This window comes from Fundulus heteroclitus, chromosome 9 (assembly GCF_011125445.2).
Source record: "Fundulus heteroclitus isolate FHET01 chromosome 9, MU-UCD_Fhet_4.1, whole genome shotgun sequence".
In the NCBI taxonomy this organism is placed as follows: Eukaryota; Metazoa; Chordata; class Actinopteri; order Cyprinodontiformes; family Fundulidae; genus Fundulus; species Fundulus heteroclitus.
Genome location: NC_046369.1, coordinates 34,337,979 through 34,572,302, shown reverse-complemented (window position 1 = coordinate 34,572,302; position 234,324 = coordinate 34,337,979). Strand labels below are relative to the sequence as shown.

Below are 234,324 nucleotides of genomic sequence, written 5' to 3'. Positions count from 1 at the left end.
GGATGATGTAAAAAAAAAATCATAGTTTCCAACACAATGAAAAAATATTGATTTAAAATGAAATATTTCTGGCACTTTTAGCATCATTGTGTTGTGAAAATAAAAAGCAACTATTCAAAGAAAAAACTGCTAAAACCTGCATTTATTATTATTATTACATTTAAATACCACAATAGAAATATAATTTGTAGCCAAAGTTATTAAGAGCCATTGTGGACACTTGTGGCTCCAGAGCCACAGGTTACAGACCCCTGCTTTAGGTGAATACTATATTATGAAAGTATATTTACTCTCAGAATATCAATATCAACCATTAAATTGCAAAATTTAGTAATTATACTGGAGTTAGATGCTAAAAAAATCTATAGTCAACCATTAGTGACGACATTAATATCTTCAATGATGAACTGAAGACACAAGAAAACCCCATAGACATGAAATGCTCTGAGGAAATGTTCATGTAACATATAACATATAAATGTGTGTTTTGTGTTTATCATCAACAGCATTTTGAAACAGGCTTGTTTCAAAATGCTGCTCTTTTGTTAAAGCTATGACAAATACCAAAGAGAACAATTTGAAAAGATAGAATAATAATTTCAGAACTAACAAAAAGGGATTCCCAAGCAGCTAAAAGCTATTCCAGAGCTTTTCAGTTTCCAACCCAAAACAAAGCTGTAGCAGAGCTCTCTGTGCTATGGGTGCCCTTGTTTGCTAATAAAGCAGTTAAACAACAGCGTACTAACATCACAAACTAAGGCAGGATTAATTTACTCGTGTGTGTGTGACAACTGTTTTCATCTCTTGTTACAATTATCCCACATTAGATTCAATTTGATTTCTGAATATAGTCTGATATCAGCAGTATATGCTGTTCATCTGTCTGGGTGCTCTACACATCTTCCTTTGTTCTCTACTTGTTCTCTGTCCACTTTTTTTACAGTACCAAGACAGAGTGAATTGATGGTAAATACAAATTTAAAATATGTCACGATTTGGTAAGTGACTTAGTTTTTCATTTTATGTAATAGAATTGGTGAAGGAGTCCATTCATCTTTAAGGCATCTGCTACACTAGTTTGATCATGTCACAATTGTTAGCGATGTCTTACAGTATCTCACAAAAACAAATACACCCCCTAACATTTGAATTAATATATATTTTAAAGGGTCAACACTGAAGATATGAAACTTTCATACAGCATAAAGTAACCATTATACAGCTTGTATAACAGTGTAAATATGCTGTCCCCTCAAATTAACTCGAAGCACAGCCATTAATGTCTAAACTGCTAGCAGTACAAGTAAGCACATCTATTCATAAGTAAACATTTTTAAATTGTACTCAGTTACCTATTTTCCCTCCCTGGTTTCTTGGGTCTCATTATTAAAAGGTCTCAAGTGAGAATGGGGGGGCAGGTGTGTGAATTGTGGTGTTATTGTTTTCACGCAGTCTGTTTCTCACTCTGAAAACTTGTCTGTATTTGTGTAACGTCATCAGCGGTGGCCCCAGTGCTGTTCCGATCCTAAGTACGCGTCAAGACAAATTTGCTCAAAGTTCCTGGATGTGTGCTTGCTCCAGCCATTTTGTTGAGGACGGTAGACCAATGAAGGTGAGTGCATGTACTCAGCGGCATATCCAAGGGAAATAGACGTATGAGTGCTGCCAGCATAGCAGCAGACGTTGGAGCGGTGTGTGTGTGTGTGTGTGGGTGGGGGGGGGGGGGGGGGGGGTCACTCTGCCACTGGTCAGAACATACGCCACACACATCAAATCTGTCTATGTGGCCTCTCCCAAAGATGATGCACAAGAAAGTCTGCAAACAAGACATGGATTACTGGGACCATGTCGTGTGGTCTGATGAGGCCACACACCATGATAAACTTATTTGGTTAAGATGGTTTCAAGTGTAGGATGGCAACCAGGTGAGGAATACAAAGGCAAGTGTGTCTTGGCTACAGTCAAGTATGGTGGTGGGAGTGTCATGGTTTGTAGCTGTATGAGGGCTGCTGGGTATATGGAGCAACGGTTCGCTGAGGGAACGATGAATGCAAGATGTACTGTGACATTCAGAAACAGAGCATGATCCCCTCCCTTTGGAAAATGGGCCACAGGGCAGTATTCCTTTAGCCTCGTGAGACCATCCTGATCTCGCGAGCTTTCAAGGTTTCACTCGCAGATCAGTCTGGCTACTTTCCGTTAAAGAAAATTTGGAGCCGTTCACCAAACGAACGTCCAATCAGCGTAGGCTTTGAGGTGGGTTGAGGTGTGACACAACAAGAAGCGCGACAGTTCAGTCTAAAGAACATGGCGGCTTCAGCCGATGAAACTAGCGTTAGCGTGGCTATCGAGCAAGTTTTATCAGAATTACAGAGTATTTCTTTGCTGAGCTAACGAGCCTTTACCTGCAGCAGCAAGAGCAGCTTGGCTTGTTGTTGTGTTTTCGTCGTCGCTGTTAGTACGTCATATGCTTCTTTGATCTGATTGGTTCATTTGGCCCGTCTATCACCAACATAGGCCAATCAGCTAACCAGTATTTTCGCCCCTTCCCAAAATTACTTCAACGGAAGGTTTCCAGATGGATATGCGGAGCAAATCCATCTGGCGGAGTCAGGTTAGTATTCCTTTAATACACATCTAAGACAACCACCGCCTTGCTAAAGGTTCTGAGGGTAAAGGCGCTGCACTGGTCAATCATCTCTCTAGACCTAAGTCTAATTGAGCATCTGTGGGGCATCCTGAGATGGAAGGTGGAAGAGCGCCATGGTCTATAACATCCACCAGCTCCGTGATGTCATCATGGAGGAGTGGAAAAGGACCCCAGAGGCAACCTGTGGAGCTCTGGTGAACTTCATGTCCAGGAGAGTTAAGGCAGTGCTGGAAAACAGTGGTGGCCACATCAAATATTGACACTTTGGGATCAATGTGGACATTTTTACTTATAGGAATACTCAGTTTTAGTACCTGTTGTTTAGACATTAATGATGTGTGTTGAGTAATTTTGAGAGGACAGCAAATTTACACTGTTCTATAGGTTGTACATTTATATTCAGTGTTGTCCCTTGAAAAGATCAGATAAAATATTAAAAGTGTGAGAGGTGTACTCACTTTTTTGAGATACACTACTTTTGTTTCTTTGCTTTCCAGGTATTGTTCAGAGTCAATCTGTTCTGTTAGCCAGTAATGAGAAATTCCTGGGTTCAAATCCCAGCCTGGGGTCTTTCTGCATGGAATTTGTATGTTCTTCCTGTACCTGCGTGGGTTCTCTTCAGGTACGCCGACTTCTTCCCACAGTCCAACAGCATGACTGTTTGGTTAATTGGTCCGTCTACACTGCTATGAGGCGGGTCATTTGCCCTGTGTGTCTCAGTGCTGCCCTGCGATGGACTGGCGACCTGTTCAGGGTCTACCCCTGCCTCTTGCCCAATGACAGCTGGAGATAGGCACCAGTCCCCTTTTTCTGTGTAAATCACCTTTAAGTCCAATTAGGCCTCGTTAGCTCTGATCTTTTGTTTGTTTGCCATGAGGTAGTGGTCACCTGTTCTGAACAGTCACACAAACATTGTAACTGTTTCTATGGATTAAACATACCTACTCAGGAATGTATCTTGCTTAATATACTTGGCAAATGTTGTTAAGTGTTTGCACAATGTTGCTACAAAGACTCATTGTTGGAATTCCTGTTGTAGCTCTGTGGCTCCTGGTCCTACCACAACCTAAATATGTTAGGCTCCCACAGCTGTACCTGTATGTTTAGTAGAATATCTCATTAAACCTTTGTTTAGCTTTGGAAGTTAGATTTGATGTCATTTTAAATGCAAAGTTTATCCTGTTACAAGAAGAACACAATGACTTATCTGAGGGCCCTGCGGTGGTCCAGGGGTCGCAGGAGCTCTTCAATCTACAGAGGACAAGTTTATCCTACATGTACCAATGAAAACCTTCATAATGGAAAAGTAATATTAACATAATTGTTAGAATACTGTTTCTGACAATCGTGTCTGAGTTGGGATCACATTTTATGCCCACTTTAATGATTTATAAGTATCTCAGCAAGCAATCGTTCATGTCATTGCTTGTTAACAGAGGTGGTTCTGAAGTCAAATGTGATTGTGGGGGTGGGATAAAATGGGATAAAATGCAGTAGAGTTCCTCCCAAAGCCTTTAATCTAGTTTCTTTATTCTGAGCCTAAGATAGAGGGGTCCAACTCCACATTGACTACATGCATTAAAGCAACACTTGTTCAGACACTAATTGTAAACAATCCTCTAAACTTCACCTCTCTTTTACGACCCCTCTGAGTGTGAAAATATTTGGGTTGGCTTTGCTGGGAGTGGGTCCCCAAATGAAATTCTGCTTGGGACCTCATACAATCTTGAATCAGCCCTGCTTCTTGATGGCAGAATGTTTGTACTAGAATGTGTTTGTAACATCAATGGGAGTTCCTTCTTTCTCCGTTGAACTTTAATCCCAGTAATCAACACTACAACGAAAACATCATGAGTCAGGAAATGTGTTGTAACACTGAAACTGGCCGCTGCTTGTCTCTGCAGGTTCACTGCCTTCATTAACTCATTCAGCTCAGACAGCAGATATCACAGCCAACGCTGCTCATTCCAGTTCAGGTTATATATGTTTAGCTTTTTAATAGACCTAATCAACACAATAATGTTAGCACTATGATTATATTATTTAATAGGAATATATGAGATCTTCCAAAAGTGTTTACACCTCTTGATCCTTTTAATTTTTTGTGTTACAACCACAAATTTCAATGGATTCTTTTGGAACTTTGTGAGACAGATCAACGCAAAGTAGTTAAAGGACAGCGATACTGGGTTCTCATTATTTTTACAAATGCAAATCAAAAAAGTGTGCATTTGTATTCAGCCCCCTTTCCTCTGATACCCCTAACATATCGAGCACAACCAATCGCCCTCGAAAGTTTCTTAATTAGTGAATGGAGTTATAGCTCTTCTGTTTCTGGCTCCAGGGGTTTGCTGGAGAACGTTGATGAACAAATAGCATCATGAAGACCAACGAGCACAGCAGACAGGCCAGGAAGAAAGCTGTGGCAAAGTTTGAAGCAGAGTTGGGTTAAAAAGCCAAGCGTCGAGCCTCTCACAGAGCTCTGTTCAAGCCATCATCTGAAATGGGAAGCAGTATGGCACAACTGCAAACCTGGCAGACATGGCCGCCCACCTAAAGTGACAGGCTGGGCATGAAGGGCAACAAACAGAGAAGCGGCATGTGGGTTCACGTTAACTCTGGAGGAGCTGCAGAAATCCACAGCTTAGGTGAGAGAGACCGTAAAAAAAGGACAATTTTGGTCTACATGTAAAATTTTAAATGTAACACCCATTTGAAATAATGGAGATGGCAGCATCATGCTGTGGGGATGGTTTTCTTCAGCAGGAATAATGAGGCAGTCAGAGTCAATGGCAAGACGGATGGAGGTAAATGCATGGGATGGAAGGGTTGTGATGTGACCCAGTCATGGTCTGTTCCTAAATGCAACCAGGAGTTTGTGACTTAAACACTTTTGTACACAATGGCTCGCCATCCAGTCTAGGCTTAACTAAAAATAGCAATCTCCAAATGACTTACTGCAGTGCTGACTCAGGGGGAAAATAGACCTTTTTAGACTTAAATGTGTCAAATTGTTTCCTCTAGTTGTTATTTATGCTCTATTTTGTGCCAGTTTATCACTGTAAATCCCAATAAAATACACTGGGGTTTATGGCTGTGACCTAACAACATGGATAAAGAAATGGTAAGGCTTGAACACGTTTGCAAGGCACTGTCACGCCTATTACAGCAGGACTGTCTCTTTAAGAGATCTCCAGCTGAAGCAGCCTGTTGTTTGCTAAACCAGTGGGACAGCTAACGGATTTCTCACTGCACTGACCTTAATATGACTGAGGCGCCACAAATTCATGCTTAAACATGGCTTTGAACTGAGATTTAACTCTTAGCACACCCACCTTTTGTCTCCCGGTGGCACACTTTATACAAAAAAAAAAAAAAAAAACACAAGCACGCGCAGAGGCAGGGGGAACAAAGGCCATTTCCATGAAAGTGATGCTCTAGTTTTCTGATATCATCCGACGTAAAAAATTTGCCAGATGCTTGATGAATGACGATCATAATCCACTTTCATGGCTGACTGGATGTTTTGTGCAAAGCTTTTTGTTGCGTATCCTGTCCACAGAGGTTCTAGTCGCATTATCATATTCCGAAATCCCCCGCTGAGGTTTTCCTTCTTTTTTCTTATGCTTAAATACTTCATGCATCATGAAAGACGTAGGGTAAGAGGCAAGGAGTGCTCCGGCCAGGAGTTCATGATTCTTTAAAACCACACAGAAGTGCTCGAGTTTAATAAAACAACGGTGGAGAAAATGTCATTTAAAAATAGTTTAATTACAAACTCTGCCAACAAACCAGTATAAATAAGGAAAAGAATAAGTTATGTTGAGTGATGAGGAGCAGACCATCTGTTCTGAGGGGGAGTCGGGGTGTTAGCCCCACTGGGACAGCTGAACTAAATCCCGTAGCACCAGCTGGGAGAATTAAGCCTGAAAGGAATAATGGGAAGACCCGGCACCTTCAGCTGACGACAGAACAATGTCCCAACGGGAACGCAAACGGATTCCTGATCTTCAGCCGACTCAACCTCCCTTCCTCTGTCAAAGGTGAGTCCGGTTGGTTCTCGGCCATCAGAAAATCCTGAGGACGATCGTTTCTTAAATCACGTCATCCATTGAGAGTCTGCGCCAGGATTTCATTTCTCTAAATAAAGATAAAAAAACAGAAATTTTTTTTCAGTATCCTGTCTGTCTTAACAACCTGTTCTGACAGCCGTCCACGCAACAAAAACTCACACGTTGCTGTCAGGGATGATCGTCTCTCTGTGCTGCGTCGTCCAGCTGAACCTCCTGAAGAAAGCCGGCAGTTTGAGCCTGGATGGGGCAGACCTGGAGGAAATGCTAAAAAAAAAAAAAAAAAAAACAAGAAGATGGGACAGAGTTGAGCTTCTGTGACAGAATGTGGCTCATGTGCTAATGGGAAGCCTGTGGACAAATCAGCAGTTTAACACTGACATGTAACTGCCTCGGTATGGGAGGAATTCTCCAATTCAGCCCTCAGATTCTCAGAGTTTAAACGTTTTCAGTCGTTGGGCCTGAAGTGTATTCTCTTCCTAGAAAGAAGCCCCCGTATTTATGTTTATGTCATCTGTGTGTCGGGTCAAGACAAAACGGCAGTGGAAAATCTAATTGCAGGAGACTAAAATAGACACGCTTTTTCCGAGTAAACGTTTGTTTGGGCAGTTTGCGTGTTTCCTCTCATGAACTCACCACTCTGCTTGCGATGCGGGCGTCTGTTTAGCCTCCGTCCTCTGCACCTCGGCCCTTCCTTTCTGTCCGTCCCCCGCCTCCTCTACCGTCTCGGCCTCCACGTCTTGTGGTATCTGCTCCCACAGCTCGGTGTTGACCCACAGGGCCTCCTGCAGGCCGAGGCCTCGGCTTACGCAGGTCACCCGGCGGCACAGGGGGCAGGCCACGGCCAGGAGCCCGCTCCTCGCCCGGGATATGGTCTCCAGGCACGGTTGGCAGAAGGTGTGCCTGCAGTGGAGCACCCGGGGGACCCTGTCCGTGCGGGAGTACGGCAGGAGGCAGACGCTACAATCGCCATCCTCACACAGGACCATCGTGAAGCACGAGCCGGGAGTTTCTCTTCTCTTTCAGTAAATCCTAGGGTGATCAGAGACGTGTCAAAGCAGGCGACAGCCGTTAATGCAGAATTCCCACGCTGAGTCAACCTGGACAATCAAGTTATGTTCCCATAATTATTAGTGGAAGAATGATAAGCTCATGTGCTAATGGGAAGCGCATAAAAAGTCTATTTTTATTTATGTTTAGAATTTATGCTAAATACACTTCTCATTTCTAAATATAAAAGTTAAACATCTGTACAGAGTTTCTGAAACTGTCCTTTGTTAGCACAATCATATAAAACAAATGGCATTTAAAACAGCCCCGTGGCAGCAGATATAACACCAAACCCAGCATCATCTTCATCAGGTATGAGTAGAGCTGTACTTACAGCTGAGCCTCCGCTTGTAGCTCGTCTGAACGCCAGCAGAGCTGACTCCCTCTCTGTCGTCTGTTGCGCAGAGCCACTGCTGTGAAGAGAGCGAGACTCGTCTGCCGCCTGTCAGGGCTGTCTGCGGCGTTTGTGGGGGCGGAACAGAGACGTCTCTCCCTTTATTACTGCCGGCCGTAAGCCCTCCCCAACAACAGCTGGGGGAGCAGAGAGGTGGAGGCGCTCTTTGTTTGCCGTTTGACCGAAAGCAGGTGGAGGGACGGGGCAGGGAGGATGGAGGGAAAGAGGGGTGTGGGTAGAAGGGGGGACGAGCGCTAATAGGGTGATATTTAAAATAATGGTGACTTTTTAAATCTAAAAAAATTCGCATAAAGACAGAAAGTAATAGACTATATAGAGAGAGGAACAAAAACAACGTAAAAATTGGGCTCGTCCGGGATTTGAACCCGGGACCTCTCGCACCCAAAGCGAGAATCATACCCCTAGACCAACGAGCCACACACCGAAATGCCGTACACCGACAAATTAGTATGTGCATCTGCACGATGAACTAGTCTGAAATAGATTAAGATGGACTGGTTCTAATTTCGTCGATTCCTTCTTCCGTTTCGCATCCATAAGTTAACGAATCACAATTTCGCACAGTGGGATTTGGGAAGGAAAACAAAGACATAAATAGCGCCAGGGCAGACAACTCAGTTTAATTCCCCAGACATCGTGTGAAATAACGAGCCCAATTACACGAAATGGCAAAGGCACCAAATGACCTGTACAGCGAGCCGAATGTTCCCCAGCCTGACAGCAGGCTAGGGTGTGCTTGGCCAGTCTGCGGATTGTAACTAAGTAAAATTGGGTGTGCGATACAAACTTTTCAGAAGCGACTATATTAATTAATTTCCTAATATTTTAGCAGTTAACGTCTTATTATACCTATATTTTATAAGAAACCAAACTACCAAATAACTAAGTAAGCGTTTACTACATAATCATATCTACAGAATAATTAAGAAGACTTGTGCGAAGAAGGGCTTGATTTGCAGCAAAGGCTGTTCCAAGAGGAGAGAGTAACAAAAGATTGACGTAAAAATTGGGCTCGTCCGGGATTTGAACCCGGGACCTCTCGCACCCGAAGCGAGAATCATACCCCTAGACCAACGAGCCACGTGCTCACTCCAACGGGTACGATTGCTATTATTTTTATATCTCTTTCCATTTCGGTACCGTAACTTCTGTTGATATTTTTGATAAATGTGTAACAAGCGCGGGACCTATTACAGTATCAATTAATTTTCGGTACCTTGCTATTTTGATAAGCCATGTGCCTCGCGTGAAGCTACAGCGTGTAGGCTTCGATGAGACTGACGTACTACGTGCTGCCGTCACAGTATGGGGGCGGGGTTACCACCGGAAGTCCATTGCACTCAAAGCAGTGAAAGGCGGTAGAAGAGGCGAGCGGTTATCGACGTAAACAAATGTCCTCGGACGGCCTGAACTTGGTTGTAGTTAGCTTCTGACGCTAGTAAATCAGTTTATTAAGTTGTGTTTTACCCACAATGCCTAGCCTTGAAGCTGACCATTATATTTGTTTAGAAGCGCGGCTGCTGACCAGTTCTGTTGGATGTCTGTAAAGATGTTGTAACGTTCAGGGTTCCGCAGGTTGCTATGTTAGGAACCTGTGCCTTAAAGGTTAGATCAGCTCTTACAGGAAAGACTTTAACTACTAGAACCACCCCAATCTGAGCAAGATGGAGGCTTCTCTGGAATTAATGAGGAATCCTGACTTCAGGTAACATGAGCCCAGATTGACCAATGCCTTCTGCGAGATTCGGGGTTTAAACGTGACGATGATCTATCCTTTGTTGCTTATGTTTTATCTCACTGGCTCTAACAGACGTGTTTTCCTTCAGCTCTGTCCTGTCCTCGTGTGAGCCAGAGCTCCAGGAACTGATGAGACAGATCGACATCATGATCAACCACCAAAAGAAGGAGTGGGAGGCTGAGATCAGCACCCTGGAGCTCAGGGTGAAGAGTGGAGAGGAGGAGCTTTTGACCTCTAAAAACATTATTGAGCGAAGGGACCTGGAGGTAAAGTTAACGTGGCCAAAAATCCCAGCTGAGGGTTTTCCTAAAGCATCCAAATCGATAAAACTTGAATGTTGATTTGACTCTTGAGGAGTTTAAACCTTGTTCAAGCATTTCCATTTGCCGACATGCCCTTCGTTGCAGATCGGATTACTTCGCCAACAGCTGGAGGATGTCCAGAGAAGTCGCCAAGATGTTGTTGCAAAGCACGAGCAACAGCTGCAGAAACTCCGGGAAGAGGTGAGGAGCTCGAAGCGCGTACCTGTGAAGCCATCTGTTATTGTGTCCCGCACACGCATTTAAAAGTGCGACCAAGTGATTGTCGACACGCTTCCTTTCAGCTCGACAAGCTAAAGAGAAGTTACCAGAAACTGCAGCGCAAACAGCTCAAGGACACATCTGGAGGAGGAAAAGTGACAGGCCATTCAAAGGTTACATCACCACACGCCTGCTTCTATTCCCGTCGTTTAGATGGGTCCCAATAATCCCACTGAACCAGAGTGAATTTTGTAGGAATCCCAGGAGCGCTCTGCAGAATGGGAGCAGCAGCGGGCGCAGTACCAAAAACAGCTGACAGCCCTGGAAGCTCAGAATGAGAGCCTGACTGAGGAGATCTCACACATTAAAGTAACAACATATTTCTATAACTCTTATAAAACATGCTAAACCAGGCAGGACTTAAATCTGTAGAGGTCAGGATTCCTTTATTTTTCTCTAACATGTGATGTCTGATTTGCAGAGCCAGCGGGCATCACAGAGAGTGGAGCAGGAGCACAGGGAGTGTTGTTCAGAGGTGCAGCGCCTCCGTACTCAGCTGGAAGAGAGCCGCAGCAGCCTGCTCTCCCAGCAGCTGGAACTGGAGCGTCTCCGACCCTGTGGGCCCCTGTTGGGACAGCACCAGCGGGACCAGCAGGTTAGCAGGGGTAGATTAAGCGCTCAGGAAAAACATTTTCAGCTCAATCTGAGGAGAAAAAAAACAATAGGAATCGTCATTTGGACAACTAGTAAGCATAAGTAACTATCCTGCTGGAAGCATCAAAGTTGAACCCATATTGGGATATTATTTGATAACTCATATTTTTAAAACGCTGGTTTTTCAACAACACCAAAATCTGAAAAGTGTGGCATGCATTTGTATTCCGTCTTTTCCATAGTCCGTACCCTGCAGAACTATTCATGTCTTTTGGGTTTTGTAGCTACTAGCGGTGCACCTCTAGAGACTTGAATGGATTCCTGTTCTTCTCTGAAAAAGTAGCTCAAACCCAGTCAGTTTGGAAGGGAAAGCATCTGTGAACATTCATTTTCAAGTCTTGCCCCAGATTCTCAATTGGATTTAGGTCTGAACTTTGACTGGGCCCTTCAACACATGTAGGTGCTTTGATCTAAAGCGTTTCATTGTAGTTCCGGCTCTACGTTTACGGTCATTTGTCCTGCATAAAACACGGTGCTGGCAGACTCATGCTGTGTAGATGGTGTGTATAGTGTTGATATTCAGCCACACGGTGTTGGTATCTGGGCCAGAAAGTAAAATTTTGGACTCTTCTGACCATAAAAGCTTCATGGTGTTTGTGACCTGGAAGAACGGCTGTATTTCTTTATAATGCTGTTAAATTATACACAGATCTATTTACCAATTAGGTGACTATAGAAACACTGCTGACATCCAGCAAGAAGGTTCTGGGTTTGAATCCAGGCCAGGGGCTTCTTGTGTTTGCATGTTCTCCCTGTGCATTTGTTGCTTTTAGCTGGGTACTCTGGCCAAAAACATGACTGTTAGGTTGATTTCTCAGTCTAAATTGGCTATAGGTGTGACTGCGTGTGCGTGGTTGTTTGTCTGATGTTGTATGTGTCAGAAAAAAGCCAGGCGGTGGGCACAAGGCAAGTGTTATGTGTTGACTTGGCTTCCAAAATGTCTCAGATCTTTCCCAACACATGCAAAAATTCATTCAGTCAGAGCTCCATCCTTCCCAGCCAGAGTGCAAAAAGAAACAAAAGACAGCGGTAGAGTAAAAACTGTTCAAGCCTTTAATTGATCTGACCCCACTGTTCTCCAGATGCTGCCAGAGGAACAAGAGGGGCACCAAAGAGCTCAGAACGAAGCTGCCAGACTCTGTCGACTGCTTCAAGCTAAAGATCAAGTCATCCGGTGGGTGGACCTTTAAGATTTTCCACCTCGCTAGATGTAATGCAACACCTTAAACACCAGGAGGCACCCTAACTCCACGTTTTTCAGGATGTGGCAGAAGTAGAATGTGAAGAAAAGGTTACAACATGATGCTTTTGTGCCCATGTTGACGGGGTTTCCTGTGTCCTGCAGCTCTCTGGAGGACTGCCTGGCAGCCCAGGGCTGTGCCGGTGTGGAGGTCCTCAGGAAAGACCTGGAGAAGACTGCTGCCAAGCTTCAGGGCGCCCGAGCATGTGAGGCACAGCTCAAGGCTGAGCTCGTGTGTCTGAAAGAGAGGTGAATTTGGGCGTCCTTGGCTAAAACCTGAATTACGTAACATGCATCCAGTTCTGCTCTTCATTCTCTTTATATTTAAATCTTCCCCGTCCTGTGGTTCCCCTCATCTGGGCTCAGATTGGATCGTATGAGCAGACAGCAAAGGGATCGAACAACGATGGAGCAAGAACTGAGAACCGTCAAGGCCGATCGTGACTCGTCGACTTCTGAGATCAAAAAGGTCAGAAATCCGCTGGCGTTTTTTCTCTGTTGGTTTAGGCGCTGCCACGTCAGTGCACCTCTGCCATCTGTGGAATCCTGCAGCTCAGGGAGGAGCTGGAGAGGGCCCGGCAGACCCACGGCGGGGAGGTGGAGGGAATGAGGAGGGAGGTGTCGAGGCTGACCAGCGAGCTGCACCAGCGCGACCTGTCCATCTCCGCTCTGAGCGGCTCCTCGTCCAGCGCCAAGCAGCAGCTTCACAGCGAGGCGCAGCGGGCGGAGCAGAAAGCAGCTGAGCTCAAGGTGAGTTGGCTTCAGATCTGGTTTAGCAAACTGGATAAAGGGAATCAGCAGCTCCCAGTGGCCCCCCCATGCATTATTGGTTCCAAAATCCTGCTCTGTTCCTGAAGGTGGTTTGGGTCAAAATGTTTGCTGCGAATGTCCTGAAACCCAGTTTTGGTCTAGCAGGGTACCGCAGCGTCTTGCAGAAGTATCACCGCCACTCTCGACAAGTTTTCTCTTTTTATCACATAACTATCACAAACTTTAATTGTATTTCTTTGGGATTAGAATGTATAAACCAACAGAAATGCTTGAAGTGAAGGGAAAAAAAAGACGCAAGGTTTTGCTTTTTTTATTTATTTATTTTTTATTTACAAATTTCTGCAAAGTGTGGCATGTATTTATATTCAGTCCCATTTTGTCATAGCCACCTCTGTAATTACACCTGAAAGTCAGCTTTCCTCTCAGAAACAGCTCAGAATCAAAAACAGTCCCAAATAGCATCGATGTTTCATGTCTTGGATTTTGAATCTGAGGTCTAGACTTTGACTGGACCACTGGAATCCAGAATTATACTGTATGTGTAGGATCATTGTCCTGGTAGAATCTCTTTTTATTATTGTTCTTTAATGGCTATTTTTAGTTTGTGGCTCTGTAGAGCGCTTTGTTTCAGCCGGTAGCTGTTTTTAACCGATTTATAAATAAAGTTGGCGTGGTCCTGGTTGAAGGTGAAGCACCACCCTAGTCCCAGGTCCTTTGCAACCTCTAGCAGGTTTTCTTCCAGGATTTTCCATCTAGTTATCTCCATCCATCATCCTCTCTGACCAGCTTCTTCTTCTCTTGTTGAAGAAAAGAATCCCCTCACTGCAGCTCCTCCAGAACTGATTGTCAGATTAAAGCACACCTTGCCTAGCTTGTTGATGTAGATGAGTGACCATGTCTTGGTAGATTTGTTCTTGTGACACATTCTTTCTATTGTCAGATGAAAGGTGTTCTTCTCCACACCTTTCTCCCTGACCTGTCTGCTGTGTTCCTATGTGTTTACATATAGCTTGATTCTGTCACCTTAATGCTGATTGCATTGGTTTTTATTTCGGGGTACTGTAATAAAGGAGGCTGAATGCAAACATGCAATAATAAAATCCATCCAAGTTTTGCGGCTGTAACAGGGCAAAAATGTGCCTCTGCAAGGCGCCATGTTTAAATGCACTGCTGGGTTTAGTGAAGCCACCCAGATTTTCTCCTCTTACTCACGCAGATGGCTCAGGCCCAGCTGGACACTTTGCAAGCTGAGAACCAGCATCTGGAAGGTCTGCTGGAGAGACTCCTGCCTCACTCACCCGAGGTTTGCCTGTCGATATTCATCACCTAACAGCAGCTAAGAGTCTTCCCCCAAAGCACCTGCTGGGCTTGCTCGGGAATGTGGCTCATCCCTGAATCGCTCGTCTCTCCTCAGGAGCCAGGAGTCGCACCGGCATCCCTGCAGCAGCGCTCCGTGTCTTCCATGAGCAGCCTGGGACAGGAAGAGCGACGGTTAAGGCAGGCGCTTGCTCAGGCCCAGCTGCAGCCGGACGCCGCAGATAAGACGCGCCAGGAGAGGAGTGAGCGCGCTCTGCTCAGCCATGCCATGACGGAGCAACTGCAGCCTGATCAGGAACGGTGAGCGGCGCACACATATGGCTGCCACACAAAATCCTTCCACACCACCACACTCTGAGCCCCTGTTGTTGCAGGCTTCAGGCACAGAAGGCCGCCTCTAGCCATGAAGGAGAGATCCAGAGGCTTTTCAAAGCGCTTCAAGTCTTACCAAAGTCTTCCATGGAGCAATCCGGCAGCCAGCGCATGGACAGCAGGCCCTATTCCTCCTCATCTTCCTCCTCTTCCAGCAGCAGTGCTAGACTGACCAGGAGAAACTCCGTGCCAACCTTACCTCCACACAAACCTGCTGCTGAGGGCCAAAGCTCCAGCTCTGAAGACTCTCTGACCCCTGGATCCAGAGAGAAAGGCATTCCCTCTCACTCCTTAGAGGTGAGTTTTATTTTAAAAGAAAAGAAAATACTTATGACCCTGCACCGCTCTGTCTGTCAAGTTTGTTTTCCGCCCCACCAGGAGGAGCTGTCGGCGTCGCCTGCACACAGCGCCGTCACCCGTTTCCTGGAGGAAGAGAGCTTATGGTCCAACGAGCTGCGGCAGAAACTGGACAGCCACATCCAGGATATGAAGAACAACTTCAAGACTGTGTCCAAGGTCCTTGCAAACAGCTCGGAACAAGGCTGACACTGAATCTGTGCGTGGCAGCCGGCCTCAGCAGGGATTTATTAAATCTGATAAACGGCAGCAAAAAGGATGTCGATTCTTTCGAGACGAAGGCTCCTGGATCCACAAGTTCTGCACGTTTCTGCTGCTGCAGTGTTTCAAATCTTGCGCCGTGTGTTGGAGTGCTGAAAACTGCATGAGACAAGGGTCTGAACGCTGGGGAAACTGGGCATATTTTAAGGAACATCAAGTCACTTCTGAAGAGCCCCTGTTTTGTATAGTGCATCTATTATAGGATGATGGATGCACAGTGCTGTGCTGCATCAGGGCGGGGTGCATCACTTGGCCATGGCGTCGTCTCATGTCATTCCTTTTATTCATATTTAAGGATCAGCTGGCTTTCTGATCTGCTCAGAGCTCTATACGAGCCTATGACTGGTCAGATAATTATTAGCCAATCAGAGAGCAGGTCAGCTGCCGTCATTTGGAGTCACTTTCAACATCGAGCATACTGAAGTGAGTGAGTGGTCATCAGTGCAGGCGGAGCATCTGTACAGCATAACATGACGTACAGTTTGTGTTGCCGTGTTGGAGCCAATCAGTGACAGTCTGGCTTTAGTTAATTAGTGATCAAATACCTTGTGCTACAGTGTCAGGTAGGGAAGGGATGCTGGAGGATTGTTTCCTTAAAGCCCTGGATCCCCCTGCACCATTGAAATGTAGCAGTGAGATAGGTATGACATCAAGCAGATGCTATAACACTGATCGACCCTTCTTATTAATTTTTTTATATATATAATTTTTCCTGTAGAGCCATGTGCTATTGGATGAAGAAAAAAAATGCTCTTTCTGGGACTTTATTGTAGAAACCATTCTAGGCCAATTAACTGAATTTATAAGGATGAAAGAGGTTCTGTTGTTAGCTCTTGACTAGCTGTAACCATTCTTTCTGCTTTATACTTCATTGGTTTCTCTACTCAGTAATCTATAAGAACAGCATGCAATTATTATATTAATGCTTAAAATTGCATTGATGATATTGGTTGCTTCTGTCTTCTCTCTATTATTTTTTTTCCCTTCACCAAGATGATCCACCACTGGCCATCTATAATCAGGTGTGGGTATCATGTCCAGCAATATTATTGGCGTGCAGATTGGGAAAACATTGCACTTGAAATACCACAGTCTATCAAATATTGCATTGAAACAGTCCCCTGCAATCTCAGTTTCCCCCATTGTTAAGATTAAAATGACAACAGGTACGCTGCTCAGGCAGTTTAATAACTCTTATCATTGAAGAGGCCTTAGATTCTCTGGGTTTGCTGTCTTTGTAGAAACAGCTCCGATCATGGGGACAAATTCCTGCTCCAGATGTGTAAAACGACCTACAGTACGGAGAGTCAGATGTCATCAAAGGTTTCCCCGCATGTGTTTGATGTCATCTTTTGGAAAGCCAACCTATTTACTATCCAGTCTCTTTACATTGTTTAGGTTTTAGAGCCCTGTGTCTCCTTTACTTAGCCTCTCCAGTTCCACCAGCGTCATAGCCACCCACTCTGCAGAGGCCCTGCAGCTAGTCTACGTAGGAATGTGTGCACCATGCCAGCGCTGTCATGAAGCTTCCCCTGCAGCTTGCTTTGTCCTCATCATTAGAAACCTGATGGAATGTTAATATCAACCATGTGGACGGCTGAGAGGCCAGGGGAGCTATGTCCAGATGCATTTTATAGCTTCTTCTTAACGAGTTGCACATTGAAAGAATGGAAATAAATTGAGAAAAAAAAAGCAAACAGAAGAAAAAATGTGTTTTTTATTATTTTATTTTATTTTATTATGGGGAACAGAAAAGTGATGGTTGGCTGCCTTTCAGACCTCTGACTTCTCACGTTGGTATGGCCATGCTTGTTCTGCGAGCCCCCCCAACAAACAGCGCTAAGCGGGCATTCCTCTGGCTCTGAGGGTCCTCTGGGGGGGGGCTTATTAACAAAAACATTTAATCCAGGTGCAGGTAGATGAAGTTTATTTATATAATGAGAAATAAATGCTTCTGAGTATAAGACTTGAACAAACTGAATAGATGTAATAGTTCTAATGATTGTGTTATACTTTATAAAGACGATTTCAAATCAATTCATTCCATGTAAGTAGGAACACAGCTAACTAAAATCTGATATTGTTTCTTTGGACTTATCTGACTAATTGGTGTGGAAAAAGTCCTAAATAGAGAGATCAAAACAATATATATTAAAACCTAAAAAGATCACAATATTGAAAGGTGTACAATCCTAACAGCAGTTGGTCACTTTAATCACCTGAGGCACAAAGCTGGATCGGTCTGGTGGTTCTGCTTCTAATGTGGTAATCTATCGCTTCCCATTGGCTGAAGTGCATGGCTGCTGATTCTGAGGGGTACTATGGACTCACACTGTGACCCTTAAATACTGTGATCATCTCGTTTTGTCCATGCTGAGGACAAAGCTAGCTCCTCAGCACAACCATCCCTGTACATTGATGCAATGCACCCATGATTGAGTCCAAATACTTGTAGTATGATCCACAAAGGAAACGATTGTGTTTTCCCCGTGTGGATACACAGTAATTTGTTACCAGTGTGAACATCAGTGGACTGAGTACACATCCTTGAGGAGTCCCCGTTCTCATTGTGGTGTAGTTAGAGAGGCTTTGTCTAATGCAAACTGACTGCAGTCTGCTGGACAGACTGGTTCAGATTCAGGAATGTTTAGGAATAGAGGAGAAGTCGCTCTATTAGCCTGTGGTACATGACTTTATTAACACTACATGATACTGCGCAATGAAATGCTCTTTTCATTAGATGGCTGAGTACCAAAAATAAGAGATCTTTTTCTGCCATAGAAAGTGGAATAAATGAGGTATCTAAAAGACATTTTCCATGCATTATATGTTGTTCTACAAGCATCCAGCAGAGGGAGCAGTGAACTATTGTCAAAAAGCAATGAAACATCCAGGTCATGCACTGTTTGCAGTATTTCATGGGCTCATATTAGGATTTAGGCGTGTTGCTGTTATACAACAGGAATGCGTATCCAATCCAACATTCTCATTAAATAAAAGGGAGGTGTTGGTGGATATCACTTTATCTGTCCCATCTTGATAAATTGAGATATCTGAGGAATTCAGGGAACTTCCCTTATCTTCAGGATCATAACTTGTCATGGGAAAAAAAAACGAAGATGGATTGTTTGTGTAAATGGCTGACTTATCTCTTTAGAATCGCTCCAGGGTGGTGCAGGCTGGAGAGGATTTTTTCTTCTTAAAACAGGGTCAGCATGCCGGGAAAACAGTGCATGGAAGAGCAACGGTGATCCTCTGATATAAATGGAAGTGAGTTATCAGATTCACAGAAATGTAAATGTTCTAATGAGATCAACGATTTAATTAAGCGCTGTAGCAGGTTGGTTGAAAGCGGTGTATGGGATAAATGAGTTTAAATGAGTTGTTAAACTTCTGTCGCCAGATAAGCAGACTTTTCCCAGAATTGTTGCAGCCTGCAAGCTCCCTTTGTTGCACATTCCATGGCGGGAACTCGGAGAACATGCTTGACGTGCCTTGCGTGTGTCTGTCCTACTTCTGCTTCCAACAATACCCTTTATGTGAGAGGAACGTCTCATTGTTCCTCTGGCTGCGCACACTTCAGGACGGTGGGGGTCACAGGCAGTGGGCGCAGGTTGCTGATGAGCACGTCTCGTGCAAAGGGAGCCACTTTAGGGTGCTTTGAAGGCCCTGCAGACTAAAAGACGTGCGGTGCTTTAAGAGAGCACTGCCAGAAGGGCCGAGAGGAAAAGAATGCATTCCAGCGCACAATGAGTGCATTTAGATGCATTGTTTCCCAAATACAGCACACACACACCTTACTGTACTCGGCTGTGTGGTGAAAGGAAAAAGAAACGGTGCCATAACTCAGCTCAACCATGGATTCTCCTTGTATTTTTAAAGTTTCCCTTTCTCCTTACTGTTTTGGGTCTGTTGACTTGAGAACAGTAGGCTGTTACTTCTGGGACTGTTAAACTGAGTCTTAGTCATCAGTTGCTCTGCTTAAATCCTGCTGATTGATATATGCTGATGAAGACTCCAGCTCCAAAACAATATTCATCTCAAGTACACCACTGACCCTCTTGACTTACCAGCTTTCTCCCAACAGTACAGTTCAATGGAGAAGTTAACATTTAGTCATCATTGACATAAATGTCCTTAATTTTGGGCATTTTAGATCAGGGTTTCTGTAGGGTCTTAAGAAGTCCTTAAAAGGCTTAAATTTAATATTCTATGTTTTAGGCCATTTAATGTTTTTTAAGTGCTTCTATGTTTTAGATTACATGTACACATGTCTTAGATTTACATTTTTTTCATTTTTTCATTCATTTCATATTATTATGATTGATAACTTGATAGACATTCTTTTTATTTGTTCTGTTTGATTGTGTGCTGGTGCAGGAGTTTGGGTGTTATTATGTTGGGACAAAATCCGAAAGCCCTAAATAGTCCCCCGGTAAAATTTTGTTCCTGAAGTTGACTGGTTGTAGTTTGTTTAAGGAATTTAACCCAGGATGCTCCTCTTATAATATTCACTATCAGATCCTTTGTCATGGGAAAGTGTTGCTGCTGTTTTACTTTGAAGCGGGGACACTTCTGATACAAAAAAAAAAAAACTACCCACAGCCAAAGGTCAGTGATCTTTGTTGCCCTGATTAGCTGTTCCTGTTTGTTAACGGAGGGAACTGACACACATCAAAGGATGCAACATGTCTAGTTAAATGTGTGTTTGCCTTGAAAGTTAATTGCTGCTGGAAAACATTTACTTAAGCTTGCTAAGCTTTATTTCCATAAATCTCTGTAATAATGTATTTTTAGAAGTGTATGCTGCGATAGACTGGCGACCTGTCCAGGGTGTACCCCGCCTCTCGCCCATTGACAGCTGGAGATAGACACCAACAACCCTCATGACCCCACAAGGGATAGATGTGTTAGAAAATGGATGAATAGAAGTGTATATAGGCCTTCAATTTAATTCACAGGGATTTTATAAAGACTCAAAAAGCCCTACATTTCAATTCCTTAAGTGCAATGATTGTACAGCTTCAGCATTTTTTTTTCAAATAACAAAACTATAAAAACAATCTCAAACATGTACATAAAAGTCCTTAACTGGCCCCTTAATCACCTGATTACAGATATTTAAAGTGGTTTGTTTTATGGCACTGGGCCAAGTTTCAAACACAATCTGCAAATGTTTGACATGGTTTATGTGGGGGCTTCAGAGAGTTTTTTTGGAAGCTTGACGTGAGACCTGTTTTTATCTTTTCCAAAACCAGTGTTGGTGTTTTTTGTGTTTGGAATCATTGTCCTGTTGGAATTCACAATTTTGTCCGAGGGTTACATACCCACCGTTTAACCCAAAATGCCCCACTGAACTGAAAATAAAATGGTTCGATGCTCAAGAACAACCTTGGGACCAACCAGGTTTAAACGATTCATAAACTGGAAGAAGCTGGACCTCCACCATCCCATCACAACTGAGAGGAAGCTGGGCTAGAGAGCTCAACTGAAAATTGCCACTCCCCACATGGGCAAGCCTTCTGCAGAAATATTTTCTGGTAAAAGGAGATGAAGAAAATGAATATAAAGCTTGTTACATACTCCACGAGAACAAAGCAGTCGGGTGGGAAGAACACAAAAAAGTTTGCTTTGGCTCTGTCTATACATGTTGCACGAAACGCTCAGCTGCAGAAATCTGCCCTACGTCACGTCAGACTCGGAGGATGGGAGAGCTGAAAGTTAAGAAGCAGACACACCATAGCTCACCGTGTGCTCTGCCGCTATTTGTAAAGACTGCGAACATCGGGGATGTGCGGTGCTATGAGGGCGGGACTGCCCTGCTTAGTAATTTATAGAGTAGACGCAGCAAGTGAGCAGAATTGTCATGTTCAACCCCTTAAACCACCAGAGTTGAACTGTTGGACTGCAGTTCCACAGATGTGTGAGACATTTCTTCACTTCTCCAACCAATGGCCATCTAATTCCTGTCCAATCACAGTACAGTAGTCACAGTCCCCTTGAGAAAAAAAGCTCTGCACAGATGTGTTGAGACCTTCCTAGGCAGGGCTGAGAGACCAAAATGACGTCATTCTCTGCGGGAGCAAGACCAAATGTCACGTTTCTCATGGAGTATGTAGCGGCCTTTATTAATCAGAGTCACCTTCTTGAATGATGCTGACCTCAACTCTTGTGAATTTAAGGACTGTGGCTCAGATCTGGGTCCATCCCAGGAAAGCAAGGACTATAGACGATCCCTACTATTGGACAAATTACTACTGCGAGCTACAGGCCCATCTCAAACCTCCCTTTCATCAGTAAAGTGAATGAAAAAGCTGTTTCAAAATTTAAATACCTTTCCTAACAATGACCAGCTGCTTTGACGTTTTCTAGTCAGGTTTCAATGCTCGCCACATTACAGAGACCGCCCTTGTCAAGGTGTTTAATGTATATGCAGACTGTGGAAGAACCACAGTGCTGGTATGATTGGACCTGAGTACAGCATTTGATACTGTTGAGCATTCTATTCGAGTGCCTGGAAAACTGGGTCAACCTTTCTGGTGCAGCACTTGACTAGTTTAAATCCTACATAAATGACTTTTCTGTGTCAGTAGGTAACTTTACATCAGAGGCCACAAAAATCACATGCAGGGTTCCCAAAGGGTTCATCTCTCCTAGTCAACATCTACATGCTCCCTATATCTAAGATCATAAAAAAACATCAGCTACCATAACTATGCAGACGACACACAGCTCTACATCACCATGTCACCAGGTGACTATGAACCAGTTCAAGTGCTGAGTAAATGCTTAGGAGAAATCAATACATGGATGTGCCAAAACAATTTTAATAGAATAAAAACAAAACTGAAGTACTAATTTTTGGACCAATAGAGGAGCGATCAAAAGGTAGCACACAGCTAACTGATCCAAGCTCGGTCCGAGCTCGGCATGGATTGGTTTAACAAGGACAGTGTAAATGGGGCTTTAGCGACTCCTTTTATGCGCCTCTGAAGGTTCAGGTCTGAGTTCATCATGACTCCGTGATTTTGGCTTTGATCTGAAAGACGTTCATGTGTCGATAACAGTGATAGGTTTAAACCCTGCCAGGAAAAAGGGGGCTGCCACAATACTCAAGTAGCAACAGCATCTGTAAATGAATTTACTGTCCATAATTCAGCCATATTATTAAAAAGCAGATAGGTCTCATTGCTCATCAATTGCATTACTTTTGTCTGAAGGATCAATCACACATTTCCATTGAGTTTTTAGGGTTTGCACTCTTCAGGAAGGAGAAATTTCCCTTTTTTTGTGTTTCTTTGGTTGAACTCTGTCTCCAACTACACCACGTCTTCATATCCTCTCACTCAGTCAGCTTAGCGGTGCAGACTCCCCCCTAAGCACTGGAACCGTGCACCTCCTCCTCCATAAAAATCCTCCACATCTAAGTGCTTTGTATATTAACCAAAAAAGATCCTCATTTCTAGTTTTGGGCAAAGATTCCACTTAGCTTTCATGGAGCAGTGACGGCTGCTGTGAACATGTGTCCACTCATTCTCCAACACTTGTGGGAAATTTCCATTGCTGAGGATGGGATCAAATAAAGTCAAAGCTTCTGTCTTTAATTACTTCATCCCTGGCAATGTTCTGAACTCCTCAGCAAAAAAAGGAGAAATAAAGACATCTTCACCTGTTTCATCCTCCTCTGGAATAAACCGCAACAATCCCACATTCCCTACAGTCATCCCATGCGGGCCCAAACTGAGGAAAAACAATAGAAATTCTTGGAAATTAGAGCACATTATTCATGACATTTATCCCAGTCAGAGCAGGGAATCTGGGCTACAGAGTACGCTTTGATGTTGGATTGCCTTATGTAAAAACTATTCAGGACGTTCCTCGTTTGTTTTTTAAATGTACGTCTGCAACCACAAACACTGCAGAGGCCCATTTCTGCGCCTGGTGTCTTCTGCGACCGGATGCCGTTTTGACTGGGACGACCTTCTGGCCTGCATGTGGACAGTTAACCAGGCTATCTGACTCTTCTAATGGTTTTTGGTCGGATATTCTATTTTTGACTGAAATCAGATAAAAAAAAATTAACTCTTAGTGCTATAGTGAAAAGATCAAAGGTTTACTAGGGGTCAGTGAGAGAGAGAGAGAGAGAGACAGAGAGAGAGAGACAGAGAGAGAGAGACAGAGAGAGAGAGAGGAGCTATGCCTTCAGTAAAATAAATAGAGTGGAAAAGGCAAAAAGCATTCCAAGTATCCCAGCATTCATTGATGAATAGGATTGGGAAAGAGCCAGTTTACATTCTTTCAGCCACAGTGACATAAACAGCTCAGCATGTTGTGATTTGTACGTCTTTTCAATTGGAATGCCTTAGGAAATGACGCCCTTCCTTAAATTAAATTAGAAAAAAATTGGCCTCTTTCCACAGTACCATAGACATGAAATGGATGGCTTTGTCTTTTGAAAACAGCTAAGGTAAAGATTAGAGATTTGCCAATTGTCGATGCACATGGGTCACATTAAATAGGACAACTTTTTTTCCAGTCAGTTATGAGTACCAACATTATTTTGTAAATGTCACAATAATGATCTGGTATTGAATAACATGTATTTAACTTAGACCCATTTTAGGATTTTTAAGTTGGGGAGGCGACCTGTCCAGGCTGTACCCCATGTCTTGCCCAAGGACAGCTGAAGATAGGTAACAGACCCCCTGCAAGGACAAAGGGTATAGACAATAGATGGATGGATGAAGTTAGGAAAGCATCAACAATACACTTCTCCAAACCCTCCTACACAAAGAAGGGGAAAAGACAAAAAAGAAAATCACAGCTGAGGCAAACGGACAACACTTGACACAGGTAAGTGTATAATTTCTAACAACTTTGCATGGGATTCTATGCAGAATCTAATAAAGGAATGGGGTGTACTGTTTATATGAGTCAGGTATAAGGCTGCTGAATCCTAACAAAGGTATTCCAGTCATTTCTGAGTGTGTAGGACAGCGTTGTCCAAAGTTAGCCTTCAAGGCTTTGATTGCCCTGCATGTGCCTGCATGTAGGTGTTGTGCTGGTTCAACACAGCTGAGCCTAATGGGTGCTTATTTAGCAGGCCTCTGCAAACCATGATGACAGACTGAGAAGGTAAATTGTTCATTTGAATAAGATGTGTTGGAATTGGAACAAATCTAAAACATGCAAAAGGCCTGTCTTCCAGGCCTGGAGTTGGACATTTTTTTAGTGGGACACAACTGATTGCCTAAGATCCATATATAGGCTCCATTTGAACTGTCGCTCCTTGCTCCAGCTCCTTACTCCTGTTCCTTGACCTTTCTATCGTGGGTAGGAAAGGAGATTTGGACTATAGTGCCGATTTTGGACAGCCTTCAATTCCTACGTCATTATATGATGGAAATGCACATGGATGATGCGAGCCTAAAGTCCTCCAAAAATGAACTACAAAGTGTGCACTCTCCGCTCTCTGGCCATTTTCGTTAATGTCCGTGATGTGGGCTATGCTTATACTTCATGTCACGCAAAGGATTGCGGGACTCCTTATAGCTCAGTGGAAGGAAGCATATAGTCTCCTTTTCCTACCTGCAGTATTCGGACAGCACATCATCACTGCGACTGCAGACACACTTCCACTTAGGCTAAAGAGGTATTCGGGTGGACCCGTAGGAATAGTGAGTTGGGAGTCTGACTTCCATGTAATACCTGAACACTTTCTGGTAACACAGAGAGCCAATTCCATCAATGTTGGCTGAAAACTCATTTCAGCCGCTTGTATCCGGGATCTCGTTCTTTTGGTCACGACCCAAAGCTCGTGACCATAGATGAGGGTAGGAACGTAAATCGACCGGTAAATCGAGAGCTTCGCCTTTTGGCTCAGCTCTCTCTTCACCACAACGGATCGGTACAGCGCCCGCTTCACAGCAGACGCTGCACCAATCCGCCTGTCGATCTCCCGCTCCATCTTCCCCTCATTCGTGAACAAGACCCCAAGATACTTGAACTCCTCCACTAGGGGCAGCACATCCTCCCCAACCCGGAGAAGGCACTCTACCCTTTTCTGGTTCAAGACCATGGCCTCGGATTTGGAGGCACTGATTCTCATCCCGGCCGCTTCGCACTCGGCTGCGAACCGCTCCAGTGAGAGCTGTAGATCACGCCCTGATGAAGCCAATAGGACCACGTCATCCGCGAATAGCAGAGACGCAATCCTAAGGCCACCAAAACGGTTGTTGGCTTGCTTTTCCTTAACTGTGTACTGTTTGCAAAGCCCCCTAATAAACATATTTGAGACTGTAATGAAAAGGTAATGGTGTTGTTGACATACTATTGGAAAAGTCTTGCCCAACTTGTCACAATCTCCAGCTGTCTGTTTTAGGTAACGCACGTTTATTTATAAAGCATTTTTCAGTAACAAGACGATTCAAAGTGCTTTACATGAACAAAACAAAGAACAGAGGAAAGAACAGCATTACAGAGAAAGAGGGAAAACATTACAGAGGCAAGCACATTACACTGGTACAGCAGCAGGTCAGATACAATATAAGACAAGTTGGACTACAAACTTCAACATTAACATTTAAAGACAGATCTAAACAAACAGGTTTTTAACCTTGATGTAAAGGAACTCTGTGTTTCAGCACTTTTAAAGTCATCTGGGAGTTTGTTTAGTGAGCATAGGCACTAAATGCTGCTTCTCTGTGTTTGGTTCTGGTTCTGGGTATGTAGAGTAGGCTGGAGACAGAAGACCTGAGTGGTCTGGAGGGTTTATACACTGATAACAAGTCTGTGGTGTATTTAGGTGCTAAGCCATTCAGGGATTTACAGACAAGCAGGAATATTTTAAAGTCTATTCTGAGTTTTAGGTTGGTTCTGAATCGTGTCTTCTTTGGTTTAATATCCTTCAGTGTTTGTTTATTCATACTTTTGTAGCTTTAGTTTGTGGATTCTGTTAGTTCATTCTGTAATCATTTTGGTTTTATATTCTGTCAGATTTCAAACCCTGTTAATTATTCTCCTTCAAAAAAACAAAAAACTTTGTTGAAACATTTTGTCTCGTCTCCAAGAGACTTCTTTAGTCCGAGGAGGTACAGCTAAACTCAGTTTTATCAGGAGTTCCTTCACATATTGGATCAACAAGTTTAACAGTGACAATCAAAACTGGTTGCTAACATGCAAAAGAGGATCATTCGTCTAACAGCCAATCATTAGTGCTCTGATGGCCGTTCATAGTTCCCAGGGGGCTGAGTCATACAATATTTTCTTTTTCTACCGTGAGTTATTGAAATAAATCAGGATATTCTCCTTCCTTCACTGCTCTCATCACCATCAGCTGTGTCCCATTACTCACCTGATGATTTACACCTGCTACCCATGCCTTCTCTCCTCACTCCCTCTGTGTATAAGCTGTCTGGTCTTCTCTTCACATTTGCAAGTTCCTCTGTTATTTCTCATCTTGGTTTTTCTTATGTTTCCTTGTGGAAAGGTGCCTCCTGCCCCCCTGTTCCTCCATGCCTGTTGTTCCCAGTACTACGTCTGGCTGTAAGTTTTATTTTTGTCACTAAAACATCTTCATCTCCGTTTGGGTACTTCTCCTACTGCAACATGACAAAAATGTGTTTACCTTTTTGTTAAACCATCTACTTTCCAGGAGTGAACCCTCTCAATTATTGCATGAGGTTTAAGGCTAATTGGGTGTTAAATGTTTTCCTTTGGAGCTCCAGTGAAGGCGTCCGTCTAGCTCAGCTGAATAACCTGACCCCAGGGAGGGCTTTTTTTATTTACGGAAATTTAAAAAACAAACATCTTTTTTAATTGAGAAGTTTGCTACAAAGCAGAAGACCTTTTCAGGATGCTGGCTTAAGCTGCTATAAGATGTTGACTACAATGTGTAGTCAGACATAAAGTTTGAGCTTTAAAAAGGTGTATTAATAACAGGGAAACCTTGGTGCAAGTAGGCAAATCCTCTGCAGGAGGTGACAGGCAGAGATATGGTCCACGAGGGAGGTTTTGGGTCATACACAGAAAGGCAGAAGATGTGCAGACAGATCCGATAGGGCTATGCAGGGGTCATGGTCCAGAACAAAGTCCAGGTCATCGTCCAGAAAAACAGATAAGTGGATGAGGTGTTCGGCGTGGGCAAGATGAGACAGGGAAATCAAGAGAACAAGAATATCCAGGTGAAAAGTAGGCAAGACAGGCGAGGAAAGCTGGACATCTAATAAGTCAAAGGCTTTCAATAATCTGGCCCAGGAGCCTCTGGAAAGCCAGAATAATAAGGGCAGATGAAGAGGGGGAAAGAAGGGTTGAGCTGCTGCTGGCAAATGGATACAAGTGAAATGAACAAAATATCATGGTGCAGGAGAGTGTGAGACAGCCGAGGCCAGAAGACGACAGAACTACGTACATGAACTGATACACTACTCGGAGAGAGAGAAGCTATTACTCTAAATGCAGATCACAGTTTGCAAACGCAGAGACAAAGACTTTATTTTTTGGAGACCCGTTCTGATGAAACTATTTTCAGAGGGTTTGTCCAAGATGATCATGTTTACGTTTGGAGCATGAGGACGCCCACCCAACAGTGGAGTACAGGGTGGCAGCATCATGTCGTGGGCGTGTTTTACTCAGAAAGGGACTGGTTCACGTCACAACATGAATCATCACAGGTAAATGATACAAGGTGGGAAGATTTAGGCAAAAAAAGAAAAAAACTGGGATATAGATATAGGAATTCTAAACGAACGGTGTCATCAGTTTGAGCCGCAACAATCTCAACTCCTGAATCTGACTTGGTACGGTGACGGCGGGGTGTGAGTCTGACTGAGATGCTTCTATACCCAAACCCAGGGCGATGATGACGAGAGCATGTACCGTTTAATCCAATAGGAAAATTCAAGTGCAATACCAAATGTTCAGCTCTAAGAGGGCAGCACTAAGACGGTTTTAAAACAAATAATGTAGAACTAAACAAGTTAACAAAATTTAAAAGATTGCACAGTAATATTAAAGGAGCACCCTTAGGCCCAGTGTATACATTTGGCTGCAACAAAAAAGTGGGTTTTAGGGTTAGTTACGCTTTAAGTGTGATCATTGATCCTCTGAAACTGCATTCAGTTTATATTAAGAAGTAATTAAGAGTTGTTTAATTTTTTTAAATTTTTTTTTTGGTGTGTGATTAAATTAAATGTTTTTGTTTTTTTCATACCCAATAACTGAGAACAGTTGAGAGAAAAATAACAATGATGCTTAGATTTTGATGCCTTATAGTCAGATTGGGTCAAACTGTTTTCACTCTTGGTTTCAAAGAGGATAGACTTCCCTCCCCTATTTTCTTTTTTTCCATGCTTCATTACTTTAAGATGCAGTCCAGCTGGTTGGTAACAAGAACATTTGTACTCAGAAACAGACCTTGCTCTCTTCCCATTCCAAGAACAACTTCCCTCCCCTCCTGCTTTGCTCTAAAAACGAAGGACCCTGAAATCATTATGCAACATGCAACCATTTGGGTGTCATTATTACTTTGATGTTTTTTTTTTTTTTTTTTTTTTTTTTCAAATATTCTCACTGAAAACTAAACTTTTAGTGCCATTTATCAGAAATCAAAATATAAAAGGTTTTATATTAATATTAAGCAGGTGGAATGCTTTTCTCAATTCTCTAAAATCCCGCAATTTGCTACATCATGAACGGGAAGATTAGCCTCAATGACTAACCTACCTGCAAAGCCTGGGTGATTCCATGTGTTTATGTCTTTAATTACACGAGCCATAAACCTGTCAGTGTTTAAGGAGATCACAGAAAACACCGTCATCACCTGTGGTGATCACTCTGAGAGGCCACCACATCATAAATCATCAGGTTTCCCGAATGCTTTCTTAAGACAAGTTACATGAAGTAATTAGTTTAAAACTCTCATCATTAGTTTTACATGTATCTAATGTAATTTATTTAGAGGTAACAGATATGTGGAGAGGACAAGAACGTGTGGCACTTTTTTGGATGTTAATGAAACTTTATTTTTTATTTGTTTTATTTGATAGGGAGAGATACAACAACACAGACAAAGGTGTTTTGCAGAAGTCTGATGTCTGCATTATAGAGCTTATAGCGGCAGCTAATTCACAGAACTTGTCCCAACTTGATCTGTTGGTTTCATTGCCAATGGCGTGAACCTTCGGTTTACATTATTATATTTTAAAGCAAAACTCAAAGTATTGTAGTGGCTTATAGTTTAAAGCCAGGGAAGATGCATTGATTATGTCGGGTCCCCACAAAGTCAGCAAAAAGTGTCTATGTTTCACTACAGCAAACCTACACACACACACACACACACACACACACACACACACACACACACACACACAGCAGTCACTCCATGCTCACCTTGTGGGAAAATGTTGTTGTGCTGTTCTTTTCTGCCTGCTACATCCAAAGTTTGCCTCTGAAAAACGCCTTTTAAATATTTTGAGCGCTATTAAATGACTTCAAATGGGAGCTGCACTCATGAAAAACAGCATATTCAGTTCAAAGTTCTCAAAAAAATGAGCTCGAGAATGTGCAACACTGCTAATTCTTATTTATGGATTGTATTATCAAAAGATTTATCAACTTGTTGTCTCATAAGACATTTAAACTTTACGTTTGTTTCCAGTCAAGCTGAGCTTTTTAACCCTAAACACTAAACAGGGAAAGGGCTCCCCTTTTTCCTTTTTAATACAGACTGAAAATGTTTATTACCACTTCAACAACATTTTAATTGCAAACCGGTTCTCTCTTTTGAATGGAGAACAAATCCGATGACTTCATGTGAAAGACAGAAGATGCTTGTTAGTCTTAATTCTGCTAAGAAGGACCCAGCAGAGTGTTCTGCTCTCTGTATCAATAAAAGGTTTGTGTGCTCGCTAAAGGCAGCATGTCTAATAATTTAATCAGTAATAATATGGAGTAAACTAATAAATTGAAACTTCAATGTGAAAATATAAATCTTAGCTGTTGATCAAGAGTTACTGAGTGCAAAGCTAAACGACCTGAGAATAGACAACTATTTTCCACATAGAAACAACTTTAACAGATATTTAATACCTTTAAACAGACCCTTTGTCTTTCACATTTAGATGATTACAGATTATGCTTAATAAGTTTTTACATCATGCTAATGGTCACAAGGGTTTTGATCTGATCATGAACACGGTCTCTCAGACACTGCTGTCCATTTGTTCACATTTTAGCTACGCCAAGATGTTGTTTGTAAAATCATGCATATTGCATTTTTATCTCACTGCTGTCCTTCCACTGTTTAATTTGATTATTTCAGTTATTTTAATCTAAATATGTCATATTATCAATAATTGTACAATACTTGCTACAATACTTTGGCCATTCCAATAGTTTCGTTCTCTGTTTCTTTAGAACTAACTTTAGATTAAGTTTGGTTTTACTGATTTAGTCTGTAACTCTATGTATGTAGAGGAAGTTTATTGTTGATTGATAAGTATAAGAAACATGTTATAGAAACATGTTATAATCCTGGTGTTTATGGAGTATTGTGCAGAGCTTTTGTTCTTTTAAGCTAAAACCAGATGAAAATGAGTCCAGAATTGGGATGTTATTTTAACTAAAATGAAATTACAATGCAGTAGATCTTGGTTTGTTGCTTCCTTACAGTTACTTTTATCGCTATTTTATTGCTAATTTTATTTCCTATTTCCTATTCTCTGCTATACCTATTTTTATATGTGATGCAGTCACTATTGTGAAGCTCTTTGCTTAGCCGAGGTTGTTTTAAATGCACTATATAAATACATTTCGAACTGAATTGAAAATTTGATCAATACGATGAATAGAAAAACTTTCTGTTGTGCCTGAAGTTTAAGTCAACAAAAACACACACGCAAATGAGTTTGAACATAATTTATGTGTGATTCAATTAATTAATCCAAGTTATATTTTTGTTGATTCTATGCATTTTACCATCTAATTAGATAATAGGTTTTTAAACTTGAATATTATCTTCTTCTTATATTGATTTAGATAAAGAATGTACACAAATGACTACACATATGTTTTTTAATCGAACCGTTTGCTTTACATTGTGGAGAGGACACGTAGATTCTTCTTTTTTCCTCTATAACCTCATCTCTGAGCCACATCTCCACAGCTGCAGACAGAGGATGCTATCATGCATATTATACCCACCTGGTGATTTACAATATTGCTCTGCAGGCCACCCACCCTCACACTAATGCATTAGTTGTACCACTGAAGGACAATTTGTATGCAAATGGCCCTCACTTCCTGTCGTCTCTCTGCTGGGGCCAGGGTGGGATTTCCTCATTCCTGATGTCTGACCCCTCTGCTCCCCTGTCGCTCTTTCCCCTTTAACTCCGCTTTCCCATCTGGTCAGAGAGGTTATCATAGCTAGACTGTGTTTGTTTAGCAAAATCTGTATTTACCAAAGCTTTCCGCTGACATAGTACGACCCGGAGAGCATAAACAGTTTCTGTTGCTGTTTGGAAATCTACATGTAGGTGCCGGTTATAAAAACTGGAAGGAATTCCACAACACAACAGAAGCTTTTCAGTACAAAGAAATAAAAGTAGTGATTAAATTCTATAAATAGATTTAAAAAAAGAGCATATTTGTTGAACACACTAAAAAGTCTGTTTTCATAACGCTGGTGTCTGAAAATAGTGACAACAGCCCAATAGTCCAGCCATCATTTTCTCTTCTTATATAAAAAACTATCCCCATTTCACATTTTATTGGTTTCCACTGGTAAAACTAAAAAGACTATCTTTCTGATTAGCTGTGACAAACCGCAGTAGCTCTGGCTGTGTCTAGGCTTGTTGCATATCTGTCCCAGTCTCAGCTCTGTTTGAGCTTCTAGCAGATTTTCCTCCGTCTGTCTTCCCATCACCTCTGACAAGTTTCCATCACCCTGCTGAAGAAAAGCATGCCCACAGCATCATACTGCCACCACCATGTTTCTCTGTGAGGATATCTTACAAATATGTTTTTCACAATATATATATAAGAAATATTACCTTAAAATGTATTCTGATAAGAAACAATTTTACCTGTTTCAAGTAGTTTTGACCTTGAATTATCACAATTTCAACAGAGATGTAGCTCCTATGGAACTCCATAGGGATCCCTTCCATAGTTTTGTTGTTTTATTTTGTTTTTCAAATCTAAAACCTGATACAAATACCAAACTTAATATCAGAAACATTTGTTCAACATAAAAGTAACATCGTCCTGGAGAATTGTTTGGTGACATTTAAGGGGCTTGATCTATTCAAATTGTAATTCACAACATGGTGGTTTTCTTGAAAACTCTGCCAGAGGACCCCAATAAAATCTGTTTCAACCACAATCACAAACACATTATGTGTTTACTTTTCTGTCATTTGTTATTTGTCTATTTTTTTGGACCTGAAATTGTTAGAATCCTCACTTGTTACCCTTTTTGCAACCATTTTGCAAGCTATCACTTCGTAGAAAAAGGTAAAATCTTGTAACCAATAAGAAAAACTCCATGAAAACATCACAACGCAGTCCAAACAAATGTTAGGTACAAGAATCGCTTGTTCCAAGCTTTCCAACATGGTCAGAGGCTATGGTCATTTATACAGATACCACATTTCACTAAAATGAGTGACACAAAGTGCTTTGCACAGGTTAAGAACAGGAACAGAGACATAGAAAACACTGAAAATAATCCACCTAATTAAATTAAAGAAGAGTTAAAAAAACAAAAACTCTGAGAATGACGGAGAACTGAGGTAAAACAAGGAACAAATCTAAAAACCTTAAATCGAGATTACAAATTTAAAACTTAAACCATAAATAATAAATATAGAAATATTTATAAGATCAAAATATTTGTGATAAAATCTAAAATAATAGTGAGTAAATTACAATTAACTAGATGACAGAAAACACTTGTTGAAGCTTTCAATTCATACCCTTTATGGAAACAGCTGAGTCCCACTAAAATGTGAGGTGAATGAAATAAATAAATAATAGCCGCAAATCTACAAACACAGAAAAAGGCTTTATTTGTTACTACTCTGTAAATCAGATATTTCAGTAAGTTGTGGATAGAGCAGAGCATATCCCAGGTGTCGGTCCAGAACCACTTTCTCCAGAAACAACCGGGAAAATGGCAGAAATCTGCCTGAGAGATCCTAAGAGACATCCGTAATATCAGAAAGGAATGTCACATTCCTTTGCAGTTGACTGAGCCCAGTCTTCCAGAGTGCCTCTTATCAGGAAGTGCTTCACAATAGGAGCAAATTGCCAGAAACACAAAGTCAGACATTTGCGGACAAGGTGGGGGCGGATGGAGAAAGCGGTGTCAGCTCTCATACAATAACCTTTACCACTCCACCTCGATTCAGCAGTAAATAAATCAACAGATAAACCAGAAACACCACATGCAGGTGGAACATTCAGAAGCTGCACATCTTTCAGGTCAAATGACGAATAACTTTTGGGCAAGTCAGCATGTGGGTCTAAATTTCAACAAATTGTGCTGGGGTCTAATTATGCCAAATTACCTATACCTAAATACATCACAGACTTGTTATCAGTGTATCAACCCTCCAGACCACTAAGGTCTTCTGGCTCCAGCCTACTCTGCATACCTAGAACCAGAACCAAACATGGAGAAGCAGCATTTAGTTCCTATGCTCCGTTTATCTGGAACAAACTTCCAGAAAATTGTAAAAGTGCGGAAAGCCTGAGTTCTTTTAAATCAAGATTAAAAACACATCTGTTTAAAATTGCCTTTGACTGTTCTAGTTAAACAGTTTTACTGTTTTTAATGTTCTTTTTTGTTACTACATTCTATCCCTACTTGCTTTTATTCTATTTTCTATCTACATTTTATTATTTTGGTATATCTTAATCATGTAAAGCACTTTGTATTGTCTTGTACTGAATTGTGCTATATAAATAAATTTGCCTTGCCTTGCCTATAGATAATCAATCCAACAAACTGATCCTAATCAAGAAATAACTGACCATGAAACGTGTAATGAAGATTGTTTTCCCCATGAGGAATAAGGTGATCATTTTAAACTGTAACTTATTATTAGACAGCCATATTTCTCTAAAATAGTTGGCTACACTGATTGGTCATAACCTTACCACCATCTGCCCAGCACTGGACAGAACGTAGATCTGGGGCCCTACGGAGGATCTGGGGCCTCGTGTACGAAAAGGTGTGCAGATCTCATATTAATCGTTGGCGCTATAGGGTCAAATCCTGAAACTTGCAAAAAAAAAATTCAGGTGTATTAAACCAGTCCGCAGACATGTCACAGCACACGTCGCGTTCATACATCAGCGCACAGACCAATTCTCATTTACATCTACGTGGGATAAAAACAGAGGAATATTTACAGTTTTTCATAACATTGACTTTGTTTCCGTTATCTTTTGAACTGTGTTGCGTTATTGTATGATGTTAAATGTGATTCTATTTCTTTGTATGGATTTACCCCATAACAGCTCAAACTCATGAAAACACATGGGGTTTGATGCTCCTTCAGTTAAATAATCCCTCCTTGCCTCCCCTCTCCTCAGAACGACGATCCGGATGCACAGTCTCCAAGACGAGAGGAATTTCAACAGTCCGGCTCAATGAGGATGTTTTAAGACAGCAATAAAGTTCAGTGTTTAATGATTTCTTTTACATGTGGACAACAGATGTGCTTTTACCTCTGATGTACACATTTAATAAAGGCCTGTCTACAGGTTTTTTTTTCAGTTACTCTTTTCTCCGTGTTTGCCATTGTTAACCATGAAATATCAGCGATCAGCTGACTCATGTAAACATGCATTCAAACCTGGTACACAATCGTTCAGGTACAGCTGGGATCTATAAAGGAAAACTGTGTGCTGGTGTGCGTGCTGACGGTTTAAAAATCAGGATGTTTTTTGACTTACGCCATTTTCGGCTTTTAAGCTTTTAACAAGAGAAACAAAGAAACAAGCCTGTGGCATCACCACAATATTAGACACTGAGTGAAAAAACAAGAAGTGTTTTTATTTACTGGGAAGCTAGCTTACTGAAATGCTAGACAGGTGAGTTAATGAGCTGATAAGAGACAGCTAGGGACCCAAGGGAAGGTAGTGGGAAAATCAGGGAACACAGAAACTCTAGCAGAAATGACCCAGGAATAAACTGAATATTACAGATTGCACAGGAAACAAAGAACCAGGGAGACCACGAATATATAAAAAAAATGTCTGAATATGGAAAGCAAAGAGTGTAAATTTGAAAATAAACAAGTTAATGGGTGGCATTTCTTACCAATCCAAATCTCAAAATCCAATATTGCTGACTATAACACTTAGTAATACCAAATGTTGTTTTTAAAAACTGAAACGAATCAGCCACAGCAAAAGAAGTTGGATTTCTGATTATTTATGTCATAAAACCACTCACTCGTTATACTACAAACACCTTTAGGGGAAGCAAAAGAAACACCGTTATAAGCCTGCGTTGCTAATAGCAGTTGGCTTGGTCACTGATTGGAAATTGCACCAGCAGCGTGAACCCAGCGCTGGGGTGAAGGTAATATAACCCCAGCAGGTTTTCAGAGTGTGTGGGGGTGAATGCACGTCCCACAGAAACCATCGATTCCCATCCTATACAGGAGTGCTTTAGCCATTATGGTGGAGGGCTAAAGGGGATGGGGTGATGTTTAGGTAGGTGGCAAGCGTCAAAATAATATCCATGTGAATACTGGGAAGCAGGCTTTCCCAGAACAGCTTTACCTGTCTGTAGTCACAGTGCTATTGCTCTGCCCTGTGTGTCACTAATGTTTAGTTTGCTCGGCAATAAAGTCCAGATGCAACATGAATTCAGCATGAAACTGTCTGTTTTTCAGGAAAAAACAGCTGTGTTTTTTACTGAAGAAAGCATTTGGGACAGTTTTGTTATGCAGCTGGCTTCACCTGTGATGAAATATAATATTTAATTGTCAGCATAGAGAACCCTCAGTGGCTTTTCTTCTTCCTGTCCTGACTGTCATTATCCATCCCTCTCCCCCAGTGTTTAACCCCTGCCCTCTGCTGCTGTCAGGGCAGTGGGCTGTTTAGTTTGTGTCTCAGAGGGTCCACCACCTGCTCTCTGTGTGACACCAGCCCGTTTCTGGGTTTCAAACACAAAGCCATCAATCTCGGCACGTTGTCGAATGGGCCGATCGAGGACTCTCCCCTCATGCCTTCGGGAGTCCTTTTAATCTGACCTGGAAGCCGAGGCTGCACTCGGCCATCTGTTTGCAAACAGAGCGGACCTGCACAGATGGGGTGGGGGAAGGCAGGTTTATGAGTCTGCATACACATATTCAGCACGAAGCAGAAAGACTCAACTAGAATGAGATGTGCTGCTGATACGTGTGGGAATCATGAGCACCCCATATTTACAGTGTCCAGCAAATCATTTTGCAATTTGTCACATTACAACCTAAACCCTTCATGTATTTTATTGGAAGTGGAAGGAAAACAAAACTTTTTCAAAAATTCTCAACATTTTAAACTTTTGATGAATGCAATTTTGAAAAGTCTGATGTGCGCGTGTATATTCAGCACCTCTGAGCCCACACTTTGTAGAACCACACTTCTCCGCAACTAAAGTTACCAGACTTTTTGGATATGTCTGTGCCAGCTTTGTATATAGATAGAAGCTGTTTTTTTCCCTCTGTTCCTCTTTGGAAAATTGCTTAAGCTCTGTAAGTTTGAAAGCCATATATAGTCTTTTTACAGATTCTTGACATGAAAATGCTTTGATCTAAACCATTCCATTGTAACTCTGGGTGTGTGTTTAGGTGGATTTCTGTCCAGTAATGTCCTGTATTAAGCGCCATCTACATTTCCATATACTCTGGTAAGCATCCCCATTCCTGACGCTGCCACCACCATGATTTTATTATGGGGACAGTGTATACAAAGTGTTTCCACCACAACCAGCATTTTGCCCATGGGCCGGAACGTTTAACTTTGGTCTTGTCCGATCAGGTAAGATCTTGTATGTTTGCTGTGTCCACAACATGGCCAGTGGAAAACTGAAAATGGGAAATGGTACGGATTTCCTGTAACACTAGTGTTGTTCTTGCCACTCTCTCATCCAGGCCACTTCCATGGAGTCAGCAGATTCTCCAACGTGAACTAAGGATTTCTGCAGCCCCTCCAGAGAAAGCCTGTTGGCAGCTTCTCGTCCTGACCCAGTTCAGGTGAAGGACTGTATCTCAGTGCGTTATTCAGCTGTGCTATTTTCTGATCAGGGCTTGAAGAGTGCTCAGCGAGGTGTTCAAAGCCTGTGATATCGTTGAGCAACCTTTATCCTCTTCATACTTTTCCCCAGCTTTCCATCCCTGACCTGTCTGCTGTGTTTCTTGGTCATGGTGACGGTTCTCTAAAGTCCTTTGACAAACCTCGGAGGCCTTCGCAGAACACCTGGATTCATACTGAAATTGCGTAAAGGTGCACAATTTACTAACTACCTGAGAACGATTACTTCGTTTTGTGGACTCAAAGTGAAAGTAGCTGAAAACTTTGCACCCCACACCTTTTATGATTTTATTCGCAAAACCTGTAGACCTTGTATCATTTTGTGCGCCCACCTCACAGTTTTGCACTGCTTACATAAAAGCCGTGAATAATTCCCAGTTTGTGGTTGTAACACGCCAAAACGAGAAGCGGTGTTGTTATTTTGCAGCCTGGCCGCTTTGTTTAGCATTAAATGAAGTAAAAACTGGCTTTTCCGTCCATGTGTCATGTTGTGGGCAGTCTGCGGTCTGTTTGGTACACACTGTATGCTGTTGTGCTGTTGCACGTCCATATGGCGGGAGCTGACAGGTGCTTCTGCCTCTCAGCCGGAGGGCAGGGGATGCTCTGTGCTTTGTTTCCCCACAAACATCTGCCTCTTGGCCTAAAGCCCTGGGACGTCCCGTGAAATTCCACCTCCTTTGTTTTTAAAGAGCCAATACGTCATTCAACTTTCAACAAAATGCACCTTTGTTCTTCTAAAGGTTTTTCAATGTAAGCAGTGATTGGACAGCATGCATTTGAAACACTAACTAATTGTATTAATGAGCTTCCTCTTTGTTTCCCAAGGCCTTCAGGTGGCGTGTTTTTCAGGTAACTATGTGGCAGCACAAGCTTTTCAAAGAATGCTCATGTTGTGTGCTGACACAGCCCCTCTGTTATGAGGCAAACACACCAGCCTCATTTCCCTGAAGCAGCTAAACTGAGCTCAGCTTCTTCCCCAGGTTTCAGGAACGCTGGCAACGAGGTATGTTGGCCACTCGCTTTCCTCAGAGTTTACAGGCATCGAATGTCCGATCGGGATATTTTCAGCCCAATGACAACTAGGATCAGCTGAGGGCTATGATGGCGATTGAATCTAAAGTTAGCATCATTACGTGCTCCAAAAAGAACAAACATGAATTTAAGGGGAATTTAACCCGGTACGGATATTGTGTTGTTGTTCATTGTGAATATGAAATAGAAACTATTAACAATCTGAGTTTGCCGCTTGCTTGTAGTCAGCCCCATTGAGTCGATACTTTGTATAACCAGCCTTTGCTGAATTTACAGCTGCAGGTTTGAGGTTTTATCTCTACCAGTTTTGCATTGAATCATTTTCCACCGTCCTTTAAGCTCTATCAGATTGGATGGAGAGCCTCTGTGAATATCAGTTTTCAGATCTTGCCACAGATTCTAAATGGAGTTCAGTTTTGGACATTGATTAGACCTTTCAGGACACGAATTTGCTTTGTGGTATCCCCACAGCCATGTTTTTTTTTCCGTGGGGTTGCTGTGTTCATGGGTAGGAGCTGTCAGTTTTCCGCTGCAAATAGAACTTTGCTTACAGGCCAAAAAAGTTTGATTTTGGTTTGATCTGACCAGAGTACTGTCGTCCACATGATGTGTTACTTACATGGTTTGTGTCAAACTAGGGGGGGGAAAAAAGGACTTCATGGCTTTCCTTCAACAATGGATTCTTGCAACTTTTCCACAAAGACCATATTTTTGGAGAGCATGACTAGTTTTCCTGTCACCAGATTCTCTCACTTCAGCTGCGGATCTCTGCGGCTCCTCCAGAGTAACTATGGACTCCTAGTTCAGTTCTTTGATTAATGCTTGTCAAACTGTCTGGGCAGTCGTGTCATGATACATGATGGACTGAATAGTGCTCTTTATCGGGTTATGTTGTCAACCTCAAACAATTCATTAAAGAGGCTAATGTTTATCTTTAAGTGTGCCAAAGAGTGGATTGAAAAAAAAACAGAAAACAGAGAGCAGAAGCTGTGTCCTTTGTTAATCTGTACAACCACTCCTTCATCTTTCTTTTGTTGTTTTTGCACATGTTCATCTATAAGAGCAAGTATGGAGAGGAGTGATGTATAGATTGATGGACTGATATATTCTGTTTTTAATAAAGTGAGACACCCACATACTGTCTGGCCTTATCTCGCTGCAGTTATTCTGAAATTATGCAGAACGAAAGGCGTAGCAGCAATGAGCCCATGAGACAGTAACGAAAATATGTCTGTCTTATCTGTAAACAGCATCTCCCAGAGGCACAGTCCTGTTTACAGTTCCTCACCAGTTCAGTGTCATCTGTTAACTCTTTTGTTAATGTGAGGAATTTCTGGTGTCACCAAGTGCAAGTTACCCTGTCTGCTGGACCTGCAACAAGTCACACTTGTGTAAATGTTTCTCTTTTACGGCCCTCCAAGATGGCTGCTGACATTTGGTTGTCTGCTTTTGGCTTGGAGCGAAACCAATCCTAAAATAAATTTTTAAATAAATGATTAAAAAAAAGATATACGCTCCTTTTTCTCACTGTCTGAAATTAAATCCGACAAAATCTTCCCATTTTAGGTCAGGTAGGATTAGCTAAATTATTTCCAGCTTCTAAATGACAAAATAATGAGAGAGAATTGTTCAGGGATTTCCTTTATTACTTTCTTTAAAGTCAACTGCTGAGTTAAACTAAATTTGTTATGTTGTGGTATCGTGAGCTTCTAGTTAATTCACAACACTTGAGTTACCTAGAGTCCACAGCTAAACCACTCTGCATCATAGTGTGAAATGCTGGAAAAATAAGACAAGATTTCAGAAAACGATTCGTTGACTTGCATAAGTCTGGTTCATCCTCTGGATCCAGATGTCTGTCCATCAGTAAAAACAGTACAGAAATCCAGGAAGGCATCCCTGGTGTGTGAGCATGTTTTGGTGCCAAATGTGTGGATATGTTGTGTTGTATCTGGTTTTATTCTGAAGAAGAAGAAGAACCTGAAGAAGATGCTGGCTGAAGCTGGTAAGAGTGTCATTCTCTAAAGTGAAGGTCCTGTACTAACATGGGCCTAAAAGCCATTTGGAGACAATGTAGCAATTACTCCAAAAACCACGTAAAAACCTAAATTATAGCTGGCCAATGCACTCAGACAAAGGCTTTATTTTTGGAGACATGTTCGGTGATGACAAGTAAAACTAAAGAGTTTGACTTTAATGTCCGTCTGTAAGTTTGGAAAAAAAAGGGAAGTTTGCAAACCAGCGAAAGTCGTCACAACTGTAAAGTATGGGGGTGTCAGCATCATATCGTTTGGGTTGTTTCTGCATGGTGCTTTTCACAAAATAGATAGCATCATGAGGAAATGACATCAGCAAAGATGTTTGAGGTTGTCTGCAAAGTGTTGTCTGCAAATGGGTCTTCCAAAGGGACAGTGGCCGGAAACATACTGACGTAAAGGGGACATATCATTCAAAATTAATTTTTAAAGCCCTTTTGTTGTGTACTTGGAGTCTCTAGGAGTGCAGAAAATTCTATTTTAGATTGTACAGCTGCTGCATAGATATCTTTATGTGATTTTTGGCTCATATTTTTCAAGTCGTTCAGATTTCTCTTGTCTCAATTATGTTTTCAGAATAGTTACGTCGCAGTACTTGCTGTGGAAAATAAAATTGGTAAACTGCAAGTCTTTGACTTCCAGTTTACCAATTATGTGAATTTTTTTTTCACTGCGATTTTGTTATCCAAGGTCAAGGATGCGGAAGCCACAAAAGGATGAGTGAAAATGTTCGGTTGTTGGGCGCATTAACCCCACACCATTCATTACACCGTCTCCAGCAGACTACAAAAATTCCCGAATGGGGTGGAGTGGACACTCTGTGACCTGGAGGGGGGCGGGGTGTGAAGTGCCTTCTTTGCATTTAAAGAGACGGCGCTAAAACGAGTTGCTCTGGCGCACCTCAGAACGGGGGGTAGAAGAGGGACTGTGGGACATGTGAGGCTGTGGGGCAACAATAACGAGGAAGTCCGACCAAAGCATTGCAGCTCCAACTTTATATAGACCACAACCGAATGATTTAAATGTGAAAAGGAACGCATTTAAAGCAGGATATGTCCCCTTTAAGAACAACACAGTCAGTGTTATGGAGTAGCCATTACAAAATCCTGATCTCAGCTCCATAGAAAATGTGTGGGCCAAGCTATAAAGGTGTGTGTGAGCAGGGTGGCCAACCAACGTGACTTACCGGGAGGTGTCATGCAGCATCGAGGCCAACTCTACACATAAAATCTGCATGGGACATCACCATTCTTCTCAAAATCAGAATGGCTGATGAACTCAATGTGGTAATCCTGTTGTTGGTCTTGCTTTTCCTGCTGACGGCTGGTCCCACAAACCCCCAGTCTCAACCAATAAGGTTGGCTTGCCCCTACAAACGTCAGGTGATCCAGGGCTGTGACTACCTCGCTTAAAGAGTCATGGGCACAACAGACGCAGGCTTTGATCAACCCATCGTACCGTATCACTCCTTTCACAAAACACATGGAAGGGACGTCAATCCAGCCTTGGAGGGAGACTTCTGTTGCACCAGCACTGTAAGGAGCAATGGGCCTGCACTAATGTGAGAGACAGAAATGTTTGCCCCAATTCATGTAGTTTAATTAGTATATTATGAAGATTCACTGTATATAACTGAATGCACCTTCCCTACTCTGCACCTTCTTGTATGAGCCGATGTGACGAGTGAATTTCTCCATTGTGAGATCAATAAAGACTATCTTATCTTATCTTATCTTAAAATGCTAAGACTATCAAATACATAGAAAAGGTCTGACTTGAAGACAATTTAAAAAAAAAATTATCTAAAAGACTTCCTCCTCTCATCATTTAGCAAATAGAAATAATTTCGAATATACTAACTGACCCAAATCAAGAAACGTTTAGTTTGATTTAATATCAGGAATCGAGGAAAAATGTAATTCTTTAATTCAGAGTGAATAAATATCTAGTGTCTCTCCAAAAGCTAAAAACACAACCCACTGCATTTGATTATGCTTAAATAAATTCACAAATGCCAGGATTATTTTTGGGAAGTCCACCAGTCATCCCACTTTTAGTAAAAAAAAAAAAAAAAAAAAAAAGGTTTGAACCACTGCTTTGCTCGCCCATCATCCTCACTTACAAACAGCAGACGGGAGGCTCAATCAGACCCCATGCACATGGTAATGTGAGGAATGCGGCCATTTCCTCCTTTGCAGGAAACAAAGGGAGTTGCTCCAGCGCCAAGCCTTTCATACCTCACGTAGCAAGTCTGCTGCTCTCAGATCAGTGTCTGTATTGTGTTAACCCAGTTAACCGGGCCATTAAGAGCTTCAAACGCCTGGTATTTAAAGTTTTGTTCAAAGGTAACTGTTGTCGAAACTCCAGAATAACAAGGGAAAATTGAGAGTCCTCTGTGAAAAACCAACCTGCTGTCCTCCCTGGTCAGAAAATTACCCAGGAACAAAATAAAACCCCAAATGCTGGTTTTAAGCTCACCTTAAGAAAAGAGGAAGCATCTGCAAGCTTGGTTTTGTTTTCAGCCAAAGTCAATATTTTGGCAAGAAATATTGTGATCTCATTTATTCTATTGACACACATATTTTCACCGCTCATATCAACTTGAAAACTCAAACTACAGTTATGTGGGAAATTGATTTATATCGTTTCCAAGGAACGGGTTGACACAATAACTCATAACTTCTTGACTTTGAAGCTGGTCGTGTTGATGTTGGGTGTAGTCACGAAAAATAATTCCTGCATGTTCAAGCAAGTTAAGTGCTAATTCACACTAGCTGTGCTTTTTGTGCTAAGGCAGACATATGTAGTAGTGAAGGGTGTGGGAAATGGATCTTTCCATTAATCTTGCATTATAGTTATGAAATGAGCAATTATACTGTAACAATAACAATCTTTAGACATGCTGTAATGCAACATGCGTGGCTAGAGTGACACATTTTCCCAACTTATTCATTGAAATGTGGGATGCAACATCATGTAAATCAGGGATACCATCTAAAAACATAATTATTTATTTACTGTAACAATGCTTCTGGGCAATAAAGTTTAAGTCATTTGAAAAACTTGTTTAATCTTTCAGAAATGGTGCCACATTTGTAAGAAAAATGCAATTTTGAGTTGGAAAAGTGGGTTGTGCCCATTAAAAATGTGCCAAGCCCTCGAGTCCTGGCAAACCTCCGATCCATTGGTAAAGGACCATGCTACAAAGGTTTGAGTTTAAAAGTTTATTGAAGGAAGGGGGCAAGAGGTTGAATGTGAAGATGGGTCCTCTGGAATCATCTGGAGTGGACAGCAGGGATGAGGGGGGTGGGGTGAAGAGGAGGAAGAGGGATGAGGTTAGATGAGGTTGAGGGTGAGGGAGGGTGGGTGGGGTTGAAAAAACGTGTTAGACTGTGAAGGATGAGTGAAGTGGGTATGAGAAGGCAGCTGGGTAATTAGAGGTGTGGTTGAGGTGCGGCCCTGCTCTTGAACCCGAGTTAACGCATTAACTTAATTTAAGGATTGTAAGATTGCAGAACAAGTGTAATAAGGAGAAACAAAGCAGCGTAAGTCCTGATCGAGATGATTTCCCAGTGTCCATGAATTCAGAGAAATACACTTATTCAGAGAACCCGAAGCATGTTGAGGATGGCGTGAAGCAGGTTTGCTTGAATTTAAAGCTTGGGTTGCATCTGGACAGTTTTTGGTGTATGTTTTTGCAGTAATATGATTTGAAAGAGAAAAAGAGCAGTATTGATGTAGGCCCATCAAAGACTATTATAAGCATCTGCAGAGGGACCTCCAGTATCAGAGAGCCTGCGTTTTGATTTTATCTTGTGTATGTATTTTGATGGGTTCTTTTAGTTTCCTGGATTGTGATTTCTCTGTCCTTAATTGTTTATATTCTCTATTTTTCGTTCATTCTTTGTGGATTAGTTAGCAGTTTCGTTCTTAGTTTATTCTACCAGAATCAACTTTATTCACCAAGTTTGTGGGTTTAAACAAGGAATTTGACTTTAGATTCCAACGCTCACATTGTGTGAAATACAGGCAAACAAATAGCAACAAGCAGAACAACAAACTACAATCTATAACAAAAAAGACATTATGATGAGGGGGGGGGGGGGGGGGGGGGACAACAGGGGCTGCATGTACAGGAGTAGCTGGCTACCCTGACAGTAAAGTGATCATCAGAGTTGCTGCCTTGGGGTAGAAACTGGCTATGGGCTCATTTTAGCCATCAGCGCTCTGTAGCGAATGGTATGGGATTTAATAGCCGTTATCCCTATCCACAATCAACATTTCAGCTCTCAAATATCATTTTTCTTTGGATTACTGGCTTCACATTTTCCATTCATGAGGACTGGGTTTGCCGTTGCACCTGTCGACAAAATACTTTCTTCCTAATTCAAATTAGCACTGTGGATGGCTCAATTTGAATTTCTACAACGAGACAAATACATTTCAGACATCCACAGATAAAATGGAAATTAGAGAAAGGTGCTTTTTTGATTAAGTATACACTGCTTGATAGGTGGTTCTTGGTGTAGCGGTGGAACGGGGGCTCCGTGTACAGAAGCTATTAGTTTTCGACGCTGATGACTTCTGGCAAGAAATTGCAGCTATAATATTTAATCTTGGCTTTTAATTAGAAAAAAAATCAAGTTTTGCTTTTATAAATACATATTCTGCCAAAGTCTAATAATCTCACATTAAAAATGAAAGCGTTCTCATGCGTTTTCCCCTATCTGTCTTCTATATGAAGACGTGCTGTCGGTTTAGGAGGAGGAGTAGAAAACAAGCAAAGACGACCATAGATCATTTTATTTGCTGTTTTTGTTGAAATGGAGGACTATCCATACTCTTTGCCCAGCGAGAGGGAATAGAAAGTAACCAAGAAAAGACAAGAGTTTATGTCAGCGCAGCTATTATTACCAGGTGGAGACAATTCATGAGCAAGAGGGGACTCAAAACGGATGTTGCAGGCTTTCTGCTGCACAGGTTAGTTAATTTAATATAACAGCAAAGTTTATTTTTGGCACCACGTTAGAAACAGAGTGGTGTAGCCCAGCAACTACTCTGTCCATTTACAAGCAACCTTAGAAAAAACAAGCAGACTTGGCAACGATGCTAAAAAACAATTCTCACGATGACCGTAGCTATTGGCTATTAGCAGTAGCTAATACATGGAGGCCATGTCCATTGTTACATTTATGGTACTCTGTAGCTTCTGTAGTAGTTATTACACGCTTAACGGCGAGGTCGTTTGTAAATCCAGTGTGAAAATCTTACACACTGGGGCTTTAAGGTGATCTTTTGCTTTCACCGACATTACAAAAACAGAAAATATGTGGAGGGGGAAGTAGATTGGGGTGAAGGCAAGGAGGCCTTCAAACATTCAAAGACTTGGAACTCATAATTAAAGATAAATATTTAAAATACAGTGGAAACATGCAAAACGTTGCTCAGCAATTGTAAGACGGGTTTGATTCCTGTAATGTCAATAAATATATTTCCAAGGATTATTGAGAAGGGGAAAAATGATGTTTGACATGCCATTTGCTGTTAAAATGTATATAAAATCAGACACAGAGCTTAGAAAATTTGACACCCAATTGACATTCCTTTTACATTTCCTATCAGAAACAAACTTATTGATTTGATAAATTATTTTAAATCTAAAGCTGTCATGGTTATTGTTGTGTTTGCATCAAAAACTGTAGACGATTGTTAAACACCACAATGTCAGAAGTCATAACTGAAATTAAGTACATGTACTTTAAACAAATTCACATTTTTGTTTCATAAACACTTTTCCAGATTACCATAACTGTTTCTGCCACAGTTGGAGGTTTGCTTTTAATCTCCAACCTATTTATTGACATCAGTCTTTTTCCACTGTCTTCCTCTTTGCAGAGTGGAACGTGTGACAGGGTTAAACTCATGCTTAACGTTATCTTCAATATTTCCATCCAATTTAGTCTGCATTGGCCTCCCACTGAGGAGCTGAAAAGGGGACCCATGAGTTGTAGCATGGGCTTTAGCCTGATGTCTGTGAAGCAGTTCCAAAACCACACTTTTATATGGTTTCTGAGTAGCTTTTGCTGTGAAGGTCCTTCGGTATGAAAGCACACCATACGTCTGTTTGTCTGGGGATTGTTTACGCTTCTCCTGGTGTGGTTAATATCATGTTTAGCCAGAAAATCAGCAAAGGCATCTGATTTAAACCGCATTCCTTTGTCGGTTGTAATGGTGCAGTCGTAGGTCCCATGTTCAAATGGAACAACAGTTTAATAGCGAGATTTTGAAACGGATCTTCTGGAAACTTGACAGGTCTTATAGGGGCAGGAGGAACAGTAGCTGTTTTATCACATGCCTGGCAGGGTGTGCCTGCAGGCAGAATTTAGTCAAAAACTCATCTATGTGTGGCCATCAGTCCAGTTCTCTGAGGCGCTGTTTGGTGCAAATCCTGCCTTGATGTCTTTTATGGGCCAGGTGCACAACTTTTCAGAGGTTCCTCTGTCAGTTTGTGGCAAACAAGGAAGTTGAGTTCATCTGGCAGGGATTTCTTCACTTTTGGCCTGCCTACAGGCTCTTGCAAAATGTCAATTTTTTATGGAATTCATTATGTTTCACTTTTGCTGCAGGACAGTTTTCATCATTATCCAGGTGTTAGTCAGATCCACATCTGAAACAATGACGTTGGTTCCCATAAGTGCTTCCCTTTCTATTCAAACCCAGAGGTATAGGTCATGTTGCCTAAGGTGGTCAAATTCGTCCATCTCCCTGAAAATGTACACTCATCATCTGAATGTTCTGGAAAGAGAGTGCAGCATTGCATTTTTAACCACAGCCTGCACTTGACATGCTATGGTAAATGCACTGAGATGAGAAATTAGCAATAAACTGATGTTGAATCATTTTTATTCATTAATTCAAAACCACATGGTGTAGCTAAATATATGGGGCTGTTGAAATTCTGTGTCAGAATTCCCTCAGCACGCTAAACTCGCTGTCTGAATGTGTGTCTGCATGACACCCCGTTAACTTTAGGTGCAAAGTGTTTTTTAAGTGCATCCATGGTTCAGCGAACAATAAACCTTGATTCGGCAATGTGTAGAAATGGCCAGCCGTTGTCTCTCCAGCCCAAAGCACTGTAGCAAAACGATGCATTGTTTGGGTCTGGCCATGCGTCTCCCATAGCATTTATCACTAGCGCATAATTGAAAAAAATTTCTACCAATTTGCAAAGGGTATAGGTGGCTCACCACCATGTTTCAGGGAAGGCGGCGGACTCACTACTGAAGTGTTAATGCTCATCGCTAATTTGTTGCATTTCCATGAAACATTGGAGATAATAGCTCATTTTAGGAACTTTATTTTCAGCAAAAGTGCTCACATCTCACTCTTACACTTAACAGTAATCATAGAAGCACGCAAACATTCGGATTTGGTCTATATAAGCCTATAAACACAACATGTATGAATAATTTTGGATGTCACTGTATCTACACAAACTTTTGTATTTTATGTATGTGTTGGTAACCACCCAGTCCCTGCAAAGGTTGGACATGTCTGATCTTGAATACTTGTGCTGTTCACTTCTGCACTTCAAACGATCCATCCATTCATTTATTATTTTCCACTTATACAAGATCAGGTCGTGGGGGCAACATGTCCAGGAGGGACACCCAGACATCCATCTCCCTAGGGATGTCGTCCAGCTCATTCTGGGGAATGCCGAGGTGTTCCATGGCCAACGGGATATATTGGCCCTCCAGCAAGATCTCGGTCTTCCATGGGGTGTCCTCCTAGTGGGACATGCCCGAAAAAAAGGGAAGAACCCAGGCGGCATCATAATTAGATGTCCAAACCACCTCAACTGACTCCCTTTAATGTGAAGAAGCAGCAGCTCTACCTTGAGCTCCTTTCAGATAATCTCTAAGATTGAACCTGGCCATTCACTGGGGAAGAAAATTCTGGCCACTTGTATTGGGGATCTCGTTCTTTTGGTCATGATCCATGCTTCATGACCGTAGGTAAGGGTTGGAATGTACATGGACTGGTAAGTTATGAGCTTTGCTTTTTGACTCAAAAAACAGAGAAGTATGATCCCTCGATAACTGGAACATACTCTTCAATATCCTTTGTAGAGAATTATGACCATCACCCCAGGCTGCCACTTCAGCAGGATTGTTTCAATCCTCCATGTGACAATGAACAGGTATGTCAACCAAGATAGCCCCTTACTGTCCACAACCTTTAGACACTCAGGTGGAACCTCATTCAGACCTGGCGCCTTGCTGCCGGTAACCTTTAAAACTACCTCAGTGATCTCTGCCACAGTGATGGAATTGAATTCTCCTAATTATTCAGGCTCTGCCTCCTCAGTGGAGGACATGGTGAGCAGATTGAGGAGATGCTCAAAATGCTCCGTCCATAACCTGAGGTTTTGTTCTCAGTCCAGTTCGGTAGTTTATGTAGTTTGGGATGGCCCCTTTTTTTCTGTTTTGAGTTACTAAACGGTTTCTCAGAACTTCCTTGACTTGGTTGTCCCCAAGAACAACTCGAAGGACAACCAAGCCCTAAAGGCATCCTTCTTCAGCTTGACAGCTTCCATCATGACCAGCCGGACTAGAAAGTTGATCATACGCCTTTAGCGCAAGGTAGCCTAGTACCAATTACACTTAATGACAACCATGTACAAGATGTTTGTTATGGACATTCTGTACCTTACACAGATCCAACAACAAAATACCTCTCAGGTTCAGATCAGGGAGGCCACACCTCACAATCACACCCTTCCAGGCAGTGTCCGAAATTAACTTCCTGATTCACCGGCCAAGTTGGCCGGTAGATGTAAAAATCAACCGGCCAGGCATATTTTTTACTGGCCAAAATATTAATCCTGACCAGACCTCTCAATTGTTACCAAAAATTGAGATTATGTTAATTTTGGGGGGGCGTGGCTGACTGGACCCTGGAAGAGTACTCTTTGTTTCCTACCTTTGATAGGAAAATATTAAGTTTATTATAAAAGGCACAATATGAATGATCAGATTCACATCCAGGCAATAAAAAACACCACAGGTTATCATTATTCTATCCATGTTGGTCTCATTTGTGAACGAGGCGGAGTTTCATCAAGCCTATGCCGTCCAACATTTTCCCTCAGCTGCAACACTTAAAGCACGCAGGGTTCACGTTGCGTCTTTACGCATGATCCAGTTGCTGGATAAACAGTGGGGAAAATGGATAAATGAAGACTGTAAAGGGCTCCTTTAGAGGGGAGAGAAGGAAAAATGGGTCTGAGCTGAAGCCCCTGATGTTACAAGTTCCTTAAAATGACCCTTAAAAGTGCACACCTAAATGAGATGTAACGTAATTTTGCCCACCTGAATTCAAGCGCAAGGCAGCAGCCCACCAAAGCACCGCTGGTTCTGTGTTGTTAAAACAAAAGAGCATGAAACAGCTACTGACTCTACTATTGATTTTAATTGGGACATTTTGGTACGAGTGGAAGGACATTGAACGTAGTGATTCACGTTTTGAAGGCTGACCGCTGATAAAAGCACCTGGCTCCGAGGGGGGGGGGGGGGCAGTAAGAGCGGTGAAGCACAGAAACACAGCACATGTAGTTAAAGAAAATACAGAATAAATGAGAACGAAACTTATAAACAGACTAATTGGCGTTTTAGACTGTATCTGGTTAGCGGATCTGTTTTCTGATCCAGCGTGCAGCCTTGACTGGTTCTGAATGAAGGCTTTATCTGGGAGCCGCTCTGCCCCATGCCTCCAGCTCCGCAGAAGGCGGAGTTTAGACTGAGCTCTGGATGGACAGAGCTGTGAACGGGTCATCTGCAGCCCAGATGGGCTTTGTTAGTTGTATGTTATTTTTAATTTATTTGGTTCAAACATTTACTCGCCATGTGGCAGCTAGCCCTCTGAAATTCACTCGCCAAACGAGAAATTTACTCGCATTTGGCGACTGGCGAGTGTTAATTTCGGACCCTGCTTCCAGGGATTGCTGTCACTGCCCACATGGTCATTGAAGTACTCAAGGAGCAGCACTGAATCCCCAGATAGCACTTCTCCCAGGACACCATCCAGACACTCCTAGAAGGCAGGGTAATTTGAACTCCCATTCAGTACACAAGCACAGACAACAGTCATATCCTTCTGTCTTGCAACCTAAAGTTGTAAATAAGCAACCCTCTCGCTCACCAAGGAAAAACTAAAAAAAATCAAGGTACTCAGCTTGGGACTTGTGAGTATCCCGACTCCCGCATGATGCTTTCTCTCCCTGAGTCCAGCCCCTCTCCAGTGGCTGGGTTTCAGATTCCAAACTGTGTGTAGAGGGGAGTCCAACTATTTCTAACTTGTATCGCTCAACCTCACAACAGCTGCAAGCTCCTTACCCACCTGTGAGGTGACATGTCCCTGAAGCTAGTCCAAGCCGCTTCAGATTAGCATGCCAAGGCCCCAGCCTTCGCCTGTCACCCAATCTTCATTGCAACCCAACCTTGATGTTCCTCCCAGCAGGAGATGGACCCACATCGAGTAGCCTCTTAAGGCTGTGGCTAGAGAAGCTCCAGGAGCTAAAGATCGACCATCAGGCGGTTAGCCGCACCGGAGCAGAATGAGTCTGTTGGAGGAAGAAGGGGTCAAGAAGGGGGCAGAGTGGTTTGTTCATGATGGAAAGAAGTGTCTTCAGAGCCTGCATGTGGGGATTAATTTTTATTTGGGAAAGTTTAAATTCAACTTTCAAACTTCCCTTAGGGAAGATTCCAAACTTCCCTTAGGGAATCTCATCAAAGTCCACTTTTATTCTCTATACTCTATCCAGTTCTCATTATTTTCCTATTTTTTTCATTCACATCAACATTTTTTAAATCACACTGTCTTTTAAAAAGATACGATTGATGAATCAAACAACAAGCAACAACAACAACAAAATCCCTGCTCTCTGTCGCTGAGCTTGTGCAACTAGTTAAATATACACCACCTCCAGAAATGTAACAATCTTAAACTGTTCCTTATTATCTTGTTTATGGAATTTTAAATGGTTTGGCTCCCCTCGTTCAAGTGACTTTATTCATAGTAGCTTACTAAATTAAATTAGCTCTCTCTGAATATCTTCTACCTTTCTCTGTAAAAGCAACAAATCCATGGAACAAGCTACCAGAAGATCTCAGCCTGTAAAAGAGCTATGTGTAATGGCATACCGTGAGCGAGCTATTTTTAGAAACGTAACGTCACGATGACGTCACATCACGTGGTACGCAGTAGGGCAAGCTTGCACTGTGTCACTGTAAAAGAAACGTGCGTTGCCCTTGGTTTTACTCGGTAAACGACTGCTTTTTCCAAATCTAAAACCATGGTTTTTAAACATTGTTGCTATGGAACGTGCAACAGCGACTCGAGGTACGCTGATCGGCCGCATATGAAGGATGTTTTCTTCAAGACTGCCAAGGAGAAATGTGTACGCTTGGAACACCGGGGCGGTCAGCCTACACAACAGTTCAACCCGGAAAAAGTTACCAAATTCACGTACATATGTAGCAAGCATTTTGTTGGAGGAAAGGGCCCAACCGAAGAACATCCTGACCCAATTCCAGCGACATCAAGTAGTGAACAGGTAAGAGTATTTTGGTTGCCGACATGTTAATATTGAAGCGCATGCTACCATGATAGCATATAGGCTATCATGGTAGCAGGCGCTAACATGATACCCTGCTACCAGGATAGCTTACTCAAAAACATTTCAAATAAGACAAACATTAAACATATACCGATCCCTGGACGGTGATTACAAACAAAAAAACGGCCGACGACGCCATGACCGCCGCGCAGGAAAAAAACAAACAAAGCTTACCGTTCGATCAACTCGGCCCGTTTTCCGTTTTTTTAAGCCCTCGACACTCAAGCCATCGTTTGAGCTGAAGGTTGGTGTGTTCTTCGACAGTGCGACCAGTAATCCGTGCGCCTGGAACAACGTCTTGGGAAAGTTTAACGGCTGCAAAGTCGGCCATATCGCTGGTTCTGTTGCGCTTGTAATAGCTGGTTGCTACGGGCGTTCTCTACCTGTATGCCCTACCTAAGCAGCAAAAGGGGCGTTGCTCTTGAGTCGGTGACGTCACGTGCGCGGTACGCCATTTAGATCCTTTAGCTCAAACTAAGAGAGTTTGTTAAAGACCACTCAGAGGTGCAGTCACGGATCAGGATGTTCTGAAAATAAAGTGGTGTGTGTTGTATGTTGTGAAGTTATTGTTTTATAATGCTCTTGTATACTTTATTGAAAATTGTTATCTCGATTCTTAACTATTCTTGATCTTTGTCTTTCTGCTGCAAATGTGTTAGCCATCAAATAGTGACAGTTATGTTGGATTTGTACATTGTCCCTTTTGAAATAAAGCCAAGCTAGTTATTGCTTATTGTAAATACCTAAAGAAAAGCCTGCTAAGCAGACTGAAGCTTATAAGAGTGAAACCACACACATGTTCTCATAAAGGCTCAATGCAGTCGAACATGGAAACCGCTAATTGGACTTTATAGGGGAAACAGCACTCCATGTATTGACAGCTCCCAGCTAAGACCTTCAAACATAATTTGTGTTACTTTACATGAGCAAAACAAACACAAAAGCTAGATGATATCTGAGAACATCCAAATAGATGGCTCTGTTTAGAGCTTTTGTAAGACATAGGCCAGCCGTTTGCCACTGTTTTCAATCTCAATACAGAGCCTTGCAAAAGCATTTATAGTGCTCACAAATATTGTTTTAGTCAGGAGTGATAGACCAACAGAAAGTGGTGCAATATTTTGAAGTGAAAGGAAAAAGATGGCTGTAAAAATTTATTACTGTATCTTATCTTAGCTCTGGTCCTTCTTTGAGTGCCACCACGCATTCTTACTCCTAACCCTCTACCTTGCCCCACTCCTCTCCCTTGTCCTGGTACTCGTCTTCCTCACCCCCGTGCAGGCATTTCTTTCTTTCTTTCTTTCTTTCTTTCTTTCTTTCTTTCTTTCTTTCTTTCTTTCTTTCTTTCTTTCTTTCTTTCTCACATTGTGTTACTCCAAATTGTTCCTTTTCCAGCCAAGACCAGCCCAAAGAGTCCTATTTTATAGCATATGATCATGTGATTGAAAGAACATCAACACTTGAGTGTGCTTCCTAGATGGGAATTATCTGTGATTTCAACAACTGCATAACTTCAATCAGATGTTTCTCATTTGCAATAGAATAAAATACAGGGAATATATTTGTGTTTCAATTCAATATGAAGAGTTGTTCACCTTAACTTTAGCCTGTAAGGTTAGGTTTAGAACGTGGTGTTATCTGTTCTGACATACAGTGTTAAAGCATTGGTAAATTTGGCTGTAAAATTCTATTGTTTTGGTCTTGTTTGAGCCGGTGTGTAAAAGGAGTTTAAGCATTTTTAATTTGCGTTAATTGTATGCATTATGTGTTAAAGCAAGAAGAAATGTGTTAATCGTATAGCTTGCACATGTGGATGTAGTGCTAACTGTGTTAAGAGTTTTGGAAAATTGTTAAAAGTATTGAAAAATCTGTCATAGCAATTGTAAAAAACTGTAATTAAAAGACATTCAGCGCTATGTCTGCCTGAGTGGTCTAGTGGCAATGATGCTGACTTTTGGGAGTGGGGGCCTAGAGGTTAGAGCAGCGTGCTTGCATTCTAAATAGACTTCAAGTACCCAGTTCGAATCCTCCAGACTGTCACTATGTGCCCCTGAGCAAGGGCCCCAGATTGCTCCCCGGGTGCTGTGTGCTGCCCACTGCTCCCTAAGGATGATTGGTTAAATGCAGAAGACAAAGTTTGTTGGAGTGTACAATTGCAATGACAAATAAAGATTTCTTCTTCTTTCTTCTTCAGGGTTAATACGCTGGAGCTGGCGCGTTTGCTCTCCCCTGGAATATGGGGGTAGGGCCTAGGTATGGAGGGCAGGTTGTGGGGGTGGCAGCACCTCAGGGTTTGTGGGGTGGGCTCTGGCTGGTTGGCCCGTTCGGTTCATGTTGGCCCCATCTACAGGTGGATGGGCTCGAAGGTTGTCTAGGCTGGGATTGGGGTGGGAGGTTAGGACCGGAGTATGGACTGGGTAGCTCGGGTTGATGTTGGGGTTCACCTCCCAGGTCTGGGGGTTGGATACCACCATGGGGTGCCATTGCCCGGACCTGGGAGAATAGGATGTGTGTGGTGTGTGTACTGCGTTTTTTTGGGTAGGAGTGTTCGCATGTGGAGGCACAAGGGTGGCAATGTGACTGTGTATGTGGTTTTCTGTTTGTCTTTTTGTCAGGTTGGGTTTGGACTGCCCCCCTCCTGGGACATCTCAGGTCATCTTGATGCAGGAATGTACTAAGCCATTCCATTGTAGTTCTTGATATGTTAAGGAGCCATTAACCTGGTTTTCTTCCAGGATTGCCCTGTACTTAGCACCATCCGTCTTCCCATCAACTCTGATGATCTTCCCAGTTCCTTCTGATGAAAGCTTCCACACATAATTATGCTGCCGCCACCATGTTTCACTAATGGGGATGGTGTGCACAGTGTAATGTGCAGTGTTAGCTTTCCTTCTACACTTAGTACTTTGCATGCACCTTTTTTCTTGTCACCTTTTTTCATAAAGGCCAGATATGTGGAGCGCATGTCTAACAGTTACCCTGTGGACAGTTTCCCCCAACTGAGCTGTGGATACAAATAAGCTCCTCCAGAATTATGTGGATCTTCTTGCTGCTTCTTGTGTGTGGTTTGCCATGTCTCGATAGGTCGGCAGTGGCACCATTCTCTTTCCAGTTTTGGACGATGGATTGAACAGCACTCTGTGAGATCTTCAAAACTTGGGACATTCTTCTATAATCAAATCCTGCTTCAAACCTTTCTACAACTTCCTCCCCGACTTGTTGACTGTATTCATCGGTGTTCATGATGTTGGTACATTACTGTTTCTTGACAGCGATGATAGTGATTTTGACAATCTATTTGGGGAATTTTGAAGGCAATTGATTTCACAAAATTTAATGTATTTATAGCTTTCAGTACCATGCTTTCTCTTCTAATTCATAGCTATGCAAAAGTTTTTTTTGGTGGATGTAAACACCTTTTGCAAGGCTAAACTTGGCTGTCTGCCTCATAGCTCTAAACTAACTTTTTTGCAGGAAAAAAGACTGAATGGTGACGCAAAACTTCTACAGAGAGGCACGGCACAATGTGAGGAATTAAACCACAGGCTTATCTTGACAAGCCAGTTGAATCATAACACGGCAGAACTGGATTGTTATCAGTGGCTGAGCATTCTTTAGCGACTGTTGGACTTCAACCGTCATGCAAATCCACACATTTGCCTGTGTTTGAGAAAAGAAAAATCTTCAGTTTGCCCGCTGACTAAGCTACAATAACAAGCAGGGACTTGTTCACCTCTTCCACAAACTCCTCCCACCACAATAGGATGATGCTTTTTCTCGCAGAGGGCCGATGCTCATTGTTAGACCACAACCCCCAGCACCAGCTGATCCCAGTGTCTCCATCTTCATGCATGACTGTGATTGTGAATGAAGCTCTAGTGGTGGTGGTGGTGGAGGGGTGCGGCAGATGGCAGGGCTGCCCCCGTCATGTCTGCTTTTTTGGAGAGAACAATGCATCTCTCAGAGCTCTTATTAAAGCAGGGGACGGGGATTTGAGTCAACGGACAGCTGGCAGGCAGCATGCCTCGCACCCGCCCCCCCTCTCTCACTGTGTTCACACACACAGACACACACACTCTGCAATTAACTGGCACGGGCCACGGCTTAAATATTTACCAGACCCAGGCAAACAAAAAGCTTTTCAAGAAACGAGAAAAAAAAAAAACTATAATCCATGTCTCAATTATATATTAGCACTTATCATCAGCACTTCAGTCAGTTATAAAGGAGCCCGTTTCCCAGTTTGTTTATGGTTTCTGCCGCGAAGCATGACCATCTTGAAGCACAGTGCAGCTTTAATCGTTTGGAAACATGATAAGATTTTCATCATCTGCTTGCAGACTGTACATCCTTATGATTCCTTTAGTGTAATCAATCATCAAGCCAAATGAGGCATTTTTCAAGCTAAAATGCACTCTTCTGAGAAGACGTGCTACTTTCTCTGTGTTTATGCCCACAAATGGCTTTTTTTTCTACCCCTGTAGTGGATTCAAAAAGAAAATAGTCCAAATGCATCACATTTCCTAGATTTAATGACTTTTCATTGGACAAACACAGGAGAGTTGACAGAATTGGGCAGATTTTTGTCATCAAGATTAGGAATCACACTGTCTTCTTTTGGGGATTTGCACCAGGGGTTGTTTTCAATTTTGGATGATACGGCTTTCTGCTCAGGGCGGTACAGAACTGTGGAGGGCACTAACATCTCAGAAAATTTTTTTATATCTCTTTTTAGCTATCTGTTGCTTAATTGTACGTCCATTCAATGGGAATGGGCGTAGGGTATGCACGAAGGCTTGGTTGACAAAACTGATGTTAATGTCTGATTCAGATCTTATGATTGACGTGACACGGCCTGTCTATCAAACTTGGAGGCTTGTTGGTAACTGACCAATCAGTGATCGCGTTTTGTTCCAAAGGGAATTGCCTCCTGGCTGCAGAAGTTGCAGGCCCTCTCCCTACAACAAGATTCTCCTGATTGTACATTGCGGGTGCATTTTGAGGGATTTCATAAAAAAATGTTGTTGTTTTTTTTAAAGAAAATCACATAGTCTATCGGTAAAAATGGTTAAACGTTGTCAGTGGGGAAAGTACAATTCAGACAAGCGTTATCCTGAACAATTAGAAGGTGGAATACAGTTTATTCCCTTTCCAAAGCCTGAAAGGACACTAGAAAAATGCAAAAGATGGATAAAGGCATATGTGGCCGACCTCACGACCAGCTGAACACAACAGCGATCAACGAGAACAACTTCATGTTTGTATGTAATTCAATATTTGTTCAGAATTACTTTGAATGGTTAGTGGTTAAATCAAAGGGCAGTTCTGCTATGTTTTTTGTGTTCTGAATATGTTGCATTTTGCAAAAAAAAAAAGCCTTTAATTAGTAGTGTAATGTAAATTTGGCACTCTTAACACAGAATTTGTGTAAAATGGCAGCATTAAAAAATGTCTGTCAGTCTGCAGTAAATTTTTCATATAGGTATTTAACTTAAAAAAAACTTTAATGTCGATTTGTCCATGGTTACCTTGAAAAAACTTCACTGGTAAGATTTAAGGCTCGTTTGAAAAAAAAAAAAATGTCCCTGTCATCTTTGCTTTAATGTTGGAAAATAATGCAAAGATGCCTCTGTTAACACTGTGGGCTTCACGATTGCTGCCATTACAACGTCTTTGGCTGCATCCGCCACTGCTACTTATAGCTCCCAGCTCCTGTTCCTTGACCTTTCATGAGGTCAACAGTAAGAACTCTATCATGAAGAGGAAAGGAGCTTCAGACTGCTTTACTGATTTCGGACAGCTTTCACCTCATACGTCATTACAGTACGGACACACACGGATAATTGTAGTCACATTCGGGCCTACAGCCTTCCGAAAAAGACCTACAAGTGTGGGACATTGCGAATTCAAGGTTCTTATGCTGGAGGGACTATGATAGGAAGCATACAGGCTCCTTGACCTATTCCCCTTCCTTACTGACTACACTATTCGGACAGCACTTATAATGGCAAACGCTGACCCACTTCCGTTTTAGCTGAAGAGTCCTTACCCATTAGTTGTTTTTGGATGCAGCCTTTGGCTCCATCCGAATACCCTCAATAATTGCTTCTAGTTCCCGTTCCTAACTCCTGTTCTTTGACCTTTCACGGGGTCAACAGTAAGAACTCTATCATGGGGAGGAAAGGAGCTTTGGACTGCTGTGCCGAATTCGGACAGCCTTTAACTCTGACTCCAAGTCTTCTATCTGGACATTTGTGTTGATTTCTGTGAGGGGGCTGTGGTTATAAGTCATGTCACTCAAACGATTGTGGGATACCTTAAGGCTTCCTAGCGCTGGTAAGGGACGTCACGGGGTTCCTAGGCAAAATTAGCCACAGTAGGTAGCATACAGGCTACTTTTCTAACCTCCTTCCTTACTGACTACACTATTCGGACAGTACTTCTCATGTTGACCGCTGACGCACTATCCCTCTATCAGAGTATTTGCATTGAGCCATAGGTGTTGGAGAGTAGATGGGCCTGGGGTAGACTTCCATGTGGGCAGAGCGATCTTTGGCGTAGTGTCAACTCCGGGCTAAATTAAAAGGCTACTTTTAAACAGATCCCATCTCATATGGATGTATGCATAATTTGGTTTTACAGGAAAAACTCCACAATGTTTTTTTCGATTTGTGAAAGGCCCATGTAAAAATGAATTCTTACTTTTCTCAAAAACAGGGAGTGGGGGGGGGGTTCTCCTCCAGGTCACGATAAATAAGTGCAAGAAGAACCTTCGCAATTTTCTTCTCCCACATTTGAATGGTCTTTGACCTTTTTTCTTTCTTTTTCTTTCTCATGAAATTCCTACGAATCATATTTCCTTATAGCTTACATCCCTCAGATGTTTCTGTGACCTCATATTTTTTTGCATTTACCTGCTCTCCAGTAAAAAAAAAAAAAATCGCTTTATGCATAAATGCATTAATTTGTATCTTCTTTAATCTTGAAAGCTACAGGTATTTAAAAATTTTCCTCTCATAGAAAAACAACATAAGTCTTCAACATCGCGCAGCACCTCGGCTGCCTGCTGCAGCCCTGAATAAATTTTCTCCCCCCTGGATCCCGCCCCCTCCTCCACGCTCTTCCTCCTCCTCCTCCTCCTCCTCCTCCCCTCTGTGCTCCTGCTTTTGATCCCACAGGGACTCGGAGCCTTAACATTCCTCTCATTCCTGGCGCAGCGAACAATCAGTCATTATATCCGCGCGGCTCGCAGCTCGCTCGCGCTCAGTTCGCTGCTGCTGCCCAGTCAGCGCGCACATGTCCGCGTGCCGTGGAGAACTATAGCCGGGATTTAGAAGCTCGCCGCAGAATATTTCAAGGCCATACTCTTATCAGACTTTGCGCTGGAATGAGACGCGGTAAGTTGGGTTTACTTATGATTTATAATTGTTGTTTTTTTTCTCCCCCGCTTTCGGCCAGTTTAAATGCGCGAATGTTTAACGGATAAACTTGTCAACCGCTCTTCAAAGAACAATATAGGCTATATATTTACACATATGTATGTTTCGAGTTATATTACAGTCTTATATGGATACAACATATAAGCTAAAGAAATGTGTGTTATTTGATTATTAATTCTTTGTTTCGTATTTGTGAACGTGTGTGTTGGCACTCAAATTCAGTTTGTTGTGACATCACCCTCAAGGGTATTTCCAGCAATAGTTCGCGTAATACAGCGGTAGGTATTGTGCAACAACTACTATAATGAAACATTTAACGGTGAGCGCTGGACTGGTGCCTCTCCACCAGTCCCCGGTGGGAGATGGGCACCAGCCCCCCTTAGAGCCCTGCACGGATAAGCGGCTATAGACAATGGATGGATGGATATTTAAAGTCTTATAACAATAGCGCATTAACTGTATTAATCAGTAATGTTCTTTGGCCGGTCCAGAGTTTATCTGGTGGGTCCCGATTAGTTTGCCATCTCACCTCTCCCTCTCCCCGTTTCTCTTCCCCCTTTAGCACCTGAAAACCAACCATCTCATACTCATTTCACATCAGCTTATTTTTCTTGGAAGTCAAGTGTTTTGAGGAATTGCGGAGACATATAAATAATGAAATCTCATTCCAAACTTTAATTACATTTCTAAATATTGTCGGAAGGTGTTATAATAAACCCGATTTAGAGTGACCTTTGTTCCGATTCAGGTCTGGACCAGCTGATTCCTATGAAATGTGACAGATCATACCAAAATAATGAGCTACTTACTTCTGAAGAAACATAATCAGCGTCATAGAATCACATTGCCTAACTGTCTTGCAGAAGACCGGAGATTATAGTAAATTACTTTAAATCATCAGTCATTTACGCAGGTATGAAATGTCTAAACTTTTCAGAAAAGACCTGAAAGGGTTGGGTATGAAACAACCAGAACTACAAAGGGGTGAAATGGTGGTGGTCCAAGACTGATCAAGACTCCTTTTTTCCCTTCAGATGCGTGATTGTTGAGGTGCCAACGCTTCTACATCGACCCTGGTTTTTCTTTAAGCTTTGGACTGATCTCCTGTTGACTGAAATGAGGACAGGGGAGGACTCCTCCGGAACAGTCTTGCATCGCCTCATCCAGGAGCAGCTCCGCTATGGGAACCTAACAGACACTCGCACTCTCCTGGCCATCCAGCAGCAGGCCCTGCGCGGAGGAAGCAGCGGCGGGGGCACGGGCAGTCCCCGCTCCTCGCTGGAAAGCCTCACGCAGGAGGAAACCCAGTACATGCAGATGTCGACGCGGCAGGAGCCTCAGGGGCAGGAGCACCAGGGGGACTGCCTGCCCTCTGAGAGCCCCATGTCTCATCTCTATCAGCTCCACAGGGAGGAGCTGCCAACCTACGAGGAGGCTAAAGCACACTCGCAGTACCTCGTCTCCCAGAGGGAGAAACTGGAAGAGGACGGCCCTGGCATGGACGCGGCGGGGATTCAGAGCGAGGGACAGTGGGATCTGAAGCGGGAGCACGCTCGCTCCCTCAGCGAGAGGCTCCTGCAGCTCTCTCTGGAGAGGAACGCACACAGAGACCCCGTGGCTCTGACCTCCTCGCACAGCTACCCGCAGCTTTACGACAACGTTGCGTTAAACGCCGCGACGCCGCACCGACCGGAGAGCCAGCCGAGCGCAGAGCAGCGGGGACCTCCTCCGGGCTACCCTCTGTGCGCCAGGGTTCCCGAATACATGCTCAGCTACTCGCAGGAGCACGTGCAGTACCACAAGGACCCTCCTCCCCCGTTCTACTCGCAGCACCACAGGTAATCCTCACAACCAGATTCTATGATCCATTGACGATACCGAGATGAGGACAAATCAAAGAACTGCAGACAAAGCACGCTTTCGTCATTATTGTGGTTTTCCAGGTGTGTTGTGGTGACTCACTCACGTCTGGTCTCTGCAGGTATGTGTCTGCTCAGGCCCAGGTGGCTCAGAACAGCGTCAGTGAATCCTCCACCAGCAATGACGCGCTGATGAGGGAGAATGAGCAGCTCAGGAAGGAGCTGCAGGTGTACATCCAGAAGGCAGCCAGACTGCAAAAGGTGAGCAAGATAGCCCCAACCCCTCACGACGCACGACTTTCCTCTTACACCTGGTTGTCCTTCTCTGGCCTCGCAACCCGCATCCCGCTACGGAAGCCTGTTCAGCTTTTGTAGGGCGGAGTGCGCTTGTTGCTTTGGCCTGCGCTGAACGGGGGAACACCTCAAGCGAGGGTAGAAAACCCAGAATGGACGTCCAAATAGCTGCAGCTTTAGGGTGTTAACATGGAGACGGGCCAATCAGAGAGTTGTTGCCAGCTCTGACCTGCCGATTGCCATTTCGTTTTAAGAACCATAGCTAACCAGCATTCAGAATGCTTCTTTCTGGCCTTCCAGCCATGGGTGGACAGTAATTATTCATGTAAGGGTCTTAGGCAACGTCCCAGAATGCCTCTGACACTTTTCTCACATCACCTGTCTTTTTAGATCCCTCTTTATCCCAGACAAAGAGCAGTTTCATTTTGTACTCAAAGAGTGAAGTATTGAGCACAGACCAGATGACGAGCTCCAGCCAAAGCCTTCCTCTCTGTTGTAGCGGCAGTACACCGGCAACAGTTTCTTTTATATCGATTCTTGTAGCTTTTTCACTTCCTCCAACTAATAAATAATGCTAAGACTAAAAAGCGTTGTGTTTCATGTGAGCTGGTGGTGCCCAGCAATGGTGCAATTCACTGATCAGACTTTGGAGTTTCTGACCGTTTGGTCACATTGAAGCGTGTTTTTTGTGAATGGCCGGCATTGTTGAGCAAATGTTCAACGTTTTCTCGCCGTTCCAGACTCGGGAATGCTCACAAAGCATCTCACCTCTTTTGTCTAGTAAAAGACGGCCTACTGCTGCTCAACCAGGAGATCCATAAGTGCCCTTTCAGGAATTTTAACTCTCTTCCCTCAGTGGCGCATAGTTGTCAATTGCAGGAATGACTCATTACCCTCTCTGGTGCATAAACCTGCGTCTAGACATCCAAAGAAACGTCTGGTCTTGTTGTGTTTACTCCCTAGCTGGAGCTGGAGATTCAGCGGATATCCGAGGCATACGAGACCCTGATGAGAGGCTCTGCTAAGAGGGAAACCTTGGAGAAAACCCTGAGGAATAAACTGGAGGCCGAGATTAAGAGGATGCACGATTTTAACAGAGACCTCAGAGGTATTTCTTCCCCTTGTGTCTTGAGGCGTGGGTACGTGCTTTTTGATGTGTCGTATGTGCGTAACGCTGTGTTGTGAATGCTTCCCTTTGCATAGAGCAACTTGAAGCAGCTAACAAACAGAGAGCCGCCGGTGGCGCTGAGTCCACAGACCCGAGGCAGCACGTCTTCGTTAAACTCCTGGAGCAAAGTGAGTAAACATCTGGATTAGTCTCGTTGGTCCTCTCACCTATTTGCCCGAGACAGACAGTAATTGACGGGATTTTAACAAAGCAGGCCTCTGTGTGATTCATTTGACAGTAGCATTAACAAGGCTGAGTAGCGATTGGTGTCCTCCTCATTGATGACACACACGTCTACATCTGTCAGCATAGACACTGGGCCTTTTTTTTTTTTAAACACCGTAAAGGTGACCTGTGTTCTTGGACTTCATGGTATTTCTGGCAGTTCTGTCATCGTTCTCACCTCCCTGAACCTCCAGCCTTTTTTGTTTTCTTTGTTTTGCATCACCGCAACTTCCTTTCTCTAAGGGAACTAATAAGTCTGGGACTCCAGGGCATCCTGACCTAACTCAGCTTGACCCCTGGCTTGCATGCTCTCCTTGTTTGGGCATTTTATTACCCCATGGTTTAATGATGGTCAGCCAGCTGTGAACATTTCATCTCTCCCTCTAGGTAGCAGAGGAAACTGATACACTTTGTTTTAGCTCATTCTATTATTCTTTCGTCTGGTGTTAAAACGATATTTCAGATCAGTTTATATTCAAGCGAGGTTCCGTCTGAAGGACATATGCAGTTCATATGTTAAAGGGGACAACTATCTTGGAGTTGTCGTTTAGTTTAAATCAAGATCATTTCAAGACCAAAGTGGACTTCTGCCATCTTAAAAAACGTTAGTTTCAAAGACATTGTTGGGGTCTATTAAAACACTTTTTAAAAAACCGGTCTGGTTTATATCAGGTGATTATTTTTAAACAAACTGATGATTATTTGCACAGGAAATTGATGTCAGAGGCGTGCAGCGCCATTGATCTTCTGGTATCAACCATCCACTAAGAGTCACTGTAACTTTTGATCTAAAAGTGTGTAAGGCAAAATATTATAGCCATTTAGGGGAATATTGTTCTATTGATAGGCCTTTTTGGCTATTTTTGCTAGCATATCAGACAGGTAGTCTGACCAGAAAGGCTTTGCGCGCTCTGTTCTTAGTCCTTTTTCTCACGCTGTAAGTTGCAGACTGCCTTCATTTGCTGTGTAACTAATTATTGGCTGCTGATTCAATAACCAACCAATGCAAACATGATGATGTTTAAAGCTAATAAAATAGCACCGACTGGTGTGATGCAAAAGTGTTTTGGTCTTGTCTTCTCTCAGACTAGCCGTTAGCATTAGCCTCCGGCAACAACTGATCTGAAATGTAAAATAATGATAATATCTAGCAGGTAGTATCTACTGCACATAAGATATTACCTGCTAGTGGTCTTTTAAGCCTTGGGCTTGCTTAAAAATTCTGAACCATTCCTTTAAGGATGGGCTGGGATGTAGTCAGCAGCGGCCGGACAGGCCAGCTTTGGCATTTGGTAGTTTTGAGACATTAGATATGAAAAAAAATGTTTGTTAATCGTAGCTCCACACAGGCTAAAACCACAAATAAAAACACAGTCAAGGGAGGTGTCGCCCATGTTTATTTTTTTAACAAGAACTGCTTGAGGAATATTTTGAGCTGCTTGTTTACTCCACGTCCTTAGAAGCATTCCAGGGCTTTTGCCAGTACAAAGCTACGCTTGTGTGCGTAAGTGGATAAGAGGAAGTCTGCATTCCCTCCACAGGCATGCACTTGTGTTGTGTAATCAGCCCCCTTTTTAAAGTGGCACAGGGGAGCCATAAAACTTGCTCTCCTTTCTAAAATGCTCATTAAAATGGAAAGTAGCTTTAAGGTTAATAAAGGAGGTTTTTCTTTTCTTTTGTTGCTGATTCCAAGCTTACATGTACAACAATTACATTCTATTCATTGTTAGCTTAGAGAGCAAATTGCGAATTGACATGTTGCCGAACCGCATGCTTTGTATAACTGTGTCTTGTTGGCCACGTTAAAAAGAATGCAGCTCTAAGTCCAAGTGATTGCTCAGTCATTTGACTGACCCTAAATTGGTCCCTAGATGGACACTTCAGCATTTCTGGCTAAAGGGTCTTGATTTGTGTTTGTGTGTTATGTGCGAATTCTGAGCAACATAATGCCATTATGGTGACATAACGACAATAAAGACTCTCGACTGATTCTTGATTTCTTTTAAGAGAAAATGCAGCTGACGGCCTTTTTTCACATCACCTGTTTTCTTTTTAAATCCCTGTTTTCGCCACGCCAGATGAGGAGCAGCAGCGGGAGCGCGAACGGCTGGAGAGGCAGATCCAGCAGCTGCGCTTGTCTGGCGAAGAGTGCCAGCGCAGAAGCGAGCGGCTGGAGCAGGCCCTGTCCTCGGCGCAGGGCCGCAACCGGCAGCTGGAGGAAGAGCTGCACCGGAAGACGGCCTACATGAAGAAGGTGGAGCGGCTGCAGAGCGCCCTCGCTCAGCTGCAGGCGGCGTGCGAGAAGAGGGAGGTCCTGGAGCTGCGGCTCCGCACCCGGCTGGAGCAGGAGCTGAAGAGCCTCAGGGCACAGCAGGTTAGGGAAAGAAGTCATTAACATCTGCATCATGGAAAGTTTGTCAGTTGGGAGGGGAAAAAAAGGGTAAATATGGGTGTAACTGTTAGTTAATCGCTCTATTGTGGTCTTTTTTTTTAAATCTGTGCCAGAACCAGACGACCAACCTCACAGCGTCAGAGCTGAGCTCGTCCACGTTGCAGCAGGAGCTGAGGGAAAAAGAGGAGCGCATCCTGGCGCTGGAGGCCGACATCACCAAATGGGAGCAGAAGTATCTGGAGGAGAGCACCATGAGGCAGTTTGCCATGGATGCAGCGGCTACGGCGGCGGCACAGAGGTGTGCTGAAACTCTACCTGGGTTCACCCAGAGTCTCATTAATTCACGGATGTTAAAAATCACATCAGCTTACTGCTAAGTGTCGAATGTGTCACAGCAACACTGTGTTCGATCACTTCCAGGGATACGACAATCATCAATCACTCACCCAAGAATTCGCCTAACAGCAGCTTCAACGAAGACCTGTCTCTGTCAAGTCACAGACACCAGGAGATGGAGAACAGGTACTCCTCCTCCTTCCCTCGGCTGCGTCTGCCATCGTGGTTTATGCCTGCTGCTTCGTGGAGCTGTGAACTCAACGTTGTTTCTCGTGTGTCAAGGATCCGTGAGCTTCACGCCCGGCTGCTGGAGAAGGATGCCGTGATCAAAGTGCTCCAGCAGCGCTCCAGATGGGAGCAAGGCAGGCTGGAGAGCCAGGGGCTTCGTCCGGCCAGATCCGTCCCCACGATCAACACCGTGACATGTAGCACATTGAGTAAAGGTGAGTTGTTGTTTTTTGTTCTTCATGAGATTCCTGTAGTCTTAAAAGACGCCATGTGACAACTGCTGGAGCCAGACAGGACGTATGCATGCTAAGAAAAATAAAAATAGGGAGAAGGAGGCGACTCTTTGGTGTTACTCAAATAGGAGACGTGTTTTTATACTGGAATGCATGTCGTCTCGCGCTCCAGAATAGCCCGATCAGGAATAGTCGTGGGAAGAGCTCGCAGGGGCAGATGTTCAGGGGTGTGTAATTGTGGAGGAAAGTGGGTAATTAAACAGTGTCCTCCTCTTTGTCTGCATTTTTTTTTAGGAAAGAGCCTCTCAGATGACCAGACAGGTGCTGCCGCGTTGAAAAAAACCCCGTCCTTTGTCCCGGCCAAGGCGCCGACCCAAGACTCCAGCACCCAGAGTGATGAGGCCACGCAGGAGCTGGAGGTCATAGCAGAGCAGGACAAGTCACAGGCCACTGAAGGGAATCCAGCAGTTTCTATGGGTGGGTTTTTATCTTTGCTCAAATTGTCTAACACATCTAATCATTGACAGCCGATGACCACCATCCAGGGTTGTGGGAAGTTCATCTTGTACATTTCTATTTACATTTCAGCTGCTCTCCAAAAGCTTCTGGGTTAAAAAAAAAACATTCTTTTGCTAACACCGTCCTGGGTCAGATGTTGACCGATCCAGGTCGAGGTTGATAGGGGTTATTTTTTTAACCCATAAATAGCTGAAAGGGAAAATAGCCAATGTTAAAGCTACCAAGTAGAGGGTAAAACTAGTTTGTAACCTTTTGAAAGAAGTAATGATTGAGTGAAAAGGATTGTGTTAAAATTGATTAGGTAGAAAAACTAACTCTAACGTCTAATAAAACTTTTATAGACAATTTCACTTTGATCACATTTTACTCCATGTATAAAACTGTATAAAATACTGCCGGTCTATTTGAACTCTATGACAAGTTCTTTAGTCAGAGTTAATATCAAGCCAATCCGTTTAGCTTCCATCCACCCCGAGGAAAACCCTCATGGGGCTGAGATCCACGTGTCGGCTGGCGACTGTGTTTAGCTAGCACTGCCTTGTTGCAGGTAAAAGGCTAATGTTGTCTTAAGTGAACAAGCTTGTTCTCTAGCGTGAACTAAAGGCACCAGCAGAACCCACTGCCAGTCCTTTTCTTAAACAGCATCCTCTTACTTACCGACCCTGTCTTATTTTACGCCGTGGAAAAAGTGCAGTGAAGTCTGATCAGTTCATTGGCTAATTGGTGGTGGTGAGTGAAAAATGACGAGGCCCCTTATAGTCGCTTTAATTCAACGAACTGGGTCATATTTGTTGTGGGATTTCTGGTCTGTATCAACAGGATAAATCTAGCAGTTGGATTAAATAAATAACCCAGCAGTTTTTGTACCCAGACAGTCTTCTAATGGTGGTAATATGTTGTGACATAGTTGATCCAGGTACATACGAGCACCCTGTTACATACCCAGAGTTGTAATGACGTTTGACTTGGCATAGCAACTTTACTTTTCTAATTCTCCCATTTTCCGTTCACTTTAGGCACTTCGGAGGAGCCGAGGGCGCTGCTCAAGATGTTCAAGAGTTCCAATGCAGAGGCGATAGAAATCCTCATATGAGCCGTGACTGCTGCTAATGAGGCCGAATGGTGACAGAAACGTTTTCCCGAGGAGAGGAGATAAGGTCTTCAGTCGATGTGAGCGGCTTGCAGAGTGCAGAGCGTAGGACTGGGATTTTGAGGAGAGCGGCGCTTTCCTTTGGCCGTTTCTGCACATTTCACAAGTGAATGGGGGTAAACTACACGGTACCTGGACAGTATTTTGCGATGCAAAAGGAACTGGGCTGCTGATACTGCATGTTGTTTGTCATTAGTTGTGAATTTGGATTTTTATTTGTAAATGCTGCTCCTTTTGTCATGTGACTGTTGACGTGCTCCACCTTTTCAATTTGAGAAGAAAAATTATTATTATTTTCATTATTATTATTTTCATTATTATTGTTATTATTATTATTATTCATATTTTCTTACTTTTCCATGTTCAGCTTGGCTTTCTTGAATCTTGAAATTACTGTGGCATCCCAATAGCCACACTCTCTCTTCCAGTAATATCTATTTATACAGATGCTCAGAAAAAGAATGGCCTCCATTTGGGAGCTGTGTTTGAGAAACAGCTCCACCCTAAATGAACAGTCTCCCCTCTCTCTTAAACTCGTCCGGGACCCCTGCTTGCAGCTCGCTGGAGGATTTAGAAACTTCCGCTGAATGCACAGCTTGCAAGACGCACGCTCCTCCACTCTTAAAAAAGCTGCCGAGGATTGACGACATTTCACTGGGGCCCAATTTTCCAGATCCCCAGTTCATGTTTGGGGCCTCAGATGGCGGATGCCCAGCATTTCGCTCCCCTCCGATGACACACTGGAGCTAATCTTCTCACATTCCTCGCTGAGGGAATGCTCCAGTTAAAGAAAAAGGCTATCTAAAGTCTGACCCCTCGGCCTTGTTAAAATGGCACGCATTCTTTCGTATGCTCGTACGCCGGCTTTTCTTGGGCAGTTTATTTCCTCCCTAGTGCTGGTAGCTGGTTCTACCATGTGTGAAGAGGGTTTTTTTTTAACTATAATTGTCCTGCATCTGCTATTCTATTTGTTGTCTCCATCACTGTGTTATATTCAGCAGAGTTTTTTACCATAGTTCACATATCAGAGTTGCCTAAATGCTTAACAAGGAATGTTCTATTTATTTCTCTTGCTTAGTGTAGGATTACTGAACACTGTTGAATGCAGACTACTATTTTCCAGAATGTTGTGCTGTATATAACTGGAACATGCCATCATTTTCTCTACCGTTTAGTGCTAAAAGCCACTAAAATCACACGAAGCTCACATGCTATCATCTATTTATCATCCAATTTTCACTCTTGACGTTTATTTTATCAAACAGCATTCATTAAAGTTATATTCTGAAGAGCACAAATAGCAAACAAAACCTCACATTTAATATGTTTTTCTCCATTAGTTTCATATTTCCCATCATGGTCCATTTGCCGGTCAATGCCATGTTTCAGTTTGGGTTACATACTGTCCTATTATTTTTTTGGAATGTTGTTTACATGAATGGAAATTTGAAGTGAGAAAAGTTAATATATTTTGTTTGTTTCTTGTCATCGTATATATATATATACATATATATATACATGTGATTATTTTGTGTCGTGGTGCCAAAGATGTATTGCGTGTTTAAGTTATAACTGATGGAAAAGAAAAACAAAGGGCCTAGTAAAGCGCCTTGCTTCAGCTGGTTGAACCGATTTGATGTTGCTGTGAACTTTTGTAAAGGAAACATTTGGATGTATGCCTTAACATTTCACAATAATAAATAAATATTTCTAATATATGTCTGATAAAAACCCTTGTCTGTCTCATTTCCATTCTCTATGCTAAATCAGGGTCAAAACCTCAAAGTCTACCAACTGCTCTGCTAATCAGCCGGCAAGCAATTTAATTTAGGCTTTTTATTATGCATTCAAACTGTTCTCTTTTTAAGTGGAATGATTAAGCAGCAAATAAACTTTGGGAACAGCTGGAGATAGGCACCAGCACCCCTTGTGACCCCACAAGGGATAGACGTGTTAGAAAATGGATGGATGGATGGATGGATGGATGGATGGATGGATGGATGGATGGATGGATGGTAGTTTTATGCCAATGTATTTTTTTTTAAGTCTTCAGGATGATTAACCAAATAAATATAGTTAATCTCAGTAAACTCAGGAGGTCAATAATGTTTTCACTTACAGCCAGGTTGCAAAGAAAGGCCTTCTTCCAGTAACAAAATGAAGGATAATTTGAAAACTACTTTTTGTGTCTGACATTAACAGTTTGTCTGATAATCTGGAATATGTGTGACTGATTAAAATAAGAAAAATACTTTTTTTCTGTGACCACCATACATTATGACATTTTTTTCACCAGCTGCTAAACAAACCCTCTAAAAGATGCCGCCCCCACCGTGGTTCACAGTGGCAGTGAACATCATGGTGACTGCTCTAAATATGTTTCTGGTCGCAGGGACCACATAAATCCGTCTTTGTCTTTTGGAAAACATTCTTCTTTATTAGTCTGTATTCTCTGTCCATGCTGAGGTTAAACTTCTGACCGAGGACAGCCACACTGCTGTATAACAGCATCTCACCCTTTATGTTGGGGTTGGGTTTTTCCTGAACTTTATAACCAGTCTGCCTTTATAGTTTGGGTCCTATACCCGAACCCAAGCTGGTTTATCCAATGCGGAAAAATGCCTGGGATCAGGAATTCCTATGAATTTTTCTTGGCTTATCAAAGACAAGACTTGGTTCACCACCAAATGAATGAAAAGTCTAATTCACTCAGTGGCATTAGCTGAACAGCCTGGCAATGTTTGCAAATAGTTCCTATCATCTCATCAGGGTTGATTTTATGTTCTCAAGAAAAGTACGATTTTCACATATTCATTGTTAATATTATAATTTGTAATGTCTTTATTTTCGTAAAAAAAAATCTAAACTCCAGACTTTATTCATTTTCACCAAGTAGTAGCTTCCAAGATGATAAAAGGTCGAATTATTTCTGTCTGATATTGAGCGGAGACGATGGACTAAACCAGATGAACAGGTTTCTTTATGCTAACGAGGTATCGATACATCTTTTTGCTCTGAATCATTCAGCTTCGTTTTGGTGTTAACACCTCGTTACTTTCACCGCTAACCTGGTTTCAGTTTGGGACGGACGGCTGATTGGTACGGAACAACCTCATCCTCCCGACATCTAGCAGCAGAATGAACGCCGTAAACAAACAGCGAGGGGAATCGCATCCCCCTAAAATTAGAGCAGAGTATTTCCACCATGAAATTCCTTTAACGAGGGGCATATTTTAGGTGTCATGTGCCTTTAAAATTAACCATGCCCTTAAACGCAGTCTGAGCAACAGCACTAATGCCGCTCCCCACCAAAAGGAGTCATTCATGTGCGATTAGATGAGCTCACAAAGAAGATTGTCTCGGATTTACTGGACAGTTGCTCATTCTTTGACATTAACACTGGACACTACTGTACCATGAATAAAAGCACACATCCATACAGTTCATCTGAATCGAGTCGTAGCAATAACATAATACGTTATCAGTTGCACTAGGGAAACTTCTCAGTACTGATCTCTAAATGTGTATTTAGGCCAACCAGGCGGTTTGATGGTAAGCTGACTTTCAGAGCTGACCTGTGGGTTGTGTCAGCTCCGTTGTTATCACTCTTTAGCCGGTTTAATGCTTTGACAGTTCGATAAATTTGTTCGGTTCTACAGCCGAGCATCTGTCCAGTCCTCGGTGGCCAGTGTCCCGCTTGTTTAAGATGTTTCCTGTTTGACGGGACCTGAGTGGAACGAAGTGGTTGTTAGAAGCTTGCTGCCGCATATGAGAACATGCCAGAGATATTATGAATTTACATGATTCAGGCGCAGTGGAGCGCACCCGCATCTAACACATGCAGGACCCCTGTCCCCGAGCACCAGAACTGCCCACCTCTGGCCGAGAAACCTGGTTATCAAACATACTTTGGGACACAAAGTGATGAACTCTATAAGCCATGTCGAGATGCAATGACTAAATACATTTTTTCAATATATATTTTTGGGAAACCAGGCCGGAAGATTCGTCATTGACAAGCACTGGATCACCAGGAAGAGGAAGGCAAGGCAAGGCAAGGCAAGGCAAGGCAAGGCAAGGCAAGGCAAATTTATTTATATAGCACAATTCAGTACAGAGACAATGCAAAGTGCTTTACATGATTAAAGTATAGGAATAAAAGCAAGTAGGGATTGAATGTAGAAATAAAAAAGAACAAAAAAGTGGTGATTCAGTTAACTAGAACATTCAAAGGCAATTTTAAACAAATGTGTTTTTAATCTCGATTTATGCTGGAGATGCTGAACAGGAAGGGAGAAGCCTTCAGGCAGGGCTTAAACAGTAAGAGAGCTCCCAGGCTAGAGAGCAAAGGGATGTATAAGGGACAGAAAATCACATGAAGGCCAGATTCATTTGACCGATGTTGACCTTTTAGTGCTGTTGTCTTAGATGTTTGATCAGGTGATTTGCCAACTCTTGCAACGTACATCTGATCTACCCAGTCAAACGGCAAAAGACTTGTCATCTCTTCCTCTCTCTTAAGAATTTGTCTAGGAGAGTATGGCTGTTAGCCCTGTGAAGGACTAGTTACCCGTCCGGGATGTACCCTGCCTCCTGCTCATTGACAAGCAGGAAATAGACAGGTACACAAGGACAGAAAAGGTTGTATCCGTGCGGGGACTGGACATTCCTTCTTAGCTTTCTAAGTCTGTTAAAAACAGCAACCTGGATGCAACCTTTGTGATTCTGTTTACATTAAATCAAGTTCACATTATGTGCTCTTCTGCATGATGCTGCCATTAAAATATCCCAACGTTTTACATCTGTCACAGAATATTCTTAGTGTGTAAAAATGATCTCATTAAGATTAAGTCTGCAGTGTTAGAAGTAGGAAACATTTCTAAATTGCTTGATTGTAGCTTGACTGATTAACACGCCATCTGTTTCCATATGTATGATGTAATTGATTGCAATAAGTGTTTCTTTGGAAAAACGTCCTCTTATCAACTTATCAACGTAAAACTACAGGCTACTATACATGCTTGTCAGTTTGGTACAGTTCCATGAAGTTTTTCCTTCTGAAATGTCCGCTGTAGACTTTGACTCTCTGTGTAAATATTTTGGCCTTCCTTGTTCCCCAAGTGAGCTTGAAATGACATTCCGCAGATGCCAAACATTCTCCTGCGGGCGTCTTTTTTTGTAGCCAAGTGCCACTTTTCTCAGCTGAGAAAAAGCCGCCACGATAAATCTCCATCTGTTAAATTCCAGTTTCAGCTGGGGCACATGTGGCACCACGGTGTCTGCCGTTTACCCTTATTTTTGGTCCTGTCTGTGTTCGCGCGGCTCGCGTTTCAGATATATTCTGTCCTGCCTCTAATGTCAGTACATGAGCCCCCAGCTGATCTGAGCATGGAGTGACTTGAGGACCGAGGGGGGGCCTGCAGGGGAGAGATGAGAGGACGGGACCCCAGAAACATGGCTGTTTCTATTCCCTGTGGAATCTCATCATTGTCAGGGCGGGATGCAATGAAATCAACAGACATGTGTCCATTCCACGCACATCTGGATTCTTGCTTTGAGTACTGGGACTGCTGTCAGGTCTAATGCATTTATCATCATCATTTCATCACTCTGACCCCTGGCAACTATGAGTGGTTCCCACCTGACCACAGCATTCATCAGGAACAGATGTCAGCAAAAAAGACTTGTTCTGGATGTCCACGTTTGTATCTTTACTGCACTCCATGTTGTCAAAATTTAGATTTTTTTTTTTTTTAAGTTAATAAGGCCTTGTTTATATCACTATATATTTGTTTGGTGTGAATTCAGCGGAATACGGAGCAACAAATGATCTGACTTTCAACAAAAAGCCTGAAGGAAATATTTGGATAGAGAACTGTGGATCTGTGTTTTGCCTTGATATCCTTGGAGATTCCAAAACTTCCTGCCTACAGCAGACTTGGAATGTTCCAACCCCTCACACCCCCCAACCCCCCTTTCAACTTTTCCACATAAGTCAGGGCACTGTTCTAATTTTAGTGCTCTTGCTGAGAAAATGCAAATATCCCATAATAAGGTTACTTGCTGCAGTTGTTCTACGTTTGCTTCAGTTGCAGCGTCGGTCAAGGCGTTGTGCTTGAGGCCTGAGCTGTGTTTCACCAGCAGGAAGAGGGCCAAACCCGTACAGAGTTCCATTATTGTTTTCGAGCTGAGGTTTGTGTTCGGGACACAGGAGCGGGAAGAGGCTGTGTTGCTGTCGCCTCTTTCAAATAGGACTGGTGCCTTTTTGTTGTTGTTGCTTAATGTGTTTTTATGTTTTTCACCATTTTCACTCCTATTTTCCTCAAATGTATGTGATAGTCCAACATAGCTTGGTGCATGATTGTGAAGCGAAAGCAAACTGATGCAAAGAGTTGAAACTCTTATAATTAAAGGCAAAAAAAGTGTCTCCTGCATTTGCATTTATCCTCCCCTGAGTCCATTCTTCGTCAAACTATCTTTCACCTCCTGCAAGTTGTTTAGAGTCTCTCTCTACCAATGCTGCGCATGTAGAGAATTAGAGCTTTGTCCTGTCTCAGTTAGTTTGTATGGAAAACATCTGTGAACCTTAGTTTTTAATCAGAATCAGAATCAACTTTATTCGCCAAGTTTGTGGGTACAAACAAGGAATTTGACTCCGGAGAATCTAGATCTTGCAATATGTTCTGGAATGAGTGTAGGTCTGGCCTTTCAATGGGCTGTTCTAGCAAACAAATGGGCTGTGATGTGAACCGTTCCATTGTAGCTCACGCTGTACGGTTAAGTTCTCTGGCTGGAGTCTGAACTGACGTTCAAGCATTAGGTTTTTGGGAATCTTAAACTGGTTTTCCTTCCGGGTCCCCTTGGATAGCTCCATCCAGCTTCACGTCATTTATCTTGTTCTTCTCCCTGACAAAGATAGCCGCTCACACAGCATGAAGCTGCCACAATATTATGTTCCTGGGGATGTTAGTAGGTTCGTTTTACCCCACGCAGCATTTAGCGTGTGCTCTGGGGTGGACGGCCATGTTCTTTTTCTAGATGATATATTGAGCAGTGCTTCATGAAATGTTCCAAACTTTACATGTTTTATAACCAATCCCTGCTGTGCTACTTGGTTTTCATGATGCTTGTTTGTTCACTATTATTCTTCAAACGCCTGAGGCTTATGTTGGATTTATGTTGAGTTTAAATTACACCCAGGTGAACTCTATTTATTTCTGTATCTATTTATTTATTCATTTGTTCGCAGGTGACTTGGCAAATGGTTGCACTGGATTTTTTTCAGGGATTCAGAGCAAAGGGGTTGTGATTATAAACGCCATGCCCGTACCTTTTCAGATTTTTATTTGTAAAATATATTAAAAGTGTCCTTCTCTTCCAATTCACAATTATGGACTACTTTGTGTTGATATGTCACATAGGGTGCCAAAAAATATATGGGTTCAAAATATTACAAACACATGTAGGGGTATATCCAAATACATATGGATGGATGGATATTTTCCTGTGTCAAGGTAAATTAAACCCTTTGGCACAGTATATTTTCAGCTATGATTGCACTGTATATGTCATCCTGAGCGTTATTTAATCCCTGGAAATCCAACTTAACCGAACAAATGAATGAACATCTGCAAAATCCCAGAGCAGGGGTACAATGAAACAACCCTAGCAGGCTAATATAATAAACCAGTATTTGTTAGATTAGGAGGCTTTTTTCTTCAGCATTACGCAGATGGTAGAGCAACACAGACTAAACTAAAACCTCATCACAAAAGCGTGGTTAACTTGACAATGTCATGTCCATCTTTTTCTCAAAAGCTGCCTAATTATTTTCTTTTAAATCCTCTTCTGTTCCACAATGACTTTCTTCACTCTTCATTTTGAGGTTTCATGGGGATCCCACTTCCTTACTGCACGGGTCCTCTGTTCATAAAATCATTTACACACTGTAAACCTCCAGCAGAGCTCTGCTATCATTAAAGAATCATAGCTAAGTGGATTTCTGCTGGGATCAAGCAGTGAAGTCCAGAGTGAAGCTAGCTCTTAGTAGGGTCTGACTTCAGTTTGTCTGATCTGCCAGAGGTTCCCAGGGAATCATCTGAAGACCCGAAACTGACGGAACACGAGGAGATGAGCCAAAGCATGGGCGTCTGGAGAAATACACACCATGACCTCCAGTCTTTATGAATAGTACATTGTATATGTATACAGCAACCTTGAACTTTGTGAAGTTTTATCAAGGGTGTACCTTCAAATTGTAGAGAGATTTACTGTGATAGACCAACACAAAGTAGTGCAGACTGTGGGGCAAAAAAACATTTAGTCAGCCACTGATTGTGAGAGTTCTCCTACTTAGAAAGATGACAGAGGTCTGTCATTTTCATCATGGGTAAACTTCAAGAAAAGAAATTCAGGAAATTACATTGTAGGATTTTTACGTAATTTATTCTTAAATTATTGTCAGGTTCACAGCTATTGCTGAGATTCTGTTCCTGCTCTTGGCTGCTGACATCAGCCCCTGCACTCTGGTTTGTTCCAGCGAGCTCTCCTGATTGCTTGCACCAGTTTCTGTCTGATTACTGATTCAGCTTCACCTGTGTGTGACGCTATTTAAGACTTCCTCCTCCTCAGCTCTGGTGCCAGATTATTGTGTGAGTGTAGACCATCTGGCGTTCCTAGCCTGCCTACCTGTGAGTGACCCAGTTTGTGTTTTTGGATTTCTGCCTGTTTGCATTGCCCTTGTTGGATTCTCCAGTTGGTTCTCGGTCTCAGGCTGTTGGATCACCCCGCCGGTGCCACTGCCTTTCTCTGTCAGCCTGTGTATGACTTTGGACTGTCTCAGGATTGCCACTCCACTGACTTACCGCTTCTGGGGTGAACTTCTGCATCCGCATCAAGCTCACACATTGGGTTCAGGGTCCATTACGGATCGTATTAAGGTTCGTCGCCAGCTGGATTTACTAAATTCCCTCCAGAGTAAATTATCAGCCACTAATCTGTCTCTCTCTACAGAGCTGCCAGAACCAGTTCCCGTACTTTCCTGCACCGACTACATCCAATTAAATAAAATACTTAAACGTGCTTTGGTGTTTGAATTATCGGGTCCAGTTCACGAGTTCTTAACAATTATTATGGAAAATAGGAATTTGGTCCACAACAAAAGTTCAGCTCAGTGGTTTTAACCTTTGTTGGCAATGAGAGGTCAAACATTTCCTGTAACTCTTGACCAGGTTTGCACCACTGGAGCTAGTGTTTCAGCCCTTTCCCACATGCAGATCTCCTCTAGAGCAGTGACGTTTTGGGGCAGTCGCTGGGCAACATCGGCTTTCAACTACCTCCACATTTATTTTTATTTTTTTTATGCGTTTGAAGTCTGGAGACTAGCTAGGCCAATCTAGGACCTTGAAATGCTTTTTACGACGTCACTCCTTCGGTGCCTGAGCAGTGTGTCTCATATCTTTGTCATGCTGGAAGATCCAGCCCCGTTCATTCTTCCCTTAACACGGATCAGTCGTCCTGGCCCCTTTTCAGAAAAACAGACCCAAAGCATGATGTTTCCACCCCCATGCTTCACTGCAAGTATGGTGTTCTTGGGATGCAACACAGCATTCTTCTTCCTACAACGAGTTGAGTTTGTGCCAAACATTTGTTTTGGTTTCATCTGACCACATGATCTTCTCCCAATCATCTTCTAGATCATCCATATGCTCTCTGCCAACCTTCAGAAGGGCCTGGACATGTAGTAGCTTAAGCAGGGGGACATGCCTGGCACTGCAGGATTTGAGTCCCTCTTGGCGTAGTGTTACTGATGGTAGCCTTTGTTACTTTTGTCCCAGCTCTCTGCAGGTCATTCATCAGGTCTCTCTATGTAGTTCTGTGATTTTTTTCTCACCGTTCCCATGATCATTTGACACAGGATGAGAGCTTGCGTGTGGGACCCTAGGTCAAGAGAGATAATTGATGGTCTTTAATGTCTTCCATTGCCTTACAACTGCTCCTACAGTTGATTTATTGCCACCAACCTGCTTGCCTATTGTAGATTCACTCTTCCCAGCCTCGTGCAGGTCTACAATTTTATTCCTAGTGTCCTTCGACAGCTCTTTGGTCCTGGCCATGGTTGAGTTGGGAGTCTGACTGTTTGAGGCTATGGACAGGTGTCTTTTATACAGATGACTAGTTCAAACATGTGCCATTAATAACAGTATCGAGTGGAGGACAGGAGAACTTCTTGAAGAAGAAGGCAGCCGGACTTCTTGCTCATTGGTGGGTGACCAAAAACTTATTTTACACCATAATTGACAAATAAGTCCTTAAAAATCCTACCGTGTGATTTCCTGGATTTTTTCCCCCTCACTTTGTCTCTCATGGTTGAAGTGTACCTATAATGACAACTACAGACCTCATCTTTTAAGTGGGAGAATTTGCACAATCAGTGGGTGATTAAATACTTTTTTTGCCCACTGTGAAAGTTTGGTTTGCGTTTGTATCCTGCCCCCTTTATTTTGACACCCCTGAGCAGTTACCTGACTCCGCCAGATAGATTTGCTCCGCATATCCATCTGGAAACCTTCCGTTGAAGTAATTTTGGGAAGGGGCGAAAATACTGGTTAGCTGATTGGCCTATGTTGGTGATAGACGGGCCAAATAAACCAATCAGATTCGTCGTCGCTCTGTTACGAGCGACGACGAAAACACAACCACAAGCCAAGCTACTCTTGCTGCTGCAGGTAAAGGCTCGTTAGCTCAGCAAAGAAATACTCTGTAATTCCGATAAAACTTGCTCGATAGCCACGCTAACGCTAGTTTCATCGGCTGAAGCCGCCATGTTCTTTAGTCTGAACTGTCGCTCCTCGTTGCGTCACACCTCAACCCGCCTCAAAGCCAACGCTGATTGGACGTTCGTTTGGTGAACGGCTCCAAATTTTCTTTAACGGAGGGTAGCCAGACCGATCTGCGAGTGAAACCTTGAAAGCTTGCGAGATCAGGATGGTCTCACGAGGCTACCTGAGCAGAATGTGAGTAAGTAATCACAGGCAGACATCAACTGGTTGCAGCAGTCATTAAATGTGTTGTGTAGTTTAATCTTTGTATCCAATCCAGCTGTTCTGTCAAGGCTCGAGGGATTTAAAAGTTGCTCTGCCAGAGGAGACAAAACTGAATGTTGTGGCCGACATACTGAATATCACTCTGAACAAAATCAAGCATGACATAGGCAGCATCATGCTGTGGGGATACTTATCGTAACAGGGCCAGGGAATCTAGCTGAAGTTGATGGGAGGATGATGGAGCTCAAAACACGACACTCCTGAAAGGAAACCTGTTAGAACCTGCAAAAGACTTGAGACTTCACCTTCCACCAGCAAAATAAATATGAAAAAAGAATGACCTGGTGGCAAATCAAACAGAAGAAGCTGTTAGAACAGCAGATGAGGATTTCAGCTCCATCACAAGCATATTACTCAGATATTACCTCTTGTATCGTCGTTGTTTCTGTTCACATTCCCTCTTCGCTACTTAGTGCAGACAGCATGCATGGAATCTGAAGCTCATGCCAGCCCACATCATTTTCTTAACTAGCTGGCCATAAAATCCAAAGAATGATTGTCATGAGGGTTTCACAGTCTCCTAGTTAAAGCAACATACCAACAGGTGTAGGTCAGCAAGTGCGTGAGCAAGGCTCAGGAATTTATTTGGCATGCCTCAGCATGTAGGATTGGTTTATATAACCTTTTATGATCCAGGTGTATTTACATGAGCTCCTTAACAAGTCCTCAACGGTTGTGAGCTGGAAAGAGTTTATGTAGGTACTGATATCAGGACTTATGAAGGGGAACGTTTGCTGTTACAGCAGGGAATGGTGTCTAATTTCATATTAGCGATGATTTTTATTTGCCACTGAAAAGGCACAGCTGGCCAGACTTTCGTGGAAGATTGCGATAAAGCGAATGATTTTAGAGTTATTCTAGAGTTTTGACTCTGCAAAACCTGGTATTTAAAACCTAGACTGAAAAACCAATGTAGTTATGTTAAGATTTCCGTACAAACCTTACTTAGCACAGTGCCTTGCAAAAGTGTTGTAATGCTTTTAACTTGTCCTTTTTGTCAGGACCACAATATTTAAAGTTTTTTATTTCAGTTATGTCTGACAAAAATAACACACCGCATTAGTTTGAAGTATAAGGAAGTGGCCTCAGAAGTTTGTTAGAGGGTAAGTTGAGAATCAACCTCGTGAAGCAACCCGGTGTAGGTACCAGATCAGCTCGGCTCGCTTCCCGATGACGTCATTATATTGCAACTCCACTCAAACTACATTACGCCCGCGGTCTTCATTTGTTACAAATTAATTTTATTTTGTTCATTTACGGTTATTTCCCAGTAACTTAATCGAGACATAAAAACTTTTAACATCATTTTGGAATGCTTGTGTGGTAGTCTGTCAATTTAATCGGTAATTCTGCAGGATCAAAGTTACATCTTAAGAGAATTTCCTTCCTCCAATTATTTTTTTTAAAGTTGTGAAGGGAAACTAAACAATAAACTCTTTTAATTTTTAATAAAAGTCTGCAGCCATTTTAATTTTATCACGGCATTCATCCCTTTAAAATCAATAAGGTTTATTCCTCTTTTTTCTACTGATATTACTATGTCGTTCTTTCTGATCACATGTTTTTTATTAATCCAGATGAAATTGTAATGAATTTGATTAATTTTTTATCGTAGTATTTGGTATATTTAAGATATATGCTGGATAAGATAAGATAAGATGGGCTTTATTGATCTCACAATGGAGAAATTCACTTGCCACATCGGCTCATACAAGAAGGTGCAGAGTAGGAAAGGTGCATTCAGTTATATACAGTGAATAAATAATAATAATAAATAGTGGATAAATTGATCTGGCTATCCCTTCCGTTTTTGTTAACAATATTCTTCCAAAAATAGAACCAACTGTCAAATATTTGTTGACTTTTTTGTAAAATTACTTGAAAATTTGTTCTCTCGTTTCCAGTGTGGTCCTTGTTAATCATTTTACCCAAATATTTTACCTAATTTTTATCAATTAAAGTGGGTTGATTATTTTGAATTGCTAAGATTTCAAAATTTTCTATGTTCATGTTTAAGCCTGAAGCTTTTGAGAAAAAAGAAACCGCTAAATTAACTAAATAAAATAGATTTGTTACAAATGCAGACCGCGGGCTCAATGTAGTTTGTTTGAGTGGCGTTGCCATAATGTGACGTCATCGGGATGTGCAAGGCCCATGGAGAATTTCTACGTAAAATTGTCCGTTTACAAACCAGAATCCCGCTCTCGAATAAAACCTACACCCCGCTATAATTACTTTAGTAAGTTGTCCAGACCAATCACAATGTTTTGCGTAATTGTGCAAACGTTAAACCGATCATGTATAGTGACGTCATCAGAAGGCGCAGGGCCCCGAGTCGATCTGACCACCCGAGCCGATCTGGTACCTACACTGGCAGACATGTCAGGAATAAAGATGCAGAGAAATGGAAGGAGTGTGACACCACAGCAAAACTATCAAAACATGTCCACTGACTGGCCGGGCCAGGAGAGTATTAATCAAAGAAGATGCCGAAAGGCAAATGGCAGCTGTGTAGGAGCTGCAGAGATCTACAACTCAGATGGGGAAATCTGTCAACATGACCATTATTTGGCTACCAAGTTATTGCAAATCTGACCTTTATGGAAGAGTTGCTTGGAGAAAACAGCTACGTATGAGACAGATGCACTTTTCTAGTCATATCCTTTAACCTAATAAATCCTTTATGCACCCTGGTATTTGAGATTAAAATCTTTTTTTTAAGAGAGACCTGTGGAAGACTGTGTTCTGGTTAGATGAAACTAAAATGCTATGTAGCCTAATCTACATAGTTAAATTTGGCAGGGACAGGAGAGCTGGCCTGAGTTGATGGGGAGACGGATATGATGCTAAATACAGGACTATTGAGGAAGAAAACCTGCTAATGGCTGCAGATGACTCGGCACCGGGCAGAGGTCCACCTCCCAGCAGGACAACCACCTTTAACAGCCAGAGCTACAATGCAATGGTTTAGAATTAGATCAAAGCAAACCAACGTATTAAAGGCCCGGCCAGAGTCCAGTTCTAAAGCCAACGGAGAATCTGAGCCATTCTATAAAGAAGAACCAACAAAGATCTCAGTCTCCACTAGTTATGCAACACCGAGTGTGTGTCTGTGATGGGCTGGCGATGTGGACAGAGTGTAACATGCCTCTCTCACTGTGACCACTGGAGACTGGCACCAGATCCCCCTCAACCAGACAACCCACCCCAGTACACCTAGAAGGACGGATTGGATGTGCAACATTAGCAGCAACATTAGGCCTGCAGCTTTGATCACTGTAAAAAGTGTCTCTACACGGCTTAGATTCAGGGGAGATGAATACAAATGCCCTACTATGTTGTTGTTGTTTTTTTTACAAAATGCTTCCCCCTTGTCTATTACATAAGCTCCCAATAAAATACATTGAAGTTTGTAGTTGTAATGTGACAGCGAGCAAGTGGAGGTAAATACTTTTGAAATGCAATTTATACCTGTCAAAATGTACAAGAGATTAGCAGATTTTTTGGTGCTGAATGACATCAAGGGCTGGTACGGTCCCAAACGGCAGCAGCCATTGTTTTAGCTTTGATATGTAGTTAAAAGCAGTTTTGTGTCTTTTAACATGCTTAGTGGTTACAAAATCAATATATCAAAAACACCAAACTATCAGAATTGACCTGGAAAGATATAATTATGTTTGGCTGGGTAGTTATTTTGATATTTTAGTTGATCTAAATTTTAAGAAATTTAAAATATCCAAGGACCCCAGAATTGCATATCACATAAGGCTCCATCTTGAGTTCTCCAAGTTTAACCTTTCCCATAATGAATTTAATAGTGTTACTCCTAATAGTAGGTAACGTGTAACAAGATTACAACTGAAAGTAGAACGTATCCTTTAACTGGAGGCTTTGTCCATTCAGCAAAAAATTCCCCATTCAAATAGCCCATAAACAAATGTTCCTTTTTTGAGACATTTTTTTAACTTATTGCTTGTCAACCTAAAGCATTTTTTGCGTAATGTGAATGGAGCTACTGTATTGCAATTACGCCCCATGCTGCAGGGATCTGGACATGATACGGTCAACTTTACTGGGATTTTTTTCTCAGGTCGTCATAGGATATTTTTACAAAAATTCATAATAAGACCTATCCTGTAGTTGTTGGGACATTTCAGTGACACCTGCAGAGGTGAGAATGCTTTTAGATAGAGAAAATGTTAAAGTGCAATATGACAATAATGAGTAGGAGTTTTCAAAGGTGAAGAAAAAAATTACATCAAAAAATGTACATGCTGGTCAAAAAGAATAATTATTTACGCTTAGACAAATTAATGTAATGTACTTCTCTAAAACCGTTCTTGCAGGTTTTTTTTTTTTTTTGCATACTTGCAGGATGTTTTACTCTGAATCGAAAGTTGCCGTTTCCACGACTTGCTGCTGCCCTCTAATGGCACACTGTGTTATTGCCGTCCCTGCTGCACCAAGAAAATGGAGAAGGTCCGGCTGCAGCACTTGGGATGGAGAGGGGCATAGACATTATATAAGATATTATGTGTTATATTATGTCTATGGAGAGGGGTCCCCAGGACAGCAGCAGTTTGAAGACTTATGATCACATGGCACGGAGGCTATGGAAAAAAAACATACTTTTCCATAAAATATTTTAGAATAAAATATGAGATTAATGAAAATCTCATGATATCGGTTTTTCTGGTGTAACACACAATTCAGTATTGATTCTGAGTGTTTGGGTGACCTGAACACTATCGATTTTATTTTATTTTATTACTCTTTGTTCACGGGTTTCGATCAACGGGAACTTGTTGACGATCCCTGAGCGAAGCAACGCATTCAGGACAGGATCCACTCTCACTCACCGCCATCTCTGTGAGCACACGGCATAAAAATCCATTGCTGCCTGGAGCAAACGTGTGGAGGCTCCATACAAACGAGAAAACCACGAAGAGAATAGAGTCCTCGGATATGTTAACTTCACTGCGGCAGTAAAACCGGACATTTGGAGGGAAGCAGAAGGACTGCCCAATGAAAACGGTTTGAGGGTGGAGTCGGACGTCCGGGGCTTTATTGGTCGACGGCGCTGTTGTCTGCACTGTCCACGTGACCATGCTGTTTAGCGTAGGATTTTGCTCGTAGCTAGCCAACGGCTTTCGCTTAGCCCCCGCTAATTCTGAGCTTCTGATTGGCCCGTTACGTCGAAGCGCCTTCTCCGATTGGTGAAAAGAGCCAAGTTGTTCCTACGAGTTCTTCCGGCTTTACATGTTAAGGGGGAAAAAAAGAAAAGACGAATGGAAAAATTGTGATCCGCAAAACGACCATTGCCTAGTTCTTTAGCGGTTACGGTAATGTCTGCACACACACCGAAACACTGCCGTTTGTTTAGCCCGGAGAGACCGCGCCTTTCGGCTCTTCGGAAAGTTAATACTTGTGACTGAAAAAGCAGGCGGCTTCTAGTTGCCGTCTGGAACGTTAGCCTGCTGGTAGCAACAATAGCTAGCTAACAAGGTAGCGTTTTACTTTTAAGGCTACGGAACCAAGACCACTGACCACCGAGAAGATTATTTAGATGAGCCGAGGTCGCGCTTGGTTATTTTGATGCGAGCAGAACACAAAGACGTCGTCCGTGGCATCAAAACAACTTGGTATTTTTTTTGGAAGCACTTGTGTGATTGCCGACGAGTGTTGCCATATGATATTCCCCGCATAACGTCAAACAAGGACATTTAGATGCTGCCCTTTTCACGTGTCCATGAAGTGCTTCTAACTCTCTTTGCTTAACGTGACCGACTTCTCGGCTTTACCGGCTGCTACTGGCGGTGCTCTGTCTGCGTTAGCCTTACCCGCCGTCCCGCTCAGATGAACTCCGGGGTTTCATGTTATATTTCTGCTCTCGCTTTAAACTTAAGCTAAACAATCCCATCGGGCAGCGGGTCTAATGTGTGATTCTAAACCCGTTTTAGGTCAGAAGTAGGTCGGATGAGCTCTCAGCAATTCCCCCGACACGGGCTCCCTGCGGTCAGCGGGGGCGCCGCTCCGATCCCTGCCGCAGCAAACCTGCTGCCTGTCAACCAGCCGCCCAACAACCCTCCAGGTAGCGCATCGCCCCCCCTCCCTCCACCCCCCCATCACCCCCACCAGGTACGCTTTGTTGAAGCTGCCTCGCTCGTAACGAGGTGCTGACTCTCCTGTCTTTTCAGCATCTGCCGGAGAGGGAGAGGGCGGCCGTGAAAGCGATCACGGCCAGCAGGACCACCCGCTGACCACCGGAGGGGCAGGGTTGGCCTTCAGAGATGACAAGCAGGAGACCATGGTGGTCCGACCGTACCCGCAGGTCCAGATGCACGGGCAGCCGCAAGCTGCTCCCCAGACCGTCTCCATCCAGCCTGGAGCCCCTGTCACCCTCCCTGCACCCACTGTCCACCTCCCACAGGGCCAGCCTGCGGTCCTCACTGATGGTCAGATGAAGGTGAGCACGTCTGGTTGGTCCCAGGGGGTCTTTTTTTTTTTTAGTCTGAGCAGGAAGCTGTGGGGGTTCCTTTCTTAGAATAAAGCAATTAAACAATCTGTTATTGCTGTTGCAGAAAAGTTTTTTTTTTCTTTGTGTTATTGTTGGAATAAAGTACAAAGTTTTTTTTCTTCTATAAATGGTGTTTGCTAGTTTAGTTAAGTGATGCATTATGAGGCGTAGACGTGTTTTCCGCTGTCTGATTTCTGTGAAATAAGCTGCCTCCTCGAATCAAACGTCAGTCTCAGAACGCAATGAAGCAAACGTTTTTCTTCCTCTTAACTTTCCATTAATATCCCATAATACGGCTTATGTATGAGCAGCCAGCTTCTGTCGCTCTCCACCTGTCTCTTATTTATGTTTGAATAAAAAACCTAGTTCTGCTACCGTTTAGAATCATTTTGAGCGTAACTCTATTCCGTTTTAATTTGATTACATTTGGGATCTACTTCTGGTCTTTTCATGGGGTCTATCTAGCAACAAAAAAATGCATTTTCCAAAAATAAAGCAGCCATTCGTTTTCAGTGATTAGACTCACTGAAAACAGGCAGACGTTGGGTGATTTGGTAACATGCTATATTGAGCGTTAACGTTTATTATAATCAAGTTTATAAATAAAAGGTAAAGCGTAGTGGCCCACCATGCTTATAATACGGTGGGGGAAACCCAGAGCTCTGACTAGCTTTCTGGTTCTACCTGCAGAGAAGCACTCCCGCAGCATGATGCTGCCACCACCATATTTCTCTGTGTGGGCGGTGTTTTTAAAATTTTTTAAAAAAATATTGTGTGTAAATTACATACTGGTCTATTTACCAATGGGTGACTTCCAGAAGCAATTGGTTTCCTTGCACTTTATCTGTGGGGGTAAAGAAGGCTGTATAGTAGTGCAGGCCCCAGTTCATTTTTTAATTTGTAAAATGGGGAAAATCATGTTTCTGTGTCCTTCTGCTTTAACAGATATGCACTTGTTTGTGTTGGTCTACCACATATAATCCCAATAAAATAGATTGAAGTTTGTCATTGTAACTTGACACATTACCTGTACTAATACCTGTGAAAGTTTTACAGGTATGAATACTTTTGCAAGGCGCTGTAGAAAGACACGCAAACCGTGAACTAAGACCCATTTATTATCTCCGACTCAGATCTCCAACTCTTGCTGGCTTTAGGCACAAAATGAACTCTTCCACTACTGAACAGGAGCCACCGAGGAAACATAACTTTTTGGTTTACAAATCAGTAACAGTTCTGTTCTGCTTTTTAGAAAATACTTTAGTGTTTTATAAGATTTACCAAGTTTCTTTTCTTGTTTTAGGCTGTTCTTAAGCCACCCATTCCAAGTCGTCTGATTGCCCCAGCACCAGCTTCCAACCCAGCTCATATACCTAAGGTGGCGAGCCACATTACCGTCACCATAGAGAGCACTATGCCCACCACCCCATCCATCCCTGTGGCAACCATCAGCGGGCAGCAGGTGTGTTCATGCACCCTACGTTAGCTTTTAAGGATCTGGATGTTTTCCGGTGAATTTGGCTGCCATTAAGCCTTTCTGCTTTCGTCTTGTTTTAGGGGCACTCCAGCAACGTGCACCACATAGTGCCAACTAACATTCACATTATAAGGGGTCCCACTGTTCCCTTCACATCCCATTTGCCTCGAGGTAGGATTGTTTTTGGGTCTTTTAAAACGATAGTCTGTGTCCCATTCAGATGTTGCAGTTAATTTGAAGTCTTCTGAAAAGAAAGGGTGTAACCCCTGTAGATTTCTTCTGTTTAGGCTTTTCTGTCACGCTGGAATATTTCAGATCATCTAGCAGCTTTTTGTATCAGACAAAGATAATTTTAAGTAAACACAAACTGCAGTTTTGAATGAGGATTTCATTTATTGAGGGTATCCAAGCTAACCAGGCCGTGTTTGTTAAGGGTAGTTTCTTCTAAACCTAAAAACGTGTTGTGCCATCCTTGGTGGCAGGGATCACTGTCCGGTGTTCACTATTATTGCCAATGAGTCGCATACATTGGTGGGAAGGAATGTTGGCCCGCATATTGATTATATTGAGCCACAGCGGTTAGTCGTTGAGCATAAACGGCCAGTTTGATGTCATGCTGTAGTATCTCATTGAGATTTGTTGTGCCATTACGCACAGTTTTAAGTTATTTAATGTTTAATAAATAACTCTGTGTCTGTTAGCTATTGTCAGGTGAATATCAGCTCAAACAGCTGATATCAGGACAATAGTTCAAAGGGTGATTCAAGCACTGGTGTTCTTTTAACAGCAAACTCTGCACACACATAGAATAAGGAGTGACGACTCTTCGAGTTCAAGAATTTATCAGCAGAAATTAATGAACATCCAGAGAACGTCACTATGTTTACTACTGTTTATTTGAATTAACACTAGATTTCAATCAACAAATCCTCTCTACTAGGCTATTTAAACCTGACAAAACTAAGCAAATTTAAGATAAAAAGAAGCTAAGGAAGTATGTACACACAGTGGAAGCAAAAGGACAAATAAAATATACTGCTCAAAAAATAAGGGAACACTTAAACAGCATAATATAACTCCAAGTGTTCCCTTTTATGTTCTTTGAGCAGTATAGTTGAAAACCATCATCAGAATGAGTCAGTGAATCCTGACTCAAATCTGTAATTTAGGAAGCTAGAGGGCGCTTTGGTGGACGACTGGCCATTAGCTTGTTGGGTTAATCCTGAAGTTACACAAACACCATTAAGTTGACATTAATGTTCCCTATTAATGCTGTAATAACGCTCGTAGCATTCTCGAACGATGGAGGAACTAAATCACCAAATGCTGGTTTTAGTTACTGGTCGCACTAATGTTCTCCAGTAAGCTAATAGCGCTATGCTAGTTGACATTCTGTGCTAATTTATAGACTTTAAAGCGCTATTTGGTCATAATGAGCGGACCCGGAAAACACAAACATTAATTGCCTATTGGTGAATATATCCCTTATGGAAATAAAGTTTGTTAGAACTGTAAAAACACACTCAAACCACATATCAGTGTAGCATGGTTTCAAGAAAGCTAGCGGAAGCTAGCCTGTTAGCTTAGTCAAACCTTGAAACACATTAAATATAATCCATTTCAAACTATCCCTGCCAAACCTGTGCCTCTGTGTCACTTCGGTTGACTTTGGGCATCCAGTTAGAAGACGCTGGGCCTGGTAGTCTGAGAGGGAGATAAATCCTAAGGGCCTTGGTACATAGCAGTGTTGGCACCCCCTGCTGTGATGGGCAATCGCCTGGGGGCCTGTAAAAGTCTCACATTTCAGTGGCTTTAAATTTACCGTCTGATTTTATCCTCCATGGCTGATTGCACAACAGATTTAAGTCCATCCTTCACATCACACTTCAAAACATTTTGAGCTATCCAGGTGTGGACTTCCTGGTGTAACTCAGATCATTGTTTAGCTATGTAATCCAGGCATGCTTAAGCGTAAGGTCACAAGCTGATGACCAGCCATTCTCCTTGAAGGGTCTTCTGATGGAGAAAGTTATCCATGTGCACAAGCAGCTAGGTAGCCCCAGATGGTCACACCATCACCTACAGCTTCAACATGCTGTGTTTTACACCACATGTAACAGGATGCACACCGTCCAAAAAGTTCTACTTTTGTCTCCGCTCTGGGGATCATCAAAATGCTGTTTTTTTTTGTTTGTTTTTTTTTTTGTTTTTTTTTTTGCAAGATGGACCTCTGTGTTCTTTTTGGTCAGTCATGGTTTTGGCCTTGGAGCTCTATCGTGGATGCTATTATTGCAAAGTCTCTATTTTTATTTATTTATTTTTATTCTTGAATCAGGAACACAGACCTTAACTAGAGACAAAGGAGGTCTCCAACACTTTACTTGATGTTCTGGAGTCCCAACGAAATACCTTTGTAACTCTTTCCAGATTGATGGATGTCAATGGCTTTACTTGTCATCTGTGTTTAAGTTTCTTTAAATCGTAATATGCCTGTTGTTAGCCTACTTCATGTTGTCAGACAGGTGCTATTTAAGGGATTGATTGATTCCATAGGTCAGGCAGATTGAGCCCTGGGTCTGGAATGTGAAATTGATCTCCAGAACATTAGTAAAAACCACCAGGTAACTGAATTATCTGTGTGTAGTGGAATTTCCCCTTAGAGCCAGGTTGGGTTGGATACCTTCTTTTTTTCCATTTAGAGATTAAATTATCCATTACAAATGCTTACCGCCTTTACTAAGGTTACTTCTGTGTAATTGACATTTCTTTGTGTGACAAAAAAAAATCAAAAATAGTAGAAACCTATAAGGGTTTCTACTATAAACACCATATTTAAGTAAATTATTGTACACCTTGCAGGGGCCGCAGCAGCTGCTGTCATGTCCAGCTCCAAAACGGTCCTGCGGCCCGCTACTGGAGCAAGTGCAGGCCCTGGCCAGCCCACAGTGCAGCACATCATCCATCAGACTATCCAGGTGAACGAAAGAACTTGGATGGAAAAGATGTTTAAAACTGTCCTATAAAAGAGGTACTCTGTGTTACATGTTCCTTCTCCTGTGTGCGCAGTCCCGTCCTGCTGTGACAACATCCACAGCCGTGCTCCCAACGGTGGTGGCACCTATTTCAGCTACCAGAACCCAGTCTCCTGTGATCAGTCCGACAGTCACTCACTCTGAAGTTTCACATGGGTAAGTCTTAAAGAAATGTCGGCTTTTCAAATGTAGGCAAGATGGTTAGTTCTTTAAAGCTATAGTCAGTAATCCGGTTCAGAAACACCTTTTGTTATACTGGGTAAAATCGTCCTCCCATCCTGAAAGTAGTAAATACTTTATGCATTTAGAAAAAGGAGGTTAAAGATGTTGATCGCTGTGAGAGCTGCAGGCCTGTAAAAACTCTGACCTGTCCTGTCATTCTGTCCAAAGGGCAGAGATCGGTCAAAGTTCTGGTCCTGCTGTGACCCTCCTTCGTCCCTCAAGTTCTGGGGGTATCACCTTATCTATTGGTTGTCCCACATAGCAATCATTCTGGCGCAGTCAAGTAACGCCATTGTGCGTGTACAGTTGTTAGTTTCTGCTTGCTGGCAGCTCGTGTGCACTTCTGTTTACGTATGCGGTTAGCTTAGCGGTTAGCTTCGGTGTTAGCCGTTCATTGTAGCTCCACTGCTTTCACCGTAGACTTTGAATGAGGCGAACCGTGTTCATGTTTACGAGAAGAAGAGGAAGGCCTCAGTAGAAAGAAATAAGACCAGAGTGGATTTGGGAGATTTTTTTTTTGTAGGCGATCCGCCCCTGAGGAGCGGAAGAGCAGGTAAAACGGTCTCACGCATGTGCAGTTATTCAAAGAGAGAAAATCGGCAACTCTAGCTTTAGGTTTGCAGGTGTTGGGACTAAATGTTAAGCTGCTGGAAAAGCTGCACTGAAAGAAATAATTAGTTTTGTTTTTAATGCAGTCCTGAGGTGGGTCAGTCACAGATTTGATGCTGTGAACGATGCTGGAAGGGTTTGAGTTTCACTTTTTAAGAATTCATTGTTAAATCAAATTTATTTATAGTATTTCTGTTAATTGCAGCGTAGTTGTCCCGGTCTGCTTTCAGTTACCATTACAGTCCTTTATGTGACAAAATCATGGCACCAGTGTATATCTGAAAGCTGCTGAAGTTATTTATTTTATTTATTTTTAGATTAACCAATAATATTTTATCTGTAAACTGTTCACAGGGTTTTTCTAACAAGTTCCAGCTCTATCTCTACATCTAAATTCTTCACCTCCTTCCTTCTGTGTTTTTATCTGCACTGTAACATCTAGATCTGGATCTTTATTTGCTAATTTCTTTCAGTTTTATCAACACTGAGATGCAGACAGGAATGGCACAACCATTTTATCTGACAGTTCTTGCTTTGAGATGTTTTTACCCGAGATCTACAACATGATCACTACCCTCTCCTCCTCCCCAATGTCTTCATCCGTTCAAAATAACGTTAAATCTAAGTAACAAATTTTGAATCTAACTTTATAATCCCAAAGCCCATGAGAATTATTGAGATTATTTTTTCCTTTTTGTCAACAACTGGATCAGAATATTTCATTTGACTTTTTCCAGCATTACCTTTTGAGCGAAGAGCGAAGATGTCAGGTTAATGGGAACTAGAATCCAGCTCATATGCTGCTGTGGAGAGAATTTATGTGATTTGAGCGTTATCCTGTTGCAGGCGTCCAGCGCTGACTATCCACCCGCCTCCTGCCACCGTCAGCATTCAGAGGCCCCAAACGTCACGAGACTCGGCCACGCGGATCACTCTGCCGTCACACCCTGCGATTGGAGCTCAAAAAGCCCAGCCGCTGCACACCATGGCGCAGGTTTGTGCTCTGTGATGTGCAAATGTCATAAGTGTTGTTTGACGAATGACCGCAGTTGTCAGTTTCCCGTTTCAAACAGAAGCCCATCTTCAGTACCGTGACTCCTGTCGCCGCAGCCACGGTGGCACCAATAGTCGCCACCAACACTGTGCCATCCACCACCACCATAGGTCAGAGCGTCTTGTATCGGTAAACTTAGTTGGAAATGAATTAGAAGCAGCTTGTTGATTTCTAAAATCCTGTTTTCCATCTATTCTTAGGTTCTGTACCTCATACCCAAATGACCAGCAGCACTATTGTCACCATGACAATGGCGTCTCACTCCTCTCATGCCACGGCAGTGACCACATCCACCATCCCTGTTGGTACGTCCGTCCTTATTTTAAGCCATTGGTGTGAAAGGCGCTGATTGGTCCGGTTGGGCCTGCGCGGTGCTCTGCCTGCAGTAACTGTCCTGTGCCGCTCCCACAGCTAAAGTGGTCCCGCAGCCCATCGCCCACTCTTCCTCCCGCGTGCAGGCTGAGTACCCCGGAGAGAGGACCAACCTCATCCCCATCCCTGGACACAGGTCCTCTCCTAACCCCGTCACCATGGAAACCAGAAGTGACAACAGGTGAGAGCAAAAAAGGTTTAGAACGAGTTTTAGTTTCCTATTCGGTGCACCTGCTAAAGTATTTTGAGTAGCTTGGGTATTTTGAGCTGGTAATGGATGTTAAAAAGTTTTTTTTGTTGACATTCTTGTTTTCTTTTCCAGCAGTTGATTCCAAATAAAAAAATAAAAAAAATAAAAAAATCAATCCTAGCTTAGTTTGGCATATGCAAAAGAAAAGGCACCTTTTGTTAATGAAGCTTCAGAGGCCTTTGTTTTATACTGCAGCTTGCCAACAGTTTTAATTAAAGGTTTAATCTCTTTATTTGACTAACTGCACAGTCAGAAAATGATCAGAGAGGCAACAAAGCATTCTGAGACCAGAGGGTGCATATGAACGTCTAACAGTTGAATAGTGGTAACCCTAAAGACATCAGCATAGTGAGTAGAGCAAATGATCTTGTTGAAGATGTTTTGTGACATTGTGTTCATCTTGCCTCACTGATAGGTCTTCTTTACCAGTGCAGTTCCAGTATTTCCTCCCAGCCTATTGTTCGTCCTACCCTCTGACACACACCTACACCCCCATCAGCAGCTCCGTGTCCACCATCCGCCAGTATCCCGGTAAGACCTGCTAAGCCATGTTGTTGTACTGTTACTCAGGGGTCGCTGGGCTTTCTGCTTGTTTCGCATATAAAGATGTGAAAAATGTGAATAAACTGTTTTTAAAACAGTCTGGTCCTAGCAGTATTTCAACCTCTGACCTTTTCATACTATGTCACACTCAAACCACAAACTTTAATGTATTTTATTAGGATTTATTTCTGATAGCACATTAAGTAGTGGATAATTGTTAAGTAAGCAGAAAATTCTGCATGTTTTTTGTTTTTTACAAATCAAAATTTGAAGAGTTTTGGCTGCACTCAGCCCCATGATCCAATACTTTGTAGAATCACCTTTTGCTGTAATTACAGTGTAATTAAAGTGTTTGAGCTGTATACCCATGGAGACATTATTAATTAATTAATTAATTTTAAAATAGCTCAGGGTCAGTCCACTTGAATGGGTGAAAACATCAATATCCAAGTCCTGCCACAGCTTCTCAGTTGGATTTATTCCTTTTTTAAAGGCTCAATTTGTATGAAATTTACTGTAAAATGAACCAAGATCATTCTCATTTGTCACCCAGCATGGAAGTAACATTCCCTGTAAACCATCAGTCCTCCATCGGGCGGGCGTTATCTGTTTGTGTCTTTAGAAGGTACAGTTTATTATGGCCAAAGTTATTAAAGGCCATTATGGAGGTCCCAAAGAGCCACATGTGGTTGCAGACCCCTGGTTTAGGCAGGCTACCATGTTGGTAGTGTTGCAGTTGTGACAAACTACTCATTTTCAGGAAATATTCAAAGTTTGGCATGTTGTTTTATAAGCTAACCCTTAGTAGTCTATTTACTATTTAAGGAACTTCTAAAGGTTACGCTGGTTTTTGATCAGGACTGTCAGAGTAAAGGAGGTTGAATTCAGAAAAACTGTTAACATTTTTCTTCACCTTCATCATAATGTACTTAATTATCAATTTGTGACAGAATTATTTTATTTAATGCTGTCACAAAAAGTCCCAATAAAGTTAGTTGAAGTTTGTGGTTGTATTGTGACAAAAGTCTCATCCTGCATGTAGTTTGATCTTATAATGTGACGATTTATTCTGACAAAATAATATAACATTATTTTGTCAGAATATGAAACCAAAGACATTTGACCACTGTTTTTCTACACATTTTACTTTTCTTTAAGTTACCCCTCAAGCTCCGAGCTCAACCCTACCCACGCAGGCTGGAGTGGGCGTGGCTACCACCGTTCACCTTAACCACATGCAGCTGATGACGGTGGATCGGATCGGTCTGCCGTCGGCACAGATCAGTACCCAGGGGATCCAGCCTGCGCCCATTGCCGCCCAGGGCATGCAGCCTGCACAGATCGGAGTTCAGGGTCTGCACACGTCTGCGCCCATCACTACACAAGGAGTACAGCCGGCACCCATCGTCACGCAGCAGCAGCAGCAGCCGCAGCCACAGCAGCAGCAGCAGCAGCAGTCTGAAGCAAAGCTGGGTAGCTAGCCGTGTAGCCGATCCTGCCTCACTGGAAATAGCTTGGTGTTAGTTTTTAACGCAACCGCGGATTGTTTGTGATGCATATTCTATTGGATCCAGGGGTTGTTTTGGCTGACGGCTTCGTAGCGAGCCCCATCAGCACCACGTTTGGTACCACCCAGCCGGTAGCTACGATGGGGCAGGCCCACACACAGGGAGGAGGAGCGGGAGGAGCTGCCCCCTCGGGTTCCTCCCCTCGACCCAGCATCCTGCGGAAGAAACCTGCGGCCGAGGGGTAAGGTTCCCACTGCCCAGCTCCCAGCACCACTTTGGACCGTTTTCTTTAAGTAAAATGTTCTCCTCCTGTCTGACCTCTCCAGATGTGTTCGTAAGAACCTGATGCCCGCCCAGCCCAGCGAGACAAGCAGTGGCAGGATTGATGGCGGCGTGAGAGGAGCAGGCTCTCCCCGGCCTGCAGGGTGGGGCTTCTGCGCCATCGGTGGCATTATCATGTTCTGAAACGAGTCTTTCAGTTGACACTGCTTTCCTTTCGTTAGAGTTAAACCCAAGGCTGAGGTCCACATGGCCGTGGCCCCCCCGGTCATGGCTACAGTCGAAGCTCTGCCTGCTCAGGGAGGGGAGCAGCAGGCCTCCAACCCCCAGCACCTGACCCAGGCCATGCCCACCATGCTCGCCACGCCCGGACCCGCGCCTCCCTCCCAGCCTTCCACCGTCCTCTCCCTGCCGGTAGCCATGGCGGTGACGCCCCCCGTCCCCGCGTCCATGGCCAACACCGTGGCCTCCCCCACCCAGCCTGCCGCCAGCAGCACCGCAGCGTGTGCCGCCAGCTCCGCCTGTCCAGATGTCAAAATCAAGCAAGAGGTGGAAACGATGGACGCCTCGCAGCCAGGTGAGGAACACGTTTGCCTTCCAGTCATCAGGGGGTCGGAGGTGAAAGGTTGAGTCACAGGTGAACGTGTGCATCCCTTCAGATCCCAATGTGAATTTGTCCTCAGCGCCGGCCGTCACCACCCAGGCCAACACGCTGAACCCTCCTGCAGGAGATCTGGTCCCTGGGGCCTCCCCGAGGAAGAAGCCCCGCAAACAGCAGCACGTCATCTCCACCGAGGAGAGCGAGATGATGGAGACCAACAGCACGGATGAGGAGAAGGCCCCAGGGAGGCCCATCACTGGCAGGGCGGAGAGACGCGAGTCGCCTCCAAGGGAATATGTTGGTATGGTTTAACAGCGATGGCTGAAGTCACAGCAAAGCAGGTTTGATCCGAAGGCGATTTTTAAGACTTAGCTTTGTTTTAAAGATGAAGAAGGAGTGCGGTATGTGCCAGTCAGACCCCGTCCACCCATCACTCTGCTGCGCCACTACCGGAACCCCTGGAAGGCTGCCTACCATCACTTTCAGAGGTACAGCGACATCCGGGTCAAAGGTGAGTCTTCTTAAATTCTGCTTAATCCAGGTGTTTAACAGATGCTGCGTTGGTTCAGTCAGTGCTGAGATCACATTGATTCAAATTACAAAATAGGAGTATGTCTACAAAGTGACAAAAGTTGAATCACCTTTTTATTAAATACATAATTTTCATGATTGTTGATAGTAGAAATTAAAAATACTTAACTGATTGATCATGAAGCTCTGGTGTTTCATAAGGAAATTCTTGGCATTTTAGAATAACAGCAGTTTCTCTTTCAGAGGAGAAGAAGTGCACCTTGCAGGACATGGCCAATCAGAGAGGAGTGGCATGCAGGGCGCAAGGCTGGAAGATTCACCTGTGTGCTGCACAGCTCAGACAGTTGGTGAGCGACCTCCACGTGTTCAATATGTTCAATATGTTGTTCAAGAAATGCTCCTGTAATACAAGTTTTCTCTTACATGGTCAATCGACCCCAAAAGCCACTTTACATTTATTTTACATGTGAAAAATAAAAAGTTTTGTCAAACAAACCTTAAAGTTGCAAGAATTAAAACCAAATGTACCAAAAGTATCGACCGATCTTATGCCTTGTAAAAATTATCACTTCTCGCGAAACTTGTAATCATGGTACCAAGTACTCTACAAGTCAGGAAACGCCTTAATTTTTTTCCCCAATTCTGTATAAGTGTGGGAAAAGTACATTTAGTAAGGTATAACTTTGCTGGACTTTGTGATTTCATAAACTGAAAGACTTTTTCCTGTGATTTGTATTTTAATCATCTTTTTGTATTTCTTACACTCTAGCTCCAACTCATTTATTGTTTTATTTTTAGTTATAGTGAATGAACTGATCCAAAAACTAGAATAATAGGTCTTATTGTATTGGATTTTTTCCAGAGAGCCTCTTGGTCTTTAAAGTAGTTCTGTAGCTGTTAATCTGGGCCTGGTTCAGATGACAAAAGTTATTTGATTAGGTTTTTGTCCACATAAAGTTAATGCATCTCATCACACACTGTTTTAAAATAAGTTTAGGGTTAATAATTCTTGTATAATCTGGTATTGGTGTTGAATCAAAAGCAGTTTGAAATGAAGCTGATCTAAATGGGCTTAGATGTCAACAAAGCTGCGAAATGACCCTTTTGCCACGACTGTGAATCAGAAGTCTTCTTCAGAGCTGTGGCGTTTTTATTGTTCATTGTATTAAAGATATCAAGTCAAATTTAGAGCAGGTTTCTGCCGTTGCTATATAGGGACTTGCAATCATCACCACCTAATCCCTGTGTGATGTCATAATCACAAACGACTGCTTTGATGCAGTAATTGGGAGCCAGCATGCTTTAGAAATCTAAATGTGTGTTGTTGTTTTTTTCTCTGTTGTGTAGTCAAGTTTGGAGCATGATGTGTACAGCCGTCTCTCGACCCTCCAAGAGGGTCTTATTCCAAAGAAGAGAGCCGGCTCAGACGACGACCTGCACCGAATCAACGAGCTCATCCAGGTATCGTAATAGGCTAGGTGCTAAACGCTACGTTTTTACATCAGTCAATATAATCAGATGTTTTTGGCTAACATCAGTTACTAGATCTGTGTGTGAATGAATAAAAACTGCTGCGTCATCTTCCCCTTGTAACACGCTCCACATCTAGGAGTGTGGTGGTTGTGACCTGGCAGCGCTTGTGCTGCTTTCACTGATGGGGGAAGATCAGAGATTTGAGTTTCCCACTGGCCCATCACCGGCCTGTGGCTGATCTGTGTGGAAACTGCACCATGTTAACTTTGTACGCTCGAGTTGAAACTTTAGAACCATTTTAAAGTCCATATCTTGTTACGTGGGTGTGCTTTCTTTTTACCACGAGTGCACATTACAATTATTACACCAGGAGTTTTCCACATCTAAGCTAACTAGCTGCTCTCTGTTTACTACTGCATAAAATGTAAAGTGTTTAAAATGGGAATATTCAGAAAAACATGGCGTGCTTTCACCGTCCACATATTACAAATTTCAGCACTTTAAACCATCAGAGTGTTGCTTGTGGGTCTTTCTTGTCAAGTGTGTCGGGTTTTGAGATTTAATGTCAGGTTAAACCGTGTTCTGGTAATTGTTTTTAGACTTTTCCGGGCACGAAACATTGCATAAATCCTTTTTTACGAAGCTGTCACATTTCAGGGATTTATTTTCCCGCCACATTTTGACTTTTCACTCATACTTGATCCGTCATGTAATTCCTGCCAGAAAGTAAAGCTTCTTTCTGACTGTTTCTCATCTTGCTGCCTGGACTACCTCATAAGAAACTGAGTTTGTGGAACATAAAGTCCCGTCACATCCTCTGTTTTTTAGTGTAAAATCTATTGTTTTTCACTTGTGCTGTGTCATCACCATCTCCTGTGTTTGTCCATACCTTAGGATGTAGAGATAGAAGTCCAATGCCCTATGCAGTTTAGAAATATGCTTTCTCTACAGGCTTCATGGGTTGTTTTTATGTTTCAGAAATTGTATAAAGTTAACGGCACGTTTCACGAGCCACTGCTAAAGGAAGTCCTTGTAGGTAAACAGACTATGTTTTGCTGGTTGTGTTCTAAGGGCAACATGCAGCGCTGCAAGCTGGTGATGGACCAAGTGACCGAGGCCAGAGACACCATGATGAAGGTGCTCGACCACAAGGAGAAAGTCCTGAAGCTGCTCAACAAGAACGGCACCGTCAAGAAGTCCTCCAAACTCAAGCGCAAAGAACGAGCGTAAGGGTGAGTCTGCTCTAACGTCGACGCCCACCCGCCCGGCCGCCGCCGCCACCCCGCTTCTGAGAGGGGCGAAGGAGCTGCTCTGAAATCTGGTGCTATGATTTGCTGCATACAATCGCACGCGCCCTTCCTACGCCTGTGATGGGACAGAGGGAAGCCAGCGGGAGGCTTCAGCGATGGGAGCAGCTGATCCGGACAGCGTTCTCTTGAAGACGCAGTGAAGCATTCTAGGCTGTATTAGTGTGCACAAAAAACAAACCAACGGATTCTCTGCAGACTCTTGAGGCTTGTTGTAATGTTCATTTCTGCCTCTTCCGTTAGGACAGTTCAAAGATGGCTTTCTGTCTGTCTGTCTGTGATAATTGGCATGCAGATGCAGTGAATCGGACCCCGTCAGAACATTTTAAGTTGGTCTCCACAGGATTTTATTTTAGCCAACAGTTTCTTCAGACTAACCTCGGCTGTTCTCAGTCTGTGCCTTCATGTTCTTAGTGTAGGTGAATTGGACGTAGAAATGTGGAGGCCCTACCACATTTCACACTTTTACATTTTTATTTTTTTTATTTTTCAGTATATATTTTTTATTTGCTGGAATGGTTACACATTTACCCTTTATGAGCCCCATATTTAGTTGTAATTTACAAACAAAATGACCATTCTCGTGTGGGTTAAACCTTAATGTGGCATGTTAAAAGAATCTATTATAGTAAAGAACCTTTCATACCTAATGTCCTTAGTTTAAAAAAAAAGTGAGAATGCCAAGACCTTGATCTGCCATCTCTAATCCACTTTAAGATGAATAGATGTTACACCATTTAGAGGTTGCTTTGATTTGCCCTGAGAGACTGTGTGCAGTGTTTAAAACAAAGAAGAAGAAAAGAGACTAACTGGCCTTGTGTGGTCACGGCGGCAGACAGACTTCATGTAAATCACTGTAAATGTGCTTTTGGTTTTTCATTGACCCGGTTCTTTTCAAGTTTTTGTACTCGATGAAACAGTTTGTGTTGTGAGTGTTGTGCTGCTTCATTGCTGCAGAGTGTAACCATTTTGACGTTGCAGAATGAAGTAGGCCTGAAAATATCTAGTTATTGTACATTGTTTTTTTTTTTTGTCTGTGTAATTACAGTAAAGATACTTCAAGCTGCATTCCAGAGTTTTCTGTGGACTTATTTAAACTCACTTTAGATATTATTTCTCACCTGTAGAATATGTCATCGTCTGGTTTTCTATGCATTTTCTTTTTAATTTAAAATTCAACCAACTCGTCAGGAAAAGGGTTATGGACTTCCTGAAGTCTGATTCAACCGCCTGCTGCACACCCTGCACAAGAAAAAAGGTGCTGAATGAAGCAATTCCTCCAAAAAGCAACATAAAAAGGCAGGTTATTGTGTTTGTTTTGTTTCATTTAACATTATTTAAAGGAAAATTCATCTCAAGACATCAGCCACAGGGTCTACATTTGTGCAGAAATGGGCCTTCCAAACCGACAATGACCCTACAACCATATATCATCTTATTCTGGTAACTTTGTGGGCAAAGCTGAAAAAGTGCGTCAGCAAAGCAGTCTACAAACCTGACTCAGGTACAGCAGTTCTCAGGAGGAACTGGACCACAGCCTACCCAACTCTTTTTGGAAAGGTCCAAATTGTATTTGACCCAAGTTATACAGTTCAAAGGCAATTATACAAAATACTTTCTCAATTAAACCAATACATACAGCGCATGTAAACATTTTTCTCCCCAGCTTGATTTTTAAGGAGCTTAGCGTAAGTTTTAGGATTTTTACAGATGTCTGCCCCCTGTGGCGACAAGCTGAAATGACACCAGTGTTGTGCACGTGCATGGGAGAAGAGTAGCATCTGCCACTACGTAGGTCTTTGGTTTAGAGGAGTGATGTCTACTGAGGTGCGAAAGTTATACATATTGAGGTTAGCATGTGTTCTCTTGCTAATGCATTGATTACAGCAAAGATTCAACAAAGTAGGCAGGTGAACGAGAGCGTGCATTGGACACACCGAGAGGATTCAGCCCCCCGAAACATTCTCTTTGATTAATGGCGCCTATAAAGGCAACTGCAGTAAATGGAGGATAACTCATTTTACATGGGCAATTGTATGGGAAAGTAAACAATATATTTCAAACTTGCACTATACACCTCTTAAAGTGCATATGTTACAAGGTGATTATGCTGGAAAATCAGTCAGACAAATTTAAATGAGTATAAACCACCTGGGACCAGATAGTTCTGAGATTCAGTTCAATCCAATTTTATTTATATAGTGCCAATTTATGAAACATGTCGTCTCAAGGCACTTTACAGAGTCAATTTCAATCAGATTATACAGATTGGTTGAAAAAAAAAATCCTATGTAAGGGAATCCAGTAGATTGCATCAAGTCTTAACAAGCAGCATTCACTCCTCCTGAAAGAGTGTAGAGCTACTGGGAGAGTCGTCTGCATTGTCCATGGCTTTGCTGCAATCCCTCATACTGAGCAAGCATGAAGCGACAGTCGAGAGGAAAACTCCCCTTTAACAGGAAGGAAAACCAGGCTCAGTATGAACAGTCATCTGCCTCGACCCACTGAGGGTTACAGAAGACAGAGCAAAGAGAACAAAAAGCACAGACGCTCACATTGATCCAAGAATCCTTTCTACATTGTGGTAATAGCAGGTAATCTGTGTTCCCTGGATGATGTCACAGCCAACAGAACGCCAAACCAGGTGTACCTACTATGAAGAAAAAAATGTCAGAACAAAAAGTTAAAAGCTGAAATGACAACAAGCAATTGGAGAACAGTAGGAGAACTCAGCAGATGAATAGAAATATGCTCTAGTGTCCCACAGTGGGAAAGTTTGGGTGTACCAGCAGCAAAGAGCAAATTCACTACAGAAGAAAAACATACTGCACAACTATTAAAACTAATATGCTCAAGAAATTAACGTGCAACTAAGCAGGGTGATTTTAAAAAATGTACAAAATGTGTATAAAAACAGACTAGATACAAGAATAAAGAAAATTGCAAAACCAGCAGGATGTAAACACTTGAGTTTGTGGGGATCAGCGATGGTTATAAAGGCTGAAGGTGCGTTCACATTGAACGTGAATGTAGCAGGCCAAGCGACAGATTTACAAGATATCCCAATGCACAGGTGCAACACAGGAGCAATGTGACGCTAAGCGAGGCCACAGGGGGAATTCTAGCGACGCTAAACGCACGATTTTGACAATTAAAGCGAAGCCAGAGCAACACAACACCTGCAATGGACGCAAAGCGACAGTTGTGGGAGTTGGAAAAATCTGAACTTTTGTGTCTTGTCGTGTTGCGACAACCAATCAAGAACTGGATGTGGATGTCACGTGGGGAGAAGGACTGCAGCCGAAGCTGTTTTCATTCAACATGAAAGACATGCTGATAGTGGCGGTCAGCGGTTGGCCCGAGTTGTATGACTCAACCAATTATTACTAACGAGACAAGTCCAGAACAGACCAAGCCTGGTGAAGTGAGTGAGGAGGCTGGGGAGGCAGGGAAGTGAAAGCATCACTAGATGGCGCCATTGTACTGCTGTATTTCTGGCTTGTCTCCCACCATGCAAACTGCCATATGTCAGGCGAGTGACGGCGTGCAAACAAGTGGTGACATTGTTGCCAAATTCACGTTCAGTGTGAACGCACCATATCAGCTGCTGGGGGGAAGGACCTGCGATTACGCTCCTTTGTGTATTCAGGATGGAGGAGTATGTCACTGAAGGAGCTCCCCGCTCTGCAACAGCTTCATCATGGGGTGGGTGTTATTTTTGCCAAAGTCATCCTGTCTCATCGCCTGCACTAGATCGATGGGCCATCCTGGCACTGAGCTGAGCTTCCTGACGAGTTTATCTTGAGACACCTATTGTCCCAGTTTACTTCAGCCTAAACATCCACATCAATACCCATCATGACAAGTGAGCTATGGGAGTCAAACTGTGGCTCAAACGAACAAACATTGGTGCAGTTTTTAAGAACTGTTTTGTGAAAATCCGTTCGTAATCACAGTCGGTGTACAGAAAACAAAGGTTGACCTCTGAAAGCATCTTTAAAGATGCTGATTCTGTGATGGTCCTTATTTGGTGTATTATTAAACAACTCATGTTCTGGTGCTGAGGGAACAGGATCAACGGACCACACCTTAAAGAAGTGGATTAATGGGCAGCGTTATCACAGGTTGTATTCAGGAGCAAGTCCACATCCAGGGTTACGGCTTCACTGTCATTTATCTTATCATTTGGGGGAAAAAAAGGACATAACGCTAACTTTGAGTTTATTCCTCTAACGTTTGAAAATGACTCCCTTCGCGATTCACTCTTCATTTCCCAAACTGTTCCCACTCGAGCCCAGTCATTCCTGTTTAAGATCAGCTGTTTACAACATGATTGCCTAAACAGCTTGGCAGCACTTGACCCAGAACAACTGTGATATAATGGATCCGGAAGAAAGCTTCTGGCGTTTCTTCCTTCTACCACTTTCCAGAACACCCACGTTATAGAGGTCTAATCTGCTAATCTGTTACATTAATAGGGAAGTCAGAAGACATTTAGTTTTTATTGGTCAACTGCAGAAATAGCTCCCTTATCTCTACTGTGCCATCGCCCATAATGTCACATTTCAAATTTTAGAAGTCAGTTTATCAAGAACTGTCTTTAGTTATAGATTTTAGAACGAGTTTGAAAATGAAAGACATGATTTCTTTGTGATGAGTTAAGAGAAGAAAAATAAAACCCACCAGCAAACAGCCACCAGTCTACAGCTGCCGGTGACGCAGGGTGGCTCTGCCTTTGTAGGAGCAAAGTCGAAGAGCCATAAAGTGAGACAATGCTGGGGAAAGTTATTGCCTTGTAGTCATTCAAGGAAAAGATCCCTCAGCGGTGAGCAAGGGCTTCGACCAGAGACTCCTGTTCTCAGGTAAGACGCGATAGTTAGCGTTGAAAAAGTCAAATGATTAGGAAAAAATTCACTTTGAACCTGATGGGATTTTAGTCTGACTTTTTTTTTTTTTAAAGTGTGATGAACATATTTGTTCAGGAGTATGTGAAGTGGAGCTTATGATGAAATGATTGGATAAAAAGGCAGACTGATAACTGTCCCGTTAAGAAATAACTATGAGACTTTCATCAGCCTGTCATGGCAAACCACTACAGGCTTTGCTGTAAGTTTCTCTGCTGAATCCAAGTAAAATTGTTTATTCTCTCTCACTCTCTTCTTTCAGATTCACCACATTTCTGCCATGTTGCATTTAAGTAAGGTATGATCAAAGATTTGGATTTATTTGTACACATAATCATAATTCAAATGTGTGGTGAAAGTCATCCAGGGTACTCATTTGAACCATTTTCCCACCAGGGAGATTTTGTTTGGGTGGACGCTGGCAGTGGAGTCCCGATCGGGGCAGAGGTTAAAGTTACTGACACTGGGCAGCTTCAGCTCATCGACGATGAAGGAAAGGTACGACGCCTGTAAAGGTTCGCTGCGCTTACACCCAAGACCAGCCCATTTAACCCCTCTAAATGATGGTTGTTGTATACAGGAGCATAAGATCAACAAGAAGAGCCAGGGCGGTATCCGTCCCATGCACCCCACCTCGGTGAAAGGTGTGGACGACATGATAATGCTCGGTGATCTCAACGAGGCCGGGCTGCTCAGGAACCTGCTGGTTCGCCACAAAGAGGGCATCATCTATGTAAGTTTCTGTTCCCGTGAGTCCACCCAGTTTTACGACGTCCATAACCGGCAGTGGAAATGCTTACTGGCCCTCTGTTTGGCAGCGGAGAGCGGAGAGCGGCTCTCTCGGACTTTGTCCCCGGATTTATCGTAGAACTGTTTGTCTCTATAGAGACCAATAAGCCCAGGCTGGAAGATAAACGCCCCGAAGTTTCTGCGTCACTGCACCAACGCTCAGCTGCGTGTGGAGGGCCATAAATCCAGAAGCTGTTATACAGGGGCAACCCAGTTAGTTGTTGAAAAGTTCATTTATTTCAGTAAGGGGGTTCACTTAGTGAGACACATTATATAGATGAATTCCATACAGGCTGGTGTTTTAAAGACCTTTTCTCTTAATCCTGATTATCTTCTTCTTACAGCTAATAATAAACTCAACATTTCAGATTAGAATATTGGATCAGACCAATAAACATTTACAGAAATGTGGAATTAATGAAAAGCATTTCTAATACCTGCTAAAAGGTTATTTTCAAAAGATACTTTTAATCTGACAAATGGGCCTCATCACAACGCAGATTATAATCTTTTGAGTATATCTATCTATCTATCTATCTATCTATCTATCTATCTATCTATCTATCTATCTATCTATCTATCTATCTATCTATCTATCTATCTATCTATCTATCTATCTATCTATCTATCTATCTATCTATATATATATATATAGTTATTAGCACTTTTACCTTGGATAATAAAATTAAAACTTGAAAAGAGTTTGCATATGCTCCCCATGCATGTGTGCCTTAATCCTTGAAGGGTCACAGGGGGTGTGTGCCCATCACTGGTGGTCGATGTGCACACACCCCCTGTGACCCTTCAAGGATTAGGCAAGTATTGAGAATGGATGTATAGCTTGTGAAAATATACACATTTATCCCTAAAGGTGCTTCTATAGAATACTGAAAATAGACAGATTCAGTTTACTAATCTGTCCTGCATGTAAGAACAGCTAAAACACTAGAATACCATTAAAAAGGCCAAAATGTCACTCGTTCCAGAGAAGAGAAACTCGTATATCATATACATTTTTTACGCATATGGTAAATATTTCTAAGCTGTCTAGTAATTTTGAGTGTTATGGCTTACAAATACGGAAAACCCCAGATTTACTGTTCTGAGCCCCTGATGAATGGATATTCCAATTTACTGGTATCTCCGTGGATATGAATACAACCCAGTGTGAACTTGAAATAAACACAGAAAGCAGGGGTTTGTGGCATCATTTTAACCTTTTGCCTGTTGGACAAAGTCTGTGGTTCAAAGCCACTTCTCATTTTTAATGGGATCAGCTGTAAGCCCTTTATCCAGATTCATAGCAGTTGCATGCTGTCTGGGTTATAAACATCTTTAGCTAAGAATTGGCCCCCAACTTTCACAACGTGCATAAAATCCATTTATGCTATTTTTATTAGCATAAATGGATTTTAAAGTATCAGAATGAGCTTTGTTTACCAGGTATGTGTACACATATGAGGAATTTGACTCTGGATTGTCCAATGTTCACCATGTGCTTACTTATCCACTAATACAATAACACAATAATGCAGTAATAAAAATCAAACACAATCTGAAGAATAGAGACCACATATAAACAAGCGGGCAGAGTGAGACATAATGCAACGGCACAATAAGCGGAGCGCAAAGGAATCAGGAGTAAATATTAGGGTGATCAAGTTCAGGTTGGAGTTTAGCATATGTTCTGTAAACCTCGGCACCTTCTTCTGATTTCTTTTATTTTGTTTACTGATTTTGGGCTTCCTTTTTACTTTTTTAATTTACTACAATATTACGAATACACGCTTTCCCAGAAAGCCTCTCAAACTATTAGCTTGAAAATATCTGGAGCATCATCAGACATTTCTATACACGTCACAAAAAGAAACACGTTTGTTTTCTTACACTAAATCAGATTAAACCTTTCCTTTTTTTTTTAGCTCACTTGGGATTATCACAATAATTTCTTTTTGCTAGAACAATGAGAGCATTTTTTTTACCTCACTGCTCTCAAATTCAGAAATTTACATAAGATTACTCTGTTTTTGAACAATTTGGTAAATCCCAGATATTGATGGCACGGTGGTTATTTTACAATGTTTGAGTTACGTGAAGGCACACCTTTGATAATTTCTTTAAAAACACAACTGCTTCCTTACCTGACATGGCAATATCAAAGAAAAGGGTCAAGACACAGTATGTGGAAGGGAGCTGATGACCACAAGTCTTATTGACATATCCTTGTGGTCTGATTACGCTAAAATTGGAGTGTTTGGCTATAATGACCTATAATGCGTTGGGTTCCTAGAGGACCAATGGAGGAAGGCTCAGAATGAGAACAGCTTGGTGAATAAATGACTGACACATGAGCAACCTTGAGATGCCAAGGCCCAAGAAATTACAGGGATCGGCCACTCTATGGAAGACCTTAAATAACTTATCATCTTTTCCTAATTTTCCATAAAATCACATTTTTGAGACATGAATAAGGTTTAGGAATATGAGCCAGAAATGATCCGGAAAAAACCCAGAGACTCTCTGGGATCCAAACAAATCTTCCCCAGACTCTGACTTAAGCTGAGCTAAAAGAAACAGAGAAAATGTCTTTGTATAGTTGAACCAAAAAAAATAATCAGCTTGAAAAATTCAATTTGATATATAAAAAAAATGATGTTTTTTTTATATTGCTGGCATTAAATTTGAAACAAGCATCTGTTTTTCAAAAAACATTTCTCAGCAAAATGTTCACTTTGAAATGTTGACTAATTAAACTCCTGCCGTCTTCCACTGCATCACATGATGGACGTCTGTGTTTATCGTGGCCCTTCATGTCTGCGGCTTAGATGTTTACGCTCAGCGATCAACGTGCCTGAAGCCCTGCGGCGGCGACAGAAACGGCTCATCTGCCTCATCGCCTCGCCGCCCTCCACTATAAAGTCTTTATGCTCGTGTAAACGCCACCCACGCCCAATAGACGTGCTTGTGTTTGACAGCAAACATCTCTCTGTGTGTCTGTGTCCTCAGACGTACACAGGCTCCATTCTGGTCGCAGTGAATCCATACCAGCTGCTGCCCATCTACACCACGGAGCAAGTGCACATGTACACAGACAGGCGGCTGGGCGAACTGCCCCCCCACGTCTTCGCCATCGCCGACACCTGCTTTTTCAACATGAGGCGCAACAAGAAGAGCCAGTGCTGCGTCATCAGGTGGGCTCTGTACTAAGAGGAAAGGTTAAGCTTCAGGTTTTATCTTGCTACCATGTGAAACACGCCCATGAGAAATGGATAGAGTGGATACAAAATGGATCATGTTAAGTTGATTAAAGAGTACATTCTCTGTTTAAAGATATGCAAAATGAATCAAATCTGGAGCATCATATCCTCAGACAAATAAACCCTGGAGGATCAAATCTTTTAAGGTCTCAATTCACTGAAACAAGAAATAAAATCACATGTAATGACATATTTGTCACAGCGGTGTGAAAAAGCTCCTTTTACCCTTTTTTAAATTTTAAATTTTTATAACAAACACAAAATGCTGAGTCTAAACAAACCTGTTTATTATGGGGGGGTGGTCCAAACCTACATGACCCTGTGTGAAAAAGGATTCCTCCTCCATGCTGTAGTCTGTGCTTTCTTTGGAAAGCTGAATATCTCTAGCCACACCCAAACACGATTACTGCCACTCCTGTTCTCAATCAAGAAAACATGCAAGAAGGAGCTGCCTGACAAAGTGGAGTTCATCAAAAGATCCTCCAGAGAGACGCATCATGACGAGATCCGAGGAATTCCTGAAATGAATGGGAAACAACGAGATCTATCAGTCTGGAAAGACTAATAAATCTATTTCCAAAGCTGCAGGATTACAGTGAATCTCACTGAGAGCCATACTCCACAAAACGTGAAATAGTGGGAAGCCTTCCAAGGAGTGGCCGACTGACCAAAATGACCCCATGTGCATGGTGGCGACTCATTCAGGCCAGAAAACAACCCAGAACAGGCAAAGAACTGCAGGTCGCACTTGCTTAGTTAGGGTCTGAGTTCATGATTCAACAGTAAGAAAGAGAGACTGGGCAGAAATGGCATCCATGGCAGGGTTCCAAGATAATAATAAAAAACAGTTAAGCAAAAGGAACATAAAGACTCATCTCAGTTTTGCCAGAAGACAACTTTATGATCTCCAAGACTGTTGGGAAAACTCTGTTTATTGAAGATATAAAAGTTGAACAGTGTGGCATACATGTAATGCAGCATTTTCAGAAAAGGAACATCACAGCAACCGTAAAACATGGCGGCGGTGGTGTGATGGTCTGGAGATGTTTTCCTGCTGCAGGACCTGGAAGCCTGGCTGTGATAAATGACACCAGAAATTGTGCGGTCTACCAAAACGTCCTGAAGGAGAATGTCCGGTCATTAAGCTAAAGCGCAGTCGGATTCTTCGGCAGGGCATTGATCCAAAACATGCTGGCAAATCCAGCTATGAATGGCTCTAGAGAAACAAAACAAAGACTTTGACAAAATTGCAGCCATTCTGCAAAGCTGAGCGGGCCACATTTCCTCCACAGCACTGTTAAAGACTCAAACACTGGGTTATAGCGGTGGCTGCTGAGGGTGACCCAACCAGATAGGTTTCTGGGGTCAATCACTTTTCAGCAGTGCCATGTAGGTTTGGATTTCATTTCCACTACAGAGGAAGTTGGTTATATTATCATTGTCCGTCCGTCCGTCTTCTTCCGCTTATCCGGGGTCGGTTCGCGGGGGTAGCAGCTTCAGTAGGGAGGCCCAGACGTCCCTCTCCCCGGCCACTTGGGCCAGCTCCTCAGGAGGAATCCCAAGGCATTCCCAGGCCAGCCGGGAGACATAGTCCCTCCAGCGTGTCCTGGGTCTTCCCCTGGGTCTCCTCCCGGTGGGACGTGCCCGGAACACCTCTCCAGGGAGGCGTCCAGGAGGCATCCTGACCAGACCATCCGAGCCACCTCAACTGGCTCCTCTCGACGTGGAGGAGCAGCGGCTCTACTCTGAGTCCTCCCCGGATGACTGAGCTCCTCACCCTATCTCTAAGGGAGAGCCCAGACACACTACGGAGAAAACTCATTTCATCCGCTTGTATCCGGGATCTCGTTGTTTCGGTCACGACCCAAAGCTCGTGACCATAGATGAGGGTAGGAACGTAGATCGACCGGTAAATCGAGAGCTTCGCCTTTTGGCTCAGCTCTCTCTTTACCACAACGGATCGGTACAGCGCCCGCTTCACAGCTGACGCCGCACCAATCCGCCTGTCGATCTCCGCTCCATCTTCCCCTCATTCGTGAACTCCTCCACTAGGGGCAGCACATCCTCCCCAACCCGGAGAAGGCACTCTTCCCTTTTCCGGTTCAAGACCATGGTCTCGGATTTGGAGGCACTGATTTTCATCCCGGCCGCTTCGCACTCGGCTGCGAACCGCTCCAGTGAGAGCTTTAGATCACGCCCTGATGAAGCCAATAGGACCACGTCATCCGCGAATAGCAGAGACGCAATCCTAAGGCCACCAAAACGGATCCCCTCAACACCTTGGCTGTGCCTAGAAATTCTGTCCATAAAAGTTATGAACAGAATCGGTGACAAAGGGCAACTTTGGCGGAGTCCAACTCTCACCGGAAACGAGTCCGACTTACAGCCGGCAATGCGGACCAGACTCTGACACCGGTCGTACAGAGACCTGACAGCCCTTATTAAAGGGCCCGGTACTCCATACTCCCGGAGTACCCCCCACAGGATCCCTAGGGGGACACGGTCGAATGCCTTCTCCAGATCCACAAAGCACATGTAGACTGGTTGGGCAAAGTCCCATGCCCCCTCAAGAATCCTGCTGAGGGTATAGAGCTGATCCAGTGTTCCACGGCCAGGACGAAAACCACACTGCTCTTCCTGAATCCGAGATTCAACTATCCGACGGACCCTCCTTTCCAGAATATTATATTAAACAATATTATCATTGTGTAATATTTAAATTTGTTTGATGATCTGGAATATTTTCATGCCACAGACAAGAAAAGAAAGGAAGAAATCAGGAAGGGGTGAACACTTTTTACACCCTGATTGATTTTGTTATTAGTGTTCAGAAGTGATCATACGGATTGCCATTTTTGTAATAAAAATAATGACAATATTGAGCTGAAACATTCACTCATTTGCAAGTAAATGAGAGTCGATGGTTGTTGCTGACATCTCTGCGATCTCCACCAGCGGAGAGTCCGGAGCAGGGAAAACGGAGAGCACCAAGCTGATGCTGCAGTTCTTGGCTGCGGTGAGCGGCCAGCACTCGTGGATCGAGCAGCAGATTCTCGAGGCCAACCCCATCCTGGAAGGTCAGAAATGAGCAACACATGAAAGTCCTCTAAATCAGACCCTTCCTCATGCTTCTCCTAACTGGACTGTTCTTCCCCCTCAGCCTTTGGCAACGCCAAAACAGTTCGCAACGACAACTCCAGTCGATTCGGAAAGTACATTGACGTCAACTTCACCAAGGGCGGGGCCATTGAGGGGGCCCGGGTGGAGCAGTATCTACTGGAGAAGTCCAGGGTTTGTCGTCAGGTGGGAAAGTTAGCAGTGTTTGTCCCCAGTTGTGATCAGGAGTGATGAGTCGGTTTGTTTTGGATTAAAGAATGTTGTTCCATGAACAGGCACCTGAGGAGAGAAACTACCACATCTTTTACTACATGCTGATGGGCATGTCCCAGGACCAGAAAAAGATTCTTTCTCTTGGAACAGCTGCAGAGTACAAATACCTGACCATGGTACGTTTCTGATGGATCCTCATTGCTGGGTTAATCTTACATACGTGTGACTGGGTTTCTTGGTGCATCGTTGGTTTGGAATGAGCTGAGCTGTTTTAACAGGGCAACTGCACCAGCTGTGAAGGGCGCGACGATGTGAAGGAGTACGCTCACTTCCGCTCAGCTCTCAAGATCCTCATGTTCACTGAGACCGACTCCTGGGAAATCTCCAAACTGCTAGCCGCCATCCTTCACCTGGGCAACGTGGAATTTGAAAGTAATGGACGATACATTTCTCAGATGTGACAAGTGATTGTTCCTCCTTACTCTCTGGCTGTCATTTTCTGCGTCTTTTCAGGCACGATAGTGAGCAACCTGGAGGGCTGCGACGTTGCCAAATCGGCCCATTTCAGCATGGCCAGCCAGCTGTTGGAGGCAGGTGAACTTTTTTTCTTTTCCAATTCCAACAGCGTCCTGCAATCTTTTCTAAATACACGTTGTTGGGTTCTCAGGTGGATCCCAAAGCACTGGAGAAGTGTCTGACTCAGCGCTCCGTCACGACCGCCAGGGACACGGTGAACAAACCTCTCAACGCTGGACAAGCTCTAGATGGCAGAGACGCCTTTGTCAAGGTAACGTAGGTAACCTTTTGCGATAGGCCAACACACAGTGGTGTATATTTGTGAAACAACAGGAAAAAGTATTGACTCGATACTGCTTTTAGAACCCCCCTCTACTGCAGGTTCCATTTCGGTCAGTTTCTTTTCTGGTAATTTTTGAACAAGCTACATGCATTGGTGGCAGTACAATATTCAGCAAAAGCTTTTCTTCCATAGATTTACAAAAAGAAAATATAAATGTACATGATATTTTCATCCTTAATAATGTTAAAACAAAACTATAGAATACTCTTTCATTGCTTCAAATTTCAAGCTTTGCCACAGATTCTCAATTGGATTTAGGTCTGGACTTTGACTAGGCCAGATTAACTCGTGAGTATGCTTCCCCCTTTGGTCTCATGTGGGATTGAATTATATTTTGCTTCATCCATCTTCCCATCAACTCTGAGCCGCTTCCTTGTTCCTGTTGAGGAAAAACATCCACAGAGCATGAAGCAGTGACCACCATGTTTTATGAGGTCGACAGTGTGTTAAGTATTATGTGCAGTGTTTATTTTCCATCACACATGGTATTTAAACTCAGGCCAAAACGTTTAATTTGGTCTCACCAGAGCAAAGCACCTTCTATATGTTTGCCGTGCCCCTTACGGATTTGCAGATTTGTTAAGTAATAATAATTTTATGACAGTACATGTATAATGGAATATGTTAACTAAATAATAAATAATGGATTTTAACCTTTAAATCAACAAACCTTTAAATCAACAAACTTCACTGTGTTAAAGAAGCTATACCTGAATTTATTTATTTTTAATGTGTCCTGTTTGGCAGTATAGCATTAAGCATTGCTGTCTTGATGCCAAAGACAGCCCAACAGATTTACTTTTGCAAGTGTAGCATTACTGCTTTCATTACAGTGTGCCACTTTATATGTATATATATATATATATATATATATATATATATATATATATATATATATATATATATATATATATATATATATATATATATATACATACAGGCCAGCTGACAGCTCTGCTAGGGCCCGGGACAACGCAGTCTTTTTGGGCCCCCCTCTACACCTGCCGCCACACACACGTACACACACACACACACACACACACACACACACACACACACACACACACACACACACACACACACACACACACACACACACACACACACACACACACACACACCAAACAAAAACTTCAACTTAACTGTATACTTCATTCTCATATGCCTTTTATTTTATTCAATAATCTGCTGTTTACAGAAATATATATTTTTTTGTCCTCCAAACAAGTCTTAGATGACTTCACTTCATAACTATGGTAAGACCCTCTTAATCTGCTGGCTGTTCATTTGCCATCTCTGAGAAAGGCTTCCTTTTTGCCGTCAAACGCACAACATTCACTCAATCAGAATCAGTCAGTTTATATATATATATATATATATATATATATATATATATATATAGATGTTATATATTTTAATGGTCAGAGTGTTAGTCTTGAGCCCCCCTTCTGTCCTGGGCCTGGGACAATTGACCCGTTTGTCCCCCCCGTCAGCGGGCGTGGTTGTAGCGTCCCAAAGAATAAATGTTTGGGAGACTCAGTAGCTGTGAGTTGTTTATTCGAATACATTGTTATTAATCTTTGCTGCTCTCTGGTTCACAATGGTCACTTCTTCTACTCTTCATTCTCTCATTTTTCTCAATCATCAACTCTTCCCCCTTACTCTCACACTTGTTGCACCTATCAGTACATTTCCATGTCAATATTTGATCATTCTAATCTGCTTAACATCCTTCCCCTCTCTTCCTCTCTACCTCACCAACCTGTAAAAATTCATCTTTGCCTCCTTTTTGTCCAAACTATCATACAAGTACTCTGTTGTGCAATTATACACTGTTTAAAGTTATTTAATGTTTCATAAATAACTCTCTGTCTGTTAAGTATTGTCTGGTGATGATCAGCTCTTAAGCTGATATCAAGACAACGGTTGAAAGGGACGAATTCGAGCACTAGCGATCTTTTAACAGCAAAACCTGCACACACACAGAATAAAAGGAGTGACAACTTCTTTTCAAGTCCAAGAATTTAATAACAGAAATAAAATGAACATCCAGAGAACATCACTATGTAATGCTGTTTATCTGAATTAACACAATATTTCGATTAACAAATCCTCTCTACTAGGCAGGTGAAACTTAACTAAACTACTAAGCAAAATGAAGATAAAAGAAGCTAAGCTAAGGAACTATTTACATGCAAAACAACCAAAAGACAAAACACAAGTAGTTGGTCATAATCAGAATACTTCAGTGAATCCTTATTCACTGAAGATCTGATTCCAAAAAGCATGGAATGGAGTTAAAAAAAACATTTGGCATGTGTTTCCACCCATTCACAATGCAAAGCCCAAGTTAAACAAAACATTATTTTGAGTAAATAATATTCTGAAAACTTTCTTCCTTTTTCAGCTTCTACTATCTTCTACTCTGCCTTTATATTCCTCACCATCAGAGTCATTCTACACTCCACCATCCTGTGCTGTCTGACAACAGTATCACCAACCACTACCTTGCAGTCGCTTCACCTTCACCATTTCTCTTCCTATCTACACACAGCTTGAGCCCTGCTCCTAAGCTTCTAGCCTTACCTTTCTAATTGATCTCCTGAACACACAGTATGTCCACCTTCCCTCCTCTGCATCATGGCAACTCTCATGCAAACTCTCTAGCTTTTCCTGTCACTGGTCCAACAAAGTCCCTACTCTCACTCCTAGACTCTTGCCCTTCCTCTTCTTTCTCTGCCTATGGACATGTCTTCCTCCTCTTCTTTGCTGACCAACACTAGCCCAGTTGCCACCAGTATCCCGTTGGTCACCAGCACCAATTACAATCATTGATAACCTGAGCCCTGACCAGTCTGGTATGGATATTATTAATTTGCATTGTTAATATTTTTTTTGTCCCACAATGGGGAAATTGTGGGACAATAAAATAAAGGTATTTCTTATCTTATCATATCTTATCTTATCTTATAAATGTAAGTCATGTCAAGTTTATTTGTATAGCACATTTCAGCAGCAAGGTGGCTCAAAGTGCTTTACATCATGAAAACATAAAAACATCATAAAGACAACGAATCAGTCATAGGTTGTGAGACCTGTACCAAATATACAATGGTTTCAAGTGAAAACATCAATACACATCAGATATGTTGGTCAATGGTCCCTTTATTACGGGCTGAAAACAGCTCTATTGGCAAAGGTTTTGTTCAGATGCTCTTCCTGACACAACCCTCTGCATTTATCCGGGCTTGGGACCGGCCCAAAAAGGACACAGGACACTGTGGCCACCTTTGAGGCTGCATTAGTGTGTTGGTTAGCTAAACTAGTAATTATAAAAAGTACAAATGTCATATAAAAAAATAAAACTAAATACAAAATCATTTGTTTTTCATTGTTATTTTTTTAGATTTCTTTTTTTGTTTTTCTTGTTTTCTGTTTTCTAAATGTCATATAAAAGAATAAAACTAAGTACAAAATCATTTGTTTTTCATTGTTATTTTTTTAGATTTCTTTTTTTTGTTTTTCTTGTTTTCTGTTTTCTAGATTTCCTTGCATTTCTTTTATTTACAGATTGTGACATATATTTACATATTTACATGAGAACACACATGGAGTCAGGAATGTGATCCAGTGCTTCTGATAGCCTGGAGGCCTGTTTGCCTACTGGCCTCTATAAGGAGGACGTCTCCTATTTTCATGGGAGCCTCCGTTTTTATGGTGGCCTGCATGTGGGTACAGGCCTGGGTTTGCATTGAAGCCTCTGTTAGTATTCTGTCTCCTGTATTCATGATGGGGGTCTCTAACCTCATGAACAGCCCTGTTTCTCTGAGGCCCTGATTGCCTGGGTGCCTCTGTTTGTCTGGAGACCTCAGTTTTCATGGAGGCTTTAGTTTGTGTGGCGGCCTCTGTGTGATGGGAGACGTCAGTTTGCCTGGACGCCTCTGTTTGCGAGGAAACTTTAGGATGTTGGTTTTTCAAAGCAAGGTTCAACGCTTCGGTCAGTTCTCCAACCTGACTCTTCAGAGAATTGATTGTTTCCTGCTGTTCTTTCAATCTGGAGGCTTCTTGATAGTTACTCCTCAGCTGATCCTCATATTTGGCTCTCAGCTGCTGTTCTGCTGTCAAAGCCTCTGCTAGCCTCTCACTGTTCAAGGCATGTTTTTCCACCTGCCTCCTAAAAAACTGAAGCTCATTCAGAACGCTCTCATGGACCGTAACTTTGGGAATGCGTGGAAATCTTGATGTACCTGCAGTCTGCGGTGCAGCAAGTGTTTCCTGCTTCTCCACTTTCTCTTCACGTTTCAATCTCATGTGGCGTTCATGTTTTAAACTTTTTTCCAGTTCTTGGATCTGCTCCAGCTGCGCTTTGCAGTCAACCTGAAACTTGATTCTTCGTTCTCTCTCCTCGTGAAGATCAAAGACCTTACCATGCAGCTCCTGTTTAAGATCGTCCACCTGCTGCGTGAGATCACTGATACGTTTGATCGCCTGTTCAATGTCCAACGAGGGAGGGATCACCGTAACAGCTGAGGCGTGTTCAGGCATCTTGTCACTCTTAAAGTACTGGGGGTGACGAGCCTCAGAGCTTCCAGTGGCCTGGGAACGCCTTGGGTTTCTCTTGTGGACTTGTGAGTTGGAAGCCACGTAGTAAACTGGGGCCTGGATGTGTGGCCGCTCTGCTTGTTGGCATCGGCCCTGGAAATGCTTAGATTGGTGGTATGAATGAGGTGCCTGAGAGGAAGAAAAGGCACTGAGGTTTTCCCTTGGTTTTTCTGACCTCGGAGATGGTTGGATATCTTCTGAGTTGAGAGACCCAGAGTCAGCAGAGGAAGATGATTCCTGCTGAAGCTCCACTGAAGGAGGAGTCTCAGATCCAGCAGAGGGACCAGATTCCCCTTGGATCTCTGTACCATCTCCTGGCTGGGTGGGATGCAGCTCACTGGTACCGTCACTGCCATCTTCCATAGGGAAGATGATTGCATCGTAGTCGACTTGGATGTCGAGGTCGACCATGTCTACCCATGAAAGCGTTTGCTCCATGTCTAACTTTCTGTAAATCAGATATAGTCGCTTCTCTGAAAGGCGTCTGATATCTGAGATCGAATTCTCGCTGTTTGGCTAAGATTCGAACGTGCTCTCTCGAAGGTGTACTGTCGCGATGAAGGTCGGGAACAGTGAAGAAAAACCAGCTTGGTGTTCAGTAGTAGTTAAGATTCTGTTGATGTCATAGTGATGTCATCAGCTGTGATGTCATAGAACACTTTGATGCTAAACATTCTAATCGAACATTCTGTATGCAAGATGACACAGAGCGGAGGACAGAATAAACTTTATTATGGTTTAAAAAAATATATTTCTAGGTAATGGTTGTTGTTTTTTTACTGAGTAGAATAAATCTTTTAAAGAGGGAGTTAAGTACTTCCATTAACTCAGTCTTATATTTCTAAAGATATCATCTTTTCAATATTTCAGTTATATATTTAAATCCCAAAGTTAATAGATGAAAGTTAAATTTATAAAACATTTTGTTCATGTACCTCATTACCCTGACTTCTGGCTCGTGTCTTGACAACCGTTAGGCAGCAGAAGAGACACAGTTCTTCTGATCCTGAGATACAGAAAAGTCCAGTTTCTCTCCTTGACACAGGTACCCTGCTAAAACAGTGCAAGGCCAAAAGTTCACTGTCCAACAAATAATTTTTTCGTCAAATAAACATGTATAGATAAATATGATACTTTTAATAAAATCTGAAATTAATACATGACATAAATATATTTTTCCATGATAACATAAATAATGTAATAATTTATAAAATCAACCAATAAAAAATTCTATTAAGAAACTTTTTCATCAAACTTAGTTAATTATATATTTAAAGTGTAAAGTGACATAAATAATTCAGTGTTTTTTTTAAATATTCAAAGTCTTGTGTTGCAAACATCTTTATCCCGAAAAATAGTGCAATCTACTGTGTTTTTTTAGAGTGATTTCTAGAGTGATTCTTTTCAAGCTGTATGCAAACGAAATTTTGTTCTGTGCGCATTTTGTGCATACAAAATGACAATAAAGATTCTATCTATCTATCTATCTATCTATCTATCTATCTATCTATCTATCTATCTATCTATCTATCTATCTATCTATCTATCTATCTATCTATCTATCTATCTATCTATCTATCTATCTATCTATCTATCTATCAATCAGTCAATCAATCACCTTTTAACCTGCTTAAACCACCCAGGATTGCCCAACTCCAACAAGGGACTGCAAGGACGGAGTTTGGCCTCACCAAATAAGGATTGGGTGTAACAACCATTCATATATGCCTATTTTCATTTGTTTACATTAAGTGCACAAAAAAATATCTAGAATTTTGATGAGAATGGAAAACAAATCACACTTTAAGCCAGATGGTAATAACATTTATCCTTACCATCTACGGCAGGGGTGTCAAACTCATTTTGGTTTAGGGGCCGGCGTGTGTGTGTATATATATATATATATATATATATATATATATATATATATATATATATATATATATATATATATATATATATATATATATATATATATATGTGTGTGTGTGTGTGTGTGTGTGTGTGTGTGTGTGTGTGCACAAAGTCTTATTAGATATTATTTTGGGACTATTTCACATTCAATGGACACAAAAACGGGAAAGTAAAAGAAAGAAAGGAAGAGAAAAAGATGAGACAAAATGCTAAAAGGAAGAAAAGGTGACAAAAATAACACTGAAAATCACAGAAAAATATGTAATACGATGTAATAGGAGATGTATAAAGTGACAGCCAAAGGTAACTATGGGATTTTTCTGTACTGAAGTGTATCAATAAGCACCTGTAGGTGTATCTGAGAGTGTACTTGTGTATGTAAGGTTTATCCATAAGAAAATGCTGCATAATGGTTGTGAGGAGCTAAAGGAGCCAAAGAACCCCTCCAGAGCACTGAGGAAGACACCGGGAAAACCAGAACCCCAGATGCCGGAAAGGACCCCTAAGGTGCCCAACACGGACAAAGACAGGGCTAGCTGCCTCCCCCACCCCAGGGAAGAGCCCAACCCCCAAGGAAACCTCTGAATATCCACAGTGCCAAAGCCCTTGGGAGCTGCGGCGATAAGCCCCTTGGGCTCCACCGGCTGCCAGTTACGCCAGAACGGATCCAGTCAGGGGCCCAGATACCAAAGGCCCCGACAGAGCCATGGAGCCCAGGCCCTGCAAAGCAGCCGCCAGGAGTGAGTGGGTATCACCCCAAACCCAACAGTCCCCAAACTTGACATGTCCAGTGCATAATCCAGGACCAACCCCCACCTCGATGACCCACGAGCCCATCCACCCGGAGATGGGGCCAACATGAACTGAACAGTCCAGCCAACCAGAGCCTACCCCTCAAATCCGAAGGTGCTGGCTCCCCCACACCTTGCTCTCCATTCTTAAGCCCTATACCCTATTCTCAGGGAGAACAGAAGTGCCAGTCCCAATTCCCCTAGCCGACCCCCAGGACCTAACGCCCATACCCAGTCCAAACCCTGGCTAGGTGGCCGGCTCCTCCTCCAGGCCTCAAATTGGCAATCGGAGAACAGGGTGTGAAAAAGACCCCGAGACCTGCCTGTTCAAATGTTGTGTTGTTGCATGTTATTCTCAAGTGCATTTAAAACTGGGAGGGCTATACGGGGGGTGCCCGGCAGAGCCCACTCACACACCACACCCAGAACCCTCAGTGTCTGAATTTACTTTTATTTGGTCGAGAAAATGCTTTTTACAATTTTTACGCAGTGTGTTATGAATTAAAAGACGTTTGATACAAACAATTTACTAATTGACTGCGCGATAGAGCGAGCCTAGGTAGGAATAAGCAGCTAAATGGGGACAACCTGGGACAACGTTTCTCTGCCAATGGCAAAACGGAGGGCGGTGACCATTCACTTAAGAAGAAATCGTTTACCCAAGACGTAGCCGTTTATGTCAAAGAAAATGAAGAAAAGTCATTCGATGAAGCCTGGTTTCCTTTTGGAGGACTGTGCAGGAGCTTGAGGTCTAGTTTAGTCTCGTGCATGTCGAGGGTGTCTCATGGGGAACAAAATAGTTGGGGGCGGGGCTTAAAGTTAAAACTAAACTGTTCTCCTCACTCATAGTTCAAATTTGTGCGGGATCAGATATAGTTTCCTCTAAATAAAACAGCCTTGAGAAACATGCTTAGGTTAAGAGGCTGTCATGACAGTTCTTTGTGTTATTGGTCTTTCTAGGCTATCTATGGCAGACTTTTCATCTGGGTGGTGGACAAAATCAATGCTGCTGTTTACAAGCAGCCAGAGGATGAGAAAGATGTCCGACAGTCGATAGGCCTCCTGGACATCTTTGGCTTTGAGAACTTCAACAATAACAGGTCAGTATCTACAGGAGCCCCTATTCCTGACTTTGGACTTTGGTCTTTGCAGAATGTCTGTGGAAAGCTGTTAGAATTCAGCCACCAGATACTTGAAGGCAGTAATTGCCCTGAAAGGTGGTTCTATAAGGTTCTGTATCATGTGCCTTGTACGTAATAAAACATTTTGTTGGTTTATCAGTAAAATTCCAAAATAACTATTGAAGTGTGTGGCTGTAATGTAACAAAGTGTGAACAAGTTCAAGGGGTTTGGACACTTTTGTAAGGCAAAGCACGGCACACATATGTAACAGAACCATATTACGCTTTTGATCTACATTGATCCTTTTACCGCACTCTATTCTGGGCTGGGTGGAGTTTCCTATTGTGTGTAATTTTGAAATGTTCCTTTGGTTTGCTCTGACAGCTTCGAGCAGCTCTGCATCAACTTTGCCAACGAGCAGCTGCAGCAGTTCTTCGTCAAGCACGTTTTCAAGCTTGAGCAGGATGAGTACACCCGTGAGAACATTGTCTGGAAGCACATTGACTACGAAGACAACCAGGGCACTCTGGACATTTTGGCGAACAAACCTATGAATGTGTTGGCTCTCATTGACGAGGAGAGCAACTTCCCAAAGGTCTTTGTCCGTCTTATTGCGTTAAAAAAGTTCTGGAGGCAACCAAGCAGATCAGCCTTTAATTTTGGATTCTTTTTCAGGGCACAGACGCCTCCATGCTGCAGAAATTGAATCAGATTCACAAAAAAGGCAACGTCTACATCCCCCCCAAAAACGACCATGAGACACAATTTGGAATAAAACACTTTGCTGGAGAGGTCTACTATGATTCAAAAGGTGCTCCTCTGAAGATTCAGAATGACAAATCATTCTTTTGAAAATGATCCACAGCCATGGTTCTGAACCTGTGGTACATGAACATCCAATGAGACCTGCTAAAAGCTAGCTACTATTAGCAGGACAAGCTAATATCAGTGTATTCCTCAGGATAACCTACTTTAAAATGCTATAGCAGCAGGTTCAGGAAATAAGAGGGTAAAGGGTTTGATCAGATGCACATTTTGTTCTTTTATATGCAAGGCAGCCATATTGGATTTTGGTCAAGTTTGGTGAAAATGCTCAGATTCGCCAACCTTGAATATCAACATCAGGGGCCTTTCTGTTCAAATGTAACATATATAATTACACTGCATCCCTAAGCCATTCAGTCAATTAAGACAACAAACATAAATCTTCTTATACTACTGCTTTATGTGTTTCAGTATGTTGGAAGACTTGGTTTGTTATTTTAAAAAGGTGTGAGAGCCACTGCCGTACAGTGTTTTGTTTACAGTTTCCGTGCCATTTTAGGTTTCCTTGAAAAGAACCGTGACACTCTCAGTTTGGACCTGGTTCAGCTGGTGGAGACATCAACCAACAAACTCCTCAAGCAGGCCTTCCATAGCGAACTGACATCCAGCTCCACCACAGTCAAGGCCGTCAACCCCAGGATGACCATCAACACGCCTAAAAGCAGCCTACGGGTAAACACAGCCTCTTCCACTGGAATCGGCTGATAACTGTAAGCTCCGTTATTATGAGATAGTTTAGATATGTGTGACCTTTGGTGTTACCTTACAGCAACCAGCTGACGGCAAGAAACGTGTGCCGACTCTGTCCGGCCAGTTCCGCCAGTCTCTGGATTCCCTGATGAAGACCCTGACGGTGTGCCAGCCTTACTTTATCCGCTGCATCAAACCCAACGACTTCAAGAAGCCCATGGTGAGCCAGGCAACCCTGGGCCTGAACAAAAGTACCTCTGCGGTCATGCTAAAACTGTCCACTGTGAGTAAATCAAACCTATGTGTCAGCTGTTTGACAGAGACCTGTGCATACGACAACTGCGTTACTCCGGGATGATGGAGACCATCAAGATCCGGAAGGCCGGCTACCCTGTCCGATACACCTTCAGCGAGTTCTTAAGTCGCTACCGTGTCCTCCTGAGGACCTACCAGTGTGATCCCAAAACCGTAAGTCCTGCACGAGAAATTTGACATTTCCTCTTCAACCTGTTTCACCGTTTGTCTAAGATGATCTGTACTGCTGTAACCAGGAAAGCCAACAGACGTGCTGTGAGAGCATTTGTCAAAGACTTCTTGCTGGAGAAGGCGACTGGAAGACAGGCAAGACGAAGATATTCCTCAAGGTGATTGCTTAGGTTTACAGGCTGAGTTCACGGCCAGTTGGAGTCTGAATATTTTGACAAGTTTATGTGTATTTACACATATGACAAAGGTGCCATAAAACAAAACCAAACATACTGTGTTTGATGCAGAATGATCCAGTTGAGTTCTGTCCAGTCCACGTATTTAAGGATTTTGACCTGGAGATGGTCAAATGGAGTTAGCTTGGTGTAGTATAGTGTAGCGTCCAGCAATATTTGCTTACATTACATAGTCACTAATTTCTCATTGACCAGGCTTGGAAAATAAATAGCTGAAAAAGTTTGGTGTAGCGGACAGATAACTTCCTCTCACTTGCCTCTCGGCGCCCTCTCGGCTGTGTCGTCCTGCGCACAGAGCCATGTTGCTCATACCAGACACTGCCACTTCAGAATTTATGTGATTTTGAAATAGTCAGTGGTGCCCTCTTCAGATGTTTTAATACATTTTACATTAACTTTCTAAACAAACTGCCGTTTTCTTGCAGGACTTCCATGACACCATGCTCGAACTGGAGCGAATGAAAGAGCTGAATGTAAAAGCTCTCTTGATCCAAAAAGTCCTGAGGGGCTACAAGTACAGGTATGGCAGGAAACATGTGCAGCTTTATCTTTTAGGTGTCTTTTCATTGTAGTTGTACTTTCATGTCTGTTTGTTTCATACCCTCCTAAAGGAAAGAGTTCCTGAGGAAAAGGTCCGCTGCCGTTGTCATTCAGAAATACTGGAGAGGATACAAAGGCAGGAAGCGCTACAAAGTGGTCGGTTGCTTTCTGAAATATCACCATCACCTGATGTAAATAGCATACAGTTGGGCCGACTCACATTAAAGCTTGAGTGATGCTCTCGTTTCAGGTGCAGCTGGGCTTTGCGAGGCTGCAGGCGCTCGCTCGCTCTCGCCAGCTCCACCTCCACTACAAGAGAAGGCGGGATGCGGCTCTGGTGCTGCAGACCCACATCAGAGGGTACCTGGCCAGGAAGGAGCTGAAGCGCAAGAGAAGTGCAGTGATCCTGCTGCAGGCGAACACCAGGGGCATGCTGGCTAGAAGAAAACTCAAACAGATGAAGAGAGAGGTAAGTTGATGTTAAAGAACCCATCAGGTTTCTTTTTTGACTACAGCTCCTGTCAGGACCGTACATACGCTGATTGTGTGAGTTTTTCCTCTTCTAGGGTGAAATGATGAATTAGTATTTAATGATTTTGACTTCAATTCAGAATATTCATTTAGTTAAGTTGTTTTTGTTCAAGCCACATAGCATCAGAATCATACGTGTTCAGGCTCAAATAGTTTATATAAATATCTAAATCTTTTATTGGGCATTAATGAAGGTTCCATTAATGAGTTTATTTTACAGGGACCAAGCCGAGACCAATTAACTTCTCATAAATGATCATGACAGACTGCAGGTGATAGTTCTTTTTTGACTGTATGAAAAGGATCTTACTGATCACTAACTGAACAGACCAATATTCACAACAATGGGGAAATCCAAGGAAGAATAAGCTTTGTGGAGCCCTTTTTAAACATTTGCCCATAACAACTTGTAGTTATTTACACAACTGTAAATAATTACAAGTTATTCTGATTTGTCAAATTGTTACAAAGATCTAGAGAACATTCAAACTGCCTCAGATAAAAGCATATTGGTCAGGATATTGAGGAAGAACCCAGGATCCACCAAGGCTAAACAGCGGTGTCATTGTCCACAGTAAATGGAGTTTTGCATCACCATGGACTTAAAGGAAGAAGCCTCTGCACCAAAATCAACCCGTTTAAGATGGACCGAGATTTGTACCTACCCACATGGATAAGCCCAATGCCCCCTGAAAAAAAGTTTTATGATGAGATGAGAGACCCCGATGAAGATTTAGCAACAATCAAATGTTTGGAGTCAAGCCTTTCATGCCGATGGTCTGTTTTGGTGTCTGTGGTACTGGCGCAATGCACAGAGCGAATGGATTAATGAACAAGAGCTACTTCAAAACTCTTCAATTTAATTGGACACGAATCGACAGCAAGATGGCTGAAACCTAGACAGAGTTAGTTTGTTTCATCACTGCTAAACAAACATCAAAGTTAGTTTTGGAATGGGCAAACTAAAACGTTTTCTTTAATTGCCCGACATTTTTTTTAAAAATTGGGTTTATTATTACAATTATTGGACAATTGGGCGAGAAACCAACCTATCTAAATGGGTTCCACCAATTCTCAAAGCGGAGAGGTCACATATCTGACCAGAATTATGCATGAAGCTTATTCATGGCTACAAGAGGCTTGTGAATGAGATGCAGCCTGAGGTGTTTAAGCTATTTTAGCCTGTATGATATTATTTTGTTTTCATTTTGTTTAAGGACTCTGTGGACTACAATTTCAGTCTGGGGCATGAGGGAAACTCAGGTATCCAAGGACAACACCTGGACTCATTAGTTCAACGAAGAAATCTCATCCAATTGTAGATCTGAATTAAGAAAGCGCTTGCGTTAAGCCCCACCCCACCATGTTGTTCCCCGTGGGCTTGATTAAAATGTGACCCTCATTCCTATTTCTTCAATCATTTTGAATTCACACCCCAACAACTCATGTCGGCTCGCCAACAAAAAGGCAAGGTTGATTTCTGGGTTTGCTGATCCTGTGTCTTCTGTTCTTTTAGACGTACCTCTCTGCTAAAGAGAAGGAGGAAGAACGACGAGCCGTTTTGGCCAAGCAGAAGCACTTGGAAGAAGTGTTGAGGCAGAAGAGGGAGATGGAGGCCAAAGCGCAGACTGAGAACATCAATGACCAGGAGCTGGTGGACACCATCTTTGGCTTCCTGCCCAGTATCGTTGGAGGGCAGGAGGGGCAGGCTCCTGTTGGATTTGAGGTTAAAAAACTGAGTCATGTGTTGCTTTGTCCTCACATTAAGGTATCTTAGTTTGATCATGACTGCCATGTGTTTACAGAACATTGAAGGAAAAAGGACCATAATTGAGGAGATTGACATCGATGAGATTGCCATGGAGGAGGAACTTCCTGTAGAGGACTATGAAGACTTGGATCAGTACTCCTTCTCCAAATTCGCCTCCATTCACTTCCAGGGAGCAGCCACAGCCACCCACATCCGGCAGAGGCTTCACCAGCCCCTGCTCTACCACGAGGATGAAGGAGATGTCCTGGTGCTGCTCTCTGACTGCTACAGCTTTCCATTTGAGTCTTTCCCCCTCCTACTGATTCAATAAAGAGCTGAGGTTTGGTGTGTTCTTCTCCAGGCTTCACTGACCGTGTGGTGGATCATTCTGAGATTTCTGGGAGATCTTCCCGAGCCAAATAAACGGACCAGAGTTCAGGGGAGCTCTGCCCCGGAACGATATGTGCCGCAGGACCTGATCTCCAGACAGGACAGGCGTCTTAGCCACATGGTGGGCCTGGATCAGGTACGGTTCTTCACAGGAAGGAGGAGAGTCTGGAGCGGCACCTCTTTCTTTAATGTTCAAATAAATATTTTAAATTTGCTTGGTTCCAGAGAGTGCTGAGAAAAAACAAAGAGGCAGCACCCTCCGAGGCTCCAGAGACCCCCGACCAAAAGAGAAAGGGATCCATTTTCACAGACCTTCTGTCCAAAACCAGAAAACCCTCCACGGTGCCCAGCACCACCCCTCAAAACCTGAAGGTATACACTGCGCCTGAAAATAACCCACGAGCCAGGAAAGGGTCCACGTTCACCGACCTGCTGTCCAGAAACAAAAAAGTCCTTCCTGGTAAAGACAGCATAAATATTAAGCCCGTGTCGAACTTCAGGAAGCCCTCCATCATCATGGAGGAGGTGAGGCAGAAGCCTGTGCAAGATTTCATCTGGTGGTGGGCATCTGCACACTACTTCACATTTATCTTTGTTCCATGCAGTCAGATGATCTAACTGAGGTGGCAAAGCCCCCCACGCTGCAGACGGTGAGTGAGGACGGTGACGTTATGGTCGGGGAAGGGCCCACCCTGGACAGGCCTCTGTCATCTCTAGAAAAAGTCCACTACATCGTGGGATATGGCATCATCAGGCCCGATCTCAGGTTTTTGCTCTTTTTTAAATCTGAGGATGTCTGACTCAAGCTGTCTGGAACACTGCTAACGTAATGCTGTCCCTCCCTCAGAGATGAGATCTACTGTCAGATCTGCAAGCAGCTTCACGAAAACAACAACCGGAACAGCTTCTTCCGCGGCTGGATCCTGCTCTCCCTCTGTTTGGGCGTGTTTCCTCCTAGCGAGCGCTTTTTAAAGGTAAGGACAACAAGTGCGCTGGCCGCTCAGGGCTTTAGTGTCACACATGGCCAGTTCACCCTCTGTTGTCTCTTTTCCTGCCAGTACCTTCAAAGCTTTATCCGCTTTGCTCCTGGGGGGTTCCCTTCCTACTTAGCGGAGAGGCTTCGGCGCACCCTGGTAAACGGAACAAGAGGGGAGCCTCCAGCCTGGCTCGAGCTGCAGGTACGGATATATGTTTCTCTGCAGGGATTCACAGGTCGTGTACCTTCACTCAATAACCCAGAAGCCTAATGAGCCCATTTAACTTTTCCACACAACTAAAATTAGACCTAGCAGCATATCATCTCCCTTAAACACTTTGGTCCCTTTTTTATTCGTTATCCAAAATGTCACTCGGTTGCGTAATTCCAGTCATTTTGCATGAGATTTTTTCTTAGTTTTAATATTTAAATCATGAAAAAAAATCATTTAATAAAACTGACATTTTTCATGAACAAAATTACAGCTGATGTCAAGTTTTATAAAATTTTTTTATAAGGGGACTAGAATTTGAGTCTAAGACTGCACAACTTTTTTTTAAAAACAAATGGTTGGGTATAAAAAGGTATAAAAAGGCATAATTTAAATAGAGACATCTAGTCATAAAGGACCTCAGCTCAAATGAACTATACAAACTGTCAAGTATGGTGGTGGAAGTTCATGATTTGGACTTTAAAACAAACAAACGTCAATCTGCATCAGAATGCAATCCTTCCTGGGACACACTGAGGGACTACCCACTGACAGGACGCTGTATGACTGGATGACTGTAGACTGCTGGGTAATTTCAAATAAACTAACTATCAATCAAATAGTCTGAGAAAACACTCCAAAGATAGTTATTTTCTGATGAGCATTTTTATAAACACAAAACAATCATGTTGAAGAAGTAATGAGTAATTTCAATGCCTGAGCTCAGTGTGGCTGTGTTGTGGGCGACTGTGGCTCAGTGGGTAAACTGATGTGCCTCACAATCCGAAGGTTGTAGGTTTGATTCCAGCTTGTTCAATGTGCACCTGGGCAAGGCACTTAAGCACAAGTTGCCTCCCGATCTGTGTATCGGTGCATTAACTTATTTGCATTTGTGAGTCTGGTCCTAAAGCCCTCTGGGAGTTCAGTCCAGCTATCATTTGTAATAAAAATGTCTGCTCATCTGTTTGTTGGTCATCTGAGACCCCACTGGAGAGTTTACCTGTACATTAGCATATAAAGAGTGATCTGATCACTCACAGTGTGTTTTGATGCTAATGCTAGCCCTTTTGGGGGCTTTCTTTTATCCCAACAAACCAGGATTCCTACCAGCTCTGAACAAACACGTGTTAGTATTAAAAGTGAAGTCTTCTGCCCGAGCGATGAATATTGACTTAAACTGGCTCAAAGAACCGGATAGTGATCCAAAACACTGGCCGAAATCTGCAAAAAGATGACAGAAAGAGAGTGCTTTAGACCCAACAAGGAAAGTTTCTTTGACTTTAGAAATCTTGGATAAAAACTAATCTCAACGAGGCATATTTCTGTCTGTGTTGGATATCATCTTATGTGCATGTGTAGATGTTTTTCAGGAAAGCTGTGTCATTTTAGGCAACTTGCTTGTGTGAGTTCATTTCCATTGGTCATTTCTTTGCACTCTCACAGGCAACCAAGACTAAGAAGCCCATGTTGGTGTCTGTGGCGCTGCTGGATGGACGATCCATTAACCTTCCCGTCGACTCAGCATCTACATCCAAAGAAGTCTGCCAGCTGGTCTCCAACAAAATCAAGCTAAATGACACTTTTGGCTTTTCTCTCTATGTAGCCATGTATGAAAAGGTAAACGTTAATCATCTAGCTGTGTCTCACAGGTCCTTTTCACACATCTATAAAACTGGGGAATAGATAAAAGGCCATTAATCTTTCTAACTGATTTATTACTGATTTGTGTTGAAGGTGTGGGCTCTGGGGAGCGGCCGGGAGCACGTGATGGATGCCATTTCCCAGTGTGAGCAGGAGGTGAAGAGGAGGGGAGGCCAGGAGCAGCATGCTCCCTGGCGTCTCATCTTCCGCAAGGAGATCTTCACCCCGTGGCACAACTGCAAAGAGGACAAGACCAGCACTGACCTCATCTACAGACAGATCATCCACGGTCTGAAGTACGGAGAGTACCAGACCGATAAGGTGGGCTCTGTTGTAACATCTACGGGGCTGGTCCAACCATCATCAGCATGAATATGATGAATTTGAACCATTCCTTCTTTTGCAAAGTGAACTGTTAGAACAGAGTCTATTAAACTTTTTAAAAAAACACAATTTGGTGTGGAAGTTTACACCTAAAGTGGATTTGAATCTGGAGTTCTGTACCAGAGGCCTGGGAGCTTGAGGGTTCTTCTTACTATCTTAGTTGTTCCTAAGACTGCACTTTTTTGGACTAAAATGTCAGATGTTTCTCCAGCTGTCTGTTGTTGATACCTGCTGTTGGAACACGGAGGCAATGGACTCGAGAAAATTGTATATATATATATACACAGTATATATATATATATATATATATATATATATATATATATATATATATATATATATATATATATATAAACCCCACTGAGCTATGTAATACACTGGAGTGCTGATTTTGCCGAAAAACTGAAGTCACTGGCCGCCATCTTGCTACTCCCTACTCTCACAGAATCCCATAGGATTTGGTTGCAACAACAAGCAGTTTTCTGGCTGGGTGAAAACGTTTCACAGGTAATTCTACAGTCAGTGGATGTAATAACACTATCAACTACTAGGAAATTAGGTGCTGAAATATTTTACATGTTATTCATATTAAATATATATATATGTATATATAAGTATGTGTATATATATGTATACACATATGTAAATATATGTTTTTGTATATTGTTATTTATATATTTATAAATGTTAAACATATATATTTAAATGAATAAAATGCAAAATATTTCAGCACATGACTTTCTCAGTACTTCATATTTTTAGAACATAACATAAAACTATATGGCATTTGACATTTTAAAAGTCTTAAGCCCCCCTCGAACATGAGAAAATCCTCGTTATTCGATGCTGTAGCGCACATATTCCCTAGTTACTGGGGGGAAATGGGGAGTACCAATATGGCGGCTGGTGGCTTCAAAGCGAGTCGTTCAAACAGACGGTGATTAGCACTCCAGTGTATAATATAGCTCAGTGATAAACACACACTCATTGACTATTAACAAGGTTCTGCCGTGATCCTAGCTGAATCTCTGACTTTTAAACACAGTAACTAGGCAAGGCAAGGTAAATTTATTTATATAGCACAATTCAGTACAAAGACAGTGCAAAGTGTCCTTTTCAGCAGTGTTTAAGTCAAGGCCATTCCAGTACTTTACGGGTACAATGCTTTATTTATTTCAAACCCAGTTTAGATTTGTGTTTGGGATTAATGTTTTGTAGAGACACCAGGTTACAACAACGTTTTACCCAGATGACCCAAACCGTTTCCCCTAAGTGGAAAGGGAATGGGTTAAAATGCTCAGGAGCAATCCAGTTACCACCAGTGTTTAAGTCTATACAGAACTGGAAAAGCACTGGAACAGTCCCCAGAAGAGCCAATGTTCAGACCAGGAAAGCAGTACCTGATATATTATTGACACCTTGAAGCCCAGCTGAAAAATAGCTGCCCACATTGACAAAGCCAAGCAAGCTGAACGGGCCCAGTCTGACTGAAACACAATCCATGCTGATGATGACTTGAACAAGTTCCTCACTAAAGGTTCTGCCTCAGAACTGAGGATTTTCTTTTTGTCCAAACATCTTTCCGCAGGAGGACGATATCATCGAGCTCACTGCTAAGCACCTCTACATCCAACATGGCTCAGACAGTCGGCCAGAGAACGTGAAGGAGGCCGTGAAGGACTGCGTCAAGACTTCTCTGCTTGAGGCCAAGTCTGAAGACAAACTGGTTCAGATGATCCACACAGCTCACGCTCAGGTCAGGATCTCACGATAAGCATCGGATAACAGAAAAAAAACCTCTAACATAGCTTGGAAAGGATAAAATACATTATGTGGCATGCTTGGTAAATCATTTCAGAGTTCCTTCCTGAGTTCAAGACAAAACGCCGACGTGTTGAAGGGAGAGGTGGTCGACTACGCCAGAGAGAAGTGGCCCATGTTCTTCTCCAGGTTCTTTGAGGTTACCAAGCAGTCAGGTAGGACAACCATGGTTGTGCATGTTAAAATGCGAGCTTCAGTAAGTGTTCAGGTTTCCTTATTTCAATACAATCACTATAAATAAATAGAACCGGAAAGGATAAAAATGATGCAAAACAAATGTCTTACAGCTCTTTAAGGGAGTTTTATAGGCCATGCAAAGTCCTATCTTAATCTACAGGAGTTTGACAACATGTTGACAATCAGGAGGCTCTTTGAATAATCTAGAAACTCTGTCTTTTTTTATCAGGGGAAGCTATGTATAACTAGAACCTGAAAGAAGTTAGAAAAAATGTCAGCTTTCATGTCAGTTTTGTAAGGGACATATTTTCAGTTGTTTTTTTGTTCCCATCAAAGTCCATCAGCGGGGTCCGGTTCCACTTAATCTTTGCTCTTGGGGTAAATATAGCACTGACAGTCCCTTGGTTTTACAGCACTGTGAAAGTGGGTTGTGGGTGGGGCATCACCTCAAAGTGAAAGTGTCAAAAATATCCGCTGAGATCCATGTAAATGAGCTCAACTTCCTCATTACGTCTCGCTTGTTGCACAACTTCGAGTCCATAGTCTTAGATTTGATACTGGTCCATTGTTTCAGCCTCTTAAGTGTCAAAAAGTCTCTGTTTATCTGTCGAAATGATTAGTTTAGGAATTTATGATACAGATTAAGGCCTTGTGTAGAAAATAAATGTTTATTTTCTTAACAGATTTGCTTTGCTTGTGGAATAAAATCAGCTTGATCTAATGAAACCCTTTTCCCCACATAAATGACCTGCATGGCTTCAGTGTCCTGTTGAAAGAGTTTAAACCTGAACCAGTTCTGGATTTTGGGAGCAGTAATTAGAATATTTTGTCTATAATCTCTAATACAGTCTTGCTCAAACTTCACCAAACACGCTCAAAAATATGCATACATCACCATTAATGTTCCTCAGCGAGTTGCACTTCCTGGTACGGACCGAGCTCTAACCGATGATGTCACTGGGGAGCCGTTTAGTTTTTTTAGCTAGTGATGAAGGATCTTAGGAGGTCTCCCTCTTGAACGTGTCCTCTGTCTGTTTTTCTAGGTCCCCCCCTGCCAAAGAGCAAGTTCATAGTGGCCATAAACTGGGCCGGTATCACATTCCTGGATGAGAGAGAGAAGAGGCTGCTGGAACTCTCCTTCCCTGAAGTGACGGGAGTCAACACCGTCAGGTAGAGAGGCTCCTTCTTCATTGAGGAGACCTGGAAAAGCCGCACATATACTGGGGGGGGGGGAAAGGAAAATCTTGAGCAGCTGTGTTCAAACTTGGGTTGAACACAACTGTGAGAGGATAAGCTGTTTATTTATATAGCGCAATTTCACAATAAATAGCACATAAAGGCACAAGACAAACATTCGGCCGTCTATTGTCTTCCATTTATCTGAGATCAGGTGACGAGGGCAACGGATCCAATAAGACCCAGACATCCTTCTCCCCACGACATCCTCCAGCTCATTCTGGGGGATCCTAATGCATTCCCAGGCCAGGCGGGATATGTAGTCTCTCCAGAAAGTTCAGCAGCTCTACTTTGAGCTTCCTCCAGATAACAGTCTCTGAGGCTGGCCACCCTTGTATCCAGGATCTCATTCTTTTGGTCATGATCCATTCCTCAAGGTCATGAGGTATGGATCCTAACCCTAACCTTCTGGGGTCGTTATCCATACCTCATGACCATAGGTGAGGGTCAGAACGTAGATGAACCAGAAAACTGAGACCTTTGCTTTTAGGCCCGGCTCTTTCTTCTCCAGATCAGATCAGAGCAGAGCAGTGACCACATTACTGCAGACACTAACCCTAACCACACACTTAAAACTCCTCCGCTTGAGGCAGAGACTTACTCCCAACCGAGATAAAAAGGCAAATGTATATTCAGATCAGTCTACCCAAATCATACAGACAGATTCAACCTCTGTCATACGATACCAATCAAGTGTATAAAGCCAACTAGCATAAAGTGTCTAAGGAACTGTGACACTTAGAGCATTCTCTCCTCCTCAGCAAGAATCAATCGCTGTTCAGCGTAAAACTATCTCCTTCAGGGTTGACTACGAAAATAATTATCAATTTTGAACCAAAGGTGAAAAAGTTCAATGCGTAGAAACGGCCCTTTAGTTTTACGCTGATAGGCATGCTAAGCAGATACCAGCCAGTTCCCACAGTGCTTATAAGTCATTCCTACCTCGCCGTCATTCCTTTTGTCTCCCAAGTACCCAAAGGAGACTCCAATCTCCAGCATAGATAGAACATGGTGCCAAGCCTAAGGCCTGAGTATCACAACAATGCCTTAGACTTATTAGAGTTATAACGTCCCCTGAGACTTGTTTCCAACCTTGTTTTGATTTGATGTGTATCGCTCTATTGTTGCTCCTCAGGGAAGGTAAGACCTCTGGCCACGCTGTGTGTCTGCTGACGCTGAAGGGAGACTTCACCCTGAGCGGATCTTTCGGTGAGGACATGGCCGAGCTGATCACCATGTTCCTCAGTGGGCTGACAGAGCGGTCCAAGTACGCCGTGGCGCTAAAAGAAGTCAGCAGCCAAGGTCAGAGCCGTAACTCTGTCATGCAGCCCAGTTATTCACTGTAAGCCCGTTCGTGCCTGTTTCTAACCCGCCGCCTCATCCTGTCCAGATGACCCCACACTCCTGAGCTTTAAAAAAGGAGAACTCATCATCCTCATCAAAGACGATGAGTTTTCTAAGCAGCGTGGCTGGTTGAAAGGACAAAGCAGCAGCGGCAAAAAAACCGGGGCGGTCTCCACTGACGCCATCTTTATCTTACCAACGCTCAGCAAACCCAGCAGTGAAGTCTTGGTACTGAGGTTTCATCTGAACATCTTTTTCTACCCCCTCCCCCTCCGCTCTGATGAGTACTAAAACGTCTTTTCTTCTTTTCCCCCAAAGAACCTCCTCAATCTGTCACCAAACCAGAGGAAGAACCTGGTCGAGGCACACCAGAAAGATATGGGCACCGTGGAGAGAGTAGCTCCTGCCTCGCTGAAGGAATTTTCTCTCCAGTATTTTAGGTTGCATTTATTTTTACAGCTGAGATACTGCAGATACAATTTTTGCCTTCTGGCTCTGCAGGGGGATTGCTCCGTGCAATACTGTTTTCTTAGATCTATCTCCTGTCTTACAGGCAACCCACCAAGGACGTGAACCGCCAGGTGATGTCTAGGAACGCTGCGCCCGAGAGGCTGTGGGCTCACTCTAGAGAGCCAATCAGACAGCCTCTCCTCAAGAACCTGGTGGGCAACCCAGAGTTCAGCCACAGAGCCTGCCTGGCCTTCAATGATATCCTCTGCACAGCTGAACAACAGCTACATGCTTGTTTGTGTGTAAACTGCAGCGTTTTGAGAGTGTGTGGATGCACCCAGTATCAGATGCCACCTCCTGCAGGGGCCCATGCAGAGGAAGTGTTTAAACACCAATGAGGGACATAGCTATGGCTGCCTGCTTAGAAATAATATAAATATCATTATACAAAGGTTTCCAGGTGCCTTGGAAGAACAGCAAGCAAATGGCATCACTGATCCTCCGCTGCACTTCCAAGGGAGACTTGCTGATGTGCTTTGAGTCGTTACTGCATAATCTCAGTGGGATTAATCTTGAGCTCAAAAACAACAAACGTTCCCCTCCACGAGCAAGGAGGGTGCAGAGGTCATGATTTTATTAGTTAAGACCGTCCATTCAGTCAAAACAGTCCCAGACTGATGGCATGAGGTGGTCCCTAGTTAGTTTTACCCCAGATGTACCAGAACCTCACACCTTCCAAAAGGTTCCACTTTTTTCTCATCAGTCCACAGATGATTATCCCCAAAGCCCTGTGGATCATTAAGTGGCCTTGGCCTTGTAACTCTCCCATGGGTGCTGTTTTTGCCCACTCTCTTTCTTGTGGGTGAACCACTCTCCATAAATGAGGCAAGCGAGGCCTGCATGTTGTTCTGGGTTCCTTTAAAAAATGACGTTATGACTCTTTTCAGACTGACAGATATTCTTTTTTTTTTTATTGTTGAATTATTTTAGTGTGGGCCATGATGTGCTGCTCTGTTGGATGCTTCAGTCTGCTTCATGTTGTGAGACAGGTTCTGTTTAAGTCAGTCCTTGATTAATGGCAGAAATTGGGACTGGACATGGTGTGATCGGTGAAAATCAATTATGCTTTCCAAGAAATGTGGTCCATCACAATTGATTCACTTTTTAACAGATGGGCCAATTACCTTTTAACATGGGGCCAAGCTGTTTTGGATGGTTTTTCCCCTTATTAGATCAAGTCGTTATTTTAAGAAAAGACTCAGTTTGTCTTTGCTGTTGTTCTCAGCCATAGTGGCACTTACCCTGGAGCTGCCTGAAGACAAAACTAACATTATTCATCAGATATCTGTCTTTGACTCAACTGCTTTGTCTTCACTGGCGCAAAACATCTTGAAGCATCAAGTAAACGTTCTACCTCCCCTGTATTTTGCTTCAAATCTTGAAAGATCTTTAAACCATGATGCCTCTCATTACTTCTCCTTGACCCCTGCTTACCAATTTTAAAGTACATGGGAGATTACCCCACCAGGCAGATGCAGAGTCCCCTCGAGCTCACTGACCAGATCTTCAGCCCTCCCACTAAACATGAGGCGCTCAGGGATGAGATCTACTGCCAGATTATGAAACAAATGACCAGCAATAACAATAGGTACGTGTCTTTTTCGCCCTCTTGTTAGGAGCTAAATTATTCTGATTTTTATTCCAAAAGGCACGCAAACATTCATCTTCCCCCGGCTGTTTTTGTTATTGATTGCCACGTTTTTCAGCTAAAGGATTTTGCTTCTTGATTACCACGAAGGAACGTATTCATACCATGCTGTTTTTCACATTTTGGCTCATTGCAAACACAAACTTCTATTTACTTTCTGGGGATTTTATGTAAGGAACCAAAACAAAGTAGTGCTTATAACACTGAAAGAGAAGGACAAGGACACATGTTTTCTCTTAATATGTTTTTGATAAGGAAGGTCTGAGAAGTGTGGTGTTTCATTCAGGCCTCTCTACTCTGACAGGGTGATGCTAGAGGTAGACAGGGCCTAGCTTATACGTCTAGCTCATAGCAAAGGGTCACAAGGTCTAGCTTGTCTCAGTACAGTCTATTGCCTCTCTCTTTAGTACGGTCCATTTTTCAAGCACTTTGCGTCTCTATCTCTCACAGCACGGTATCCAAATCAGCAATGTAAACAAAGGCCGTTGCCCCAGAAAAAAGGCGACCGCATCCCACAATGCATTGCAACATCTCCTGCCCTTTCAAGTCCCATAGAAAACCTGTTCCGCAGAGTTCAGCAATAAATCCAAACCTACTCCAAACATTAAGAGCAGGTGTCCTGCATGTTTTACAGGGGCCTCCAGTTCATTGTTCGTTGTTAGGCCAGAACTCGATGACCTAGTGAGGAGGTAATTCAGCTGTGTTGGGTTAGGGATGCATGTAAAACATGCAGGACACTGGTTATTGGGAGCTGGGGTCGGACACCCCATGATTAAACATCCAGCCAGAGCTGCAAAGGAATCCTTAGGAGTATTTCAGGTCTATGTGTTTGAATGGCCTAGTCAAAGTTCAGACCTAAAACAAATTAGAATACCGTATGTGGCGAGACTTGAGAACTGTTGTTCACAGATGGTCTCCATCCAATCTGACTGAGCTTGAATTATTTTGCAATGATGTATGGGAAAAGGTGAGTCCCTAGAAGTGCAAAGCTGCTGGAGACAAACCCAAAAGTAACTCAACGGGTGGTGCTCCAAACAAATTGTCAGGAGCAGACCGAATATAAATGAAATGCCACACTATTCAGATTCTTATTGGCCTAAATAGTTTAAAACCTTGTCTTGTTTCCCCTCTATTTCACAATCGTGCACTACTTTGTGTCGGTCTACCACATACAATCCCAATGAAATACGATGTAATTGGGGAAAGGTTCAAGCTGTATGTCTGCCTTTGCTGTACACTATCTCCAGACGCTTTGCTGCAACGGGAAGGATTGAACACATTTTAATGACTCCTCTGTCCCTGCAGGTTCAGCATAGAGCAGGGCTGGCAGCTGCTGTGGCTCTGCTGTGGCCTGTTTCCACCCAGCCAGTCTCTTCTGAGGCACGCTCAGAAATTCCTAGAGTCCCGTCGCAGAGAGCCGCTGGCCGCCGACTGTCTGCAGCGGCTGCAGAGCTCGCTGAGGTTGGTCAAGCCCTCCATGCCACCGGCACGCAAAATGTTTGCTCCAAGACTCAATGTGTTTCCATGTCAACAGCTTTCAGGAGAGTGGATGATCCTGGGCGCCTAAATAAGCTGCTGTGAGGAGACAAAAAAGAAATAGCTAACTGTGATAACGATAAAAGCCAAAATTAGGGAACGTCCTTGCTCTGCTCTAGTCTTTGAGAACAAGGCGTGTAGTGTGAGGCAGAACTTGTTGCAGCAACGAACACATTACCCACGGAGCTGTGAATGCAAATGTCATACATCTGCCTTGCAGTAGGGTGACCAACCACACTCAGCATTTACATGACCTCGTCTATAAATACACCATATTTACAGTCAGCGTCTTTATGACGCCACTAAAATGAAGCAAACACCGTTTCCTCCATACTTTGGGGGTGACTAATCAAAGAATTATCAGTCTGATATGTTATAATTACAGAACAAAGACTGGGATTTTTCTAAATATGACAGTGATGGGGGGGGCATTTTGGACATACCCAGAGCATGTAAGGTAAAGTCGGCAGGGATCGACTTTATCTTTTTCTGCGTCTGCTGGCTGTTACCTGTGATTTAATCTTAAATGTAGCTGTTATCTTGTTTTACATCTTCAGAAGGAAGTACAGACAGGCACAAACTTCATCCTGATATCTAAAAAAAGGCGTATTAGTGTAACCACACCATCAGATGAGCTCAGATTCCAGTGTGAATGGAAAGAAAATGAGCCTGTGTTTAAACTTTTGCTTGATAGGACTGATCCCAGGAAGCTCCCGCCACACCAGGTGGAGGTGGACGCCATCCAGCAGAACAGCACCCAGATCTTTCACAAAATCTACTTCCCCAACGACACAGATGAGGTAAACAGCGGGGAAGCTCTTTTCTTCCTAAAGACGGAGGGGAAAGCATCATGTTTGCGCGTTTCCACCGTCACAACCCATCGCTCTCCTTCCTGTCCAGATCTTTGAAGTGGCGACCGGCACCAGGATCAAGGATCTCATCCAGAACATTTCCAAAAAGCTCAAACTGACTTCGGCTGATGGCTTCAGCATCTTTGTGAAAACACATGACAAGGTTCATCCATCATTTTCAGACCTTTCACAATCATTTACAGGGACCTCCTGGTAAACATGAGTACAAAAGCCTTAAGCTAAACGGTTGATACGGAGAGTTGGTGATCCCAAGGTGCCCCTCTGTGCCGCAGCTATCTTACAGTGAGATTTTTTTAGTTGTCATTTTAAATGTTTTTAGTAATTGCTGAAGATATTGGCAAGTTTGAGTAACCAACTATTTTCGTATAGCTTTTTCATGAGTTATGAAGATCAACACAGCTCTGCCCTATTTGATTGGCATGCATTTTTGGCTTTTTCATTTTTAGAAATTGGCTGAGACAAAATAAGGCCTTTGTGTCAGGACAGGCATATAGCCCAGGGGCACAGGAAGTCAGTAATTGCTCGTTAAAAGTTCAGAAACACTGCGACCATATTTTTAGAAAAAAGTTACGTTTCAAATATAAAACACTTTACTTCCATGTAATCTACAGCAATATTTTTTACTAAACAATTTTTTAACTGTTAGGGTTACTAAAAATTGGGCCACATATCATTTTGCAAAAAAATATTATTTTTAGTGGGGGGGCTTTTCTCCCCACTGAATAAATGCACTCAAAAGGTTGTTGTCTACATTTTTCTGTTGTGAGATACAGTTACGGCTGTAACACAAGCATTTATTTTACAGTTTTTTTCATGCCTTCACAAAAGGTGACGATAAAGGCCAATACATACTCTGCAGGTGCAAAGAAACTACTTTCATACTTTGCAAGAACTCGAGCGCAAACTCCTTGGAGACACTTTGGTCCTTTCCACTGCATAATGCTGTAGTGTAGTAACCATATCCAGTTAAAATATTTAACCAATCCCACAGTATTTGTCAGACACCACCCCAAAAAAAATTGTTCTCCCAGAGAACAAGCTGCAAGAACACCAAAACCAGGACCGCAAGAACAGAAGAATTTCATTTTGTTCTCGTAACCCTGGGTGGAAGAACATAGTTCTGTTGTCCTGTAGTGCATTAATAGGCCTTAAATGTAGAAAACAATGTCGATTGTTAGCTTTTTTTTTCTTATGAACTAAAAAAAACGATGCTTAACCATTATCCATTTAATCCCAGGTTCTCAGCTTGAATGACGCAGACTACTTCTTTGACAGTCTGAGACAGATCACTGACTGGTCGAAGCAAGCCAAAAGGATCAAAGAGGGTAACAGCACAGCCTGTCGAGAGTGAAGCGTGTGGCAGTTGCCAATGTGTGCCCTTAAAATCCTCTTTCTTTGTCCGCACGCTGCAGGTGGGCCCGTCAACATAGCCTACCACGTGTTCTTCATGAGGAAGTTGTGGTTCAATGTAATCCCTGGCAGGGACACAGAGGCTGATCTGATCTTCCATTTCCCTCAGGTACATTTGAATGAGCAGCTTGAATTTCCAGGCCTGATTCTGTGAAACTTCCCTCCTGTCCTACTTTGACTATAATCATGCGTAGCACACAAATCAGGGTGTCTGTTGTCACTCTGATCGGCGGGTAAGGCGACATGTAAAAAAAGTTGGAGACTATTATCAACAAACAGACCATGGGTGGTCTCCGGCGCTGAGCCAACTATTTCATTTGTCAGAATCAGAAATACTTTAATAATCCCAGAGGTAAATTACTTTTGTTACATGCTCCAGATATACACCCATATATATATATATATATATATATATATATATATATATATATATATATATTTGTGTTAGCCTTTTTAATTATTCCTCTTCTGTCAGCCTTGGGAAGTTACTCTGAGGTTCCTCTCACTTTAGAGTTGGGAAGATTGAAGAATGCTCTGTTGAAGAAAACAATTCAAACAATTCAGCGTGTAACAAAAGTAATTTCCCTCTGGGATTATTAAAGTATGTCTGATTCTGATTCTGATTCTCATTTTAACGTGTGGCTCAAACTTGTCCGTTGACCCGATTGGGCACAGCTTCTTGGTTCTGTGTTGTCAGCAGGTCAGGTCATCGTTGTCGTCCGTCTCTCTTCTCTTTCCCCTCGTTTTCCTTTTATCACGGCCTCAGTTCTCAGCGGCACACAGAAGTCAGATAGGATGTTCTGACACATCCACTCGAGAACGCGTTCTCAAGCCAAGGACAAAACTGCATACTCTTTCCAACCTGCAAGCATGTAATGCTACCCAGGATAAAATGATACAACATACAGCTTGAGCGTTCTTTCTAATAAGATTTGCTCACATTTCCTTTAGTAGGTTGCAGAGAAACTACACGCTTCTTGGAGCCACCAACAAGTTCTTGGCCTGAATCTGACTGAATATTTGATGAGTTGTCCACTTTAAATGGGTCGGTCTCCTGGCTACTCTTAGGCATAGTTCATACATGCTTTTGCAGACCAAAACCAGTGCATGTGTGTGGATGACCCAATCATGTCTCAGTTTCAACCACCTAGGTTTTGATTGGAGGGGACGTTGGATCATCTGGGGGCAGTCCTCCTTCATCGTTCCCACCCAGTTGTCCAACGCACCGGTTCCCCCGGCGATCAAACGGCCCCTCAGTGCGATAGTACCAGCAACATGCATGACAGTGTTCCTAGGTTTATAGCCTCAACATGATGGCTCCCAAAGACACTTCTTCTCACTGTTTCCAAACAGCGCAGTCTTTGCCTCTGCTGACCAAAAAAATGTTTCTTAAGAAGACAGTTGGTTTGTCTAATTTAGTTTTTGTTCTTGATTGGTACCTTTTCAGTTCCCTTTCCACTGTCGACAGTGACACTGGTGTTCTAAGATCTTCCAGTTTATGCGAGGCTTCAATGTAAGGCTTTTATTCGCTTCCTGAGCATCCCATCCTATTTACGTCCACCTGAGGATAACGGTTTTTCAAAGAGGGTTGAAACTCGGACACAATTAGCTGTTCCGACTGGACAAGGGTCCCAGATACAGGTCAAAACTGGTTTTAGAGGGGATAAAGCAGACCAACATTAAGCTTCAGGAATAAGCCTGATCCAAACCCTATTGTAATTGTATGGACTGTGCTGATATGTTGTGTTTGTGGTCCTTCTACCAAGAAGAGTGATCAAAAGCCACAATTATGCCTGGATTGGGATACTGGCTGTAAAAACTATGTGGTTTCTCTACAATTTCCTAACGTTCATTTATCTAAACATTACGGGGGTATATGTATAATTTTGACAGAGTTGTTGAGTAGTTGTAGTTTTCAAACATCCTTAAAGTTCTTTGTTGTATTACCATTCCCCCGTGGTTGAAATAATCCATTGATGAGTAGAAGTGGATGTAAACTCCTGAGTGGCTCCGTCTCACATCCCCAACACCTCTCTGTTTTCCAGGAGTTACCAAAGTACCTGAGAGGCTATCACGTCTGTTCCAAGGAGGAAATGGTCAACATTGCCGCTCTGCTCTTCAGGGTGAAGGTCAGCGGTGACAAAAACCAGATCGCCATGATTCCCAAGTTGCTGAAGGAGCTCGTTCCTGGCGACCAGCTGAAGGCCATGTCTGAAAACGAGTGGAAGAAGGTACAAGTGCTCAGAGGACGAGGCTGGAAGGAGCTCTGCTGTTTGTGTTTTTGATCAAAAAGGGATAAGAAGAAGCTGCGGTGGAAATGCAGCCTGCTGGTTCCTCTCTCATCTTTTGTTGTTTTAGATGCTAAACTAGAAACCTAATGGGGGCACCAAAGAAAATGTTTGCTAATCCTACTGTTGGTGTTATCTTGGTACCCGAAACCATTACTTCCAGGTTAAGAGCTGTGGTTAACGTACCTGACATGTATTCAGACTCCTTAGACTTTTTTTTCACCCATTGTCACATTCCAATCACAAACCTTGAGGCATTGTATTGGGGTTTTGTTAGAAAGGCAAACTAAAGCAGGTCAACAACCTTCAAGATACAGCCTGAGCTACAATAGAGTGGTGTAGATCCAACAATATTCATGTGCCAAAATAACCTAAAGTCCAGACTTACAACCAGCTGAGAATCTGGGGCTGACTTTAATCATGGGGCAGAATCTGTCTGGGGGTTGGATTGTTTTGCATGATCTGCAACGCCACTGGGGCAGGGAAGGCTTGTTAGGCTCAGCTCTTCTACTACATCAGGACAGCAGCCAGACCGGGTAAATTATCAAGTTGCGCTAAACTTTTTTACTCCATCATGATGCACTGAAATGAGGGACATTTCCAGGGAGAGCTTTTACTGGAAATCGGGGACGTCTGGTCAGCCTACCTTAATTCTTATCTGATTCTTATAAAATATGGTTCAAATGAAAGCTGAGAAAATTGCAGACGTTACGATACATTGAAATATGTACTCTCCCTAAACAATAATAATCATAATCAATGTGGCATCTGCATTTAAAGTGTTTACAGGTATACCTACTGTGCCATAAAGATCACCATTCTGTCAGTTTATCTTTGAAAAGCTCAAGCTGCATTATTGTATCACAGTTTGTTTGCTTTCTGGCCTTGAAACTGACATTTCTGAAGTGATATAGGCTAAGGAGAGAGGGTTTCAGGGGGGGGGGCACTGGCCATCTGGACATTTCCCGGTGTGCCACTGTGATCCGATGACCTGGCCGACTAAGCTATCACCGAGGGGCGAATCCAAAGGCTCAGTTTGGGATCCGTTTGATTTTGTTAAATAAACGATCCACATGGTCCTCGCAGCTCAGTCGGGTTGGGTATCTGGGTATCTGCCTCGCTGAAGGTCCCAGACTAAGGGCCGACACCCCTCGCCCCCTGGCTGTCACAGAGACACAGAGAGATGGACAGAGGGGAAAGGAGGAGCAGAGAGGGAGAGGATAAATGATAAATTACATTTCATGTCAATTATATCCCAGTTACATTGAAACTGTCAAAGCAAACTGTCATTCTGCCTGTAAAAGTTTATCGGCCGGTTTGGTGTACTTCACGCTGCTTCTGCAGCATCCCGGGCCTAAAGCACAGCAGTGGCGCCTGTGTGTCGTGCCGGAGCCACATGGTGTCCTGTCCAGTGATAATTATCAGTGGCTCTGCATCGGTTCTGATCGAGCTGTAACTGTTTAGCCAAGATGAATGGACCAAAGTTTCAGTCTCAGAGGTGGTAAATCTTTTAACACCAGCAACTGCAGCTCTACAAAGTGGTGACTCAGGGAGGTCGAATATAAATTCATGCCATCTGTTCCTGCTTTTCTTTCTTTTTCCCAATTATGCTCTTCTTCCCATTAGAACACACTGAAGAGTGTGGATGTCATATTTCAAAGTGTCAAGGAGAACGAATACTTTCACAAGACACTCTATATGATATTACCTAATAGCAAGCTAGCAATGCTGTCCTCAGGCTCTTGCAGCTTTTCAGGACTAAAAATAAGTCTGTGATATCTGGCATCCCTTCTAAAGATGTGAAGAATTGCTCTAAAACTGCTGCACAGTCGGTTTTTAAGTTAAATACTCAGATATGGTGCATTCGCTGGAGAACTATTTTAGCTGTGGATTTAAAAACTGTTCATTAATGAGTGCTTTAAACTTCGGTTTATCTGCAGCTGTGGGTGGATGTTTTTGGGAGAGAAGCATGTCTCCCTGTGGCTAAGGAGTGGATCATAAAGGGACTTTGTCAGAAAGGAGAATGAGAGATACAACATTCCTTTGTCAGATTTTGGCTCATCAGGACATTTCTTTATGATGAGAAACCATAGACTATAATGAGAATTTGCTTTGCCTGCGATACATAGACAATATCACCATTATGGAGGAGAACCCCCCCCCCCCTCCACACCCCCCACCCACAGCTCAGTGAGAATCTACCCTGAAGGCTGTGGGGGTTGAGAGAAACTCATTAACCTCATAAATAACAGGGCAGCCAGTTTATTCTTACTACGCTGTTGTAACTCACACCGACATGTTTGTATTTCTCTTGATTCTCAGAACATCGTTGCCCTCTTTAACAAACAAGCCGGCTCGACTGTTGAAGAAGCCAAGATTGCATTTCTGAAGGCGGTTTGTCGCTGGCCGACGTTCGGCTGTGCTTTCTTTGAAGTGAAGGTGGGTTCTGCAGTCCCTCTGCTATCTAGCATCTGCTAAGATGGGTTGCATGGTCGGGCGGCGTGCACTCGCCCCCTCTCAGCCTTCTGCATCCTCTGTCACCGCTTTACTCTATAACCGAAAGCGAACAGCCACAAAGAACGGCTCGGGCTAATTTCTCTGTCTTACCTCCATGTTCAGCAAACTTCAGAGCCAGATTTTCCAGATATCGTGCGCATCGCCATCAGCAAGACTGGGCTCACCATCATGCACCCGAAAACTAAGGTTAAAAATGTCGTAATTAGAAATACTTAATTCAACGTCTTTCTCATAATTTCCATCGCTGACGTCTGCTTTTGTGTCACAAGGAGGTTCTGGCCAATCACCCATACAACAAAATTGCTAACTGGTGCAGTGGAAGCACCTACTTTCACATGACTGTTGGCAGCTTAGTGAAGGGCAACAAATTCCTCTGTGAAACGTCACTGGTAAGCCTTTTAAACCAGCCGCTGGATTCTCTCAGAGAAAGCATATTCTTTACACTGATTTGATTTATTGTTGTTGTTTTTTTTCCCTCACTTTACTCCAAAAGGGCTACAAGATGGACGATTTGATAACCTCCTACGTGAACATGTATCTCAGAGAGAGAACGATGCAGACCAGGGGCCAGCGCTACAACATGTAGACGCGTGGAGACAGCTCAGATTCTCCCCGCCGCTCCAGAGTTCCTTATCTAAGTTTTCAACATGATTTGGTGACAAAAAGCCACAGATGTAGGAAAATAAGTGTTTGTCAGTTTTGATTTAAAGCAAGGTTCTGTTTGCTCTACAGCCCCAAAGATGAAGAGCACTGTTTGTTTGTGTGTGTGTTTTTTTTTCTTTTGGATATTTACTCAAGTTCTTTAAGAGGTAAAAACCAGAGAAGATCTTGTTTCTGTCTCTGATACTGAGCTGAATTATTTAGGATAAGACACTGGCTGATGCCCGGTCTGATACTTGGTTTAAATCTGTCCTACGTCGACTCTATGCTGCCCTGTGTTTCATCAGTATCTCTTAGTTTACATCACTAAAGCATCAATGATGGTAATTATGCTGACTTTACTGACACTCAAAGCTATTTTGACCTGACAGAGGTCACATGACAGCAGGTGTGAAGGAAGTGGGTGTGGTCTTTTACCATCAACGTCATTGTAAAAGTGAAAAACACTTAGATTATTAGAGAAGATCCAGAGAGGGAGTGGCCTAATGGTAGAGAGGGGCACTTGCATTGTGGGAAGGCTACAAGTTCCCCGGTTCAAATCCCACACACTGAGCAAGACCCTCATCCCCAGTGTGCTCCCCGGGCGCCGTACAGTGGCAGCCCACTGTTCCCTAAGGGTTGGCTTAAATGCAGAGGAGACATTTTATTGGAATGTACAAAGTTGCAATGACAAATAAAGATGATGATTATTAGTTCAACAAAGAATGTTTATGGTCATGATTTTTGAAAACGTGTCAGCCCAAAACATGGCTGCAGGACTCACTGGTGCAACAGAGCAAATCCCGAGCAGCGAACCATCGACGGGTATCAGGATTTTGAGTTTCTGCAGGGAATCCGACCCGGATTACTTCTACAAGCTGCGATTGGGACCCAGAGCTGATGCCTCGGATCGAATCAAGACATCTAGACGAAGGGCTGTTGAGCTGATCCATCTTACATCCACCCATGTGCCTTTCTGTTCAGGACTAAAACACCACCAACAGGGATTTAAGTGTTTAAAGACCCTTTTTAACTGCATTTGCTGATGTTTCGGAGACGACACTCCAGGAATCAGTCCCATCAGGATGCAGGTTCACACTAACAACTTTGAGCTGAGCACCTGGAACAAGGTTTATCTAGCATTAGCCCTTACCGCACAGCACGCTTCATCTCATATCACTGCATCTCCTGTCTTTCTGTTGCTGCTTTGTTTCATCTGCACGGCCCAGACGGTCGGGTTCTGATACGTGTATTGCTCTGCGGAGCCCCAGCTCCGCAGGCTGAAGACGTTTACTTTAATTTCCCAATAACTTTGAATAACTGCAAGGATTTCCATTCAGGGACACGGAGAGGTTCTCTGCTCGGAAAACGTTTCCACTTGTTATTTTGATGGGAGTAGAACGGATTTTAGGGTCATAGTAACTATGCGCACGTTGTTGTAAAATATTTGTGTGAACAGTTTTGGTTTGTTAGCATTTTATTCAACTCAAATCTCACAAAAGTCACAGAATCAGCTTCTTAATGAAACAGCTGTTTGTGAAGGTTCTGCGCTGCAGGCTGTTTATGTTTGCTGTTTGTGGGTTTTTCAGTCTTCTTCACTTCCTTTGCCGGAGCTTTGTGTCACTTCCCTCAAACGCTGATGTCTGAGCTGCTCCTGAGCTAACCACACGTTACGGGCCCAATAGCTTGAAATATTGCTCCACACTACTCTTGGTATTAAAAACTCCGCGGGGCGTCTTTCTTTACAAATCATTCAGGGCAGTAAATCCTAGAATGGGTGTTTCCCATGAGAAAATGTTCGCTACTGTTTATTTTTTTTCTGTCTAGCTGTTCTTTGATCCTTGGGTAATTTTTTATCAAGCGAAACACTTCAGTTGGTGATTTTCATTTGATTCTTATTCCGTTTCTCTTTCCCAGTTGCTATATTTGCCAATAAATATTCCTCTCAGAACAAAAGAGAAACTGTGGTATGTTTGTACTATATTTTTGCCTCTCTTGCATTCTGTTGAGAGAATATTAACATTGTGACATCCTGCTGAAGTAGTCCTGGGACACAATATTTAGAAGAAAGCTCCCGGCTTATGAATAGTCTTGAAATGTGTTTGGATGAGTTTCTGGTAGGGGGATTTTCCCGAAAAATAAAGGCATCACATTTCTACACAGTGTCATTGAACCATCAGATGCGGCGTTTCTGCCAAAAGCCCTTTCAGTATCGTAAAGAATGATGAACTTGATAAGCGCGTCCACAAAGAGGTTTTTTTTTTTTTTTTTTTTGCTGCAGCGTTGCCAGACGCACAACGGAGAAAGTAGACGGGCCAAACAAAAGGTGGGGGAACCATCCCAATTAGAAGTTGGCGGCTGATTAACGGGGTAGTGGTGTCAAAGCCCTTCTACAGTCCTCCGCAGATACTGGCTTCATTCAGCTGCGCAGAGCAGCATTTGCATATCGATGATACAGGAGAGAATAAGGGTCCGTGTCTCCAGCGCACAGCTGTGGGGTCCACATATGAAAGAAATATTATCCCCCTCAGCCAGACGCTCCTTTCTCCACATCTGTCCGGTGGCTATGTGACTGATTATTTTGGGCATTCCGATTCAAGATGCCCCCAGGAGGCAAGGGAGCAACAAGGGCCTCTGTTTCAGCCCGGCACCCCCACCCCACCCCTTTGCAGTGCTTCGTGTTGTTTTTCCCTCACAGCCCCATGGAGCAGGGGCCCTCTTTACAATCTGACAGACAAATCCACAAAAGATCATCTCTGAGACTTCAGTCATAGACCTCACAATTAACAGCTCCAAATCTTCTATCTATCTTGTGAGGGGGGGGGGGGGGGGGGGGGGGGCGCTTGCTGCAGCACCAGCCCTGGTTTCCATGGAGTCATACCCAACAACTCATTGGGACTGAGGCACGCCATTCTTCTCCCGGCTGCCGAAGTGCACCGCTTATTCTGACTCAAGCTATTGTGGAGCGCACAAGTGGCTCTCAGAGGAGAAGGGGATGCAGAAAAAAAGGGTGGGGTCAGGGTTCAAACGAAAGGCTCCCATCGGGGCTCCCTTTCTCTTATCAAATTTGTGGAGAGACAAAAAGAGCTACAGTCTCGTTCCTCGGGCCATCTCGAGGGAGAGGAGAGGGGTTATAGGACAGCATTCCTCGATGCAGAGCATCAGTTCTTCCACAGAGCGGCAGATAAACTCCTTCTCGCCTTCACTTTGCTCCACACACAGCTCCCCGCTCCTGCACCAGCACACAAACCGCCCCACCAAGGAGCTCCGGTAAGTCTTCTCACTACCTTACTTTATCAAAGCCTTTTCCATGAAAACAGTAGATGTGAGTGCAGATGGATAACGTTTCTCTGCTTTTTCATACTATGTGGCTGATTATGGCATACAGGTGAGCTCAGAATGATAGCAGAAGGTTTAAAAAACTGAGTAAAGCTTCAAAGCCAAATGAAAGTTTTTATGACATCCAAATGTGTTGTGAATGTCACACATGTTATAAGAAAGCAAAAGATTAAAAGAAATTCAGGACGTTTCTTCTCCTTAAAAAAAATCAATCATTTCTGCACTTTTCTTTTCAAAGTGAAACATGTATTTAAACAAAAATAGTGACAATGCTTGAAGCTTTACCTTTCCTAAGCTAATATTTAGTTAGGTAAGTGATTTTTGTTCTGAGAACAGGGATTCCAGACCATGATGTTTGAGCTACACCCACAGTTCCTCAGCATTTCTTAGTTTTGCCTCAGAAACAACATCACCAGTCAAACGTTTGGACTCACCTTTGTCATTCAATGGTTTTTCCTATTTTAGAGGAAGTTTTACATTGCAGATACGCAGTGAAGACATCAACACTATCACTCAAACGTATATAGACTTATGTATCAAATACATAATAACTCTAAACATCTTGTATATTCTAGCTTTTTCTTAATAGACCTCTTACTTTTGCTTTGGTCACTCTTGGCCTTCTTTTGATGAGCTTCATGAGGTTAATTGCCTGAAATGGTTTTCCAGCTGTCTTCAAGGTGTTCCCAGGAGCAGTGATAAAAATAAATACAAGCTTTTGACTGGAAGTGTATGTCCCCAACAAGGCTTTTACTGGACTGAGGTCGGAGGATTGGGCTGACCACTTTATGTCATTAATATCTTTGGTCTGGACCAAAATCCTGATCCTCGCTGGTGTGTTTGGGGTCATTTTGTTGTTGTTTCAAAGGCGTTTCCTCTTGAGCGTCAGGCAACACAACCTCCTCTGCCTGTATTGGGATACCTGATATGTGATGAATAGACTTAACAGGATGCTGTGAGAAAATTACACGCATAGTGGCTGATTCTTCAGCCACCATGCTTTACAAAGGTACGCTTAATGTAAAGTCTGAGTGTCTGCATTCCTGAGACCCGAAAGAAGAATTTTTTTGCTTTCATCAGTTTGTGAAACGTTGCATAATTTCTCTTTAAAACAGCTGGTGTGTCGTTGGGCAAACCAAAACCTCTTCTGCTTAGTGTTGTTTTGTTTTTTCAACAGTAGGACTTTGCACAGCCTTCTAGCCAATAGACTGGCTTTACGTGTTTTTTTTCCACACATTTCTAGTTTTTGTTTCTATTTGAAAGTATTTTTGGATATTTTTTAGCTGAGCAGTTTTCACCCAGAATGAACCCCTCACTGACTGAACTCCACGCTGCTGTTTTTGAACATGCCTCTTTCAATAAATGACTGAACCAGCAGCATGCATGTCCTAAAAGTCGGATCGGCTGGCTTTCTATTGCTCTATTGGGCCAACCAGAACACTATTCTGGACACAGAAAATCTACCAAAAACTGGTCTGGTTGGTGATGTTGGACTGACATATACTGGAACAGCACCGCATTTTTTCAGATTCGTTGCTCCGTAAAATTGATTATTGAACTTTATTGATCTCACAATGGAGAAATTCACTTCTGCATTTAACCCATCCCATTGGGGAGCAGTGGGCTGCCATGTGCGGCGCCCGGGGAGCAATCTGGGGTTAAGGGTCTTGCTCAGGGACCCAGAGCGCAGGCTGTGGGGATCAAACCGGGTACTTGCAACCTTCTCAGAGCACAAGCACACTGCTGTAACTTCTAGGCCACCACTCCTTTCAGCCATAGTCTCAGTTTCAGATAAGCTGCATTGTGTGTTTATCACAACTCAGTTTTTGTTTTAATGACCAGTGACCCGAATGCTCAGCCACCTCTCCTCGTGAGAGCATCTGCACAGATCAGCTTAACCAGATCACTGTGGTGAAAAAAAAAAAAATCTGGTTTTGTTCTCCTCAGGATTATCCCTCAGAGATGCATGTATTGAGGCTTTTCTGCTCCACTGTTCCGCGCCCAGATTGCAATCCCCCCCACCAGGGCTGTGCTTCTTTTCTTTAAGAGGAGTGAAAGCTCTGAGCCTTGGCTGAGATTTGTCCCTGGTCCTAGGCCTCACTTCGCTCACTCAAAAGAGGCATGCTGCTACATGTGGTTGGCTCCTTACGGACCAAACGTCACCCTGTGAAACAAGAGATTTAATTTTGCCTGGTGAGCCGCCTGCATGACATGAGGTTTCGGCATCTCGGCTGGGGAAACGGGACGCATGGAACGACAGGTTCATCGGCTAGACCTGTTATAATGTTGCCGTTGAATGCTGCAGAACTACCACAGAGAGTGAGCCAAAGAGGAAGCCCTGCCTTGGACTGATTAAAGTCAGACTTTGCATTTCGCAACCCACTGATGCAAGCCGAGCCGTTGTCCAGCTAAAGCAACAGAAGAAAAGAGGAGTGGACGGTTGGAGTTTTCCCAGCGTTGGACAACAGTGTGTGTGTGTGTGTGTGTGTGTGTGTGTGTGTGTGTGTGTGTGTGTGTGTGTGTGTGTGTGTGTTTTTTTAGGTGTGTTGAATGCAATGTTCAACCCCACAAAGAATGTTGGAAGATGCTTCGGTGACGTTCAACCCAAGATCCAGATCCTCTCCCCGTTCTGGATGACATTATGCACAAATACGGACTTAAAGTTCAGATCTGTTTCAGGACTCATGAAACGTAAATTCTATGTTTTTATCTTTTACTATCTGGTAAAAAAAAAAAAAAAAAACTAATTGAGGATTCTTTCCATTCAGTTCAAAACTCTGCTAATGTCTTATGAGGTGGGAGTCATTTCAGAAGCCTAATGTAACTAATGTAAGATGGTTTATTCATACCCCAGTGGGTTTTCATGTGTTGGGACCGTTGGTGTGTCCGAGCTTCCACCATCTAGCTGCACGGTTGAGTGGAAGTTGAAGGACTTTGAGGCAATCTTTTCCATTCCACCCATTTTGTATAATACTGGGAAAAATAATTCCGGAAAACATAAGACTCTCAGCATGACACCACCCCCACCGTGCTTTAAAGTATTCAGAGGTTTGAAAACCTCCCCCTCCAGGAAAGTATGCCAAGATCTTGTTTATTACAATAAAGCAGCCTGTGGTTTCCCAGCAACTTTAAGGGCAATAATTTACATCAGAGGTGTCTAAAGTGCAGCCAAGGGACCATTTGTGCCCCGATGACTGATATTGTGAGGCCCCTGTCTCCATATTAAGAATATGTGGGCCCCCATACACAGTTGATGCAGATGGAACCTTTTTTGTTTTTAATTAGGACAACATTATAACAAAGGAATTAAAATGTTCTTATAATAGAGAATTTTAGGTCCAACTAAAACTTTTCATCTTTTCATAACCACACTTTTTGCGTACTATTTAATTTAGTAAGAACAGGACCAAATCGATCCATTGGTTTTTACTCAAAAGCAACCTTTGGTGCACCCAAAAAAATTTTGCAATTTAAAAAACTTGGCTAGATGAAAAAAAAAAGTGTTCTCAAAGAAAGATTGACCCAGATCCTGTTATTTTCCAGTCCAAATGTGTCATGGAGGCCTTTCTAATTTGTGATTTTAGTCTTTTTTAATGATATTGTTTTGACCCATGGGTGCTTTTGACCTGATGATTTTGGCCCACAAAACGGAAAAGCAGCGCTGCTCTTTATATGAGCAGCAGTATTTTTTTTTAATCATTCCAATCTGGGGAAAAAAAACACAATTCAAATAAAACATTTAAAGCATTAACATGACATTAATGCCAAAGATAAGTCAACATACAATTCTCACCAAATGATACTTTTACATGATATTTTAGCTGAACAGTGGATAATTACTGCCCTCGTAAGAGGAGCTCATATGTGCTCCTTTGTATGGAGGACAGTTTGAAATTGTTCCAACCCAGGTTTCATGCAAATGTGCCAAACATTTTGTTCATACATATTTCCTTCTGCACACGAGTCAAACAGCAATCCATTCAGAGCTAAGGCTTCAGTTACATCCAACACGTTTGATGTCAGCCATCCACCGGATCAAAATGAAGCAAATCAGTTGTAATCTAAAGCTGACGAGTCCCAGCAGCCAAAAAGATGAGCACCACAAGCACGCCAACTTTTGCTGACAGCATATACTGCACTAAAGGGATGTACAATGGAGAATATTTCCAGAAGTCTGCTACATCCTTAGGGGTCATTTCCAGACACCTGATCGTGCCACATTTATTTATTCAAACAATATCCAGCAATAATCTCCAGATATAAACATCTTGAGGATGTTCAGGCACCATATGGGCGAGGAAGGAGACGGCTTCTGGATCTCAGAGAAGATCATGTTTAGGTGTGAAATGTATTCCCCACCCCAAGAACAAAAGCAAAGCCCTTTGTGAAGAGGCTGGCTGAAGCTGGGAAGAGAGTAAAAGGGGTCCTGTGCCGGCATGGGCTGGAAAGCCAATCAGTAAGGAAGAAGCCATTACTCTGAAATCAGCATAAAAAACAGATTACAGTCTGGGAATACACTCAAGGAGAAAGATCTTTATTTTGGAGACATGTTGTCTGATAAAATGCAATTCAGGTGTCTCACTCATTCATTCATTCATTCATTCATTCATTCATTCATTCATTCATTCATCCACAACAAGTTGGTGGAACTTGTTTCCGGAACAGCATGACATGCTCACATCACTGTGTCAACACACAGCAATGCAACACTAAATAGACAGATACACATAGAAACATCAGTTAGTGGCTTGATTTAATGTCCGTGCAGCTATTTTGAATAGGACTGATTTGATCGGCAGAGACCTGTAGCGCTTTCCAGACAGTGTAAACGGGTGATATGCAGGATGAATAGGATCTTAGATTATGTGTCCATTATACGCTGTACTTTTTTACATGATAAGGAGTCCAAATTTCCATACCAGACTAGGTGAGTAAGCTTTGGATGATGGCAGTGTAAACTGAAGCAGGATGTTGTGCCTGAGTCTGAATTTTTTTGAGTTGTCTCGCCATAATAATCACTTTTACATTTGGAGAAAAATGAGGGCAGCTTTATGCTCTGACATATGGGGGTGGCAGCATCATGCCCCGTGGATGTGCTGCTGCTAAAGAAACCGTTCAGTGCTTTCACAAACTCTGGCATGATGTGGGGAAAAAATCGTCTAAAGATGCGATCTGAAGTCCTGATCCCAGCCGTATACAACATTTGTGGGCAGAGCTGAAAGGTGTGTTAGCAGCACATGCTACAGACCTGACCGAGTAACGCCAGTTCAAAATTCCTGCAAACTAATAATAACTATGTAAAGTTTCTTGAAGTACAACCTAAATGTATTATCCAAGTCGTACAGTTTAAGTCAATTTTACCTATTACTGACAGAATTAATCATAATAAACCCAAAACTGGAGAAGTTTGGTTTGATTTAATGTCAGACAGTGACATTAAATCAACCATAAAAAACAAGCTGGTTTTCACGTTGGGGACCAGGTGCACAAGCATTAGTTCAGCTTGCTGTTTTCAGCTCCTCTTCCAGTAGATACCCCCCAACCTTACAGTACAGGACTCATTTTAGTAAGCCCTGTATTGTTTGTCTATTTGAGTGTTTAAATATGTGCTAACAGGTCTTACTTCTAAATGAGAAGTAAACGAGATATATGTATAAATAAAGTTTTAAGACCGATAATGTAGCGGAGGGGCTACGCTTCCCATTTACCAGCTCGTATAAATCACTTGTTAGGAGTCAGAGTAGAGAACCACTTGAAAGAGCTAATGGCCTGGGCTGACTTCCTGGGCTTTGTAGAAGAAGTTTAATGGTCACAATGTAGCAATTACACGCTCTGAGGACAGAGGCATGCTAACCGGGGACACTCGCAGCTATTGTTACCTTGTGAGTCACAAAAAAAACCTCTCTCCCAGCTCGTAGTCTCTCTGTGAGCGGACAGTTGAACCAGTAAGGCTTCCTGTCACCAACTTAGTTTGCTCCCAGAATACTAAGAACACTACTTCACCCACATTCACATATATGTGTAAACTCATTTTTTCTCCAAGTCTGCATGTGGAACTTTATTCAAAACAAAGTCCAGCTTTACACAGTTTAACGACTCACTTGGTTCTGTGTGAGACTCATTGCTATTTTTCTGTCCCCCCAGGAACTAAAAATGGAGTCTGCTGTAGAGGCGTCTCTGCTGTCTAATCAGTCGTCAGAGGGCTGTGCAGCAGTGCAGACGGCCGTAGAGAGCCAGCTCTTCGGATGGTTCTACGTCGTGGTCTTCGTCCTGGCCCTCAGTGGAAATAGTCTGGCTCTCTGGATCTTCTCTCGTCAGCGCGGGGTTTCCTCCCCCGCCAACGTCTTCCTGGTCCACCTGGCCGTGGCTGACCTGTCGTATGTGATCATCCTCCCACTCAGAGCGGTCTACCACTTCACCGGGGGCCACTGGCCTCTGGGTGAGGTCCCCTGCAGGGTGGTGGGCTTCTTGTTTTATGTCAACATGTACGCCAGTCTGTACTTCCTGGCTTGTGTGGCGGGGGACCGCTACTTGGCTGTGGTTCACGCTGTGAGGTCGATGAAGCTTCGCCAGGGTCGCTACGCGCACATGGTCAGCTTCTCTTTGTGGGTCTTGGTGACTGTCTCCATGGCGCCGCTGCTGGTCACCCATCAGACGGCACAGGTGGACAACACAACCGTGTGCTTGCAGCTGTACCGAGAGAAGGCCTCCCGTAAGGCGCTGGTCTCTCTGGCCGTGGCCTTCACGCCGCCCTTCCTGGCCACCCTGTCCTGCTACCTGCTCATCATCCACAGCCTGCACCGGGGCTCCAGGCTGGAGCCCGCCCTCAAGCTGAGGGCCCTGCGTACCATCGGTGCCGTCATGCTCATCTACGTGGTCTGCTTCCTGCCTTATCATCTGAGCAGAGCCACCTTCATCCTGGGTTACAGCCACCCGGACGTCTCCTGCCAGACGCGCAGAGCCCTGAGCATGGCCAACCGCCTCACCTCCTCCCTCACCTGTCTGAACGGCGCCATGGATCCGCTGGTGTACCTGTTCGGGGCGGAGAAGTTCCGCAGCACGCTGAAGCGCCTGTTCTGCAGGGATAAGGCGGGGATGACCGCGGCCACCAGCGGAGACCTGAAGGGAACGCACGAGAGCTCTCTGAGCGCCAAGTCCGAGTTCTGAGGCGGAGCGAAAAGAGCCGAGACCGTCGCTGACACGGCTTTGTTCTGACCTTCATGGACGTTGTGGACCTTAGCCTGGATGAAAGAATGAAGCATGAACTAAAGTATGGTTTTCACTCCGCACCGATGTCGATTAAACCCCTTGCAAAACCATCCCCTTAAAGCAAAGCTCAATTGAAAGGACACAGAAAAGACGGCTCGTTTATGAAAGGGGAAAAGAGGATAGAATGTTGTTAGCTGAACAAAGGGCCTAACCATCTCACGTTTCAGGGTCTGTTTCAGTACAATGTGGAGATGGCTTCAACAAAGTAGTTCCTCTAAACTAGGATATTAAGCCACCATTCTGAAACGCTGATGAACAAAGATGTGGATGGGCGCTCGAGTTAGGAGGGGATAAACTTCTGTGAATTGGATAAAGTGACGTTTGGTGGCTCAGCAAAGTCAGCTTCTTTTATGACCGCTCACAAAAACCCGGCTGGCTCGGCTGGGGTTTCATGAACGACCAGAGCCAAAATAAAGGGCAACATTTTTATGAAAGAGGACACCAATGTTCAGGCTGCATTTCCTATCGGCAGGCAAATGGTTGCAAAACATCTGCATGTTAATGTGGCTGTGGAGTCAACTAATGTTAAAACTGTTACGGCAGCTTATTTCTGCATGTTTTATACTGTTTCAATCAAAGATCTAATGTCCTGCCGTTTATTTCTGAAATGAGAAAAAGCTTCAGCCGTTTCCGCAGCTTTGGACTGAAACCCGTGTCAACATCTTTCTGACTTCAAAGCTGCTCAACGGGAACAAGTAGCAGAACGCTCACCACGAGCAGATTTTGTCTTCTATTTTTTATGGTTTGGTTTCTGTTTCTTTGTCGTGTTTTTTCCGGATTTGGAGAACTGGGGGGAAAGCCAAGTAATGATGTAACATCACTGATAAAAACGTCTCTTCATCAGCCAGTTTCACCTCAAAAGTCCTGACTGCGACGATTCCTCATTTGAATGCCAAAACATTAGGAAATAAAAACCAAACCTTATCATGAGCTGTGGACTAAATGGGACCAAAGGAGGTGACCTATGACCTCAGGAAGGAGAAACGTGAGGGGACTCTGATGTGGAAACGTTTCAGGGCTGATGTGTACACGCTCAACTTTTAAAGTGTATTTCCTATAAGCCAAATGAAACAAATACTTATTATTGCAAGCAATGCATCTTGAGGAGTGTTTCGCTTTCCAAGCAGCGTGAGTTTTTAATCCAGACTGGAAAATGTGGTTTAAATGCAGAGAAGTTTGAGCTTTCTGACACTTTTCTGAAGAATCCAGTGAAAATACTTTCGTTTCTGACCAAATATTTGGAGCATTTGGAATTTATCGAGTCTGCTGGCTCTTGATATGAGTCGACAATGCTCCAAATGTATTTGCTGTATACTGTTCGCAATCAGTTGTGCCACCAATCAGAGCCAGACCATGGCTGCCTGAAGCCTTAAGCAAAATGTCCTATGGGGGATGGACTACTGCCAGCCAAGCCCTTCAAAGGTGCTTCTCTGTAGTCTGAGAAGAATCATGCAACCACGAGGGAATAGGATTCGCTTAGTGATGTTTTTACAGAACATGAAATGTGAGCCTTGTTCAGACACAAAGAGCAGAAATAAAGAAATTAGTATATTACTCTGTTCAAATAACTTAAAACCTATTCAAATGCTCCTTTCTATGTGTGCCAACAGTGCCTTTATCAACCTGTCCTTTTGTGCATTTAAGTTGTCTTCGGGTTGGGGGGGGGGGGGGGGGTGTGCAGGACAGCACCAGCTCTCCAAGCGGACTGGATTCTCCCTCAGGCTGCCTCATCAGCCATCTAAAGTGGGTTTACATGGAAAATCACCGTTGTACATATGTTCATTTCTCCCAGTGTCTTATATTTGCTGTACTGTGTACTTCTATGACAGTTTTTTTTTATTTAACTCAGTCGACGTGTAATTTGCAAACCACAAATATGTTTGAGACAAATTTCGCAAATAATGCTCCGTCTGATCTTAACTTGTCTGTATTTTTTATACCCAATAAATAAACATGCTTCCTTTTGCTCATAAAAACTCTGAATGAAAATGTCTGACTTGCTTTTTGTTCCCTCTCCTTTTCATTATCAAGTCAACGCTTTGGCTGCAGCGTTTTGAGAGACCGGCTGAGCTCAGCTCTTAAAGCCGTGGCCCTCAGAAAAAAGTAAAAGTCTGATTTCATGTCCCCTCTCGGCTCTGCGAAAGTTTCTGTTCGAGGCCAGAAACCTCCGAGGGGGGGGGGTGCCGTGACTTCTCACCGTGCAGTTCTCTTTTAACGTCATGTGATCTGTGTTGTGGTTTGTGAGCAGCTCATTTTCCTCCTCTTATTTCTGCAAGACTTCCTGTCCATCGCATGAACGAGACGAGCCACTCTCAACTTGCGTTTCCTGAATGTATACGGTCTGAGCAACATGCGAGCTCTCTTGGTTCACATGGCTAGATGTACGACGGCAGGCCAGATCCCCAGCGCTGAATGAGCCAGTGATGGACTGAGGATTAGTTTTTCCCAACAAAAACTAAATAATGAAAATCAAATGAAATATCTTCAAGCCTAACTTTGAGCTTATTTTCAGGATGACAGCGAAGAATGATCGAAGGTTTCTCCCACTTCCCATTTTCTCTTCTTTTAGCTCAGTTTTTCCACTAAGCAGCACTTCCCGAATGCTTCTTAATAATAAGTAAGGGTAAAAGGCAACCCAGCTAAATGTGTTGGTTAATCATTAGGCCATGACGAATGCTCTTCTTCGAGCAAAAGGCTGCATTTCCATTTTACAGCCCAGTGGATCTGCTGTACAACATGCAGAGCAGAGGCACCAAGGCCCTCCTCCCAGCAACTTTTCAAATGAGGAAGTTCAACGCAGAGCTGAGAGCAGCTTCCTTTTACAGCCTGAAGAAGCGCAGGGTGATGAAGAGGTAGAACGGGCCGTGCAAACATGAGAATAGCCAAGCAGACAAGCTGAGATCGACAACGGTTGGGAGGATTTGTTTTTTTTCCTGATCTTTGACAACAGATGCAACACACTTGAGCTCAGGCTCGTGGGGTTTTCAAACAGGATGCCAAGCCACCAGCCTTGGTACCATAACAATATAACGCGATCCAAAGCTGAGGATCTACTCTCCAAAGCAGCCAGAGATGGAAGCTTCCTTATCCGGGACAGCGAGTCCGTACAGGGAGCGTACGCCCTCTGCGTTTTGTAAGTTACTTTCATTTAATCGTTTGTGCATGGAACTGGAAGTTGATATAAATACACTCTCCTGATAAAGTCAGGGTTAGGGTTACTTTTTGAGCTGTTGGTCCTGTGTGACAAAACGCGATCATGGCTGTTGGGCCGTTTGTCTTGTGATTGCATCATTGAAGCTACAAGATTATACATTAAAGTTCCCCTGCTGTTTCACGTCACATCTTTTGCTCTCACACACACACACACACACACACACACACACACACACACACACACACACACACACACACACCACAACATAAAACTAGTTCCTCTTTATCGGCGTTCTGTCCTGCCATGCAACGCCACCCGCTGCCCTCTGCAGCACCGTTTTCACGTTTAAGGTTCCAGCTCAAAATGCCGCCGCAGCCGCTCCGAATGCATCTCCATGCTCTGACATCTTTTGTTTTTTAATCCATTATGTTGTACCCGTTGTATTCCAGTGACAGATATTTGCATTTTATCCCTGACCACAGATACCAGAACTGTGTGTACACGTACAGAATCCTGCCGAATGAGGACAAGAAGCTCTCCGTGCAGGTGGGTGGACCGTTTGAAACGAGCCGCGAGTATTTTGGACGCGAGCTTGCGTGGGTGTTTTGAAACAGATGTTGGTGTTTCTGTGTCGCCAAAGACCAAGGCCCGCCGCTCAGATTCACCCAGGTGTGACGTTCAGTGTGTGTAACTTCATTTGGGTCTCAATCTAATACTGATGATAAAAGGGGGAAATCTCAAACAGGGGTAGTTTTTACGTGCGTGTAAGACCCCTAGAAGATGAAGCTAATAATTTCAGCGTTTCCTCTTTTTTGACCTCACACAAGAAAAATAAGACTAGACTTATGTTGGCCAGACTCCTGTCTAAACCAATCCCTAACAGACCCCTGCCTCTGCCAAACATCTGGGAAGGTGCCGGATCTCCAGGATTTTGGTGACCTCGCATCAGCTCGAACTGAGACGTTTGACTGGATCCATATTTGATCTGTGGCTCTCTAACGTCTCTGCGGTAACACTGGAGTAAACTTGGTTTATCTTTACTTCCAATGGGCCTAGAATGGGCAGCTGTGAAGGAGTCCCGCTGTTGTCAGCCTGATTAGCAGAGTCAGTGAGGTGCTGCAAGGCTGGTGACCGGTGAGGCACTCTGGAGTCAGACGTACAAATGTCTGAACACTAAGTTCAAACAAGATCAAAGTTTAAACATTTTGCGGTTTCAAAAGCTTTTAGATATTCTTTAATCGGTTCGACACTGTACAGTGATAATGTGAAGGTGGAGAGAGGTGAGAAGTGAATTTTTTTGGGAGTGTTAATGGATAGCAAGATCTGCTGAAAACCCCGAATAAAATACGTACAGTCCACAGCAGCTAAAAGTATTGCTATCCTCAGCAAATTTACCAGGTTAGTGTTTTGCCTTCCCTTTTTAAAAGTCTGGCCCATCCAGTGGAGATCATCCCTAAGGAGGATAGCTGTCCTGGTCTGACTGGATGTTTTCAGTCATTTCAATGCAAAGCAAATAAATGGAAATGAAATATGAAAATAAAAGGACATGGAAAGCAGAAAAGGGCGGAGCCAGTACTTTTGAATGTACCCCTCCTGTTGAAAAGAACAGGCTACCTTTCTACCACTTATTTGAAGAAGATCCTTCCTCTCCAGAGGAATCATTGGTATTGATTCTCTATTAAATGGCCAAGCTAGATCTTCTACATGGATGCTTTTGTAACCTGAAACTTAAAATAAATAGTTGGCAGAGATGGAAACTGCAGTTCAGTTCCAATGGCCTGACCAAAAGCAAATCGTACCTGAGTGTGCTAATAACAATGACTGGCTTGTTTTAAAACCTTTATAACCAAATAAGCTTTGTCATAAATCTAAATGTCAGAAAAACAAAGCGCTTTTTTGTCACATTGCAGCTGTGTATTTTATCAAGAGTTTAGATGATCGTCCAACGCACGGTTTATTTACCAGCTTCTACATCTTGTTTGATAGATGAAACCTGATTGGATAGTTAAGCATAATCAAGTTATTTTTTGTCATGTTTTTATTTTTAGCAAAACCTTTATGCACTCTCAAATTAAATTCAGTCATTTGAAAGTACAGCCTTGCATTAACTACAAGATGTAGATATTTAACTTTCTGTTTAGTTTAATTTAATAGTGAACAGCATAAAGCCAAAATCTTTTGTACATTTCCTCATTGCTGCCGTTCCCTAACATGTAACCACTCCTACATTTATTTAACAAAGGCTAAATTATTGCTGACAAATTTAAACATTCTTACATTTTAACCAGGCTTTTTGCATTCCCTTTCCTTGCTTAGTTAAAAGGGCGTCGTTTACTCTGTGACCTTTTCTCAAAACCAGGCTTTGCTGTGCCAAAGTCTGCTATTAAGTAATTTATTAAACTTGACAGTGTTTCCAAAAGGAAAAAAAAAGGAGTGACCCAAATGCTGTTCCATTGCTGAGAATTGGCTTTTTTCCGTTCAGTGGAGAAATGTGGGAGCTTACAGGGGCAGAGGCGTTTGTTTAACAAGGAGAAGCAACCCGCCCTTTATGTCCCTGTTAGGGTTGTCACGATACTAACATTTAAAACGTGATATCAATACCCAGGAAAATATTCGATACTCCATACCATTTTCAATACCATGGGGATAAAAACAAATGACAAATAATTAAAGGCATAAAAAATATTCCAGTAATATTAAAAACGTACCTTTTTCAATCTCAACATTCGGTTACATTTTTCAATAAAATTTTATTTATATAGCACCAGTTCACAACACGTTATCTCAAGGCACTTTACATGGAACGTGTAATAAATGCTAAACAAATAACCCAAATGTAACCCATGCCTAGTAGCATGCTAGCCAGAGCTAATCACACAACATTATCGTAGACCATTGGTAGTAGCACTAACGTCAGTAATATCTTTAATATATCTTTAATGTATTTAATTAAATTATGAATGTAACTTTAATTTATTAACCCGTTGGAATTCATCATGAAGACCAGGATGTCAGTCCTTGAGATGTTTGGCCAAGTTTGTTGTGCTGCTTGACTTCGTTGCCACCGGTTTAAAGCCTGTTTGCTTACAGGCTTGCCAAGATCTTTGGGTTTTCCTTCTTTGTTTGACTCGTATGCTAAAATACTTATTATCGATACCATGCCAAGTTAGTATTGTATCTGGATACAGTATTTTAGTATCGATACCTTTAGACAACCCTAATCCTGGCTGAACCGGAGGCACCAAATCAGACGCCAGCATTGCTGCTGTGCAGTCTTTCCAAGGCCCATGTAAACCGGTTCAGCAACTTTACCACAAACGCATTTTTCTGCATCTACAGTGACATGATGTGTGAAAATTATTTTGGAGGAACAAAAGAAACAGTATTATGCTTTATTTTTTCTCGTTTTGAAACCACCTAGATCTTGTACGTCAAGCATTTCTGCCATCTGAAGAAGGTTTCTACTTCTAAAGCCACCAGCTGCAGGAGCTGAAAGGTTGCCACAGTTTAGATTTAATTCTAAACTTTTGAAACAAAATTTAGATGACCTGGGAAATAACGGCGTAAACATCACCAAAAGGCTGCAAATGCATTCAAGTGTTAACATAAATGTAAACATTAAAACACTGACACAATACATATACAAAGTGTATGTTGCAACATTATGGGAATTAATATGTAAAGATTGTGATATATAATAAAAACAAATGTATGACATCAAGTTGTGGCATCACTTCTGCATTGCCCTGCAAATTCATATCTTAATTCATTTCTCTTGAGCTTTTCCACATACTTACATCACAGACTAAAACTTCATTGGGTTTGGCTGAGATTTTGTCTCGCGGCCAACACAATGTAGTGCACAAATATGGGAATTTGGAGAAAAAAAAACAGGGGTTCATAGTTTTAAAAAGGTTTTACAAATAAATATGTCAAAGGTGTGTGACGCATTTGTGTGCAGCCTCTGTGAGTTAATACTTTGTCGAACCGCAGCATGATGCTCCTACCACCGTGTTTCTATGGGGAGGTGATGTGCAGTTTTAGGTTTCCTCTACACAAAGCAGCTTGCAAATTTAGCCTTATCTGATGTTTTCTGCGTCCCCTACATGACTTGTGGCAAACTGCAGCAATAATTCTTCCTTCTTTCCTTTTTCTGTTTGTTTTTTTTGCCACGCTTTCATAAAAAGGTCAGATTTGCTCGACTAACAGTTCTCCTGTCAGCCATTTCTTCCATCTCTGCAGCTTCTCCATGGTTCTCTGGCTAAGGCCTTCCTTGTCTACACCTCAGTATACTGTAGGTGCCTCGGTTGGCTTGTGGCTGTGCCATGCTCTTTATTTTTATTTTTTTTTATTTATTTTGTGCCATGCTCTTTATATTGTCAGATGATAGAGGGCTCGGTGAGGTTTTCAGAGCTTGGGATTTTAGCCTTTTCCACACCTTTCTCTGTGTCTTGGTCTTTTTGTTTTTTAACAAACCTCCGAGGCTTGGATTTTATCTAGGGGCATATCAGACTAAAAGGAGGATGAAAACAAAAAGAACACGTTTTTCTCATTTTGATTGGTAAAAATTAAATAAATTAATTAAAACTACGACCCCGTGAGGGATTAAAACGTGACAGAAAATGAATGGATGGATGGATGGATGGATGGATGGATGGATGGATGGATGGATGGATGGGATTCAAAACCACAAATTACTCGCTTCCACTGAACAACTAGGCACCACTTTGTTGCGCTCTCTCTCGGACAAGCTTAATATTTTTTTGCTCGTTCGACAGTGGCTTGAATGTGACAAAATGAGGGGGAGTTAAAACCAAGCCCTTTATCCACTTTGTTCTTCTCTGCAGGCATCTGAAGGAGTTCCAATTAGGTTCTTTGCGATGCTGCCTGAGCTGGTGGAGGCGTATTACAGCCCCAACATGGGCCTGGTCACACACCTGCAGTATCCCGTCCAGAGGGAGGAGGAGGTAGAAGAAGAGCCAGGTTAAAATCTCCTTCTGTATTTCCCCATGAAAATACAAACAGGCTAGAAGCCTAAAAAAAAAAAAAAAAAAAGAAGAAGAAAAAAATCATACTCCTCTTTGTGTTTGTGTTGCAGAGCCCAACAGTCATCCACCACAGCTTCCACCTAGGAACTTCATGGCTGATGCCAAAGAAAGTGAATCCAAAACGTCCGAGCAGGCCACCAAGTCCTTATCCGACATGTACCTGATGAGGCTGCAGCACATAGACCTATCCACGTACGGTCAAAGATCAGCACTGTGCATTGGAGCTTTAGTAGCTGCAGATCAGACACATCACAACCAATGTTTCTGTTGTGTTTGCAGGTTGTCAGAAGAGCATCAAATGGCTGTCCAAGAATACTTCAGGACCTCCATCTTCCTGGATGCCGAACAGGCGCAAAACGGCAACCCCAACCTCCCTGGCCTCAAGAAACTCATCACGGCTGTTTGCAAAAATCTAAACAGGTGCATGTTCCATCAAAGATGTCAGATTCCTTTATATATCATTTAGTACAGATCTCATCTGATCATGCTGTGCTCTTTTTCTAAACCAGTGAAATATCTCGAATCCTGCCCGCCCTTGAGCTCTTTCACAGAACGCTGGATCAGCAACTCTCCCCGGGGATTGGGCCTAAACAAGTCGGTGGTCGTGTTCATCCTTAGCAACATTACTCACACACACCCCCCAAGAAACTATCTCATCCTATCTCATTCTGCGTTACCTCATGTGCTTCCAGATTCTTGCAGATTCAGGCCAGTCTGTGTCCTACAGGTTGGAGCAACTCACCAAACTGCTCTACTCTATAGAGGAGAAGGTACAAGCCCCACATGTACTAATCTTGTTTCGTGAGATACCAGCCGATGACGTCTGTTACGGAGGAAAAAGCACTTCTTCTTTCTTTTTCAGGCTAAAAGTTCTGTTTTCGATGCCGTCGGCTATGACGGAGGCCACCGGAAATCTCTCATACCAATTGTTTCATTTGAGGTGCTTCCCTTAATTTGTTCTAAAGTTATACTTGAGGAAATGTGAAAACATGTCTGCGGGTCTCTGGTTTTATTTGATCAGATTCTTTCTTGACTGGCAGGTCAAACAGGAGTCTCTCGGCATTTCAACAAAGATGGTTCTGAAGGTGGATGTTGAAAGTGGGAAACTCTATTTTAAGAAGTCCAAAGATGGGCCAGAAGATAAATACTATGTTCACAATAAAAGTAAGAATTCTTTTATTTTTTATTTTACTTCAGAGAATACTTTCTTGATGGGTGAGGTTCTAACATTTTGGTGGATCAGGCCACAAAGAATGAATGAACTGATGTGAGTTTGGCCAAGGGTCCCAAGAACACTTCTGACATTGGTTCAACTTTTATATCGCTTCTCTGATCCATAGTCCGGGTGATTCAGCTGATTAGGGACAAAAGTAGTTTCACTATTTTATAACGTCAGTATTTTTGGTAACAGATTTGCTTAATTTGCAGACAGACTGTGGTGCGAGGCAAATTCTTTGCTTAGCTCAGTTTAGTTTTTTCATGAGTTAATGTGATCCCTGGTAACTGACTATGCACATAAGTGTCAGAAGCTCAAAGATAAACAAACGTCGATGTTGGATAAAAAGAAAATGTTAAAAATAAAATTTGTCATTTTATTTTTATCGCACAGAAATGTTTAGCTTTTTAAGTGGGGTTGTGCCGCATACTCACTGGCAGGTTTTATCTTATCAGAATCAAAATCGCGTTGCTTCATGCAACAAAGAATTTGACTTTGGATCCACTTTGCTCTTAAAGGGGACATTTCATACAAAATCTACTTTTTTAGCCCTTAAATGCGTTTTGTTATGTACTTGGAGCTTCTTGGAGTGCAGAATACTTGAATTGAGTCTGTCCATGAGCTTTATAGGTAGCTTTATATACATTTGGGTCATATTTTTCAAACAGTTTTCTCTATTCCCTTTTAAGTTTTTTTGAACAATACGTCACAGTATTTGCTGCTGAACTGCTAAACAAGGTCATGGACTTCTGGCTAACCAGTTTAGCGAATTCGCCATTTTCAACTCTTGCTGCGATTTCATAGTCCAAGCTGAAGGAGGCCAAAGCTACAAGTAGATGAGTCAAAATGTTCGGTTTTTCATTACACCGTCCTCCACCAGACTACAAAGATGGCCGAACAGGGTGAAACGGAATGCTCTGCGACCTGGAGGAGGGGGGCGGGGGGTGTAAATGCCTCCTTTAGATTTAAAGAGACAGCAGCAAAAGGAGTTGCTCTTAGACACACGGGTGAAAAGGGGCTGCAGGGCAACAATAGCAAGAAATTCAGACCAAACCATTGCTGTTCCACTTTACATAGACCACAACTGAATGATCTCATTGTGAAAAGGAAGGTATTAAAAAGCATGATATGTCCCCTTTATTGAAAATATTTTACTACAATACCAAAAAAAAAAAAAAAACTAAATAGAAATATTTTTTATACAAAAATAAACAAATACATTTTCTACAAAAAAAAAAAAAGTTTGGTGAAAATAATCATAGTTTCGATCTGGGTACTTTGACTCTTAAGTGTTTATCAGATTAACAGTCTGGGGAAGAAACCGTCTCTGTGGTGGCTGGTTTTAGCGACCAGCGGTCTACAGCGCCGAGCTGAAGGTAAAATAACAGTTTGTGCAGTAAACACTAAACAGTCTCTGTGCTAGACAGCAGTCAGAGAGGAAGATCAAGAATCTAGAGTCTTTATTGTCATTATGAGACCATAAAGAATTTGAACAGAAACTCCCAGCATAATACACAGACAAAATACATAAAACACCCTTAGAAGAAGCATGTGTACATAGAAATGTAGATAATATAACATGAAATATGTAAATAAATGCAGCTAGTGCAAGTCCAGTCTATGAAATAGGCTGATGGTCTGTTTGGTTGTCAGCAGGTGTGTGTATATTTTCCTGTGTGTGTGAATGTGAGAGCGTGTGGCTGGAGGGGGGAGGATGCATGTGTCAGAGTTCTGCAGGGGGATGGAAAGTGTTTGGCTACAAAAAGGGGGGGGGTTGCTTTCACAGCTCTGGGAAAGAAGCTCTGTTTGTGCTACATTTAATGTTCCTGTGCAGTTTTCCTGATGGAAGCACTAGAAACAGCATATTGCCCAGGTGGATGGGATCTGTAGCAATATATCTGGTCAGATCTGGTAGACCGCATTCCACAATCCACTTTGCAGTCCTCACTACCTGGGCTAAGTCCTTCCTCTCCTGTGCTGTGCAGCTCCCATATGGTGAGACAGAATGCTTTCAATTGTGGCCCAGTAGAAGTTTGCAAGCAGCCGAGAAGAGAGTCCAGTCCACCTCAGATTCACGACGCAATCTCTTTGTTTTTTGGCAGTCGCTGTGTGCCCACATTTATGCACTGGAATTACCAAGCAGATTGCACTAAAAACGTGCACATGCAAACTGGACCATCAAAGTCCAGCAGTTAGGAACAAGTTGTAGTTATTCTTTCTGCTGAAAAGTGAACAAAAAAAAGAAAAAAACTGCACAAATGTTCTAGTTATTTATTGTTTTAATTAGTAGAAACTGTAGAGTGTCCTCAAGACTTTAAAAACAATAAAATCTCATCAGTTGCTGCAGGTTGTAATAAAATTAGTGGAGTGATTCCTCCCTTTATCTGATAAATTATTAATCAGATAAGTCAAACAGTGAAATATTCCACTGTACTAACTTGTAATGATAGGTAAATAACAAAATGTTTGTGCATGGTCAATAATGGTCTCTGTTGCAGGGTGTCGGATGTGCATTTACCGGCTACCTCCTCCATAAACCCACCCATTTCCCCAACCTAAAAACAACAAAAACCCAGAAACAGTGAATGAAAGGGACAACTTGATTTTAAACAGAGCTTACAGAGTTTAAATTGATTAGAGAAGTCATTAGCAAAAATAAGAACAAATAATAAAGGACATCACTAAACAAGTTTTATCAAACCTGGCCATTTTTGTCCCTATTGTATATCCTGTCCCATAATGCCCACTAGCTTTCACCAGAAGGTACTTTTTCCTCAATATATTTAAGAATGAGAAGTTTTGTCTATGTCCTGCAATAGACTGGCGACTTGTCCAGGATGTACCCCGCCTCGCGCCCATTGACAGCTGGAGATAGGCACCAGCATCCCTCACAACCCCACAAGCGATAGACGTGTTAGAAAACGGATGGATGGAAGTTTTGTCCATACTTAACGTAAAGATGTGTGGATCTTTCACAAATTACAAGCAAATGACCTCTTTTGAATGTAGGCAAACTGTGTAGAGAGAGTTACTGTTTACTCTGTAGAGCTATTCTAAAAGCTGGCCAGGCTTTGCATATCGAGTCAGAATTAGAAGGTCATGCAAAACTGGTTTGCACGCTTTAAGTACCAACTTCTTTGTTAATTTGCCCAAGCATGTTGGAAGAAGCAGGTGGCAGTTCTCATGTGGGAGTCAACGGAAGCACAACTCAGAGGCACATTTTTTGAGATCTTCGACAACTCAAACTCAAATCTTTCCGAGCTGTTTGGAACAGAAAATATCAACATTATATCCAATCCTGTCAAGCAAAAAAATCACTAATGTCTGTTCAGTTCATTTATCATATCATCTGGTCATTTTTTTACCATCACTGTATAATACTCTACCAAACCTGCATCTGTTATACACCTCGCCCTTAGAAGGGATGCTAGTTCTTACTTTTGCTTAAAGTTTACATCTGGTCTGTTTTAGATCTCTATACTTCCTTAGGTTTAAGAAAGATTATAACTCCATGTCGGTTCGTGGTCTTCTGAGGCTGGAGTTTCAGCGGGAATGATTATGAAGCGGGACCATGTGGAAACACCAACACGTTTATTTGTTGACAGCAGCAGTCATCTTTACAACCAACAACCAACAACTAACCTGGTTCAAAGACACAATCACCGCCTTAAATACCCTCAGCTGATTAAGGGCCAAACCATTCTGCACCAGACAATTTACTGCTGATTTTAACTATAACATACAATATTTATCAAATCAAATACACGTACACACATTCACACCTATTTTTATAAATATTTAAAAATTTAGACCCACACCTAAAAAACCCATAAAACAAATGTGCAAAAGTTCCCCCTGTTTTCCATGGTCTCTCCCGGAACCTCTAAATGGTGTCTGGACCCCTGGGGAAGTATTTGTCCAAACACCCTGGAGAGGACACAGAAAAACACGTAAGTCACCAAATCCTAACACTTCGTTTATATTCACACTTCCCACAGATTTTATACCACCATTTGCTTAAGTTTCTGAACAGTAGACCTTAGCTCTAAATAACAATTCTTCTCTCCACAGACATCCACCCCATTTCCTAATGAGGAGCAGCTGTGCAGAGCCTGAAACGAAAGGCTACATGCTAATTATTAAAATATCCATAAAAATATTCAATAAATAGTTAAAACTTCTTGTGTGCAAATGGTTATTGGTGTGCAAAGTAATGCTCAAAGTGCTGTGTTAAACAAAGGGCTAATTAGGGTGCAAGTTTAAAGTGCAAAAGTATTCTTAAAGTGCAATACTGGTTACTTTAATAAAAACCAGTAATGAAGACCTCTTCATTACACTCCAGCAGAAAAAAAAAAAAACACGATGCTCATCTATCTAATCTACTGGTGATGCGCCACATAACCAGGGGACTCTTTACCCTTTTAACTTGACTAGTTAAATTGATCCTGATATGTCATTTTGGCTGAATTCCAGTCGCATTAATCTAAGATCCATATAGTGAACATGCAAAAGACCATAAAGGGATGAAAAGCGATGAAGAGTATAAACACGTAATCTATATGGGTTAAAACACCACAATTCACCTTGTGGTATTTTTCATTGATATGCATTCGTTAAGTCCAATCATGTGTGAAGCAACAGGACTGTCCAGTACAGCAGGAGGTCATTGGTAGAACTCATATGCACACCTTCCTTTTTCCTTCTTTGGCAGCCTCACGACAATCTCATAGTGACTCTAAATAACAGAAAACCTAGGTGTTTAACCCACAGCATAAAAGGAGTCCCAATCAACAAGAAAAATCTGGGAAAACTTGGGTCTATAGCACAACTAAGTGTCAGAACAAGTCTTTAATGCTGTGATCAATATAAGGAGATGCATGCTATTATACACACGTTCAGCAAGCACTACCATCAGTTTTTTCTTCAGTTTTTCCAAATACCCTGAATTCTGATAACCATGCCTTACACACCAGATGTCGTTCCTGTTAGCTTTGGGCATATTGCACTGAGACAATATATTATATCTGCTCTGACAACACGTTAGAATTGTCAGATCCCTCAAAGGCCTTTATCTCAAAGTACATGTGTGCTTTGTTACATTTCAGATTCATTTATTTAGAAGACAGAGTGCATATTAATGGACCTATACAAGGTATTTAATATTAGATATGGCAGATTTCAGCCCAGGGCTAGCTTCCATCTGCTCGTCCCTCAGCAAGTTGATGTTGCTGCTGATCCTGTGTGACAAAACATGATCACGCTGCTGTGCCGTTTGTCTAGTGATTGCGTCACTGAAGCTACAAGATTATACATTAAAGTTCCCCTGATGTTTCATGTCGCATCTCTTGCTCTCACACACACACACATGTTGGTATGTGCGTCGCTGTATGGACCTTCCATTGACTTCCATTCATTTTCTGTTGCTTTCTATGCTCTAACCCTGAACCTAAGGTCACAGGTACAGGCCTAACCTTAACCTAAACTCAATTCACACCTTAGCCCTAAACCTAAGCATTGCCAATTGTCCATACGTTGGTCTACAGTCACCTTTTGGTCCCCAATAGAAATACAAGTATGCACACACACACACACACACACACACACACACACACACACACACACACACACACAAATTGTATTTCATGTCATTATTCAGTGGAGCTGATACTAAATTGTTTAAAACTTTGTCAATCAAACAGGCACATTTGAGGTTTTCGCAATTTATCTGCTTATATTTATGTAAAACTTTGATGTGTGTGTTTAATGCACTCTTTTATGAGTTGGCCAGTTGTTTGAATCGTTTGTGTTCTTCAGTCCTGCAGTTGGTCAAATCGCAGAAAATGCATGCTAAACTGGTCATCGTGGTGGAGACTGAGAAAGAGAAGATTCTGCGTAAGGAGTTTGTGTTCGACGACACAAAGGTAATCACATCCGAGCACATTCTGCTGCTTTTCTGTGAGAAAACTGCAAAAGGGCAGCCGTCCCATTTAGTTATCTCAGTTTTGGGCAGTTTACAATTATTGTTATTATTTTTTACCTTTGTCCTGATTGGTTAAGAAAAGAGAAGGCTTCTGTCAGCTGCTGCAGCAGATGAAGACAAAGCACTCCGAAAAGCCTGAGCCAGACATGATCACAGTGTTTGTGGGCACCTGGAATATGGGTAAAAGAAAATCCTCCACACGTAGTCGATTCAGATTATGGTGGGTGTCTGAACCGCTAATGTGAACACTGATTTCCAAACTCTCAGGAAATGCTGGTCCTCCCTCCAACATCGACTCTTGGTTTCACTGTAAGGGCCTGGGGAAGACCCGCGACGACACCGCCGACCATATTCCACACGACGTGTATGTCATCGGGACCCAGGAGGACCCCTTGAGTGACAGAGAGTGGTCCGACACGCTGAAAAATGTCCTGAGGAAAATCACAAACATCAGCTTCAAGCAGGTGAGCATCTGGGACAAGATGACCGTTACAGCACCTTGGAAAAGTATTCACACCGCTTTCTCACCTTTTATCACATCATAACCACAAACTTTAGCGCATTTTAATGGGGCCTTGTGTGATAGAGCACAAAATGACAACAAAAAGAAATCACAAAGAAGCGCGTGCCGTCCCCATTTACTCTGATACACCTAAATGAAATCCATAACAATTCATTTTCTTCCAAAGTTAAATTATATGAAAACTGCTTCCAGTATAAAAGCAGCTGCCTCAGAGGTTAAATAGAGAAATATGTGAGCAAACAGCATCATGAAGACCAGGACCACAGCAGACAGATGGGTCAGACAGGTCAGGGGGGAAAGCTGTGGAAGAGTTTGAAGCAGAGATAAGATATGGCCGTCCACCTTAACTGATAACCTGGACAGGGAGAGCATTAATCAGAGAAGGAATAATGGTAACTCTCTGGTAAGACTCTGCAGTCTGCTACAATCTGTAGAGCAGCAGAGGATGCTCTGATCAGATTCATACAGGGCAAAGAATTCACTTTTTAACCTATATGTAAAACGTTTAAAGGAACACTAACAGCAAGCATGAGCCTAAACATACCATCCCCACTGTGAACCACGGTGGTGGCAAGATAATGATGTGGGGATACTTTTATTCAGCAGGAGAAGAGAAGCAAGTTAGAGTTGATGAGAAGTCAGATGGAGATAGAAATCCTCTTGGAAAGACTTGAAAACAGGGTGGCAGAGGCCCATCTTCCAGCAGGACGACAACCCTAAACATAATTCTACAGGAGACTGTGTTCATCTGTCGCAATAATCCCTATAGAATACAGAAACAAATTATCAAAAGGTTTGAAAGCTATAAATACTTTTGCAATGTGCCGGAGGCATCTACTGCAAATTTCTGGTGAAAAGCAGCAGCAGCAGCAGCAGCTCATGTCCCTGCATCCAAACACTCGTGCAGGTGGCGATTCACACACTGTGGAGCATTCGGATCATCGTCCTGGCCAAGCCAGAGCATGAAAACAGGATCTCCCATGTGTTTTCAGACAGCGTGAAGACGGGGATTGCCAACACTTTGGGTAAGCAGTTCCACTTCTCCACGAGGCTCCGGTCGCCTCGTCACAGAGTTTCACATGAAGACAGCGCAGACTGTAACGTTTGGCTTGTTTACAGGGAACAAGGGAGCGGTGGGAGTGTCGTTCATGTTCAACGGCACATCCTTCGGCTTTGTCAACAGTCACCTGACCTCTGGAAGTGAGAAAAAGATCAGGTGAGAGTTCTCACAAGGCGTTTGATGGTGACATTTTAGATGGACGTGCCTAAAGCTGCAACATCAATACCATACATGCATGCACTTAGAATACCAACCCAACAGGGTCAGTGTTATTGCCAGAATATAAAGATTGCTTTTTTTTTTGTTTACAACATATACAGCTACTGAAGCAGGGAAGAAACTAAAACACTAGTTTTTAAAGAAATGTTACACATCTCTTTTTTTTCAACGTCCTCAAAGATTTCTGAGTCTTTTAAATGAACAGGACGTGAGGCCCCTGTGACGTGTCACAGTGGAAATATCTGAAAAAGTAATGAAATCTCAAAGCTGAGCACCGACTTTCCTTTGCCGTGTCTGCAGGCGGAATCAAAACTACACCAATATCCTGCGATTTTTGAATCTGGGCGACAAAAAGCTCAACCCCTTCGACATCACGCATCGCTTCACGCACCTCCTCTGGCTGGGAGATCTGAACTACCGGGTTGAACTTCCATCTTCAGTAAGTTTCTGTGGCTGAGTCCCACGACTCCTTGGCAAACAGCTGTCATAATCCCTGGAGATGATGTGTAGAAAGCCTCAAGATGCATCCACCTTTTATTGCAATAGCGCGATCTCACGTGGGCTGCATGGCTCGGTTGCTTTGCGACAAGAAGGTCATGGGTTCAAATCCCGGCCTGCGGTCTTGCTGTGTGAAGTTTGCATGTTCTCTCCTGGTTTCCTCTGCAGCTTCCTCCCAAAGTCCAAAAACATGACTGCTATGTTAATTGGCCTCTCTATTTGCCCTTAGGGGCGAGTCTGTGTATGCACGGTTGTTCTGTGTGTCTGAGTTGCCCTGTGATGGACTGGTGACCCATCTACGGTCCCAGGTCCCCCTCTGACGCTCTCTTCTCTAGAGCTCAGCCTGCAGGGGTTCTGCGGGGTTTAGGTTTGAGAGCTGAGATGGTCTAGGAGGAAGGTTGTTAGTAGTGAATCATACTGCTGGAAACCCCTAGTAATAACCAATTTTCAGGGGCTTGTCCAAGTCCCGTGGATTTTAGCTCTAGCCCTGCTGGTATTTCAAAGAGTTTTTTGAAAAGCTCAGTCTTTGTGTAATCTGACCATAGTGCATGGTTAAAGTTAAAGCACCTATAAACTTTTGCAAACCCTACATGTTTACATTTGAGATGGTTGACCACAAAAGGCTGTCTCACCCACCAAAATGCAGTTAGCATGCAGACGACAGCTAATGGTTGTTATAAAAGCATGGTTACTCCAAAATAGCGCTGTTTGCTACAGTAGTCCAACAATGAGTTCCTCACCATCCTGCTCACTGTGAGCGGTGACCAGGATACATACTGGTCCTTATCGAGCATGGTGGCCAGCAGCTAGGTCATTTTTAGATCCCAGTGAAAGAGGAAGTCGTGGATTACTAGTTAGAAAAAAACACAGATTACTATAAAAATGCTTTGGTTTCATCTGATTGAAGGGGAATGTTAGGGGCAGCACTAACTCTGATTCCAATTACTTTGCCAAAACAACTATTATGATCAATGTATATTCAGACTGTTGTCGTATCTTAAACAGAAATATTAATAAATGTAGGCCAATCTGAAATAGTCATAAGTGTTCTTCTAATATTGAATATATGTTGTTTTATGAACTAATCCGCTCCGATGAGTCAGGATACCGCCATAGAAGCAGAACATGATGCGTCCAGGAGTTTCTGCTACCAGGATGTTGGCGTTGCATGCTACAGGTTTTACAGAGGAAGTTGTGGACTAAACTCTCTTCCTGCACACACTCATCTATCTCGACGCGCGGCTCTCTGGGGTATCTGGAGATCGGCTGAGCCCCTCAGAATCTGGCCTGTGTGGGTTTCTCTGAAGGTCCAGTCGTAGTTCACACGATGGACGTCTGACAGAAAATGAGCAAAAAAAAAGTCTCAAAGTAGACTCCATGCGAATGCCAGGATTCAGATCATGTGAATCAAACATCATGTTGTTCCGATGACAGGTACGATGACACTTTGCTGACATTTGGTTGTAATGAACCAACTTGTTTCAGTTCTTAATTTTTATTTATTAGCATGTAACAAAATCCCCATTGAGAGCTTTTTGGTTCTTAAAATGACTTTAATGCAAGCTCAGATGAATAGTGTCTTATTACATTGTGTCATTAGGCATTTGAGAAGCTTACTTCTGGAGAGTACAGTTCTGTGAAAAAGACTTCATCATGACTCGCTGGCTTATTGAAGCACTTTCAGCAGCAACAATGACATATTTATGACCTGATCAGTCTCTCCAGATTGCCAGACACTTGCTGCAGTTCTCTGACAAGTGTTGCACAGCTAAAACTCGCTATATATGCCTTTATATCCCTGATCTCTGGGAAGCTAAGTCACTATCTTACATTGCAGCAGATGACCAGATTATGTGTTTGACCCCATGTGATCAGAGCTTAACCAAAAGAACATAAACAAACATTACCTTCTTAAAGCAACAGCACATGCAAATCTTATATTCCTTAACCTGCACTGGCTTTGCATTACATGCTTATTTACAGTGACGTCCAGAGTTGTTTACACGACAGGCTGTGGACAGTTGAGGAATGTATCAAGAAGCTTCCAGTTTGATCACATTGGTTTTCATAGGAGCACAAAGCTTACTCAGTGACTGCAAGATGCCGAGGTCAGGTTGCTCTGAAACGAGCCCAAATGATCAGCCCTCCACCACCGGGCTTCCCGCCTGGCATAAGGTGTTTGTGCTGTTTTGCTGTTGTTAAGCATGATGGCGCGGATGATGTTTAAAGGTTTTTACTTTTTTCTTCTGCCTAAATAAATTATCCTCAAAGCGATGATGGCGCTCGCTAAGAACTGTTTTTGTCCGAATCTAAGCCAATTACTGTATTCTTGTGAGATAACATGCGCTTTGTTCTGAAAGCCCCACTAAAAAAGTTAAACTTTGCTCATTGCACTGCCTTGAACATCAGTACATTGCAGCACATTGCATTAAATGAGGCCTTTGAGATTGATATTTTGAGCTAGCATGTTTTTGCAGTTTCCCAGAGAGCTGGACTCGAGATGAACTTGTGTGATTGTCAACTTCCTTGAACATTTAATGTTCAGAATAATCTCGCTCAGATGCAAACAGTTTGTTTTTCACTCTTCCCATTGGTAGGTAGCATGATTTGATGCTCCAAGGCCAATGCTGCAGTTTGGTTTTGATTGATGGTAACAAACTAGATTTGGTTGTCAGGATATCCATATATACTGTCTTAATTCTTATGAATGCAGTAAAGACGGTCTTGGTTTTTACGTAATGCACCTGCATTGGGCCTTAATTTGTAACCGTCTGTTGGATGTGTCATTTTTGGGCTGCTGGTGTCCATCTCCAACATTCATCGTGCAGGAGGAGGGTGCATCTCAGACAGGTCACCAGTCCATCACATAATACAATGTGCACCCACACACACACACACACACCTGAGCGCAAGTTAGAGAGACCAATTGACCAAACATGTCGGATGGGGAAGGTGAAGTATCTGGAGAGAACCAACGCATTCACAGGGAGAACATGCAAACTCCACGCAGAAATTGCTCCGGCCGAGATTCAACTCTAGGACTTTCCTGCTGCAAAGTGGCAGTGCTACTTTAGGTTTGGACTTTGGCTAGATCAATGCAATGCATAAATGTTGATCCAAGCCCTAATGTTAGATCTAAAGCCCTTCATTGTAACAGTGGCTGTAAGTTTAGGGTCTCCAGTCTTTTCCAACCTTGCGTTTTCAGGGCCGGGCAAAGAGTTGCTTACATTTTTATTTGAATAGCAATTCCATAATCCTGCATCCTTTTATTTCTAAGTCACAATTATGTACACAACTTTGTGTTGGTCATCACATGGCTTTAATACAAAATAAGTTGCAGTTTGACAAAATAATGAAAAGTTGATAAGTGGCCTGAATACCATTTCCAGGCAATGTAGTTCTGAGACCTGGCAGGGTCCAGATACTTTTGTTGTGTTGTCAAGATTTGTGACTGGAATACCAATGAGTGTGCAGTTATGGTCTGTCTGAACTCTCAGCTACAAACGCTTTTAAGTCGTGAACAGTCACTGCACGGCTTCCCTTCACAGGAAGCTGAGAACATTGTGACAAAGATCAAACAGCAGCAATACCAGGAACTCCTCAGTAAAGACCAGCTCAGCATAGAGAAGAATGAGGGAAAGGTCTTCCTACATTTCGGTGAGTGATGGAGAGCACAAACCCAGCACAGACATGCAACAGCTATATACCAGCGCTGCAAGAGTAAATCTGATCTTCATGTTGATTGCAGAGGAGGAGGAAATCACATTTCCACCCACGTATCGCTTTGAGAGAGATACACGAGAGAAGTATGCCTACACAAAGGCCAAAGCCACCGGGGTAAGAAGATGTTAAGCTTGCTGTCCTGAATTGCTCCTGTCCTCCACTGTAAACACAACAGCACCCTGTAACACAGACACAGCTCAGTTCACTTGTTTTAAAATCTCCTGGTCAAAAGGTTAAACGGGCTCATGATTTCTGCAATGAGTCTGAACTTGCAGGAGTTTTACCCGTGTGGCCACAGGAAATCTCTTGTCTGTACTTATGTATATCAGACATGAGAACAGAATAGCATATCATTTTTTACTATGTTGCATTTTTTCCCTGTAGGAACCATGATTCGTTAACTGTGCAAAATTACATTTGCAGACAAAATACAATTTGCCATCCTGGTGTGATCGTGTCCTGCGAAAGTCTTATCCTCTGGTTCATGTTGTGTGCCAAGCATATGGTGAGTATTTCTGTTATTTATTTTTTTTCTTCCCAGTATATTTTATTGAATTTTCTACTTTAGGACACAATAAATTTACAAGCAACAAATTAACTAACTTAACATTGTAGACATGTACTAGTATTTCTGTTATATTATCCAATGACACAGCTCTGCTTGTGAAAAGAAAATAACAGTTACCTCCAAATGACTGTTTTCTTAACTAGATCAGTGGTTCTGAAACCTTTCATTATAAGTATTACCACCTCAGTAAATACCAAATTTTCCAAATGCCACTGAATGGATACAATTTTAGAGCAGTGATAAAACGGGGTATGAGCTTCTTCTGCTTCTTGTAATTGATCATAAACTCGAAAACAAAAGTAGGAAAATAAATATCCATTGGCACTGCATGCTCGGCTGAAGGGCGCATCTTAATTATATGTTTCAGCTTTTTCTCACAAGTCAAAATGTCCATGTTCCAAGCTAGAAATGTGTACAGAAAGGTCTCCTGAAAGCAGAATTCGAATTGGAAACTTTGGAGGTTTTTCACGAACCTTGACCAAAAAGTCCAACATAAACATAAAAGACTGACATGATTTGGGCCATTTGTTTGTGTTTTGATGGCTGATTGATCCTTCCCATTTCCATGCTCCTCTCAGCCACCTCTCAGTTAACTAAATTAGCTTCACCTGCTGCTGTCCAGTTATTATCCAGTCATTACACCTGGGAGTCTAGCTACTGATACCTGCCTCACATAACCACTCCCTGCCAGAAGGTCGCACCTCTCTGCCTGCATGAGTTGTTCCTCAGAGGTCTGCCTGTCGATCACCTGTCGGTCCTGTGTTCCTGTGCTCACTCTGCCCTCATTAGACCAGCTTTATTTTCCTTCATGGATCCAGTGCTGGCTCGTCTTTCCTTTTGGACATTCATTCTGGTCACCTGTCCCTGGTCAGCCTGTCTCAGCCCTCATCTGTCAAACAACCATCTTACAATAAACCTTTTGAAAGCAACATCTGGTCCGGCTGGAATATCGGGTTTTGTGGCTGAGCTCCACATTACAAAAGACAACATAAAAGAGAACATAAAAGTCTTTGACTGCAGTAGTAAAAGCTCTCGTTTTCACTTCTGACAATTTGTGAGCTATTAAATGTTCCACACACTTCGCTATTGTATTTAATAAACATGCTGGTACATTTTTCTTGAAAGTTTAAAAAGCAGAGAACTATTTAAAAAGCAAGTTAGCTTGCATTGCTAATAGCAGTGAAGCATTTCTTTTAGCAAATTTGACTAGTTTTCTGACTTGTAACCAAAGCATGGTTAAATTAAGTTGGGAGGAACATTGATCTCAGATCTCTTTATGCTTAAAATTACATTGTATTTACCTTGGAAAACATGAATACCAACATTTCTTGTGAGTACCACTAAAGGTGGGCCAAATACTACAAGTTTCATATTGCTTTTATGCATTTTTTTTTTAAACAAAAGCCGGCTGAAAGATCTAGTGCAGCAGAAAACCCTATACAAAGTGATTTGAGTGCTGGAATCCTTATTAATTGGCTTTGTAGAATTCCTTGCTTGCCTTGGTTAAAACCAGTGCCCATGATTCAGCAATAACAGAGAGAGAGCAAAAGAATGGCATTGATGGAGAATTGCAAGGCCAAAACCATTGCTGACCAAAAACAGCAAAAAGGTCTTAGTAACATTTGTCAAATATATATATATATATATATATATATATATATATATATATATATATATATATATATATATATATATATATATATATATATATATATATATATATCTTAGTGATATCTTGGTGTGAGATGGATGTGAGTTTGGAGAGACTTTGCTTCTTCAGAACCTGGATGACTTTCTGTAATTAATAGAATCATGAGTTCTGCTTCCTATCAGAAAATCCTGAAGGAGAAAGTCCAGTCATGTGTTTGTGACCTTGAGATCAGTGACTCTTGGGCTAGGCCTGGAGCTTCAATGCAACTATTGTGTGTGAATAAAGGTTATGATTAAATGACTGCTTTTTGTAGTTACTTCGGTTTTGCTTTTCTTATGTGTGAAGCTTAGTTAGATGATCTGAAACATCTATGTGTCACAAATAAGCAAAAACAAAGTAAATCTGTGGTTATTTTTATACCACTGTGTAAAAGTCTAAACTTCTCGATCTAAGTAGGACAGTGAAAGTGAAATATTCTAAAACCAGCCGGCACAGTCTTGCATTTTTTGCATTTGCGTGGGGATGTTCTCAAAACAAGCTCAGTCAGGTCATCTTTCTGGTTAGAAGATTATGCGCCTTGGTTAGAACAGGTGCAGTGTAAAACCACAGGTTTTATTTGAAGTGTTGCTTTCCTTTTGTCTGCCACTTTCAGTTCACCTTGTGCTGGTCTCTGGTGCTGAATTCAAGGAAACCTTCAAAAATCGTCACATTTCCTAAACTCAATGGTCTTTATTCATCAAACAGATAAGAGAATGAATCGTGAAAGCCCCTGCTGCTCCTGCATATTATCATTACTCAAAACAAATGTCTTACATTAAAAAGCCTAGCGGTCCCACCAGTTAACTTTGTGTTGGTCTTCAAACGCACCTGAACAGGTGCAACACCTCTCATAGCCTTTAAACATTTTCACATTTTCTCATGTTACAACAGACTCCAATGTGTTTTATTAAAATGTCACAAACCGACACAATTTGCATAATTTTTTTTTTCACATGCAAATATCTGAAAAGGGAGTCCAGTATTTGTATTCAGCCCCTTTTCTGCAGAAACCTCTAAATAAAGTCTCATGCATCCAATTCCACTCGACAATCAACTTTATTTGTAGGCAGAGTCTGCAGGTGTGTACTAAACCCTGCATGGAACTTTTTTTTGCCTACACGCCAAACGCCCAGTGTGGCACAAAACATGCACTGCACCTGGTCCTGAAATCACTATCACCACCCCGAGGCCTGGTGACTGTAACAGAGTGCCGGGGGAATAATATTCCTTAGCAGGAAACAGCAAATCTGGAAGAAAACCTGTCAGAAGACAAAAGACTTGAGGTCAGGGAGGAGGTTCACCTGTAGCAGGAACACATCCTTAAATATCCAGCTACTGCTGGAATGGAATGGCTTAGTTTAAAGCATATTCATGTACTAGAACGGCCTAGTCAAAGTTCCGACTGAAATACAACTGAAAATGTGTGGCAAGACTGGAAAATTTATGTCCACGTGTGCTCAGCATCAAATCTGACAAGTTGATGTGGTGGAAACAGGACCCAAAAAACTTGCAGCTCTAATTGCAATGGCTCGTGTTTCTACAAAATATTCACTCTGGGGGATTAAATACAAATGCACATTTTTTGCTTAGCAAAATTAAGTATAGAAAAGTATGTATCATTTTTCTTTTCACGTCCACAAAATGTAATCTCCTGGTTTGTGGTTGCATCTTTATTCTTTCACCCCACCAGTCTGTTTGTGGCGTTTAGTTTTATGTCTCTAGTTCCTGTCCGCACTCTGACTGCATGGCAACCGTCGCGTCACCATATTCTTTCCCAACATCTGATGAGAACCCTCATCTGGCCTCTCATGCTTGCAGGATGCACTAACGACATCATGACCAGTGACCACTCGCCTGTCTTTGCTTCGTTTGAGGTCGGAGTTGCATCACAGTTCGTGTCCAAGCAAGGTAGGAGAAACGGTTGACCCAAAGCAAGCAAAGAATGCCATGTACTGCAGTCTGACGCCTTGCTCCTGTTTGGACCTTTCAGATCTCAACAGCGCTCCTCAGGGTGGAATCCAGATCATGAACTGCGTGGCCATCCTGCTGACAAAATCAAAGACCAGGTTCTTTATCGAGTTCCACTCTAGCTGCCTGGAGAGTATGTTTTGTCTTTCTCGCCGCACGCATGTGAATGCTTTCTCTTGTCCAATGATCTGAAGCTATGAGAAACATGTGCCATACAGAAACTGTGAAGACTTCAGAAGGAGAGAACACGGAACAATGCGACCGTTCCATAAAAGTCTGGTTTGGCAATAAAGTTGAGGTATGTTGAAGCCGCTTTGTATGATTAAAGCCCAAACAGATCTGGCGTTAATTGCCTCGCTCCTGTTTTTTTCCAAGCTCACGCCGATCATTTCTGACCCCGAGTACCTCTTGGATCAGCACATCCTGATCTGCGTGAAATCCACAGACTGTGACGAGTCGTACGGTGAGGAGCGTTGATGGCTTTCGTGTCGTTTTTCGTTGAGCGGGGGGGCGGCGCTTACAATCGGCTGATGTCCTTCCTACAGGAGAGGGATGTGTTGCGCTGCGAGCTGCCCAGTTCTGCTACAGGGACTTTCAGATCACGCTGACCCACCATGGGGAGAAGACGGGCACGCTGACCGGTGGCATCCAGTTACGCACCTCCGAGTTCAAGCCCACTGAGAAGTTATATGGTAAGGCTGGAAAACCCGCCCAGGTACTCCTCGTTAAACTCCTTCCCAGGTCCTGAAATTAACTCTCCCTTTTTCTGCTCCATTTTCAGATTTCATTAAAATTGAAAGAGACGATGCCGCTCCTTCAAAAGGCAAAGGCGGTGACAAGTAAGGTTTTTTTTTTTTTTTTTTTTCCACACAGCTGCGCCTCAAAATGCATCTTTAAGATGACTCCAGGACTTATTGTGTTGTCTTCTCGTTAACAGGTCCTCTGTAGCACAGGCACATGATATTTCTAACCCTAGTTACATGGGAGTTTCATTCAAAAGTGGGGGTGCGACAGATAGGGGCTGGAGTTACAGCATGGCCCCTAAGAATCTTCCTGGTGGTGCACAAGGGGGTAGAGAATCCAAGAAGCCCAGTTATGATCTGAGCGTACGGAGTCCCACTGCAATGAATTATGCCGCGTAAGTGCCTGATGATTGTCAACACTCCTTCCGATGGGTCCTCTTAAAAAGGACAACTGAAACATCCTATAGCATCTGCAGGGCTGCTGAAAGGTTTACATCCACTCATACATTTTGGGCTTTTAATGATGCCACTTGAGATATTTCTAAATACGCCACAATAAAATATTCAAGTGTATTTAGATTAAATGAAATGTGAAACTGAGTAAGGTGACCCGAAAGTGTACATATTGCATATGGATAATTGTACCTAAAAGTCCACTATCCACTGGGACAGGTGGTGGTCAACTACTGACAACTGCAGCTTGTCCCTTAGAAGTCCCGGCTGGATGGAATTAAAGGCACTGGTGAAATGAGCCTCACAGTGATCCAGTATTCTCCTGGTGGGTCAGAGCTCGGTGCAGCACATAGATGATGGCATCATCCAACCCGATGCCAAGCTGGGAAGGGATCTCCAATTAACCCATAATGATGGGTGGGATGGCAAGTCTGTACCCTCTAGCCTGGTTGTGACCAGCATGGGTCCCACATCTCCTCCTCCTCAGCTCATGGAGTATTGGTTTGGAAAGCCTCTCAACAAAGCTAGCGAGAGCTGACAGCTGATCTCGGGTATGACCAGTGGGAGCACAAATGCAACAAAAAAAAGAGAACAAAAACAAAGTTGATCCGCTCTATAATGTGTACAACAAGGCAGAAAAACAGGAACACACCACACTTGTAAAAAAATAGATTTAGAAAGGAAAGTTAGGAAACAATGTGAGCTGCTGAAAACAGGCTTCCAGCTCGCATTGGGCCAAAAGTATAATCCAGAGGTATGCATCATTAAAAGCCCTAAATGAATGTGGCATTCATGTCGATGTAAAGTGGATGTGTCCCTTTAGCTAGCACTTTTTACTGAGCAAAAAGGTTAAGATCCGGACTAATTGAATCTTGTCGTCTAGGAGCGAGGATGAAAAGCTGTCAGAAATGTTGGACAACCCGCTGTATGGGTCGATGGTGAAATCACACGGCCAGGCCAAAGACCAAGGTCACCCACAGCCGGACATTCTAACACCGACACCAGATGGAGACTGTGATCGCCCTCCGTTGCCCATGCCACGTAATCGCTCCTTCACCTCTTCTGAGAACAGAGCCCAGCCTCAACTCCCCATCAGCCTGTACCCCCCCGGACACAAGAAACCGGTGGTTCCCTCTCGCTCAGATGGAGGGTTGGTACAAACCCGGCCTCCTTTGCCGAGTAAGTCGCGCCCAGAACCCCAGGCACCCAAACCCAGAGATTACAGAGACACCTCTGAGTTTCCAGGCAAACAGAGAGTTCCGACAAGACCCGGTCCGCTACTGCCCAACAAAGACAGTAAGGCACATCGCAGATTTACAGCCAAATTTTAAGAAACACACAGTTTGACACTTTTTTTTTTTTTTTTTATTTCAGCGCATCCAGAATTTCCCAAGACGGGCCGCCCGGTGAACTGAGATAAAGCTGCAAATTCTGCACTGGCGGACCAGCTTCCTGTCCTTCAACCGGTTCTTTTCATCACTTTGCATCACAGAGTAGCCAACCCTTTTTCTGCAGTATCAAAAATACCCATTTCCCCTTTTAAGGTTGCAGAGTTAGAACTAAGTTCTCTTCCCAGTCTTATGCTAAGCTAAGTTGACTGAATAATGGCTGTGGCTTCAAATGTAATAGATCACATTTCTGGACCTGAACTGGTAATAGCCAACCAAGGTGTCAAACTACTTACATAAAACCCCACTGTGTCTTTTAATTGGATCTTAGAAATGAAACATTAAATCTATAGCCATGTTTTCATTAGTGTAGAGTTTTCATTTTTTCATTACAAAGCTGGTCATTTTCCTGCTAAGTCCGCCATGCTGCACAGCTACGTTTGTACAGTGGTCCTTGATGGTCTGAGCAAACATGGGTTCAAGAGAGGGAAATTGCATTTGTTTGGTTGAAAGGGATCTAGAATTGGTCTCTAAATGTCACGGCATTCATACTTTCCCTATACTGTTACAGAACGTTACATTTTCAGGGTGGAATTTCTGCTAAGCTTGCTCCACGTTGAAGGTCACATACCAAGCTACGCTTCCAAATGATTATAAAACGGGGACTTTACACTATACTGTGGCTACTGAATGTTTACCACACAGTATTAAATTGCACAAATGACATGACATGTTTGTCATCAGATGTACAATAAATTCCAAAATAAATTACAATTGTCAAAGTTTAATGGGACTCTGTTTTATTTTTATTTATTTATTTACAAGGAATGATTGTCCAGATAAAACTCTAAATTGGTTGAGTTGATGAATTCAACTCAACCACCCTGTCCTCAACTCTCCACACATCTCCAAACCACCAGCCCTCCAGAGACCTACCCCCCCCCCCCCCCCCCCGCCACTCCTATCAACGACTGACCCATCCACACCATCAGCCCTACCTTCCTCCCCCCTCACAGTCACCTCAATGCAGGTGAGAGGACAGCTGATGAGGCAGAAACAGAGGAAAGCCGCAGGACCGGACGACATCCCCCCCCCAGGCTGCTGAGGACCTGTGCAGATGAGCTCTGTGAGGTCCTCAGCTACATCTACAACCTGAGCCTCAGCCTCGGGGTGGTGCCCACCCTGTGGAAGACCTCCTGTGTGGTACCGGTTCCCAAAACCCCGCACGCCAGGGAACCGGCCCACTTCAGACCAGTCACCCTGACCTCCCACCTGATGAAGACCATGGAGCTCCTCATCCTTGCTCACCTGCGCACCGTGGTGAGCCCCACCCTGGACCCGCTGCAGTTCGCCTACCAGCCCAACATCGGAGTAGAGGACGCCATCATCTACCTGCTGCAGCGGGCGCTAACCCACCTGGAGACCACCGGGAGCGCTGTGAGAGTCATGTTCTTTGACTTCTCCAGCGCTTTCAACACCATCAGACCGGTGCTACTGAGGGGGAAGCTGGAGGATGCTGGAGTGGACAAACATCTGGCTGACTGGACCATGGACTACCTCACTGACCGCCCTCAGTACGTGCGGCTGAACGGCTGTCAGTCAGAGGTGGCACTCTGCAGCACCGGGGCCCCCCAGGGCACCGTTCTGTCTCCGTTTCTCTTCACCCTCTACACCTCGGACTTCACCTACAACACGGACAGCTGCCACCTTCAGAAGTTCTCTGATGACTCGGCCATTGTGGGCTGTGTGTCTGAGGGGAACGAGCTGGAGTACCGGTCGGTCGTCATGGACTTTGTGGACTGGTGTGAGAAGAACCACCTGTGTCTAAACACCAGTAAGACCAAGGAGATGGTGATCGACTTCAGGAGAAGACCCCCACCTCACTCACCTGTGAACATCCAGGGGCAGGACATAGAAACTGTGGAGAGTTTCAAATACCTGGGTGTTCACGTCAATAATAAGCTGGACTGGACTCACAACACTGACGCCCTGTACAAGAAGGGCCAGAGCCGGCTCCACCTCCTGAGGAGGCTGAGGTCCTTTGGAGTGAGCCAGCCTCTGCTAAAAACTTTCTATGACTCTGTGGTGGCCTCAGCCCTCCTCTACACTGTTGTCTGCTGGGCCCCCGGCAGCGCAGAGCGGGACAGAAAGAGACTGATAAGCTGGTGAGGAAGGCCACTTCTGTCCTGGGCTGGACTCTGGACTCTGTGGAGGAAGTGGCTGAGAGGAGGGTGTTGTCCAAGTTCACATCCATCATGGACAACACCTTCCACCCCCTGCACCAGACTGTAGAGGAGCTCAGCAGCTCCTTTAGCGATAGTCTTATACAACCTGTGTGTAAAAAGGCGCGCTACCGCAGGTCATTCATTCCTGCTGCTACCAAATTATACAATGCTGCACTATAACTGTAACCATAACTGTAATAACTAATGTGCAATATATATATATATATATATATATATATATATATATATATATATATATATATATATATATATCACCGTGAATGTTAATAAGACATCATATGAGACATCATGAGAAAGATGTCTCATTTTCATCTAAGAAAAGAAAAAAATGACATTTAATTATTTAATGTCATAATTTAAAAGTATAACTTAATTTTTTGGTGGTACATTTATATATTTAATTTTATATTGCATGCGTCCGGCGAAACCTACATGTTTAGCTTTGGCTGGATTGGCATTATAAAAGCTGAATATGCAGCATTCCATAGATTTTTGTTCAGCTGTACCTTACGCGTTCCACCTTGGCTCTTTATTTACCCAGATTCATCCTTGCATAAATGAATCACAAATAAGGAAAAGTATGTTCCAGAATCATTCATTGTGCAAAATTATGCTAAGAAACTATTTCTTGACAAAAAAAATGTATCTGTGAATGCCTCAAAAGACCCAGAATCAGGGCGTAATGGAGCAGCATCATACAGTCCATACAGCAATATAGGAATTATAAAACATACTACAGATAATTATAATTATCAGTATATACAGTAGATTTAGGAAAACTCTTAACTTTAAATTGGATTAAAAGACAATGTTCAGAATTACATGAAAGCTTCTGATAGTATACAAGCTTCATTAAGAATTAAATCAAATAACTCAAAAAGGAAAGATATAATTAATTACTCATATTCTGTACATACCTCACACCAAAAAAAATACCGTAGAATGTGCGTGGACCCCAGACCGTGTGGAGAGGAGGGAAACTAAGATCACTGCAATCTGAAACGGTAGAATTTGAGATTCCATTAGTACAGCCGATGCAAAAACAATCATTGGCAGTTATGTAAATAAAACAAAAAAAATCAAGAATATGACACAGGAAGACATTTGTATAGCATAAAAATGATAGGACATGTGAAAACAGGAGAAAACAGAAAATAAGAATCAGCCACAGGCCTTGTGGATTTTTTTTCTATTAATTCATGTCCACTCCAGTCCAGTTGGTGGTGGTAGTTCACCTCCCAATCGCCATAATATGCCATTAGAAGAAGAACAACAACAATGAACGCACCTCTGGCTCCACCTGGTGGGGCCGGTGAGTCTTTACAGCCGTGTACGTCATCAACTGTAGACGCACTACCACAGGAAAACCACAGCAAGAATGGTAAGAAACCCGAATATTTTTAACTTAATAACGCTTTAGGAGAATACTTGTGACAAGTCCAACTATTCTGTGACTCCGGCCTTCTTAACATTATTTAAGTGGTCTGGGTCCCGGCGGCTCTTTATGAACCTCCTCCGCCATGCTCGACATGTAGCTCCAAGCTAACAGTAACGTTAGCATGTCGCTCTGTTTCCCAGCTTTTCTACTCGTTTTTCAAGTCGCTGGTGGGGAAGGACGTGGTGGTGGAGCTCAAAAACGACCTGAGGTTAGTGTCTAGAGCTAAATGAAGCGAAATGGCGTTGAAGTCAAACACCAACCGGTGGAACGGGGTTCTCTGCAGCAGCTGCTGGGCTCCATTCAGACTCAGGAAGCTCGCTGGATGAATCGCTCCAGCGGCTAAGCAGGAGTTGCTGCATGAATATGTTGCTGTAACATGATGAAGTAAACTACCCTGCCTTGTCAGGCAGCTTTTTGTGAATCGATGAAGAGGATTTTGTCGATATGAAGGAGGCTGAGTAATGCATAATCCCTGTGCCAACATAGAGTCACTGATATCCATCTCCTGTTTTCAGCATCTGTGGAACGCTTCACTCTGTCGACCAGGTTGGATTTATCATTTTCACTTGAAATCCAAGTCTTTGAGGTTATTACAAATGGTTTTCTCATATTATTTATTTGTCTTTTAGTACCTGAACATCAAGTTGACAGACATCAGTGTCACAGATCCAGAGAAATATCCACATATGGTAAGCTGCTAAACCTCAGGTTTCCATCACATCCAGTCCCGCGTCCTTCCAGACATCCATCAGTTTGTCTTTACACCCACCGTCCAGCTCTGTCTCAGTTTGTTCTTCCCTCCTCCCATCCATTACTTATGGACTTTTTTCTGCCTTTCTTCTTGTATTTATACATTTAGAACAACTTAAAACAGACTAAGAGCTCCTTAAATTTAATTTTGACATGAAGTACTGTGTAGGGCCCCTGAAAGAGAACCATAGCACCCTCTTTAAAGGTCTGTCTGTCTGTCCTAGTGGACAGACCACAGGTGCATGTCAGCAGCCGTTAAACTTCAAATCAGTGGCGTTGTAAAGACGCAGCTAGCTGCCAAATGTGTGAATGAGCTCACGTGAAAACCTTCAGTAATATGTGTAAAATCTAACATCCCGCACTAGAATCGGGTATTTGTTCAATCTTGAGGCGGATCTGCAACATCTCCACCATGTCCTGCCTTACTTTGCTGCAGCTGTCGGTGAAAAACTGCTTCATCCGCGGATCCGTGGTGCGATATGTTCAGCTGCCGGCAGACGAAGTGGACACGCAACTGCTTCAAGATGCCGCGCGAAAAGAAGCCATGCAGCAGAAGCAGTGATGGGGTCTGGTACGGGGGGGTCGTGGGTGGGTGGGTAACAGGTAGAGGGATGAGGCATGACTACTTTAGGTCTTGTAATAACTTTATGTACACAGCTGTTGAATAGCCATTTGATTTACTTGTTAAAAAGGCCATTTTTAGTGCATTCCTGACAGTCATTTGCAGAGGCGTGTTTATTGGAGTTGTCTTGACCTCAAAGTGTGGCGCCTTTAACTGATTCCTTTTAGTTTAGAAGAATTTATTTTATTTTCCTCATCAAGGAATTATCCTGCCTTTCGCCTCAACATGTTGAATTTTGTTTTTGATGTTGGAGAAAGAAGTTTCTGTGTCAACATCTGCTGTGACGATGGAAGACGTTTTGTAATTAAGTGTATTTTTTGGAAATAAAGCTAAAAAAACAAAAAATTTGGCTTGGTTGGATTTGTCCAAATCAGAGTGCTGAGTCGACTGAAATCTGAGCCTATATTCTAATTTTTTACACAACTGCCCTCACAGATCTGAATTTATTTAAATTTTAGTATTGTTTGTTTTTTAAGATTTTGTCATGTTTCAAAATTTATGCTCAGTGTATTTTTTTTTTATATTATAGACCAACACGAACCATTGGAACATGAACAGGGGGTTAAACCTCTGTCGTGCTTAGGATGATGATCACTGTCTGTTTTCCTCCAGTTATCGTATTTTGCATGTCGGCCAAAATCCCCGATGCTATGGTCTCATCTGACCGGTACACCTTTCAGACGTTCGCTATGTACCTTCATGGACATATCTTGGAGTCTCCCAACCAAGCTGTGGATCTCTGCTGCTCCTCCAGAGTTTCCATGGTCCTCTTGGCTTCGTTTCCTTTGGTCGCCTTCTTTTCCTGGCCCCTCGGTTTAGGTTGACGGCCATGTCCTCGGTAGGATTGCGCTTGACACCTGCTGTTTGCATTTTTAGATGATGGAGAGAACGGAGCTCTGTAAGATGTACAAAACGTTTTAGAACCTAACCCTGCTTTAAACTTCCTCCCTGATCCGCCTGCTGTGCCCCTTGGGCCTCGTGATGCTGTTTGTTCTCTAACGAACCACTGAGGCCAGAAACAGAACAGCAGCATTTATACTGAGATACAATTACACACAGGTTGACTGTGTTTGTATATTAGAGGTATCTAAGTCAAGGGGGCTGAACGAAAACGTTATCTGTACAAAAGACAAATGTGAAAGCTACCATTGTCCTGTTTCGTGCTCCATGGTGTCTGCCTTTAACTAAAGTTCATTCTTTTGTAAGGCACCCTATGAGGGAATGGAGAGAATCAGGTGCTTACATGACCCCAGATGAACAGCAACCCCAGATTATGATATATATATTTTATTTTTTAATAAAAGTCTGAGCCAAACTGCATTAGTTTGCTCTGTGATTCTAACATGCTCCAGAAGCTCCTGCATCAGAAACATCTTGACTTAACTGTGGCCTGTATGCAGGAGTACTGCACTGCAAAAACGGAACTAGAAATAAGTAAAATATTCTTTAAAATTAGTGTATATGTCCTTGATTTGAGCAGGTAAATAGGATGATCTGCCAATGGAATGAGATTTTTGCATTTAAAATAGGAACAATTCATCTCCATCATCTTATTTCAAGTGCAGGATGTCTAATTATCTTATTTTAGGGCTCAAAATACTCATTCCGTTGGCAGATAATCTTATTTACCTGCTCAAATCAAGGATAAATACACTAACTTTAGAACATTTTACTTATTTTTAGATCAGTTTTTGCAGTGTGCCAGGAATTTTGGCCCACTGACAAAAATCTAAATACTCCCAAAAGTGCATATATTTATATAAATGTCATTTTCTGGGGCCCCTATCAGTCAGTGGCCCTTGGAATTGTCCTAACTTTCCCCTCCTGCCTGTATTACCTTATCCGTCTCTCATTCTCTGGAAAACCTTGGCCTTTCCTCATGCTGTTGCTTGAGTCCCACCAAAGCCTATATTTAAGCTAAGCTCTGCACTATAAACGGTTTATTGTAGCACCTTTTCATCTTCGCTTTCCTTTTTTTTAACGGATTCTGTTGTAAATGTGCTGTTGTGCCTGGGATGGCCCTGAATCATGGCGTGGTTTGGGCCAAGCTCCGGCTCTCAGACTGACGACTTCACATTTAACTGGAAAACGTCACATGAGGAACTCATGGGGCGCTCACTGACGGCCCAGGTCCCCAGCCCTCCGTCACCGTGCCTTACACTGGATTTGTTGGGGTACAGCTCCGCTCACGTCATCCATCCAAACAATCAATACCTGCTCAGTGTTTCCCAATCAGAGGGAGGCTCTGAGTTGCTTCTATGGCCTTTTATTTCTTTCTTTTCTTACGGAACCTCTGAGCTCGATGTGAACCGCTCCTGGCTGTTACTTACTTTATTTCTAGGAAGCATTTTTAAACTCTGAACGTCCAATTTGTTTCACACGTAGGCTGCCGTTGTTCATCCTAAGATGTGTCTGTCTGATTCTAACACCCAAATTGTTTCTTTTTACTATTTAGCCAAATAGTCAGTGAGCTGGTTCAGAGGTAACCAGACTCCTGCTCCCATGCTCAGCGTAGGGATGCTAACAGATGTCTGCAGAGACGTTTTCTTGTGCATTGTCTAGTCCAGTATCTTGGGACATCTTGGCAGCTGTATTAAATGTATTCCACTTGTAATTTTTTTTTCATTAAAGAACAAAGAACGCCTAGTAATTTGAAAATGCCCCAGTGGGCTGATGATTGGCAACGATTTCTTTTCTGAAATCCTTGCTGTTGCCTTTCCACCTTGGCACTGTGTAAAAACACACCTGAAGGCTCCAAAGCTGGGGGAAAAAACTCCTTTAAGAGGTCAGATAAACATCTGATTAGCAGCTTCTGCCTGCGACGTAGCCTCTTGATTCCCGCGGAGGCTATGAGGCTGAACTTTCACACACTGCGTCTGAGCTGGGGGCCGGTTTTTGTTCTGCCGTTTTATTATTTGTTTAGCATTTTATGTGTTGTCAAGCATTTAAGGCTGGATTTATGTCACTGACGGAGGGACCAGTTGGATGTTTATTTTCTTCCATTGAGGTACATAAAGGTTTGAACGAAGGTGGTGGCTTTTTTTTCCCCCTTTCACATGACTGTATATCTCCCACTTTTCTTCTGTAACTGTCACACAAGGTTGCTGTAATGGTTCACCGCCTCGTATCCGCCGCCCGTTCTGATGGTTTTATTAGCAGGAAGTGGGCCTCCGGAGGAATGTTAGATCTGCTGATATGAGAGGAAGATCTGCACTTTTCCCACAGTACCGACAGTGAAGTGAAGTTAAGTGACACAGCAGGAGCTGGTCCTGGTACTGGCCCAGTTTCACAACCATCATTCATAGATTTGAATCAGGGGGTTCTGAAAGGTTCTGGGTTTTACAAACATAATCATTCACTAAAAATAGAAACAAAAAAAATCATTATTGAATCATTAATTGAAACTTATTCATCAGGTAGTTCTTTTTATGTCATTAATAGTTACACAGTGGCACATTTAGTAGTATTGTGGCCTGCAGCAAGAAGGTCCTGGGTTGGTATCCTGATCTGGGGTCTTTCCACATGGAGTCTGCATGTTCTCCCTGTGCCTGCCGGGGTTCTCTCTGGGTACTCCCGCTTCATCCATTAGTCTCTGTCGGCCTGTGATGGACCCTCAACCTTCCAAGGCTAAGTGGGTACAGACAATGAATGGATGATATTTATGTCTTATACGCTATAACACAGAAAAATTAATATGAAAAAGTAAAATTCTTGAACACCATGTAAAGTTAAATTGATTTAAATCTAATGTCTTGCTTTTTTGTGGCTTAAGTTTCCATTTAATGAATCATAAACCCTTTTTTTCCCACCTGGATTCACCTGAAATCCTAACATTATACCAAAAGCATTATACCTCTGTGTTGTTTCCTCTTGACACCATTAGGGGACAGCAGACAACACACATCCAAATGCCAGACTTTTTATTTTGTACTCATTGAATGTTGTGTAAATTTTTCAACAAAGATTAGAAAGTAAGATCCAATTTTATTAGTTATTTGACAAACTGGAGGCACCTACTGTTTGTTGAGTTCCTGCCAGCAATCAGTAACCAGTTTCTGATGGTTTAAATAAACACTGATTGCCTTTTCTTTAACCGCTGAATAGATGGAAGGACTGACAAAAATGTTATTCACAATGAAAGTCCTTCTTGGAGTGAAAGGTGGCTGCAGTTTCCTCTTGCCTGATGCAGAAATATTTGTAAAACTGATGAATGTCAGCAAAAGCGATCCGTGCTCTTTGTTTAATTTCCTTTTCTTGGTGCTACTGCTGTAGGAACAGCTCATTGTTGGACTACGCTGCATTCCTGCCGTCTGTAAGCAGCTGCTTTTTTTATTTTGTGCGGGGACAGCAGCCAATCCACAGAGCAGGGCAAAAGTATTCACACCCTTTTAATATCACATTTTGTTACATTACAAGCAAAAGCTTCAGTGTATTTTTTTTTTGGGACTTTATGTGACTGACCAATCCCAAACTTACTGTAAAGTGGTAGAAATGTTATGTTATTCGACTTTCTTATCTCTTTGTATCTGAAAAGTTTGTTCTTTTACCTTTTTATATTTTGTAATATCAGAAAACGTTTGATGTATTTTTGTTCTCAGCCCTCTCTACTCTATTACCCCTAAATAGAATGTAGTGCAGCCAACTTCCTGTAAAAGTCCTATTTAGTCCACATGAGCGTGTCTTACCATGCATAACAGTCACTGGTCTAAACCAGGGGTCTGCAGCCTTCACAGGCTTCTTTGATCCTCAGGACCTTTTGTCTTATTTGTTGTCATTTATAAAAAATCCCACTTTTATGTCTAGTTTTAGTTTTTAAAAGTAAGCAAAACCTAACACTTTTGCAGAAGATGAGATTTTCTTCTACAGGATGTGATGTTTGTGGAGAATTCTATAAAATAAATAGTTTTCATCCTGATAAGAAAAACTAATCTGAAAAATATACTTTTGCGGCCATGTATTGAGGAAATGAAATTCAGTTCTCCCACTAAAACCTGCATTTATTATAGCTGTATTTAAAACCATTTCTTGGCTCTTCATCGTTTTTAGCCAAATGTATTAGGAGACTCTGAGGAAAGTCCTGATCGCAACCGTCCGGCTGGGCTTCTTAATCACAGAGGTGCCTGTCATTCCCGTGGTAGCTCTAGAGGAGCTGCAGAGATCCACAGCTCAGGTGGGGAACGTTATTAGTCGTGCACTCCACAGATACAGCCTTTATAGAAGCCTTTGTTCAATGGGAGCCATAAGTCTCATTTCAAATTTGCTAAAAAAAAACAGGATACGACTAAAATTGTGACTTTGCAATCTGCATTCAGAACGGCCAAAGGTGGGTAACTAGTTACATTAACTGTTACATTTGCTTGAGTAACTTTTTGAGCAGAATGTACTTTTATGAGAAATTTTACTGCACTGTACTTTTTACTTTTACTTGAGTAATATTACTCAAGTATCACTACTCTTGAGAAACAATTCTGGCTTCTCTACCTACTGCCGGTAACATCAAGAATTATTTTAACCAAAAATGCACCAGAGACAAAAACCTGGAATTTGTTAAAGTGAGACTTCTTGTTTATCCACCAGCTTTGTTATTTTAGCCATTTGGAGGTCAAATGAATGTATAGTAAACAGTAGATATTGTTGTTCTAACACACTATATATATATATATATATATATATATATATATATATATATATATATATATATATATATATATATATACACACACCACATATTTATTAACTACTGTAAGTATTGCTTTCAAGTATGATGTTGAGAAATCAATTACTCAGAAAAGTGGCAAATGTTGTCTTTAGTGTATCTTTGGTTTTTAAAATACCAGAATTTTCACATAACCTTACATTTTTGTCTGTCTGATAACATAAATAACACAGTACTTGAGTAGTCTTCTTACTGAATACTTTTTCTACTCTTGAGTAATTTCTAGGCTGAGAACTTTTTTTTTTTACTTTTACTTGAGTAATAATATGTTGAAGTAGTGCTACTCTTACTTGAGTACAATTTTTGTCTACTCTACCCACCTCTGAGGACACTTTAGTGCAGCGAAGCATTTTGTATGAAACGTCATTGTTACTGCATTGATAATACAAATGACAAACTCTGTTTCGAATACATAGAAATCCAGTACCTTTATTTTACATTCATACATTTATAACATTGTACAATAATTTTAATGCGGTTTAAAAAAAGAAACCCAATCCAAAAGACAAGTCTTGAAGATTTACAATGATAAAGTTTCATGTTGCAAGGTTACAGACAGGTATTTAGAAACATATATACAACCCCCCCCCCCCCCCCCCCCCTCACTGGGACCTAGGACGAGTCCTTGAGTTGTACCTTAACAGAGCTGGTCTGAACGGAGAAGAGCTCGACCAGCATGGAGAAAGGCACAGTGAAAACACAGTGTATCTACAAACAAAAAGCTCAACATCGACACACGTTTACGGTAGGATCGGGAACAAAGAGCAAGAACTGTAAACTTTCACTTATGAAAAACAAAACAAAAAATTAACAAAACCAAAAAGTCGTATCTATACAAACACATCCAAAACAAATAATAATAAAAAAAAAGGACAAAGCATTCTTTTTTTTTTCTTGGTCATTAGAAAGTACCCAGAAATGCATTTCAACGCTTTGATTGGCTCTGCCAGCAGAGAGCAATCTCACAGATAGAGAACACAATATGTCACAATATTTACGTGGTCTGCCCGACAACGGTAAGAAACACCTCATGCATAACTGTCCGACAGCAGCGGCCGTCGTCCGGGACGTTTTAGACTGAACCCAGATGCACCCCGCCCATCCCACATGTCTGTACATACACTTAAAAAGGTCTAGACAAATTTATATAGCCACAAAGCCCGTTTTTTTTTTTCCTTTTTCTTAAAATATATGTACCACCTGTCAAAATTGTCAATACTTTCAGAAAAGTAAGTTCTCTGATATAAAATACTGTATTTGCAAAAACACATTGTTTACATTTTGTCCTTCAACAAAATAAAGCTTTATATACGTACCTTCAAAGCTTAAAAACACTCCCAACATACATATATATATATATATTTATTTATTTATTTAGATATATATATATAGAAGTCATAAAGTGACTAAGATACCATTAGTGGCTCTATGATCACATGTAGTGGAAACCCGTTTAGAATGGCAAACACAGTCAATTTAATTGTCTCAAGAACACAGTGTGGCACTACAATTTTGGATGATTGTACAATTTTGAAGGGGGTGGAGTCATTGAATGCCAGGACCAAGATGGCCTCCACGGTAACCGCTGCACTCTTTGAGCTTAGCTTAACATGCCTTCGTCAGGTCAGTGGGCATTTCTGCTGTGGACATGCGGTACTGGATCTTGGTGTTAGTGATGGCGCCGTGCTTCTGTCGGAGGTGCAGCCGCAGCTGACTCTTGTGGCGGAAGTGCAAGTTGCATTTTTCACACTGAAATGAAGAGAGGAGAGGCGGCGTTACGCTCAGATGCGGGTGAACTTTAGATGCAACTTCAAAGATTTTTAAGCCCCTGTGATGATTAGATGCGCTGGGCAGGCTTTTCTGGTCTATACCAGTTTTCCTTAAGGTCTGAGCTGCTGATTGGTTTTCTAAGGAGTACAACACTATTCAGGATGATGGAGGTAGTGGTTTTGAATCGAACAGAAAATGAAGGAATTACAATATGTCCATTTATGGGTCCAAACACGCATTCCTAATCTTTATCTGATATTAATCAAACTTAAAAGAGGGGCATCCATGCTGTTAATTGATGCCTTTATCACCACCAAATTGGGGAAGTTTTAGTTTTTGATGCACATAATAGTTGGGAATTCTGTGATAATTGGACATTTGAGCTGCCAATAAGAGCCAGTCCAGGGAGAACGGGACATTATAACTTACATGGTAGGGCTTCTCCCCCGTGTGGATGCGCAGGTGGCTCTTCAGCGTCTGCAGGTGACGGAAGCGTGTCCCGCAGATCTCACATGGGTATGGCTTCTCCCCGGTGTGGATCAATACGTGGGCACGTAGATGAGCAACCTGAAATGGGAGCACGAAAAAAAAAAAAAAAAAAAAAGGATGGCATCAGACGCTTGGACTGCAAACGACGGCCTTTAAAGCACGCGCTGATGAAAGGCAGCACGGATACAGAAGGGCGAAGGCTGAAATTACCTGTACGAAACGAGCGCCACACGTCTCACATTTGTATGGCTTCTCTCCTGAGTGGATGCGAGTGTGAGTCTTGAGGTTAGCTGGTCTGTTAAACTGGGCACCGCAGATATTACAGCGGTAAGGCTTCTCTCCTGAACAGAAGGAATCCAGGTTAGATCTCCGCAGCTAAGACCCACAACGATAAGGACGAGGGACGGTTTAGTTTACCTGTGTGGACGGTCTTGTGGCTTGCGAGGTTGCCCTTGTACCGGAAAGCTGCCTGGCAGCGGTCACACTTGTATGGCTTGTCGCTGTGGACTTGAAGCATGTGTTGTTTCAGAGACTCGTCGTCGGCAAACTTGGAGTCGCATTCGTTGCAGAAGAAGGTACCGTTTTCTGCCCGGGGGGGGGGGAGATCGGAGTTGATTAGCGGTGGTCGCGGCTGATGCCGGGCACGACGACTTCTGACACGACAAGACACTGAACTTACCACAGCTGGAGTCGGAATACTCGGAGTGGAGCTCGGCCATGTCTTCGGAGAGGCGGGACCTGGGGTTGTTGGGACAGACGGTGGAGTGCTGGGGGGACTGGGAGCCGCAGGTAGAGCAGCCGAGGCGGTTCAGGTAGTGGGGAGGGTGGCCGTCACCGTTCCTTAGGGACCCCTCGAGTGCACTGGTGGATAAAGGTGAAGACAAACACTCAGGCTCACATTCATAGGACGATAGAACCTCCTTTTTCTTTTACTGAACCAAAGTTCTTGCCTCTGAGGGGCTCTCACCTGTTAATGATGTTGTTGAGTCGGCTGGCCTGCGGCACAGGTAGGTCCTCGCTGTGATCGCTGCTCTTACTTGTGGTCTGAGCGTCGAGGCTGTCAGAGTCGCCAGGGTGAAGGTAGGGCTGCATGCCGAGGCGCTGAGGGGAGCGGAGACCGGGATCCCTCAGCCCCGCCTCGTCCTCTTTCGCGCTCTGGTTCAGCACGATAAACTTGTACTTCTTCCAGTTGCGAGCCTTGGGGTCCGGCGTACCCTGTGTTGCCTGCCCCCCACCGACGTGGGAGAGGCTGGCGTTCTTGCTACTGCTGGACTCTGTCGGGTGAGTTGGGCTGGCAGTCTGATTTGAGGGGGCTCTGGGGGCTACTCATGAGACTCTTGCGCCCGACGGAAGAGATTCCCAAAGGATAGTGCTGATGGATGAGGTCATCATCTGCCGGCGAAGCGTGCTCTTTGCTCGAGTCTTTCTGGTGCTCAAGGGTCAGCACAGGGAACGCACGCTTCCTTGAGCTGAGGCCGATGGGCTGGCCCTCGTGGCCCTCCTTCCTCATCTCGTCGTCTCTCCCCATCTCCCTGGAAGCGAAGGTGGTGGAGTGAATAATGCCAGAAGAGCCGGTGCTAAGTGCCCTGACGTAGTCTGCCCTGATGCCGTTGGCGCCGTCGTGTGGGGGACAGTGTTTGTGGTGGATGGCGCTCTTTGAGAGGTCACTAAAAGCATTTTTGGTATCAGTCAGCTTGCAGAGCGGGAACGGAAACCCCGGCATGGGAAACTGCCCGTAGAGGTGGTAGTTACTAGGAGTGCTGACGCCGCCGAACATGTTTGTGCCGTAGGGCCTCCCGTCCCTGAACGGAGCCAGGCGGCTGTGCAAACTGTCAACGACGTCGTGGGGCCGGTATGCATGGACGTCCTGAGGCAACACCAGGGGACTGACCAAAAACTCATCCCTGGGCAGCTTGGCCGACGGGTCGCTGTGCGGGGAACGAGAGAGTTATGAACACACAGACACGGATAATCAGGGATTTACACAGAGATGTGATGGCACTGGGCTCTACCGACCTGGATTTGATAAATCTGTGGCAAGTGTCCACGACGTGGTCCATCTGCAAATAGATGGCTGTGTTCATGATGGACATGATGAGACTCTCCTTTAGTGTGAGACGGGAGGTGTACATGAACTCCAGCAAGATGGCAAAGCCCTCAGGGTCCACCTTCGGGTCCAGACTGATGGCATTAAGGTTGCACTTGTGGGAGTCAGTAAAGATAGAGTAAAACAGCCCACTGTGTGCAGGAATAGTAGAAAAAAATATAAAGAAACGGTAAGAAAGGTTAGTTTTGGAGTATAGGGTATAAAATATGTGCTTTCAAATTTAAGAAGAAAAAAAAAACATTTCACACCTGCAAGCCATGAGAACAGTCTTGTGTGCACGAAACTGCTGCCTGTTGACCAGGATGGTAACATCTGTGAGGATGTCTCTGCTGCGGAGCCGGTTCAGGTTGAGGAGGACATCGCTGGCGTGGCGCGTAAACTGTATGCAGCTGTCTGCTGCGCAAGCCATTTTATCAAGTTCTGCCAACAGAAACAAATATAAGAATTACATTTATGCATGTATGTATAAACATATATGCATTTCTTCTTTCTTCTTCTTCTTTTTTTTTATTTGTTCGTTTTGCAAAACCCATCAGTGCGTTCCGTTTACTCTATTCCACAAAGAATCCATCGGTTTTTAAGTCCAGATCCGATTATAAGGCGGTCAGAGCAGCAAAAGAGAAGCTGTCGCCAGAAGGCGGCGCCATTTATTAAAGCAATGTTCAGATATTTTAATTTCTGCCTTCAAGAATCACTTCTCTCCTCACTTTCTCTCGGAAACACACATTGAAAGCGCAACGTGATAAAGTTCAAGAAAAATTAGTCGGAAGATAAGGAAATTGCATCAAGTTACAGAACAAATGTGCAGAGACAGAAACGCGTATTCTAATTATTAGATTTTTTTTTAAATAGAAATGTGGAACTAAAGTCTAGACTAGGTGAAATATCGATCTCAGCGTCAGTACTATTTCAAGCCGATCAGAGGGTGCATCTTAACTTAAACAAGAGCGAAAGTTTTCACTGCGAGTTTCAGTTTTGACAGACAGGCTGGGTGTAAAATGGGGGAAATAAATCCCACAAGCAGATCGATTTGTAATCATCAGTTTTGTTTGTTTGTTGTTGTTGTTTTTTTCCGTCACCCTCTGGACATAAATAATATAATTTCAATTTAAACCGCGGGATACCAACACCACGACCAAGAGAAAACAAGGCGCTGCTGCAGGTGGCGAGTCTCTAACAAGTGTGTTGATGTGGTGAAGTGCGCTCAAAACGCTTCGGGTGCGTTTCTGGGTCAATGGCTTTACCAAAGCGACAACTAGTACTGATTAAAAAAAAAATGTTAAATATTAAAACTGGCTTCGGACCACGCAGACGGATTTATGACGGTGTCATTAAGACAAGTGTCAGAAGTGAAGCGTGTAACGGGACCCGTCCGTAAATAGAAGCAGGGCTGCAGAGACTGGCCGGTGGGGGAATAAAATAAGAGCAGCCAGCAACATAAACAGGTTAACGACGCTGTCAGATGGGCTGCCTCCAGCTTCCCAGCCACCTTGAGTCGACACGAGTGCGTCGGTCAAATTTAAATATTTCACATCTTAGTCACCAAACATTTTTTTTTTTTTTTTTTTTTTTTTTTTTTAACTTTCGCCCATGTTTCTCGGTTTATCGAGCAACAAAAAAAAAGCATATGGCTTATAAACGAAAGTGTGGGTCTCTCCGCACGGAGCTCCGCCACTATCCGCTGCTGTGCGACACCTTTAACTTGTCAAACAGCGCGCTGTCACAGTGGAAAAAATAAGAGACAACTTGTAGCTTCTACCGCGGAAAAAACACACACACACACACCCGCTCACGTACGCGCAGACACGCGCGCGCACACACACACACACCCCTCAACAGTAACATTTCCGCTGCAATGTTACGGTAACAGGAGGATTTGTTCTGGGCACCCTTCTGCGCTCCATTAGAGCAAACTACTGCTGCTGAACTAAAAAAAAAATAGAAATAAGGCGAACGTGCGGTTGCCACGCTGTCTGCGAAGTTGGCGTGACAGCGCGCGCTGGCCGCCGTTCCTCCGTGTTTTGACACTTGAGCGAACAAAGTGGGCATTTAATCACAGACACCCCGAGCGCCGCGAGCCGCTCTCAGCGCTCCGTCCCCCCCTCCGTGTAGCTCTCTAAACCGGAGCGGTGTTACTCGGCGTGACCGAGGGTGACAGCGGACAACCGCTGGAGACCGCGGTCCGCGCGCCACTTCCAGGCGGACCGGCCGGCCGGCTCCGCGCGGAGGAAGCCGGTCTGTCAGAGAGCGGCGCTCCGGCTGTCAACCACAGCAGCAGCAGCAGCAGCAGCTCTCTCCGGAGTTTCGACTGTTCACTCTCTGACAGGCATACGCAGCCCCGGCCGGCTTCACGAAAACACCCAAGCAGACACGCACAAAAAACGGACAAACATCTTAAAAATATAAACAAGAAAACACGGCAGATAAAAACTTCGCGCCAAATAAAAGGCAAAAAAAAATGGAATTTAAAAAATCACCTGGTAGCGCTTTCCTAGAAACTTCTTGCATCACCACTTCTAAGAACCCCTGTTCTAAGAATCAGAGGAGCACAATTCTCGGAATTTGAGCCCGAGACCGTACCACTCTGCCGGCGCAGGGGAGAGACGCCGTTTTCTCGACTTTTCAAACCGAGCCGATTTCAAAGCGCTTCTGCAGACGCCAACGACGCCTGGCGATTTTCAGACAGAAAACATATTTTATTAACCGCTCAAACAAACAATAAAATATGGATAATTGCCGAAAATAACGAAGTTAATAGCTCGGTGGGGGCCGGAATCCCCCTCCTTTTGGTACAACCCGCGCAGTCACAGGACAGCGAGCTGGCGACGTCACCGGCTGGAGAAAACCAGCCCCCGAAATTCTCAGAACTAATTTATATTCCGGGGCTTGAACGGCGCGCCGTGCCGCTGCCTTCCGTCGCATTTAACACACATACAGTCCACACATGAGCTGCGCACAGACAGACCTCTAAATTAGGTCCATGCGGACAGGTCGATGTCACTGACTTGCTTTGGGCTCTTATCAGTTTGTAGGCGCATTTCCCTGCGGGTATGTCAACTTCATGCCGTCGGTGGGGAAGGCTGGGGGGGGGGGTCTTTAGCAGATTTTAGGTTTCCTCTGTGAGGTATTGGGTCGGTGGAGCGGTCGGATTGGATTTGTTTTTTTTTGTCTCAGCGCACGGTTTGAACTGGCACTTCTGCTCAGTTTTGTACTTCCTTTTGCTACATTCTCCTCTGTGCTTATACCTGTGTTGTAAACTGGCTGTTCCAGCTGTAACCTTTGGCTGATTGTTGGTTCTAATAAGGGCTTCAGGCTATTTTGCGGCGAGGGTTTGTATAGGAAGCCAACTTGTTGCATTTCTGTGAGAACTTCGTGTATGGGAGCCCGGAGTAGAGCATGCATATGCAGCTCCTGGTTGTAAATCAGTTAATGTTTAAAACGCCCTGGGACACGTTGTAAACATAGTTAAAAAAAAAAAAGTAATGTCAAGGTCAGGAAAGTGTGTAGTTTTGGTGTTAAAACCTAGTCACTCAGTCTGTTTCTTTTTGACTAGATTACTCTGATTACTTTGATATACAAAACGAGGACAAAGTGGGTGGGGAGGATCTGGAAAATGTACAGATTGCGATGCTTTGTTGTTGTTTTGAAGCCCGTGTGAACGCCGTGTTGTATCGTTGTATCAGAATAAACTGCCTTTTTTCTTTTTCCATAATCATTTTTTCGCAGCCTTGTGGTGTTTTGTTGTGTTGGGTCGCTTCCTGCCTGAAACCATCACCAGCCAGGCGCTCTGGTTGAAATGAAAGGCATCTAGGACAAGCTGGGACTGCGTGGTTTTTTTGTTTCATCCCTGCATGGACGGGGGGAACTGGTGAGAAGTTGCACATCATTTACAGGCTTAATAGGCAAGCCTCTGGGTCGTGGCTATGAGTCGCAAACAGGCGGCACGTTACAAGTCGTGTTCATTTCACGACGTGTGGGCACACATTAACTCTCGGTGACTCACCTTGGAAGCCTTGTTTGTGGTGATTCCAGACCATGGGGTCGCCCTCTTTTCTCATCCCGTTCACTCCTTGGTACAGGAGGAGCATCTGCTGGGCTTGGGAAATGCAACATAAAGATCCAGTTAATCATTAAACTGATCATTTGTGATCATGATGACCTGTTTTAACATTTATAAACGCATCTTTTACTAATGAAAACCTGCACATATTTGTGGATATGGATGAGTTAGATAGTGGCACGGCCTCAGCTCAGGTTTAGTGTGTAAACTATTTAGTTTCATTACATGGGCTGGTGTAGCTTCTCACTGTTAAACCCTGGGTAAAAAGATCAGTGAAACTTCTGATTATTTATTACATACATCATTTGTTGTTAGATTAAATTTAACACAGACTTAAACAAAATAACGTATAATATATAGATGAACACCTGCTAAATTTACTATATGTTTCAAACACGTATGCATGTGCATCATTCTGCTTCTTACAGAGTAACACTGGAGGAAAACTATGCTTTTCCTGAGCTGGGGAGAAAGTGCAGGGGGCTTTTGTTCAGCCAGCTGACCACCAGTCTGCAGCAAGAAGTAGGGGTCACTCCGGCAGTTTCTTTTGAATGTTATTAGAAGGACTTTGAACTGTAGGCGCGATAAGAGGGAACATTTTTCAGACTTTAACGCAAACTTGTCTGCATTCTTCTTCTTTTGGCTTTTCCCTTTCAGGGGTTGCCACAGCGAGTCATCTGACCCCATCTAACCTTCTCTTCTGCGAACAAACTCGTCTACATCGTCTGGTTTAAAACTTTTTACAAGAGTCTTTAAAGTCCCTCTAATAGTAACGCCTTTGTTTAACATTAGAAATTCCATCACAGTCACATTTTCAATGGTTTGGACGAGCTTTCAACATTTCCACCTGCCTCGTCTCATCCGACTCGGGTTTGCCGGGATCTGAGCCGACTGTTACCTCCACCAGGCTGTGCTCCCTTTTTTTCCTTCCTTTCCCCTTTTTTTTTTTTTTTTTTTTTTGCCCAACTCATTGTTGGGCAAAAAAAAACAACTCCACACACACACACCACCCACCCGCCTCCTACAACAGGAGGGACATTTCCCAGCGGAGCGCCTCAGCATCCGCCCATCTGCAGCCGGAATCCCTCTATAAAAAAACACTTCAGGTGTTCCCGAACCATTGCGAGGCTGGTGTGTTGTGGTGTTGGGGGGGGGTCGTCTCCAAAATAATTAAGACGAACGCCTTTACAGCAATCTCCGATTCAGCACTGCCAAATAAAGACCGCGTTGAGCTCCAAACAAAGAGCAGCGTCAACTTTATTTCAAACCACTTGGGGGATGTTTAAGGCGCTCCAGCACAGTTTATGCATAATGCACGGCCATAAAGCATCCAGGAGTTAAGAGGGAGATGTGTAATTTACCAAGGCCCCATGCTGTGCCCCCGCTATACAGGGATGAGATAATTACCGCAAATCCTTGGCAAACTTTTACTCAACCAATTTCTTATGAAAAAAAAAAAAAAGAAAAGAAAAAAATAAATGACCCACTTACAGAGGGCAGGGGAAGCTGATCAATATGCCCCCATCTGAACCAAGTCAGGCTGCGTTATCACACTGCGAGCCGCGCGCCGCTTAATCCTCCTGATCTCCATTCAGGCTGTATAATTAAACGTCGGCCTCTTTGTCAGAGTGCCACACTGTTCAGAAACAATCCCGATCCAGTTTACCCGCTGCACATTTCATCAAAAAAAAAAAAAAAAAAAAAAAGGTGTTGAATGAGAGCGTGAAGCATCCCTCAGCCGTATCATTGCCTATACAGTCGGTGCGCCATAGGTCACTGAATAGAAATGCCCACTGACAAAAGCCCGAGGCCCGGAGGTTGCCTCACTTTCCCCCCCCCCGTCTTCTTCATAAACTGCACACTTTTTGTCTCGTTTCACAGCAAATTTCTGCCAACTTCAGTGTTCATTGTCAGCAAAGATGAGTGCAGAGTTTTGTTCTGAGAGGCATGATGCAACCGCGCTGTAACACCAAACAGATAATGCTGTTAGCTACAGAGGTCTTTTTAGTTCCTTTCTTTAAAAGATTTTCTTTTTATATTGTTAAGTTTCACTTTTTTAACTCGATGCATCCCAGAAGCTTTTTTTCCCCCCACCTCTTCCCTCTTGGTCCCCCCCCCCCACCCCACCCCAACCCGACTGCATTTATGCTTCTCTTTGTTAAGCGGCATCAAGGCCGCACGGCGGACGCGTCGAAACCATTCGACTTGGCAGAGTTACCGCCAAGAAGATCTGCATTCATATCGTTTACCTTGATCATCTGTTTAAAGGTGTCACAGAAAACCTTCCGTATGGCATGCATCGTTTAAAAAAAAAAAAAAGGTAAAGAATTCGAGATGTAATAAGTGAATGAGGTTGGAGGGGTAAAAAAAGTCACTTCAAAAGATTTTCTGTGCAGGAGTGAATTTTCTTTCGGAGGCTTGCCTCGTGCCCTTTTTTTAATTAACACGCAGACGAGTTAGATTCTGACATGCAATCAAGCCTGTCTGCAACAAAGCTGCTGTGTGTCTCCGGGTTGAAAGCTGTCTTTCTCCCCACCTGACAAGGTTAAACACAAACATGAAGAGTGACAGCATCTCGCAAATGTGAAGGCGAGATCTCGCTTTGATTCTCACCGTCAGGATTCAGGCTTGCTGGGTTTTACTCTCCGGTCTTTCATTCCTAAATACGCTTCAGCGCTTCTGGACAATAACCGTTTATCAGTTTGTTTGTTGTTGTTGTTTACTTGCATTTGTTTTTTTGTTTTGTTTTGTTTTTTTTTCAAAAGCACAGCATCCCTTCTAAAAGGAAGTACGTTTTCCGTAAGTTTCTTCTGCGCCTCGGCGGATTGCCTCGTTTATTTTGCACGTGCAAGCTACATACCAAGAGCATGTCGAGAGTCGAGGCTCATGTTAGTTTTGGTGTTGGGGGAATTCCAATTTAGTCAAATCAAAGCATGTATATTCAGGACTTCTCTCGAGGCCAGCTGAGCGGAGAGGAGCCTGGAATGCGGTCCGCAGAGCCAAACCCGGTGGAATTTTCCACGCATACCGCGATCAACTTCCTGCCAGTGTGCCATCTGCTGGATAATGGGTCCGACTCCTCCAGCAAATGCAGGGATGACGGATTGAATGTGTGCAACTATCCCCGCCATCGTTAAACCTTTACACTGTCCGTGTTTGCTCTGTTCCTTCACACGCTGTGGGGATGGGCCGCGACAGTGCAGCGGTTCTGAGTGCATGGGGCAGTAGGTTGTGACGTTTGGGACAACTTCTGCGCAGGTTACTGTCAAAGCTTTGCCGGCGTATCTTAACAAGAGGTATCCTCGGTCTGACAGGGCGCTCTGGAACAAGCATTCAGATAGTAAACAAGTGGCTCCTATTACTCTGCACCACCCTCGATAATGATCCAATAAGATCCATGCGCCTGAATCACCCTCCCACCCTCCTCTCCGCTGTCAAAACATCCAGCAGTTAGTGTCAGGCTGTGGATTACGATGGGCTGGCTGTGTGCTGGAAATGTTTCTGAAATAACAGCATTTCTTCTGGTGTTCCACATTTGTCATTTGTATTTTTCTTTTCTACTAATGAGTCCGACCGGCACAGGAGGCGATTCCTCAAGGGTGCCCCTACTGGAACCTTAAACTTCATATATAATAGGTCACAAAAATATCTGAAAAACACTTAAGGATTCATTTTATTCCAAAGGAGCATTATATTTTATTTATTTATTTATTTATTTATTTTTACCTTTTCCACTGTTACTGTTACTATTAATGTTCCTTTACTTGGCATGTGGTGTTTACCGGTACCAAACGGATACGGAGCTTCTTTTTTTTTTTTTTTTTTTTAACTGAGCATTCAAAATCACAAAATTTCTCACCACACCTTTCCTACGCTTTAAAATCCTTTTATTAGGATGCCAGAGAAACTACCCAAGTGACCGGCGTTTTTCTGACTGCATGGTGCACAGCCCCTCCCCCCTCCCTCACATGTTGCTCACACTGCACATCAGCTGCCTGAAAACAAGGCTACTATATTGTTTCTCTTGCTCACAAAACAAAAAAGTAGGTCTGTTTGGAAATGGTTCCGGAAAATTCAGGACAGGCAAGGCTTGGAAACTAATGGGGTGCGACCCATCGCTCCTGTCAAGGAACAGCTGCTTAGTTGTAAAACTACAATAGGCAAGCCACGAGTAGCATGTAGGTTACACTGCAAAAACAGAACTAAAAATAAGTAAAATATTCTCGAAATTAGTGCATTTGTCCTTGATTTGAGCCAGTAAATAAGATTATTTGCCAATGGAATGGGTATTTTTACTTCTAAAATAAGATAATTAGATAAAATGCACTTGAAATAAGGTGATGAAGATGAGCTCTTCCTATTTTAAGTGCAAAAATCTTTTTCCATTGGCAGATTATCTTATATACCTGCTCAAATAAAGTACAAATACTCTAATTTCAAGAAAAAATTACATATTTTTAATTTTTTTGCAGTGTAGGCAGCCGACTGCAGGCCAGCACCTCATATTCTATAAGTAATCAATTATTGTTATTGTTCCTTTCTTTTCGTCTGTTTACTTAGTTTGATCACTGGTTGTATAAAAACTGCTCCATAATTAAGGTTTGACTGATTGATGAAGGATTTCTGCAACTCCACAAAAAGGAAAAGCATTGATTTAGAATATTCTGAATCAATGCGCACATTAAAAAACCGCTATTCAGTTCATTAGAGGTTTATGCCGTTGTGTAAGTATCAAGGTGAGATTGACAATAAGTTAATGCCGCAGATGGCATGTTATATACTGTATTTAAGCAGACCAATGAATGAGAAGTAAATAGATTGTTGTTTTGCTGTTGGTGTAAAACCCGTCAAATCAGTGTTTTTACTCAAGATAGACTTACCACTGGACTCTCAAAGGAAGCTTAATGCAGGAGCTGGACCCAATGGTGGCCCAGAACCTACATTTCTAGTTTACCCTTCAAACTGTTTAGGCAATGCTGGTGACTTCTGGAGTGTATTTCCACGGAAGCAGTGGAAACTTCCACTGGCTCCTAAGTTCGCCGTGATGTAAACGGTCGGGCCTCAAAGCCGCCGAACCGGTTTGAATCCTCAGTTGCCGCGCTGACTGTGAGACTGAAGCGAATAGTTCAGAGATTCACCCTCACAAAGATGGACTCCCAGCTGTATCTGATTACTCAGGTCTGTTGTCAGTGCTCCACGTTTAACAGTCGCACCGCCCTCCCTTGCTCATAACCCCCCCCCGCCCCCCAATTTCTGCCTCTGCGCTCCTCATACTGTGGCCCAGTTTTGATTTCAACCATATCAAATTCTCCCACATTACAAAGCTTGTGCAGCCAGGTCAGAGTGGCTGGCTGAGCCGAATGCCAACTGCTGAGGCTGGTGTGCGGGGCTGGTTGAGCAGGAACCGCACACACCTAGCTCCAGGCCACGGTTCAACAAAGCAGCAATGGTGAACTCGGCTCCCTGGTTCTGCTGCCCCGGTTGTTGGAAAACCCTGAAATATGAATGCAATCCTGGGTAGAGCGATGTTAATTTATTGTTCATCTGCATTTTTAATCACCTCACGTTCAGACACGGGAGGTCAGAATTCCGAGCGCTCTGTAAGCAAAGCCTGTGTTTTTGCCCTCGTACCTCTGACAAGATTCCTGTGCATCAAGCCGACTCAAGCGCCTGTGGTATGTAGGTGTGTTTTCATGTCAGCTCCTTCGCCAGTTTCCTGCAGCCAAGGCAGTAAATGGATTTAAATCCAACGCGGAAAACATGGGATTGGTGAGGGATGAAAGCGATCCGACCCGACTCTAGAAGTCTAGTTAAATAAATAAAAGTAAATAAAAATAAGCATATGTGTCGACAGGGATCCAAAAGGGGAAAGTTCAACATTTAATTTTAAAAAATATGCAAAGGCATGCATAATGTTTTACCTGCATATTTAAATTAGAATTCATTTGCAAACAAACAAACCCACCTTTATTTATTTATTAGTTTGCCTAAAATGTTTTTTTTTTCTTCCTGAAATCGCCATCACTTAATTTAATTCACAAAATCGCAAACGATCTTAAAGCTTGCTTTTTTTATGCATCCTGCAAATCCTCCCACGGTTCATGTTTACCAGCGATAATTGAACCCGACTAACCATCACGCCTCATTAAGTTGCTTTTTTTTTGTTTGTTTTGTGTTTTTTGTGTGCCATGAAGTGATTCTCTGATTGAACTCCAGTCTCCCTCAGAGTCACAGCATCCCTCTGCGCTTTCATTAAAAGCATCTCCGCCGCCCAGGAAATGGCAGGTGGAAGTTCAGCACCTTCACATTACTGTTATCTGCACCTCATCGTGCAGAGAGACACTTTTTTGATATGTGCTGCACTTTGAAAGAGTTCCACAAGCGTGAGACCACAGGTGATGCCGTGCAAAAGTAGAACAAGTGGATCCTAACAACAAAACACACAGACAAAAAAAGAAAAAAAAGATTTCCAACCAAAGCGTGGGCCACGTTGTGCATTAAACATTTACCGTAATCCCTGGACTTCTTCTGAGTTTGTCTCACATGCAGCCTTCTGATGGTAAAAGAGCTCTTTGATCTAAAGCAACCACTCACCTTTTGTTTTTCAGCGTCCTCTGAGCACCAGAGAGAAGCTGCTTGTGATGTGAAGCCGGCACGCAAATCCAGAGTGAATCAAAAAGGTCTCTCGAATTGCTTTTAAAAAAGTCTTATTTACATGTTTTTTAAATACAGCAGATAAAGGCAGTGGGCCCATTATTTAGCGGATGTATTGTTCCCATTTGCTTATCAGATGTCAGTTGATCCATCGTACTTGTGCCAACTGTGCGTCCCTCAGCAGATGCTTTGCATGCCTGTGAATATGACTGAACATGCCATTGAGCGGCGTGGCGATAACATCTCTCAGATTAGACGACCGACATAAAAGTTGTATGGAAATATATAGATTTATCAAGACAGGTGTCGGCGGGCTAGTGTTGCTGGGCTTTGCATGCAGCGGGCGTTTGGCTGGGCTCCATGCTGCTGTTGCTGTAAATGAAACGCGTTCAGCGGTGAGACGCTTGGGCTTATCCAGAAACAAAAAAAATCTCTGATGACCGACAATGTGTGGAAAACAAAAAAGGAACGCGCTGATATTCACAGGAAAATGCATTCCTTAACCAAAGACGAAACATACTTTCCATCTGGAGAGCCTTATTTGTGCATTTTATTTTTCTGCACACGTCTAGGTAGAACAGCACGGGTTTAGTGGAATCTAGAGGACCTAGTTCACTGATTCCTGCTGCATCTGGTTATCTCTTACTGGGGCAGAGACATGCCATTCTAACTTATAATTAATACTGACAAGCACAAAGTCGTCATCATCTCACCTTTTTTCTGCTGGAAGGTGTGGGGCATCATGAGACCTCCTGGGAATCAGGTGGCGCCTCTGGATCGTCAGTCCTGGTTCTGTTTCAGGAAACGGAGGGACCTCTCATGGGGGTTCCACAAGAGCTTTTATCTGTCTGATGAGAAGCTAGATGATCCAAGACACGGCGGGGAGGGGGCCGACTGATGCCCGGGCGTCTCTCTGAAGAGATGGAGCTGTTCTTCACTGAAAGATCTGTGTCTGGTGGCGGCGGAGCAGCTCTGGTGAAGCTTGGCGTCTGTCCTCGTCGAGCAGGATAGGAGCACTTCTGGAGAAGGCGGGCACGGCAAGCCGGGCTGAAGTGAGTCGAAGTGACTGAGCACGCTTCACGTTAGAGAAACGGTCCACAGGGCATCTGTCTGGCTCTCTGAGCTGATAGGCCGTCTGCACTCTAGCGTTCATTGATTGTAGCACTCGCAGTCGCTCCACTTTTCCATGAATGCTAAAACCGTGGGACAGGCTCAGATTTGGGGTGGGGGGGGAAATAATAAAAGAGGAAAAATAAAAGGAAGAGAGAAAGAGAGATTAAACTGCCTGAAAAATAATCCCAGTTTTTTCTATACAGACTTCATTTGAACGTAGACTCTAAAATCCCATTAAGCCGCAGGAGCCCAAACCGGGGACAAGTGATGCCTTGAACATGAAGGAACTTTTGGAGCTCGTGCCATCTGCCAGATCAGAGGTTCTCTTCTACAGAAACAAGCTATTGTTTTATAAACAGAGTTTTATACAGCAAATATTTCAGTGTCCCGGAGCATTAATCTACCTAAGCTTATCTCAATCCATGGAACTAGATATTGCTCTTTATACCTTGTGCAGCGGAGGGGGTGTTGTTGCATCACACCAGCTGTCACTTCAACATGCCACAGCCAATAGGAAGGTCAGCCATGTTGATGCTGAAGAGGAAATTAGGGGGCAAATCCTCCCAACATTAACTAAGTATCTGGTGGGGGGGCTAACACGGTTGGATTCCCATGACCGTGATGAATGTTTAGAGTGTGGAGGATCAGTATGACTTCATTATTTCCTTTGTGGCGCTCCGTGAAATCCACTGATTTTCAGAATCGGCTTCTTTTCAACACAACCGGTCCTCATCTGTGGTCGGTCAGAAATGATCGTCATTAGGCCTACAGCTACCAGGTCAGGCCAACCACAACACTCTTCTGCGTGGATGTTGTTACTGATGGAAGGGGACGCAGAGTTAGCTAATTCTGTTTCAGCAAGGTGTTTTAAACAAAGTCCAAAAAAAAAAAAATCTAAAAAGAAACGGTGTAAGAGATTTTTGAAAAGGAAACCTCCCACTGTTATGGGGACATACTGGATTAAAAAAAAAAATTGGGTGCCTTTTGGAAAGCGCCGTCTATGTGAGCTACCATTTACAGCTAGCAATGCTAATCAAGATAACTGCTTGTAGCAGATGCTAAAGACAGCCTGAAATGTCAACTCAAACATTTTGTCCTTATTTTAAATGAATAAAATAAAACCCTATTTTATTAATACTTTCTAATGCACACAGTAAAACTGATCTTTGCTCTAATGTCAACAATTAACGACCGCTCAAGGCAGAAGGCTAAAGCTCTGTTGCAAGAGTTCTCATCTTGCAACCAGAGAGTTGTGGGTTTGATTTCAGCTTTAGCTCTTGCTACACGTCGATGCGTCACTGGGTAAGGCTTTTTACTACAAGATATCAACCGATATGTTCATCTATCGGTTGACTAGAAAATCACTCCATGGGCTCGGCCCAGTTATTTGTATCAAAAAAAAATATATAAAAAAAAAAAATTCTTTTGGCAGGTCAGAGCTTTACAAAACTCCAGATCGGAAAGCGGTTACAAATCTCTGCTTAGTGTACCTTCATTTTTCCTATTCCACAGTGCATAAAAAAAACCTGCATCTGATACTACAGCGCTACCATGAATCTGTTTTGTTGAAGCGACGTGCATTAGTGTGTAATCATACTTGACACCTGATGTTGAACTCAGATTAAATGAATGCACACACTGTGCAGATAAGCTCATCTCACCGGGTAAGAGCTCCCAAAGCCCTCATTACCACATGCATTATGTGCTGCAAGGCTTTCCTGTGGCGGCACCAGTCCTTGTCGTTATAGAAAAAAAAAAAATGCCTACAAGAAATGAATGCACACTTCTGATGTGAGCAGCTAAATACTGGAGGAGAATGAGACATGTATGGGAGTTTGACAGCTTTTAGCATCCACACTGTGTTCGTTGGAGCAGCCACGAGATAATCCACTGGATGAGTGGACTAATATTCAGCCAATCCTGCTAAAGCCAAATTAGTCCAACACATTTCCATCATTTTCAGAGTAAAGCAGCCCTAACAATCTGAGCTCTTGGGACGCTGACAGCAAATGACCGGTGAGCCTCGCAGATCCCTGTGATCCAGGGATAAACTCATGAAGAAGCTTAAACCTCTTAATGACATAGAAAATGAAAGTCAACAACAGGTCACGCCGCCTCACAGGAGAACTCTGCTCTCGTCTTGATGTCGCCAACCGCCGCAGCGAGGCAGAAAGAAGCCGGGAGATCCCAGAGGAGAGCTAACAGCGAAGACATGAGGACTAACCAGAGTCTAAACGGTCAAGCCACTCACCCCTCCTGCTCTTCCCCCTGCTCTCTGAGGCTTACGCTGGCTTCTGCAGGGCAGCGTTGACCTTAATCATCTGGGGGATATTTGGCTTTTATTTGGCAGCGACGCAACACATGTGGTCATCACTGTGTTCGAGGGGCAGCCATAAAAGATGAGAAAGGCCCAAGGTCGGTTTGCAGAGTGTAATCCATATCATCCCGTTACAGAGGCTGCACTGCTGTCAGCCGCGGGTTGCTGCGCGTCACACACGTTTTGATCCCCGTAACGATGTCAGATTACGCTGACATCTGATATAATTCTGGCTGTGCGAAATTAACGAAAGAGGGGTTGCTTAAATTCTTAACGAGGGAGGATTTTGTGAGTTAATGTTTCAGATGGAAATGTGATTTCATATCATGAAGTTTTATTTTTATTTTTTTTTTCATGTTGACGTTCTTCTCTGAGATGAGAAAACAGGAGCTAAATCCTAGACTGCATTATTGTACTCTACGAAATACCTCACAGTAATTCTTATCTGCATGTTCTAAAGCAAAGTGCATAGAAAGTCCAAAGCTCTAGGCTTGAATCGCTTGAATCCGGACTTTTTTTTTGTCTTTTGAAAGCTCAACGTGACAACTGTTAGTTTGCACCCTAACATGTCTGGCCTTAATGGAGGAGTGAAAGAACAAAGCCGTTCTTAATAGCCAAACCATGTTGCTACAAGACATACAGGGACACCGCAAATGTGTGTGAGAAAGTCCTCTGGTCAAGTGAGGCAAAACCCCTTTTTTTTCTAAATCTAAATACAAAATGTTGTGTGAACACACCCAGTGGTGAAACACAGTGGTGGCAGCATCATGGTGTGGGTATGCTTGTCTTCCGCATGCTGGTCAAAGCTGTTGGCAGGATGCAAGAAGATGCAAAAATAAAGGGCAGAAAACCTCTAAGAGGCTGTGAAATACTCAAAGCCTGGTACAGAGGTTCATTTTGCAGCTGGAGAACATCCCTAAAAGAGCAGCAAAGGAATCATTAAGATCAAAGCATGTGATGTGGTGGAATGGCATAATCAAAGCCCAGAGACCTAATACCAATCAAGAATAAGTGACAAGACTTGAGAATTCATGTAATGCCTACTGTTCAGTCCGACCGCGCTTGAGTTGTTTTACAAAGACGAATGGACAAAATTTCCATCTCTGGAAGTGTAGATGGTGCATAGATGGTAAAGACTTACTCCAAAGGGCTTTCAGCTGTAATGGCAGCAAAAGATGGATGTAGAAAGTAGTGACAAAAGAGGGATGGATACAAAAGCATTTCACTTTTCAGATTTTTCCTTTTTTTTTTTTTAAAAAAAAAAAAAGCATTCCAGTTTACAATCATCCACCACTTTGTGTTGGTCTGTCCCTTACAATCCTAACAAATACATACACAGGCGTTTGTATTGTGACAAAATGTGGAAAATTATGGGGTGCTCTTTCGCCTAACATTATCAAGTACCAATCAAATGTATGCATTGCACCGGTCCATTCTCTCAAAGCGTTTGCTGCATGCTGATTTCAAAGATAATCTCTTTTCAGACAGTCAGCTGCAGGTAATTATCACATCAGAAAGGGAGGATACTTCCTTGTCACTTTCACTTACCTGCTATCACGCACATCTGTAATCTAGCTCCACTAGTAGCCTTTGTTGTGCCAACATGGAGCTACCTGGTCTCCATGGCGAGCGCTCTCATCTCTAATAAAGGTCACAAGCGCCAAATCTGGAGCTCAACGTTTTATCTTGCAACTGTAAAGTGAAGAGGAAACATATTTTTAACAGTGACACCGTTTTCCTACCAAAACGGAAAGCTTATCAATAGTTATGTAAAAAGGCTTAAGAGGGACGCCACAGTTGTTGTGGATCTGTTGGATTTTCCTCTCGCGACTAACTGGAACATCATAAATCTCTAAAAGTATTAAAGCCACAAAGAGGCAACATTTTATCCTGTTGACATATGGGTAAAGACATTTACCCATAACTGCATTGATTGTCACCTTTTGCAAAAATGTATCATATGTGAAAAAGGGGGTCATTTCACTTTACTTATGAAGATATCCATCCATCCATCCATCCATCCATCCATCCATCCATCCATCCATCCATTCATTGTCAGGATGGATGGACTTGGTTATCCTTGTAGGGTCTCCTGGGGGCCAGTGCCTAACATTCATTGGGTGAGGGGCAGGACAAAACCGAGACAAGTTGCTAGTCCATCCCAGGGAAACCCAGTGACACACAGCCCAACCAGCCATGCACGCCTAACAGTCATAGTTTGGGACTGTGGGAGGAAGCCGGAGAACCTGGAGAGAACCCACGCATGAAAATGAAGAACATGCAAGCTCCATCCAGAAAAACTGCAGGCTGAGATTCAAACCCAGAACCTTTTTTTGCTGTAAGGCAACAGTCTGTTGTGTAAAGAAGTGTCTAATAATCTTTTTGTCGTTGATGTTGATCTAAAGCTAAGTTGTTTTAAAACCTTGAAAGCAATTGGCTTTCTGAGAGCAGTCAGCTTTTTCTTGATCTGGTTTCTATTTTCTACACCTGCTCAGTTCCAGATAAGTTAAAAACAGGCCTCTTTTTCTGTGGTTCAACTGCTTTGAAAGATGTTTCTAGGAACATACGGTGACACAACAATAAAAACAAAAAGGTCCGTATTCGATTGAAGAACATGAAGCCTCCAGAGATAAAGCTAATGTGGGAGACGCGAACACAAAGAATACTGTGAGTCTGATTTGCAATTCTCTTTAGGTTGATGTTAAACGACTACTTTTAAATCAAGTTTGGCAGTGTCCACAAGTCATTCTGCTAAATAAATAATAAACCTCTTTTCTGAGTTAACTTCCTTTTTGTTCACATAATAAACAATTTTTGTACAATTTTTGTAGTGAAGGTTTGAAATTTGTATTTTTTTAAAACATGACTTTTCCAATGTTTGAATTGTTTAGGATAATACAGAAAAAAAAAATTTATGACCTAACAACCATGTCACTGAAACATCCTGTCCCTTTGTAGGAAAACTGAATTTGTTTGATGGAAGCATGCTGTAAGTGTGTGCATTACAGAATAGAAAATGCTAAAACAGTTTACTGATATAGATACAATAGTAAATATGTACTAAGGAATTACATGCTTAGAGTAATGATAAAAATGCTGCTTATAATACACTTACCGTCATCCAGAAGTGTTGTCAGCTCAGCAGAACTAGAAACCACAGTGAATCATCCGGTTACCTGTTTGAAACTGATTAACACAGATTGGTCTTGTAAGTGAGGGAAACACGGATCGGACTTCTTCTGGCCAGCTGTCCAACAGTGCGCAGCAGCAGGTGGTAGAAGGCCAACACTGTGTTTACTCCATGACCCACACGGCTGGAGAAAGGCTCTGGTTTCTGTGGCCTCTCTTTAAAAAGACTTTACACCACAGGAAAGAAGAAGATGGAAAATTGTACAAAAGCTGTTTTCAAATGATTTGAGAGAGAAAAAGCTATCCAACCCCAACTTGCCATTCTTGGAAAAAGGAATCTACCCTGTTATGAATTAAGTGTAATCAAACTACATATTTTAGAAAGCTGAGCTCAATTTCACAAGCTAAAGTCGGACTTGACTATTACTTCACGTGCAGATATAACAAATAATTCAGAAATAACCTGCTTTGTGTGTCCTGTCTGGCAATCTGGCAATAAGAATTGTTGTCTTAATGCCAAAGAGAGAACACCAGAGTTTTCACTTTCACAAGTGGAGCATTACCGCTTTCACCATAGTGCTCCGCTTGATTTATATATGCATGAAGCTTTATTAGAATTTATGCTGGGACAATTTCATGTTAAATGGACACACAAATAGGAAGGTAGAAGAGGAAAAAAAAGGAGAAAAGGTGAAAGAGAAAGTGGAGAGAAAAGGTAGAGAGCAATACAACATCCTCTGAGTCCGCTTCTTCACCTGCAAAGAGAGATATAAAAAGAACAGCAGAACTAGTCGATAAAGTATTACAGGTACAAACAACCTTTAACCTTTCTGACAACTGAAGAGCTCAAGAAGCAACACATCATCTAAAACAATAATAAAACAGTAAAAAAAACAAATTGATTAACATATATCAGTCTGAAAATGGTAACAAAACCATTTCTAAGTCTTTGGGATGCCATTGAATCAACGTGAAACCTGTAATCCACAACTGGAGTGGTGAACCTGGTTAATGCCAAGGAGAGGGCATTAACCAAAGTGACTCCTAGAGCACATTAACAATTCAGCCAGGAGGTTACAAGACACAACCCTGAGATCTGCAGAACTCGCTTGCCTCAGCTAAGGTCAGTGTTTAAGGTTTAATCATAAGAGGTGGAGGTACGGGACAAAATTACATCCATGGGAGAGTTTAAAGGCCAAAACCACCACTGACCAAACCGAACACAAAGACCCAACTCCCATTTGCTACAAAACATCTTGATGATTCTCAGACGTTTTGGAAAATGTTCTGTGGCCTGATGCGACAAAAGCGGCTCATTTTGGAAGGTGTGGGTCGTGTTAAAGCTATCCTAACGCTATCGCCGCATTTCAGAAACACAGCTTCATGCTGACAGTCAAACACGGTGGTGGCAGTGTGAGGGTCTGGGGCTAGTTTGCTTCTTCAAGACCTGGACGATGTGCCGTAATTGATGGAATCAGGAGTTTTGCAGGAAATTCCTGCCATCAGTACAGGGGCTTAGCTCCAATATACTTTGGTTGGGCGGCAAGATAATGATCCAAAGCACAGCAGCAAGGCCACTTTAAAATGACTCAGAAAAAGAAAAAGAAAAACATTTTGGAGTGGCATGTTCTAAGTTTGGACATGAATTCCTTTCAGATCCTGCAGTATGACCTGAAACACTCGGTTCATACTAAAAAAAATAACCTCCAATGTGACTGAATGAAAGCATTTCTCCAAAGCAGAGTGGGTCAGATCTCCTCAGTGGTGATGTTGAAGACTCATCGCCAACTATCACAAACTCTTGGTGTCAGTTGTTGCCACAACTGGTTATTAGGTTTAGGTTACTTAGGGTTATGCTGGTTTGCTTTTTCATCATTTTTCAAATGACATTCAAAAGCTGTGTACGTTTTCTATTTACACATATTATTAAAAATATTTAAAGTCGGATGCGCTGATGCAGCGGGTAGCACGACCCATGTACAGAGGCTTTAGTCCTCGACCCGGGTAATACTCCGACCCGCGGCCCTTTGCCGCATGTCTCTCCCCTTCTTTCACCCCCCTTCCTGTTAGCTTAATGTGTTAAAAAGCGAGCCACTACAGCCGTGAACCCCCCCCCCCCCAAATAAAATTAAATACTTAAAGTCTAAAAAACATGCCTTCACATTCCACAAATGCATCTGGAATCTACTTGTAGGGTTTAAACTTTAACAACATAGAAATGTCAGAGCTGTTTGGAATCTGAAGATACTTGCTGGCGGTCTTGGCACCTCAGATAATAAAGCCTTCAGGATCTCAGCAGACACCACTTTAAAGGGACGGCCTGTGCACCTAACAATCGGGACCCCAAAGACACAGTTTCCTATGGAGGAAAAGAGAATGTACTTAGAGAAATATGTTGAAAACGTATTTCTAATGTTTGGGAATTCACACTGAACAATACCAAAATGCCACACAGATACAAAGTGATTTATGTCCTCCTAACTTTGTAGAATTTATCAGAATAAGCTAGATTTTATATTGCTATTTACTACCAAATCCTTTTAGATACATTACAGATAGGTCCCTCCAGAACCTACAGTTTATTTTAAATGTTACTAATGAAATTGTTTTCCTGTTTTATTCTTCTCTTGCTTCCCTTTATTTACCATTATTCTGTAGTGATGGTAGCCCATTAACCACATTGACTAGCTCTGTATCTATCTATCTATCTATCTATCTATCTATCTATCTATCTATCTATCTATCTATCTATCTATCTATCTATCTATCTATCTATCTATCTATCTATCTATCTATCTATCTATCTATCTATCTATCTATCTATCTATCTATCTATCTATCTATCTAATTTTTATACTCAATAAAAAATGTGAGAAAGTTACTTTTCTATGTTTCCTGCGTTGTCTAAAGGTTGCCAGGTTTGATGGGTCTGGTTTTGCACCTTGTTGCCCTGTTATCTCATGCAGGCCTTTGGTTGATTGTTTCAACCAGACATACTGCTCTGTTACTGATCAGGAAGTAAGTAAGCTGTGCTTTACTCCGAGGTAAAACAACTGAGAATGCTCCCCGAACAAACAGAGCCACGTTATAAAGCCCCCCCACCCCCCAAAAAAAAGAAAAGATTCCAAGATACAACAGCAGCATCCTGCATAAAAACAACAACAACAAAACCCCCGATGCTTCAAAGTTGCAGCACTAGTGCAGATCATTTATGCTAAAACCTTTTGCTGCAGGCAGGGATTGTCTGTCTACCACTTTAATACATATTTACATGCTAAAACACAAGAATTAGAATCCATTAGTGCAATCTGAGGTCTAGATCTAGATCAGGAGTTGTCTGATTAGTAGCTTTGGGACATTGTTTTTGTAGTGAATGTGCCAGTCGCCTACTTTTGTTTCTTCCCGGTTTAGTGGGACTCTCTGCAAAGCGCCTGTGCATGAGGACTTAACTCAGCTATCTCAGCAGTAATTAACAGAACACACACAATTCCCAGACACAGGATCTGATGTTTATTGGATTCTTTTCTGTGTGAATATGTGTTGTTTTCTCAGAGCACCTTCCCTTGTCTTGCAGGGGGATGAAAAGGATAACAGTCAGAAGCCGAATGACTTCATCGATGCGAAAACTTCACTCCAGCCGTGTCAGTCAGTCTCAGCTGTTCGGATGCAACCTGCCTGCATGATATCATCGCAGGGCCTCTGATTCCTAAAAACTGGGCCCAATCGAAACCGAGAAGGCTGCATTCTGAAGACGATTGTTTCGTCGGTGCATAGAGGATCCTTTCAGTGTCACTACGATGAGGAAGTACACGCTCACCGTGCAGCTGCTGCGCTCTGCGCTGCGTTTGAGGTTCACCTACACAGAGGAAGTGGTGGCTTTTGTTGGGGAGGGGTGGGGGGGGTGGGGGGGGTGGGAGGGTGGTTGTTCTAGCCGACAAATAAAACAGGATATCCGATGTTGGAACAATTGATCAACTGAAATTTAACAAGCCAATTTCATTTTTTTCAACTCAGATCTTTGCACCGTATTGCTGTTTTTCCAAATGAACCCCGTCCAACGCTAGAAATTCCAAATAAAACTCTAAACTGGTGGAAATGATCTGTTTTAGTGGACTGTACCTCTGAGCTTCTTTTTTTCCCCCCTCTTCTTTCTTTCCACACGCTGTGGATAAAATGCAAAGCCGTCATGTCTGCGACATGCATGGCACCACTCACACCAGCTCCACAACATCAAAGAGCCCTTGATTCCCTCTAACCGAGCATGTTAATTGGTGCTTGATTGATAACTTGAGTTCACAGGCGATGGCAATGTGTCATCTAAACTGTTCCAGGGTGTCTTTGTGAAATCAGCTTTATGAGTTTACGAGTGGAAGAAGCATCACTGGCGGGCCCATTAGAGAGAGCGAGAGAGAGAGAGAGGGAGAAAAAATGCCAGTGTACATAGTTGCAAATAAGCTGTCACACATTACAAATGAGATTACCTTTTTCTGTTTGCCCTGGAACTTTGAGAGTAGGGCATGCACGGGTAAGACGGTGAAATAGCTCAAATCGTCTGCTTTTTATCAGCGTGCTCGATCTGCAGAGTGCTGTTCATGCTTTCTTCATGCACGGCGAAGAAAAAGTACATTCACAGCTTGAAGCGCAACGTAATCAGCTGCAGCAAAGAGCAAATTATCTGAGAAGAAGATAGGGCTCAGAATGGGTCTATTTATTTTACAGTTTGCCTCTAAAAACAAACCCTTTCAAATATTTTCTTTGCTCCGTCTGATAGAGATGAATTTATAATTGTAATCGTTCATCCATCACATGCGCTTTTACAGAGAGATAACATGGACTACATCTGCGCTGACTGCCTTTAAACAAACACAAAAGACACACAATGTCACTATTATGAGGGACAACACAGTGATACGGCTATGAGAGGGGAAACGAAGGCGAAAAAGCAGTTATTGTATTTGCATCCAATCACAAGCATGCAAACTAATTGTCTAGTTTTGCAAGACAGAGATCACTGAGGTCAGGACGAGCCCACATGAAACGGCAGCTTTGTTGGCTCCCGTTGACCAAGGGTGCCGTTTTTGAGTTTGCACAAACGGGCGAGCTGAAGAATGTCTCCGTGTCCTTGTGAAGTGCGGAGAACAAGGGATAAGTCATTATTTTACCAGGATGTGCCGGGGTACTCTTTAAATGAGTTATTTTATCAGAAACTTCTTCACAGATGACATCTGAACAAGTCAGAACAAGCAAACACAGACGCGGACGTGTATATGGTAAGTAAGCGTGTGATAGTCCCACGGTTAATGAGACAATGGTCCTTTTGCAAAAGTCCGCACAACACAACCGTCCTGCAACAAAACCCGGTGTGTAGTCTGTTGGAAGCAGCAGAAATATGGCCGTGTTTGATTATGTGCAGAGGCAACGAGAAACCGTTTGATGTATCGTGTTTGACTTGATGATGGTTAACACTAATGTTCACTGGCATGTTTATTAATTCATCCATTAAGGCCTTCATATTGTTTTGTGCATCCTCTGTCCACCCCAACTTCTACCTACTTACTTCATTCAAATGAATACCTAATTGTTTTTTTTTAAATATATAAATAAAACCATAAAGAAATCCCGCTGGCTAATATGATTCAGCCACATTTAATACAAATTCAAAGGTTTAAGTTTTACACTACAGTTAACTCAAAAATTCTTCATACACCCCCTGATCTTAAATTAGCCAAGCAGTTTGTTTCTAATAGAAAATGTGAAAGGCAACAGCTTTTTGCATGACTCCATTGTTATTTCAAAGATTTTATCTCAATAAACTCCAAGTCTTTAACATTGGAGGGCCTCATTGCCATCACCCTAATTTTTTGCTGCCTAGACTGCTTTCTCTATTCTTCTCCAAAATGTTACTGTTACTTCCAGTCAGAAGAAGCCAGTTTGTAAATCTTAAAAAAAAGGAAACACTGAAAATATTTTAAAATCTAAATATGCCAGGGCTGTGAATAAATTCGGGCTTAACCGTGTAAACCAGAGTGGGGGAAATTCAGGTCCTCGAAGGTCAGCGTCCATCCCACATGTTCTAATCCCTGAATCAAACAGCTGAATGATCTCCTGAAGATGTGACCAGTCTCTACAGGAGTACTGGTCCATTCATGTAAAATAAATGTTTTCAAGCAGGGAAATATCTAAAGCATGACGGCCACCGGCCCTCTGTCATACTCCCTGTTAAGAGACAGGTCTGTGATGTGGACAAAAACTGCTGCTCACAGGGAAATGTTGCTTATTTCTCACCTGCTCCCCGTTTCAGCTGTGTGTCCATCAGAGGCAAAACATAACAGGCAAAGTTCACAAACGCTCTATACCATCTTGTTCCTCGGATAGGTCACACTTAAAAGACTGAAGGCTCAGGTCTGGCACAAAAAGGCCTTTTTCCCAAGATAGTTCTGCTATATGGTCACAAAGGGAACCTAACTTTAAGCCTCCTCGGCTTTTGACACAGGTAATCGACTTGAATCAGCCACATCCTGCAACTACGTCGGAGTTCATTTTGAAGCTGGCATTCTGGAAGCAAAGGTCGTATGACTTGTTGATGTGGAGTATTTAGCTCTCTTGCCGGTTTAGGGAGATTGGAGCGGATAGTTGGCTTCAACCTCCCCCATGGCACCACAGTTCTAACATGGGTCACACCAACATACCAGGAAGGTTGATGGCCAGCTTGAAAATGCAGGTTTCTTCAAAGAGTTGTTGTAGATGCTGATGGCTGCAGGAAGGAAGGATCTCCTGTACCGGCCTGTCTTACAGCGGATCTGAAGGAACCTCTGACTGAAGAAACTCTGTTGTTGTACGACTGGTGAAGAGGATGCTCAGGGTTGTCCATAATGTTCTCCATCTTATGAAGAATCCTTCCATGCAATGTCCTCTCCAGGGGTATTTATGCTCCTGCTCCGTTTCTTCTCCCAGGATAGTAATGGTGTTGGACCCTGAAATCTACGGTCATCTCCGTTGTTGTATCCACATTCAGGATGAGATGATAGTTTCTGCACCATGCCAACAAGAGGTCCACCTGCTCACTGTACTCAGGGAGCTGGTGTGTGCCCAAATTGTGTGCCTGGGTCTGCCAGAACATGCAGCTTGCACCTGTTGTTAAAACCACTTATTTTAGATACATGTGAAAACATGTTTCATAGTGAATGATGCTCTGTTAACGTGGACCTCGTTGAGCTTTTGAAATAACTTACAATTGATTCATGATCAGCGATAACCCGTGTAGGGTTAAACTGAATGCGCACTTCCTCATTTTTATGCATGTCTGCAGATATTGAATTAGACTCCTGCCTGTGATGTATCTCATCTAGTTTGTTTTATTACATCGCTTACAGGAAACATAAATAAGACAGCTTTAATTAACAGCAGACGCATTTTTTTTTAAGACTATCTAAATGCGACATTGCAAACTCTTCTGAGCTCCTCTGCTGATCAGAGTCATCGTCATTGGGGAGCTTCTCTAAGCCAAGCTCTCATTGCCGAGTCAGACCAAGACTAACACAGTAACAGAACCAAGGAGACAGCCTGATCTGGATAAAAGGATAAGCTTGGTCACCTGCTTTAATGTGTGGTTGCACAAAGAATTTGTTTTGTTTGCCTCACTGTTTGATGTTTTATACTTGGTGGCTCCATCCATTTTGCCTTCATGCACCTGCGATCGTGACGAAACCTGGAGCATCATCCAGCACCGCGCCGATGCCACCAGACTGCAACACAGCTTCAGATGGACCTCATCGAGCGAACAAGATGGAAACAACGCTGACGATGCCTCCAGCAGAGAGAGAGAGAGAGATTAACTTCCTCGTCCTGTTCTATGACCATAGTGCAGGGGTTCCCAAAGTGGCGCTCACCAGATTAAAAAAAGATTTGGTATTTCCTTCTTGTCAAGTTTCCTTGTATTATACATTTCAGCAGCAAGCTGGTTCAAAGTGCTTTACATCATGAAAACATAAAAACATCATAAACATATTGAAACAGTCACTGGTTGTGAGACCAGTAACAAATATTAAATGATATCAGGTGGAAACTTAAATACACATCAAGTGTGTTGGTCAGTGTTCCTGTTATTCTGGGTCAAAACCACCTCTAAACAGGTGGGTTTTCAGTCTCGATTTAAAGGAGCTCAGTGTTTTGGCTGATTTTGAGTTTTCTGGAACTGTTTTCTGGTTTGTTCCAGATTTGTGGAGCTTCTCCATGTTTGGTTCTGGTTCTGGGTATGCAGAGTAGACCAGAACCAGAAGATCTGAGTGGTCTGGACTCTGGAGGGTTGACACAGCAACAACAGGTCTTTAATGTGTTTTGGTGCTAAGCCTCATTGATTTATAAACTAACAGAAGTATTTTAAAGTCTGTTCTCTGAGCTACAGGGAACCAGTGTGAGGACTTCAGAACTGGGCCCATGTGCTCTATCTTCCTGGTTTTAGTGAGAACGAGCAGCAGCATTCTGGATCAGCTGCAGTTGTTTTCTTCTAAGAATTCTTAGAAAAATATGACTTTATTCTCATATTATTATGATTTTATTCTAAAAATTTTCTGCCACAGAAGGAAAAAAATCTCAAACTCAAAAAGGGGGTCACCAGTCTCTGGCACTGTTAGTTTGGGGGTCGCAGGCTGAAAGGTTTGGGAACCCCTGCCATAACGGTTCTGACAGGAAGCTTTTTAAATGTAATGTTTCTGTTCCTCGCCAGACCTCCTTTAGACTCAAATCAGGTTTTAGGACTCCAGCTTGTGTGATCTTATGTACTTTTGCCTTTAGGTTTCAGAGAGAAAGAGACACTTTGATAAATCCAAACCCGTCATGCACCAATGATCCTCCTAATATTTATTTACAGTTTCAATTTGCCTTGATGTAGTTAGATTTCCTGATAGGTTTGTCTGCATATGCATTGTATACCCTTTACTTAAATTATTACAATATACTAGAATGTTTACCAAGAGATAGACTCATTTTCAACTCAAGTCTCACTTTTGCAATTCTCCAAATAAATGCATTTTGTCATATATTTATCTCCTTCATTTGTGTAAAAAGTGCAAACAGAGCTCAATGACAAAGTAAAAGAATTGACCTCTTAATATAAATTATTGGTGGTTTCAGACTAATAAAAAATAAACATTAATTAGTGACTGATAAGAACTTTGATACCTAAATATCAATAAGTAGCCTCATCATCTACCACATTTATTGCCCCGCTGCTTGGGAGTCTAGTTACTCTACAGGGATTAATTTGAACCTCTGTGTTGGCAGGACTGAACATTTTTCATCATCAATGAAAACAATCTTGAAATACCCAAGAGTGATAAAACTGTAGGTATTTGGAACAAAGCTATTAATAATATTACTTAATCTATGCATTATTGCTGTAAACTGCAGTCAGCCAGAGGGTCAGCAAAGAAGATTCTCTATACCTGGTCTATGGAGCCTTTTGAGTGGCACTGAGTCTCTTGCATCCTTATTGTTACGGTTTAATCGCAATCACTTTACAAGCCGTATTTCCAGAAATATTTTAAGGAAATAAACAGTAAAAAAAAAAAAAAAGACACAAGGCCTTTTGATAAAAGGAATTTTGTCACAAAAGTAAAAACAAAAAACAAATTTATATCTACAAAAGAAAATTATTGACTGCACAGCCAGTTTCCATATGGCTGCTTTAGCTTAAGAGCACTGGATGCTCCCTGGATTGTCATGACACTACTAGAGCTATGCTGATACTTGAATAAGGCAAAGTCACCCTTTAATTTCTGCCCTTTCCCTGTACTATGTCTGCATGTAATTTATCTCTACACAGATCCAGATTGTAAAACAAGGTGTTGATATTTCTCTTATCGTGGTTGATGTAGCTCTGTAGAGAAGATGAAGTACAGAATAGGCTATTTCATTAAAAAAAAGTGTCAGCAATTCAAGCCCCAGACTGTGGTGAGATATAATAAAAGCTCACAAACCATAACCAGACAGGGCTCATGGCTATTTCCACAGTACGCCCGATGAACCAAACCAATCAATGCTAAAATAAATCACTTCCAGTAGGTTGTTGGGTTAAGAGTGTTTTCCCAGACTCTAAAGCCAGCTATGTGTGCACAGTACAGTACACCTCTCGTTTCTGGTGTCTGGTCTTTCACCATCAAACTCAGGGGTTTGGTAACTGTTACTTCCGCAACGTTTACCAGAAGAAATCTTCCTAATTTTAGATTATGGTTGAAGAATGGAACCACAGACACTGATGAGCACTCTTTCTGATGTTTCCAGAAGATAGGTGGTGCATGGCAGGGTATGGGAGCACTGCTGCGTGCAATGCACATTGTTTGCATTTGAATTTGGTCATATTATAACATATGCCAGTTCACACTTCACTGGATGAGCGCTCTGTGCTCGCGCCGAGTGAAACTGCATCCTCTTTTTAGCCAGCATCTTGTGAAATGCTGTGAGACCATAGGACCATTTTAAACAAGGATGATGTTTATTGTGTTGCTTTTTTTTCCTTCAGATTTTTGCTTTGTAGGTGTTCACTGTACACTGGCCAGGACTTAGCTTGGATAGACATTAGCCTGGGGCACCCTGTTTCTGGGGCCCTGAAGATAAGGATTTTGCTTCATAATGAAGGAATGTTGCAAGTGCCATATTAAAACAGGCTACAAAAAAAGTGCAAGCCCTTATCACTTTGAAGTATAGATAACTACATATATCTATTCTGAAGCATGGCTGTCAGAGCTCCACCTCTAACCAGACCCTTAACCCTAGGTTGCTGAAAAACCTCTACTTGTCACCCGGTTCCTTTAGTGTTTAGTGGGAAACACCCCAGTTAGCACAACGATAAGCAAATGCCATTGATTTTCCAACTTGAAACTACAACACGCTCGTGTGTGATGTCATTTCCAGATATCAGCTTAGACTTTCGAGTGAAACGGCATGCAGTATGATAACTGCAGGCGTCATGCAGAGGCTCCTTTTCTCCTTCTCTGTTTCTGGTATGAGCCAGTTACTACCTGACATCGCCATACTCAGGCCTGCTGTTGTTTAGTTTGGATCATTTTTCTGTGTGATATGAATAAAACATTTCTTGAAAATCCAGAATGTTTTCGAGGTCCTTTTTCAAATACAAAAAGGCCACGAAAAGAAAACTATTTTCTATGTGGACGTGGCCTAAAAGCATTAAAGTTAATATGTACTTAATAAGGATCTCAGGGTTTTATAACGTGCCATCTAGTCATTGGTCTGGCTAAATAAATACAAGCTATTTTAATGAACTCTGAACCTGAAGGTGAGTGCTTTAAGATTGAAACCTTGTTGCATCTATATTTAAGAATCTTATTTTGACGTAAGGAAGTGGTTACATTGCTCTGCTGTGTTGACAGAGTCAGATAATAAAGACATTGCCATGCAAGCCTACAACCCTTGATTACTACTGCAATATAGAAGCCCTTAGCACTTTACCATTGTTTATCTGGGATTATGTTTGGGGCTCTCCGAAAAGTAACAAGACATTAATCATTTTAAAACAGTTCGAAAATACCAAAAATGGCTAAACGTTAGATTCTAATATTGCTTCCTAGGAACATGACAAAGGTGTTTTTTTTAAATGAATGAAACTGGGCCATACTTGTTCAAACCTGTAGGAAGAATAAAAATTTGATTTTGTTTTTTTAAACTGGAACATATTAAAACTGTTTTAATTTTTATAGTCAAAAACAAACAAGGGGGAATCAAATTTTTTATTTGATTTTCTTCTCATATTTAAAGGTGCAAAGTGCCAGTTTTAAAGTTAAGTATTATTTATTTTTTCCATACATGCCCTTACAATTGTGCGACATGTAAAATGAGTTATCCTCTATTTACCGCGGTTCCCTTTATACGCTGGATATTCAGTTCATGAGAGTGATTCGGGGCGAATTTTCCGGGTGTGCACGTGGGTGTGATGCGCTACACTCTCTTGTTAACCTGGTTCCTTTGTTGAGTCTCCACGGTAATCGAGAACACAGACTGGGCAGGTTAACTTTAATATTTTGAACTTTCTAACCTCAGAAGACATTACGCCTCTAAACAAAAGACCTGCGCAGTCGCAGCGACAGATGCTATTCCTCTTCTCCCATGCACATGCACAACACTGGTGTAATTTCAGCTTGTCACCAGAGGGGGCAGACATCAGCAGAAATCCTGGAACTTACGCTATGCTCCTTTAATATAATAAAAATACAAATTTTTATTAGAAATTTTTGCGTATTCTGACACCCATCTAACTTTACACTGCTGTAAATTGTTTTAATATCAGGCAAAGATAACCTGAGTAATTACAAACACCAGTTTTCCAATGATGATGTCCATCAACTATTTGCACCAATACTTCCAGCTGGGTAGTGAGATTCATAGTTTCATTGGTTAGAGCAAGTCCTCCAGGTCCTAAAGAACTACCGTACTGTTCTATGCTTTATCCTTTTATGAATTATAGATCTAACATGTGACTCACTGGAGTCCCAAAACCAGAGGAATGGCTATGTAGCTTTTTTCCAGATAAAATTATTTTGTTTGTTTTCTTTTTGAGGTACTTTAGCCTACTTCATTCTGTCACACAGGTGCTACATCTTGATTTTTCATGCTGGGCAGGCCTAGCCCTGGGTGTGGCCTCTATCCCAATCCATGTACATAATATTTCAAGAAAACATACAACTGGTCCTGATGTCACACAATTATATATACAGTTAAGCCCAAAATCAGTCTCAAACCTGGCAGATTTATGATTAAAGAAGTATTTTCCTTTCACCTTTTGACTAGAGGTAATACTTACATTTTGAAGAAGCCCAAACAGCGTCCCGACTTCAATCTAATTTAATTTTAGGAGGGAGCTGAGGATTAGGGTGATGGCAGGAAGGCTTCCAACCTCAGAAAACTGGTGGAAACATAAAAAAAGCTGCTCAGCAATTGTACAAAGGGCAGTTCCAAAAAAAAAAAAAACTTTTTCTATTGGTTATTGAGAAAGCTATTGACTACATAGTTTTTGACATGCCATTTAAATAAGATTTAAATAAAAACAGAAAGTAGTTATTTCAGCATTAATTCTCCTTTTACTTTGTTTTTTTATCATTTGAGGGATCATTTATTCATTTCCTGTCAGACACAAACTTTGTGTAGTAAATAATTAGAGGGTATGTCTAATTTTGGGCACAAAGCGATGTATGTCTTCTCTAGTTTGTGACTAAACCACAGAAACATTTGAACAACACGATGTTGACCAGATAATAACACCCTTTCTCTTTGATTGTTCCCTATATGGGGACATTAAACTTGTACTTGTCGTCAAGATTTGAGCAACAAGAAGAAAAAAGGCTCCTTTTTCAATCTAATACTTAAAAAAAGAGCATTTTAAATTTTCAACTGAGAACATTCAGTTATCAAACAAGCAGTCTGCAGAGGCCCCCAAAACTGCACGGGCCCGGATAATCCTGAATCCGGCCCTGTCTACGCTGCAAATGCGTGTTATTTCATGTCTTTATTTCACAGCCACATATGTTCTCAAAGGGAGAAGTAATTTACAGTCTATGTCCCTTTCCCCCCCCTCCCTGTGCAGAGAGCAGCGTGTGTCAGCGCGGGCCGCCGTGTTTTGGCCTGCTGCCTTACATGGGCAAACCTCTGATCTGACTGAGACGGCTGGAATTTCAGGGCGTGACGTCACTGCCTTCAACTCTCCCACTATTTGGATCAAGAAAAGTTGGGACTTCTCCTTTTTTGGGGGGGCTTTTTTTTTTCTTAACTTGGTAAAGGACTTCAGCCTCTTTGCTCGGTTCCTAGAAAGCGAGGTAAGCCCGGCATCGGTCGCGCTTCTTTGTTTGATAACGAGTTTAAGCTCAGCGGCCGCCGGCGGAGGGTCGGAGCGGCTCCTCTGCACTTTAGTTCGGCCTAGTTGGACGGGAATGGGAGTTTGACTGTAGCTCGGACGGAGTTAACATTGAGGGCGTGGACTCGACGCGGATAGCCTTGGCCGGTAGGACTGCTGCATGGGGGCACTAACACAGCTAACCTGTCGCTAGCCAAATCTGAGACGACCTCATTGATGCGTTGAGGGTGTGGGGGGGGAACAAATCAAGGCAGCGTCAGCGGTCCGTCAAAGTTTCGCTGAACGGGACTCCCCTGCGTCCCTGGAGAGGAGAGAGGGGGGGGGGGGGTTCTGCCTTTAGCTTCAGTGGTCGGCTGCCGAGCAATGCGGAAGGACTGGCTGTCACCAGAGAGTGGAGGAGAGCCCCTTTTCTGCGCTCAAACGCGTCTCCATAAACGCCCCACGTTGACCGGAAACGCAGAAAGCCGCCGTCCGGCTGTTTATTCCTGCGTGTTTTTTTTTTTTTTTTTCCCGGCGTGGTGGTTCCGTTCGACGAGACCTGGCTGGTGGGGTGTTTACGAGCGCCCAGCGCTGCCACGTTAGTGCGGAGCGCCGTGTGTGTCATTAAAGTCCCAGACAACTTCGTGCTGGGGGGGGGGGGGCTATGTCCTTTAGACCCAACACGTTACACGATAAAACAAACAAACAAAAACATAATCGCTCAAATGCGTCTGCAGGGAGATAATGGCGCGTACGTGACACTGGGCCTGGGTCATCCTCAGAGCACTGGGCTGACACCAGGACGCAGGCCTGGGTGTTGAAAGGGCAGACCGGGCTCTTCATAGTTTAGATTTTACATAATATAGCTTATCTCTTCATATTTGGGACTGAGCATCACGGTATCTATTACACACACTGTCTGTGTTTAACCATCATCATCCATGTGACTGGAAGGTGCTGCAAAGTTCACTGTCAAAACCCTACAGCTGAACAAAGTTGTTTTTTTTGTTTTATTTTTTTATTATAATTTTTTAAATCAAGATATATATATATATAAAAAAATAACTAAAAAGAAAACGTGCTGGTCGACTCTAGTTTGTTTGTTTCAGCTGTAGGCAGCGTGACGCTGTGCACTGCCGGTCAGCAGGCTGTGGTGAATGCTCCTGCTGTCATGATCTGTAGGATTTTGGGTTTACATGGCTGGGTGGGTCTCTCTGAGCTTTGTTTCCTTGGGGATGTTTGCATCGCTGGTTAGAATTTTAGTGCTGCGTTCTGCATTCCTGCATAATCCAGTACTCTCCCTCAGTTTTATGTGCTTCTCCAGCTGTTCCTTACATGCTCATCTATTCATCTGTGTAGCATTCAGCTATCATAAATAACCCTTGGTTCAGTCCGGCCACCGTCAGATGCTCTCATCAAGATGTTCCTGAGTATTTATCAAAATCTGTCCCGTCATGCACCCCCCCGTCCTAGTCTCTGCGTTTGGGGCCCTCAACGACACAAAATCATGACCTGCGGTTTTCTCACTCACGGGAAAGACAAACTCGTCTGTTCAGAACGATTTCTGGTCAGGAAAAGAAGGACAGCCGTGTTCTGTAAATGAAGGTGTCCCTCCAGTCACTCTTAAGGCAACGGTGTTTTAAAAAACGCAGACATATAAGAGAGCCATATTTAAGTAGCCAGCTGCAGGTGCTATTAGAGCAGATAGCCCGACTAATTAACCAGCTAATCTCAGCTTGTAATGCTGCGCACCGTTAAAGCTTCATGAAACGTTCAGTTCTAGTGTCTCAAGGCTTGAAACCCTTTTTAATTTAGGCTCTGCTTATTTAAGGAGATGGATAGCAACACTTTAGACATGATTTTGCATTAAAGCTTTGAAGCGATTTCAAGCATCGATATGTCCCACATGCAAAAAGATGTATTTATCACATCACTTCAATTAGATGAACTGAGCTCCAACCTGTTTCTTAAAACCTAGGTTAATTTTTGGTGGAGCAAGCGTTGGAGTCCTGGTAACATCTGCTCCATCAAAAGCTTTGTGTTTCTCTACAGAGCTGAACAGCAAAAAGGTGTGTCATTTAGTAAAATAAGCCCGTAAAACCAATTTGCTGGGACATTTTTGCTCAAAGATGTGTATTCAGATCAAAATAATATAATTAATCATAAATATACTGACTCTTATAATAGATTCCTTTAGCAGCAGTAGGGGAAATTGTTGCTTATTTTTCTTTAGAAAAGGCAATTGGATTAAGTTATGTGTTAATATTGCTATGTTTTTATTGAAAGTTCTTTTGCTCTGAGAATCTCATACCTGCCTAATGCTACTCTATAAAAAATATGCATTATAGAGTACTTGTAAAAATGCAATTAAATTTTATTTCATATAGTGTTTTTCTTACACATCACAATCCTCAGTGCTTTACAGAACAAACGTCACAAAGAAGCATAAACTGACGAGACAAGGAGTACATTAACAGAACTGCACCCAACTGGATGCATGACTGAAAAAAAAGGAAGCAGAAAAATACAAATTTAAACGAATCGGTAATATCCGATGACACAAACTGATAAACTGTAGAGATAAGCTATAGTCTTTATAGGAAAAGTAGCATTGAACAATAATGTTCTCAGTTGTGATTTAAATTAGTTTCTGCACTTGCCAACTTTTTTAAGGAAGTGGGTTCCAGTGTGGAGGAGCATAGTAACAGTATGCTACCTTGTTATGTTCTGGTCCTGGATACACAGAGGTCTCTGATGACCTGTGGAATCACATCTTCCAGATCTGACAAACAACTCTAAATGCCAGTTATCCTCCAAACCACTCACTGCCTGACTAACCGACACCAAGAAGTTCAATATAGCAATTTCGTGGTGTTGGCCAGGACACTGGCAGCAGGATTTTGCCAGACATTCCCTGAGAAATGAGTGTGCAAATAGGCATTACAGCTAGTGTGTTTGTAACATGTGACAGACTAGAAACGTCTCAGTAGGGGGCGATAGCCCTCACAACTTTTGGAAAGAAGCTGTTTTTGGGTGTCCATTAGTTGTTGATTTAATGTCCCTGAAGCTTTTTCCTGGTGGACGTGGGTCAAACAGTGCATTGCCTGGGTGGGTGGGATCAGTGGCAATGCGTCTTGCCCTTCTCTGTAACTCATGCAGCATGAACAGTGTCCAGATCTCATAGAGGGCATCCCACAATCCCCAGTGTTGTCCTCACCAACTGTGCTAAGTCCTTCCTTTCCAATGTCATGTAGCTCCTGTACCGCACTGTTATGCTGACGCACACGATACTTTCTACTGTAGCTCTATAGAACTTCATTAACAGCTGAGTAGAGTCAGAATAGAAGCAGAGATGTCCAAATTTCTCTAAAAAACACAAAGTTGGACTTCTGTCTGTGCACCCAGAATGGGCCTGCACCAGGTTCTAAGAACGGTTGAGCTTTTACTACGCTCCCTAATTAAGCTAGCCTCGTGAGACCATCCCGATCTCGCGAGCTTTCAAGGTTTCACTCGCAGATCAGTCTGGCTACTCTCCGTTAAAGAAAATTTGGAGCCGTTCACCAAACGAACGTCCAATCAGCGTTGGCTTTGAGGCGGGTTGAGGTGTGACGCAACGAGAAGTGCGACAGTTCAGTCTAAACAACATGGCGGCTTCAGCCGATGAAACTAGCGTTAGGGTGGCTATCGAGCAAGTTTTATCGGAATTACAGAGTATTTCTTTGCTGAGCTAATGAGCCTTTACCTGCAGCAGCA

The 234,324-nt window shown here is 42.8% G+C and overlaps 11 protein-coding genes and 2 non-coding genes across 16 annotated transcripts in view; 8 read left to right on the top strand and 5 right to left on the bottom strand.

Annotated features, from left to right (window-relative positions):
* Nucleotides 1–6,402: 6,402 nt before the first annotated feature.
* im:7152348 (uncharacterized protein LOC559250 homolog) lies at nucleotides 6,403–8,347 on the bottom strand. 2 transcript variants are annotated; one of them, XM_021315761.2, is made up of 4 exons: nucleotides 8,105–8,347; nucleotides 7,357–7,752; nucleotides 6,883–6,987; nucleotides 6,403–6,790 (listed from the first exon to the last, which is right to left on the bottom strand). In XM_021315761.2, the coding sequence occupies exons 2-4, from the start codon at nucleotides 7,707–7,709 to the stop codon at nucleotides 6,745–6,747; spliced, it is 504 nt and encodes a 167-aa protein (XP_021171436.2). In that variant the 5' UTR covers nucleotides 7,710–7,752; nucleotides 8,105–8,347; the 3' UTR covers nucleotides 6,403–6,744. The 2 variants fall into 2 exon arrangements, with proteins under 2 accessions (XP_021171436.2, XP_012716560.2); XM_012861106.3 differs by having other exon boundaries at nucleotides 7,357–7,820; nucleotides 8,105–8,346.
* A 182-nt stretch (nucleotides 8,348–8,529) lies between these two features.
* Nucleotides 8,530–8,601, bottom strand: trnap-ugg. Its single transcript has one exon. It is a non-coding gene; the product is annotated as a tRNA-Pro (tRNA).
* Nucleotides 8,602–9,193: 592 nt separating this feature from the next.
* trnap-cgg lies at nucleotides 9,194–9,265 on the bottom strand. The gene has a single exon. It is a non-coding gene; the product is annotated as a tRNA-Pro (tRNA).
* A 248-nt stretch (nucleotides 9,266–9,513) lies between these two features.
* On the top strand, nucleotides 9,514–16,425 carry cep63 (centrosomal protein 63). The gene is made up of 14 exons (XM_012861282.3): nucleotides 9,514–9,890; nucleotides 10,012–10,189; nucleotides 10,331–10,426; nucleotides 10,528–10,617; nucleotides 10,700–10,813; nucleotides 10,926–11,099; nucleotides 12,241–12,332; nucleotides 12,504–12,647; nucleotides 12,765–12,867; nucleotides 12,951–13,148; nucleotides 14,386–14,472; nucleotides 14,584–14,786; nucleotides 14,861–15,155; nucleotides 15,237–16,425. The coding sequence occupies exons 1-14, from the start codon at nucleotides 9,850–9,852 to the stop codon at nucleotides 15,402–15,404; spliced, it is 1,983 nt and encodes a 660-aa protein (XP_012716736.2). The 5' UTR covers nucleotides 9,514–9,849; the 3' UTR covers nucleotides 15,405–16,425.
* A 43,294-nt stretch (nucleotides 16,426–59,719) lies between these two features.
* Nucleotides 59,720–70,106, top strand: amotl2a (angiomotin like 2a). Its single transcript, XM_012861232.3, has 11 exons — nucleotides 59,720–59,929; nucleotides 61,006–61,809; nucleotides 61,953–62,091; nucleotides 63,088–63,232; nucleotides 63,328–63,420; nucleotides 65,596–65,891; nucleotides 66,023–66,207; nucleotides 66,330–66,431; nucleotides 66,528–66,688; nucleotides 67,001–67,183; nucleotides 68,242–70,106. Exons 2-11 carry the CDS (start codon nucleotides 61,088–61,090, stop codon nucleotides 68,316–68,318), a joined length of 2,103 nt encoding a protein of 700 aa, XP_012716686.2. The 5' UTR covers nucleotides 59,720–59,929; nucleotides 61,006–61,087; the 3' UTR covers nucleotides 68,319–70,106.
* Nucleotides 70,107–84,591: 14,485 nt separating this feature from the next.
* On the top strand, nucleotides 84,592–100,323 carry sap130a (Sin3A-associated protein a). Of its 2 annotated transcripts, none has more exons than XM_021315711.2 (21): nucleotides 84,592–84,822; nucleotides 85,441–85,571; nucleotides 85,678–85,946; nucleotides 87,301–87,459; nucleotides 87,555–87,645; nucleotides 90,334–90,449; nucleotides 90,541–90,662; nucleotides 92,184–92,331; nucleotides 92,411–92,501; nucleotides 92,592–92,696; nucleotides 92,803–92,944; nucleotides 93,429–93,544; nucleotides 94,715–95,029; nucleotides 95,131–95,305; nucleotides 95,391–95,489; nucleotides 95,568–95,920; nucleotides 96,003–96,245; nucleotides 96,330–96,455; nucleotides 96,719–96,822; nucleotides 97,823–97,936; nucleotides 99,020–100,323. In XM_021315711.2, exons 2-21 carry the CDS (start codon nucleotides 85,457–85,459, stop codon nucleotides 99,176–99,178), a joined length of 3,162 nt encoding a protein of 1,053 aa, XP_021171386.2. In that variant the 5' UTR covers nucleotides 84,592–84,822; nucleotides 85,441–85,456; the 3' UTR covers nucleotides 99,179–100,323. The 2 variants fall into 2 exon arrangements, with proteins under 2 accessions (XP_021171386.2, XP_012716658.2); XM_012861204.3 differs by having other exon boundaries at nucleotides 84,594–84,822; nucleotides 96,027–96,245; nucleotides 99,020–99,178.
* Nucleotides 100,324–104,056: 3,733 nt separating this feature from the next.
* On the top strand, nucleotides 104,057–146,219 carry LOC105925395 (unconventional myosin-VIIb). Its single transcript, XM_036141553.1, has 48 exons — nucleotides 104,057–104,117; nucleotides 104,422–104,457; nucleotides 104,556–104,657; nucleotides 104,740–104,892; nucleotides 107,955–108,139; nucleotides 111,161–111,282; nucleotides 111,366–111,508; nucleotides 111,598–111,711; nucleotides 111,814–111,967; nucleotides 112,049–112,125; nucleotides 112,203–112,322; nucleotides 120,662–120,801; nucleotides 121,208–121,418; nucleotides 121,499–121,634; nucleotides 122,148–122,320; nucleotides 122,418–122,558; nucleotides 122,648–122,806; nucleotides 122,890–122,982; nucleotides 123,486–123,580; nucleotides 123,672–123,756; nucleotides 123,851–124,069; nucleotides 125,648–125,857; nucleotides 125,937–126,149; nucleotides 126,243–126,407; nucleotides 126,497–126,796; nucleotides 126,877–127,037; nucleotides 127,119–127,245; nucleotides 127,330–127,449; nucleotides 128,902–129,075; nucleotides 129,193–129,420; nucleotides 131,072–131,239; nucleotides 131,342–131,459; nucleotides 132,525–132,651; nucleotides 133,853–134,019; nucleotides 134,108–134,289; nucleotides 134,380–134,501; nucleotides 134,615–134,769; nucleotides 136,006–136,159; nucleotides 137,525–137,680; nucleotides 138,450–138,555; nucleotides 138,656–138,769; nucleotides 139,865–139,952; nucleotides 140,040–140,146; nucleotides 142,083–142,268; nucleotides 144,648–144,764; nucleotides 144,945–145,028; nucleotides 145,112–145,231; nucleotides 145,336–146,219. The coding sequence occupies exons 2-48, from the start codon at nucleotides 104,440–104,442 to the stop codon at nucleotides 145,426–145,428; spliced, it is 6,702 nt and encodes a 2,233-aa protein (XP_035997446.1). The 5' UTR covers nucleotides 104,057–104,117; nucleotides 104,422–104,439; the 3' UTR covers nucleotides 145,429–146,219.
* On the bottom strand, nucleotides 115,895–117,529 carry LOC118556137. Its single transcript, XM_036141554.1, has 2 exons — nucleotides 116,334–117,529; nucleotides 115,895–116,297 (listed from the first exon to the last, which is right to left on the bottom strand). The coding sequence occupies exons 1-2, from the start codon at nucleotides 117,432–117,434 to the stop codon at nucleotides 116,055–116,057; spliced, it is 1,344 nt and encodes a 447-aa protein (XP_035997447.1). The 5' UTR covers nucleotides 117,435–117,529; the 3' UTR covers nucleotides 115,895–116,054.
* A 2,232-nt stretch (nucleotides 146,220–148,451) lies between the features above and the next one.
* On the top strand, nucleotides 148,452–158,078 carry gpr17 (G protein-coupled receptor 17). Its single transcript, XM_021315682.2, has 2 exons — nucleotides 148,452–148,751; nucleotides 154,965–158,078. Exon 2 carries the CDS (start codon nucleotides 154,974–154,976, stop codon nucleotides 155,985–155,987), a length of 1,014 nt encoding a protein of 337 aa, XP_021171357.1. The 5' UTR covers nucleotides 148,452–148,751; nucleotides 154,965–154,973; the 3' UTR covers nucleotides 155,988–158,078.
* A 743-nt stretch (nucleotides 158,079–158,821) lies between these two features.
* inpp5d (inositol polyphosphate-5-phosphatase D) lies at nucleotides 158,822–184,814 on the top strand. 2 transcript variants are annotated; one of them, XM_012861167.3, is made up of 27 exons: nucleotides 158,822–159,222; nucleotides 159,726–159,789; nucleotides 164,091–164,226; nucleotides 164,342–164,483; nucleotides 164,571–164,711; nucleotides 164,801–164,885; nucleotides 164,984–165,061; nucleotides 165,154–165,231; nucleotides 165,332–165,455; nucleotides 171,322–171,428; nucleotides 171,565–171,667; nucleotides 171,755–171,951; nucleotides 172,918–173,035; nucleotides 173,130–173,226; nucleotides 173,590–173,728; nucleotides 177,336–177,444; nucleotides 177,536–177,624; nucleotides 177,934–178,015; nucleotides 181,587–181,676; nucleotides 181,759–181,869; nucleotides 181,955–182,034; nucleotides 182,112–182,199; nucleotides 182,282–182,428; nucleotides 182,518–182,575; nucleotides 182,674–182,874; nucleotides 183,816–184,228; nucleotides 184,307–184,814. In XM_012861167.3, exons 1-27 carry the CDS (start codon nucleotides 159,083–159,085, stop codon nucleotides 184,345–184,347), a joined length of 3,258 nt encoding a protein of 1,085 aa, XP_012716621.2. In that variant the 5' UTR covers nucleotides 158,822–159,082; the 3' UTR covers nucleotides 184,348–184,814. The 2 variants fall into 2 exon arrangements, with proteins under 2 accessions (XP_012716621.2, XP_021171433.2); XM_021315758.2 differs by having other exon boundaries at nucleotides 164,984–165,076.
* A 3,011-nt stretch (nucleotides 184,815–187,825) lies between these two features.
* smx5 lies at nucleotides 187,826–189,713 on the top strand. Its single transcript, XM_012861168.3, has 5 exons — nucleotides 187,826–187,947; nucleotides 188,145–188,212; nucleotides 188,520–188,550; nucleotides 188,634–188,693; nucleotides 189,191–189,713. Exons 1-5 carry the CDS (start codon nucleotides 187,945–187,947, stop codon nucleotides 189,314–189,316), a joined length of 288 nt encoding a protein of 95 aa, XP_012716622.1. The 5' UTR covers nucleotides 187,826–187,944; the 3' UTR covers nucleotides 189,317–189,713.
* A 6,431-nt stretch (nucleotides 189,714–196,144) lies between these two features.
* Nucleotides 196,145–211,100, bottom strand: bcl6aa (BCL6A transcription repressor a). The gene is given in 11 exon segments (XM_012861185.3): nucleotides 196,145–196,841; nucleotides 197,292–197,429; nucleotides 197,562–197,692; nucleotides 197,769–197,936; nucleotides 198,031–198,212; nucleotides 198,319–198,632; nucleotides 198,634–199,279; nucleotides 199,368–199,589; nucleotides 199,707–199,878; nucleotides 203,462–203,554; nucleotides 210,886–211,100. Coding segments are annotated over 11 exon segments (2,241 nt in total). The 5' UTR covers nucleotides 210,917–211,100; the 3' UTR covers nucleotides 196,145–196,697.
* A 19,234-nt stretch (nucleotides 211,101–230,334) lies between these two features.
* The window catches only part of lpp (LIM domain containing preferred translocation partner in lipoma), a 194,263-nt gene continuing 190,273 nt past the window's right edge, over nucleotides 230,335–234,324 (top strand). The window contains exon 1 of the mRNA XM_012861169.3: nucleotides 230,335–230,554. The gene's annotated coding sequence lies outside the window, so the exon portion shown is untranslated. The remainder of the gene's footprint in view (nucleotides 230,555–234,324) is intronic.

Coding starts and splice junctions, on each gene's coding strand:
- LOC118556137 (XM_036141554.1), bottom strand. CDS start 117,434: ATGGAGCAAACGCTTTCATGGGTAGACATGGTCGACCTCGACATCCAA. Junction 116,298..116,333: donor AAGTTTCCTCGCAAACAGAG/GCGTCCAGGCAA, acceptor CATCACACAGAG/GCCGCCACACAAACTAAAGC.
- inpp5d (XM_021315758.2), top strand. CDS start 159,083: ATGCCAAGCCACCAGCCTTGGTACCATAACAATATAACGCGATCCAAA. Junction 165,077..165,153: donor AGAAGGTACAAGCCCCACAT/GTACTAATCTTG, acceptor TTTCTTTTTCAG/GCTAAAAGTTCTGTTTTCGA. Junction 173,036..173,129: donor GGGGATTGCCAACACTTTGG/GTAAGCAGTTCC, acceptor GCTTGTTTACAG/GGAACAAGGGAGCGGTGGGA.
- im:7152348 (XM_021315761.2), bottom strand. CDS start 7,709: ATGGTCCTGTGTGAGGATGGCGATTGTAGCGTCTGCCTCCTGCCGTAC. Junction 6,988..7,356: donor CCCGCATCGCAAGCAGAGTG/GTGAGTTCATGA, acceptor TTTTTTTTTTAG/CATTTCCTCCAGGTCTGCCC. Junction 6,791..6,882: donor ATCATCCCTGACAGCAACGT/GTGAGTTTTTGT, acceptor ATCTTTATTTAG/AGAAATGAAATCCTGGCGCA.
- LOC105925395 (XM_036141553.1), top strand. Junction 126,150..126,242: donor AGGATGAAGGAGATGTCCTG/GTGCTGCTCTCT, acceptor GTTCTTCTCCAG/GCTTCACTGACCGTGTGGTG. Junction 126,408..126,496: donor ACATGGTGGGCCTGGATCAG/GTACGGTTCTTC, acceptor GCTTGGTTCCAG/AGAGTGCTGAGAAAAAACAA.
- sap130a (XM_021315711.2), top strand. CDS start 85,457: ATGAGCTCTCAGCAATTCCCCCGACACGGGCTCCCTGCGGTCAGCGGG. Junction 85,572..85,677: donor GCCGCCCAACAACCCTCCAG/GTAGCGCATCGC, acceptor CTGTCTTTTCAG/CATCTGCCGGAGAGGGAGAG. Junction 93,545..94,714: donor CACCATCCGCCAGTATCCCG/GTAAGACCTGCT, acceptor CTTTTCTTTAAG/TTACCCCTCAAGCTCCGAGC.
- gpr17 (XM_021315682.2), top strand. CDS start 154,974: ATGGAGTCTGCTGTAGAGGCGTCTCTGCTGTCTAATCAGTCGTCAGAG.
- cep63 (XM_012861282.3), top strand. CDS start 9,850: ATGGAGGCTTCTCTGGAATTAATGAGGAATCCTGACTTCAG. Junction 12,333..12,503: donor GCTAAAGATCAAGTCATCCG/GTGGGTGGACCT, acceptor TGTGTCCTGCAG/CTCTCTGGAGGACTGCCTGG. Junction 12,868..12,950: donor CGACTTCTGAGATCAAAAAG/GTCAGAAATCCG, acceptor GGAATCCTGCAG/CTCAGGGAGGAGCTGGAGAG.
- amotl2a (XM_012861232.3), top strand. CDS start 61,088: ATGAGGACAGGGGAGGACTCCTCCGGAACAGTCTTGCATCGCCTCATC. Junction 61,810..61,952: donor TTCTACTCGCAGCACCACAG/GTAATCCTCACA, acceptor TGGTCTCTGCAG/GTATGTGTCTGCTCAGGCCC. Junction 65,892..66,022: donor AGAGCCTCAGGGCACAGCAG/GTTAGGGAAAGA, acceptor AATCTGTGCCAG/AACCAGACGACCAACCTCAC.
- smx5 (XM_012861168.3), top strand. Junction 188,551..188,633: donor CGCTTCACTCTGTCGACCAG/GTTGGATTTATC, acceptor TTTGTCTTTTAG/TACCTGAACATCAAGTTGAC. Junction 188,694..189,190: donor CAGAGAAATATCCACATATG/GTAAGCTGCTAA, acceptor ACTTTGCTGCAG/CTGTCGGTGAAAAACTGCTT.